At 40.1% G+C, this 288,358-nt stretch overlaps 4 protein-coding genes and 1 long non-coding RNA gene across 8 annotated transcripts; 2 read left to right on the top strand and 3 right to left on the bottom strand.

Moving 5' to 3' along the window:
* The first annotated feature begins 17,165 nt into the window (after positions 1–17,165).
* On the top strand, positions 17,166–38,891 carry Selenot (selenoprotein T). The gene is given in 6 exon segments (NM_001257992.1): positions 17,166–17,345; positions 32,093–32,203; positions 32,841–32,967; positions 35,304–35,391; positions 37,774–37,927; positions 38,718–38,891. Coding segments are annotated over 5 exon segments (588 nt in total). The 5' UTR covers positions 17,166–17,208; the 3' UTR covers positions 37,899–37,927; positions 38,718–38,891.
* Positions 38,892–51,642: 12,751 nt separating this feature from the next.
* On the bottom strand, positions 51,643–96,001 carry Erich6 (glutamate rich 6). 3 transcript variants are annotated; one of them, XM_003476556.5, is made up of 14 exons: positions 95,345–96,001; positions 94,730–94,787; positions 90,892–90,983; positions 85,475–85,537; positions 85,177–85,232; positions 84,954–85,070; positions 80,705–80,806; positions 79,385–79,542; positions 78,635–78,702; positions 77,391–77,536; positions 72,182–72,267; positions 68,519–68,674; positions 65,749–65,968; positions 51,643–53,177 (listed from the first exon to the last, which is right to left on the bottom strand). In XM_003476556.5, the coding sequence occupies exons 1-14, from the start codon at positions 95,796–95,798 to the stop codon at positions 52,917–52,919; spliced, it is 2,037 nt and encodes a 678-aa protein (XP_003476604.3). In that variant the 5' UTR covers positions 95,799–96,001; the 3' UTR covers positions 51,643–52,916. The 3 variants fall into 3 exon arrangements, with proteins under 3 accessions (XP_003476604.3, XP_013015435.2, XP_023415841.2); XM_013159981.3 differs by having other exon boundaries at positions 51,643–53,183; positions 95,345–96,000; XM_023560073.2 differs by lacking the exon at positions 80,705–80,806 and having other exon boundaries at positions 51,643–53,183.
* Positions 96,002–108,594: 12,593 nt separating this feature from the next.
* On the top strand, positions 108,595–135,340 carry LOC134476119 (uncharacterized). 2 transcript variants are annotated; one of them, XR_010047623.1, is made up of 4 exons: positions 108,595–120,769; positions 122,585–122,750; positions 122,859–123,048; positions 135,153–135,340. It is a non-coding gene; the product is annotated as an uncharacterized LOC134476119 (long non-coding RNA). The 2 variants fall into 2 exon arrangements; XR_010047622.1 differs by having other exon boundaries at positions 108,595–122,750.
* Positions 135,341–144,660: 9,320 nt separating this feature from the next.
* Siah2 (siah E3 ubiquitin protein ligase 2) lies at positions 144,661–164,221 on the bottom strand. The gene is made up of 2 exons (XM_003476284.5): positions 163,545–164,221; positions 144,661–146,241 (listed from the first exon to the last, which is right to left on the bottom strand). Exons 1-2 carry the CDS (start codon positions 163,968–163,970, stop codon positions 145,684–145,686), a joined length of 984 nt encoding a protein of 327 aa, XP_003476332.2. The 5' UTR covers positions 163,971–164,221; the 3' UTR covers positions 144,661–145,683.
* An 89,178-nt stretch (positions 164,222–253,399) lies between these two features.
* Mindy4b (MINDY family member 4B) lies at positions 253,400–287,389 on the bottom strand. The gene is made up of 12 exons (XM_063249178.1): positions 284,539–287,389; positions 284,279–284,306; positions 282,492–282,659; positions 275,000–275,119; positions 274,240–274,331; positions 271,735–271,900; positions 271,118–271,183; positions 267,510–267,580; positions 266,037–266,109; positions 265,323–265,484; positions 256,576–256,756; positions 253,400–255,011 (listed from the first exon to the last, which is right to left on the bottom strand). The coding sequence occupies exons 1-12, from the start codon at positions 284,643–284,645 to the stop codon at positions 254,869–254,871; spliced, it is 1,377 nt and encodes a 458-aa protein (XP_063105248.1). The 5' UTR covers positions 284,646–287,389; the 3' UTR covers positions 253,400–254,868.
* Positions 287,390–288,358: the final 969 nt, after the last annotated feature.

Consider the following 288,358-nt stretch of genomic DNA (forward strand, 5'->3'; position numbering starts at 1 on the left):
AGCGAATGTAGGAGGCCCAATTTTTTTCTCTTTTTTTTTTTGGTTATAGTTTGTTTGAATTGCGCTGGCGAGGTGTTCCTGCCCACTGCAGTGTAATAGGGAGACACAGACCTGGGCAGCCTCTGCTGGGCCTGCCCCTCCAGATCAACCTACCCAAGGCTTCACAGCTAGGGTGCACCTCCAGGTGTTGGGACCTGTGTTGGACTCGCCTACTGGGTCTAAGTCAGTGGTGTCATGCAGGCCAGGCTCTCCCCACCAATCCCGCTTGAGAGGGGAATATGTGACTGAAGTCACTGCAGCATCCCATTCCGGCAAGTCTGCCTGTTCCCAGTATGTCCTTTGCTGGAGCCTCTACTCTATGAAAAGATCCCCATTCCCCTCACTCACTGCAAGTCGATGTAGGGCTCCCTGCTAGTCCTGCTCTCAACTCCATTCGCAGATTCCTGCTCTCAAAGCTTTCGTGCATCTCTCTCCCTGCCCTAAAGATTTGGACGCAGCAGTGGCAGCAGGAAATTCAGATCATGGCTTCCAGTGGCGAGGGTTCTAGCTTCCGTGCTGAGATTTTATCTGTTCCTGTTATAGCACCAGGATTGGATTTCCAGTTGGTTTCTCTTAGCTTAGTTCTTTCCTGGGTCAGCAGGGTGTTTTTCCCCTTGCTTAGGACTCCTCATACCACAGCATTCCTGGATTCTAAGGGTATCTCAGAGAGCCTCCATAGCTGCTGCTATCTATCCGCCATGCTCTTCCGGCTGAATCCACATGGCTTTAGAAATGATATTATTGCAGTTACCTGTATTTTTTTTTTCCTTAGGGATATGTTAATGTACTTCCCTACATTTAACAGTTACTGTATTTTTTTAGTGCATTGTTTGTCCTTTGCCCATTTATGTATTTATTTGACTTTACTCTTACAAATTAATTTGTAAGAGTGTCTTGTTAAGTTTTTGTTTCTGTTTTGTTTGATTTGTTGTTGCTGTGTTGGTTAGGTTTGGTTTGACTTGGTTTTTTGAGACTGGGTCTCACAATATAGGTCAAGGCTGGGCTTCAACTCACTGGGTAGCCCAGGCTGGCTTCCTGCATCAGCCTTCTGAGTGCTGGGATTATAAGCATGTGCCACCATGCTTGGCTTTTAAAAGTTCCAAGTAGAATCTTTTTTAAAGATTCAAGTAGTTAATGATTAAAATGAATATATCTTAGCTGTATTCTAAAGCAGTAATTACTAGTTTCTTGTGTTTCTTCATCTTGAGTTACATCCCCAGCCTGTTTTTTTGTTTGTTTGTTAGTTGGGTTGAGACAGGGTCTCGATGTACAGTTCAGGTTGGTCTCGTGTTCATTTGTAGCACAGGCTGGTCTAGAATTTGCAACCATCCTCTTGCCTCAGCCTGGAGTGCTGGAATTACAGGCACCACCAGCCCTTATTTTTATTATTATATTTGTCTGTTGGTTTAGTTGTTTGTTTTTGAGACAAGGTCTCCCTGTGTAGTTTAGACTAGCTTTGAACTTACTATGTACCTCAGGGTAGCCTCCTGCCTCAGCCTCTCTAGTGCTGGAATTGCAGGTATGCACCAACCCTTCCAGCCTGTTTTGTTTTGTTTTTGCTTTTGCTTTTGTTTTTGTTTTTGTTTTTGAGACAAGGTCTTCCTATGTAATTCAGGCTGGTCTTGAACCTGTTGTGTAGTCCAGGCTGCCCTTGAACTCTTTGCAGTCTTCTTGCCTCAGGCTTCTAAGTGCTGGTATTACAGGTATGCACTACCATGCCCAGGTTTCTAGTTTTATTTTGAGATAGTGTCTTGCTCACTCACCAAGTTGCCCAGGTTGTAATCATCCTGCCTCAGCCTCAGTCCTCCAGAAGGCTGGGATTACCGGTGTGTGCCACTATTACTGGTTTATATAATGCATGCTGTCTTTTTTGTTTATTTGTTTTTAAGACAGTCTTGCTCTATAGTCCAGGCTGGTCTTGAACTCATAAATCTTCCTGCCTCCAATTGTGAGTACTGGGATTGCAGGCATGTGCCTCCATGCCTGACTTACATATACATACATTAGTTTAAAAAAAAAAAAAAAAGATGGGGGCTGGGGATTTAGCTCAGCGAAATAAGCGCCTGCCTTGTAAGCAGGCAGTCGTGAGTTCCATCCCTGGTACCGATAAAAAAGGAAAAAGACAAAAAAAAAAAAAAAGATGGTAAATATACACTGTTCTGTATCACTTTTTTTCTCTTAAAATATTTTGGAGATCATTTTTATATCAGTGCATCCCACTTTTTATAATAAAAACATTTTATGTGTGTGTAAGTCACATTGTATATAATGTATACTTTGGCCAAGTTTACAGTGGTATACACTGTATACAAAACTCAAACACACATATACCCATTTTCAAATAACAAAACATGAGCCAGGCCTTGTGGTACACACCTGTAATCCCAGCTGTCAAGAGGCTAGGGCAAGAAGATTGCTTTGAATTCAAGGCCAGCCTGAAATACATAGGGAGACCATTTTTTAAAAGACCAAATAAAAATAACAAAATGTGAACGCTTATCTGTGTTCTGGAGTTGTATCCAAGTTTTGAGAAGTTAAATTAGTTTCCTGGTTGTTGCTGTTTGACTAGAGGTCATTTTTGTGTTGTTAATATTTCTTTGAATTAGTGAGAAAGGTAGTTGGGAATGTTAAGAGTTTTTATTCAAGTGACCTTTCAAAGTAGTTCTTTGGGTTTCCACCCATATAGAAATACATGAACATTCAAAGCTGGGCAAACAGGCAAGAATCTGTAAATAATAAAATGGTAGGAAAAGCCTGGCATTGGGCCACAGATTTAGCTCAGCAGCACAAGCACCTCTCTGGCAAGCACAAGGTCATGAGTTCAGTCCCTGGTACCAAAGTGGGGGAAAAACACAGGCGTGGTGGCACATGCCTGTAATCCCAGAAGGCTGAGGCAGGAAGATGTCTGAATTCGAGACCACCTTGGGCTACAAATTAAGTTCAAGGCCAGTCTGAACTGCATAGTGAAACACTGTCTCAAAAAGAGAAAAATAAAAATAAAATGGTTGAAATGACTGCAATATTACATGTTTTCTTCTATGAGAAAAGAGGAAGAGTGGAATAAGCCGGTACCAGGTACCTTGTTCTCTAGTTCATACTCGGCTATCACAACATCAACTCAAACCAGACTTAGAAAGTATAACCATCACACATTTTCTTTCAGGTTTTATGGATCAATTTGTCAGATGTCTACTGAGTACACTACAAGTAACAAAGTAATATGTTTAGAAATAAGGGCATTTCAAAATGCCATTTGTTGATTTATTTATTTATAAATTAGTTTGTCTAATGAAAGAGAAGACAAAACTCAAGGTCTATTACCAAAATATGTGGCCAGAATATATTGAAAAAAAAATAAGCATCTAATGTTTACTAATATAAAAATATGAATGATTACTGTACTCACCAGCATTTCTTGTTCTCATCTGGACATGAGGGAAATTTACTTTCCATCCCTTTAAAATTAGTCATGGATAAAAATCTTCAACTAATAAAATTTTAGTGAGAAGGGAGGTGTCTCATTTCTGAGCAAAATCATTTATGCACCGGTAATGATTCTTTGGTTCTTACCCACCCAGAGGCCTGGGTTTGGGAACGCGATGTCATAGATGATGGGTCTCCAGTGACCCCAAAACAAAGCCCATTATGATTCATGTTGGCCATTATGATTCATACAGTATGCGTGAGAAGTAGATATTTGATTTTCAAGCTAGTAAGATTACAGACAGCCCCCTGTCAGATTCATAGTCTTTCTCAGTTTCAGTTTGAGTAGCTGGCAGAAAATCAGTTGGGCCAATGATACAGCCACTGCCCATGGGTGTAAAAAGGGTCCCCAGAGTTAAAAACTAAAGCTGAAATAGGATAAAAATAGGAAGGTGAGAAAGCAAGATTTAAGAGAAATTAAAGGAATATAATAAAAAGGCAAGAGGGGGAGGGTTGCATTGAATTTTACGTTTTCTTTCAGTCTAGCAAATTCACCTCTAGTGATCTATTGAAGGAAATATTAGACCTGGGTAAAACTATACAAAAAAAGTTAATCCCAGTAATGTTTATGTCAGTGAAAAGTTAATGATAGAATACGATGCAGCCTTTAAAAATGATACAGTATACCATAGCTTGCAGATCACTTGAGCTAAATCCTGCCCAGCCTAGTTTTTACATTTTTAAATGGTTTAAAACTCAAAATTATTTGATGATACATAAAAATTATATGAAATTTCAGAGTGCATTAAGTTTTTGAGAATGCAGTTCTTTTTACTAGGGAATTAAACACAGTGAGCTACATCCCTAGTGTATAATTTATTTATTTATGTATTTTGAGATAGGGTCTCATTAAATTTGTCAGTCTGAGCTTGAACTTGCTATTCTCCTGCCTCAGCCTCCCCAGAGTGCTGGGATAACATGGATGTACCACAGTATGCCTAGCTCATGGGATAGGTTGAACCATTTTAAACGTTTCTTGCTAAGATTAATGAAGTCACAGACCACCATCTTATTTCAGACAAACTGTTACATCAATTTAAAAAATCTTAATAGGGTATCCCATCACTGGGTATTATGGAGCATGCTTATACTCCCAGTACTTGGAAGGCTGAGTCAGGAGGATCACTGAACTCGAGGCTATCCTGGGCTACATAAAGTCAGTTCAAGGCCAGCCTATATTATATAGTGAAACTGTCTCAAATAAGAATAATAAAAAAACAATATGCATAAGTCCCAAGTGAAACTTCAGTCAGAAAGTGATATTTGCTGCATTTCAAGAAGATGGAAAAAGATTTCTTAAGTTTTAAGGTGAGCATTTTGTGGCTCTTCAGATTTTCACCTTAAAACCAGGATCTGGGGATTTAGGTCGGCGGTGTAAGTGCCTGACTGGCAAGCACAAAGTTGTGAGTTCAATCCCCGGTACCAAAAAAAAGAAAACAATCCATTCAAGAACCATACTCTTGCCCCCTATGGCCTAGTCGTGGCTGTCCTGTAGTGTGATGGTAGGATGCCAGCAGACCACCACAGTTTCAAAGTAAATATTTTCTTTTCCTTTACGGGCAGAGCTTTCTTACACTCTTTAGAATGTTGAGGCCTGGGGTAATCTGAAGCTGAGAACTGTTTTAAGAAAGCATTTTGAAGCACTTAGGGAAAAAAAAAGTGCCACAAGCATGCGTTCTTTTTTTTTTAAGCTTACTGGTACACTTAGGTATTAGGTATGCACAATGATCACATTCATAGGAAGTCTGTACCTATACATGATATAACTTGATTCTTTTTTCCCCACTTCCCTCCCCTCCCCTTTTTTTCCCCAATCCCTCTTCCCCTCCTTATTTATAAGCTTTGTTTTCATTTATTTTCTGTATTTTGTTTTTCCTTTTCCCTTCCTTCCTTTCCCCCGGCCACGTCCCAGTTCCTCTTCCCATTTGAACGTTTTCTTCCTATTGCACAGTACCTGTTAATACATTTTGATCCTCCTTAACAGTTTCGACTTCTCACACCACAGAATCCATACACACGTGCAACCACGCATTGTTTACAGCTAGAGGAGGTCTGACCAGTTCTCCAGCCGGTGCTCTGTGTGAGCTGCTCAGAGCCACTCTCCCTTCCGAGTGCTCCACTGGGGGACCCGTGCCAGGCCCAGCCTTCACTCCCCGCCTGGTGTGTCGGGAAGTGACAAGAAAACAAATTTGTGTGTTTTGGGGTCTTTAGTTTTTAGACCACTGGTCCTTTTTTATGTTGTCTTGGATTTTTTGCTTGTACCACTTTTCTGCCTGAAATCCTGAGAAGAATGAGGCAAATTTATGTGCTTAGGCTGTTATCTTAAATTGGAAGTTTGTAAAGCACATACCTAAAGTTTTTTTTATATTTATATATGTATATTTTGAATTAATTTGAAAATGAAAAGCATTTTACTCACAGTTCTTTATCTGGCCACTAGAGGGTTCCAAAAGTTAACAGTAGTTATAGGGAAAATGAGGAATTAGAAATTTTAGAAATATCTGGAGTGTTACTAGGCTAAAACTTGTTATTTTGCTGGGAGTGGTGGTGCACACATGTAATCCCAGCACTCTGGAACACCAAGCCTGGAGGATCACAAGTTAGAGCCCAGCTTGGGCAACTTAGCAAGACCCTGTCTCAAAAATTTAAAAAATAGGTTGTCATTTTAGTTTCCCAGAGTACTGTTCTTTATTTTCTCATTATCAGACTCCTTGAGCTGGGCGTACTGGTGCACACCTGTAATCCTACCACTAAGGAGTCTGAAGCAGGAGAACTGTCTGGAGTTCAGGCCAGCCTGCACTACCTAGTGAGTTCAAGGCCAGGCTGACCTAAGAGTGAGACTCTCGCCAAAAAACAAACAATTTTCCTTTGAATTAGTCCTGCTAGCTCTGCAATCTCACTCCTACGCCTCCTGAACATGACTTCTATTGAGTGATCTCTAATGGAAAATGAGTCATTTATTTACCCACCGAGAGAGCAATATATTATTACAAATGGTCGTTGGTGCTAAGATGGGCCTGTGAAACCTTAAACAGGTACCTACCCAATTTGTTATTGTATCTTCTTCCCAGCAGGGACATTTGACACCCTTTTAAGGAACTTAAAGTACCTGGCTTGTGCCTTGTCCCCTAGTTCCCCTATCATATCAGAGACAATCCATTCATATTTATTGGTTGAGATAATACATTTAAGTCACAAATCTCAAGCAGACATTTGCATTTTAATGCAGTTCACAGCTGGGTGCGCTGGCACACACCTGTAATTCCAGCACTCCAGCAGCTAAGGCAGGAGGATAGCTTGTTGAGTCTGAAGGTCAGCCTCAGCAGCCTAGTGGGTTTAAGGCCAGCCTGCACTACATAGTGAGACCCTGCCTCGATCAATCAGTCAACAAATAAATTTCATAAAAGACTTTCAAGGAATTTCAAACATAATGATAATATGGTCAATGGTAAAGAAGTGAACAGTCAACCTAGGGCATGGAAGTAGAACCAGTTGCATAATGTGTGGTGCCCACGGCAAAATGGAACTGTGGAGCTCCTTGTTCTCAAAACACAGCAAAACATTAAACCAAGCCCTATGCAACTGCATAGATACTAGTGAAATTCCAGTTCCCTCTGAGGGACAGAAAGGTACTTTAGTTTGTTCCCAGATATCCCATTCCCAGGAAGGAAAGAGGGAAAGGTAGAACCTACCAAACCTGCTGATGGTCTGGACTGCGGAGGACAGGAGGTTTTTGTTTTCTGTTTCTTTTTTTCCCTATTACCAAGGCAACATGTTTATGTAGAAGAAAATATAGTCAAGCAAAGCATTTCAACCCGCATCTTCCTTTTTATATACTTTAAAATATAAAGACAGCAATATGGTAAGATCTTACTGCTTTAATAACCTGATCTTTTGGGCTGGGGATGTAGCTTGGTGATGGAGCACTTGCCTGCATGTGTTAGGTCCCTGGACTCAATTTCCAGTATTACAAAACAAAAATGCTTAATTTTTTCCTCAGCACTATATCTTAGCATTTATGCTTCTTTTTTTGAAGTTAATTCTTTAATGTATTTTTTATTTAAATTTTAACTACATTTTAGATATACAAAATGATAACATTCATGTACCTGTACATGATAATTGATTCTTTTTTCTTATCTCTTCCTTTTCCTGCCTATTTTTTCATTGAATATTCTAAAACACTTTATTTCTGACAAGGTCTCCCTATGTATCCCAGGCTCATCTTGATCAAGATCCTCCTGCTTCATCCTCCCAGGTACTAGGATTAGAGGCATATGCCCCCACACCTAGGTTTTTTTATTTTTTAATTTTTTTCACTACTGGGATTTGACAAAAGAACATTCTGCCACTAACTACATCCTCAATCATTATTATTATTACTATTACTAGAGATAATCTGACTAAATTGCCCATGTTGAGCTTGAATTTATGGTTCTGCTTCAGCTTCCCAAGTGATAGAATGTACCATGTCTGAGTTGGTTTTTATTTACTCTGAGTAAGTGTTATATGATGATAGGACAAAATTTTAAAGATACAAAAGTTATTCATGCATTAAAAACAAGAGCTCTTCCCCTGTTTCCTACCCAGTTCTGCTCTCAAGAATTAGTCACTTGTTGCTTCCTTGTATATAACCATAACCCTGCATAGTCCAGTATAAAAATTTATAAATCATTTTTCATTGTTGGGCAAGCAGTTTAGCTCAGCTGCCTGGTAAGCATGAAGTCATGGGTTTAATCGCCAGTACCAAAAAAGGAAAAAAAAAAAAAGAAAAGAAAAGAAATGCGGGCCATTTTTCATTGTTAAAATGCTATTACCGGGGCTGGGGATTTAGCTCAGCGGCATAAGTGCCTGCCTTGCAAGCAGGCAGTCGTGAGTTCGATCACTGGTACCGGTAAAAACGAAAAAGACAAAAAAAAAAAAAAAAAAAAATGCCATTACCACACCATGACTTAACTCAGTATATAATACAGTATATAATACTAAAGTGGAGTATATAATACTGCAGAGGAACACCAGGATGAGTCCCCCTAAAAGAAGACCGTTTGTCTCCATGTTGGCTAACCCCTGTCCTACTTCCGTGGATTGCTATGTACAGAGCCAACAGAGCCAATACTGTACCCCTTAACTGGCTTTAAGCAATGCAAATGGATCTAGCTAGTGATGTGTAGCTTTTGAAGCAGTGAGACAGATCAATGATGCCACCTATAGCTCCCTACTACTAAGCATGAGCTAGGCCCTGTAGACTGGGATTGAGCCTTGAGAAAAAGGCCATGACATCCCAGGGCAGAAAGGCCACACATCAAAACTGAAAGCAACCAACCAAAAACACAAAACACTTCCTCTAACTGTGTTATGCAGATTCCTCCAAACAGAGGCTCCCTTTATCAGAATCCAGCACTCCTTTTGCATACTTCTCTCTGCAAATTGCAGAGGTATTATTATTGTGCCTCCTACCTAGCCCAGCTCACAGAATTCACATAGTTCCGGCCATTCTCACAGTCACTCAACCCTTCACAAATTAATAAAACCTGAGTTCGACCCAGGCTTGTGGCCTTTGTTCCGGTTTGCCATTGTTCTAACTGAAATTAGGACCCCCTTGGCTCCCCATAAGTGCAGATGTATCTTTGTTTCTGTTCTCACAGTGGGTTGTCGCACTGGAAATGTCAGTTGGAGTTTACTTACTAGAATTCCAATAACTTCCCTGGGGTTACGAATGTAAACTCCTCCAGACTATGACAAGACTACGAGGCCTGGGTGGCTTCCCATAGTTAGGAACATTTTTGTAACTAAAATCTTATACTGATAATTTATTTCTTTAAGGTAGATTTAAAAGTAGAATTATTGGGTCAAAGTTTATGAACATTCTAAGATCGGTTTTATGTTGACAGATTATGATCAGAACTATACATTTTTTTACTAGAGGTACTTTTTCCCAAGATCTCAGCAGCTTGTATCATAGAATACCCATTTCCCCACAATATCATCAACGTTGACTATAGTCTTCTCTCTTTCCATAGTTATAACAATTTGATAAGGGAGTATCTCTTGTTTTCCTGATCAGTTTCTTCCAAAGCCTAACACTCATCAGGTTCTTCATTATTCTGTACTCACTTAACTCCTCCCACATCTCCGTTGTAGCGATTCCACGACCTCCCCAAGTCAGTGACCAGGTAGAGGTCCCACAAGATGGAATAGCAAGCAGTACTCCTGGTGAAGGTTTATTATGGCAGTAATAGCAAAAGCAGCAGGAGAAAGGTGGATTTTAGGAGAGCCTAGAAAGGTCAGGTACAGGCTGCCTTTCTCACTGGGGCCACACAGGAGATCTCTCATTTTCTTTCCCTCCCCTGTCCCTTTCTTTTTCTGACATTGTATGGCATGTCCCTTACCAAGGTAGCCCCTTTTATTTCAGGTCTGTGGCTTTTATAGAGAGGCTAGTGACTTAGCTATATCCTGCTACTGGCCATGGCAATTGAAACTTAAGCCTCCAAGGATAAAATCAGATATGCATCATTGGTTTTAATGTTTGTGCAAAGCACCCTGATGGGGGCTGGGGATTTAGCTCAGCGGCATAAGCGCCTGCCTTGCAAGCAGGCGGTCGTGAGTTCGATCCCCGGTACCGATAAAAATGAAAAAGACAAAAAAAAAAAAAAAAAATTAAAGCAAAGCACCCTGATGTATTAGGATTTCCAAAGAAACAGAAGCATGAAGAGATAGATGATAGGTAGGTAAGTAGGTAGATAGATAGATAGATAGATAGATAGATAGATAGATAGATAGATGAATTGGTCATATAGTTATCCAGGCTCACCGGGCTGACCTATGATTTCCTATCTGCAAACAAGTACCAGAAAAGGTCCTGAGAAAGGGAGGAGCTAGAATCCAAAAGCCATCATGATACAAGCTCCAAGCCCCAAAACCAGGAGCAGTGAGGGTCATAGTCCAGTGCAGGAAAAGGTCTCCACTCTAGGAGAGTGAAGAAATTCACCCTCCCACCTTTTTATTCTGTTTAACCCTTTTGAGGGCTGGAGGACACCCACTCACAATGGGAGGCCAATCTTCTTAGTTAGTCTACCAAGTTAAATACTAATCTGTTCTAGGAACATCCTCACAGACACACCTAGTATATTCTCTCTCTCTGTCTCTCTCCATCTCTGTCTCTGTCTCTCTCTCTCTCTCTCTGTCTCTCTCTCTGGTACAGGGGATCATACAACCTTGCACTTGCCAGGTAGGTGTTTGTGCCACAAAGCTAAAACCCTGGCTCCTAGTGTGTTGCCTTAGCAGCTATCTAGGTATCTGTTAGTCAATATAATGCTACAATTAATCATTAAATCATCACGCTTAAACTGATTTGGCATGGTTCATTGCTGCAGGTGTATATGAATCACAAATCACTAACATTCTGAACAAGACTTTCTCAAGGGATATTCAAAACTTCTTCATGATTCTAGATTCACTTGCAGACAAAGAGTAAGTAAACTGATGTGTTAACTTTAACTCTTGCCATCTCAACTATTTTTGGGGTTATTGTTGTGTATTAGTTAATGTAAGCTTAGCTGCTGTGTCTAAAAGGGTTAAGAACAAAATTTACTCAGAGAGATAGAACTTCTGCAAATGCAAAAATTACCAAGAGATAGATGGAAAGGTGAGAGGGGAGAGGAGATAAGAACGGGATCACAAAGGAATTAGGAAGGGTTATATACATGTACTCCCCACAATAAATATTATCATGTGCTTTAAACATGCTAATAAAAAAACTGTGAAGGGCCAGGCATGGTGACACACACTTATAGTCCCAGCACTTAGGAGACTAATGCAGGAAGATCACTGCAAGTTCAAGGCCAATCTCGGTTGCATAGTGAGGTCAAGGCTGGTCTGAACTACATAGGAAGACCTTGTCTTAAAAAACAACAATAAAAAAATGTTTTTAAAGAACAAAGTGTAACTCATGTAACAGTTCTAAGGAGAGTCCCTCCAAAAAAGGAGTTGCTTCTTAAACAAGGCTTGGTCCATGGCCACATCTAACTGCAAAGGGGCGTGTAAATATAGTCTTTGACTGGGCACAAGATACCAGCCATACTTCTGCGTTCCTATGGAACAACAGCAAACGTCTGCATGTCAATGTGTGAGAAATCCATGGCTGATGCTACTGTGATGGGCACCTAGAGGCTGGGTCTACAGATGCCCATTGAGTAACTAAAACAGGACAGAGCTTAGTATCTCTGTCTTGCTTTTTGTATTTGTCTCCTTTATTACCACAAAACTCAGGATCAGCTTGTGCTTTATCTCTACAGGTTAGGGCTGATACATTGTGTCAACTCCACAAGTTTAGAAGTTAAAGCCACTCTGCAGGGAGCCAGGTCCTTACATTGTAAATATCCTCATCCTGTGCAAGAGGAGATTTTGTGAGTGCTACACCCACCCTGGAGCTGGGGGAGGGGAATGGGGGTGGCCTGTGTACAGTATAAGGGACTAAGAGACTTGCGCTTCTCCCCCAACTTTTTGCTCTTGCTGCCTTTACTGTCTTCTGCCACCTGGAAGTGTTGCCCCTCTGCTATGCCACCCTGCCTTAGAGCCAGCTGATCATGGACTGACACCTCCAAAAACTGTGAACTCAATAAACAGTTTCTTCCTTAATTCTAGATGTTGGGTATTTTGTTTCACAATGAGAGAAAAGTAACTAAGACAACACATAAGCATGATAATCACTTAAAAAGTGACAAAAGAACAATTAGTTCTAAATTTGTCTAACCTATATTATCTTCCTTTAAGACTGTGGGCACCATGATAAGATGAATGGAAAAAGTAAAGGTATTTATATGCAATGGAGTACTACTCTGCCATAAATAAGGACACAGGAGTCATTTGTAGGAAAATGGTGCACGCTGAGACCACTTTAAATGAAATAAATCAGACACACAGTTTACATAGCACATAGTTTATGTTGAATGAAAAACCCGAAGTATTTTTAAAGAGAGCAAAGTAAAAAATAGATAATAGGAAATAGGTCTTTGACATGTGGGAAGGAGACCAAGAAATGGAGGGAAGGGAGAAAAAGAGACAATAGGAAAGAGATTATATATATATATATATATATATATATATATATATATATATATATTTTTTTTTTTTTTGGTCTTTTTCGTTTTTATCGGTACCAGGGATTGAACTCACGACTGCCTGCTTGCAAGGCAGGCGCTTACGTCGCTAAACTAAACTCCCAGTCCCCGAGCTAAAATATATTAAGCTCATGTACCAACTCCCCAGAATGAAGGTAATTATTATGTACTACAAACATGTACTGATAAAAGAAATAATTTTCCATAACTTCAGGGACATTTAATTGCTGGCTTCTGCAATGCCCAGTTTCATAGTCCTTGTAGCAATGTCTACACACTCTCCTGTCATTATCCTCAACCTGTGGTCACCTTAGATTCCAGGAAAAGCACAGCCTCCAGGAAAAGCAAAGCCTTGAAGAACACCCCAGGTGAAGTCACCTTCCTACATGGGTAATTTTACCCCAGGATGGGACAGCAGCCGCTCTCTGTAATGGACACAGAATTGCCCCCTCAAGCAAAGATGGTTCTGTCAGAACCCTGAGGAACCAGTCAGAAGACAGCGATCAAGCCAGTTCTGACCCGGATTATCTATGCTACTCGTTATGCAAATCCCCAGCCTTTGCCTTCGCTCCTCTTCTACAAAACCGCAAGGTTTCTGTGAGCCCCTTGAATTCCTTCCTCTATTTGTGCTCCTGAGATGGCTATGCTGATTAAAACTCCTTCCCTACCTTTCACTGCTGTTTGTCTTTTCTTTTCTTTTCTTTTTTTATTTTTACAGTGTCATTATGTAGTCTAGATTGGCCTGGAGTTTATGATCCTGCTGCCTCAGCCTCCCAAGTGAGAGAGATTACAGGGTTGCACCACCGTGTCCAGCTGCTTGTCTCCTTGACTGGTATTATGGGATGGGTGGCTGAGTTTATTTTGTTGAGACCCCCAGAGCTAAAGCTTCCCCCTCAAACTGGTAATACTGTTACCATTCTGTTTGTTCCTATAATTTAGCCCTGTGTTTTTAAGTCACTGAACTTGAGCCTGTGTTTCAAAATTTTTATACTAGGCCTTTTACTCTAGGCTCTTCCTGGTGTTAAGATCCAGCCTTGCTTCTGAGCTCCTGGCTCTAACTGCTGTCTGGCTAGGGTGATCCCACCAGTGTAGGCGCCCCCCAAACACTGACTCTGCTCCCCTCCCCTCCAGCTTTCCACGCCACGAGTCACTGAGCCTCTTTGTGGTGTGGGCAATAAACGATTACTGGGAAAGGAAATTTAGTTCAGTCACTGAGAGAGAGGCCCAGAGGGACTGTCTCAACTGAGAGCACCCAGCAATAGAGAGACTCCCAGGAGGAGCACAAAGCTGAGAACACTCCAGCTTTTACTCAGGATATCAGTGTGAGAGGGAAAGAAAAGAGGAAAAGCAGTCTGGGCAAGAAGCTGTCTCAAGGCTGGGCAGTTTTCTTGGGAGAAGGAGAAAGACAATGAGCAGACACAAGATGTCTTACTAAACTTGTGTAACCACTCACTCCTCACAGAGACTGTTGTTTACTTTTGCCCTGCAGTTTAATCAGTCACCGCTGCATGCATCTGTCCTCTGATACTCTAATTTTCACAGGGTTTATCTCTATTTCCTCAGGTCCCTATCCTAGCTGCTTTCTGTTCTCCTGTCTCCTGGTCTCAGAACTACATAACGATAAAATTCTTTGTGGGGAGTTGGTACATACATAAAACATAATAGTCCTGTCTTCATCTCCTTTCCTTCCTGTCTTTTCCCCTTCCTGACAGCTCTTGGTCCCCTTTCTATATGCAAAAGACCCATTTGGCTATTATCTTTTATTTGCTCTTTATATTTTGAATTTCTCATATAAGATATGCATGGAATATTTAAGCCTGCATGTCTGATTCACTTCACTTAATATTGTGGTCTCAAGGCACATCCATGTTCCTACAAGTGACTATCACTCCTTCTAGTAGAATAGGTCTCCATTGTGAATACCACATTTTCATTATTCATTCATCTGTTGATACACATAGGCTGCTTCCAAGAATTAGCTATTTTGGATTCTGTTGCTATAAATATGAGTAACTATGGATCACTATAATATAATGTATTTAACTTTTTCTGGAAGATACCTAAGAGAATAAGCTGGATTAAATAGAATTTCTATTTTTAGTTTCTTGAGGACTTTCCATACTGATTTTCATAATGATTGTACCTGTTTACATTTCCACTGACAATGTAGAAGTGTTCCTTCTTCCCCAAGTTCCCGCCAACATCTGTTATTACTCAATTTCTTTATGATAGCAGTTCTTCCTAGAAGAATGCAAAATGGGCTCTCAGTGCTGTTTTAATTTGCATCTCTCTAGTGGCCAGAGATGTGGAACTTTTTTTTTTGTCTTTTTCCTTTTTATCGGTACCGGGGATCGAACTCACGACTGCCTGCTTGCAAGGCAGGCGCTTACGCTGCTGAGCTAAATCCCCAGCCCCTACATTTTTTAATGTATTTATTTCTACGTATTTGTCTGAGAAATGTCTGTTAATTTACATTGTCTTTTTTAAATTAGTTCTTTGTTTTTTGAGACAGGATCTCACTATGTAGTTCAGGCTGAATTTGAACTCATTTTGTAGCCCAGGTTGGCTTCAAACTCATTGCAATGTTCCTTCCTCAGCCTCCCAAGTGTTGGGATTACAGGCACACACCACCACACCTCACCCGCATTGCCTAATTTTTTTTACTGTGTCTTTTATTTTGGGGGTGTCTGTTTTTTATGATTTCTTTATATATTTTAAATCTTAGTTCTCTGAGGTATAGCGGGAAAATTTTTTCCCCATTTTGTAAGTTGTCTCTTCACTCTGTTGGTTGTTTCCTTTGCTACACAGAAGCTTTTTAATTTCTGTTATCCCATTTGTTGATTCTTGATATTATTTCTTATGCAATTGGGGTTTTGTTCAGAAAGTCCTTACCTATGTCTTAGGTCTTCAAGAGTTTTGCCTATTTTATATTACAGCAGATAGTTTTTGACCTAACATTTAGACCTGTGATCCATTTGGCTTTTAGTTTAGTACATGGTGAGATGTATGGGTCTGGAGTCAATCTTTTGTAAGTGAATATGCAGTTTTCTCAGCACCATTTACAGTATTAAAGAAATTTCCTTCAATGTATGTTTTTTGGCCCCTTTGTCAAAGATCACCTAGCTGAATGTCCCTAGGGTTGTACTGCTATTCTGTTGCATTGATCCACATGTCTGTTTTTCTACCAGTTCCTTTCTGTTTTTTTTTTTTTTTATCACTGTAGCTTTACAGTATATCTTGATATCTGGGATTGAGATGCTTCCTGTTTTGCTCTTCCCAGTACTGCCTTCTTTCCCAATTAACCTTTACCTAATCTTTTCTCCTAAATGTAAAATTTTTTGATTCCTACTCATAGATATCCCAGAACTCTTCGCCAAATCACTTAATCAAGGTCCAGATCCTATCATGTTTTCCTAATACCCCATTACCAAGACTTTCCATGGTTCCCTATGGCATATATTCCCTCGTTGCAATGAATAGTAAACCACATAATCAAGTAGTGGTATGTTCTTGGTCCTAAGGTTTTGTTCTTTTTTTGGTATCAGGAATCAAACTCCGGACCTTGCACTTGCCAGGCACACGCTATGCCAATGAGCTATATCCCCAGCCAGGTCTTAAATCTTTGACATGACTAAAAAAAAAAAAAAAAAATGAACCAATGCTAACATGAATTTTATTTTTTAATAAGAAATTTGAACACTGACTGGATATTTGATACTAAGCAATTAATTTTCTCTTTTGAGGGTACCTGGAATCAAACTTGGGACCTCACGCTTGCCAGGCAGGCACTGTGCCACTGAGCTAAATTCCCAGCCCCAATTAATTTTAAACGATTGGTCATTTGTAATTACTTTTACATATGTATTTAATTAGAGTAAGTGTTCTGATATTTGAGACTTGCAAAGTACTACTGTTAATTTTAAGGCTGGTTGATAAGAAGGTAATTATTCTATTCCTGAGTATGTCTGAAACTTGGCACAAATTTTTGTTTTGTTTTTTGCACTGGGAATTGAACTTAGGATCTCACGCTTGCAACCAGGTGCTATGCCACTGAGTTGTATCGCCGACCCCTTTACACAAGTTTTTAAAAAATTATTTTCAATATTCTTTTAGGAGACAGCCATAATCTAGAAAAAGCCATGAAACATTTTGGGCATCTCCTGGGTCATTCCCTTCCATCACATGTGAATTAAGGTGTTAAGTGGAAAGTACATACACCTGCTTCAGACTGCTAAATGTCTGAATTAATAAAACTAGATGCAGAGTCCAAATCAGCTGGACGTAAGTCTGCTCTGATATCTCATCAGCTTCTTTGCTCCCTTTCCACCTTTCTCTCTTCAAACCATCCAGCCTCGGAATATTCGCAACATGGAGGTGGGTCAAAACAGAAAAACAGGTCAGCGCTCCCTCCTAGACGTTGCGCAGGCGCGGAGCCGCGCAGTCGCATTCCTGCCTCCCTCCCGACCTTGGCCGATCGCGCCTGCGCAGTGGGTAGCAACTCGCGCCTAGGCTTTGGGCTGGCTGCAGTCTCAGTGTGAAGGCGGCCGAGGCGGCTGTCTGAGTTAAGATGAGGCTTCTGCTGCTGTTTCTGCTGGCGGCGTCGGCAGTGGTCCGGAGCGAGGCCTCGGCCAATCTGGGCGGTGTGCCCAGCAAGAGACTGAAGATGCAGTACGCCACAGGGCCGCTGCTTAAGTTCCAGATTTGGTGAGTCTGTGCGCCCGACCCGGCAGCCTTGCCCCACTCGGCCTTTTCTGGTGGGCGTCGCTACGCAAGGCCCGGGCTTTGCGGCCTAGCTGGCTGCACCTTTCTTGGCTGGGAAGAACGGTGCCAGTGCCTTCCGCAGTCGCTCTTCCCTGGGACGCTGCTGCAAGATGCTCGACTCGCTCTCGGTTCCCCCACACACAACCACTCCCTTTTTGCGTCTCAGAATGATGGAACTCGGCAGGAGGGAAGGCGGGAGAGGGTAAACGCTGGGAGGCGAGGACGCGGGGACGTTTCTCTCTGCGGAGGACTGCGCGTCGACGCGCCATGCTGCCCCGGCGGCCTGCGGAGATGGGGAGAGGAACCCTAGGGTTCGCCACCCGGTTAACTTTCCTGCAGTCACGCCAGGCGATCTCGCCGCCGGGCTGGACGAAGGTCAATTCGGGCCGTTAGAGAGGACCCGGGAGGACAGACGCCTTTTTTTCCCACGCCTGCCGGGTGACTGTTGGTGAGGGAGCAGGGGTCTTCTGACAGCCGGCAGGCGTGCAGAGCAGATCAGGGGAGCAGGTTCCAGGGTTCCTATTTCCTGAGTGTCCGAAAGGAGCCCGTCGGTCTTCAAAACTTTGACGGCTCACTTCCACGCTGGTCTTCTCCGGTCCCGACTCCCGGAAGTGGCCTGCTCCGGCCTGGCTTTCAGCCTTTCAGAAGTCTTGTCCATTCATAGAAAGAGGAAAAGAACCCTGCAGTTTTTGGCGTTAGTCTGTAATTCATTTTATTGTTACTTAGTAGCAATAAGTGTTATAAGCAGGACAGTGATTTTATGAGTGGAATTGGGGAAGGCTAGGATTTGAAAAGCTCAGAATTTTTTTTTTTTGTCTTTTTCCTTTTTATCGGTACCTGGAATCGAACTTACGACTGCCTGCTTTACAAGGCAGGCACTTAAGCCGCTGAGCTAAATCCCCAGCCCCAAGCTCAGAATTTTTAAAAAATCATATAATTGTAAGAATAAGACACTACATTTCGAAAGATCTCACCTGAGAGCTGAGGTTAAAGGAGTTTGCTACTACACTAGCCTCCACAAATCATTTAAAATCAGCTCTTTAAAAAGTTCATGTGGGCTGGGGATTTAGCTCAGCAGCGTAAGCACCTACCTGGCAGTCAAGAGGTCGTGAGTTCGATCCCAGGTATTGAAAAACGAAAAATGTATTAATGTATTAATATGTCTACAAAAGTCTGGATTTCTACCTTATCTTTGCTTAATACTGCAAATGGAAGCGTAGTGTGACAGTTCTCTTCATAAGTGTTTGGGATTAAACGCAGAGCCTTGTACTAAGCATTCATTCCTAATCTATTTCTTCAGCTACTCCTTGACTTGTATTACAGAGTGATAGTCATTTTACCAGCATATAAAATTGAGGGTTGGATAGATACTTTGGGTTTAAATAGTATAGTTTAAAAAGAATACAGTTTTCAAGTTGATTTTTCTGTCAGGTCTCTTGCTTTTCGAAAATACTCTGTCTTACAATTACTGTCACATTACCAGATGTGTTTTCCATTGACGATATTCTTAACAAGGGTTTGTTTCAAGCAGTGTAAACAAATGTAGGGAGAGGGACATTGGGTCCTTTCTTCATATTAAGCTTTTTAAAAAAGTAAAAAGCATTTGAGTGAACTTTTGAAACTTTGGTTGTTTTGGCTTTTAAGTGCAAGCTTGTTTCAAACGTCTGATATGAGTTTCTTTTGCAGTTACACTGAGCATGTTACAAAAGTACTTCATTTTAAAATACATACATAAAGCCGGATGTGTTGGTGCACTCTTTGTAATCCCAGCACTCGAGAGACTGAGGCAGGAGCATCCTTGCAAGTTTGGCTCCAGCCTGGGCTACTGAGTGACCTAAGGCCTGCCTGAGCTCCATAGGGAGACCGTCTCAAAAAGACCACCCCCAAATATGCGCGCGGGCACACACACACACACACACACACACACACACACACACACACACACAGAGTAACTTACTATGTTCCACCACGCACAGATAAAAGTCAGTTTGCTTGTTTTTTTTTTTCTAGAGATTAATCTGTTTATAGTAAAGTATTTTGGTAGAATTTCTTGAATATCCTAGAGATTAATCTGTTTATAGTAAAATGAGTATTTTGGTAGAATTTCTTGAATATCCATGTGCAAGTGAGAGAAAAGAGAAGAAGCTAATTCAATTGAAGATAAACCCAAAGTTGTAAAATTCATAAGTTTTTCATTAACACTTAATTTGAAAGATGGCTATTTTAAACTTTCTTTTCAATTAATTTTGGTTCCTTTATACTTTTTCTTAAATAACTGTAGTGGTAATTTTTAACAGTTTTATAATTGCTAGGAGAACAAAATAGCACCATAATGCACAAAGGAATTAAATCCTAAAGAAAGGAAACCTTATTACAAAGTTAGCAATTCTAGGTTTTTTTTTTTTTTAAAGAGTGCCGGCTGTGTGCCAGGAGGTAAAGATTTCATTGTAAACAAGATAAATATCACAGTTCATGAAGCCTACAAAAATTGTATCTTTAGTCTTTGGCTGTAATATCAACTAATTTTATCGAATAGAATGTGATAGGTTTGATGACATTGGTTTAACATTTGGAAAGAAATTACACTATTTGGACGTTTTAAACAATAAACATTCAAAGGAAATTACCGGGTTACTTTTTTTGCTTTGATTTGTGTGAGTAAATGTATTAAGGTCACCACTTGTAGGTATGATGCTTGGCGTGTATGCTTTATTTTCTTTGTGATTTAATATGTTATCTACAGTTGCTGTAATTTAGAGATTACTAACTCTTTACAGTTAATAGTTGAACATTTGATAGTTGAATTACTACTAAGGGTGGTAGATTAAATGAAGTTAAAGTTTCAAAACTTAAGCAGACCATGGCAGAATTTTCAAATCTTTGTTAACTTAATCAACTGTTGTAATTTTCAGACAGCCGACTTCAAACTATAATTTTAAACATTTTTTTTATCTTTTTTCAAATTCATTTTATTTAAGGATAGAAAGAAAAAGAAGAAAAAACTACAAAATTTCAAAACACATCAAGCAAGGGGCAACAATGGTACTTACATTGCTCATTGTCATCCCCAAATAGCCTAAGACATCTGTATTCAGCTACATGAACAATTCCAGCACAAATCTTTCTCTTCAGCAAACTCAAAGCAATCAGCAGTATAACTGTCTTAACTGTTTTTTTAATATACATGTATGTACACATATACATATATTTTTTCATTCACTTGTCACACCAAAACAATGTGATGTTTACATATGTGTCTTATTTATTTTACTAATAAGTATGTTTGTAAGTTGCATCCATTTACCGATAAAAGCGTCCAGTTTATCCTTATGACTGAGTTAGTACTCCACTCTATAAAAAATACCACATCTTTTTTTTATCCATTCCTCAATCAGGTTGTTTCCAAGATCTGGCTATTACAAACTGTGCTGTTATAAACATGAGTGTACATATATCACTGTTGTACAATGTTTTTAATTCTTTTGGGATGATACCAAGAAAGGGAATGGCTAGCTGGGTTGAATGGAACCTCCAATCCTGGTTTTGGTTTTTTAGTTTTTTGGTACTGAGGATCAAACTCATGACCTTGTGCTCGCAAGGCAGGCGCTTATGCCTCTTAGCTAAATCCCCAGCCCAATCCTAGTTTTTGGAGGAATCTTCACACTAATTTCAAAGTAGTTGCATCAGTGTGCATTCCTACCAACAGTGGAAAAGGGTTCCTTTTTCTCCCACAGCTCCTCCAGCGTTTGTTACTGCTGGATTTCTTGATAAGAGCCATTCTTACTGGGGTGAGGTGGAATCTTAGTTTTGTTTTAATTTGCATCTCATGAATGACTAATAATGTTAAGCATTTTTTCACGTATTTATTTGCTGTTTGTATTTCTTCATCTGAGAAGTGTGTATTCATCTCAGATGCCCATTTTTGGATTGAGTCTTTTTTTTTTTGGTCTTTTTCCTTTTTATTGGTACCGGGGATCGAACTCACGACTGCCTGCTTTCGAGGCAGGTGCTTATGCCGCTGAGCTAAATCTCCAGCCCCTGGATTGAGTCTTTAAATCTGGAAGGACTGAATTTTTTTTGAGATCTTTATTTGCTCTCCATAGTAATCCTTTTTCTGAGGACCAGTTGGAAATATTTTCTCCCCCGTTATGGATTGTCTCTTCACTAAGTTGATGGTTTCTCTCACTGCGCAAATTTTTCAGTAGGGTAAGATCCCAGTTGTTGATTCTTTGTGATAGTTCCTGGATTTTGTTCCCAAAGTCTTTGCCTACACCAGTGTCCTCAAGAGTTTTACCTGCTCTCTCTTGCAGCAGATTCAATGTTTCTGTTTTAATGTTGTTAAGATCTTTGATCCATTCTGATTTTGGCTTAGTACATAGTGGAAGATATGGGTCCAGTTTTAATCTTTGGCATGTGTGAAGCCAGTTTTTCCAGCACCATTTATTTCAAAGAGGCTATCTTTCTTCCAGTGGATGTGTTTGGCACCTTTGTCAAAGATAAAGTGATCTAGTGTGTCTGGAGTTGTTTCTGCATCTTCTAATCTATTCCACTGGTCTTCAGGTCTGTTTTTTTTTTTTTTTTTTTTGCCAGTACCACACTTTTTATCTCAGTAGCTTTATAGTATAATTTCAAATCAGGGATTGTGATGCCCCCTACCTTGTCTTTCTTGTCCAACATTGCCTTTGGTATTCTAGAGCTCTTCTGGTTTCAGATAAATTTTAGGATTGTTTTCTCTAATTCTGTGAGACATGCTATTGAAATTTTGATTGGGATTTCATTGACTGTATAATGATTTTTGAAGTATGGCCATTTTCACTATATTACTTTTTCCTACCCAAGTGCACAGGGTACCTCTCCATTTTCTAATATCCTCTTCAATCTCCTTTTCTAGAGTGCTATAGTTGTCAATGTAGAGGTGTTTTACAACCTTTGTTAGATTGATTCCTAGGTATTTTATTTTTGTGGATACTATTGTAAAAGGTATTGTTTCCATGGTTCCTCTCTCAGTGAGTTTGTTATTTGTGTGCAGGAAGGTTATTGATTTTTGAGTGTTGACTTTGTAACCAGCTACATTGCTAAATTTGCTTATTAGATCTGGAAGACTTTTGGTGAAGTTTTTGGGATCTTCTAAGTGTGTCATTTGCAAATAACTATAGTTTACCTTCTGCCTTGCCTATCTTTATTCCTTTTATTTCTTTCTCTTGTCTAACTGCTCCAGCTAAAGTTTCTATGTTGGATAAGAGTGGAGACAGTGGACATCCTTGTCTTGTTCCTGATTTTAGAGTTAAAGCTTTCAGTTCTTGTCCATTTATTATGATGTTGGCTGTTGGTTTGTCTAACTATAATTTTAAGAGGTAAATGAAGCAGCCATTACCAAAACAGATTTTTGGTTGAGGGTTTGGTAAGTCATCCTAGGAAAGATGACCTACTTTCATTGTGGACAGATATTCCAGAGGACAGAGAAAAGATAAACATTTGGGAGAAGGGACTTTAAGAGTTTTCCAAAAAAGAGGAGATGGAGCTTAGAGTACAAAGGTAGTGGCAGAAGTACAAAGAGATCTTTAGCAAATGAAATTAATAGCTTTAGGTGATGAAATAGTTGGTCCATTGTATCATAGGCTAAGTATCCATAGGCTCCACATCCATGGATGTAGCCCGCCTTGGAGCGAAAATACATTTGGAAGAGAAACTGCATCTGGGCTGAACATGTATAGATTTTTTTGAAATTTGTTTGTAGGGCTGTTTTTGTTGTTGTTGTTTTGTATCAGTGATCAAAGTCACAACCTTGTGCTTGCCAGGCAAGCACTGTGCCGCTGAGCTATGTCCTTAGACTCTTCCTTGTCTTTATTCCCTAAATGATGTACATAGATAGCATTTTCATTGTATTGGGCATTACAAGTGACACAGAGATGATTTAAAGTAACTTGGATGTGAGTGGCTTCTATACAAACACTGACATTTTGTATAAAGACTGGAACATCTGTAGATTTTGTTTCCAAAGTGGATTCTGCAACCTTTCCCCATGGTCCATAGTGGCCGGAAAGGAGAGCTATCAAAGATGACTCCTGAGTTCTGGAATGATGGTCTGCTTTTCCCTGGTGTGATAATTAAAGGAGATAATTTCTGTGGATTAGTTTTCAGTGTAAAGGAAGCGAAGGAATACAGAATTTTGAAAACTGGTTGCAGCTGCTAGGAGAAAACCCCCACAGAACAAATTTTATCACTCTAGAATAGACATATTAATTTAAACTAGAAAATTCAGCAATTACGGTACTTCACCATGCCTGTGACAACAGTGGATTGTAAAATGCACCATTATTTTATATACCATTTAGAAAGAAAAAATTACTGCTGTTTAGAACATGACACAATTATAATCATAAGAAAGCTGACTGGTGGCGTACAGCTGTAATCCCAGCACTGAGAGTCAGAGGCAAGAGGATCACAGTTAAGTTCAAGACCAGTCTGGGCCACAAAGTGAGTTCAAGGCCAGCCTGAGTTACAAGGCAAGATGCTATCTCAGAAAAACAAAAAATCCAAAATGAACAAAAGGTAATAATTATTTAGAAATCCTGAATCTCAATACTTGAAAGGGTGAGGCAGGAGGATTGCTAGAAATTCAAGGCTAGCCTGGACTTAATAGGGAGATCCTCTCAAAAAATGAAAGAAAAAAAGAAAATGGGGGAGAGAATCCTGAATTTGTTTTGAACAGTCCCCCTTATACAGTTCAGACCAGCTTTGAATTTACAGTGTTCCTCCTGCCTCAGCTTCCAGAGTGCTAGGATTGCAGGTTTTCCCTTACCAAGCTCAGAAATACATCCTTTTTGAGACAGAGTCTCACTATGCAGTTCAGGCTGGCCTTGAGCTCACTTTGTTATTGCCCAGGCTGGTTTCAAACTTGCAACATCCTCCTGCCTCAGCCTCCCTAGTTTATGTGCTACCACACCCTGCTCTGTTACATCATTTTAAAAGACCACTTTTGACTAGAAACTGCTCATCTACTGGACTAGCAGTTTGGGGGCTTAGTGTTTTGTTCTGCCTGCCTGTTATCCTCTGACTGACATTTAGTGAATTATATAATCTCAGTTTGTTCACCTAGATAATGAAGATATTGTTGCATTCCATTTACTTCTGATATTCTGTCACTATTTTGTGCAAATCAGAAGCCCAGTTTCAGTAGAAACTGAAATCAGTGATAGAAGATGAGTAAACAGCCTGGCATGGTGGCTCATGTCATTAATCTCAGCACTGAAAGTTGAGATAGGAGGATTGTCAGAAGTTCAAGTCCAGCCTGAATTACAGAGCAAGATCCTATCTCAAAAAACAAGCTCAAAAAATAAAAATAAAAACAAAAAACAAGAGTGAGAGGCTTAAAGAAAAAAAGTGAGGATTTTTTCTTTTTCTTTATTCACTTATTTTTTTATTTTTTGAGGCAGGATTCTACTATGTAGTTCTGGCTAGTCTTGAACTCACTATGTAACCAGGCTGACCTTATACTCATGGCAACCCCCCTGCCTCAGCCTCCTGAGTGCTGGGATTACAGGCATGTGCCACTATAACCAGTTTTTTTTTTTATGTCTGTGTCATTTAGGAGTATAGTTGGATCCTTCTGGCTCCTCTGGCTCCTTCCTCCTTGCTTTGCAAAGCAGTTATGCTTTTATATATCTTACTGTGACTGGTGCACGGTTGTGTTGGTGAGGAAATCTCATTCTGTAGGGTTTGGCCATGAACTGCTGATGATCAAGTCTTACAGTAATGGTGGCATTGTCTGAAGTTTTGCTTATTCCCCTGCTCTACCTTTTTATTTTTTCATGTCATTTGCTCCCCTCCCCCTTGTCTACTTTTTAGGATGATGGGATTTTTTCTTTTTTTACAGTAATGTTTGAAAACCAAGTTAGATACAAGGTTTACAGTAAATAGAATCAGTAATGTAAAAAACCAGAAGAAGGATTACCTACTCAGAAGGAATTGGAAGCCTTCGCAGAGGAAGAAATGAAAACTTTTAAGAGCCTAGGGTGCAGTAGCTCAGTGACACGCCTCCTGCCTGGGAAGCACCAGGTCCTGAGTTTGATTCCTGGTACCAAAAAAAAAAAAAAAAAAAGAAAAAGAAAGAAACTTTGAAGGGTTTGGGAAGCTCCAGGAGATGCAGAGAAAGTGCTTTTACACGCCAAGGGAAGAACAGTGAAAATGAGTACATGTAGGAGGGAGAAGGGGCCAGAAAACGGAAATGGTGAAGGGCAGAGTGAAAAATCTGCCGGGGATTTAGCATCTGACTGGCAAACAAGGGCATGAGTTCCATCCCCAGTACAAAAATAAAAAATAAAAAATCTTGTATATTGTGCAGTATGTATTATAGTCTCTTTCAGAATGATGCATATTATATTATATACACAGATTTACAATGTGCTTTTAATTTTATTTTTGAGATTTTGTTTTTTGAGACAGGGACTTGCTATATAGCCCAGGCTGGCCTTCAACTTACAACAGCCTCCTGCCTCAGCCTGCTGAATGCTAGGATACAGGAGTATGCTACCATGCCTAGCATAGTATGCTTTTTAAAAATGTGTCCAAACCCACTTATTTTCACATTAGTAAATGAAGATTTGTATTAGAAGGTATAGTATCTAAGAAGGACATGCTTTCTTTAATAGTACTATATTAGTTAACATGCTTGTTTGAATTTTTAATAAAATCACTTAGTTAAGATAGATATACTTAAGTACCTTTGTACACTTACCCAGTGATTTCCATAAAAAATATGGTTGATAGAAGTACAGTGTTAGGATGTCAAAGGATATTACATTTTAAATTTTGACATAGTTGGATTAGTATTTGTTGTAGTCAGGGGTTGTACACAGAGAACAATTCAGATCAGGACATGGAGTTTATAATATTTTTATAATGGTCACCGGAAGTTAACACAGGAGAATGCAGGAAATCTATCTGCAACACCAACGACATAGATTAATTAGTCAAGAGTCTAAACCCCACGGCAATGTCCCACATGAGTCCCGATAAAAACCCAGAACTCAGGACAGTGCCTCCACGAGTCCAACTGGAAGTCCAGAGCCCACAAGAAGGACTCACGCCAGTCTCTTTTACGGATTCGTGCTGGGAAGACCCAAGGGTCAGCGGTGGAAGCCAAAAAGTCTATGCCAGCAGGATGAAGGTGCTGTGCTAGTGCGATGAGGGTTCTACATTGGAGCCGAGAAGTCACACTCACAACAAAGAGCGGGGCTGTCCTGAAAGGCACCACAGCCGTCCTCAGCGACATGGAGGCCCCGAGCTCCTCCGACAACAAGCACAGTCGGGTACGTGCCAGGAAGCAGCGTGACAAGTTCACCCTGGAGATCAGGCAGCACATGTCTTCCCTCCGGAGCCAGGAAGCAATGCTCGATGTGAAGACCAAAGCTTCTCCAGGAGAACCAACAGCTCAGACAGCAACTCGTAGGAGAACCCACAATGCCTCCTTCACACCTCAATCCCTCCTAACACCTCTCTTCTTCTCACCTATTTATCCTGACAACCCTCCTCAGGTGGAGCATCTTCTCTCAATGCATGCTGATGTAATCCAGCTGGTGTTAAGTTGACCACTAGTTATCAAACCATAACAGTATTCTTGGCAGATTGTGGAGTGGGTTAGGTTTTCAGAAATTTCTGTTTTGCTTCACTATAGTCTTAAGAATGACATTTGCTCTTTTTTACTAGATTTTCTTTGTGACCTAATGATGGCCAAGTGTGGCAGTACACACCTGTAATCTTCATGTGGGAGGGTGAGGCCGGGCAATAGTCATGAGTTCTAGGCAAGCCTAAACTACATAGTGAGATCCTGTCTCAAAAAACAAAGCAAAAACAAAATAGTGTTTAGTTTTATTTGTAAATGTTTAGTAAGCTCTCAGAAAAAAAAGATATTTTCTAGCTTGGTGGCACTGTGCCTGCCTGGCAAGTGCAAGGTCTTGAGTTTGATTCCTGGTACAAAAAAAAAAAACAAAAACAAAAACCATGTTTTCTAGAGGAAAAAAATCTGAATAGTCTGTTAGATTAATTAGATTACAGATCAATCTCCTAATGATACTATTCAGATCTTTTTTAGATCTTTCATAGGTCTCACTGTGTAGCTCGGGTTGGCCTCAAATTTACAAGGATCCATGTGCCTCAGCCTGCCAAGTGCTGGGGTCACAGGCATGCATCACCACACCCAGCTGTTTATTTACCTTTGGTCACACAGATTTCAGCTTCCACTCCATCATATTTTTCTTTAGAACCTTAGTATGGTTTTTTTTGGCGTGTATGTAGTTAAAAAAAATTAAATTTACCATCTTAACCTTTTCTAGGTGAACATTCATTAATATTAAATATATTCATTTATTGTGCAGCAGATCTATAAAACTTCTGCATCTTATAAAAGTTAGACTATTTTGTACTTGTTAAACATTAGTTACCCTTTTTTTCCTCCAGCCCTTAACAGCCAGGTTTCTATGTTTACTTTTTGTGATTCTGACCATTTCAGGTACTTCATAAATGGAACTATAAGGTATTTATCATTTATGACTAGCCTTTTTTGCTTAGTATAAATGTCTTCAAGTTTCATCTATGTTATAGCAAATAGGATTTTTAAAAGCATATTTCATTACCATGTTACCATTTTTTCTTTATACATTTAGCAGTTGATGGATATTTCAGTTGTTTTCATCTTTTATAAATGTTGTGATCAGCATGGTTGTACAAGTGTCTCTTCAAGATGCTGCTTAAATTTTTGTTCTGTATACCTGCAATTGGGATTGCCCAGGTCTCAATCTATTTCATAGTGCTGCAGCAACCGTTGCCTGGGTAATTTAAAAAGGAAAGTTGTTTCTTCTGTTTTAAAGTTCTGGAGGCTGGGAAATCAGAGCTCAGCCCTAGTCTCTGATAAAGCCTCTGTGTTGCTTCATTTTAAGGTAGAAAAGGTGGGAGGGCAAGCCAGCCCTGAAGAGAGAAAGCAGGGAGGGTAGACTTTAGACTTGGTTTACAACAGCCCATTCTTGATCCTACAAGAATTTTAATTCACCCTTGAGAAAGACATTAACATGTTCAGGACAGGGCTGTAAACTCACATGTCTCACTGCCAGGTGGCTTGAACCACCAGTGGTTCAAGTGGTACATGCATGACTATCCCATCAAGTGACTTTTTATTACTTTTACTGGTAAAAAGACCATAAAAGTTACTCAGATTTGTTTGTACCACCCTTCAAGCTGCCTGAGGGCACAGCCGTAGTGGAGGTTCAGACTGGTGGAACATGTTAATCTCTCTCAAGACCTGATCATGAGTTTTGGAGAAAAAAAAAATCAGATTCAGACCATAGCAGCTGGATTATATGGTGATTTCTAATCTTTTTGGATATGTTGAAAATAACCACACCCTTTCACTGTTTTTGCTAACAGTGTAGGAAGTTCCTGTTACTACTTATTCTTATCAACATTTAGTATCTTCTTTGAAAGTAGCCATCCTAGTAAGTTTATAGTTCATTGTAGTTTTACTTTTTGAGGACCTCAAATTATGTTCTCTGTCCTCTCCTTAGGGTTGGAGATTGAACCTAGGACCTTTAAACTATACATGTCCTTAGTTGTTCTTTTTGTTTGTTCGATTGTTTTTTTTGAGGCAAGGTCTTGCCAAGTCACTGAGCTCCCTGGGCTGGCTCAAATTTGTGATCATCCTGCCTCAGCCTGTCAGAGTTGAGATTACAGGGATGTACTACTACGTTTGGTTCTAATTCTGCTTTTTGATTTTGAGAATTTTCTTACAGTTTTTCCATATTTATTTTATCATCCTATTGCAGATTAGTTTTCAATATAATATAGCCTCTTATTTTTAATCTTTTGGTTACTGATTCTGCTTTTTTGTTTTGTGACCTTTTTTTTCCTGTAGTCTTTTTTAAAAAATTCCTTTCTCAGCTGGGCGTGGTGGCTCACGACTAGCCTGTAGTCCCAGCACTCGCATGGCTGAGGTGGGAGGACCATTGGAGTTGGAGACCAGCCTGGGCTACAAAGTGAGCTCAAGGCCAACCTGAACTGCATAGCGAGACCCTGTCTCAAAAAAGACAAAAAAAAAAAAAAAAAAAAAATTCCTTTCTCAAACGACGAAAAGCAGTTTCAGGTACTGTCAACTAACAAACTCTTATCTCCTCCATTAGACTCTTATCTGCAGTAAAAGTACGTAGATTTTTGTCTGTTTTATGTAATGTAATTTTGGAATTTAGAACAGTTAGTGTTCGTTAAAAAGCAAACAGAACAGTGGAACCTGTCACTGTGGTTGATTTTGTGATAATCTAACCTCCTTATTCCCTCCCTCCCCATCAACTAGCTCCTAGCAGGAGTGTAGTGCTGACTAAAGTAACTAAGTCTTTAGTTCTCAAAATACCATATTTTAAAAGTTAAGAACTGTTTAGATAATCAAATATATTGTAATCATAAGTGTGTACTTGGGCATTGAAGTCTAATGGCTTGTCTTGGTTTTAAATTAGCTAGGCTTATTGGTTATCTAGCTTATTTAAACAACAGCAACATTAAATTTTCTTTAGAGAAAACAATTATGTTAAAATATGAATACTTGAATATAGGTGAAGAGTTTACTTAACATGTTGATTTTTACGCTTGTAACTTTTCTATAAATTTGAAATTAGATTAGTAATATAAGCAGCCCAACCTGCTTTTTGAAAAGAAAAAAAATTAATAGTAATAATAAAATATTACATGAGGTAATGTTAAATATAGAAGGTATAAGTTCATTTAAATATTTAGCTATAGAGATTTATTCTTTTCTGAAATAAATTCCAAGGAAACATTCTGTGTAAAGAAACTATTGGGTTGGATATCTCTTTTTTCTTTTATCTTGTTTTTTCCTTCTTCAGTCTTTTTGAGACTCTGGCCTTGAGCGCACTTTGTAGCCCAGGCTGGTCTCAAACTTGGAAGGATCTTCCTGCCTCAGCCTTCCAAGTGTTGGGGAGAAAATTGTGAGCTGTCGTACTTTCGATTCTCTTTTGAAAAGCAGGAGAGATCTAGGGGGAAAAAACTGAGATCTAGTAGTATATGTACTACTTCATCCTGTCAGATTAATTTAATCTGATTTATATGCTGGTTCCTTGGATGGGGAGGATTAGTCTTGCTTTTTGCCTCAGTTGACAAAGCTGGCTCTTTCGTTTTTATTGTAACTTAAGTACTGACTACTTTGTTCCAAGTGGATCCTTCATTTCCTCATAGTGCTTATGGTGGTATTTATGTGTTGCTTAACTTAGAAAGTGGTGAATTTAAGTGCGGGTAGTCTTTCCTGAATTTGTAAGCTCTTGGTTGAAATTTATTGCTGCCTCCTTTTGTAGAGATAGGGTGTTGCTATATATTGCAGGCTGGCCTTAAACTCACTGTGGTGCCCAGGCTGGCCTCAGACTCAGCAGTCCTCCTGCTGCAGCCTCCCAAGTGCTGGGATTACAGGCATGCACCACCATGCCCAGCCACCTCCTTTTTTTCTGTAGGAAATGTTCTCTGAGGTTGTATTCCCCTATACTTGCTGAGAAACATACACAAGATCTGAAAATGAGTTGTTAAAACTTTAATGGAAAAAACCAGGCGTGGTAGCTCACTCCTGTAATCCCAGCACTTGGGAGTCTGAGACAGGAGAATCAATTGCAAGTTTTATACTTGCCTGGGCTACAAGGTTGAGCCCAAGACCAGCCCAAACTGGTGAGACCTTGTCTCAAAAAAAAAAAAAAAAAAAAAAAAAAACAAAAAAACTGGGTGCTGTTGCTTTAATTTCCACAGCAATGTATTACTGAGAATTCTCTTATTCTCTTCCCAGTCTTGTTTTCTTTTATTTACTTTGGAAAGTGGAAACAAACTTACAAGTGAGAAGGACTCTAAATTTAGCCTAAATTCCTCTTTTTTTTTTTTTTTGCTACTGGGGATGGAACTCACAATCTCATACTTGCCGGGCAGGTGCTTATGCCACTGAGCTAAATCCTCAGCCCCTAAATTCCTCTAATAACGATTGAGCAAAAAACTGGCCCAGTTAGGGCAGAGTAAAAGTAAGGTCCAGGATTTATTTTTTTCTCTCTCTTTTTTTAAAAAATCGGTACCGGGGGATGGAACTCACGACTCCATGCTTGCAAGGCAGGCACTTATGCTGCTGAGCTAAATCCCCAGCCCCAGGGTTTATTGTTTGTATGTGTCTTATGCCCCAAATGGGAATCTAGCTCATTGGAATAAGAATTGATTTTATTGTTTGTGTTAGCCACTGATACCACAAACAAAAAAGAACACATTGGTGTGGGAACTCAAGATATGCTAATATATGTGAATCGATACTTGATGTCTAACTGTAACCCAGAGCTATACAGTATAGTGTTATAATGGGAGGATTTTTTTTTTTTTTTTTTTTTTTTTTTTTTTTTTGGTACGGGGATCAAACTCATGACCTCACTTGCCAGACAGCTGCTTATGCCACTGAGCTAAACCCTGGCTCCAATGGGAGGAATTTTAAGAGGGGATAGTGTGAAATACATAAACAGAAAAATCACCTAGGTTTTATCATTAACTTACAGTGAAGGTTAAGAAAAAATTCTAATCTTGGTGATAATCTTTAGTTTTGTCTGACTACAGAATAACTCTACATAGGTGTATTCTAAACCACTTAATAAAAAAACACTTTAATTTTTCTGCAGTGTTTCCTGAGGGTATAGGCGGGTGTTTGAGGAGTACATGAGGGTTATTAGCCAGCGGTACCCAGACATCCGAATTGAAGGAGAGAATTACCTTCCTCAACCAATTTATAGGTAAGTAAATTTCAGAATTAAAGAAAACAATTATTGATTTTATAATCTTTTGTAGAGTGATTAATAACCTTTCCTTGGTTATTGTTTCTTTGTTGGTTGTACTGTTGAACACAGAGAAAACTGCTTTATAACTGCTTTGAGTCTAACTCAAATATAGAATGCTTTTTCTGAAGAAGGAAGAAGGTTGTTTTGAAAGATGCCAACTGTTTTAAAGATATATTTTCTTTAGTCGTCTTTATTGTGGAAATAGGCTAACTCTTCACCCCCAGCTTTTTTCCTTTGGTGCTAGGGATTGAACCCAGGACATTGCAGATACTAAGTTTGTACTCTTCCTGTGAGCTAAAGCCCAGTTCCCTAAATTGCATAGCATATCCGTGATATGAAATTCTGTACTGCCTTAAAATAATTGTGTTTTTAAAGGCCAGTTTGTGTAATTTTTTGAGTAAAATGACTAAATATTTGTTTTTTAACTGTATGGTAAACTTTCATTACTTTTTCTGTAATTAGTAACTTTTAGAAAATGTCTACATATGTATATGTTTACAAATGTCTACATATGTATACATATGAATTATTAAATTTTAAAGTAGATGAGAAATTGTGGTTTCTGATTAATTTGTTTCTTTTCTTTTGATAGGCACATAGCATCTTTCCTGTCAATCTTCAAACTAGTATTAATAGTCTTAATAATTGTTGGCAAGGATCCTTTTGCTTTCTTTGGCATGCAAGCTCCTAGCATCTGGCAGTGGGGCCAAGAAAATAAGGTATGTCATTTAATAGCCCTGGGAATTGTAGGTTTTTAGTTTGTCAATGGGAAGATTTTTAATTGTTTTATACTTGTTTCTTATTTTTTGGTTACTTCAATTTATACCACTTTTTATCTCTGGGCGGGACACACCTCTGGGTTCAATAGTTATAGTTACATATTAAAATGACTAATACATTGAAGGGTAATGGTTTTTTTTTGAAATTTTGTTTTATTAGTACATGTTTGCAATTCCAAAAGTTTACAATCCTCTTGGGAGGTGGTTACACACACATATTAATTACAGCTTGGTTTGTTTTCCCAATATAATCTTTTTTCTCTTTTCTATCCCTCCCCTCTCCTGCTCTGTTTCCCCTGTCACCTTTTTCATACTTATTGATACTGTTTGTCTTAGCTCATGTTGTGGCATTCACATTTATTGGGGTTATTAGGATCCTGTATATGACACATCTTTATTCCTCTAATTTCTCCCCCCTTTCCTCACCCCTCATCTTTGTTCCCTTAGACCATTTCTGTTTTGAGTGAGATCTATCCTGAAGGTTAATAATCCTACCTTTGATTTAGGGATATAGAGATACATTCTTTAGTGGAACCTTGGGCATATACTGCTGGATTTTCGTAACTTTGATCATTTCTAGAAAAATACTGTATATATATAGTATACTTATTATACCAACTAAGGTGATATTAGTGGGTTGAATCACATTAAAAATTGGATTTCCCTTTAACCTATTTCAGCAAAACCCTTTAATTATTCTCTGACTTTTCTGTTCAAGGGGATCTATTTGCCAAATCATTGGAAAAAATGTCTAAATACACTTAAGATTCTTGTGGTATTCTTTTTCCTTTATAGAGTCTTATAGCATACCTTCTCTCCAGATCAAGCTTGTTTTTATCTGTTTTGAATGGTCATTTAAAAAAAAAAATTTCTATCATTGTCAGAAGTGGGTCTAATTTTTTTTTCTTTTTTTGGATGGAATTGCTTATAGATGCTCTTCCTGTAATGTGTTCTGTTGTTGGGACCTCTATCTGATCTTGTCTAAATACCGTTAGCAGACTCCTGCATAGCTGTACTTTTTCTTAGGGAACCATTTATTTTCAGTAACATAGAAGACTTCATAACATAAACATCCTCAGGTGTTCTCTCTAATTGAAGTATGTCTGTACCCTGTTATTAACAAATGTTGATTTGCAAAGGACTCAAAGTAGGAAGATAATTACTTGTTGGTAAGATTTTGCACTTAGTGATTCAGATTGTATTTAAGGCATTTTTACTTCTCTGTATATATACAGATACAGATACCAATACAATATATATTAATATTGATACACTGTGGGAAAAGAATATATATAAAAGCTATACTTTTATGATAGATCCTTGTGTATTGTTCCCTCAAGAGCAAATGCTATCAAACCCTACCTAGTTCATGTGAGGCAAGACAGACAGCTTTTTGTTGTCTGCAATGGACATTTATTTCTGTAAAATAACTTGCTATGAATTGATGTCTTCACTATGTCCATATACTTTTTTTTTTTTTTTTTTTTTTTGCTTTTTGAGACAGGGTCTCACTATGCAGTTCAGGCTGGCCTTGGGCTCACCTTGTAGCCCCGGCTGGTCTTGAACTCACAAATGATTCTCCTGCCTCAGCCTCCCAAATGCTGGATTACAGGATGCACCACCATGCCCGGTTTTAATCCTCACTATATTCTAATTATTTTGCCAAGTTAATTTTTTTTGTTCAACAACCTCTGCTATCTAGGGAAATAGTAGATTTGACTTCAAAAGGTAAATAAATGTACTTCTAATACATGTATGCTCTCTAATATGTTCCTTAGTTTGACTTCAAATGATTTGGTTAAAACACAAATAGGTTGTATTGGATCATAGTTAGTAATTGTTATATCACTAGTCTCTTGTGGATTTTTTTTCTTTTTGATACCGCAGATTGAACTCATGTCTTTGCACTTGTCAGGCAGGCGCTTACTGCCACTGAGCTAAATCGCCGGTGAATTTTTTATATTACATTGCACCATAAAAATGTAAAATGAATCATTACATTGGCTTTTTTTTTTTACTGGTATTAACTTGGATTATTATGAATTCTCTTTGAAACTCTGTGTACGGTATGAATATCATAAATTCTTCAGAATGTATAGGGCTATGAATTTACGCTTGATTTTTCTTGCTCTGTAGATGAGCCTATGAAATAACAGTAATAGTTTATATGGAAACTTTCAAAGTAGATTTTTAAAAAGCATTTATTTACCAATAAAGAAAAACTGCTAATTAAGTAGATCACTGTCTGTGTCTTAGGTTATCATATTTTCTTTTAGGTCTATGCATGTATGATGGTTTTCTTCTTGAGCAACATGATTGAGAACCAGTGTATGTCAACAGGTGCATTTGAGATAACTTTAAATGGTAGGTTCTGAATAGTTTGTGTTTTGTGATAAATTTTATATTATTTATAATGAACATCATGCTCTTCTTTTTTCTTTATTTGAGAGTACCGGGGATTTGATCCAAGACCTCACATGGTACCTAAATATTCTGCCACTGAGTATAGCTCAACCCCTTTTCTACTTTTTAATAGGGCAAACTTCTTCAGTGTTCACATAAAGAAGTTTATTTTGTAGAAATTTAGGAGACAGAATAATTTGGAAAATTTCAACTTGTCTATCTGTATTTTTACTCTTTATTTTTAGAGTTTCTTGAGGAATTGATCCTTCATTCTTCCCTGTTGTTTTTTTGAGACAGTGTCATTACATAGTTTAGGATGCCCTTCAATTCACTATGTAGCTCAAACTGGCTGGCCTCAAATTGAAATCAGTCCTCCTGCCTGAGCTGTATCGCCACATCTGGCAGCCCTCATTTTTTTGTTAAATTGTTTGGTCATCTGCGTCCATGGATTTAAAATAAAATCTGTATGGTAATTCCTGAATATATGGCTCTGGAGAATTTTAACCTTTTTCTAACTGCCACACCTGGGAATCTTAAACATAACCTACTCAAATGAACTTTTTTGGTACTAGCACTTGAACTCAGGGCTTTTGCACATCTGCAGATTTTTTTGTTTTGTTTTTTTTCTGTTTTTGAGAAAGAGTCCTACTAAGTTGCCCAGATTGGGCTCAAATTTTAATCCTGCTGCCTTGGCCTCCTACATTCTGGGATAACAGACACCTGCCACTAACCTAGCCCCCAGATAAACTCTTGACTCCTTCTCCTTCCTCTACCACTCCTTTACCTTCTCTTCTGGCATTTTTTGTCTACCCCATTGCCCGGCAACCTGGTATAGCATCTTTTGTCTTGCCATATCTTTTCATTTTCAAAAATCTATATCTTTGCTGCTGTCACTCTAGTCTCTGCTAAAATAACTTTATTACCCTATTATTCTTTCTCTGAACAAAAAGTTGGCAGATAAGGCCATAAGCTAACAGTGATTTTTACTTTTTCAAATGGTTGAAAAAAATCAAAAGGATAATTTGTGATGATGAAATTTCTGTTTATAATAAGAATGATGGAAATTTGTTTTCTCCCTAGTTATGTAGATAAACCTCTGTAATCTCTTGGACTTTGTCTCTTGATTGATAAAGTAAAATTGCTCTTTCCCTTCTTACAGAAACAATTACCAAAGTCTGCTCTAGACAATAGAGTGCTTTATTTTTTCAAAAAAATTTGGGGGCAGGGCAGTTCTGGAGATCGAACTCACAATCTCGTGCTTGCCAGGCAGGTACTTGTACTCCTGAGCTAAATCCCCAGCCTCTTGTTTAAGTATCTCAAATTCATTAAATGATTTTGTTTTCAAGATGAAGAACAGAATATTAACATAGCCAAAAGGCCTGAAGCCTCTAGTCTAGGGGTGACTGTGGTCCTGAGTTTCATAGTCTTGCTGCCTGTTTAAGGTATGTTTTATTGGAACACAGTCATGCCAGTTCTTTCTCACATTGCCTGTCCCTGCTTTCAAGCTACCATGAGTTGAATGGCTATGTCAGGAGACTATATATTTTCCTTAGCCAAAAACTTTACTTTCTGGCTGGTTAAAATTCATTGACCCTGACCTAATTCTTTGTACCTCTCTAGCCTTATGTTATTCATCCTGCTCCTATATTTCACTTATGGTGATTTTCTGTTATTTTAATATGCCAGGCTCTTCTATAGCCTTCATAGTTCTCTTTATGTGTTTTGTTTTGTTTTGGTGACTGTTTTTTTGAGTTCTTTTGGTTTTCTTTGAAACAGTTTTTCATTGTGTAGCCCAGTTTGGCCTTAAACTCTTGATAGTCCTCCTCATGAGTACTGATTGGAATTGCAGGTGTGTGCCATCATGCCCGACTTTCAGAAGTTTTCTAGTGTCATGAACTTTAATTTCCTGCTAATTTTTCTTTACCTTTTGTCACTCAACTTAAATAATGTTTTCTGACTGGTCAGAGATAGAGGTATATGTTTGTGTTGTTAAAGCAGTGTAGCATTTTCTAGTTTTAAGCTTAGCACACAATTGTAATTTTTTTGCTCTTTGTGTAATTCTAAGTATTTTGTGTAATAGAGTGTAAGCCCTGAAAGATCAAGAAGCTATATTTTCTTACCTTATCCCCAGTTGTGTCCATAAACATTCTTTTTTTTTTTTTTTTTTTTTTTTTCTTTTTCGTTTTTATCGGTACGAGGGATCGAACTCATGACTGCCTGCTTGCAAGGCAGGCACTTATGCCGCTGAGCTAAATCCCCAGCCCCCAAACATTCTTAATTTATGAAGTGAGTGTCTCTTTTAAAGCCATCTTGTAACTTTGTGTTTACCATTTATTTTTATAGATGTACCTGTGTGGTCTAAGCTGGAGTCTGGTCATCTTCCATCCATGCAACAACTTGTTCAAATTCTTGACAATGAAATGAAGCTCAATGTGCATATGGATTCAATCCCACATCATCGATCATAGCCCCACCTAACAGCACTGAAAACTCTTTTGTAAGTAGTTTTATTTTATTTATTTATTTATTTTTGGTACTGGGGATTGAACTCATGACCTCACACTTGGCCAGGCAGGCGCTGATGCCACTGAGCCAAATCCCCGGCCCCAATAAGTAGTTTTAAAATAACCTAGCTAAGCTGGTAGTGGTGGCATGCACCTATAATCCTAGCACTCTGTTGGCAGAGGCAGGAGGATCACTGGTTTTTAATATAGTTCTTATTAGTAATGAGTATGTCCATTAAAATTCATAAATATATCAAGAGAGTTTGGGCCTGCCAAAATAAGATTGTGCTAATAATATCATCTGGAAGGCTTAGTTGAGCCTGCAACATCATTATTTACTTATTCATTTGTCTTTTTGAAACAGGATCTCACTATGCAATTCAGACTGGTCTTGAGCTCACTTTGTAGCACAGACTGGTCTTGAACTCAATTCTTCTGCCTCCGCCTCCTGAGTACTGGGATTATAGGTATTGCACTATCACACTCAGCTTGCAACATCATTTAAAAAAAAAAAACTTCCAAACTCCTCAAAGCCAAAATTGATACATTATAGTAGAATGTGTGTGTGTGTGTATTTTATCTTACTTTCAAATAATTAGCTCTTAGAGCCTGCTAGTTTTTAGCAGTTGAAGATAGAAAATGTATAAGCAAATGTGTGACTATAGTGAATAAATATTGAACTTTTACTTTGCAGAGTTCTCTTTTCTTTTCTGATCAGAATTTACATCCTAAGTTTTAAGAGCATGATTGTTAAAATAATTCTTTGTTCTGTTTATCTTTCAGACATTAAGGAATTTTTGCAAGAGCAGCGTGACTGACATTATGAAGGCCTGTACTGAAGACAGCAAGCTGTTAGTACAGACCAGATGCTTTTTTGGCAGGATCGTTGTACCTCTTGGAAAACCTTAATGCAATAGTTTTTCAGTGCTGGCGCATTTTGGAATTCTGCACATTCGTGGAGTGCAATAATACTGTGTATCCCCACCCCAACCCCATTCAACTAGTTAATTTTTTTTATTGTAGGCATTATTGCTACTTACAACTTTTCCTCATTTTTGAAAAAGTAGAAATTGAGTTACTGATTGTTTTTTTTTTCTCAAGATGTCTTTTAAGTCCGTTGTGCTTTTTTAAATTAATTTTTGTTTTTTTATAGTTTAAAGTCAGTCTTTTAGGGAATACAGCTGAACTTCCCAAATACTTTGTCAAGTTGATTAGACACCTCAAATTTGGCCATGTTGAGTTTATGTGGTTTTCAAAATATTGCTAGTTATGAACAGTGCATTATATAAGATTATTGGGGGGATCCAATGTCCAGAGTACTCTACCAATTTGTGTGTATGTGTGTATGCGTGTGTGATACCAGAGAACTACTACAAAACCAACTGCTTTTTAAATCCTATTGTGTAGTTCATGTGTCTTGCCTTGACCAACCCAATGAGTTGAATTAACTGGGCCTTTATACTTATCTAAATAAAAAACTAAGCAGATGTCAGTTAAATGAAAATGTTTCAATTTATTGCTCAACTGTACCTGTTAATATCATTTTTTTTTCTTTTTATCGGTACCGGGGATCGAACTCATGACCGCCTGCTTGCAAGGCAGGTGCTTATGCCGCTGAGCTAAATCCCCAGCCCCTAATAACATTTTTAATAATTGCCTAATTTTTGTTTTTGATTTACAGATAATCTCCATAAGGGACAAACTTTACATTCACATACAAAAAATAGGTACATTTACCATTTTTAGGATAAGTAAAACTTACCTTACTATATAAAAGTTCCTTCCAATTTCTTTACAACATTAATGTTGCCGGGCGTGCGGGCACACACCTGTAATCTCAGCAAGTGGGAGGCTGAGGCAAAAAGATGCTGTAAGGTCAAGGCCAACCTGGGTTACCTAGTTCAAGTCTAGCCTGAATTCTATGGTTAGACTCTTCGCAAAATAGTACAAAATAGGAAAACCCTCAAAAAATTGCTATTAACAGAGATCTCCTGTGTACCTAATTTGTCTAGAACAGTTATTTATCTATCTGTCGATCCTAAGTATCTGTCTATCTATCTTGTCTATTTATTTTTGAGATAGGGCTGGCCTTGAAGGCTTGTCTCAAACTTGTAGTGGTTCTCATGCCTCAGTCTTCTGAGCAGTGGGACTAGACGTCTGCCACCATGCCCTGCAAGAATTTTATTGTATTTAAACAAAATTGAAGGTTTTAAAAATTTAATTGTGTGTGTTTTTCCAGAGTTGTGAAGTTTTCTAAAAATTTAAATTGATAAAGACTGTAAGAATGATTTAACAGAAATGGAACCATAATGTACCAAAAAAGTTATGTATCAGCAACAGTGATATACTTCAGCTTCCATAAAATAGGGGAGGCAAAAGTTGGCCTAGATTTGTTGTGAAAATAAAAAGATTTAAGGATAAGTTACGAGGTAATTCAATGTTGGTTTCACCTTAAACTTGGTCAATGAATACTTACTGAATGCATATGCAGTAGTAACCTGGATTGTGAAAGCCTGACACTGGGAATTTTAGATTATAGGAAATTATTCTAATGATTCACCACAGAAAATTGATTCAGCAATCGTTTGTCCTTTTAATTAAGAATATACCACTCTTAATCTCAGTTCTTCATACAGTGATAGTAGGCCTTAAAAGTTCCTTAAAAATTAGCACTGAGAAGGTGTAATACCATTTGATCTTGTGTTAAACTCCCTATCTCCTGCAAGTTGGATATCCTGTACAGTGTGTCTCAGGGTCTTTTTTTTGTGAAGGGGAGGTAACTGGAAATCAAACTCAGGATCTCGTGCTCGCCAGGCAGATGCTGTGCCACTGAACTATATCTCTGGCCCCCTTGGGGTCTTTTTTCTTCTAATGAACATTCCACTATTGACACAGTTAAATTTAGCATATAGACATTCAAAACCTGCGCCTTGAATGTTCCCATGAACTTGACAGGTCAAAATGAAGAACCTAAGATTCAAAAGCAGCTTTCTCCATGTTTGCCTTAAGTTGAATAATTATCCTTTAGAGAATAAATTTAAGTGGCTTCTCCACTGAAAAAAGCTCAGCTATTTTGTAGACATCCATCAATGTTTTGCCTTATGCTTAGTCATATTTAAATACACAACTAATAAAGTCTAGTGAAAAAAAATGAGTGGAACACATGAATATAAAATATATAAAAATATATATAAGGAAAAAGAGAAAATAAACTAGATGTAAACTTTTCCCTAACATTCCGAAACTTATTAGTTGCTTATAAATTGGTATGGTTGTGTAGTTTACAAATGTCTATGCACCATATTAATTAAAAGACTGTAAAACCTGACAGCAAATTGGCTAATGTTATTGAAGTTTTTGCTACAGTTGTCATTATGGGAGAAGTTATTTGTTAAATTACTAAAACACTTTCACAATATAATTGGCATCATGACACTAATACTATTAAGGATAGCATTTGATCAGCCTTTATTAAAATATGAGATCCTAGAGGCTAGAGGTTTAGCTCAGCGGCATAAGCGCCTGCCTTGCAAGCAGGCAGTCGTGAGTTAGATTCCCTGTACCGATGAGATCCTAATGATGGTCATTCTTTAAATGTTAATTAGTTTGAAACTTTGATTGGCCGGCAGACATTCTATCATTGTCATAAGTAAAATAATTCAGGTTTTTTAAAAAAAATCGAGAGGTGAGGGATTTTAGAGTTTTGAGGGCTTACCTCGTGGCATTGTAAAAGTAAGATAATGTAAAAGGAACCCTATTTTGTGGAATTAAATCAATACTAGAATACACATTTTGTACAGTTGCTCTACATTTTGTAGACTTAGGAAGAACACAAATTCAGCACAGTGGGAACATAGGAGTTAGACATCAAAGGAAAGTTGTTTCTAAGTAAATACTACAGTTAGTCTGTCATTGCAACATCCTTTTGGGTTACTATTTGTGGAACGTATCATTGTGTTTTAAAAGGAAACAAATCTTCAAGAATAAAGTAACTGCTTTGAATTGCTAGATTTTTTTCAAAGCAAAGTAAGTCACAGCATGCTTTACATTTTTATTTTTATTTTTTTGTCTTTGAGACAGTGTCTCACTATGCAGTCCAGGGTGGCCTTGAGCTCACTTTTCTGGCATAGGCTGGTCTCAAATTTGGCAGTGATCTTCCTCAGCCTCCTGAGTGCTAGGATTACAGGCTTACTTTCCACTTACTTTATAGTGGCTAATAACCTTGATTTTCACATTATAATACACTGATAGTCCTGAGTAGAGACAAATGCATGCTTTTAGGTTTATTACAATAAGTAACTAATAGAACTGAATTGCTAGGGAAATTCAGTCTGTACTGTTGTACACCTCAAAAAGTAAAGGATTAATTGATTCATATAACCAAAAACTGATACAAAATTGGCCTTAGGTTATAAATTGATCTCATGAGCCTCCACTTTGAATGAGGAGAGATAGGTGAGTGACCAAGTAAGGAGAATATAGGAAAAGCCCCAGAAATGCCCAACTTGTGCCATACATTCTGTCCTGTGTATTATTTTTGTATTCTTGAGGGATTTTTGTTGGTTTGAACTCAGGGCCTTGTACATGCTAAGCACACACTCTGTCACTGAGCTTTATCCCCAGCCCTAACACCTCCTGTCTTTGAATTCTTTATTTTTTCATTGGGTATTCAGTCCTTGATCATTTTTTTCTCATTAATGACTATTTAGATGCATCCTGTTCAAGATCAAAATCAAGGCAAATCTGTGGCTTGTGATTATAAACTGCCTTGGTCAAATACTTACCTGTTTAACCCAACTGAGAGTTGTCTAGACTTGATGAAGCCAGCATTTGCTTGGTTGACTAAGAAAGATCAGTGTTAGACCAGAAGGCAGGTTGCTACTAACGCTCCCGTAGATCACTGGCTATACGTATCTGCTGTGTATACCAGCAACCTTACTACAGGATGAGAGCAACTACAGCTCCTTTATCTCTGAGTTGCTAAGATCAAGTCTGTGGAAAATTGTGTTGATTATATTTTCTCCTAAATCTAGAGGAATGTGTTAGGGAGTGCTGCTAGTGGGAAGCTGACTTGAGCCTTTGTGGACCCTTGAGCAGCACCTGCTCCCTTCTAGAATGCACCTCTTCCAGTTGTGGCTGCTTTTTGTTTTTTTTGTTTTTTGGGATCAGGGACTTGCCAGGCAGGCACATACAACGCTGAGCTAAATCCCCAGCCTCTGTCAGTAGTGAGTGTTAAAACTGTCTCTAGTTGGGCTGGGGATTTAGCTCAGCGGCATAAGCGCCTACCTTGTAAGCAGGCAGTCGTGAGTTCGATCGCCATTACCAATAAAAAGGAAAAAGACAAACAAAACAAAACAAAACAAAACTAGTCATTGTCAATGTCCCCTGTAGAATAAAATTCCCAACTGAGAACAGTTGCGTTAACCAAACCCATTCATTCATTTTAGTTTTCCCTAAGATAAATGTCTTTTTCAGCATATTTGTCATTATTTTCTTTAGTATTTACTGTTTTTTTTTTTTTGAGACAGGGTATTGCTGTGCAGTCCAGGCTGGCCTTGAGCTCACTTTATAGCTCAGGCTGGTCTCGAACTCGCAACAGTTCTCCTGCCTCAGCCTCCCGAGTGCTGGGATTACAGGCGTGAGCCACCACACCCAGACTAAGTATTTACTTTTTTAGTATTATAAATTTATGTAATTGTTTGCACCTCGTGTTTTTCCTATATTCCCAGATGAATCTTCTGGGTAGAAAGTTCTTTTTTTAATTTGTATTTTAAAGGGACTAAAACCAAGCAAAATAAAACAAAGCCAATCAAAAGAAACCAGTAAAGTGACAGGACTTCAAAACAATATGAAATCAACAAGTTACCATAATGCCGCTTGTCTTCAGAATAGCTGCAGATGCCTTCAGACATAGTAAAAATCAAACAATAGAACCAATAAAAACAATGAATATAATAAAGGACTTCAAAACAAGCCAGTAATAAACCCAGAATCACTATCTTTGAAATAGTTGCTCATGCCATCAGATAGAAAACAAAACAATAAAGCCTAACCCAGCAAAACAATGAAAATGATACAGGACTTCAAGGTAATAGGGAGTTAATGGCTACCACCTTCAGGAGATCCTGCATAGATGCCACACTGCGCACCGTTATCTCTGAATAGATTATCAGACCACTGGCCCTAGAGTGCATTCAGTGAAACACCGTAAGTATCAAATTGCATTTCACCTGTAGCTATCATTGTAGCCTGTAATTCTCAGCAGGATGCAGCAGAGGGGACTGCATCCAACCTCAGGAGAAACACATTTCCTAGAATATCAACTTTGCTTAAAATGTTTATAGCACATTAACAAAATTTTATATTAAAACTGATAATTTAGAATAAAACATTCTCATGAAATTTTAAATGCCAAAATTGTGCTCTTAACAGAAACATCATTCTGGTATTCTTAAAACGACACACTCTTGAGACATTGACTTTGGTTATATATCTTATAAGTAATGTAAGATTTTTTTTCCTTCAGGAAATGATTAGTGTTAGCATTTATGGTCACTCATACTCCCTTTTATATCCTCTGTAAATTTTTCTTTTACTCTAGAGTTGAGTGTTGTGCTCACACAATTCTCAAATCCAAATTTTTGTGTATATAATTTAGATGATAACCTTTGAGTGTAATTTAAATTCCTTTTGGTATCTATTTTCTGCTCAGTAGATAAAGACCGTTTGTTTTTGGCTTAAGAACATGAAATTCACTGCAGTTAAATATCTAGTGGTTTAGTATGATCATTTTTTCTTGATTTTTCAAGAAGTCTTCCTTGTTTTTTGTGGCCCAGTCAATCCTGTCTTTGAACCCTAGCCACAATACATTGTATACCCTGTAACCATTTCAAGAACACAGATCTTAGATATTTACTTAGGGGCCTAATTTTCCTATTCCAAGAAAAAATTGTGTGATAGAAATTAGACTGGCTACTTTCTTCGGACCAAATAAAAACTTCCATGTTCTCATTTAATACAAATACAGGTAAGACCTATAAATCTTACCTTGCTGAAACCTGAAATCTACAGGCACATATTGGACTCCTTCATGTATGTAGGATCCTCGTTTCCCACCCTAAGGCACAATGCATTTGTGTCTTTCTGGGAGAAGAATGGGCATTTGACTAGAGATTTCTTGAGGGTGCCTCATGATGGAGTTTCAATTCCCAGTCCTATTCTCAGAAATTTCTGAAATACATTAAATCACAAGGTATTCATCAGGCAATACAGGACCTAGGTAACCAAGATACCCTAGATCCCTGTACAAACCAAGTGTGAATAAAAACAACCCAAGTTTTCTCTGGAGACTGTATTAGTCTGCTAAAGCAGTGGTTAGATAATGCTTCCAGGTGGCTTAAACAACAGAAAATCATCTCACAATTCTGGAAGCCAGAAGTCCAAACACAACGTTGACAGCGTTGGTTTCTGGTTGGTTCTCTTTGGCTTGTTGACAGTGGTTCTTAAGGTACAGCTTGTCCTTTGTGTATACTGTGTGTGGTGAGGGAAGACAGGAAGAACCCGGTCTCTATAAGCACAACAGCCTTGTGGGGTTGGAGTCTTTCTCACCATGACCTCATCTAACCTTAATTACCTCCCTAAAGGCCCTGTTTCCAAATACAGTCACACGAAGTTTTAGGGGTTCAACATACAAATCCTAGGGTAACACAGATCAGTTCATAGCAGACACACTTTCTAAAAGACACGGAGAGGTGGATACCAAGCAGAGTACACTTACCTGACTGAGCTGAGAAAGATGAGCGTTTTAAGAAGAGGGCAAGAATCTGCCTGGCAACAATGATCAAGAAAGTGTTTTGAGAAAGGAGCCACAAAAATGTGCATGAGCATTCTCATCAAGCTTAAAAACAAGCATGGCATAATAGCCCTATGTTTGGTCCTTGTCCCAAGTTCTAGGCTTTTAAAATCGTTGAAATTTCATGAGTGATGTCTTGCTGTTAGTGGGGAGTCCCTTACCACAATGGGTGATTTAGGGTGGGGTCCCCAATATCAGCAGGAACTGATAACTAGAAAGACCATATGATTAGAGAGTTGGAATTTTCCACCACGCTTGCCAGCCTCCAAGAAGGGAAGAGTGATAGTGGAAATGAAGCTCTCTCTGTTAAAAGCTGAGCAAACTGATGAACTGGGTTGGTGATTTGCTAGTGAGGTGATACACCTAGAGAGAGCGTGTATACAAACACACGTGTGTGTGCACCCACACAGATAACCTTGTTCTGTGCATCCTTTTGTCAAGTTCCTGAACTGTATCCGTTGGAATAAATTTAAGTATCTTCCTGTGTTCTGTGAACCATTCTAACAAATGGTTAATTTGAGGGTTATGGAAACTGCTGATTTATGTATGAAATTGGTCAGAAGCACACATAGTTTGCAGTTGGTACCGAAGTGGAGGCAGTTTTATGGCCATGCACTCTTGTGAGACTTGGGACTAACTCCAGGTAGATTGTTGCAGAGTTAATAGGATACCAAACTGGTATCAAAGAAATGGTTGGTGTGTGGAATGTCAGAAGGGTTGATGAGTAGAGAAACAGTATTCCTTTTTTCATTTCTCAGGATTTTTTTTGCCACTTTGAAAGAGTAAAATGACTCAAAACAGAAGAAAGTGTTATGCACTTTGAAGATCACGACAAAGTTATTACTCTTCAACATAGGATTGCATTGTCATCCTGTACAAATATACTAGATGTAGAAAAAAGAAAATAGAATGTTGACATAGAAACCAACACAGAAATGACAGTTGATAGAACTATCAAAGACTTTAAAATGTTATAAAATTACCCAAATATTAAAACCATGAAGGCAGTGGTGAGAGAAAAATTTAAAAAATTCTAGCCAAGAAAAATACAATATTTTATATGAATAATTCACTAGGGCATGCATATTGAGAATAATATTATATATTAAAAATTATATATTACATATTAAGATTACATATTAAGATCAGTGAATTTAAAACAAAAGAAACTGCAAATGGGAGAAAAGTCTGAAGAGTCAATAATATCATCAGTGACCTGTGAGATGCCATTATAACACATAATTTGCAAGAATAAAAGTACATATATATGTTTTATATAGAGCTGGGAATGGAGGTGTTTATCTGTAATTTCAGCACTTGAGAGGCTGAGGCAGGAGGATTGTTGTAAATTCTAGTCCAGCCTGGACTTCAAAGTGAGCCTGAACTGTATAGCAAGACCCTGTCTAAAAAAAAAAAAAAAAAAAAAAAATATATATATATATATATATATATATATATATATATATATATATAATTTACAAGTAGAATCTCAGAGTAGGAGATAGTATGGAAAGTATTTGAAAACAGTGACAAAAATTGTTTTCAAATCAAACTACATCGAAAATCTATCTTATCCAGTAAAGAATAAAAAAAAAAATCTTAACACAAACACCAATCAGTGGTACTTGGGTAAATGAATTGAACAGACACTTCTAAAAAGTACAAATGGCCAATAAGCACAGGGAAAAATGTTCAACATCTTTAGTCATCAGGGTAATGCAAATCAAAACTACGCTGAGATTGCATCTCACGTGAGTCAGACTGTGTTTATTAAGAATACAGAAAGCAACTGGGTGTGGTGGTGCACTCCTGTAATCCCAGCACTCGGGAGGCTGAGGCAGGCGGATTGTGGCAAGTTCAAGACCAGTCTGGGCTACAAAGTGAGCCCAAGGCCAACCTGAACTGCATAGTGAGACCCTGTCTCAAACAAACAAACAAAAAAGAATACAGAAAACATTAAATGCTGGCAAGGATGCAGGGAAAAGGAGCTGTTCTATATTGCTGGTGGGATGTGAATTAGTATAGTCACTGTGGAGATCAGTATGGAGGTTCCACAGAGAACTAAAAATAGAGCGCCCATGATCTAGCTACACCACTCCTTGATATATTCCCAAAAGAATTAATGTCAGCATCCTGTAGAGCAGTGATGGCAAACCTTATGGGGCTTTCAATGATACCAAACAGAGCACTGTGGCACGTGTGCCGTGCTACTGCTATAGAGATACAGCATACCAATATTTCTTGCAGCACAATCCACAGTAGGCAAGATATTAAACAGCCTAGGTGCCTGTCGACAGATGAGTGGATAAAGAAAATGTAATTATGTATATGCACAGTGCAGTATTGTTTAACCATAAAGAACAAAATTTGCAGGGAGAGGATAAAAATAGAGACCACCATGTTAAATGAAATAAGCCAGACTCGGAAGTCAAGTGTCATGTGCTTTCTCTCATATGTGGAATGTAAAGGATATGTTAATTTTAAGAAGCAACGACAGCCAAGTAGAAGGGAGACTGTTAGGTGAGAGGAAGGACATGGGGAAAGGGAAGAAAATGTTGGTTATGGAGGGGGAAATCCAAAGTACTTGACAATGTGTGTGCGAATATAAAACAAAACTCAATATCCTCTGTAACTCATATGCACTAACAACACTTTTTAAAACTATGGAATTCTAAGATTAGAAATATGTTTGGAATATTCAAAACTTTTCTCAAATTCAGGCATGATGGTACAGGCCTATAATCCCAGCACTCAGGAGGCCAAAGCAGGGTAGTCACTGCAAATCAAGTCCAGACTGGGCTGCTTAATGAGTTCAAGGCCAGCCTGAACTACATAGTAAGACCCAGTCTCAAAAAACTAAAAAAAAAAAAAATTAGATAAAATTTACATGCCATGCAACTCATTTAAGTATCTAATTGATTTATTTTTAATTGATAAACTTATACTTAGTCAAAAAGTATGAGAAGATGATCAACAGTAGATTTGCAGGCATGAAAGACATCACATTCAAACTCGGAAGAAGCAGGGTAAAAGTATATGTTTAGAAAAAGAGAAAAGTTTTGCATCATTTCTGACTCTTAAGAGCCAGTTAATATACACAGTCCATCAAAAAAAAATGTATACACACTTCAGGAAAAGAAAACCTTTTAAAAATGTTTTAATACTAAATTTATTGAGACATGAAATTAATACAAATAATCTTTGGCCTCTACAATTACAGGAGATACTCAGACTGGTGACTTTCAGATATTTATTAGTACAGCCAGCTGCGGCTTGGATAGCCTTGGTCATTGAGATTGTTGCACATGCAATTTCTTCTCTAAGGTCCAGCAACATAGTGGGTTTTCTGCGAAATATGACATCGTCTAGGGTCCCCCATATGAGAATAACATCATCATACTATTTTCTTTTTCCTGAAGTGTGTATACATTTTTTGGCAGACTGTATTTTTAAAACTGATAATGCTAAGTATCTATTATTGTGGCATTTAGATTTTATTGGATTATTTGAGAAAGTAATGTTTTATTTCAAAATGTCAAGACTTACATTGGAAATTACATTTTTTCACAACTGCTTAAACCTAAGATGAGTCATACATGCCAATTGAAAAATGCACAAGTGGGAACAAATGTGCAGGTCTTTCTTAAAGGGAAACGCTGGGATGGATTGCTTTGTGAAGGATGAGGGCCATTACTAGAATTTTTTCAGTTGTTCATATTGATATACGTTTAGAATGTTTATTTGACTCATGCCTTTGTTTTCCCAGGCTATCGTAATAAGAAATGCAGTGAAGCAGAAATTGATCCACACTTTACAATTTCATCTGTTTAAAGATTGCTAAACACTACCCAAAACAAAAATGTGTTTATAGAAACTATATGGATAGATTTGTGTAGCACTTTGTATTTATTCTTTATTGGTAAAAGGGAAACAAATGTACTTGCATGAAACAAAGTTACTTCTACTGTTAACACTTACAGCCTTTTTTTTTTTTTTTTGTGGTGCTAGTATTCAAACTCAGGATCTCGCCTTCCTGCCTCAGCCTCTTGTATAACTGGAATTACAAGCATGAGCCACCATGTGTGGCTTAAGTGGTTCTATTCTAATGTCACCTTTTACTTCCTATTAATCCTTTCAACTAATTACATAATTCTATCATTCATCTGTGTTTCTATTACTCCTCAGAAAAGAGATGTTTTAGCTACTTTTCTTGTTGCTGAAATACCCAACACCTAAAGTTAAAGAAGGAAAAATTTATTTGGCTCACAATGTGTAAAATGTTCCAGTCTCTAATCAGCTGGCTCCAAGGCAAAGTGGTTTGGCAAGGGCCGTCAAAAAAGAGAACAGTTAATGGTACTCACAAGATAGCAAAAGCAACTGGGGAAGAGAGACAAGACTCTCTCTTATATTGTAATCAGGCTACCCACCCTAGGGCAGGTACAGCACTCACACCCTTAGTCCTAGCCAGAACTGCGCCAAACCAATTAGTGGACTGATTTAGTAATCACATGTCCTTAATCCCAGCATCGCATACTAGATTCAGCCACCTTTGAAAAAGCCCCATCTAAGACTGCATGAAGCTTTAGGGGACATCTAGACACAAGCCATACCAAGAGGTAAGTTTATTCCCTGGCCTGTTGAAAAAAAGACCTGGCAGGTGGCAGGTCTCTGTAATGATCACAGTGGTTCCCACCCCTTGGCACAGTGTGCTGCAGGCAGGACTGCACTAAATTCTCTAGTGGTCATTGGAACCTAGAAGACCTGATTGTGCTGGCAGTCTGATCTCCACTTTTGGCTTTCATAACTCACAAGTGTTTATTCCATTATCTATGATAGTTTATTATAGCAGCCCAAACTGAGTAAGATACTATACTCATGAGAAGTTGATTTCTTTTTGTTGTTGTTATGTGTTTGTTTATTTTTTGAGATGGGGTCTTGTTATGTAGTCCAGAGGTCCTTTAATTCACTACATAACCCAGGCTAGCCTCAAACTCACAGTGCTTCTCCTGGCTTAGCCGCCCAAGTGCTGGGATTACAGGCACCATACCTGACTCTACAGAATTTTGTCAGGATAGAATTTTTAAGAAGATATGAGTATATTTTGTATTAAAAGAAGTTTCCTTGTTCTTTGGATAGGAAAAAAGAAATTCTAAATTCAACCTCAGTTAGCTTGACTCCCTACTCTACTTTTGAAAAGTCAGCAAAACCTCTGCTGATATAGAGTGGTATCCAGCATCCTTTGTATGCTTGCTTGCTTCTGGCTAGTTATATAAAAACAACAACTAAGAAGAAGAATTTCAGATATTAAAAATATAGAAAGGCTATTTAATAAAGGTCCACAAACTTATCCCCTGCTTAGGAACTAGTCATAGCACCCTCTCTCCACCTTACACACCTCCACTGCTAAGTGCCAGCCCAAAAATTGATGTAAGCACTCTGCTGCATTTGTGTGTGTGTGTGCTTTTCCCTTTTTATCTACCAGAGTGATCTGTAGGAACATGTACATATTTCACAACTTCATAGAAATAGAATGCTATTGAATGTATATTTTTTTTTTGCTTTTTTCAAAGTGAAGATTTTTTTCAGTTGTTCATATTGATATACGTAATTCTAGTTCATACATTTTCATTGTTAGATCCCAGTATGATTTTTGTCCTCTGTTGATGGACAATTTGTTGTTTTGCTTTTACAAATGTTGAGCATGACCACTCATCCCGGTAATCCCAGCACATGGGAGGTTGAGGCAGGAAAATCACTACAAATTTAAGGCCAGCCTGGATTACACAATGAATTCAAGGGCAGCTCCGACTACATAGGGAGACCCTGTCTCAAAAAACAAAAAGTGACAAAAAGTGCTTTGCATGTGCTAAATTTGTATTGAAGGAATGCGCATCTTGGTAACTTGTCTACAAGGCAAACATGTTACCCTTTCGTATCACTTCTTTAGCATTCATCATCCAACCATTGTTCAGCATTGGTGCACAGAACAGATAGAATCCTAGACAGTGCCCTGTTCAGGGCTGTCATTCCCCTGCAGTTCCCAGGTCCCATGCATTGGCTCTCCATTGTCGAACCTCTCTCTCTTGGGATTAAGCCAGGTCCTTTCCCTCCACTCTCAATGCCTGGTTGCCTGTGATTTTTGTCCTTTCACTCCATCTTCTTGGAGATCACCATGGCCTTCATAAGTGCGTGGTCAAAGATGGGGTTTTGCCTGGGTTGTCTCTGGCACTTTCTTACTAAACAGGGTGGTGTGAGCAGCTCCTCCAGGGTGAATATATATATTCACCATCTGAGCATTTGTGACCTGATGGTCATTTGAGTCACTTGTGGCTCTTGTGTTCAGTCAGCACACTCAAAGGTCACATTATTTTGGGGAGGAAATTCTGTGATTATCCAGAAACTGTTCCTTTGATTTGTTGGGCGCCCTCTCACCTTCCTCCCGCCACCCCCACATGACACCTAATTCCCTGGCTAGGACCAGTGCTGTCTTTTTGATTTTCCCTGTACTTCTTTGTTTTAGTCTCTTTTAGTGTCTCTTTTGCCTGCCTGAAGTAGCTAAGGAGGAGGAGGCTTTGTTCCTCTTCGGCAGGAGAAGGAGGAATGCATTGGGGCAAGTGATGGTTTCTTTCATTTTGCAGCTCTACGGTGTGATAGGCGCTGTGGTGGCAACTTGCGGAAGATTTCTTGCCATTCTTCACGTGGCTGTTGTGGGGGCTAAGGCCATCAGCGTGACTTTGTGGCTTCCTTCACTTCTTTCGCCTTCTGGCTTTCCTGATGGCCAGCAGGGGCTTTTACTTGCCCAGCTCTTCCAGGGGCCAGGTCAGCCAGCATCTGCTCCCTCTCAACTCTCTCTTCTCCAATAGACACCAATACTTTGCTGATTTGCTCATTTCCTAGTGAGCGACTAGTTACTTTTCCAACCAAGAAGTCAAGTCAGTAATGACTCAGGATGTGTTCTAAGTTTATAAAATAGTGTATTTCTTGATACTTCCTTGTAATTTGGAACACTAAAAAACAAAACAAAAAAAACCCCAAACAAACATCAAAAACCTTTCCAATCTGTACCGCCACCCCCAACACACACAAAAAGGGAAACCAACCCTTGGTAATGGAGGCATCACTACTCTTTTTTAAATGTTTTCATTTACTATATCTGTAATTGTTGTAAGTTTATCTTCCTCTATACCAGAATTCTGACAGAGGGCAATTAGTTTTAGACTAAGTGAAGAAAGGTAGGAAGGCTGCTTTAATTTTTCCCAAATCTGACTTGAGGGAAAATTCATGCATCCTTCTAGCTTATGAAACAGGCGTCGGATCTTTATTAAACTGGCCAGCAGCAGAAGGTCCTCTCCACTCAGGTACCACAGGACCGGGATCTTCTCGTGGGTCAGCTGCACCTCAAAGAGGAAGGGAAGGGAAGCTCAGAGTCAGCGCTGGGGAGTGGCACGCGTATATAACACGGCTGAACTGCTTCTATTTCCTCTACCTCTTCCCTTCTCCCTCTCTCCATCTCATGGTTTGCAAAAGAGCTAGCTCCATGTTTCCTATTATTTGTCTTTTGTTTTGCTCTTTAAATCATTTGCACTTTGGGTTTTTCATATGAGAGAAACTGCAATATGTAACCTTGTGTGTCTGATTTATTTCACTTAACATTATGGCCTCAGGGTATATCAACTTTCCTGTAAACGACTCAAATTCATCTTTATTGCAGAGTAGAACTCTACAATGGATAAATAGCACATTTTCATTACCCACTCGTTTTTTTTTTTTTTTAAGAGACATAAGAAGGATTTACTAGAGGTAGATATAGGGGCTTAGGGGTTTAGCTCAGCAGCACAAGTGCCTGCTTGGCAAGCGCCAGGTTCTAAGTTTGGGATCCCTGCTACCAAAAAAATGAGAAGAGGTAGATATAGCATGCACTGAAGAGCTGAGTGAGGGTACTCAGAGAAATGAAGCACCTACATTCTGTTTTTGAGAGACTTCCAAGAATTAGCTATTATGAATTGTGCTGCTATAAACATGGATATGAATATATCACTGTGATATGTCTTTAACTCTTTGAAATAAATACTAATAAAAACTAAAAATTAAAAAAAAACTGTGAGGCGGGAGAAAGGTAAACAGGAAGATAGGGAGACAAAAAAAGAGTATAGGTGCTGGGGATTTAGCTCAGCGGCATAAGCGCCTGCCTTGCAAGCAGGCAGTTATGAGTTTGATCCCTGGTACCAGTAAAAAGGAAAAAGACAAAAAAAAAAAAAAAAAAAAAAAAAAAAAAAAAAAAAAGAGTATAGCATATGTATTTACCAAAAGGAGATTATACTATAAACTTCTAACCTAGAAAAAAGACTCAGTTTTGTCTGATGCCTAAACACCTGCTGATAGTAGGTAGACTGACTGAAAGTAGCGAGGATTAGTGCTTAGCAAATTGTAGGTTCTCACTTTGTGTTGTCTGACTCCTTTTTGTTTGATATCCATTGGATATTCTGCCTGTGTGGAATACTGAGGTCATATTTCCACATGCTTAAAAATACAGGCTTCTAGAAAATGAATATACCAGTGAAGTTTGCAAGAAACTCTTCCTTTAAAAATCGATCAAATGAAGGTCCTCAGAGGCAAGGGAACTTCTTTTTTTTTAATTTTATTTAAAAGGAAAAAGAGAAAAAACAAAACAAAACAAGTGTAAGGGTACAAGTAATACAAAACTACAAAAAAAAAAAAAAAAACAAACCAGTAAGAAATCACCGGTTAATAGATGACATATTATCATCTTAGAGATAGTTGCTCAAATCACAGTATCAAAGCATACAAAGTGGACACTCAGACAGTGAGACTGCAAACAGTTGTGTTCAATGATCCAACCAAAAACATTAATATGGTCAGCTATTTAATACCCCTAAACACTGTTGCTGTTGTACCATTTAGAACTCTTTTTTTTCCCTCTCTTTTTTACAACAAAATTTACACATTTTGGGTTTTATTACTCCTTAGTTCTTATTACTTTTGGGGGGGGAGAGAATAAAGTCAAATATGGCAAAACAAAGCTGTCAGTCAAACCAAGGATAGACATAGCAAATGATGTAAAACAGAGTACAAGGTTATCAACAATGGTTATCAACAATGTCTCTTGTTTCCTTAAAAAGAATTGTCTATCTCATTATATATTATAAAGTTGAACAAAACAGTAGAGAACAAGACCAATAAAACTTAAGCATTGTAAACATTACAGGACTTCCAAAGGAGACAATAGTCAAACCAGAATGGGCATCTTAGTGAATCTTATTGCCTTCAAAGTAGTTGCCTATATCCTCAAACTTGATACTATCATACAGAATGGAACAGAGTCTAATCAGTCAAAACAAGATAGTGGGAGTATTACAGGACTTCAAAACAAGTTAATAGGAAATCAAAAAAGTTACTATTATATACCCTGCTAATTTTTTTAAAATTTTTCCTCTTAATTAAAAAAAACATAAAAAATAACTAAATAATTTTTTAATGAATAAGGCAGAGATTGAGATAAAACAGGACATAACAATATAACAATACAGGTGAAAGCATGACTGTTTCAGCAACCTAGTGGTTCACCACCAAATAACCCGACTTAATAGTAGTTACCATAGTGTCTGTCTTTTTCCTTGAAATATTTGAATAAAACTTCATATACTATAGCTTCAAGTTATTTCCATATCAAGAAGCCCAGAATAAAGCCTTTCCGATTAATAAGTGAAAACTTTATAAGGCTTCAAGGCCACATAATGGGGAATCATGATTACCACATATTTTTATATATTTGAATCATTACTTACATTAGGGAAACTATTCGGTATTCATACATGTGAGATTGATTTATTTCACTTATGAGTATGGTCTCAAGCTGCGCCCATTTATTGATAAATATCTCAATGTGATCCTTCTTTATAGCTGAATAATACTCCATTGTATAGAAATACCACAACTTTTTTATCCATTCCTCAGTTGATGGACACTTGGGTTGTTTCCAAGATCTGGCGATTACAAATTGTGCTGCTATAAACATAGGTGCACATATATCACTGTGGTATGATGCTTTCAGTTCTTCTGGGAATATGCCTAGAAGTGGAATAGCTGGAATAAATGGGACTTCCAATCCCAGCTTTTTGAGAAATCTCCAGACTGACCTCCACAAAGGCTGCACCAGTCTACACTCCCACCAACAGTGTAGGAGAATTCCTTTTTCCCCACAGCCTCTCCAGCATTTGTTGTTGTTGGTTTTCTTGATCCTGGCCATTCTTTCAGGAGTGAGATGGTATCTCAGTGTGATTTTAATTTGCATTTCTCTAATGATTAATGATGATGAACATTTTTTCCTGTATTTATTTGACATTTGCATTTCTTCATCTGAGAAGTGCGTATTCATCTCAGATGCCCATTTTTGGATTGGATCTTTGAATTTTGGGGATCTGAGTTTTTTAATTCTTTATATGTTTTAGACAAGAGTCCCTTGTCTGAGAGAGTTCACTAAAATCTTTTCCCAGTTTGTGGGTTTTCTTTTTACCATGCTGGAGATTTGTTTTGACATGCAGAAACTTTTTAATAAGAAGTGGTCCCAGCTATTGATTCTGGGAAGTATTTCCCGTGCGGTTTGAGTCCTGTTCATGAATTCTCTACCTACTCCTATGTCTTCAAGGTTTCTACCCAATTTGTCTTTCAATAGATTTAGTGTTTCTGTTTTAATATTCAGATCTTTGACCCATTTAGATTTTAATTTAGTACACGGTGATAGACATGGGTCTAGCTTTAGTTTTCAGCAAATGGAGAGCCAGTTTTTCCAGCACCATTTATTAAAGAGACTGTCGTTCTTCCAGTGAACCTGCTTGGCTCCTTTATCAAAGATAAAGTGGTTGAGTGTGTTTGTAGTTGTGGTTGTATCTTCTAATCTATTCCATTGATCTTTGGCTCTGTTTTGATTCCAATACCATGTTGATTTTACTACTGTTGCTTTGTAGTGTAACTTCAAGTCAGGGATTGTGATGCCTCCTGCTTTGTCTTTGCTGCTTAGAATTGCCTTTGCTATTCTAGGTCTCTTCTGGTTCCAGATGAAATTTAGGAGTGATTTCTCTAGATCTATAAGGTATGTTGCTGGTATTTTTATTGGGATTGCATTGAATCTATATAACAGTTTTGGGAGAATGGCCATTTTCACAATGTTTGTTCTTCCTATCTATGAGGAAACGGGATGTCTTTCCATTTTCTGAGATCATCTTCAATTTCTTTTTTCAGTGTATTATAATTTTTACTGTATAGGTTTTTCACTTCTTTCATAAGAGTAATTCCTAAATATTTCATTTTTTTGCTTGTAGTGTGAAGAGTGTGGTTCCTCTTATTTCCCTCTCCATGATTTTGTTGTTAGTGTATAGGAATGCTATTGATTTCTGAGTATTGATTTTGTATCCAGCTACATTACTGAATTTATAAGTGTCTTTCAATGGAGTTTAGGGTGTCTTCTATATAGAGTATCATGTCATCTGCAAGCAATGGTAATTTAACTTCTTTTCCTATCTTTACCCCTTTTATTTCTCTCTCTTTTCTAATTGCTCTGGCTAGTACTTCCAGTACTATATTAAATAGGAGTGGTGATAAAGGACATCTGTGTCTTGTGCCTGATTTTAAAGTAAAGGTTTTCAATTTTTGGCCATTTAGTATGATGCTGGCTGCAGATTTGTCATAAATGGCCTTTATTATATTTGACGTAAAGACCATCTATTCCAATTTTCTATAAAGTTCTTATCATGAATGAATGTTGGGCCTTATCGAAGGCTTTTTCTGCATCTATAGAAATGATCATGTGATTCTTACTTTTGGCTTTATTGATATGGCGATTACATTTATTGATTTATGTATGTTGAACCATCCCTGCATTCCTGGGATGAATCCCACTTGTTCATGGTGTATAATCTTCTTGATGAATGCTGCATCCTATTTGCCAATATTTTATTGAGGATTTTTGCATCTGTGTTCATTAGGGAGATCAGTCTATACTTCTCTTTTTTAGTTGGGTCTTTCTCAGGTTTTGGTACTAGAGTAATATTTGCTTCCAGGAATGTCTTAGGAAGGATTGCTTTCCTTTCAATTTCATTGAATAGCTTAAGGAGTGTAGGCATTAGGTCTTCTTTGTATTTCTTGTAGAATTCTGCAGTGAATCCATCTGGGCCTGGGCTCTTCTTGGTGGGTAAGGACTTAATTACATTTTCAATTTCACTAACAGAGATTGGGTTATTCAACAGTTTTACATCCTCATGATCTAGCTTTGGTACTTCATATGTTTCTAAGAATCTGTCTATTTCTTCTGTGTTATCAAACTTTTGAGAGTAGAGGTTTTCGAAATAGATGTTGATGATCTTCTGTATTTCTATTGGGTCTGTAGTGATTTCACCGTTTTCATTTCTTTTTTTTTTTTTTTTTTTTAAAGAAAAGGAAATGAAAAAAAAATACATGGAGATAAAAAAAAAGGGTAGAAATAATACTAAATTACAGACAAACAAAAGGTAAGAAATTGCCGGTTGATAAGTTACAAATTGTCATCTTCGAAATGGCTGTTCAGGTTATAGAATTAAAGTATTTAGAATGACATTCAAAAAAGTGACCCTACAAACCATTCTGCTCTATGATCGAACAAAAGCTCCGTAATATGATTACCAGTCCCACCTATTTGTTTTGCATCTCAAAGAGGGTAAGGTTAACCATATCAAAACAGAATAGAACATTTAAAAAAAAATAAAAAACAATTTAAAGCAATACAGATTTCAAAGCAAGTCCACTGGAGATCTACCTTATCTAACTGTCTCTAGCTTCTTACAAATAGTTGTCCCTAACTTCACCCACTTTATATACTTATTGCATATTATAGAACTAATCAAATCATTACAGGATGATGGAGTCTTTTTAGGTCCTCAAGTTCCAAATTAGGGAAGACAATAGCAACTACCATCGCATCTCTCATTCTCTTTGTGATAACCGTCCCCATCTCTGCATATGCTGAAGTTGAGCTGAAGAAACCAGTCCAATGTCATTCTAATCAGCAAGCAGTAGATTGCTAGAATTTATATTATAATGCTACAAAATAAGCCTCGGGTTTTTCAGGTCTCTTCCTCAGAGTATTTGTTCCTATCCTCTCTGTATTATAGGGAAAACCAAGTCATAACAAGACAGCGAAACAATTTCCTAGAAAAACATGCAATGGATAAGACTTATAAAACTATAATATAAATGATCTTCCGTAGCTACTATGTTTTCTCTTGTTATTTTCAATAGATTTGTCCACAACACTGGCTTATTATAGTTAAACATACTATCACCTATTTTTATAAAAACTTATCTTTGACTGCATTGTAGTATTTGAGAGCTGTTACTGATTCATACCAGTATGGATATCCTTTACATCTTGTCATGCTCAGAGTAGTTTCCTCTACTTTTAGGGTTGATTCTAACACGCATACCGATTTCAAATAGGATCAGTCAAGGCCAACCAATAGTCTTATGATTCAGATACAATTAAGATCAGTCATAGTAAGACAATGTAAGTAATACAGGATTTCAGCCTAAGTCAATAGGAAAGTAAGGATAGTTACCATGGTATAACCTGCTATTTTTGGTTCTAGAGGTCTGTGTCCTCAAATCTGACATGAGTGGACAGACCAGAACAAATTTAATTCAATCTAAATATGGCACTAGGACTACTGTGTCTTTTAAATCGTTATACACCATTAGCAATGACCTCTGCTTTTTTTTTGTCTTTTTCATTTTTATCGGTACCAGGGATCGAACTCACGACCACCTGCTTGCAAGTTGCAAGGCAGGCGCTTATGCCACTGAGCTAAATCCCCAGCCCCTGCTTTTTTTTTTTTAAATATAGTTTCAGAGCTGTCTCTACTAAAGACTAGCTTACCGTCTCTGCCTCATGTCTGCTACTCCACTTTTCTGCTATAATTTGTCCACCTTATTCCCTCATTCCATTGTCTGCCCCGTTCACTGAGGCCTCTCTGCCACTGTAGCTGTAATCCTGATATCTCTTCCTCTCTTTCTCTGTAATGTCCTTCAGCGCTCTCTGTAGGGTTGGATTGGCGGCCACGAACTCCCACAGTTCCTCCTTGTCTTGAAAGTATCTTATTTCTTCATTAATTTTTAGAGAGAGTTTTGACGGATATATGAACTTTGGTTGCATATTTTTTTCCTTCAGGACTTGGAATATTTCTCCCCACTCCCTCCTTGACTTAAGAGTTTGTGTTGATAAGTCTGCTGTTATTTTGATAGATTTCCCATTATAGGTAACCTGCATCTTTTCTCTGGCTGCTTTTAATATTCTGTTTTTTTGGTGGATTTCTGGGATCTCGATTATTATATGCCTAGGCGTAGATCTGTTTTGGTTGTAGGTAGCTGGCGTTCTGTATGCTTCTTTTATCTGGATATCATTTCTTTTTGCTATACGTGGGAAATTTTGCTTTAATATATCTGTGAATATTTTTTGTATTTGATTTTTGGATGTTCCTGCTTCCTCACTCACATTCTTTATTCTTAGGTTATGTATCTTTTTATCATCTTCCAGTTTTAGAATTGCTTCTTTCTGGTTCCTTGTTATTTTTAAGAGGCTTTTTCTTTCACGTTCATAAGCCCTAAATCTCTCTTCAAGTTTCAGAAGGTTGTCTTTAGTTTCTGTCAAGGCATTTTGCCAATATTCAATGGAGTTTTTAGTTTCCTGATATTCTCTTTGGATCTGTTTCATGTATTCTAAGTTATGCTTAAATTCTTCTTCAGATGTTTCTCTTTCTTTTCTGATTTCCTCAGTTCTTCCATCTGTGTTCTCTTGGGCGGGGCTTGTCATTTCTTTAATTAATCTCTTTATATCTTGCCTCACTTGGATCAGGAGTACATCTTTAAATTCCTCTATGAGATCATGTAAGTACTTTTTAATTTCGGCTGATGCTGTGTCGAGTAGAGGATGGTTACTGTGTTTGTTCTCTTCAGTGTTTAGTTCTCTTGGGTTTATTTTCTCCTGTTGAACAGCTGGAGATTTTTTTTAAATTTTTATCTCTTGTCATGTTTCTGGTTTCTTTCAGACTGTCCTGGAGTTCTCTGGCCCTCTCTGAATTGCTTAGGGCCTTTCAGAAGCGTGCTGGCTTGAGTTTTTGCTGTCCTCCCCAATTTGCTGTTATCTGGGGTAGGCTGGGATGCAGGGGCGGTACAGTCTAGTCTCTAGCCTCTGTGTCAGTTAGTTCATAAATTAGGCTGTACTTTCTGGTTGTCACTGAGTTGTGACTATTTTGTATCCGCTTATTGAGCCCCAAGCAGAGGCTTGGTTTAGCCCCAGTAGCTCCTGCCAGTTCTCTTTGAATCAGAAGCAGCTGAGTAATGTCACTATGGCACAGGATTCTGCCCAAGTCCCAGCCGTTCTCTTCCAAACCTCTCTGTGACAGGAGCACCAGAATAGCAGATCTGCCCAAAACTAAGATGGCTCCCACTAAGTTCTCTGTGTGGAGCTGAAGCCAGCAAGTAATCAGGCTCTGCCAGGACTCAAGATGTCTTCCACCAGCCCTCCCTACAAGGGGACCTGGTGATGTCACCAAGCTGCGGTTTCTGCCGCCAGGCTAATATGTCTGCACCAGACTCTGTGTTATTGATTTCCCCATGGTGGCGGGCCAGCTGTTCTCTGGCCAAACCCAGCAGCCGCGGGGTTCTCTGTACTCACCAGAGTCCGGTGCAAGTCCTCGTTCTGGGACCGCCGCACACCAAGCTGTCCACTTTTCCCGCACTCCCGGCACAGCGCTGACCGGTCAGATATCTGTGCACCGTTTAGATTTGAAATGCCAGAGCTTTGTACATCCGCTCTGGTGCAGCGGTGCAGAACTGGCTGCTACTTGGAGTCTCGGTTCGGGTCTCAGTTTCCCGCAGTCCCCAAAAGCAACTCAGCTTTTCGTGCTGGGTCCACGAGTCTGTTTGTTGATTTAAGGGCGCGGGATTTGCAGCCTCCCGTTATCGGCGTTGAAGGTCTCAGCACGACTTTAAATCCTCCAGCTGTACTGTCTTGGTTAATAAGAATCGCTATCGATTTGTCTGGCCCTCTCCATGCTGTCTTTTTTTAGCTTCGAGTTTGAATTCTCTGGAGAGACTCTTCGCTCGATCCCCTAGCCCGCCGCCATTTTCAGAATCCCCGTTTTCATTTCTTATTGCATGAATTTGAGCTTTTTTTTCCCTTTTTAAAATAAGGTTGGCTAGGGGCTTATCGATTTTATTTATTCTTTCAAAGAACCATCTCTTTGATTCATTGATTCTTTGGATTGTTTTCTTAGTCTCTATTGCATTGATTTCTGCTCTGATTTTTATAATTTCCTCTCTTCTTTTGGCTTTGGGCTTGACTTGCTCTTCTTTTTCTAGCTGTTTGAGGTATAGCATCAAGTTATTTATTTGTATTCGTTCTGTTTTCCTGATGTAGGAACTCAGTGCAATAAATTTTCCTCTGAGGAAGGCTTTCATTGCATCCCACAAATTCCGGTAAGTTGTATCCGCATTTTCATTTTCTTTTAGGTATTGTTTAATTTCTTCTGTGACCCACTGATTGCTCAAGAGTGTGTTATTCAGTTTCCATGTGTTTGCGAGATTTTTGCAGTATCTTTTATCATTAATTTCTAATTTCAGAGCGCTATGATCCGATAACATGCAAGGGATGATTTCAACTCTTTTGCATTTGTTTAAATATGTTCTGTGAGCTAATATATGGTCTATTTTAGAGAATGATCCATGTACTGCTGAGATGAATGTGTATTCTGATGTTGTTGGGTGGAACATTCTGTATATGTCTATCAAATCCATTTGTTCGCAGGTGTGATTCAGTTCTGTTATTTCTTTGCTCATTTTCTGTCTGGTTGATCTGTCCCTTGGTGTCAATGGCATATTGAGGTCCCCTGTTACAATTGTGTTACTGATAATTTGAGTTTTCATTTCTGTTAATAGTTGTTTTATATAACTGGGTGCTCTGGAGTTTGGTGCATATATATTTAAGATAGTTATCTCTTCCTCTTGGAGTTTTCCCCTTACGAGTATGTAGTGACCTTCTTTGTCCTTTATGGTCATTGTTGGTTTAAAGTTCACGTTGTCTGCAAACAAAATGGCTACTCCTGCCTTTTTTTGGATTCCTGCTGCATGAAGTATTGTTTTCCATCCTTTGACTTTCAGTCTGTGAGTATCCTTCTGTGTTAGATGGGTTTCCTGTAAACAGCATATGGTTGGATTTTGTTTCTTGATCCATTCTGCTAGTCTGTTTCTTTTGATTGGTGCATTGAGACCATTTACATTAATGGTTATTACTGTTAAATGTTGGTTTATTGTTGACATGTTATCTCTCTGCTGTTGCATCTTTATCTTTCTGTTCTGTTTAATTATTTGCTTTGCTTAGTGGTTTTTTCCTTTGTGTATCTAAACTGTCTTTCAATATTTTTTGCAGGGTTGGTTTGGTGTTCATGAAGTTCTTCAGCTGTTCTTTGTCATGGAAGTATCGTATTTCACCATCTATTTTGAATGATAGTTTTGCAGGATACATCAGTCTAGGTTGGAAATCATTTTGCTTTAGGATCTGGAATACTTTACTCCATGCTCTTCTTGACTTTATTGTTTGTGCTGAGAAGTCTGCTGTAATTCTGATAGGTTTTCCTTTATAAGTGATCTGTCTTTTCTCTCTGACAGCTTTTAATAATCTATTCTTGTGCTGGATTTCTGGGATGGTGATTATTATATGTCTAGGTGTAGTTTTATTTTGGTTATGACTATTTGGAGTTCTATGTGCTTCACTGATCCTGATGTCAGTTTCTGATCTCATGCTTGGGAAATTTTCAGCTATTACTTCTCTAAATATCCTCTTGATATCCTTTATGTTGTCTCCTTCTTTTTCATTAATCCCTATCATTCTTATGTTATTCTTCTTTGCATCGCCTTGCAGTTGTTGAATTGTTGTTTCCTGATTCCTTGTTATATTTAAAAGATCTTTCCTTTCCGGTTCACTAGCTGCAATCCTGTCTTCAAGGTCTGAAATTCTATCTTCACTTTCATTAAGGCGGTTTTTACAACTTTCAGTGGAGTTTTTTATTTCCTGTATATCTCTGTGCATCTGCATTATGTATTCTGTTTGTTTCTTATATTGTCTGTTTGTATCGTCTAGGGATTCTATCTTTTTGTTTAGTTCCTCCAATTTTTTATCTGCGTTTTCTTTATATATATTCAGAATCTCTTTCATTTCTTTTATCATTTCATCTTTTACCTGGGAGATTATTTCGAGTTTGAATTTCTTTAAAGCTTCCTGGAGTTGCTTGTTAATTTCAGTAGCTATTGTGTCCGATATTTGAGGTGAATGGCATATATTTTCTTCTATATACATTGCTCCTAGGGTTTCTTGAGATGGGCTGGAGGTTTGAGGTTGTAATTTGGTCTTTCGTTTTGTCATTTTCCTATATTTCTGTGTATTAAGTGTTATTTGAAAGCTTCCTCAGGGTCTGTTGGAAATCCCCTTCTATGTTTGTAGCTCCTGAGACTCTGGCATCCCGTTACCCCAAGCCTCTCAGCCTGCAGAACCAATGGCCCTCCTCTGACTGTTCAGAACTCTGCAGTTCCAGATAAGCTGGGCCTCAGGGACACTGTGCGCCCACCTGCCCTTTGGAAGCTCCATAGCTCTCCAAGCGCAGCTGGGATGCGGAGGCGGATGTAGCCTCCTCAAACCCGCCTCTCCACTTCACTGCAACCGGAAGCCTGGAGGGTCCCAAAAAATCTGGGCTTTGGGCAGAGTGTGCTGAGCACTCACTACTGGCCGCGGTGCCTCTGGAACCTGCGATCCTCCCCTGCTTGCTGAGATATCCACAGTCCTCCAGACACAAGGGGAGGCTGATGCAGGCGCCCCAGATCTGCCCAGCCCCTCCTCTGCACACCGATGGTGAGGTGCGGGAGTCCCAAACAGGCTGGGCTCAGGGGATAGTGTGCGCCCGCCCACTTGTTGGAAGCTCCACAGTTCTCCAAGTGCAGCCGGGATGGGGAGGTGGATGCAGAAGCCCAAACCCACCTCTCCACTCCACTGCACCCTGAAGCCTGGAGGGTCCCAAACAGTCTTGAATTTGGGCAGAGTGCGCCCAGCACTCACCACCAGCCGCGGCCCCCTGGAACCCTCGGTCCTCCAAGGGAACTTCTTTAAAGTTTGCACTTCCTTAGCTGAGAGTGACAGAGCTGAGGTTTGAAAGTAGGGCCTGTGACTTGAAGCCTCTGTCTTTAACCACTGTGCATTGTCGCCAGCCATTGAGAGTGTACAGAGCAGTGCCCTTAGGGACAGAAGAGTGAGGAAGACAGGAAGGAGGGTGTCCCCCACCCTCCAGGAGCTCAGCATCCAGTAACCAGGGCAGCCTGACTCAGAAAGCCCCAGAAGTGCAAACCGGGGTGGGGGTGGGGGAGCCAGTGTAATGTGCCTGTCACTGATTGGGTGAATGTCTCCCAGCTGTGGTAGGCAGCTCCAGGAGGGCCCTAATTAAAACCCATGTCACCTAGCCCAGCGCAGAGCTTTTCTGCCAAAGCAGGTAAAGTGTGAATCTTTGTTTTTCTTTTTCATTTTTTTTAATCGGTACCGGGGATGGAACTCATGACTGCCTGTTGAGTTCGATCCCCGGTACCGATAAAAAAAAAAAAAAAACACAAACAAACAAAAAACCCTACAACACTACTCAGAGTAAACACACATATGGTATTTGGATCCAAGTTTGAACTAAAAGGAGTTTCAGAAGAAAAGAAACTATAATCCTTGATTATATGAGACTTTTACTGTGCATTTTGCATTGAATGCCAAAATTCTTAGTGGACTATAGATTGTGCATGTGTGTAATATATTAGTAATGACATTTACAAAAGTTATTCCTTTGTTATTATTTTAAACGCTTTAAAGTATATTAATAATATGCCTACCTTTACTTTGGTTCCAACCCTGATCATTGCTTGTTGGCCCATTGCTAGAAAAGTGATGGAAATCTTGTCTTGCTCTAAGATACGAATCCCAATATTATGGTTCAAAGCCAGGAAGATGGGTTTAAAGGAAACAAGGGGTGAAGAACTCGACCAAGTCCAAGCTCTTACTCTGTTGCCAGCTTGATCTGAATACTGACCTCCCATGATGTTGATGTATACCCTGGAAGGCAATTAAAAATCATAAACAGTAACACAGTAATTCAGTGCTGGAATTAACCCTGTTGTTTGCTAATCAGAGGCTAGTCATGCTAGTCAATAGTGGATGAGTGACGGGACTGTGAGGTAATCTTAGGCACAGTAACGCCAGGATGGACTTCTACACTAATTTGAAGTACTGGCTCCAATTTGACGCCATGATAAACCAAAGTGGGTCCACAGAGGGACTGGGGTGCTAAAGAGGGAGGAGGAGAAGTTTCATTTGGGAAAGAGGGGATGGCTATGGGAAAGGATGCTATTCCTGAAAGAGGGAGGCTACAGCTTAGGCCTTCACCAGGCCACAGCGAGGACCACTGGGAATAAATGTGGGGAAGCCCAAATTGGCCTCAGTATGAAAAAGCTGTTTTCTTATGGTGCCCCTGACTGTGAGCCAGGTGTCGTCATGGAGAGGACTCATCAGGACTGGATGTGGCGAAAGAGGCCTGGGGAACTCTTGTGTACCACAGTGGCATAGTGACACCACCAGCTGGGCCTCTCCAGTCTCTCAACACTGCCAGAGCCCCATGTTTACCACACGACATACAGACACCTGCCACGCACAGGCTAAGAGCTTGTGCCGTTGATCACCACGCCATTTAACTCAGTTATCTCCTTCTGTAATCTTATCTTCTTCCAGCTGAGATCATCATCCCCACCTGAGGAGAGTTCTGAATACTTAGAAAGTAGGCTTACTGTGATAATGAATCATATTTTAAAACAACTATTATGAATTGCCTGAGAGATGATAACTAATATCTTCTTTCCCCAGTATTGTTTAGTGGTGGGAATCTAATAGCAAAAGCATGAATGAAAAACTGTGGTGATTATCTCACTGGATTTGGTTTTATCTTGACATGTGAGTGAAAATTAATAATATTTGGCTAAGATTATCTGGAAAGCTCAATCCTTTATTTATTTCATAAGCATTCTTTGAATCTCTACCATATATTGGTAGTTTGCTATGGAATTGCAAAGAATCGGGTATTCATTCAAGAATCATAAGTCCACCAAAAGAGAAATGGACGTGCTACACAGGATAGAGGGAATATCAAGGAAAGAGTGCCCAGAAGTTCAGTTTGTGAGTCAGTGACTCCATGAAATCAACTGGTCTCTACTCCAAACTAATTCATATGGCTAACAATTATAGCACGCCACAAAATGTAAGGTAAAATTACTATTGAATCCTGAAAGATAAGTACAAAATTTCCAGTGTACATGGTGGTATGGATTGACTACTGATTTGGATTAAAAACAAATAGCTCACTGTGGCCCAACTTTCTCAAGCATTGGTGTCCAAACTTTTCCAATTATTGGCAAAGGTTCCTGAAATTGTTATATCTATAAATAATTTAAAAATATAAAATATTTATTCATGAAAGCTCAAAAAGCTTTTTTTTTTGGTACCAGGAATCAAACTCAGGACCTTGGGCTTTGTAGGCAGGTGCTGTACCTCTGAGTTATATCCCTGACCCTCACCTTTTTTGAGACAGAGTCTCCTTGTGTAGCCAAGGCTGGCCTTGAACTTGCTGTGATCCTCCTGCCTCATTCCCCAAGTGCTGGGATTACAGGCGTGTGCCACCATGCCTGGCCCCACAAAAACTTCAAATTATATTTGGATTTAAAACTCAAATTTCACTTTATCAGGCTGAATAAAAAATATAAAGCTTTAGAATATATATATTAGTAGATCAAAATGGGACTTGGATTCCTTCCATCCTTCCTTCCTTTATTCTCTCTCCCTCCTCTCCCTTCTTTCCTTTGATTTTTTTGAGTCAGGATCTTGCTATGTAATCTAGGCCCTGAATTTGCTCTGTAGCCTGGTCTGGCCTTAAACTCACAATTCTCCTTCCTCATCCTCCTGAGAGGGATCTTTATTTCTTTGGAGGTTCGTTTTGTATGTTATTGATATTTGTTGTAGCTACAGAATGCATACCAATCAGGAATACATCTCAGTCATCAGCAACAAGTATAGTAACTGTCCATTGACAAATCATTTCCATAATGAAGTAGTAAGACACCATCAGGGCACAGCTTCTGAGACTGCCTGGGTGTGTATTCCAAATCCCTAGATTGACCACATGGTATAGTTAAGATTTCTTATTGTTTATAAACAGAATACGATGAGCTTTGTTTACTATATTTGTTTAGGATTTTTCCATTGAGAAACATATGGAATTGCATACACTAAAAACATCTGAATTGAATCTTACTATACAAAGAACATTTTTTTTTTTAATTGGGAGTCAAACTCATGACCTCAAGCTTGTAGGCAGGCACTATGCCACTGAGCCATATCTCTGGCCCCTCTTCCTATATAAAGACCACTAACCTCAAAGCCTTTCTTATTTCTAAGGAAAATAACAAGCTAATCCATAACTCAGAGGTAGAGTGCTTGCGTAGCATGTGAGAGGCCAGGCTTCCATCCTCAGCACCACAAAATAGAAAAAGAAAAGAAATGAAAAGACCACAAAACCAAAAACACTATATTGGCAATGGAAGAAACTTAAAAGCTCACCAGACATTGCCATTGGGATGGTAGCAGAAACTTCGGCCAGAGGAATCTAGAACTGCCAGGATGGCAGGGTTGGTGGCTGTGTCTTCCTGGACAATGCAAACAAAACCATTTACCTTGTTGGGCACCTGGATGATGGCTAGATTTCCGGATGGATAGCTGAGATCAGATAAGGTCATATGAGTTGTTGTAGTGATCCTTGACTATCCTGAGAAGAAATTTAATGTATGAGAGTTCACTTAAATTCTAAAGCATTCTGAAAATGGGGTTACTGTTCATACAAACGGACCCTATAATTTTCACGGCACTCAACATATAATTGTGAGATATAAAACTCTTCAATAAAGTAATAGCAAAATAATCTAGAAATACATTAAAAAGATTGTGGACTATGACGAAATGGGATTTATCCTAGGAATGCAAGGTAAGTTTAATATTTGAAAATTAATCACTGTGGTCTGCCACACTTAAAGAATAAAGAGCAAAACCCACAATTATCTCAACTGGCACAAAGCATTTGACATAGGTAATGGTTGATACATTGTGTCAACTTGAGTTTAGAAGTTTAACAAGGTAACTCAGCAGGGGGTCAGGGTTTACACTTTGTAAACATTCTAATACTTGGAAGACGAGGGAACAGAGACCCACTTGTGTGGGAGGGGTGGCCTGTGTAGAATTATGAAAAAAAGAGCCTTGCTCTCCCGCCTTTTGCTCTTGCTGCTTTTGTTGTCTTCTGCCATCTTGAACTGCTGCCCTGAGCTATGCCAACCGGCCTTGGAGCCAGCTAATTACAGACTGAACCCTCCACAAACCGTGAGCAAAACAAATCTCTTCTTCCTTAATTTTAGTTGTCTGGTATTTTGTCTCAGCAACAAGAAAAAAATAAGACAACATACTTCAACACCTTTTCTTGGTAAGAAGGCTTACAGACTTCAAACATAAGGGTAACCTTTTATTAATGTTATTTTATACTAAAATTAAAAATTAAAGATAGTTTTAGAGAAAATAAAACGAACCCAGTGGTTCTCATCATCATAGTTATTCTAAAATGTTGTTTGCTCTTAACTTTAAAATTTCCTTGTAAAACTGTACTAATATCAGTTAGCATTCTACAAAACTGTGACCTCTAAAAGACAGCCTAAGCAGTATGTTAAGATGGTAGGCCAAAGGCCAGGGATTTAGCTTCCCAGTGGCACAAGCGCCTTCCTGGGAAGGCACAAGGTCATAGGTTTAATCCCTAGTACCAAGATGATAGGCCAAGCCTGGCAGTTACCTGTCGATAATCACAGCACTCGGGAGACTGAGGCAAGAGGACTGCCATGTGTTCGAGGCCAGATAGACCCTGTCTCCAAAAGCTTAAGAAAAAAAAAAAAAAAACAGAAGGTAGTCCATCACTTGCAGGACAGATAAAATATGATACTGACTCCTAATACAGTGCTGACTATGATAAATAAAAGAGGTACCTGCTTTCTAGTCATGTTTTATAATTCAAACTGCCCAGTATTTGATAGGATTATAGCAGTTAAAGCCTACTGTTCTCCCTTCAAGACAGGTGCAGCTGACCTGCTGGTTGTTCAACAACTGAGGCTTACAGACCAAAGATAAGCAAAATAACTGGACTAAAAAAACAGCCAATACTTTGGTCTTTGCCCTCTGTGGTTAGCCAAGACTCATGGCATGATGGAACCTCTGTAAAAGAATCATACAATCCTGCTAAGTCACCAGTCTCCCAAGCAGGGAGACTTGGACACTAGGGGACAAAAGTCAGTCATTGTGCACTGAGCTGAAACATGGGTCACAAAAGACAGAAATGTCCCCATGCTTCCAAGGGAATCATTCAGTCAAGGAAGGAAACAGCCTCAACCTGATCAAGGGAACCTACAAAAACCCCACAGCTAAAACTGTACTTAGTGTTATAATCTTAAGTGCTCTCCCCCTAAGATCAATGCGAGACAAGGATGTCTGCTCGCCCTACTTACATTCTATATTGGATTGGAAGTTCTATCCATGGAAGTTTAGGAAAGAAAAGAAAACGAACGGTATCTAGATTGGAAAGAGAAGTAAAACTGAATTTGCAGATGATATGCTCTTATACATAAAAAGCTTAAAGAATTCACAAAACAAAGTATTAAAACTGATCAATGAGTTCAGTAGGATTATAGGCTATAAAATAAATTTTATTTCTATGCACGAGCAGTGAAAATTATGAAAATGAAATTAAAAAATCCAAAACATTTACAATAGCATTAAAAAAAGAAATATATTGAGGATAATTCACTGTTAATACTAGATCCATGTCAGGGCTGATCAGAAAGTTGAGAGATAAATCAAGATTCACTCTGAGTCATTTTGGAACTCAACCACATCCTTCAAGAGAGTTAAGAATTAATGTCAGGGCATCAAGTATAACTAATAATGAAAGTTCAGTAAGTTCTTTGAAATTTGGTACAATTAAAACAAACTACGCTTTTTCTCACAGAGTGGCAAGGAGTAAACTTCATTATGCGTCCTCTGGTCATGAGAGCCATTTTTCTGGTTTATTGGGTTTGATTAAACATTTAAGAAACTATGACTACAAATGATTATTTTCTGTAAATGGAGAATCAGTTCATGAAAAAAAATCTCTCCATTAAAAAAAACTTTCTAGAGATATTATGAAGCTTTGTGTTCAAATATCAATTGTCCTGGCTATCAGGCAGAATTCCAAATGATCAATAAACTCTGTGTTCCAATTACATGAATATTGAATTTTGCTATTAAAAACAACAGGGTACCCATTGGATGTGGAAACTAGTACATATTTGGAGGAGTCTATCAAGACATTAAAACATCCAAATTTGTTACTTCTAGGCATTTTGTTTTTTGGTACCAGGGATACTTCTAGGCATTTTATTCAAGGAAATAAATAAGTATGTGATAGACTATGGACAAAGTCGTCTTCTTAGCTGATGTATAAAATACAAAAATTGTGGTACTACCTTTGTTTGGTAATAGAAAGTAGGTGAAATACTGTGTGGTTATAACAATGGTGCTTATTACATATTCATAACCTTATTTATTGTCTAAAAAATTTTTAATTCAAAAAAAATTTTTTTTAGTTTTTTGTCTTTTTGAGGACAGGGTCTCACTGTGCAGTTCAGGGTGACCTTGATTTCACTTTGTAGCCCAGGTTGGTCTCGAACTCACAATGATTCTCTTGCTTCAGCCTCCCGAGTGCTGTGATTACAGGCATGTGCTAACACACTCAGCATCACAGTATTATTTATTATAGGTGCATAATATAAAGGAGCCAGTTGTAAAATACTACAAAGAATTGATTTAAAAGAACTATGTATATGCTGCTGGGTGTGGTGGCTCACGCCTGTAGTCCCAGCACTCGGGAGGCTGAGGCAGGAGGATTGTTGCGAATTCGAGACCAGCCTCGGCTACAGAGTAAGCTCAAGGCCAGCCTGAACTGCATAGCAAGACCCTGACTTAAAAAGACAAAAAAAAAAAAAAAAAAAAAAAAGAACTATGTATATGCTTACAACTAAAAATTTACCAGTTTTTCTAAGGGGTAGAATTTTAGGAAATTATTCATCTGTATTTTTTGGTTTTTACTATTTCTATCTTTTTCTTTCTGAGCAAATAAAGCCAATAAAAACAACTTGCTGAAAGAAAGGATACAATATTTGTGTTGTCCCGTCTGGAAATGAAGTCAGAAACTTGATTCCATTCTTGTAATGCTTCTCAAAGAGCTCATTCCTCACAATCTACATTAAAGAAAGGAACAGGACATCTACGGTTAGTGCTTTCAGACCTAAAGCATTAACTATATGAGCAGAATACCACAGTGGGCATCAGTTGGTTGGAAGATGGTATTAAGACAATTTTCTTCCTCTAAGTGCTATGTCTTTAGTAATCATCTAGAGATTCTTCCTAACTCTTAAAGTATAACCTTTTCTCGCTTAGAGACAAGATCTTGCAATTTGTTAAATTACCCAAGTTGGGTTTAAACTTTGGATCTTCCTGTCTCGACCTCCCAGAGTGGGGAGATCACTGACAGCAGGTCCAGCCGCAGCAGTGTAATTGATAAATCCTTGCTGGTGCAATTTTGACATTACATGTCTTTGGATATTGCATATCGGCTTCACATATTTATTCTTTACTTTATGCACACATTACTGTAAAAACAAAGGAAGACAAAAGCTTTTCCCAGTGCAGTAACAGCTTAAATAATTACTGCCAATCCTTGATGTTTTCTACTTGCCTCTTTCAACATCCTTATTGCAGTGATGATCAGAACTCTTAGACCCAAACACTTAAATGGTGACTATTACTATACATAAATTTTACTTCAGTAAAACGATGACTTTAAAAAGGAAAAAAATATTCCTATATAAGCCACAGCAGCTGATGTCTCTTCAAGGTCGCTCCTGAAGTTCGTCTGAGCACAGCACCAGCGGAGTGCAGGATGGTAAGGGAGACCTGTAGGAAGATGCTCTTTACTCTGTCTCCAAGTTTAACTGTGTTACATGGAAATCTCGGTGTCGAAATGAGTTTCGCATGAACTGAACATTCAGTTTAACTCTATGAATTGTACTGAAGTGAATATAAAAATTTATTCCTAGGGCTAAACAAGAAAACAAGCTAAGGCTTCACATAAATATTTCCCTTTTTAAAAAAATATTGTCCCACAATTTAAAAACTATGAAATGTATAATCTCAGCAGACAGGAGGCTGAGGCAGGAGGATTGTTGCGAGTTCGAGACCAGCCTGGGCTACAAAGTGAGCTCAGGGCCAGCCTGAACTGCATAGTGAGACTCTGTCTCAGTAAGACAAAAAAAATTATGTAATCTGGAATTCATCAGTCAAGCGTTAAAGCATGCCGTTTCGGTAGTGAATAATGAGTAATGAAAAAGCAAACACCAGCATAACTGTGTGTGTGTGTGTGTGGGGGGGTACGGAACAATGCAGATCCTCCTGAAGCCTCATCCAGGCCCCTCCTTTCCGCTGGTAATCGGATCTTACATTAACTCTTTTGCTTTTGTTTGTACTCTTATCATTTCTAGACCCTATAATGTTTGTCTTTAAATACCTTACATAAATAGAATTATCCATTGTGTATTTTTAATATCTTGCTTTTTTATGTCAACATATAAAACAATATGCATCTCAGTCAGTATCTGATATTAATTAAAGGTATTAGTGTTTCATGATATATAATTTTATTTATTTAAAATTTACTCTTTGTAGTATTTGTAGTTAATCTTTTTGTGTTATATCTATTATAGATTTTAAAATATCCATTCTGATAGTTTTGTCTGTTAACTGGCACATTCATTTATTTATATATAATTAATGCCAACCCTTGATGCTTTCTGCTCATCCTTTTATTATTTTTCCCTCATTTTTTTTTTGTCATTTGGAGATTTTTTTTTTTTTTTTTTTTTTTTTTTTTTTTGGTACTGGGGATCATATTCATGACCTTGCACTTGCCAGGCAGGCGCTTATGCCACTGAGCAAAATGGAGATTTAAAAAAAAAAATTCTCTTTTTTTTCTTTTGTTTCACCTGTTTTTGTTTTAAAGTTTTATCTTCTGTTCTATTATTTTTCAAGCAGTCTAGGAATTTCAACAAGAAAAAATTTTTTTCAAATCAATTTTGTTTCAAAGAGAAAAAAAATTCTAAACACAACAATTAGGGGACATCAATGGTACATACATTGCACATTGCCATCCCCAAATCAGTTTCCCTGAGCGCAAGACATCTGCCTTTATAACACAAAAGGAAAATTTATCAAAGCCTGAAGCTAATTTTTTTCCCTTCTCCTGAATCAAGGACTTTAGGACACGATAATTGACTCTGAATCTGTGGGTTCTTCATCCTTGGATTCAATCAATTTCATTTTGAAAATTTTTTTTTAAATTGTATCTGTACTGTAGCTACATTTTTCTTATCCTTATTAACTAAACAATACATTAAAACAACTATTTATATGGCATTTACACTGCAGTAGGTATTAGATATAATCTAGACATGATCTAAAGTATTCAGCAAGATATTCATAGGCTATGTGCAAGTACAGGTTGAAAATCCTTGATCTAGTCTGCAGTCTGAAATGCTCCAAAATTTGAAACTCTGAGCATCAACATGATGGACAAGTGAACAACACCACACCTGACCTTATGTGATGAATTAGTCACACAGCACATGTTATGTGTATAAGAAACATAAATAAATTTCATGTTTGACATGGTTCCCATCCCATATCTAATTATATATGCAAATGTTTCCAAATACAATAATTCAAAATCCAAATGCCAAGAGATACCCAACCTTTCTATATCATTTTTTAAAATAAGAGACTTAAGCATCCACAGGGGCCTCGGACCAACCCCCACAGATACTGAGAAACAACTACAATCGCATCTAGCACTCTTCACAATTGTCCTATTGTTGTACTGAATTTTTTATTCTGTCTTTTGAGACTGCACAAGCTGGTGTTCCTGCATTATCAGCCATTTGAGTTTTATCTATGCATCATATCACTTTCTTTGCTCTTCATTTTTCTTGAATCTCAGACTATGCAGCTAGCAAAGAACATTCTTTAGAATTCCATTAGTGAAAAGCTGCATAGCTTTGTTTTTGTTGGCACACTTTCCTGTAATAAATCCTAATTGGATGTAGAATTCTGCACTGCCATTTATTTTCCATTACCATATGGAAATCATTCCACTTCCTTCTAGCTTCTATTATTGATCGCTATTGTGAGGTCATCTGCTAGTCTAATTGTTCTCCTTTAAATGTTGAGTGAACTGGTGGCAACTTGGGAGGCTGAGGCAGGAGGATCACTGCAAGTTGGAGGCCGGCCTGGTCTACAAAGTGAGTTCAAAGCTAGCCTGAACTGCATAGTGAAACACTATTTCAAAAAAGCATTAAATAAATAAATAAACAAATGTGCAGTGAGTTTTTTCCCCCACTACTGCTCTTACAATTTTATTTTTTTGTCTTTGGCTGTCTACAGTTTCACTATGACATCCTTGGCGTGAGTGCACCTGTGTGTGTGCACATGTGTGTGTGTATGTGTGTTGCTGGGGATCAAACCCAGGACCTGCAGTGAGGCCAGCCCTGTACCACCAACCTAAACTCTCATCCTCAAGAATCATTTGTGTAGCTGGACTTCTTAAATATGTAGGTTGATCTCTTTCATCAGATCCCGAAAACTAGCATCCCTTATTTCTTTAAATATTACCTCTGTAGGGGCTGGGGATTTAGCTCAGTGGCATAAGTGCCTGCCTGGCAAGCCCGCAGTCATGATTTTGATCCCTGGTACCAAAAAAAGAAAAAGAAAAAAAAAATATTACCTCTCTCTGATCATCTTTCCTGTACTCTTTTTTTTGTACTGGGGATCGAACTCAGGACTGACCGCTTGCCAGGCAGGCGCTTATGCTGCTGAGCTAAAGTCCGGCTCCTCTACTGTTTATGTATTTTGAATAAATATATTTTAGACCTTTGCATCATATACTCTCTTCCATGTACCTTATCTTTTAAAAATTTTAAAACTGTTTCTTCCAGGCTGTAGTTCTCTCTTTAGTTGAGTCTAAGCTACTTTTATTACTATCTTTTAGATTTTTATTTCAATTATAATTTTCATTTTTATATGTTTATTTTTTCATTTCAAATCTAATATGACATTTTTTCTATTTCCTTTACATATTTTCAAGCTAATCTTTTGCTGCCATAAACATGCTAGATTACTTTCAATTTCCTATTAGATATTATTCCTCTAGGTTTTCAGTTATGGTGTTAAACTTCCTTGTGTTTTTGTTATTTTTCACTACGTTCTGATAACTGAACTTAAAAAGTAACGTGTCTGAGCTGAATGTGGAGGCACAGCCTGTAATTCCAGCATACTCGGAGGTAGAAGGAAGAAAATCACAAGTTAAATTTAGCTAGATCTCATCGCAAAAAATTTTTTTTAAAAAATGAGTTTTGAATGTAGCTCAGTGCAAAGGCCCTGGGTTCAATTTTCAATACCTGAGTGGGGAGGAGGGGTGTAGAGAGAAAACGTGCTTGAGTAAGATTATTGCTACCCCTGAGATTCTGCATCACCCGGGAGAAACAAACTGGTCTCAGTAATTTAATTTCTGGGAATTTGTTCTGAGAAACTTACTTAGATACAAACACACACAACGCTATTCAAAGCAATGCTATTTAGCATAGAAAAAAATCAGTATTAGACATCAATCTATGTCTTCTCCTGGAAATAGTAAAATATAAGAAACATTACATAGGTATTAAAATAATGTAACATGTAGTATAGAAAATACAATTTTAAGAGTATGTTTAGAAAGAGAAGATTGTATATATAATATGAGTATAAGGATGTTAAAAATGAGCACAAGGATGCAAGGAAAAGGTCTAGGATTGTGCTTCCTAATAGAATGTTTGAGACAAAAAGAGTGTTCTGTATCTGCTCTACAGCAAGACAGCTAGAAGTGACACACGCCTGTGCAGGGCTCACCATGTGCCTGATGTGACTGATGAATTCTATTTTACATTGTACTTCTTTTAAATTTAAATAGACACATGGAATAGTGCTACCATCTGGTGCAAGTCTACAATATATCAAAATATTAATATCTTCAGAAAAATGGTTTAGATATTTGGTGATTTCCTCCCCTTCTTTCTAATTTTCTAAGGGTTCCAAATGTTCTTTAAGGTGTAACTATCATATGTGAAGATAAAAGGTTTTATCCTAAACATCTGGAAGACATTATTTCAAAGGCTAGTACAAATTGAAATGCCAAATAGTTAAATGTGGTTGAGCTTTTGAAATTTCAGGTAAAACTGATTTTTGTAAAAGAGCAAATAAAAAATTACAAGCGAGCTACCTTTCCACCTGCTTTCATCGAATCACAGCAAACAATGGAGGTGTTACTCTTTATTAGTTGGAAATAGAACGGTTCTTTACAAGATGGCTTTTTTTCTGGAATATCCACCGCAAGTTGATAAGAAATAGTTCTCGAATTCTTTACATCTAATAAGAAAAAGGTCACAGAAATATCTTAGATTTTATGAAGCCAATCTTCTAAAATAAAATTCAAGCCCCATTACAAATGCTTTGAGTTATTAGATTTTTATTTTATTTTATTTTATTTTTGAGATAGGGTCTTACATTATAGTCCAGACTGGCCTTGAACCCACTATGTAGCCTGGTAGGCCTCATACTTGAATCAATCCTCCTGCCTCAGCCTCCCAGGTACTGGAATTACAGGTGTGCACCATCATACCTGGCTAAGCCTTTTTTTTTTTTAAAGAAAGTCAAATGAGGGCCTTTATTAAGTTAGACAGGAACTACTTTTGTTAGAAAAAATAAACATACTGCTTTATTTGAAAAGAAAGTCGCAATTTTTCAGCCTTTTGTTTTAGTCAAAACAGTTGAATATCAAGAAATATTACACAGCATTGAGGACGATATAAAAATATCTTCCTCTAAAGAGAAAGAGCCTGATGCTCAGAAATATTAAGTCACTGATCCAGAATCAGATAGCCTATAAGGAGAAAAGCAAGGCTATAAATCCAGGACTTCTCATTCTAAAATCAAGGGTAAGTAATCTTCATCAGTGCTACAGCTATATTGGCCAGTGGATGGGCACAGCCAATATGTGAAGAAAGTAATGTGATTTATTTCTGACAGACACTCCATACTCAAGCTTCAAAACAAAATGGAGTATGCACCTCATAAAACAAGAGACAGTCAATTTGAAAGCTCCTGGCTGCTGGTCTAAAAGTGCTCTGTAAATATTGCTAATGTACTTCAATCCATAACAACAGTAAGATGTAAACTCAGAACACCAAAAGCCAGACAGCTGAAACATCAGATTTTTTGAGCCATTTTAACTGACACATTCTACGTTACTCAGAAATGAAAATTTTTAATATTACTTTGTTTTGTTTTCTTGGTACCAGGGGTCAAACGCATGACCTCATGCTTGCCAGGTAGGTGCTTATACCACTGAGCTAAATCCCCAGGCCTCAATAGTACTTTAAAATACACTAGTTTCATCTTTTATCAAACACCCGAGTTTTCTTACGTTGTACAACTGGTTTATGATGGTAGTGTCGATGGACTCACCTGCAGGAAAATTTGTCTGTTCACTTCGTACTGTAGGAAAGTGCCTGGCAATTTGTCGCTCCTGTTTTCTACAAAATCAGAAACATCGTGCAGAAATCGGAAATGTGGTTGAAGCTTAAACAGTATACTACAAATTTCAACTGTTCAAATGCTGCTCCGTGTTATCTTAGTCTGTTACTAGTTATGAAAGCAGGCTTTTAATCAGAGCATGTGTGTGGGTATCTATGCTATTTAATGGGTAAATTTCTCCACAATAGGAATCTTGAATTTCCCCAATAATTTGGGATTAGCAGATTCTACTAAAAGTCAGTGGCTGGGGATTTAGCTCAGTGGCATAAGTGCCTGCCTTGCAAGTAGGCAGTCGTGAGTTCGATCCCTGGTACCAATAAAAAAGAAAAAAAAAATCAATGAGTTCACTCTATTTTCTGGGAACTTTTGAATCTCATGACACCCATCAGAAAGTATAATAGGCTTTCGTGTTTGCTTTGTCCAATTTTCAGTTATCTCTTAAAAAGAAAAAAAAAAGGGGACATAGGGAGACCTATCTCAGAAAATGAAAAACAAAATAACAAAAAAGGTTCCCCCACCCAGTATTGAGGATTAAATCCAGGGCCTTCACACTGACAAATATCTCCAACCCTTTTTCATTTTTAAACTTTTGAGTCACTGAGTTGCCCAGGCTGGGCTTGAACTGGTGATTTCCAATTATGTTGGCCTATCTGAGCTCCAATATCTAAGGCTCAACGTTACCTCCGCAGGGCTTTTTCTTTTGCCTTGATTCTATCAATTTCGTTCCCATGGGCCTCATGAGGCTTAATACTGATTAATTCAGGCTTTGCGCTTTTGACTTTTTGTTTTTCTTCACAGATGTAGTCAATCAGATTTTGGAACTGAGGACAACAGGAAGTCTGAAAACACAAAGACATCATTTTCATCTCATCAGCCCTAGATGAAGATGATTAGAGGAGACAGAAACCAAAACAGCTAATAGGGTTTGTATAACAGTCTGCCGTAGCTCTGTTTTTCTCTCTGAAGCTATATTAAGCTGTAATTCACATACTATGTCATTCATTCATTTAAAAGGTATAATTTAATTACCTTTTCCAGTTTAGTACACTGAGAGCTGTGCAGCTATCACAGGTGCAGTCAGCGTTAGCTATGACCCATTAGCAGTCACTTCCCCTCCGCCCAGCTTAGGAAACTGTTAGTCTACTTTCTGTTTCTCTCCATTTGCCTGTTCTTAACAGCTCATATCCATGGAACCACGCACATGTGATGCTTTATAATCGGCTTCTTTCACTTAACATCATGTGTTCAGGGCTCATCTATATCATGGCACACTTCAGGACATCTTTTCTGGCTGATGATATGTCATTGTGTGGTTATACCTCATTTTATTCATTTGTCAGCAGATAGATAATTGGGTGTCACTATTTTTATCTATTAAGAATCATGCTGCTGGGTCGGGGATTTAGCTTAGCCGGCACAAGCACTTGCCCGGCAAGTGTGAGGTCATGATTTTGATTCCTGGTACCAAAAAAAAAATCATGCTGCTTTGCTTTTTTTTTTTTTTTTTAAGCTAAACCCCCAGCCCTTGTGTGTGCAAGTTTTTATGTGGACATATATTATCCATTTTCATAGGTATAACCTTAGTAATGGAATAACTAGGTCATATGGTGACTATGTTTAACATTTTAAGGAACTGCCTGGCAGTTTTCACCATTTTCTATTCCCCCTTAACTCATATTACAACTAATGTAAGTTGTAATTTCCTTACATCTTTGCCTTGAACTCACTTTGTAGCCCAGGCTGGTCGTGAATTTGCAATGATCGTCTTGCCTCAGTCTCCCAAGTGCTGGGATTGTGGGCATGTGCCACTTGTTATTATCAGTCTTTTAAAATTAGCATCATTCTAGTGAATGTGAATGTGAATGTGAATGGATTTGCCATTGTGGTTGTGAATTGTATTTCTGTTTTAAGAATGAAATTTTATAGGAAAGAAGACAAAATACTACAGGAGGAGTGTTAAAAATAACACTGTTTCCTCAGCCAACCTGTTTTAGAACTTACATGTACTTCTGTTTCAGAGTAAATGGAATCCACACTAGAAAGAAATGCCTGGAGACTGCTTCCACAAAATTCACATGTGGGTGATAGCTCCTCCTCTTCATCCTTGAGAGAGAGATATGAAGTGCATACTGAGGCCCAGCAACTCTGAGAGCAGCTGGCGCAAGGGCCTGGGCAGACTAGAGAGTGTCCATTGGGACAGCAGAGGTGAAAGGAGCTAGGCAACCTTATCTGATGACTCCTGTGAGACCCCGAGGGGTCCCAGAATACTTGGTGGAGAATTTCCAAGGTGCTGGGATGCTGTACTAGAAGGAACGAGCCAGTAAGATATTTGTTTTTTAAATTTATTTATTTATATTTTTTAAAATTTATTTTACTGGTACTTTTTTTTTTTTCTTTCTTCCTTTTTTTTTTCCTGTCTTTTTGAGACAGGGTCTTGCTATGCAGTTCGGGCTGGCCTTGAACTCACTTTGTAGCCCAGGCTGGTCTTGAATTTGCAATGATCTTCCTGCCTCAGTTTCCCAAGTGCTGGGATTACAGGCGTGAGCCAGCACGCCTGGCTAAGATGTTCGTTTCAGTATTGACATCACTTCCATTCAAGAGCTGGTGAAGATTGGGAAGCGTGGGGTGCACTTTTGAGGGTCATGGCTGCTACCACTCACTAGAGTACAACCAGGTCTCTCAGGAGCTGTGCAAGTCTTCGGCATAGGGCCAGAGATATAGCTCGGTGGCATAAGTGCCTGCCTGGCAAGCACAAGCTCCTGTGTTCAGTTCCCAGTAACAACAACAACAAATCTTTGACATAAGCAGAAACTAGCAGAAATGACTGCTGACACTACAGTCCTTGAGGGTAGAGGATGTACAGGATGTAGCTACATGCAAGAGACCAGGCTAATACATTCAAGTTTATGAAAAGGCTCTTAAGTGTTTGAATACCATTAACTGCTTCAATAAGTGCTAGGTTGGAAAAAGTCTTGACATTACTGTATAGGTCACCATAAGCAACCATCAGCTTTCAGAAATCAATGAAAATCCCTTCTCAAGGGAAGCTTCATGTTGGATCTCTGAATCCTATTTGTGCTGTGAGGGAAATTCAGGTGCTGTGGGGAACCAAACAGGGGAGATAGAATTATTAAATATCTCCCCAGAATAGGACCAGGTCTCATATCAGTTTTTGCTTCAAAAGACACAAGAGGGCTTATTTTCAGGAGATGTCTTACTTTTTTCATGTACAACAATGTGCTTTTATTTATGTACAAAATCTATGTTTATTCAAATACAGTTATGTTACCTGGAACATCATCATAACTCCCTAAATCCTGAATTTCTGGTGACTCCATTTCCTGTAGAACGATTGGCCTTAACTTTTCCTCATTGCTGACATAAAATAGCTGACATTCAAAGTTAAAGGAAGAAAGGTTTATTTAACTCACAGCTGTAGAAGTTTCGGTCCATTATCAGCTGTCTCCAAGGCAGGGCAGCATGGCAGAGGGGCATCACAGAGGAGAAATAGTATGGAGCAAGCAGGCAGGTGAAAGCACAATGGGCTCTTTCTTTCCCTTATATTTTATGCAGGTTACCTGTGCTAGGGTGGGTGTAGCACTCACACTCTTAACTCTAGCCAGAACTATGCCAAAACAATCAGTGGACTGATTCACTAACCACATACCCTTGATCCCAGTATCACACCCTCCAGAGCCAGCCACCTCTGAAAAGCCTCCCTTCCAACTGCATTAGGCTTTGGGGGGCATCTAGAGACAAGCCATAACAGGCCCCAATCTCTCATGTCTAGCAACAGAACCCTCCTCAAATGAGCACTTCTTGTCCATGTAGCCTGTGAACATGGTATTTGTACATTGTGTCTGTACTCTGGTTGGTCATTTGGTAGTAAATCTCTAGTTCCTCTGTTTAGATAGGTAGTAACCTTTCCAGGTGCTTATTTAGGTATCATTTATGTATTAACATAATAACATTTATTCACATTTAATTATATATTATCATTTTATAATTCACTATGTCCATTGTGTGTTACAACAGATGTAATAAATACATCCATCTGCCTGATAATCTTAATTGGGGTTATTTTGATAGGGTTTATGTTATGAACATCCTGAAAAATCATGTTAAGTTTTATTTTCCAGTTAGGTCTTATTTGGGGGGAAATACAGCAGAGGCTCACATAATTCCATGAGGAGTTGGCATGCTACGGCCACATCAGCCACCTGAGGTCATGTTTGTGACTGCAGAATCTCTCAGGCAGGCAAGCATCAGCATACACCTCCAGGAAAAGATTTAGATTGTGACCTGCAGATCGTGAATACTATCGGGGCATCTATATTTGCCATGAAAACAGGATTGGAGACAGGCAGAAATGCCACCAGGGACTAACGGTGAGATAGTACAGCCAGGAATTCTCTGTCTAGGTAATGTCTATCAATTTCAGGCCACTGAAACTTCCCCCATAGTGAGTATTAGCTATTGCTAAATGCAAAATGCCTGGAACGAGCCACACGGTAGAGAGCTGATAGTGAAAACCCAGGAGAGCCATCAAATGATGGAGTGGGGCAGATGGAAAGCCGGACAATAACAGACCATCTACAACCTGTGCCACACGAGGGACTCGGTAGTGAATTCTTCAGCCCGGCATCTCTTTACCTGGGGCTGCAGCAAAGTGGAGAGGCTTCAGTGCAAAATCTAATCGCATCAGAGGAAAACCTCTGATGAGATTAGAGTCTGGCCCTGAAAAAAGCCTGGCTAGAGAGGAGAGCAGTCCCTACACTAGACCAGACACGTGACACTGGAGCTGCAAAGGCTGCCTGCCCAGCAGGTGGAGGACCAGGTGCCAGCGCTGGAATGTGGCCCTGAAGAAGAGGCCATAAAGCCTTTCTTGTGTCCAGGTTCATCTTTGATTGTTGGGAAGATAGTGTAATTCCAGTTCCAGAGACTTCTCTGGATGCCAGCCTCTGTGGTTCAGAGATAGGAAGGTGATACATTTAGGTAAAGAATTTCAAGCCTGAAGTATTTAGAGGGTGACCACAGAGTTTAGAAACCCAGGTCATCACAGGCAGCAGTCACTGACATTACATCATGTGCTGTGTTTTCACGCGTGCCCCCATTAATACTGTGTAGCTAGTTCAGTGCTGCACACAATGGCATCGGGCACCAACAAGTGGAGTCACACACCATGCACACCGTGTCCGTCACTCTGCACATGCATCGGTGGTGCACTGCTTTGCATCGTCGCATTTCCTCTTGTCAAGGTAGAACCCTGTACCCTTCCTGTGCCCCAGGAGTCAACAAGGGAATTCAGAGTTGGGGAGTACACGATTCTCTTCCATGCCCACAGGCTCCATCCCAGGCTGGGTTATGATCATTCTACCCATCATTTCTTCCCCACTCCGGAGTGGTGGGGCAGGCACTGTCCTGTTGGAATCATCGAAGTAACCTTTATCTCAGCCATCAAGTATAGGCATTAACTGATCACTTAATTAAATATGGCAGACATTCACCTATGTTTCCAGGCTTCGTAGCTACTGCTATGGGTTGAATTGTGTTCCCCTCCCCACAAAGAAAAACAAAAAAAATGATATGGTGCCCTTCTAACTCTTGATTCCTGTGAATGTAGCTATTTAGTCTTTGCAGAGGTAATCAAGTTAAGATGAGGGTTTGGGGGTGAATCTTAATCTAGTATGACTGAGATCTTAGAAAAGGAGGACATTTGGATTCAAAGAATTAGAATACTGAAAACTGAGGTGGAGAGTGGAGTCAGGCGGCTGTGAGCCAGGAATACCTGGACTCCACCCACCACAAAAGCCAGCAGCAAATAAGGAAGGAGTCTCCCCTGTAGGGCAGATCCTGCCTGTGCCTCAACTCAGTCAACACCTTCTGGTCTACACAACTAGGAAACAGGAAGTTTCTTTTGTTTTAAGCCACTCTGTTGTGATACTTGGTTAAAAACATCCCTAGCAAATAAACACAGCCATCCTAAGGCCTCTTCCAAGTTCACTTTGCCTTTTTTTGGGTGTTGTTGAGACACTCTCGCTATGCAGTCCAGGCTGGCCTTGAACTTACTACGTAGCCTACGCTGGCCTCAAACTCAGGCCTCTTCCTGCTCAGCCTCCTAAATGCAGGGATTACAGGTGTGCACTACCATGCCTGCACTTTGCCTTGTAAAAAAAGTATGTTCACCATTCTCACTTTATGGCATTTTGTGTCGTTTTCCAGTAGCGATCAAAATATAAATTAAAATCACCTTGAAGTTAATGTCTAAGTCGAACTGCTCTTCTCTGTAGGCCAGAATGGTCGGGGGCCCAACGCTGGGTAGTGTCCTTAGGGAAGGCTCAAACAGTGTTATGAAGTCATCTTTAAACTGAATTTTAAAAAAGAGAAAGAGAAAGAAAACAATTACAGACTAAGCTTTATTTTCTTCATGAGAACAGTGTGCTTGCTAGGTTGGTATAGTGAACATTTCTTACCTCCAGCTCACATAAAATACTCAGTTTGGTCTCTTCTGGATTAATTACCCATTTTTCTGCAGGGAAAGGATAGGTTTAGAAGTTAAAAATCTTTGTGCAGTGTACTCATTTTTTTCTAGTTTGGAGGCCCTTTCCCCATCCTTGTATCTCACAATCACGCGTACACACACATGCATGCACACACATACACTTTTAGGCACACAATTTAACCACCCGGAGCCCCTTCATTTTCACCACCTTTCACTGCATGATAATAGTCTTTTGCCAGCAAAAGGGACTGGCACCAGCAACCATTTACCTCTTAGCTTTGAAGCCAGGCATTCAGGTTTATCGTCCTTGACTTGAGAGAATATTTTGTTTCCTTTAAACAAGAAAAAAGTGTACATTTATTATCAACCCTGACAAAGAAGAGATAAATTGAACATAAAAGAAAATTTGTCTCTGGGAAAAATAGGTATTGTATTTATCTTTTAAGGTTTTTTTTTTTGAGGGGGTCTCAAAAAAAAAAACTGTGTTAACAATAAGCAACAAAGCCGGGCGTGGTGGCTCACGCCTGTAATCCCAGCACTCAAAGAGGCTGAGGTGGGAGGATCATTGCGAGTTTGAGACCAACCTGGGCTATAAAGTGAGCTTAAGGCTGGCCTGAACTGCATAGCAAGACCCCATCTCAAAAAAGACCAAAAAAAAAAAAAACCCCCCAACAATAAGTAACAAAGACAGGAAACTTACCACCTATGTATCACATGTTTATCTGTTCCTTTCTATCCCTATGAGACTACAGGGGTGAATATTTTACTTATAATCATACTTTGTATTGTGTGTGGGGGTACCGGGCATCAAACTCAGGACCTTATGCTTGCCAGGCAGGTACTGCACCTCTGAGCTATATTCCTGGCCCTTATAATCATAGTGTGCATGTCTTTTTCTTTTCTGCTTCATTTAAATGCCATCTGTCTACTTTAGGTCTGTTATTGATATGAATTTTTTAGATAGGAAGATACTGGCCTATGGGGTCCAGTTATAGGCAGTGAACCTCCCAAAGGCCCCATTTCCACCATCACATTTCTGATTAGATTTTTTTAAACATGAATTTCAAGGCAACACAGTCAGACTGTAGCATTCTTTCCCTGGCTCCATAAGGATCATATCCTTCTCCCATGCAAAGCACATTCACCCTATCCCAATAACCCTAGGAGTCTTAAGTCATTCCACCATCAGCCTTGAAGTTCAAGTTCAAAGTCTCATTGCTATCATCTATATCAGATATAGGTGAGATTCAAGGTATGATGCATGAGACAAACCTTTCTCTAGCTATTCACCTGTGTAGTCAAACATATACCAAGTATGACTGAAAATACAGGGAGTGGGGCCTGGGGATTTAGCTCAGCAGTATAAGTGCCTGCCTTGCAAGCGCGCAGTCATGAGTTCAATCCTGGTACCAATAAAAAAAATTACAGTGAGTGTTTAAATTTTTAAAATTTATTACAGTAAAAGATACATTGAATATACCTCCCTCATAATACTTCTCCACACTATGAACACACTTTATCACATCATTCTTGTCACTTTTTTTTTTTTTTTGTCTTTTTCCTTTTTATTGGTACCGGGGATTGAACTCATGACTGCCTGCTTATAAGGCAGGCGCTTATGCCGCTGAACTAAATCCCCAGCCCTTATCACTTTCTGATGCAGTTCTGGAAATCCTCTTTGGTGATTGTCTTTAGACATGCTGTTGTAGCTGCTTCAGTGTCCTGAGTAGATTCAAAATGTTTACCTTTCATGATTATTTTGACTTTGAGAAGTGGTAGCAGTTACACGGTGCCAGACCCAGTGGGCAATGGGGATGAAACACTCACCATAATATTCTTTTACAAGCTTGACTTTTTGTTAGGTGGCACTGGGCCGCAGTACTCACCATGGTTTTTTTGATCAGCCCTCATAGAAACACTCATGAGAGGACTTTCAGAACGCTTCAGAAACTGGCAACACAAGTGGGATACATGTGTGTGAAGCATGCAGGAATTTGTATCAATATACCTTTTGTTGTAATAAATTTTAAACCATTTAAATATTCATTGTATATTTTGATCACATCAGATGTGGTGAGACAGATATAAAGAGAGGTGTTTCATTCTACATGGAGAAAAGAAAAGAAGTAACAGTGAAGGGGGGAAATTAAAATTTAAAATCAAATCCTACCCAGGATGCCCACCAAAATCAAGTAGGTATGCCAGGCAGGTCTGACAACAAAATGCGTCTTCCTTTGTGTAAGCCCCTGTCTTTGCTGCCCTTGTGTAACTGATGGCCTTGCAATGTAACTTAAAATGTAACAGGACATTTCTTCCTTTGTATAACCCATGCTTTGTGTAACTGATTGCCTTATGATGAAACCTGCAATGTTCAAACTCCTTCAGCGTCACCCAGCCCTCCAATCATATGCGCAGATTGCCTATGTACCTCCTCATTTTCCCTTTAAAAGCCCCGAAACGTCAGCTCTGACTCTGGGAGAAATCCTGATCAGAAGCCCACTGGTGTAAAACACTGCCTGCTGAGCCTCCTTGGGCCGTTTCTTCCTATGTTTGCTCTGCTGCCTGTAACAACAGGTCCTACGTAAGGCTGAAACCCAACAGGGTACAGAACAGGGCGCTTTGGCTGCATGTTTTGTCTTCTCGGCCCCGTGAGAAAGCGTTCTCAACTCTCAGGCCTCCTGCAGGGGTGGCCTTGCCCCTGCAGTTCTCTGTTAGAATGAGGAAGCCCAGTTCTAGGTGGCTCTAGGCGGAGGTAGCCGCCGCCCTCGCGGCTTGGGTACTCTGCAAGCTGGTGGAGACAGCACCATGAGGACAGCCCTGCAGTTTACCACTGCACCTTCAGGGCACAGGGATTGTGGCCTGCCTTACACCTGGGCCCGCTGGACCTGACCTGGGCAGCTGAGGAACGAGGCGGCAGAATGTGGAGCCAAGAGCCTTGAAACTGTTCTGCCCCCAGCCCTCTACTCAGGGCCTGCGCTGGGAGGTGCAGCCCTGATGAGCTCTAAACTGCCTTCAGCGTTTTCTTCACCTGACTTGGGCAGTAAGTCTTGGTCTGTGTCTAGATGACTATTTAAGCCCCGCACTTACTGTTGAATAGCTAGCTTGGTTGATTGAGATGGCCCTTCCAAGCTAATCACCTAATCAAATTTGGCCACCCTTCTGGTTTCTTGAACAAACGTTATCACTCTTTCCAATATACATACAGTGAGAATACCCAAAATTTTGTTTACTTCCTTTTTATTTGTTCTGTTTTTAAGGCATTCCTCTTTTCACAGTGTAGAATAAGCATTCAAAAGAGGCTAAACAGCACGTTCAGCCTTTGGTGTTTATACATTTGTTTTGTTTTTGTTTTTTGAGATAGGGTCTTGCTATGTTGTTCAGGCTGGCCTCGAATTCACTGTGTAGCTGGCCCTGACATTGTGATCCTCCTCCCTCAGCTCCCCAGTGTTGGGATTATAGGCTGTTTATAGATTTCTTAAACCAACCATCCCATTTCATCATTCACAAGTTCTGCTCTCCACAGAACACCAGGACACAAGCACAATTCTGCAAAGTTCTTTGCCACTTTAATAACAAGGGTAGTTTTTTCTCCATTGTCCGATAACACGTTCTGTATTTTCATCTGAGACTTCATCTTTTTAGCTGAGACTTTTATCCTCTATAATTCTATCACTTTGATCACGACCAGTTAGATCGTCCCTAAGAAGACTGAAATTTTCTCGTGTTTTTGTTTTATGAGCCCTATCCATAATAATTATATAAAATAATAAGATGTGATAGAGTTTCTATCTTTCAGACTGTCAAAAATTTTAGAAAGTGACAATATCAAATACTGAAAAAGACAAGAAAGAGTGATCTCAATAACTCTTGTTGGAAGCATACATTGGCTCAACTTTCTAGGAAGGCAATGATCAAAGCATGTAACTCTTTACCCTACAACGACACTTTCTTGGCACCTATCTTGGAGAAATACTAGCATGTGTAGACAAAAAGATTTACTGAAACATCCTGCAAGTACAAATCTGGAAATGACTGTACATATCAGTTAAGGAACCTTTAAATAAACAATTGCACATCTATACTACATACTATTCCAAAACCATTAGCAAGAATGAGGAAATCCTGCATTCTCTGACCTGGAAAAATTTCTAAGAGATAGTATTAAGTGAAAAAGCCAGTGAAACAACACATTCAGTGTGACACCATCTATATAAACAAGGAGAAAAAAATTGAAAGTGCTAAACTCCCATCTACAATTCCTAAATGAATGTAAAAGGTTAGAAAATTATTTGGAAGACATGTAACAGAATAGTGGTAATCTCTGAAATTGAAGGTAGTGATCAAAACAAATTATTGTCTTTTGACTGTGTAAAACTTAGGCCATTTTAACATATTGGTTATACCACAAAAAGCTTAACCATGAAAAGGGAATGTGGGGTATGATTCTACATTTATTTCAAGTCCCTTCTCTCAATCTCCCTTAAATCTGTGCCATCAGGTTTTCACGCCCACAATTACTTTGAAGCAGGTCCTGTCAGCACTGCCAGTGACCTCCAAATACTGCTGGGGACAAGTTTTCAGTTCGCATCTTTCTGACCCTAAGTACTACTGTTGACCCCATGACCATTTCCTTCTCCTTGATGCTTTCTTGGCATCCAGGAGAGTTTACCAGACTTTCTGCTATATGAAAGGTCCTTTTTATCAGTCTCCATCTCCTATCCCTGAGTTCACAATGGAGCACTCTGGCCTAAAGGATTACCAGGTTCCACAGTATCACTCCTCTGCACACGTCCTCCAGGGACTTCCCACCCCACTACCAGTGGAAGAGATTCAGTGCTCCTTATCTCTTATCCCCTGGGATTCTCCCTCCTCCTTGCTTAGCCCACTGTAGCAATACGAGGCACCTCTTTGTTTTAAAGGAGGCACTTGCTGCCCTCTTTGCCTGACACACTTCCTTCCCAGGTTTGTCAAGGCTCACTCTCTCTCCTTTAGATTTTTGCTCAAGTATCTCAGCTTCTCTGAGGTACCCTGTGCAAGCTTGCAGCTTTCCATTTCCTCTATTTTTTTTAGTACTCACATCATCTAGTGTATTACATACTTACATATATATTTTGTAAATTATCCCTCTCACACACTCTGAGGCAGGGATCACGTCATTCTGTTTACATTTAGTTCACCAGAACAGAGGTTTGCTCAAAGGACTTGATGTATAAATGATATAGTATAAAACTTGAATATCAAAGTTCAAAGGCAAAATTATTTGTCCTGATACTTTTGAGGAATATATGGGGATATATTAAAATGTTTGTTTTTATATTATTGTATTTACTAATGTTTGATATTTTAGAGAATGATGTGCACATGTAACTTCTATAATAAAAACACATATATCAAAATATAATGGCACATTATTTTTAGTGTGCATAAACGTTACCATTTATTGAATATTAGATACCAAGGAAGTTTTCTTAATCTCATTTTGATCATCGTAACAACAGTGTGACAATATGATTATTACTAAGAGATGAACACTCTGAGACTCAGGGAGGTTGAGTAACTTACCCAACATCACCACTGCAACTAAGATTCAAAGCTAACTCAACTGCTCCTCCACTCCTGTGATATTTCTAATTCTCAATCCCAGCCCTCCCCCTCCCCCCAAAAGCTAGGAAATCAAGCTACTCACTGTGATTTTTTTTATCACACAAATCTTGAAGCCAACTTTCTTCGGTTTGTACTGATATTGGAATTCCTGGATACAAAGTTGCATATATATCTCTGAAATTTAGTTAGTAAAAAACGTTAGTTTTATGCAGTTGTTATGCAGTTGTTAGCAAGTCTACTAAATATAGTACATTTAATAATAAATAATAAATGATTCTTACTCTGTTTTACTTGAAATGTTTTCTTCCAGTTCTTTTTAATAAAGTTAGGCACAGGTTGTAAATCAAATCTGTACTTTGGAAATGCTTTCTTTCTAAATCCTGCAATTTTCTAGTATTATATTGTTTTCTCAGGAATTTCTTATACTCTGTGATTGCTGGTGGTAGTGGCATGTGCACTTAAATGCTTTTTATTTTATTTTATTTTGGTAGTAGGGATTGAACTCACGACCTTGCACTTGCCAGGCTTTGTCACTGAGCTATATCCCTGGCCCTTTAATTTAAATTGGCACAAATTATTCATTTTTAATAGCTTCAAAATAATCCAAACTTTTTAAAGGGCTGATGTTACATTAAGTGCATCATACTTAAGTGATCCCTACTCTTTGAGTAGTTTAATCAGTCATTTCAAATATCAATGACATGATAGGCAGAAACAACTTTTACTAGTTAAGATAACCTTTACTGGTAGTGAATAAATAACACTGCTTTTTCAAGCTCCTTTATCTCAATGTTAAAAAATTTTTGTTGTATCTTCTAAAATAATCAAATAATAGTTTTTCCAACTAATTTAGTTTTTTACTTTTTCACTTTCATTCTTTTATGTATCTATCCACCTTGTTTTCTTTTTCTTCTGTTGGTGCAGAGTGCAAGTTTATTTAAAGTATGGCAGACACAGAGGAAGCAGAAGAAAAGCAATGCAGTGGTGTTGCCAGACAGGCAGCCTCCAGCTCAGGATGGGCCTGGTGGGTGTGAGATACGTCCACCTTCTTTTTGTACTGCCTTGGTCCTGGGCACATTGCATCAGTAAAGTGTTTTGTTTTTCCATTCTGAAATGACTGTGTCCTGTAATAGGTAAATGACTCTGCAGAGCCACCTGTGCAACTCCCCGAGGAATTCCTGTTTATCTAACCTCCTAGCAAAAAAAGCTACAGGGACTCTTCTGAGTGAAGCAACATGAAAGAATCTCCAGACAACATTTAACGTGTATTTTTTCCCCAAGTTGGTGGTTAAAAAAAAAAAAAACAAAAAAAAACCAAACCTCATTCCTTATTTATTTTGCCTTTTCTTAACCTAACATCAAAGCTCATTTCTGGAATTGCGTATAAAATGGTACATGGAGAATTGTAACAAAATTAACATTGCCGAGAACACATTGAACAGTTACTTTTACTCACATTGACCCACTTATCTTTACAAAAGCCAAGCAAAGCAGAGATTCACGTTTTGTTTTTGCATGCAAAGAAACCACAGCTCGTGGAGATTAGGGATCTTCTAAATCATCACTTGTCTTATCTTGGGTTCCAAAATCCGTATCTCCACATTCATCTGCCTTCTAACGTTTGTCCCATTTTCAACCAGAATAGTAATAAAGTAACAGAAACTGAGCCAACATTGGTTGTATTTTTAGGACGTTTAAAAAACATTCAAAATCTTATCAAGGGGTACTTTGAGATCTCTATCTGTATCTACATCTATATCAGCTGTACAAATCAAGACTGATTTAGGACACAGACATTTCCATCAACTGAAATTGTATAATAGCACCTCCAGGTCAAGATTGCAGCTGTAGGGGCTGGGGATTTAGCTCAGCAGCGTAAGCGCCTGCCTGGCAAGCACATTGAGTTCAATCCCAAAAAAAAGAGATTGCAGCTGTGCACGCAATTTCCGCCCACCCCTCTTCTTTCCTCTGCAAGATCTTACTGAAGTAACAGGAACTTTAAACAAACAATTGGCACTGGAAAACAAGTTATAATTGGGGGACAAGCACTACTGAAGAAGTCCTTAAAATACAGAACATACATGGTTATAAGTCAAGGGAAACCCAGAGCAGAGCTAATACTGCTCAAGACAAAGAAAGTAAGGTGTTTTTGTCTTTTTCCTTTTTATCGGTACCGGGGATCGAGCTCACGACTACCTGCTTGCAAGGCAGGTGCTTATGCCACTGAGCTAAATCCCCAGATTGCTTGCTTGCAAGGCAGGTGCTTATGCCGCTGAGCTAAATCCCCAGCCCCGTAAGGTGTTTTTCAAAAGGAAATTTAGCACCTGATAAACTCTTCAGTGGTGGCTAACTAATGGCAAGTGTGCCCCAGCCAGCTGCTGTTTGTTGTCATTGAAAGCTCTAAAAGGTTCGCCATCACTGCTCTAGGTCAAATCAAGCAAACACAGAAAGGGGGTCTCCCATTGCTTTGTCCAGCAAAGGAAAGAAGAACAAAAGAGAAGAGGGAATTGAGAAAACATTTTGAGTTCAACCTGGAAAAATGACAGCTGAAAACAACTGAGCTGAAAATTTCACTTCTTAGGAGATAACTTTTACAGACATGGAATTATTTTCTTATCCCAGGATCGAATTACAATGGGTTTACCATAAAATTATATGTATTGTTTATTGGTTTTCAATTTCTAAGTCAATGTGTACCTAAAGCACCAAGGGTTAATCATAATCAATAAAACAATGCAAACAAAACTTTATAATGTAATTTCATATGAATGTATAGTTTAATATAACTTATTATATAGAGTTTGTTAGAATACAGGTTAGAGAAAAGGTGGAAAGAAGTACATTAATGTGTTAATTTTTCATAACAGAATCCAATACACACTTTCTAAAATTGATAAATCAAGAAAAAAAGGAATGGGGCTGGGGATTTAGCTCAGCGCCATAAGCACCTGCCTTGCAAGCAGGCAGTCATAAGTTCAATCCCTGGTACCAATTAAAAAAAAAAAAAAGAAAGAAAGAAAGAAGGTTTAAATGCTTTAAAGTCTTAAATGCTGAAAAAAATAAAAATAACCACCAAAAATGGAGAAATAAGTAATCAAGAGTTTTGTCAGAAATTGATAAAGGGATAAAAATGTTACTTACAGTTAAAGGGAGCCAGTAAATATTGTTACTCTCCTTTTATTTTGTTATGAAACTTTTTTAGTTTTTTTCAATAAAATAAAAAAATTAAATGGAAACAAAAACTCTGGAAAAGTGTTAACTCTGGAAAAGAGTGAATTTCTCAATTTTATATCTTGGCATATGCTAATTTTTTAACATATTATCTTTTACTAACAAGTTGAATTAAAAGCAGAAAGAAAAGGATAAGTGGGAGAGAACAACTTCTCTCCCATTTAAAAATGTACAAGATTGTGGACTTAGCTGTGGTGTGGTATTTCAGGGAAGTTTTATAGAGATTCCAAAGATCTTTCAGTTATGTCTGTCTTAGTTAAAGCACTGTGATAGGAACTGTAAGTAAAAGAAGAGAACTTGTGGGAATGAGAATGCTGCAGTTTCTACTTAGCTTCACTAAAGGTGTCCCTGGGCACTGTTGCATTTAGCCAGGAGAGGCCTACTTGAGAGACCTGTGTTCTAATTCTGTAACACTTACTATTGTACAATAGCAATATTCATTTCACGTTACACTGATAAAACGATATGCTATCTTCACAGCTAGGTAATACACAAGCCAGGCATAAGAAGGGTCTTATCTTTATCTTTTATAAACAGCCTACCAGTGCAGATTAAACAAAGCAACCTTTTGGGTAAATAAATTGGAAATGTCCCAGATTATTTTACTGTACTTCCTACTATGTTTATCCAAAACGTAAATATTATTTGCATCAAAAAATAATATTGGAAAGTTGAGAATACTTTCTTACCTATCTACTTTTACTTCAGACATGTCTTCTCTAAATGTCTGAAATATTTTAGGAAAACCTGTTAAATGAAACATTTAAAACTTTAACCACTCCCTCGAAATCAGCTTCTCAAATCAGTTTCTCAAAAGGGCAATTTCATCTCCCAGGGAGCAAGAGACAATGTCTGAAGACATTTTGATCGTCGTGTGTGTGTGTGTGTGTGTGTGTGTGTGTGTGTGTTACAAGCCTAGAAAGGGGTAGAGGCCAGGGATCCTACTGAACAACCTTTAATGCATGGGACATGACACCCACCCCCATTAAAGAATTAACCAGGTCAAAATGTCAACTTTGGGAGTTTCAGAAACAGATTTTAAAATCACTGCTGTGCCTCTCTTGTATAAAGCAGTGATCGCAGTGGTTCCCCATACGGGAAATTACACACAAAAGCAAGCTGGGGGTTTTCTGCAGGACTGCTCAGCAGCCCAGCACCCTCCAGATCTGCTCCTCCAGGCGTAACCGAGCAGGAGCACCGCCCGCTTCACGTGTGACCCTAAAATGTGAACCGCGCCCCCAGCTCAGCCCAGCCCAGCGGCCCGAGACCGCGGCGTGTGCGGGGCGCCGTAGGCCCGGGCGTACTCGGCCGGGAGGAGACGTGGGTCTGCGGGGACTCGGAGCGCGACGAGATCCACGAGAGGCTCGAGGACTGGTAGGGCGGCGTCGGGCTCAGGCTGGGGCTGGCCACGCTGATCAGGCGGGGCCGGGGCTGCAGCAGCCCCGCCTCGTCCGGCTCGTCGTCCTCCTGGTCGCCGAGGTCAAAGATCGTCCAGAGGTCTTCATCGCGGAACGTCACCGCGCCCTCCGCCTCGTCCGCCGGCGGCTTCCCCGCTCTCCTCGCCTCCACGGGCGCCCTCTCGGCCTTCTTCCCCTCCCCGCTCCGCTCCAGCTCCTCCTCCTCGTCCTCGTCCTCCTCCTCCAGCTCCTCCTCCTCCTCCTCGTCTTCCAGCTCGTCCTCCTCCATCTCGTCCTCCATCTCCTCCCCCTTGTCCTCCTCGGGCTCTCCGAGGCTGCGCCGCGCGGGCAGGCTGGCCATCCCGGGAGGGAAGCGGGGCTGCGGCTCGCGCGGAGGCCGTCGCCGAGTCCCTCGGCGCAGGCGCTGCTGTGCGTCCGTCCGTCTCCCCGGCAACGCCGGCCCCACCCCCTGCGAGCCTCCTAGGTTTAAAGAGGCAGGGTGCCCTTAGCCCCCGGGCGTCGGTGTGCGGCCGGGGCGGGGCGGGGCCTCCGCACTTTTCCAGCCTTGCTGGGGGTGGGGTGGGGTGGGGTGGGGGCTTATCGTCTGAACCCCTCGCGGCCTGGGGCGCGCGATGAGCTTGCTTGTTTTTCAAAGTGGGGTGCAGGAACTGGCTTGTGTGCGCTGCTTACTCTTCGGAACGCTGTGGGGCCTAAGTAGACAGTGACTGCTGGAACTTCCAGTAGAATTCTGTTTACAAAAATAGGCGTCAGCCTCGGGTTATAGTTTGTCCATTTGATTTTTGAAAACTTGGCCTTCAGTATTACCTTGATTTATGACATTTTTGGCATCCTTGCCTCTTCTATTTTGGGGCAGAGAAAATTTGCGAGTCCTGCTTAATGCTTATTCCCTTCATCCATCCATCTTTCTATCCATCCTGTAGGTGGAAGAGGTCACCTAGGACCCCCCCGCTTTCTTTTTGGTTTACTCTAGTTAAACTTTGTAAAGTGTTTTTTGTCCACAGAAGTATACACGGGATTGATGAACGCTTGCATCAGATGACTGGGCGCGGGCCTACAGATCCTTTTGTATAATTTCAGCTAAATTGCTTTACCTCTTTCAGCTTCAGTGTTCCTGGGTATAAACTAGGGACAAGAATACCCCTCAGATGTTTGTGGAGTGGCTGCTTATAATTGTGTTTCATGAAAATGCTAAGGGGAACCCACGTGTGGTGGAGAAAGCAGTGGTGGCATCTCAGCAGGGGATGTTAGAGCCTGTCAGAGCAGCTTTGATTTGTTTCCCTTTATCATGGTGTCAGGGTAATCTTGGCTGAGGCTGGTATTCCTTGAGAAGCTTTCTACCCCACAGGAGAATCACGGGGCAAGGCTCTTAAGCATCTGCTTGTAATAACATTGAGGTTTGACTGTAACAGGTCAGTTCCAGGTGCCCGGCTTCCAGCAAGAGCCTTTGAGCCCAGAGATCTTAGGTTGTTAACACGGATCTCAAGGGGGCAAAAGTGAGACATTTGGTGGCCAGGTTCAGTGGGCAATGTTTTATGACTGCCTAATTGAAGATGGAGTCATTGAACAGCACCGTGATCCAGCCGTGGAGTGGACAGGACTGCTTTGGAGCTGTCCTCGTTGACTAACAGAGCAATAAACATTTGGCGGGACCAGGAAGATTAGAGGCACAAAATTGCCCCCAAATGCCAGGGGGTCAGAGAATTTTTTTTTCCAGAGAGAATATTTTTGTTTTCATTTTTGAAACTCACTATGTAGTTCAGGCTGACCTCAAGCTCATAATGTAACCCAGGCTGACCTAAAACTCACAGTGATCCTCTTGCTTCAGCCTCCTGAATGCTGGGATTACAGGCATGTACCACCATACACGGCAAGAGAGAGAATATTTTTGAAAGAAGAAGCCTTGCAAGCTACTGCAGAGACTGGCACAGGCTAGTGGAGCAGCTGGATATTTGAGTTGGTTTGGGAAGAAGTGTAAAATGTACATGGAGAGGAAGTGAAGGCATTGCAGTAGGCCCAGTGGGGAAAGCAGGGCCAGCACAGGGTGCAGGGTGTTGAAAAGTGGAGGTACAAATAGACACCAGGTGGCCCAGCCCAGGACTGGCTCTGGCCAAAACAGGAGAGACACTCTTCCTATGGGGAAACAGAACACTGGTTCTTTTAGAGTAAGTGGATCCAAGGGAAGGAGAGTCCCTAAGACTTTTAAAAGAGCTGAACAATAGCTCTAAGCAAGGAGTGTTTTAGGAATATAATTCATAATGCCATTGAGACAACCCTCAGCAGTCCCCGGGAGGAGGCCCTTGGAGGCAGGCAGTTTCCAGGAAGCGCAGGTGCTGTATCCCTTGCTCTTTCCCAGCCCCTGGTTTACCCCTGACTCTGATTTCCAACCTGCTCTCTGAGAATGCTGGAAACAGAAACACACTTGCTTTCTCTTAACCAGTCACTTCTCTAGGCAGAAGGAGCTGGTTTAGTTTCATGACCTCTAAAATCACTTCCACAATCCAAAAACTATTGCTAGGGGCTGAGGCTGTAGCTCAGTAGCAGAATTCAAGCTTAGAGTTCATCAGGTCCTGGGTTTAATCCCCAGCATCCTGCCCCAATTCTATTACTGCTCAGAAAGGATTGCCCCCCCCCCCACCTTGGGGGAGGAGAAGGAGGAGGGGGAGGAGGAATGCAAGAGAGTGCATTTTTGTACAGTTCAAACTTATTTGCATACAGCATATTACAAAAGCTCCCTAGGACCTTCATGAAGAAAGCAGTGTTTCTTCCCAAGGCTTTTGTTAAGCACTGCTCTGATTCACAGTGCAGGAACCTCAGCCCGATTAGGAATCTTCCCTAATTAAGAATGTGCCTAGCTGCATTTAGCTATGAGGGGCAGCTTTCTAAATGGCACGCTGTCCCTTCCCTACGAGCTCCTTTCAGAAGGTAATTCTGAAAGCCCATTTAGGCCTCTTCATTAGCAGCGACGCCCACTTTATCTCTCCCTTAATATTTTATGTGAGCATGCCTGGGGAGGATTGATAAGGGCAAGGGGCAGTGCTCCAAACAGTCGGGCTGCTCTCACTTCCCAGACCCGCAGTCTTCTGCTCTGTGGTCTCTGACTTCATATCCTCTCGCGGTTTTGCTTTTTGTTGTTTTGTTTTGTTTTGAAGGGAAACAGCTTCAGTATCCCTTTGGGCACATCTGTAAGCCTAACTCTGTTGTTTTTGGACTGTCCCTGTGGTCTCAATGGAAGAGATGCCCTTTAACCGCCCTGAGACTAACACTCCAGAGTCATCTGTCTCTTCCCTCTTGTGACCACCAGGAGTCTGCATCCTTCATTGATTTGATATACTGAGTAATTTGTTCATTTAAAAGAATAATTATTGAGGGCTGCGGTGTAACTCACTGGTAGAGAACTTGTCTTGCAATCAAGAGGCCCTGGGTTCAATCCCCACTTCTGGGGAAAAAAATCAAGAGAGAACTACATAGCAGAGGCTGCTTTCAGCTCTGGGAAGCCAGCAGTAAACAAGGACTCGCGCTCCTGGTGCTTTTATTGGGAAAGGCCACATGATAAATGATTACCGTCCAAGAAGTTCTCAAGTGTTATAGAGAAAAATAGAGCATGTGGGGTCAAGGGTGCGGAGTTATGGGCAGGAATGTTGCTTTTCAGAGGAGGTCCCGAAGGAATGCCCTAGTTGGCCAGTACCTGAGCAAAGCCTGAGGAGACAAGAGCTGGGCGGGCATCTCTGAAGGAAGAGGAGCTGGAGAGAGGCAGTCAGCTGTGGAGAGCTCTGGCTTCTCCTCTGGGGTTATTGAGAAAGCTGTGGTTTATGTTTTAAACTAAACTCTGCTATCCTAAATGGACTAGTCATTCAACTAGATTCAGATGTTGGGGAGTGAAGGCTTTGTTAGTGGGGAGACCGTATAGAAGGTTCCTGTACTACGGAGCAACTGGGTTTAAAATGTAGGCACAAGGGGGAAAAACTGTCCGGAATATAACGACAAAGAAGTAAGCTCCATTTCCTGGGGAGCAGGGTGGGAAGGAAGATGTGACAAATAACTGTACCCCAAGATGCCTTGGATCTTGATGAGATTGCTTTTACGAGGGAGTGAGGAGAGAAGAATCAGAAGACATCCAGGGAGCAGTTATTCTTTACCTGATAGGAGCATTTCCAGCACAAGGCCAGGTCGTTATAAAGGTAGCATAAGGTATGATAGAATCATATGGTGAGTGTTTAAAATAATTTATTATAGTAAAAGATCATTGCCTTCAATCCGAAGATATTCCCCCTTGGACAGCCCACTTGGGACCCTTTCTGTCTGTCTCAGATAGAAGCTTTCTTTCCCTAGTAAATATATTCTGTTTGTAACTTCCATTCCTAGAATTCTTTCTTTGATTTTAGAGAACAATCTGGACATCTAACGTGCTGTAATTTCCTTTCCCCTATATCATTTGGAGGTCTTCCACAAAGATGGTTGGACGGAGATAAGAGGTTGCTTTTGTTTGTGACTTGTTTCAGCAACCAAAATTTTGTATGCTTCAAATTTGTTATGTCTCAGTCATGTATATAACAAATATAGCTGTTGATGCTTTGTCTTTTATATAGTTTTGTTAAAATGATAATACATTTAAAGTTTGGAAGATTATAAGATTAGTTTGCTTCTTTAATGGGACTTTCTTAATTCCCCTTTTGTGTATGTTGCATTTGAACTAGTTGCTGAATTCACTGGTGTTCCTTTTTCTTTTTGACTTTACTATGGTGCTAGGAAAGTAATATTAGAGTGCCCCCTTGTGGAGTTTAATATAAAATTCTGTAAAATGGGTCCTTTTATGAAATCTAGCTTATACTGCATATTAATAAACCAGACTCCTACCAGCTAATGGACTCCTAAGTTGGTGGCCATTCTTAAGACTTAGAGGACATATTTCACTGAGATAGACTGACCTGATCCTCATCTTGAAGATCTCTTTCCTCTTGAGGTAAAGTCGAGCCTGTTCCTCCTGTTTCCTTTTTGGTTTGATGTTCAGCAGGTGAGGAGACAATCTTTGCTCTTCAGATTTCCCATTCTTACCTTTCAAGGTTGAGAAAAATGACTCGTGGGCAAGTTGTTTCAATAACTCACCACTGGTGTGAGAAGAGATTTCCTTTCTCTGGTCTTATTTCTGATCCTTTCCTACCTCCTCATACTTTCTTTTCTTTTTCTTTTTCTTTTTTTGAGGCTGATAAGATTAGAGAGAGAAGAACTCTAAATTGCCCCCAACTTTTCTTCCAATCCAACAACTAATTGAAGCCCATAGAAAATGAGCATCTACTAACACTGAAGACAGAAAAGTCATCTTAGACGAGGAATATATATATACCCCGGCTCTGGGGTAGATGAGACATTGGAATTTTGCATATCCAAGAGGACACATGTAAAAGTCATGTCACAGCTTAGCGTTTTGGGCAACAGTTTTCCTTGAAAAAATAACCTGAGACATAGTGGAAAGAGTTGACCTTTGGCTGACACCAAAAGAAGCTATTTCCGAAGCACCACACTTAAGGGACTGAAACACATGTAGTCTGAGGAAAGGTCTCCAACCTTCCCTCTCCCCCTTCTAGGTATAATGATCATTTGTGTGTATGGGAGAAAAGAGTTTTGAACTTTTTTTTTCGTCTTTTTGAGACAAGCTGACCTTGAGCTCACTTTGTAGCCTAGGCTGGTCTCGAACTCACAACGATCCTCCTGCCTCAGCCTCCCAAGTGCTGGGATTACAGGCATTAGCCACCACATCCAGCAAGAGTTATGAGCAGACTTTGAGCAGTCTTTTTTGGGGGAGGGTACTGAGGATTGAACTCAAACCCTTGCACTCACCAGGCAAGTGCTTGAGCCAACTGAGCTAAATCCCCAGCCCTAAGACTTATGAACTTTGAAATCTTTTCTGTAAATTTAGAAAGTGCTAGGTAATGATTTTGCTCACTTTTACCAATTCCTTATAGAATTTTGAGCAACAGTGGTTACTCTGCCAGCTAGTGAAATGCTCTTAGAGCAGCTGCCACTCTTAAAGCCGAGGACAGGTTCCCCAGCACCTTCTGGTGAATCCCCATTGAAATCAATGGCCAGTGGAACACTGACCAGGCCGGCAGCTGGACTCCTTTCAGGAGACTGATCTCTGGTTGTGCAGACCAATAGACACTGAGAGCAGCCGAGGTGTCATGGCCAGGGCAGCTCTCTGGCGATACCCAAAGGTTCCTCAGTGGAAGTTGGCTCCTGACCACAGAAAAATCTCTGCTTCTCTGTTGTACTTACCTTTCTCTGCAAGTACATTAGAAATCCCCTCTAAACTTTTCAGTTCCCTTTAGAACCACTTAGTCGTTAGAATGCCCCTCCAGAAGGCAACTTACAACAACTGTTTGCCTTTCCGAGCAGCTATCTAGAAAATGATTTGCATTTATGCCTTATATATGCTACCTAAGAATAAGCAAGATATTTTAGTCAGCCTTTTTCTTATTTGCTAAGAGTACTCTGTCTCTTCTTCTTCTTTTTTCTTTTGAGACAGGGTCTCATTATGTAGTTCAGGCTGGCCTTGAACTCACTGTTTAGCCCTGGCTGGCCTTGAACTCACAGTGATTCTCCTGCCTCAGCCTCCCAAATTCTGGGATTACAAGTGTGTACAATCATACCTGGCTTTAGTCAGCCTTTTTCTTTCATGTTCACATAGAAGTCTAATAAATGTGCATTTACTATCATGTAAATTGTGATTGTTAGATGATAAATGTAAGTTTAGCCTGTGTGCCTCAAAGATATAAAAATTTAAATAAAAGTGTAGCCTTCTCTTGTTGCTAGGGTATGTTGCCTAGGTGATTAATAACACAAGTGTCTCAGAGACTTCTTTGCCCTAGCATCCAGGGTGGAGTTCTTCAAATCAGTCATTGCTTCTGTCTGTCTGTAAAAGTGATCTCTTTTATGGCTGAGAAGCGCTCCAACTACTTCCAGTTCACTTTTTTATGTGTGTCCTCTTCTGGCAACAAAAAACAACAGTTTAATGCTAAGCAATGCTTTCTTTTTTTAAGCACAACTGTCACAGTTGAGACCAATTGTAACTTGTTCTTATAAAAGCACCTACAGAAGTACACAAACTGCCTGGGAAGATAAAAGTGTGCACCTGTACAAGGGTAGATTAGGCTGGTCAAATATTGTCTTTTGGTCTCTTTCCAGATGGTGTCCACCTGCCATGGGGTGGAAACAGCTAAAGAGATGCCACAAGGGTATAGAACTTAAAGGGATATTAGATGACAATTTTTTTTTTTTTATCAGCACTGGGGATCGAACTCACGACTGCCTGCTTGCAAGGCAAGTGTTTATGCCGCTGAGCTAAATCCCCAGCCCCAGATGACAATTTTTTTTTAAAACAACAAATTAATGGCATGTCAGATTGAAACTCCATGGACCTTCTCCTTATCCTCTTTATGGGAAGCTATTACTAGCTCTTTCTGATGGAAATCTTCCTTGACTGTATTCATTATTATCTGGTTAATCTTATTATTTGGCCTATATATACTTAATTGTTTCTTTAAAGCTATCTCCTTACCCAAAACGAGAATGCTTGGTATCTATTAAGGGCCTTTAGATAGACCCTCTGAAGAGTATCTCTGACTGTTGATCACAACTATGACCCCCTTCATCCTGAAGAAGCCAGATCAATCACTGCTCCCTCACAGCAGTTTGGGGTACTTCTTCAGAGGGGGAACTGTTATGGACAGCTAAGTTAGGTAAAAATATTGTAGGCAGAAAAGTGAGGCCCTGGAAAGAGCCAGTGCAGAAGATGAGATACATTGCAATTGTGTGGGAGGCAAATCTGTTGAGGGTCAGACTGCAACCCAAAAGATGCACCCACATACTTCCACTATGGTAAGCAGCAATAATTGATTTCTAAATAGCTATCTATCATCTTGGGGAACCCAGGAAGAGCCACTGACCCAGCCTCTCCAGGAAAAGCCCTTGTTCTGCCTGCTTGCTATGCTCATTTGCCATATGACTTGGTTCCCCATATGATCCCCATTTAATCAATGTTACCTGAGCAACTATGCTCGTAATCTTATTGGATGACCATAATTTTGTTCCACCTCATATCACATTATGATTTCCCATTTTTGCCTACCTTGGAGCCACTTCACCTCATGGTTTTGCTCTATGAAAGTCCCTTGAAAAGGCAGAGTCCTTGGCAATCTGCTTGAGACCCCTTCCATCTCTTTCAGACAGACAATTATTTCCCCAATAAATATGTTCTGCTCTTTAAAAAAAGGGGTGGATATTTCCCCTTGCTTCAAGCACACTTATCTGACTGGTCTTGCTCCTTTTTTCTCCCTTCCTTTCTTTTTTTCTTTGTTTCTCTCTCTCTCTCTCTCTCTCTCTCTCTCTCTCTCTCTCTCTCTCTCTCTTCTTTCTTTCTTTTTTGTTTTTTTTGAGACAGGGTCTCACTCTGCAGCTCAGGCTGGCCTTTGGGCTCACTGTGTAGCCCAGGATGATCTCTAACTTGCAACGATCCTCCTGCCTTAGCCTCCTAAGTGCTGGGATTACAGGAGTGCACCACCATGCCCCGCTTGTTTTTGCTACTTTTTAAAGCAGTTCTGGAAGTCATCTTTCATGAATGTCTTTATAAGATGTGATTAAAAAAAGTACAGTGAATGCTGCTGCCACGTGCCATCCAATGGATAGGGAGTCATAAAAACATTACAGTTCGACCTCCTCCAGCTCATGCACTGGATCTGGTACCATGGTTCCTCCTCAAAATCAAAAGTGATCATGATAGGTGAATGTTTTGAATCGTTTGAGGGCATCAAGGCAGCCACTACAGCACAACTAGAGACACTCATAAAAGGACTTTCAGAACTGCTTCAGAAAGTGACAAGAATAATAGGATGAATGTGATCAAAGCAAGGGGGACATGTTTTGACATTGATTAATGGGCAATTTGTCTTTTGCTGACGTATATATATGTATATACATATATATATAGTGTGTATATATATTTTCAACATTCACATATTTTTTGATCACATCACGTACATACCAAAATTTGGAAATGTAGAAAAAATTTTTTAAAAATGGCAAAATCTCTATTTATAATACACTGTCCCAAAGAAAACACTATTATATTTTAAGGTATTTTCCTTTAGCCATTTTCCCCATACATTTTATATGTAATTTGGATCTTGCTTTTTTTCCCTTGACATAAACATATTCATGTACTTTATCAACTTTTATGCCATATTGAGTAAAGATACAATGACTTATTTAATTATTTTTGCATTCAGCTAAATAATTATTCTATAAATATTTTATTTGATGCCTTAGGCTCTGGAATTAGATGTCTGACAAGGCCCCTTCCTTCATGACGCTTATACAGTGTTCTGGAAGGAGGTGAAGAAGAAAGCACATAATTGGTCCTGTCCATCAGATAACAAATGTGCGCTGTGTTCGCCCTTAATATTTTATGTGTGATAATGTGCTAAAAGCACCAACAGGAAACCAGGCGCTGAGCTCATTTTCACTGTAGTCTCCTGCACTGGCTTTTTCTCCGGCCCTGCATGGCTGGTCCCTCCTCCTTAGAGCTTATCTCAGACATCTCCTCAGGGTAAACCTCCCCGACTTCCATGGCATCACTATCCAATTCTCCTTTAGAACTCCCAGAAGGAACCAGCACTGTTCACGTGATATGAACGTGAACGTCCTTTGTCTCCTAAGACTTATTTCAGACCCCTGACCGTGGGAAGAAGGAATAGAACCATCAAAAGCCTGCGAGCAGGTTGAGTATCAACTTGACCCACTACATCCGTTAGCTTTGGCTGCTGTAATAAAATGTGGCAGGTTGGGTGACTCAGAAATTCATTTGATCACAGTTTGGAGGCTATGAGTCAATGACCGAGGGGCCAGCATATTCATGTCAAGTGAGTGCCAATCACACTGATCAAGGCTCCATCCTCATGCTCTCATTTAACTGTAATTACTGCTTAAGAAGTAATACAGCCATACTGAGGACTGGAGTTTTGGAGGAGGCCAACAAACATAAAGTCCATTAGGTCACACTGACAAAAATGAAGGAGCCAGGGTTTCATGTGAGTCAGGGCCTTGGATGGGGGTGACCAAGGCCTGAGAAAGGGGACTACTGGATCTTGGTAGGTTGTTGGTGTTTATGAGAGCAGTTACAATGACAATACAGAAGTCTGCTCCTTCTGCAGAATCTTTGTGTTGGTTTGGGCCCTCCAGGAATCAGATGTCCCACAACTGTCTGCAAGGGGTAGATGCCGGAAGGAGCCAAAAGAAGCTGGAAGGGCTATTGATGGCAGTGCAGGTTTGCACCTGTGGAAAGGACAGCAGGCAGGAAGGCTTGGTGGGAGAGGGTTAGCTGGCAGTGTGCACCTCTGTCAAAGTGTGGCAGTGCTTTGTGAGGCCTCGAGCCAGTCTCCTGCCGGAAGGGTTCATGTTCTGCAGGAGAAGGCCTGGCCTAGTGTCCCTACTGTGACCAGCCACTTCCCGGAGCTGCCTGTGGGAAGCGTGGCCTCATGGTGACCATGAGGGAGCCAGCACTGCAGCTGGAGCTGCCAGTCCACTAAACTCCAATGCAGGCGACTGTGCCTCGTATTTCCATGGGCGCCACAGCCCCTCAGGTCTGCGCTCTCTCAGACAGATTCTCCGATCCTCTCCTGGGCCTAGGACACTGTCCTCTTGGACTTCCCAGAACACTGTTGGTCACCCCATCAGAACACAGAGCAGGTGGTGGTACTGAGAAGGTGTGATTTGAGGAGCAAGGCTGCTGGGCTTAAATCCTGGCTGCAGCATAGTCTGACTGGCTGTATGACCTAACTAAGCTTCCCAACCTCTCTGTGCCTCAGACTTCATTTCTGTAAAATGGGAAAATTATTTAATCTTCCATGAAATAATGTTCTTTTTAACTGTTTTGTGGGCTGGTGATGAGGATTTAATGTGACACCTTAGAACAACTGCTGGGACATAGTGAACATTGCAGTATCATTTTACAGTTTTGATTTACTTGCAGTTAGATAGCTTTCAATAAAAGTTTGTGGATCATCCAAGTAGGTGCCTCCTTCCAAACTTGCCAGCAATCACAAAAATAAGTAACATGGTCAGGAAGAGCGATTTAATAGCTACAGGTGTGAAATACCCACGTGTATTTATAGCTGCGGAAGTGGCAGTTTGATGGTAAGAGTCAAATGGGACTCTCTACCACCTGAGCTTACTTCGGTCCCAGAAGCTTTTAGCAGACAAGCAAGTTAATAAATGACAACTGACCCTTTATGACTGTTATATGTAGGGGAGCGTTCAGAGTATAGCATCTAAATCCCAGCCTTGGGAGGCTGAAGCAGGAGGATTGCCATGAGTTTGAGGCCAGCCTGAGCCATATAGTGAGAGCATGTCTCAAAACAAAACAAATTAAAATTTAAATTTAAAATTAAATTTAAAAAGCCCCCATAAAACCACAAAACAACAACAACAAACAACCCACCCAAAACAAAACTGAACAAAACCCAGCATCCATGAGTTGGGCAATATTGTCCTTATTTTTTCTTTTGACTGTATTTCCTGGAGTAAAATTTTTATTTTCATCCTGTGACTTAATTTTTATTATTTGATCTAAATGTTGACGCCTCAAGGCCGCCACTGCGCACCCCTCCCTGTGTCCGTGGCGCTGCCACTCTGCCTGTACTGTTCCCATGCACCTGCCTCGGCTGACCAGGTCAGGCATGGTCAGGGCAGGTAGACCACTTCCCAGTCTCAGTACCAGTGTCATCTTTCCTCCTGTAGGTGGCATTGAGGGAGGCAGATTTCCTTTTAAACACTCAGTGCTCAAAGGGCCTGAAGCAGGAGAATGCTTTTTCCTGGGACTCTGGAGCTACTGCTTTTCTGACGAGTGATAGAGCCTCTAAGAGAGACATCCCTAGGAATTCTCATGTGCCTTACACCTGCCCTCAAGGGGCAGGAGATTGAACAGATGCTCTGAGCCCCTCCTCTCTAATGGAACTTTGCTGCTTCTCAAAAGCCAGAGTACAGTGGTCCAACCCTTGCGGCTGGGTTTGGCCAGCTGGTTTGCTTTAGCCAAAAGGACATTAGCACATGTGTAAGTGGAAGCTGGAAAGCACCTGTGCTTTGGGACTTGCCTGATTTTGCTACTAGGAGCCTAATAATGCCGTTCAGTGGAGCCCAGGCTGGTCCCTGGTGGATGAGAGACCATGCGGAGTGGAGATGAGCTGGTGCCACTGAGCCCTTAGATCCACTTCCCCCAGATCTGCCACCAGCTACCACAGAGATGGGCCAGCTGCACAGCCTAACATCGGAAGTGTGAACTAAATCAAGTGGTGTCTTATTTTGGTTTAAAAATCACATTTTGGGGAAGTTAATCATGTGACAATAGGCCGGAAGTCTGTATCTGACAGCTCCAGTATCAGAATCTCCTAGGTTTGTTATGTTTTTTGTCCTTGGGCTCATTTTGTTACTGTTGTTACTGCCACCTTAAATACCTAGTTATTTTATTACTGTGTGTGCCAAATGTAATTTCAAAAAATGGCAGAACACATTTGAGCCTAATGTTTATATCATCTTCCTGTGGAGAAGATGCATTAGGAGTGCTCCATCCATTATGACCACCTTCGTTCCATTTTGGAGACTACCAGTATTCAAAGCTAGACTGTGGCCTCCAGGGTTAATCTATTTCCACTTAACCTTCATGCTTAAAAGGCAACCTTTTAGGGTCCCAGTCGCAGGTAGGAGGAGGGTCACCAACCCCTTTCTCCTGTTCATTATTGGCTTTCACCATCACTTTTTTATTCTATTAGTCCATTCAAGACTAAGAAATCTTATACAGATTTCTTCTTTTAGAATTCATAAATGCTTTAGCTAAACAGCAAGCCCCAAAGTACCTTGTCATTATCATAGCCTAGTTATTTTAAAGTATCTTGCCAGCCCTTGTGATATATATATATATATATAATATATACTATAAAATAACTATATATAATATATATTATAAAATAACTATATATGTATATAGTTATTTTAAAGTATCTTGCCAGCCCTTCATATATATATACATATATGTATATATACGTTATCTGGTTATGTTGCTTATGTTACTCAGGTAGGACTAAAACTTATGATTCTCCTGCCTCACCCTCCAGAGTAGCTGGGACTATAGGTACATGCCACAGTGGCCAGCAAGATTTTAAAAATATACATATTTGTCTAAACCAGGCATTGTGGCACATGCCTGTACTCCCAGCACTTGGGAGGCTGAGACAGAAGTGTCTCTGCAGGTTTGAGGCCAGCCTGGGTACAAAGTGGGAGTTCAAGGCCAGCCTGAACTCAAATAGCTTCTCTCTCTCTCTGTCTCTCTGTCTCTCTGTCTCTCTGTCTCTCTCTGTCTCTCTATCTCTGTCTCTCCCTCTTTCTCAAATCCGGATATATTTGTATCTGCATCTGCATTGGTCTGAATTACCTAGCTCCCATGATTATTGGAAATAGAAATCCCTTACATGAAGTAGCAAATGTCTTTAAAAGTACATACATACATATATATTCACATACATATATACAGCCATATATAAAATTAATGCTATGGTTTGTGTCCCACCAAATTCAGGTGTTGAAGCTTGATCAAGAGTGCGGTAGTTTTATGGGATGAAACTTTTACAAGATGATTATTTCATAAGGGCTGTAGTGACCTTATAAAAGAGCTGCGGTGTTCATCCCTTTAGGCCTTCTGCCTTCCAGTCGGTGAGGAGATAGCACCTGGCTCCATTTGGAAGCAGAGAAGCAGCATCAGCCACTGCTTTTGCTGTTGCTTGATTGTGAACTTTCTAGGCTTCAGGATTGTGAAAGTCCTGATATGTATAAATTACCTAGTGGCATTTTGTTTTCATAGCATGAATGGACTAAGACAGGTGGATTTATGGGAATAGTATGTGAAACTCTAGCCTGAGGAAATAGGATTGAAGTTATAGAAAGGAAGCTCTGCTTTCCAAAGTATGTATAGGTGAGATTGTAATAAAGAGAAACATAAGAACAGTTCTAACAAAATTGCAATGTTTTTATTTATCTCCTGTAACAGTCCAGTACAAGGAGTTTGATCCACTAGCAAAAATTTTTAATTTTTTTTTGTCTTTTTCCTTTTTATGGGTACCAGGGATCGAACTCATGATCGCCTGCTTGCAAGGCAGGTGCTTATGCTGCTGAGCTAAATCCCCAGCCCCCACTAGCAAAATTTTTGCTTCTTGTCACCATAACCTTATGTTCTGCTGGTTTAGACATCTTAGTTCCAGAGACAGGAGGCTTGTACTAGGAAGCACAACAATGGTACCATTGAACTGGAAGCTGAGACTTTCCCCTGGTCATTTGGTCTCCTTATATCTCTAAGGAAACATGCTTAAAAGGAAGTCATAATGTGGTCGGGGTGAATGATCCAGACTATCAAGGGGAAATTGGACTACTACGCCACAAGAGAGGAAAGGAAGAATATCCATGGTGTACAGGAGATCCCTTAGGGTGCCTCCTAGTACCACTATGCCCTGTTATTAAAGTCAGTGGGAAACTACAGCCAGATAATGCAGGAAGAATGATACATGGTTCAGAGTCTTTGGCAATGAAGATATGGGCCACTCCACCAGGGAAAGAAACAAGACCCACTGAGTGCCTGCTGAAAGCCAAGGGAAGAAAAATGGGTAGTAGAAGATACCCTGTTGCCTAGGTGACTGTACCCTAGGGAAAGGGGAATGATCAGACATTTCAGGGACTACTGGACATGGGTTCTGAACCAACAGTGATTCCATGGGATCCAAAGTCTCACTGTGGCCCTCCAGTAAGAATAGGGGCCTATAGGTGATCAATGGAGTTTTAGCGAAGGTCTGACTCATGGTGAGTCCAGTAGGTCCTTGAATCAGTCCAGTGGTCATTTCCTCTGTTCTACAGTATATAATTGAGACAGATGTACTTAGTACTTGACAGATGTACTTAGTACTTGGTTCCCTAACCTGTAATGTGAGAGCTGTTATGACTGGAAAGACCAAATGTCAGCCACAGAGCTGGATGAGGAAGCATGCAGAGGGGGTCCGCACATTGGAGACCAAAGAATTCAGTCCAAGGTGTGGAGCTCACTGCAGTGTTCTGCACAAGTCCATATCAGGAGGCCGATGGGTCTGTGATAGAAGGCTAAAGAGTCTGTGCCAGAAGGTTGAAAGATCCAAGGCGGAAGCCAAAGAATCTGTGCTAGAAGCCAGAAGATGACATCTAAGATGAAGGTGAAGACAGAGTTCCTCTGAAGAACGGAAGCCTGATTGGCCTTCTTCATTTCCCTTTTATACCGTCCAGGTGATGAGTCACCCTAGGATGGGTCCTCTACACCCTAGGGTATGGAATCCCCGAGCCAATTCAGTTAAGTTTCTAAACTTCTCAAGTTGACAAAAGCAATCAGCTACTACACAGTTCTAACAAAATGGCGGTGTATTTGTTTATCCCACATAACAGCCCAGTAGCAAGAAGTTTAAATCTTTGGGAAAGCTCTGCTCTATGAGTTGGTAAGGACCCAGGTTCCTTCTGTCTTGTTGCTCTCTTGTGTCCTAGGATATGGTCTTTATCCTCATGGGTAAATACTTCATTAGTATTCAAACTGGGGAGAATGAGCAAAGAAGAAGAGGGTAACCAGCAATTTTTGTTCTGAGGAGTAGAATCTGAAAGTTGAAAGCACTGCTTCATTTGTGTATTTGTGGTTCATGCCAGTTACTGGTGTAGCCATATCTAGAGATAAGGTAGGACTGGATGTGTCACTTATAAGACTGGAACAGTTCTCAGTCTTCTCATGGGCCCTAGGTAAGAAACATAGAGAATGACATACTCAGGATGGGTTAATGGGACAAGGGGAAAGGACAGTATGACCTCACGTGTGAATGGGCACATGACGTTTCTGTGTGTTGCAAAGGATGAGTTGAAAGGTCTGGGGTAGAATTTTCATTTCTACCGATTTTTCGGATGATGCCAATATTACTGGTCCAGGGATAAGACTTTAAGAACACTGTATGTTGTACCCAACTCTCTTGTATTGGCTTTGCTTGTAAGAGTTCATGAAAGGGCTGTGTATACCATAATAATACAATTGAGTCCAACACTTTCAACTGTGGGATTCCAGAGCCCTCCATCACTGTGGTACTGAGAGGATCATTGTAGTCTAGACTAGGTAAACTTCTTAACATAGATGAAAATGATCAATTTACTGTTTGGTTTTCTAGCACCCAGCTTTTCTTTTCCTTGCTAATTCCAATAGAAAAAAAAAAAAATAGAAAGCCGTTTGCTAGTCCTTCCTTCCTTCTTTCCTTCTTTCCTTCCTTCTTTTTTTTTTAAGACAGGGTTTCGCTATGTAGTTCAGGCTGGCCTTGAACTCACTATGTAGTTCGGGCTGACTTAGAACTCACAGCGATCCTCCTGCCTCAGGCTCTTAAGTGCTGGGATTACAGGGGTACTCCACCAGGTACTTGGTTTAGGTTTTGGTTCTTCAGGATGACATGGAACAGTTTATTTAATTGCTTCACTTTCACTAATTTCAGCAAAGATATTGAATTTTTAAAATGAGGTAACTGAATTCCCATATGTAGTTATAGAATGGAATTTAAAACAAGTACAAATCCATTTAAAAATAATTGTTTCCTGAGGAGATGGCTAAAAAGTCATAAAATCTATGTATAGCCTGCATTTTTGATTACTGACTTCTGCAACTTAGCTAAGATTGAGTTTTTTTAGTTCCAGTTGCATGTTCGTTTAGCAAGCAGCAGGAGGGAAAGTGAGGGGGTGATCCCCAACTTCCCAGTGTTGAAGTGAGCCCCATGCGTGATAACGGAACACTGGGAACAACAGGAAGGACCCCAGCTAAGAAGGAAACAGGGAAGATGGGACAACAGCGACATGAGCGAGTGAGGGTCAGGGAGGTGGTGACCATTCAAGTCAAGTCTCAAGCATCGAGTGGCTCATTCAGTACTGTTCTTATTTTCTTAGTCACCGGGAACTGAATCTAGCAGAGAGAAGCGGGAGTTGCAGCTTCAACAGAAAACTGGTGATGTGATCTGATCATTCTGTCAGAGGTCAAGGCAAAGAGTCTGGATAGAAAAATAAGCCAAGCACCGCAGGCAGGAGACGTTTGGGTAGGACTGTGGCCACTGCTTCACGTTCAGAGGAAGAGTAACAAACTCCACTCCCTTCTGGATGAGCTGGTTGTAAGAGGGACGGGGTGAATTCTCGGTGTGCAGATGCTGCTTCAAACAAGTCGGTACCACTGCCTGTGTTGGCAAAGTGACTCTCCCTGGGACAGACGTCTTTGGGACACCTAGGACAAATGTAGGTTTCGTCTGTTCTTATGCTTTATATGCGTGGGCTAATTCAACACATACTCTTATTTGTATCTATTCTTTATTCCTTGCTGCTCTCTATTATTTATTCCTGTGGTTGCAGGTTGTGCATTCTTGCTGCTGTACAGTGTGGCATATACCACAGTTTATCCATTCTTCTGCGGATGGGCATTCGGGTAGTTTCTAGTTTCACAGCTATTACAAGCCATGCTGCTCTGAACTGTCTCGTATGCAACTTTTGGTGAGCATCCGTTCACATTCTGTTGGCATTTTGCTTTCAGTGTGGAGACAGCTCACTGTCATTAGCTTGCCTAGGTGCTGTTATCAGTGTCAGAGGTCGGGCGGCTCATACACCACACTTACTTCTCACTTTTCTGAAGGGTGGAAGTCTGAGATCCTGATGCCAGCACGGTTAGCTTCCAGTAGGGTTAGGTCCTGGGTTGAGATCATAATCTTATGATGTCTCACACAGTAGAAAGTGGACAAGGAAGTTCCCTGGGGTCCCTTTTATAAGGCACTAATTCCATTTATGGTCTGTTCTCATGATGTGATTTCCTCCCAACAGGCCCCCACCTCTTAATACTGTCATATTTGTGTATGTTGGGATTTCAACATGCATCTGGGGAGAGGACCCAGCCATTTATTTAGGAACTCCCTTGAATCCAGAACTACCTGGTTTTGCTATGAGAAATTAAGAAAGAAAAAAACACCGAGTATCTCTGAAGGGAAAAGCCAGTGGACATTTTCCCATGAGTTGCGCCCTTTACTCACATTGTTTTGTGCACTGTAATTACAAAGCCCATGAGATCTGTTTACTGAAAAAGATATTCAAATCAAGGAGCATTCAGTCTCTCCAGTAGGAAACTTTGAACAAACACAGGACAGACCATAAGCACAGACTTGAAGACCTGATCTAAGAAAAGCAGGACCTTAGCTTCTTAATTCCCTTTATAAAATCTTATAAACCCTTATTCTATGAGGTAGAGTTTCTTCTGGCACTTTAGAGCCAGTAGCCCCTCTCAGGTTTATCTTAAATAAAGCCTGCCCGTGCTACAAGTTTTTCTTCTTTTACGTATTTCCTACAGTCTCTAAGGACAAAACTCAGGTGAGTAGCAAAGTCAGTGCTCCTCTGGAAAACAACATTTGCAACGTGACTCCACCCAAATCTCAGTCCTGTTATATCCTCTCATTTCATCTTCTAGCAAAGGTCCATTCTTACTTCCTTTTTCTTTGATTCCAGCCAAAGTGATCATTTAAAGAACAAATGCAATGTACCACCCAGCTTCCTCACATGGCATTCTTTAAGTTTAAACAAAGCCATTTTGCTGTTCCTGGGGATAAGGTCAAAACCCTCAACACAAACTGTGATCCTTGTATGAGCTGGCCTGCACCCCTGATCTATCCACTGCAGCCACCCTGGCCAACTTCCAGCCCGTCAGCCCAGCCAACACCCTGTGCCACGCGACCTGCACATATCCTGATGTGTGTCTTATAACAACGCCACCCTGCTGACAGTGAACAGACTTCCCTGCCTATGAGAAGTCTTTCCTGAGCCCCCAGATGAAGCCACAGTCATTTGTTATATGTCAGAGCTTCTATTAGTTATTTTTACAGAAATGTTCATGATTGTAATGGTTTAGTTACATAAGTGGTTGTTTAACCATTTCCCGACAGAATGTGAAGGTCTATGAGGACAGAGATGGCCCCTGTGTGGCTGTTGTCCTGTTCCCAGCACCTAGCACAGTTGTTTGCCTTTAACAGAGGCTCAAATAAAGAAATTAGTGACTTGCTGTCATCAGAATCTTCAACTTCATCTCTTCTCTCTTCTGATTGTTCTTTAGTCAGTTTCGCCTAAGATGTTTAGAACATGTTATGGCTTGTGTCTAGACATCCTCCCAGAGCATCGTGTGCTCATAGGTGGGGCTTTTCAGAGGATCTAGGGCAGTGATACTGGGATTGAATTAGTCCACTGATTGAAATTAGCATAGTTCTGGGTATGAGTAATGGATGCCCCAACCTGGCTTCCATCTTGGACCAATCAAAAGGCTTACAGCCTATATAGAGTATGAGGAAGAGAGAGAAGGCAGGTTTGTTCTGCTGCTTGTTGCCTTCTGCCGGCCACACCGTGAACTGTTTGTCCTCTGCCATGTGCCACCCTACCTTGGAACCAGCTGACTATGAATTGAAACTTTTACCAACTGTAAGCTGAAATAAACTTTCCTCCTCTAACTTGTGGGTGTTGGGTATTTTGTCTCAGCAACACAAAAACTAAGAATGCTAATAAAAGTAAGTGTAGTTTGTGCTAATTTGCCCTTGCAGTCTATATTACTGACACAGGAGAAAATGTAACTCCTAACCTGCTAGGTGATAGGTGTGCCGAGTTTGTGCTTCCTGAAATCAAAGAATGAATTCCAAAGGACAAAGAAGGTTAAAAGTAGCAGTTTTATTGAGAGATAGCTCCTGAGAGACAGGAGGAATCCTAGGTTCGGTTACCACAAAACTCCTTTGTTGGGGGTAATTTATACAGTGAAGTCACAATGGGGGTACAATGTGGATCAAACTATAATCAAATTATTAGTATAGCTGATTAGCTAATATTGGTCCAGTAGGGAAGTGGGTCATGTAGCAAGGGCCCATGGAAACAACAAAGGCATTGTGTGGCAGGAATGGGTCCAGATGCTCTGGTCACCCACCTGGGTGACCGGCGCCTGTCTGGACTTCCTAGACCAGGTGTATAATTCCAAGTTACCACTTATCTCTTAGGCATGTAGGTCTGGCCATTGCATCTGTATCTTGAGGCCTGGTCTTCTTTAGATGTGACTGTAGTCAGAATTCTGATGTCTTTGTTCTTTCTGCAGACTTCCTTGAGTCCCTCTCTGATTGTATGTTGATTTGTAACTTAGCTGGCTATTATATTACCAGTTTCAAACAGAAATGATTTTACACAGAAAGGCTCTCAACATCAGTGACCATCAAGGGCACAAAATGAAGCCATCATGAGATATTATTTCACACTCACTAAGATGGCTAGAGTGAAAAAGACAGACCATACCCAGAGCTGGGAGAGAAGTAGAGAAATTGCATCCTCCTGCACTGCTGGAGGGAGTAAAAATAGTGCCACTGTTTTGGGAAATAGTCCAGAAGTTTCTCAGTACTTTAAAGATAGAGTTACCTTATGGTCCAGAAATTCTATTTGTTTTACCCAACAGAAGTACTGTATGTCCACACAAAATTGTATGTGGATTTTCATATCAGCATCATTTGTAATTGTAAAAAAGTATAAACAACCCAAATGTTCACTAACTGATAAATGGATAATTAGAACATGGCATGTCAATATAATGGAATATTATTTGACAATAAAAATACTTATACATGTCACAGCCAGGATAAACTTTGAAAACACTGGGCTAAGCTAGGCATGGTGGTGCATGCCAGCAATCCCAGCAATTTACCACCTTGCAAGACTCTTTCTTAAAAAAATGTTTTCAAGAAAGGACTGGGATATAGCTCAGCGTAAAGACCTTAGGTCCAATCCCCAGTAGAACACACACACACACACACACACACACACACACACACACACACACAGAGAGAGAGACAGAGAGACAGAGAGACAGAGAGACAGAGACAGAGAGACAGAGAGGCAGAGAGATAGAGAGACAGGGAGCTCAAAAGAGGAAAGAGAAAGAAAACATTGTGCTAAGTGTAGGTATGGAGTCACAAAGGACCACATAGTTTGTGATTCCATTTGTATGAAACTCAGTATATAAATAAGCTAACTATGCAAAGGAAAATTTAAAACTCTTTAGAGTTGTAGACTCATTGGACAAGGAAGGCAGACTTGTGGTTGACTGGAATCACTGAAGTTTGGGTAACTGGGGGCTGACTACAAAGGAGCGTATAGTTTCTTTTAGGCATGGTAAACATGACCACATGACCTAAAATTGACTATGCTGCTGCCTATTTCTGTGAATATACTGAAGGCTGTGGATTAGTGAATTGTATACTTTAAAAACTCATATGGTATGTGAATTATATACTTTTATTTTTTTAGGGGAAAAGAGTTCCTTGAGGAAGGCAAATTGAAAGGAAGTACCTCCAAGGTGTTACTTACCACAACTAGTGTAGAAATCACGCAGCCTTGGCATCTGCACACGTGCTTCTTTCTAGTGTCCTCCTGTCTGTGGGTTGTGCACCTCTCGATTCTGCTTTTCTCTTTAATGCCCTGCCCCTGAAGAACTGCATAAGCTCTGGGGAACTAATACTTCTCCCTTTCTGGGACTGTTGAGATTTAACATATGAAACACACGTAATGTAATATGCTTAGCATTGTGCCTGGCAATGATCAAATAGGATTTGTCAATATCCTGACCGAAAACCAGCTAAATTTTTATTGTTACAGGAAAAAACAGAGCCATGCCTCTCTCCATTCACCTTCAACCTATCTCAATCAGGTGTAATAATATAGGTGAACACGAGGGGGCAGCCTGCAGTTGCAATAAAGAAAAATCAGCGTGTCTGAAACAGATCCGAAGCTATTAAAAAGGTCTAGTTGAAAGGAAAGTGAAATGCCTCCCTTTAATAGTATTTTGTAGTATTTGTCCATAGGAGGGAGGTGCTGAGGAATATTGCTTCTGGGGGACAGTGCAGCAGTCCTCAAATTCTCTCTCCACACTCCTGCACCATTTCATTGCATTTTGTTCATTCTATGCACTTGTTCTCATAAAACCAGCGGATTCTTCCGATAAGCGGCTCTGATGGGAGGCATTTGGAAGCCTTCCTAGGTAAGTATTGTCTTACAAAAGTGCTTTAGCACAACATCTGGTCTCTGGGAGGGATAGGAGTGCTCTCAGGTGAGTCCCTAAGGGTGGGGACCATGTCCCACGCCCTTCCTTGAGGCCCAGCAGCTTGAGATACCTGGTATGTCCTAGTCAAGCTAGATGGTGTCTGCTGGCCTCAACTGCTCCATGAGCAGATGTGGGGAAAGAAGGGAAGAATTGTAACCCTTAATGGGGCTCTACAATTAGAACCCCTCTAAAGAATTGTCTTTAGTTATTTTTTTACATAACAGTTGCTCATGCTCATAATGGGTATGCAAGCAAAAAGAATATTTAAAATACTCACAATCCTATCCACTCCCTATTAACTGGGGGAATTCCACAGATTCTTTCCACCTTATGTCAGAGTATAATATGTGTGTGTGTATCAGTACGGTGTTTACATTTATGGCAACATAGAATATAGTGTTCCACTGTATGATGATACTATATTTAACTAATCCCTCTCTCTTCTGAGAATTTGTTTCTAAATTTTTGCTCTTTACAGAGCAGTCTGGTGAATATCCTTGTAGCTAAGTCTTAGCCTGCATTCTTTAAGAGTGCCTTAGGATAAATTCCCAAAGGCAGAATTTCTGGGCAATGGGTAATTTACATTGTCACCAATAGTGATAGTGCCCTTGATCAGATGAAGAGTTTTAATTAAACATCACACCAGAACTCTATAATTTTGTCTCAATACTGTCATCCCTGCTCACAACATTTAGTGAACTCTGTGTTTGATGATCCAGGCTATGAGTCACACAAGAAAATAAAAATCTCTCATCTTGCCTTTGCTCTTTGTTCAGGAAAATCTAATTTACTACAAAAGAATAAAGAAAGCAACCATGGAAGATATTCATATATATGTGCCACAAACATCAGGAAGTTAGATAGGGAAGCCCCATGCTTTCTGGAGTAGTGACATCAGAGAAGTGCTGGGCGTCCAGAGTGCAGACCCCACTGGATGCATACTGATAGAATTATCAAAAACAAAACAAAACAAAACAAAACAAAACACCCCCCCCCACCACCACCCTTGCTCTCCGGGGATATGGCTCTAGTTTGGTTTACAATTTCAAGTGTTTTCTTACATGTGTCATTTCTTAGAGCTTTTTGGAAATTAGAATGAAATTTCTCCATCATCTGAGGATACCTTGTGGGTAACAGCAAGGATAGATTTCTTTCTTGAAGACTTTTAAACTCCTCTTTCTGTCTGTCTTTCAACAAATAAAGCACAATACGTGCATATATGGAAACATCACAGTGAAACTTATTTGTCTGATTAGTTAATTATAATAAAAGAATTTTTAAAATTACAAGATGGTACTTTACTAAACATATTTTTCTTAAAATAGATTATATGAGCTCCTTAATAAACAGCTGAGAAACACGAAGCTTAAAAATGTGTATTATTGTCCATGAAAAAAAGAACAATGTCTGCCCGAGAGGGCTGCTCATAAGTATAAACTATGTGCTTTTTACTGCCTCATCTCTAAATCACAAACCCTTTTTGGCAAAAGAAAAACTTATGCACTAGAAATGCTTTTTGAAAGTAAGGTTTAATGCTGATCCAGAATTATGATTAAAATGATTATTAAAGATGCTATCGATTCTACCATAATGTATAGGAATTATTCACCTGTCCGCTTCTCTTCCTAAAAAACCAAGTAGCTAATAATACCTGGCTGAGCTAAAGAAATAAAATCTATTTTCTTATTAACTCTCACAGAGAAGTCTGCTTAGCTTGCATTTCGAGTGGTCTTCAGTAAAGTCTGTTTTTCTTGCAGTGATCACGTTCCCCAAACATGCTGGGAAATCTGCTGCGGTATTTTGTTTCTCTCTTGTTTTCCTTTAGGGGCAGCCAGCCAATGGGAGCCTCGGGGTGCTGGCAGTTGGAAACCTGTGGGTGACAAAGTCACAGAAAGCAGCAGAGCTTAGCATGGAGCCTGGCTCAGAATAGCCATTTGTGGCGTTTTTCCCTCGAGAGTTGCCCTGGCTCTTCCTTTTTCCCCTTTACTTGTTGCCATGGCACTGGAGCCACATGGGACAGGACGTTACCTTGTGCCACCTGCTCCGCAACATCTGCCGTACCTTGCTGGCCGTCACATCCCAGATCTCCCCTTTCTTTAGGTCTTAAAGACAAGCACAGTAAAGAATCAAGCATTTAAAATTATATTTATTGTGATTTCAGGGTGGAAGAGTAAGAAACACTAGGTCCCCACTGGACTTTGTATTTTTGTGGGGAGGGGTTTAGGAGTGGCTGCTGTGGGCTGGAGGTCAGAGAGGAGAATTGCACTGTTGTTGTTTTGCTAAGTTATATGTTTATTTGGGGAGACTTCATGGGGAGGTAAACTCTCTCTTAAGCCACCCCTTGGCGCTGCCATATTAGGGCATAGATATTCCCAGTGGCTTTTAGCAGTTTACCAAATAAAGCTTTGGGCTGATATTGAAGGTGCTGTAATGTGTGACCTTACCTCTGCTATTCCAGCCTTGCCATCTCTGGCTCATAACAGATCTGCACGGCTGCTATGCATTCTCTTGGTTTAGCTGCTTCTCTGAGCACGGCTGCAGCCCCCAGCTTTGCACAGGTGCAGCCTGACAGCTCTGGCCTTGGCTGCACTGAGAACCACTCCCTTTCTCTGTGATATCTTCTTGTCCTACAGTAAGGAACACAGATATTCTCACCTCTTGATGGCTTTCTGGGCATGCAAGGGGCTTGTCGTGTGATGGGGGTAACTTTTGAAGAGTTGGGGGTGGGAACTGTATGGTATAGGCCTCCTGTATCTCAGGGTGGCAATTCTGAGTTCTGCACAACTTCCCAAGTCCTTGGCAGAATGGAGTCCCAGCTGCCCACGGTAGGGACCAGCTGCTATCACTGTCTTGTGTTAGCTTTTTCTCCTTGCTTGTCTCCTCCCCTAGTCCCTTACTTTTGCTCCCTGGGGTTACTTCCCTAAAGAAATGTCATCTGCTTCCTCTGGGAAACCCAGTCATTTATTTGCATTTTGTATTTCTATTACAGAAGATCACAGGGTAATTTATAAGAACAGAAACTTATTTCTGATAAAGGTCCAGTGTGAAAGCACCTGTGTCTAGAAAGAGCCTCGTGGCTGTGACATCATTCTGAGGTAGGAAGCCCCGGTATGGCAAAGCTGGTTAGGGGACTAAGCATGACCCCCATCCCAGGCACATGAGCCGAATAATTCTCAGGCTCCTGTATGAAGATTTCTCTCGAGAACTCTCGATGAGTGGATGGATAGAAAGGCAAGATGCCATTAAGTGTTTGCTATCATACCTCTTCATGGCAGCCTGCCACGTGTCCCAGGGGGTACTTTTGTTTTAAATTTTTATTTTTCCTGACTTTTACTTGGCCCAAGTTTGCTCTGTAGCACCAGTTTCTAACTTACCCTTCACTTGTAATTTTTCCTACCACAAATAAAAGTAAAACTTTGTCACCGTTTTTGCTTGTTTTGGTCAATTCTTTATTTGAGATGGAAAGAACATGAAAACCAGGTCCAGAAGGAGACCCTGGCATCTCCAAACCTAGTAACCATCCACAGCAGAAGCAGAAGGGCAAGAGGGAAATGGAATAAATGGGTTTGGGGTAGAAGAGGGGCTGAGTTGACAGCTTTATCTGGAACCCACTCTGGCAATGATGACATTCACCTGTAACTGGTAACTTAGAACGAGGTCACTGCACTGAGCAAGCAGCAACTGGTGGGAGTTAAAAACTGGAGGGACACAGAGAGGCTGGAAGCAGAAGCAGTGAGGATAAGAGGGAGGCAGAGAGAATCAGGGCGCTGGTGTCAGGAGAAGCAGAGAGGGCGGCTGAGTCACAGGGACGCGACAGCACCAGGAGCAAGAAGACTCTGAGGCCCGGGGTCCTGAGTGGGGCCCAGGGGAGCTTTCTGTTTTGACTGCACTCCAGACCCCCCACACCTTCTGGCATGGTTGCTTTTATGCTCTCAGAAAGCAAAAAGAAAGATGCACTTCTATTCTCACACATAGCCTAACTCAGGGCAGGGTCGGAGACGCACTACTTGGGTTTACCAGGACTGGGTGAACGTGAGCAAGTAACTGACCATGCCATGCCTCAGTTTCCTTATTGGTAAATCATGCTGATGCTGGTGCTTCCTTCCTAGGGGTAGTATAATGACTGAGTGAGATCATAGATATAAATTGCAGAGCAGAATGAGGCACATTTTATATACTCTATCAGCAGGGCATTCAGTGTCTGCACAGGGTGTGAAATATGGCAACTGAAGAGCGTGAAAGACACTTTGCAAAGGTCTGAGTCAGCCGAAGGACACAACAAAGGATGGTGGGTGCCCTGGGCTAACGTTCCCAGGCTTTGCAAGGTGAGGAGAGAACAGTCACCAGACACCAGCAGTCTTGGAGAGGGGCAGGACAGGTACTGTGGGGCTCCTTCCATCCAATGGTTTCAGGCAGGTGGGGTGCAGGTGATGTTCATTTTCAGGCCTTCTTTTCTCCCTTGCTCTGATTTCGTACCTTGATTGCAAAGGCCAGTTGACTAGGAGGCCAAATATTCAGCTGTCAAAGGGCAAGGAATTTGGTAGATATGAACAGAAGGCAGTTGAGGAAGACCGTCCAGTTGGCTGGTGGTGCCATGGTGGTTGCTCTTATATCAGGCTGAGGCCTTGGATCTCTATTGCCTTGCAAAGAAAACACCATAATCCCAGAAGTGGTTAAATAGGATCTCAACAGGAAACTACACAGGTGAGACCTGAGGGGCCGGGCAGATCTCAAGCAATCATGGCTGCCTGAACTGAGAAAGCTCCTTCAGGGGCCAACAGAGACCTTTACTCTTTGTGTCATGAGTGCCAGTAAGAGGATACTCAAAGTGTGGCCTGCTTTGGGTCAAGGAGGAGCCCGAGCCCATCCTCAGAGCCTCTCTTTCCCTCCCTACCCCACATTTATGCCAGGTCCCGGGCCTCTCCAGATCTCACTGACTCTGAAACAACTTCATGGAGTAGGACTCTGCTTTATGGACAAGGACACTGAGGCTGAAGCATTCTCTAAGGAGCATCATCAGGAGGTCTGAGTGTGAGCCTAGTTAATGTCTTCAGAGCCTAAAATCTTCATCACCAGGTCAGCATTTCCTAATGTGGTCACTACAGTCCACTATTACAATTTTCACCGCTTCTGTTACTACCTGTATTATTATTTACTCAGTATTTTCTTGGACTGTTGTAAAAGGAGAACCAGAATCATCTACCACAAACAGAAGGATAAAGAGCGCATGCCTGGCCGATTCTAAGTCCTACAGCAGAAGGATTTTGAAATAACTCCAATCTCTTGCTGGGCTGGCCTGAGGAGCATCTGTCTGGCTATCTGTCTGGGCTGTAAGACCTGTATGACTGGATTTGGAAGTCAACAGTGGCCACAGGTATGTTAGTAAATGTTTTAAAAATGAGTTGTTTAAAAATATATATATATATGTAACACACACATGCACATATATACATATAACATATATGACAGGTTGTACTGATATAAAAAACTATCGACTAATTTAAAAATTATGAGAATATATGCGATTATTTATTGTAAATTTCACACAGCCAATTGGTTTCCTCAGAATATTTTTATTGCTTTTTGCTGAACTGATACATCTGTAACCTACTTGTGGCTGAAATTGACAAATGAGTGTAGTTGTGACATAAATGTTGGTTGATAAGATTAAAATGAAGCAACTCTAACTTCAGATGTTGTTAGAATTCCTGGTTTATCAGTTTCAATGACACATCATTTTTACCAAATTAGGTAACAATTTTTGTCTACTGGGAAGCTATTTCTTCGGTTGTTTTTTGTTGTTGTTTTATTTGCAATGTACGATTCGAAGCCAGACAAACTTTAACATTAAAACACCATTAACATTTCTCCTTCATTTTTTGAAGTCTAGACAGTATGACCAACAACAAAAAGTGAGAAATCAAACCACAATTCATAGCATTTGCCTTTTTCTATGATTTAAATCCTATTCCCATGGTTTATATCCAGTTGTCATGTCAGATCCCTGAATACAGACTGAGAAGGTATCAACATAAACACATCTTCTACAGTATTTTTAACATCCAGATACAATAGATGTGAATAATTCTAAGAGCCTAGACAATAGCAAAACATACCAACATCATTGGGAAGCGGTGACTCTTTATTACCTTTGTTTTCTTATTATAAATTTTCATCATTTAATTTTCAGTAATAGCTGCTTATCAGCTGGCTCTCAAGATTCCTGTAAATTTGACTGATATTCGTATGCACCAGCTCTGGGACACCACTGATTATAGCTTTATCTTCAAACCACTCAAGCTGCATGTGTGTTCCTCACGGAGCGGACACCCAGAATAAGTTCTGCTCCTCTTAGATGCACACATGTCATTGCTTTGCTTCAAGAAAGTACACCATTTATGTCTTCTCTTCCTCCCCTGAACTCGTCTTCTCCTTCTTTCCTTCATAACGATTGTTCTTGGGCATTCCTTGAAAATATCATGCTTGCCCACCCCAGGACACTTGCACTTGCTATTTCACCCGATTAGAATGCCTTTTCTCCCAAATGTTTACACAGTTCATTCTCTTACCTTCTTCGTGTCTTTACCTAGATGTCACCTTCTCCCTGAGACCTGCCCACCCTATTTATAGCTGCAGCTGTTTCCCTCTGTTCCCTGACTGACCATCCTTCCCTGCTTTATTTTTCTCCATAGCATTATCTTGGATGTATTACATGGTATAAAATCTTTTCATATATGTATTTATTACCATTTCCCTCTATGTGAATATAAGCTACACAAAAGCTTGACTTTTTAGTATGTTTTGTGGAATCTTCTATGAACAGAATAGTGCTCAGAATAGGTGATATTAAGTAGTGAATTCCAGTAAATATATACTGAATAAATCAAAGAGTAAATGGATGTTGCTTCAAGTCTTGAAGGCACTAAGGTACTAGTGTCAGATTTATTTACATATATTTAGTAGCTTTAATGAAATATAATTCATATTCTACACAACTGACCCATTTGAAACATACAAATCAATGGTTTTTAGTATATTCCAAGATGTGCAATCATCACTAATATAAAAATCAGAACTTTTTCTAGTTTTTTATTTTCTTTTATTCAAAAAAACAAAAACAAATTTATTATTGTTGTTGCTTTTAAAAACTGTGGAACAATTGTGTTCTAAATTTGTTTTTTAAGAACAATTTCATTTCTCTGAAAGAACCCCCTGCCCGTCACCAGTCACTCTCAGAACCTCTCCATCCTCCCAGTACCTCGGCAAACACTGATTTACTTCTCATCTCTGAAGAGCTGCTTATTCCATACAGTTCATGTAAATGCAACGATATGTGGCATTTTGTACCTGGCTTCTTTCACTTGGCATAATGTATGGTAGTGTACATCAATATTGCATTTCTTTTTACTGATGAATGATATTTCATTATATGTACACATCACATTTTATTTATTCATTCCATAGTTGATAGAAATTTGGATGGTTCTACTGTTTAACTAAAATGACTATAAATAATGCTAAGGGCTGGAGATTTAGCAGCAGCATACGCTCTGCCTGGCAAGCGTGAGGTTGTGAGTTCAATCCCTGGTACCTAAAAAAAAATCTATATAAATAATGCTAATAAGGTCATTCACATACAAGTTTTTGCATGGTCATATTTTTATCTCTTGGGTGTATCTCTAGCAGTAGCATTTCTGGGTAACATGACAACTCTGTTTAACATTTTGTGGAGAATGTTAAGACTTAGCCTCACTTTCTCCATATGTTAACGGCAATAAAAATACCTACATCAGAGTTTCATGAGCTGTTGTGCTCCTAGGCTCCAGGAAGCCAGGCCTAACTACATGGTAAAGGAAATTGCAATCCACAGCTTGCTCCTCACTTGATGTCACCATGTCAGAGATGGAGTCAGAAATTCCTGCTGTGCTTGGAGCTTGTCTCCCAGGTGTTGGGTAGACTTCAAGGATATTTCATCCAGGCTTTACTAGAGCTTAGAGTAACACCTCAGCCTACTGTGGAGTAAACCTCTCTAATGCCTGGAATACTCTGGGCTGAGTTATGTCCAGAGTCTTTCTCCTGGTAGGCCTGGGCGTGCAGAGGCTCCATCACCAGGGCCTTCTCAGCATCCTCTGATTCAACCCTTGTTTCTAGGTTTGTTTTCATCATGGCTGCTTCCCAGCCATCTTAATCATACAAATCAATAATAGACCTTGAAAACGCTTCTCTTTATAAAAACTTTGCCCCAGTATTATGACTTCTTTCTCTCACAGTATTAATTTCTTCCCTTCTTTGGATCATGTACAAGGCCATAATACCATGCTCCAGGGCCTTGCAATTTAAAAATAAAATTCTGCCCTTGACTACTGTTCCTTGTAGCTACTGTGTCATTTTTCTGCCCCCGTCCCCCCAGCCTAACATGTGGAAAGTGCGGCAATGGTTCCTTCCCCCTCTGCCCACGCTCCATCCCCTCTCCCCCAGCCGGTTCTCCAGGTTCATCCCTGCATTCCACTGTGACTGCGCACCAATTCACCGTGACCTTGATGGTCTTCACAGCGCGTGCAGCAGCTGCCTCCTGGGGGTCAGTGATGTCACATTCTCTAGGATTTTGCTAACCCCTAGGGCACTCTTGATCACTCTGTCTCTTTACATGACCTCAAAAAGGTTGTCAGTCGGAGGACACGGACCTGAGTCCCACTGTCACCTCTGTTGTATTACCCCCCTACCACCCCAATCTTATTCCACCTTACACCTTGAAGACCTCTTATACGGTGGTGGCCCCACACTGGTGTCTCCACCCTGGCCTCTCCTTGGAATTCCACTGTCCTATAAACAAGCCTCGGGTTGGTGCCTTCAGCCTGGTGTCTTTCTGCATTTCTTTCCTAAGCTCACTTCTCCATTCTGCTTCACCCAATAAATGGAGTCGCTTGGTCTCTCAAAGTTGAACCTATAGATGCTCATCCTCAATTCTTCTGTCTTATTCCTTCTCACCTACCCAGTCCTTCCACAGCCCCTATCATTTGTACCTTTAGAGTGGGCCAAGTCTGCCCATTTAGTTTTTTTTTTTTTTACTTCTGTGACTTTTGTTCATTTGAATAAATGTGGTGGATTTTGAAATGCTTCCGTTCTTACCCTCTGCAGTGATTTGTCTCCCTTGGGCAGCTAGAGCTCATTTTTAAATGCTAAATAAGACCATTTATGCTCCTCTTTTTTCCTTTTGGTACCCAGAATTGAACTCACGACCTCGTGCTTGCCAGGCAGGTGCTTATGCCGCTGGACTAAATCCCCAGCCCCCATGTGCATTTCTTATCTCCTCCGGTCTCCTATGCTCATTTCCAGCACCTCACTCTCATGCACTCTGCATAGCATTTCCTGCTCTCTGATAATTTCTTGTTTACTTGCTTGTTTATTGTTTACCTTCTTTCCTTGAGTGTTCAGTCCATGGAAACAGATGCTTGCTTTGTTTACTATGTTATGCCCAGGGCATTATGTAGCTGAACATGCAGTCAGTGCTTCCAGGTATTAGATTTGATTCTCCCTGACTTACACAGCAGGAATGAATTAGCTGTGCACTGTGGATGCTGGGAGGAACCTTGATACTTCTGGATCAGAAACAAAGAACTTTATAATTCCAACACTTTGGGAGGCTGAAGCAGGAAGATTTTAAGTTCAAGCTGCACCTGGGCCATTTAATGACTGGTGAGACCCTATCTCAAAGTAAAAATTTAGAAAAGAGCCATAGAATCTTACATAGCAACAAGCCAGAGCATCGGCACATTTGCGACAGGTTTCCCTTGCCCAAGCCTTGCACGAGACGGGACACTGCACACGTGGTAAGTTAATGCTGTAGGTGAAGGACATTGAGATTGGAGAATCCAGAACTTTTACAGTAAGCAATAAACCAGCCTTCCCTGTGCTCCAAGGGAGACATCTCCCTATCCCTCCAGTTGCTTGCAATGAACCCTGAGCAATGGTTAGGGTAAAGAGTGGTTGGGCTTGTATCCTTGACATACCTTAGGATATCACAGAAGCAGGAGTTTCCACAGATCATTAGTCTGAAAGAGTTGTGCAGTGGATATGTGTTGGGTGAATAAGTGAAAAAACATTGTGTATAGGCCAGGTACCAGGTATTGATGCTGGGTTAAATCTCCAGGCCTCAAAACAAACCAACCAACCTCTGTCTGCGTGCCTGTCTGTGACTCCTCATTACTGGCAACACTAAAGAGGTCTATCTTTTCTGTAGAGTAAGTGAGATACATCCTCTGCTGGCAGGCTGGAGCCCGCCCCCACCCCACCCCACTCCCACAGCTGTGGCCATGTCTGCCTCTTCAGATTCTGTCCCGTTCCATCACTGCATCGTGTGGTGAGATGCCCCATGATGGGTCTAGTCACAACACACCACTGTTGGGTAGTTCCTTTAGACATGATTTGTCAGTTAAAAGTATTTTAGGTCCTTCTTGCCTTAGACAAAGAGTTGGACAAGACAGGCCAAAAACAGTGACCAAAATTTATTTGAAAAGTGAGAGGTGAAGGGGAAAGGGAAAAACTAGTTCTGTAGAGTGAACTTGGGCTGAATAAAGAGAAGGAAGATAAAATCAAAAATAAAAGTATATTCTGCATCTAGGAGACAAGCCTGTAAAGGACGCGGAGTGGGCGGCCATGAAGAGTCACAATGGCAGGTCCTTCGCGGTGTGTCTCTTATGCCAGCGTCCACATCTTGTGGGAGCCCGCAAGACATAGAGCATCCTGGAAATTATTTAGCACTGTCCTGGGATCTTGTAAATGACAGATTCTGCTTATTTTTCCATCCAACTTTGCCAGGCCCCATGTCCTATATCAACACCACATGTGGACTGTTAACAGTGGTGTTTACTGCAGTGTTTTCTGGCACCTCTTAAATGAGTCAGCAAGGAATGTGTGCTGCAGCCTTCTCAGTCTCCAGCCCAGAAAGTACTCCATGAAAGGCATTACATTCCCCTTTACCACACTCGAGTCCCATCTTATCAGATTAGACAGTATGATGACATAATGTAGTGATACCGATTGACCAGTAGATTACTGTCTTAGTCAACTTCCTGTTATGATAATGAAATATCTGAGGCAGTTCATGAATACAGAAAAGGTTTGTTTTGGCTCATGGTTCTGGAGGCTCCAGTCTGTGACTGAGTAGCCTTATCGTCTTGGGTTGCTGGTGAGGACAGCACATCATGGTACGAGTGGGAAGCAGAGCAAATCGCTCACCTCATGAACTAGGAAACAGAAGACAGGTAGGAAGAGGAGAGACTGGAGTAACGTACTCCCCTTCAAGGACGTGTCCTCAATGACTAGAGACCTCTATCTAGGCTCCACCTCCTAAGAGTCTCAGCACCTCCCAATAATGTTACTTTTGGGACTTTGAAAAAAGAAACTCTACTACCAGACTACACAAGCTCTCACAGAACAAAGAAATATCTGAAAGCCAATGAATGTAATTAAACAGTGAGATATACTACTGTCAGGTAGTTGGGCCATTTAAACTTGTCTATCCAGAACATACTTCACCTGTAAGCAAATAATGGAGGAAGTCAAGTTGCACTTAGAAAGTTGTTTGCAGGGTGAATTTAGACTCCTCAGGGGGAGGAGCTGACCAGATGATCGGAAGGTTAAATGGCTTCACTCTTTGAAAGCCTGATTCATCTCTCTCTGTACTAGAAACACACCCGGGAGTTTGAACCTTATCTTTTACCTTCAAGAATTTCTAAGTATGGGTAGCTGATTTTTGCTTCTTGGACTCTCCTTTTTCAATGTTTCCAGGGTGGAAAATTCTCCTATTTTTTTTGGTATGGGGAATCGAACTCAAGATTTTGTGCTTGCCAGGCAGGCACTGTGCTGCTGATATATATCTCTGGCCTCCATTCTCCATTTTTGACCAATACATTTTTTTCTTTTTCTAAATTTTACTTCCAGTTACTTCTATTCTTTTACTATACAACTGAAGGAATTGAGGACTTGCCACTCTCCAAATATGCAAAATTGGTGTATTGGTTACTTTAACTTGAAAACACTGGAGAAATAGTAATTGCTAGAAAGGTTTTCTGATCTTCCTCTTATAATTAGCAGAGAATAAAAATTCTTTAAGGAAGAGTGTCGTTCCTAAACCCGAATGAAAGAATAGTCCTTATCACCAGAGCCTGGGGCTTGGTGCAGCTGGGACCCGAATAAATAAACTGACCAAAGTAACCCATACCTTTCACTAGCTTTATACCAAAAATGACTCCCCCAAATTCTAGTAACCTGGCCTATATCCCTTTGTCCTATAATTTATTAAAAATTTATCATTCTTTGTCTAAGAATTAGAAAACTTTTCTGCTTTGGCCATCTCTTTGTATCTTCATTCTCTTATGAGGGGCCCATTTATCCTAGTCTATTTTCAGTTGCTCTAACAAAAAGCTAGATGCTAGGTGTTGTAGTCAGGGCTTATGAAGAGAACAATTATAATCAGGACACAGAATTTATACTATTATTTTATGATGGTCACCCAGAGTTAAACACAAGAAAGTGCAGGAAATCTGTCCACAACAGTAAAGACCCTGAATATTCAACCAAGGGCCTGGATCCCACAGTAATGTCCTGCATGAGTCCCGCTGAAGACCCAGAATCCATGCCAATGCTTCCCACGAGTCCAGCTGGAGGTCTAGAGCCCACAAGAAGGACTCACACCAATCTGTTTTACAGATCCACACTGGGAAGGCCCAAAGGTCAGTGGTAGAAGCTAGAAAGTCCATGCCAGCGGGGTGAAGGAGCTGTGCTGGTAGGTTGAGGGTTCTATGCTGAAGCCGAAGTCATACTTGAAATAAGGACCAGGGATTCCCTGAAAAGTACCATGGCCATCCTCAGTGACATGGAGGTCCTGAGCTTTTCCCACAATGAGAACAGTTGAATACATGCCAGGAAGTCAGCGTGACAAGTTTCTCCTGGAGATTAAACAGCACAGATCTTCTCCTCTAGAGCCCGGAAGTGATGCTTGATGTTAAGGACCAGAGCTCCCCAAAAGTGAGCCACAGCCACTCTTACCAACAAGGTCCTGAGCTCCTCCAGTAACAGTGGTCAAAGTCACACTGGGGAAGCTAGTCATGATGAGCTCCTCCAGGAGAACCAATGGATTGAACCAGCATTTAGGAGAACCCACAACATCTAGGTCTTCTTCTCCATGTCTCTATTTATGCTGGCAAATTTCCTCAGGTGGGCCATCTACACTCAGCATCGTGCTGATTTAATTCAGTTGGTGTTAAGTTGACACCAGTGTTTAATCCATAACACTGGTAATGTTTAAGGAAAAGCAGTTTGTTTAGTTCACAGTTTTGGAGATTCCAGAGCTTGAGGCCAGTATCTACTTAGCTAGGCTGCATCACAAAAAGCAGGGTGGCATTATGGTGGGAGAATGTGCACGAGGGACAGATTACATGTAGAAGTAAGAATAAGTCAGAGGCTGGGCTTGTCCTTTTTATTTATTTATTTTTTAAAATTTTATTCAAGGAGAAAAAGAAAAAAAAAGCATAAAAAGGGTACAAGTTATACAGAATTTCAGAAAGAATAAACAGTAGGAAATCACTAGTTAATAGATTACATATTGTTATCTTAGAAATAATTGTTCAAGTTACAAAATTGAAGCATATAAAGTGGACTTTCAAACAGTGAGACTGCAAACAGTTTTGTTCAATGATCCAACAAAACTCAGTAATATATATAAATCTTATACATTTAAATATACATGCAGTTATATCCTTTAGAGCACTTTCTTTTATACAATGACAATTACACATTTTGGGTTTTATTACTCCCATAGTTCTTATTACTTTTTTTTGAAGAGGGTAAAACCAAATGTAATATAACAGAACAGAGTCAGTCAAATCAAAAGGATGGACATAATAGATAATGTAAAAACAAAATATAAGGTGATCAACAATGGTTACCATACTACCTCTTGCTATCTTAAAAAGAATTGCCTATATCATCAGTTATAATAAAATTGAGCAAAACAGTAAAGAATAAAACCAAAACATTGGAGACATTACAGCACTTTAAAAGATAATAGTCAACCAGAATGGACATCATAATGAATTTTACTGTCTTCACAGTTGTGGCCTATACTTTTGAACTTGGTACTATCAAGCAAAGCAGAATAGGGGAAAATCGGTCAAAACAAGATGGTGAGGGCAACACAGGGTTTCAAATCAAGTTAATAGGAAATCAAAGTGGGTTACTATAATGTATCCTGCTATTTTTTATTCATTTTTCCCTTAGTTAAAAAGAAAAAAATAAAAAAGTAAATAATTAAAAAAAGGAGATTGAGATAAAAGAGGGCATAACAACAAAACAGTGCAGGTCAAAGCATAACCATTTAAGCAAGATAGTGTTTCACCACAAGATATCCTGGCATAAAAGTAGTTACTATAGTATCTCTTTCCTTGAAATGTTTGAGTATAACTTCGTATACTGTAGCACAAAACACATCAAGACAATGTAAAACCATTCAAGAGAATGACAGTATTACAGGGTATTTAGAACCAACTATCAGGAAATGAACAATGGTTTCTTTATAATCTCCTTGTCTATAAAAGTTTTTGCTTATATTATCACATATAATAAAATCCAATAAGATACAACCTGTTAAGACTGATGGAGACAGAAGAATAAAAGCTTGATGGGACTTCAAAACAAGATGATACTAAATCAGCACTAGCTATTATAATGTCTTGTTTTCTCCAAAATAGCTGTTCCTACCATCCAATCTTCTCTGCCTCATTTCTATTGAGATCTTTTCTGTTGTTTGTTGTCAGTTTGTCTTCTTCATTTCGCTTTCTGCTCCGTTCATTGTGGCCTCTCTGCCATTATTTCTGGAATCTTGGTATTTTCCTTTTTTAGAATATCCTGCAGTATTCTCTGTAGAGTTGAATTGGTGGTTGCAAATTCCCCTAGTTTCTCTTTATCCTGGAAGCACCTTGTTTTTCCATCAATTTCTAGGAACAGTTGTGCAGGATATATCCATCTTGGCTGGAGGTTATTATCTTTCAAAGCTTGAATTATTTCCCCCCACACTCTTCGTGATTTGATGGTTTGTGCCGAGAAGTCTGCTGTAATTCTGATGGGTGTTCCCTTGTAAGTGATCTGTTTCTTGTCTCTGACGGCTTTTAATATTCTGTTCTTATATTGGATTTCTGGAATTTTGATTATTATATGCCTGGGTATAGCTCTGTTTGGGTTGTAGGTGGCTGGGGTCCTGTATGCCTCATACATCTGAGTATCTTTACTTTTTGCTAAATTAGGGAAATTCTTTTGGATTATTTTTGTGAATGGCTTTTGTAGTCCATTTGTTTGTGTCTCTACTTCTTCTTTTATGTTCTTAATCCTTAAGTTATAGATCCTCTTATCATCTTCTAGCCTTTGTATTATTGCTGTTTGTTTTCTTGTTATTTTTAAGAAGTTTTTCATTTCATGCTCCCACATTACAAATCTGCCCTCCAGTTCAGATAACCTATCCTTAGTTTCTTTCAAGCTGTTATGCCAGCATTTGATAGAGTTTTTAGTTTCCTGGTAATCTCTTTGAACCTGCTTCACCTATTTTATGTTTTCTCTATTTTTTCCATCAAACAATTCTCCCCCTTTTTTCTGTTCTTCCATTCCACCATCCGTTTTTTTCTTGGGTGGTGCTTAGCATTTCTCTAACTATTCTACTTATATCTTGCCTTATTTCATTAAATACTTCTCTTTTGAACTCGTCTATGAGGCTCTGGAGATATTGCTTTATGTCTATAGGTGCCGTGTCTGATATTGCATGTTTTGTTTCCTCATTCTCCTTTGCATTCACCTTTCCTGGATCAGTGTTCTCAGGATTGGGGACTGAGGACCCTTTCTTGCTGCTTCCTCTTCCCATACTTTTTGTTCCTTCCATACAAGCGAATTATAGGAGGCCCAGTTTTTTTTTCTCTTTGTGTGTTACAGTTTGTTTGAATTGCGCCAGCTAGGTGTTCCCGCCCACTGCAGTGTAATAGGTTAGAAACAGATGTGGGCAGCCTCTGCTGGGCCTGCCCTTCCAGGTCAACCTACCAAAGGCTTCACTGCTAGGGTGCACCTCCAGGTGCTGGGACCTGGTTTGGGCTAGCCTATTGGGTCTTAGTGGCGTCACCCAGGCCAGGCACTCCCCACCAATCCCGCTTGAGAGGGGAATATGTGACTAAAGTTACTGCAGCATCCTGTTCTGGCAAGTCTGCCCGGTCCCAGTATGTCCTTTGCTGAAGCCTCCTACTCTATGGAAGGGTCCCCGTTCTGCTCACTCACTGCAGGTGGATGCAGAGCTCCCTGCCAGTCCCATTCTCAACTCTGTTCAACGATTCCCACTCTCAGAGTTTTCGCACGTGTGTCTCTCTGCAGTCCCTATTTGGACGCCGTAGCAGGAAATTCAAATCGGGGCTTCCAATGGCGCAGGATCCAGCTTCCATGCTGAGATTTTATCTGTTCCTGTTAAAGCACTGGGATTGCGTTTCAAGTTGGTTTGTCTTAGCTTAGTTCTTTCCTGGGTCGGCAGGGTATATCTCCCCTTGCTTAGGACTCCTCGCACTGCCCCATTCCTGGATTCTAAGCAGGGTATCTCAGAGAGCCTCCATAGCTGCTGCTATCTACCCGCCATGTTCTCCCGGAAGTTGTCCTTTTTATTTTTTTGAGATAGAGCCTCACTATGTAGTTCATGCTGGCCTCGAACTCACTATGTAGCACAGGTTGGCCTCAAACTCATGTTGATCCTTCTCCCTCAGCCTCCCAAGTTCTGGGACTACAGGCATGTACCACCACACATGGCCTGATCTTTTATAATCACCCACTCTTGCAGCAACTAATTGGGATTTCATGAGAACTACATTAATCTTTTCTGAAAGCAGTGCCCTTAATTATCTAATCACCTTTTTCTAGATTCCACCTCTGAAAGTTGTCACTATCTCAACACCACTACACTAGAGACCAAACTCTCATCCCCAAAGGTTTCAGTATATGAACCTTGGGGGTGGGGCACACTCTAACTGTATCCAAACCCAGCACCAAGTATACATACTTGTATTTGTAAAATTAATAAAACACATTAGTCTGTCTTGTTTTAATTTTATTCTTAGATGCAGCTAAAGATCTCATCTAAAAACTAAGATGGGCAAAGGTCATTGTTAGTCCCTTCTCCACAACTAATATGTGAATATATTTTGTTGTAAATGATTCAAGCAATTCATACTTGTGCATGTGACATAAATACATAGACGTTCTTTGTCACTCTTCTCCAGTAACCCCTTCTGCCCTCTCCTATCTCACTTTCAATGGGGGAACCATGAAAGTAAATGTATCAATATATGGAAAGAATTGGACAAGAAGATTTTAAAAAGGATCAATAATTATTTCTTGGGATAGATTTGTGAGGGATTTTTTTTTGCTTCTTTATATTTTCTATATTTTTTATAATAGCCCATATAGGAATAGGAAGCCCTGCTGGCTGGGAAGAGGAACCAGGATGGAAGCCACGCTCCTCTGTGAGTCAGTTGGTGCCTGGGCTGGGAGAGAAGAACAATCCCCACACCACCCTGTAAGCAACTGGTTGACTGAGAGGAATACAGACTGAGATGATAGCAACTGAAGTAAAGAAACAGCCTAAAGCTTGTATTGTTTGATTGACTTTGCAAGCCTAAAGCTAGTAGTAGTCTCAGCAAATATTTAGAGGGTAGCAATATGCAATATACTATGGTAGATTCCCTACTGTCTTATTTTTAAAATCCAATATTGGGTTCTCACTGTTTTGTTTCATTTTATTGTTCTGTTTTATTCCTTTTAAAATACAAAATAGTCCATATATTTTTTAAAATACAAAAATAGTTCATATATTTTTTACCTTTTGTGATAGTTAAGGTTAATCAATTGGTTTGGGAAACACCTGTGAATTAGTAAGTCACACTTTTGGCTGTGTCTGGGTGGGTCAAGGAAGTGTGGCCGTGGGGTTTGTATCTATGGGCTCTTTCTCTGTGGCATTTCCCTGCTCCTCCCTGACACTACGAACTTAGTGAATTTGCTTGACCATGCTATTCTGCCATGCTATTCTTGGAGTCAACTGACCATAGATTTAACCCTCAGAAACTGTAAGCCAAGTAAACCTCTCCTAATTTAAATTGAGGATATGCTGTCCAAAATATCTGTGTCTGACTGATACTGAAAATTGCTACCAGGGAAATGGCATCATTGCTATAACTACTCCATGTGGTTTAGGGGCTTTTAGAACTGTTTTTGGGGGAGAAGTTTGTAAACTTTTGGAGATTTGGGCTAGAGAAGCCCTAGAGAAAACAAGCTTGATGGGTAATTCTGGTTGAAGCCCAGGAGATCAGAATGCTAATAGGAATATGGAAAGTAAAGGTCAGGCTTATGAAGTTTCAGTTGGGAAAAAGGACTTTACTGGAAATCAGACTAGAGACCATACTTATTGTATACTCTGGTTTAAAAAAAAAGTCTACATTTTACTTGTGCTGAGACTTTGTAGGAGACTGTGCTGGAGGAAATTTCAAGGAAGCCCAGTGTTCAGGTTATGGCCTAGGTACTACTGGCTGCTTTATCTGGATTTGTAGTGAGAATTTGGGGTAAAACCAGAGCATAAGTATTTGAAAAACTTAAATTTTGGCTAGAAAGAAACATGTAAAGTTGAGACCAAAGTAGATGAGATTGCTGAAGTGATTGTGTTATCAAAAAGAAACCAAATATAATAATACCTCAGTTCACAAATACTTCTGTTGGGAAACAATTCCATTTGCAAACAGAAATGTTTGGCAAAAATTTTCCTTCTGTTTGCAAACACCACATCAGGTGACAAACATGACTGTAGACATCTTCTCCATATGAACACAAATTCAGCCATCTTCTCCACAATCATATAACAAATTAAGTTCATGAACTGAAATGCCACTGTACTTGGAACTAGCAAAAGAAGAAAGATGTCTTGAGGGCATCTCAGGAATCAGCAAGACTTCATCCCTTGCAAGATCAAGAATATGAAAGTATAAACCTTTCTTTTGAGAAGAGTGCCTCTGGGGCTGTTGACCCTTACTCAAGAAGGGATGCCAAGGGAATTGATTTCCCAAGAATCATTTCACTGTGCTCAGTCATTTAGGCACCCAGAGGCTGCTACAGTCATGGTCCAACAGGACTTTGCTATTGTTTGTGCTGGTGGCAAACCTTGGTGTTATCCACAAAATGCTAGTTTTTTTTTTTTCCAAAATGCTAGTTTTACTGGCACAGATTTTAAGAACTGTGGGGTCAAGGAGGCTTCTATCTAGATTTCAAAGGAAGGCCTAAGAATGTGTCCATGACAGGAGGATGTATAAAGCTGTAGGAATGAAGCTTAAAGGTTCAGTGAAGACTTCCAGAAAATTAGAGATGTCAGCAATATGGAATGTCTGCCAAGAAAAGTCATAGGCAGAAAATGGAACCAGCAGGAAAGAGAAGCCATATTGACTGCAGCTGAAGGGTGGAGTCTGCCTAAATCATTTGTAATTCACATTTCACTACCATGTAAGCTGGGTGCCAGACACAAAGCTTTAGAATTTAATGTTTGTTTGTTGGGTTTCTGTTATAGTTTGTGTCTCAATGTCCCCCCAAAGCTTCATACAGTCATTGGAGCCAGTTTCTAGCATTTGTGATTGATTCATGGTCCAATGCTGGAATTACAAGTGTGAATGTTATACCCACTCTAGGATGGGTAACCTACACACAATATAAGGCACAGAAAGAGTCTTGTTGCATGGTCCTCCCTTTCTGTTCAGTTGCTTTTGCTGTTTTCCACTGCCGTGAATGATTGCCCTCTGCCATGTGCCACTCTGCATTGGAGCCAGCCAAGTATGGACTGAAGCATCCAGAAACTATGAGCTAAATAAACTTTTTGTTTTATTTTATCCTTAATTTTGGGCATTGGGTATTTCATCTCAGCAACAAGATAAAAGTAACTAAGACAGTTTCCATCTTGATTTTGTCCAATTCTTTTAATCTCTCATTTTTTCCTTTTGGAATAGAAATATTTACCCTGTGCCACTATGCTTTGGTATTATGTAACTTAGTTTAGATTTTTTACAGAAGTTCATAGGCATTTCAACCTTGAGCCAAATGAACCTCTCTTCTTTACATTTTAGGTATTTTGTTTCAAAATGAGAAAACTGATTAATATACTTCTGTAATAATTTTCTTAAAAAAGAGCATGGCTTTTGAGATTCCTATTGTACAATGATTGTCTCCTTGGCATCAATTTTCTCATTTGTAAAAATAGACAATGCCGGGGCTGGGAATTTAGCTCAGTGGCATAAGCACCTGCCTTGCAAGCAGGCAGTTGTGAGTTCGATCCTTGGTACCAATAAAAACGAAAAAGACAAAAAAAATAGACAATGCTACCTCCTTTACAGGTTTGTTTTGAATAAAGTATATGAAGGCATCTGACAGATGGTTTTCTCTTATGGAATTCTCTCCTTCTAGTGAGAAGAAAATGGCTGTGTACAGGACTCCATTCTAGTTCATTACTAAATTTAAATTAAAAACATTCAAGAATCACAAAATTATGAAGATACTGTATTATATAAGAAGAAAAGCAGAGGAAGACATGTAAAAGAAAACTGCTAAAGAGATGTTCAATTCTGTGAATACTTAGTACCACTTAAAATGGTTAAGGCAAGTCTCCTATATGACCATAAAAATACTTTAAAACAAATCAGGTGTAGCTGCACACACCTGTAATTCCAGCACTTGGGAGACTGAGGCAAGAGGATCATTGCAAGTTTGAGGCCAGCCTGGGCTACAAAAGTGAGCTCAAGGCCAGCCTGAACTGCATGGCTAGACTGTCTCAAAAAGACAAAACAAAATAAAACAAAGCTTTAAAACAAAATTAGGAGGAGGAGTGGGAGAATCTCTTTCTTTCCCTACACACTTGAGCTCAGGTATCCCTTAACTAAGACGCAAAACTCACTTTTCACTTTTCCTTACAGAACTCCAACTTTTCCTCAAGGGGCTATTTTGGCCTTTGTTAATTCTATTCATGTAGCAAATACAAATCAAGATGCAGTATAGAAAGTGTCTTTTGTATTTAAGAAAATAGTGACTTGATTATATATATGGAACAACTCTACAAGTTGGCAAGCTGGGGAAGACTGGGGACACTGAGGAGGCACACATGGAAGACATATAAGCCTGTTAGAAGCTGTTGGCCCCGTGGGTCTTCGGGTCTCATTTTCAATTGCTTTTCCTGCATATTTTTTCCCTCCTGTATATTTTCGTCCTGGGTTCAACAAGAGTTGTAATAACACATTATGTCCACACTTGTGTTGTTCCTACTTTTTCCCCTTTACTATCCATCTGCTACTGCCTGTTCTAAGTAATCTGACTCAGGCAGTCAGTTATTTCTTTTCCTTTTTTTTTGTTGACACAGGGTCTCACCATGTTGCCCAGTCTGGTCTTGAACTTGGGATCCTCCTGCCTGGGCCTCCTCAGTCCGCTGGGATTATAAGTGTGCACCATTGCTCCTGGTGAACAGTCAGAATACAGATAGTCATTTATCCCAGTTCTTCCACAAGCTAGCATGCTCTTCTTGGTGCTCTGCATTTATGTTTTTCACAGTGGTCACCTGAGATGGGTGATATTATGTCCATCTTATAAATGCCCCAGTGGTATTATGTCCATCTCATAAATGCCCCAGTGAGGCAAGTGAGTTACTTCCAGCTTAAATAAATAAAGCCAGTAAGTGGCGGAATCAGGATCCAAACTTGGATCTTTTTGTCACCAGAGTCCACATTCTTTTCTTTATCCTTGGCAGGTCACTCCCCTTGCTCTAGCTGCAGTATAAAATGGGGGAAAATAAGAGCCAATAAAGCAGTGGGATTGGACTAGGTCAGTGGTTTTCAACTCTGAGTGCATATGCTGGCTCCTCCAGGAAGCTTTACAAAGAGAGGAGAAACAATTAACTGTTAGTTATTCTAACTAAGGTCCTGGCATCCTATAAAATTTCTGGATGAATCTAAAGGACACATGGGTAGACAGCCTCTGGTCTAGACGAGAGCTTTGCAAATTTGAATGTGCATCCAAGTCACCTGGACATTGGGTTGCAGATTTGACTGCATTAGCTCTGCATGAGCCTGAGATGTTACATTCCTAATAGGCTCCCTGACAGTGTTGATGTTATTGGGCCCTGGGTTGCACTAGAGGTAGAAGGGTCTGAAGGACCTCTAGCTTTCCATTCCTCATCCTTATCTATTACATATAAGCAGTATTTCTGTTAGCGGTGAAAATATGTGAAAGGGAATTGTGAAATGACACAGGTCATGTGATCAGGTGAAGCCACACAGCCTGTGCAGTGGGCTCCTATCCCAGCTCTGTTGCACACCAGTGAGGAGGGTCACTGAGTATTTTAGTCTAAGTCTTAATTTTCTCAGCTCTGAACTGAGGATAATAAACTTACTTATCTTGTTGGAAGAATTAAATGGGTTAATATTGGCAAGCTACTTTGCACATAGTAGGTGCCTGATAAATGGCAACTACTGTGACCACAGTGGATTCTAAAAATGGATTTTATCTTTAATCCAATTCCCAGGGCTCAAAGGAACTTTGATCTGCGCGCTCTTCCAGGAATATCAGACATAGAACCAAGTCTGGTTTTGATCTGAATGTCATGGGACATGATGACATTAGTAATTTCAAGGCCCAGAGCCTTCAGAGCAGCATTCTATCTTTGTTAGAGAATGACAGGGGCAGAGAAACACTTTGTTTCTTCCTTTCTGTGAACTGTTAACTTCCCCCATCTCTGTTTCCTGACTACCTGTGGCAATTTCCTCAGTGACTTTTGGTGCCAAAATACAGAACAAGAACTCTTCAGGTATTGATTTAAATGCTGCTATCAGCATAGCTGATTGGTGGTAATTTACTCAATCAGATATGAACTGGGTGCTTAGGTCTAGGGATAGCAGGATGAACAAACACTTCCCAGCTTCCCTTACCTAGAGTTTGTCGAAGGGAGGCAGCTGGTGAGCAAATAAGATGTGCAACTGCAATTGTGCTGCTATGAGGGAAAAGAACAGGGTGCTGTGAAATGGCATAGTAAATAGCTGTGACATCATCCATTGTCACTTAAAAAGAGCTGACTGCCTATGGAGAAGGCCCTGGAGCAGGGAGGGAAAGACAGATGATGAAGAGCTCTGAGGTAGTCCAGGCCCGGGAGATAGCAGTGGACAAAGGAAGCTGGAGGAGACAGAATTTGGAAAACATGCCCTTCAAATGATGCCTTTATCATCATGAAATGTTGGCCTGCAGTTTTAACAGTTTTGACTTTTCCCTTTTACTCAACAAAGAAGAGAATGTATTTTCATCATAGAAAAGTGTAACCAGTTGTGTGGTTTGGGGCCAGTGGCTCCCACTCCATAGGTCTTATTTATTCTTAACATGGTAGTGGTGGTGGGTGTTGGTGTCAGGTGGGGATCGAAGTTCTTTCTTTTGGGTATGACAGGACAAACTAATAATAGTCTCCAAAAATGAAAATTTAAGCTTCAGATTAACTAGCAGGGGCAGAAGGTTTAACCATACAGAGAACTGGAATTCCCATCCTTTAAGCATTCTTGCTTACCTTTCACAGCTCAGTGAAATTAGAATCAGACTTTCATGCAGAGGCTGCATGCATCAGGAGAAGCCAGAGCTACAAAGCAGAGCAGATCTCTGTGCCCAGGCATCACCCCAGCTTGAAATTCTGAAGAGCCAAGACGTAGCTGGAACATGACTCACCCGTCAAGGCTGGCAGACATATGCTGGTCACAGGAATCCCAGAGGCACCTCCAACACAGGCTGGCTGAAATGACGCACACATCTTCACTTTAAAATTAAATACTGTAGCTTGACTGTCTCACAGAACTTAGCACTGAGGTAAAAACACTTAAAAAATAAACCTAATATTATAGGTTAGGAAACCTGGGATAGAGAGGTCAAGCGGCCAATCTAGGGTCATGTTGCAGGCTGGCTGGCAATTTCCCAGAACCTGAAAAAAGCCCAGGCACAGTTCCCAGCAAGGTCCCTGGGGCGTGGCTCTGTCATGAAGTTGATGAGGCTGCTGGAACAGACACTCAGCCAATAGTTCCGATCTGTTGGTGAGTCTGGGGTTCTATCTGAGAGAATTTCAAGCTGGCAGGGGCCTCTGTGGTTTTTATTCTGAAGTTTGCCTTAATTCCTTCCGGAGAGTTCACCATAAAGATTCTGTCTTCTCAAAAAAGCCTTTCTAAAATCTTCAGAATTGAAGGACCCCAAGTGTTCTTCACAGAGAGACTGGGAACCTCTGTTCTGAAGGTTGGCTGACAGGTTGGTTTAAAAAAAAAAAATGAGCAATTTAATATTTTCTTCCAGTATACTTTGTGAGAACCTCACTATCTTTAAAATAGCTCAAGTATTGTAAGTCACAAAGCTGAGTCTATCATTTTGTTTGATCAGCTAGATTTTTATCAAATGAGAATTTTGAGCTAAAACAAGAAACAACAAAAAAAGCTTTATCTTTAAAAACATAGTACTGGATTGTGTGATGAATGCTGACTTATTTGTCATGTTTAAAATTGCATTTGCAATTGGAACTACATAAAAAGGCACCTCACTTTACATAATCTCTTTTGCTGTTTATACTTCCTTTTATACAAGAATAACCTGGGGATTTTTGTTTTCTGACAGAAAATTTAGTTTTGAGAAGGTAGAAGAGGGCGATTTGCAGACAGCAGGGGGAGAAAACCAGGCCTCACCAGGGGGTGATCCCTGCCGGAATCCACACATGGAAGCCATGTGTGGGCCATTGCCAGAGTGGGGACAGCCACACCCAAGCCTCTCCCTGAGTCAGTGCCACTTGTGGGCTGTGGTGGTGTGGGAGGACAAGGCCCCACTAAGAAGGATCCCTGCCTGGAAACTGTATCATTTTCATTGTTTTGTTGGGCTGGGTTTTATTCTTTTGTTTTGTGTTAAACCTGATGGCAGGAGCAGCTATTTAAGATAGCAAGACATATTATGGCAGCCATTTTGGATTTACTAGTGGCTTGTTTTGAAGTCCTTTATTGCATTCATTGTTTTGTTTTTATTGTTTCTATTTTATTCTGTTCTGTTCGATTTTTACCATGTCCAAAGGTATCTGCAGCTATTTTGAAGACAACAAAAGGCATTATGGTACTATTGTTGATTTCCTAAGGTTTTGAAGTCCTGTATCACTTACACTGGTTTATTTTTATTTGTTTTTATTCTATTTTATTTTCCTTGGTTTTATCCTCTTTTTTAAAAAAAGAAAAAGTCAAGGAGAAAAGGCTGATCATCAGTGACAGAGATAAAAGAGATCTACGTGACTGGAAAAATAAAAAGTTCAAAGTATCATTGTCTACCACTGTATTTTCACTTGTTTGAATGGGGAACCACAGAGGACCAGTTCTTCCATTCATGCACTGCCTGGATGCTGGATCATCATTAATCTCTTTGGGCTAAAAATCTCCCCTTTGGTGTTGCAATTATTTCGTGTCTCTTTTATGGCCTCTTCTTTATACTTTTACCCTTTTGTGCAGTGTAGACCAGTGTCCCAATTCCCTCCATCATATGTGATAGGAAGGCTAAGAGGTGGACACAAAGTGACGCTGGGTGACACTCACAGCTTGCTGCCTGGGTGCATGCAGGTGCTGAGTGCCCCATAAGAGCAGCTCTGGCCTTGAGGGTCAAAGTGCACCCGCTCCTGGATCCTAGTTTCACCTCTGAGATTCCCCTGTGGGCTGGTAATGTGACTTTCCTGGTGACAGCAGTTAATGTTGTTAAGCACCTACTCTGGAGGTAATTTTCCACCTCTGAAGAGCTTAGAAGTCACTTTATGTTATGACTTGTGTCTAGATGTCCACCCAAAGCCTCAAGCAGTCACAGGTGGGGCTTTTTCAGAGGTGGCTGGATCTAGAGTGTGACTGATTAGTGGAGTAATACTGGGATTAAGGGCACTAGATGATCCCCTTTGTACGGATAGCCCGGATACAATATAAGGGAACTAAAAAGGCTCACTGCTAGTTACTTGTAGTTTGCTGCTCGGCAGCTTTTGCTGTCTTATGCCTGCCACTGACTGTTTCTTCTGTGCTATGCCACCCTGCCTTGGAGCCAGGTGACTGTGGATTGAAACCTCTGCAACCTATGAGCTAAGTAAACCTTTCTTCATTTAACTTTGGTAATGGGTACTCTATGTCAGCAAAAATAAAACTAACTAAAACACCTTAGCCACACCTTACCTGCCACAACTCCGTGTTGACTAAAAACTCAACACTATCACACTTAAAAACCAGTATCACCTCTAAAGCTGTCACTCATTTGACGCTAATGAAATCAGGCCACTGAGATAAGCGGTCTTAAATACACTCAGAGCTAAGTGAATTCATTTGAGGGTTATGCTGAAGACCTTTGGTCAGCCTTGGTACTGTGTGCATCAACACCAGCCAAGCCTCTTCCTTTTTATTCTGGAAAGTGGCAACAGTGCTCTTGCACAGAGGCTGGCACTCAGAAATCACAGTCCTGGTGAGAAGGCTGCAACATCAATGACAGCCCACAGTTGAGGGACATGGACTTGGACTCTGATGCTGACGCTGCCAGACATTTGCACCACGACTTTGGACAAATGATTGCTTCCTCATGTGGAAAAACAGTGATAGCTCCAATCCCAGAGGTAGTAGTGAAGCTTATTTTTTGTATTTGTGATTGAACCCATGTTTGGCCCTCAGCTACATTCCTGTGTTTTTGTTTCTGAGACAGGGTCTAAGTAATTAAGTGGTCCAAGCAGGATTGAAACTTTTGCTCCTCTTGCCTCAGCCTCACAAAGTGCTGGGATTATAGGCACGCACCACGTGGCTCAGCTGCGAGGAAGCTTTACTACACCCGCACATCATGGTACACGCTCAATAGACAGACAGCACTCAGAAACACAACATTCATTTTTGAAAAATATTTATTAAAAAACTAAAGTGAATGTGGCAAAAAAAGAAATCCAACACATACCTTTAAATAGCAAGCATATGACACTGGTTATAAAGCTTTGCCAACTACTGATCTAGTCTTTCACTCCATCTACATACAGTCAAGGAAGGCTTTTGAGGGAAGTCAAGTGTAAACAGGTCATCTGTCCTAGTGGTGAGCGAAAACTATGTGAGAACTATCAGCCGGCCATATGACTTGTTTTCCTCGGTGATCCACCCAAGCACACTGCAGTGACCACATTCCAGGAGCATGCTCACGTGGATCTAAACTTCTAGCTTTAATTTCAGGTGGGCTGCAGGGTAGGGATGGGAGGGTATAAAACAGTAGAAAGACAAACAGCATCAGTAGAGGGCAATCTTAAAGCACCTTTAAAATTTGGACCCTTTCCCACAATGTAAGCCGGTAACTCTCAAACTTCATTGCTGCAAAGAATCACTTGGTAAGATTTGGTAAAATTTATGGACTCCCCAAAGAATTGCAAGATATGCACACCAGGTGATTCTAGGTATTCAAGTCAGCTATCCAATTTGAGAACCTGCTGAAAATACACTACAATAATTCCTACCTCCTAAAAACAAAGGGATCTTCCTGATAGTCACTGTACTTTTGCCAACATCGAGGGACCAATATTGGCAAGCAGGCAGGAAGGGGTCTCCAATTTCTAACGCACTGGTCTGTTGAGTCTTGAGCTACCTGCCAAGTGTTGTTCAGGAGTTAAACACAATTTAATAATAAGAGTTGGTTTTAGATCACAGAACAGTCTCCAAATTACTACCAGGCCAACTCCATTCATCCCAGTTTAATGAACTTCGTTGGTTCAATGCCAGATGGGCAGTTGCTGTTCAAACAAAACGTGGGGTAACTGTGGGTCCTGACCTGTGAAGACATATTGAATAAAACATCTATAAAAACCTTTATGAAACACTGAGCACTATGCCCAAATAATTTCAATGGTTTATGAAAGCCTTGAGGTGCTTCACGGACAACATGTAGAAATAGTTACATTGATTCCAAGGTTCCCATTGTCTGCAAAAAGATGTGCTATGGCTGTGTCAAAAACAAGGCAGTCACTGTTCATGATGGCTGCGGCCACACCATCATGAATGGACCGTGGCGTGGCCTCCCAGGTCAGTCTCCGCCGGTTCCCATTCAACTCTAGTCTGTAAGCAAAGTTCTCAGCTTGCTTGCGGGTGCCAATGAGCAAGACAATAGCGAAGAACTGCTGATGGCCCTCGTATTTCTCTTGCTTCTCCAGTACCAGCATGAAGTGATGGCCGAAACACGACTGCATCATCACCCAGTCGACAGCCCCCGGCAGGTTAATGTCTGTAGCTAGGAAGACGATGTCTTCTCCCTGAAGGGTGGTAATGCTCTTGTGGGCGTGCATTAGGTGGGACATCACGGCTTCCAAGGACCCTTGCCACTTGCAGGAGGCACCAGGACAGGGGCAGGAGTAGGGACGGTATTCACAGATGTCTTCGTGTTCTGGCTTCTCCGTGTGGTGCAGGGTCAGGGAACAGCCCGTGGTGGCATACTGCGGACAGAGAAACACTGTCATCAGGCCACCTCACAGCTCTCATTAGGGTGTAAACCTCAGAGAGTCCCTACCCACTCAGCCTTGTGGGCTTACACTGTATCCTTTCTCTTCTTTTGGTCAGTACTTAGGGATTGAAGCCAGGGTCTTTGCACTGAGCTACATCCCTAGTCCCTTAAATTTCTTTTTCTTTTTAAATTTCAATACAGGTCTTATTAACTCATTAAATTGGCCAGCCTGGGCTAGATCTGGTGATCCTTTGGCCTCAGCTCCTAGAGCACTGGGATTATAGGTGTGTGTCGCCATGCCCAGCTTTACACTGTTCAAGATGAATGAAGCATTTCATATTGAAAGTCTCAGTGCTATTCATCATCAATACTGTTCTATCTTGCATAAAATTAAGGATTTCCCAGGACCAGAAATAAACTGGTTTTGGTGGCTCTCTTTTCAATACTTTTAGCAGATAAAGACTTAAGTTCCTTAAGTGCAAATTTAAGTTGTTTTCTGTGTTGGGAATTTCATGTTGGCAATGAAAAAGTAACTAAGATACTGCCTTGACAGGGAGGGCTCTATTCTTCCCTTCTCCCAACAGACACATCTCATCTATCACGGTGAAAGACCATACTGAATGGAATTAGACTTCTGCTCCCAATTGGCACAAGAATGACAATGTTAATTCCTAGATACCATAAGAACAATCAGCTCACCAGCAGACACCTGCCCAGAGTATTGCAATATTGTCATATAACAGATTAAGAAGCCTGTCATATAACAAATTAAAAATTTTATCACTTTCTAGGATAAACTTGGAGTCAGTCTTATACCGTTAGAGAACAAAGTGGCAGGTAAACTGGGTTACTGTACTTGGATTCCCCCACTCCTCTGGGACAGCAAGGCTCCAAATGAGGGCAAGATCTCATCATTTTTTAAAGATGTTGTGTCTAAATGCTAAAAAACCAAACAAACAAAAATATCAAGCCAGACAAGATGGTACAAACCTGTAATTCCAGCACTCGGGAGGTTGAGGTAGGAGGATCATGAGTTTGGGATCAGCCTGGGTTACATAGTGAGTGTGAGGCCAGAGCTATGTAATGAGACTATAACCAACCAGCCAACCAACCAACACACACAAGCTGGGCATGGGTATGGTGGCACACACTGTAACCCCAGCAAGATGAAGCATTTCACATTCAAAGTCTCAGTGCCTATGCATCATCAATACTGTATTATCTTGCATAAAATTAAGGGACATAAAATTGGGAGGCTGAGATAAAAGGATTGCCTTGAGCTCGAGGCCAGTCTGAACCATACAGCAAGACCCTGTCCCAAAAAAACAAAAACCAAAACTCCACAGCTGTTTCCTGCTTTTCCTATAATGCCTTACGGAACTTCATATTCCTACATTTTTAGTTGTCAATTTTTTTTGGTATTGGAGATTGAACTCAGGATCTTGTACTCGCCAGGCAGGCCCTTATGCCACTGAGCTATATCCCCAGCTAGTAGGTCAAATTCTCATCTTTAAAATTAATTTATTACTAGCAACAAGGAGGTACTGAAAACCTTCATACAAGATGCCAAGGTATAGTCACTGGATACAGAAGCAAAGACAGCAGCTTCTGCCATTAGGAAGATTAATTTCTAATTAAGAAAGAAAGAAGCTTATAGAAGAAAATACAGTCCCTCTCCCCATGCTCTATGCCTAAAGCAGATTATAGTCATCAATAGAATTGGCAGGAATATCTGCTTTGCCGATACAAGTTGCTGTTTGTCTTTTTGACCCATAGAATAATTTTTGAAACCTGGATATAAAGGCACAATCTGAAGGAGAAGCAAATATACCTATGTATATTTACACTCTATGTTCTTAACTTTGTAAATCCTAAAAAAAGTGCCTAAGAACTGTGTCTTAAATCTGGGGTGTGAACAAGAATACAAGCCTCCTGATGTTCTTCTGTAAATGGTGGTTAGGTATTTCTGTTCTGAGTTTAGAAACACACACACACACACACACACACACACACACACACACACACACACACACAGCGAGAACTGCCTGGAGCCTGGCAGAGTCTCTGGCTGAAACAAACCCTTAGTGTTTGGATCTGAAGACATCTCAGAATGGGATGTTTACCACGGCTGCCCAAGAATAAGCCCAGGAACAAGATGAACTCCAGCAAAGACATCCAGAGAAGTGCTACTTGCTCCTCTTCTCAAAGCCCCCCACCACCCCTGTACACGGACCCAACACTAATCACAAATATTTATTACCTAGGATTGTTTTAGGACTTTTCCTATTCAAGTAGAAATATTTACATTCTGAATTATTTGATATGCATTACAAGCCTCACATTCAACTCTCCCTTCAGCCCAAATATAAAGAAGGCACCTCCCAAAATACACAAATAGAAAAGACATTACTTTGCATTTGTGTGGATGATATTATAAAAGATCTTGCTACAGTTTCTATTAACTAAGATAAATGTATTTTTAAAAACTTTTGGTGCTTCCTCTACTTTTTTCTAAAAAAGCTGACCTTTAATGCCAATCTATTTCTTCTCTTACTATCACGGGTAAAGGTGTGTATTCAGGACCACTGGGGCCACTTTTATGGTACCTGGATTAGAGATGATCTCTTAAAAGAAAAATTTTAGGGGCTGGGGATTTAGCTCAGCAGCATAGGCGCCTGCCTTGCAAGCAGGCAGTCGTGAGTTCGATCCCCGGTACCGATAAAAAGGAAAAAAAAAAAAAAATTTTAAACACACACACGAGTTTCATCTTGTATCATATCTCACATGGTAACAGTATTGGCATTGCTCTAGAAGACTTTACAAACATTGTGGGTGGGGCTAGGGATATAGTTGAGCAGCACAGTGCCTGCCTGACAAGCGCAAGGTCCTGAGTTCGATTCTCAGTACCAAAACAAACACACAAACCCCAAACACAATGCGTGTTTCTGTCACCTTCGTTAGGGGCTCTTAGCTAGAGATGAGAGAGAGAACTTTAGGGGTCTGTAAATTTCCTAAGACTGCATGTAAAATGGTCCAGGTGCCTTTGAATAGCAAACCCAAATCTCACCAGTCCTAGCCTTCGGTGTGTGTTTCTGTGGAAGCTCTGGGGTTTCTAGGGATGGCCAGGCTGTGAACCTCTACCCAGGCGTACACAGCGAGAATCAGCTACGGATCCAGTACTTGGAGGATTTTCAGTGGTGAGGGGCTTTCCCCTACAATGATAATGCAAATATAGTCCCCCTTCACTCAGAGTTTGGCATTCCTTGGCTTCAGTTACCTGCTGTCAATCATAGTCTGCAAATATGACACGGGAAATTCCAGACATAAACAACTTGAAAATTTTAAACTGTGTACTGTTATGAGCAGTTGATGAAATCTTGTGCAAATCATCCTGTTGTTGGCGTATCCATGCTGTATACATGGCCTACCCAACACCGTTTTGGTTCAGTGATCCAGGGTCACTTGAAGCAGATCATCTTTCCCTTGATATATTTTCAAAAAGTCAATGGCAGCCTAACATAACCTTACCACACCTATGTCCTTCACCTCACTCCATCGCATCTCTAGGCAACGTATCATCCGACATCACGGGAGGAGGGAGATGAGCGGAATACTGTGTAGTATTTGGAAGAAATGAGGCCACATTCACATAACTTTAATAGTATGCTGTTATAAATGTTCTACCTGACATTTAGCTGCTAATTCTGTTGCAGGGCCTAGTTTATAAATTAAACTTTATCACAGGTATGAATGTATAGGGAAAAACCCCATAGTATAATCAGAATGCAGTACTATTCATAGTACTATCTCCCAGGCATCAAAAAGGGATTTTAAAATATAACCCTTAGGATAAGGGGGGGAATGAATGTACATCATAAATACAAACAAATGTGGGGGAGAAGAACAAGACTGTGATAGGTGAGTTCGTGGTGGAACAGGGTGAGGAAAAAGGGGTGTTACTACAGACCAGTTCCATCTGGTTCCACCACAAGGTGAGTGGAGGAAGTAATGGGAACAACACTAATGAAGGTGAGCCAGGGGCTTTACAGGCCATTTATTTTTAAGATTTCTCTATCACAGCACTACCGACATTTTGAACCAGATATTCTTTGTTGTGGTGGCGTGCTGTGTTACAACGTATTCAGCATCCTCCTTGCCTCTGTTCATCAGATGCTATCAGCAACTGTTCTCTGTCCTCAGTGGTGGCAACCTGAAATGTCTCTGGGCATGGTCAGATGCCTCCTAACAGGTGACACCACCCTGCCTGGGAACTACTGATTTCAATGAGCAAGACAGATCTGATTTTCATAAATGACAAAAACTGGGCTTCTGGGCGGCCACCTTTGTGGCTGCAGGAGTGGCTCATGGAAGCAACAGGTCAAGCTGGTCACTGACCCACCCCAGGGGCACTGCCAGAGCCTCCTGGCAACGCCGCCCCAGACACACGCCAGCAGTGGACTGCTTGCACAGTACAGAGCTTCACTGGGGAGCTGGTTCTGCCCATTTCTCAGACTGGAAACTGGAGGCTCCTGAAGTGTGGTCTGTGGTAGCCGCACCAGGATCTAAGCCAGCCTTCTCATACTCTTCCTCCAATGCTCCTGTCTGCGCAAGAGCGCAAGCATCAAGGAATCAACACTGTGAGAAAAAGAACAGCAGTAATTCACATCTGAATTCACTCTGGGCCCCTCATACACCAAACATACACCAAACCCAGTGTACCCAGGCACCCTGTTTTGGAACTAGGCTCTTACATAGCTCCTTTAGTCTGCAAGGAGAAGGTAGCTCTGGCGGCCTCACTCCCCAAGGAGTAAGGCAGCTGCATCTCCCGGCAGGGCCCCGTCTTTCTCTGACATCTTGCAGGAAAGTCCCGAGGGGTCACCTTGTACACACTCAATTAGGTCTAGCCCCACACAATGCGAAAGAGTCACAGGGTTTCTGCAGCTAGGCTGGGGGGGCTTTCCCTTAGGGGCCCTCTTCTGAGCCATGCCCTCTTGTGACTGAAAGTCCCTGGGTGAGTTCAGAGAGCTGCTGGTGTTTCCTGGGACATATCCAGTCCTATAAATGAGATTTCTCTCTGAGGGAATGATGTGCTCATTTTCCCTGGGGGAAAGTTGGTTTAAGTAAAGCTCTCCAAAGAAATACACACACACCAAACCAGAGGGATAGGAGAGATGGGGAGAAATTCAATGCTAAAAAGAACATGGGGAAATCACATTTCTGACTTGTCTTCAGAAACTTCTCAGGTTGCAGGGGCTAAAAGGTCTTGTGCAAACATGTCCTGCAACTGACAGGCAAAAGGTAACATAGTGCCTCAATTCTATGTCTGCAGAAAGCAGTAAATAGTTCCCATTCTTGTCCTGGTCCTGTTTAAGTTGGAATTTAGGCAGGGTTTTTCCCTTTTCAGCATAGAAATCCTTTCATATACAAAAGCACACAATGTGATACAATAGAATATAGTCAAATACTACACACCTGTTGTTTGCCTTATGAAGAGTCCCACTGTATTTGTTTTGACTTGAGTCTATAAGCAAACTAACTTTTCTTAGCTGGAATGCTCAGTGAAGGTCATGGGTACTGTGACAGGTTCAGAACAACTAATTTAATCTATTTCATGGAACCTTTAATTCCATACAAGTCAAGAATAACTGAATTCCAAAAAAATCTACTACAAGGAAGGAGCCGTGAGCTCCGAGGTACAAGCCTGCACCTCTGGGGCACTTTGGGGTCAGCATCCTGTCTCAACCGGTTCACCTACTAGGAAGCAGCTGGAATTTATTAGTAAAAGAGCAGCCAGTACCTCCAATGAGAATGTGTTTTCCTCAACTGGTAAAAACAAAGTACAATCAGTATTTTGTTGTTGTTGAGCATAAACTTCTGAATTAAATCCAAGAAATTACTATCTCAGACTAAGTAAAAACAACTAGTTCTTTCCTTCCAACCTAAAAAAAAAGCTGTAATGACCACAAAATGCATACCAAGGCTAACTGTGATACATGACCCTGGACAGTTAAACCAAGATCCTTGCAAAAGCTATTACCAGCACAAGAGCTGAAATCTGAATATGGACTGTAGATTAGGTAATAGTATCTGCTGTGTCAAATTTCCTGATTTTGATAACTACTGTAATTATATGAGAAATGTCCTTGTTTTAAAGAGAACCACAGTGAGGGATTTAAGAGAAAGGGGGAAGGAGGGCTGCAATATACATTTAAGCAGTTTAAAAATATATGTATGAGTGAAGAGTACACGAATGATAAAGCAAATAGAGCATAAAGGAAATAATTGGACAATCTGGATAAAGGTGATTTGGGAAGTTTCTGTACTATTATAGAAACTTTTGGTAGATCTGAAATCGTATCAAAATAAAATGTATTGAAGAATCCAGGGACTAAGCATATTTACACTTTATAATGTGAGGAATTGGTTGAACGAAAACTTTATCATGCTTTTGCTTACATACACTTTCAATTACATACCTACAAGTAAATGCAAATGGTCAATAGTGAAGAAAGCATTCTGCATTGTTCTTGGATCTTCCAGAGACTGCAGGCACCTGCTGAGTCTGTGGCCCAGGCATGCAGTTCCTGGCCACTACAGCACCATTACCCACCACGCCCGTGGTCCAAGGCAAAACTTCCATTGAGTTCCAGATCCCATCTGAAAGGGAGCTCTGGGAGTGAATCCCACTCTCCTTATACATTTTTTGTTTTATTTTTTAGTAATGCACTAAAGAGGTGGATCCAAATAGAAGCAGAAATATGAGTTCATGTGGAAGAAGGAATTCCCAAAAGTCTAATTTGCTATGTATGATCAGATCAGCAGACAACTACTAGTTAAAAATCTCCATTTTCTCACTTCTGCAAAAGTGAGAAAGAGGACCAAGAGATGGAGGGTGAAATGAAACAGAGGAGACAGGAATTAAAAAAAAAAAGAATTAAGATTCTTACATGTGCGAGCTCCCCACAATGAGTGCAATCATTATGTACTGCAAACATGAACTAAAAAGTATCTTCTCAACGTTTTTTAGATTTAAAGGAGTTGCAGCTAACCCTAGTACAGATCTACATTATAGTTTAAGATGTATCATGTTAACCACTGATTAAATTTTACCACTTTTTGAAGAACTTCTAGGGATTCAGGCTAGTTCTTTTCTGAATAAAAATGTCTACCTGAGCTAGGAGTGATGGGTCACACCTGTAAACCCAACAATCTGGGCCAGGAGGATCTCAAATTCAGTTCTGGTCTGGGCAAGTTAGTAATTCAATGAGGTCCCATCTCCAAATTAAAAAAAATTTTTTTTTTTTAAAAAAGGGCTCAAGATACAGCTCAGTGAGATGGCCTTGGTTTCAACCTATAGTACTGCTAAAAAAAAGTTTACCTGCTCCCAAAATGCCACTGAATGCCACCAATTATTTTTCTGTTCTAAAATTTTTTTACATTTTTATTGAATTACTGATTTATTGCCTGCCTGTTGTCCACCCAATAGCTGTTGATGAGTATCAGTCTTTTTCTATGGATGCTAAAATGAATGTTCTCCATCATGTAAACTTTCCTCAGTTAGATGTCTTACTCTAGAACTTAGCATTAAAATAATTTCAACAGACCTTACTCCTACTGTGCAACAAAAGTACTTATTTTTATGCTAGATGTCAGGTACTATAGCTTTGGTACTTTTGATAAAGGTATTTTACCCATTTTATTTATATAAAACTACTGGACTGTGGTGTTAATAGCTCTTCTGAAATCATATGTACACCAGAAACAGCAGTGCTACTGTCCTTGATGGCCTCTTAAAATGTGTTTACAACTCCTGATATAGCAGCTATGATTAGAACTTGAATATCCCTGCCTTCTGTATGACCTTGAACCCACCAAGTCATATTTGAAAGAGTCCATAAAACTGTCTGGGATTTGCAGACTATGATTTGCAGTCAGAGAGTGGTGGATTCAAGTTAATCATGCTCACTTGGGCAAGAGAAGCAAGTTTAATTTTTTCTTAGGACTGAATTATAATACTCAACATGCATCTGCTTAGCTCTTTTCCTCTAAGTACTGTAGCATAGTTTTACTGGACTCAGACGGTACATTCCTCACCTCCACTGTAAGACAGAGCAGAGAGATAATCATCAATTGGTTGTGCAATAACCGCTTTGCTGATAATAATACGACAGGACAGTATTACTCAGCAGCAGAATTGTCAGGGTCACCAAACAGTGAGAGTAAGAACATACTATTAACTCTGCTCACTTTTTTCTGGCGAATGCAATCTAGTTTAAATTTTGGGCTCAAAATTCACTGTTTGCCCAAGAGAAAGTCAACAGACCACATGTTGCAGACAGCTTTCTTACAAAAGTGTGTGCCAGTGGAAGACTTTGGAGTAATTATTATTAGAGAAATCTGAGAACACGATGCTATGGGAGGCGGGTGTGTGGCCTTACAAAAACTTTCTGGGCTGGCAGAAGTTTATTTTTAATCTTACTAACTTTAAACAAAAGTTGACTTTTGACCATGTATGTTTTTCATCTGTCCATAGCCAAAGCTAGCAGGCAACATGTGGTCTTGGAGAACCAGTTTTGTGAGGTCCCTTCCAATGTTCAAGCAAATAAAAGAACTTAAAGGGCAGAGTGGGGTCACAGGCTTTCTGCCATGTTACCAGCACCCTGCCATCTTTTGCAATTATGCCCTCAGGTTCTCACCTGCACAAGCACTTTAACTGGCCTGATCATCTTCACACAATGCTAGTTCCCTCTTTATTTTTTTACTATAGTAATGAAATTCACCAGAAGACTTAAGTGGTAGAGTATCAGATTGGCCTATAAAAATATCAGATGCCCAGGATCTCACAGCTATATTTGAAATATCCTGTAATTATACCCTCCTTCTCAACTTATTTAACTTATTTGCTGTTTACTTGAAATACAAATTAACTGAGTATTCTTGTTTTTTTTTTTTTTGTACTGGGGATCGAACTCACAACCTCATGCTTGCCAGGCAGGTGCTTACACCATAAGCCAAATCCCCAGCAAACTGAGTATTACATATTTTACCTAGCAACTCTACTAAGAGGGTCACTCTAAGACCAGTCACTCCTCCAAAAGACATTACTTGAGTTGAGAATGGGAAGGGAGACAGCTGTTCCTCAGCAGGATGGAAACAGAGACTGTAGGAAGGAAAAAGAAACAGGAAGAAGCTGTAGTAGAAAAACACTGTACGCACAATTACACGGGCCAGAGTAGAGTTTCTGTTAGACTTAAAAACTGTATGACCTTGGGCAAACACTGCAAGGAGCACACTAACCACATCCTACCGCCTTTACAAAGTAATTATGAGAATAACATGAAATCACATGCCTCATTCAAGCTGCCTATAGCAAGGAAAGCAATATTCTCTACCAGCAACTCTGCTGGCCTGTCCACAATAGCCCATCTTGATCTTCCTCCTTTCCTTGCTGAGCAATGGATTACACAATTCTTCGAACACAGCTGAAGTCCCCAGATTTCTCTCTGTTCTCTCCACCTTGAGACAGGAAGTTGCAGAAGGACAAGGCTAGCCAGGCAGATGCCCTATGGGAAGAGCTACACCTGGTGTTGCAGGAAATTCCCCGGTTAGAGTCATGCTTGTAGGTGATCAACAGTACCTGACTCTGGTCTAGGTTGCAACACAAGGCAGCATGAAGAAAACTAAGAGGACCCCACTCAGTGATGGGGTACTGGGAAGAAATGGGCACTGAATTACAAATGATTCCAAGGTATGATGCAATTCAGCTTTACTATCAAAAGCTTAGATTCTGCCCTTTGGCTTGACCTCCAAATTCTAGGATTTTATCTTTAGGAAATGATTACTTTTATATACAAAAATTTGATTATGGCAGTATTTAAAAAAACATAGTGAAAAGATAAAACAACTTTAATGACCACAAATAAGGCACTGATTAATTCTGGTGCTGCTTCTGAACTGAGAAATTAGTAGCCATTAAAAGTGGCCATAAGTATGGTGGTGGCTGCCTATAATCCCAGCACTGTGGGAGGATGATGCAGGAGGACCACAAGTTCAAGCCTAGCCTTAGTGACTTAGTAAGATCCTGGCTCAAAGTAAAATATAAAAGCAAAACCAGGGATGTAGCTCACTGTGAAGGTTCTGGGTTTAATCCTCTGCATCACAACAAGCAAGCATGGCTTTAAATAACATTTAACAATGCAATGTAGAAATGTAGTCATGATGTGTAAGATTAAAACAAAAAAAAAAACCAGGTTATGAAACAGCATGTTAAATGGGATTCCTCATTTTACTGGCATTTTTTTGGGGGGAGGGAAGACTCCATTGATTTACAGGAAATTTTGCAAGGATATATGTAAAATGATGAGCGGTTATTTATGGGGGGGACTGAGAGGATATAATTTTATACCTCTTTATGTTCTACATTTAAAAGTAGTAATTTTAAAAACACATAATTGTAAAATAAGGTACAGAGAAATATGTATTTTAATGCTGCTTAATCAAAGCAGGCTTTCTCTCTCTTTTTGGTACCAGGGATCAAACTCATGATCTCGTGCTTGCCAGGTAGGCACTTACACCGCTGAGTTAAATCCATAGCCCAGGATTTCTCTTTTTAAAACCATTAGGAAAAGAAGTCTTACCACTACATAACTAATTCCAGGGCTAACATTCCGAGCTCTATGAAAACCTAACATTCCCTAGATTAGGAATAGGGAAGAGAAGCCTAGTGGGAGAAAAAAGATTGCTTTTTTTTTCTTTTTCAAGTTTATGCCTGGACCTGACCTCACACTTGGACCATTACCTCCAGTCAGCTTCTAACTGTGCACATGCACTTAATGCCAGGGCTGTTCTTGGCACTCTGCATGAGTTGTTACCATGCCTGAACCTCACAACAGTCCTATCATCACCCCACTTTACTGATGAGCCACTGAGGCATGGAGAGATCGCCAGCCAGTCACAGCAGGGATGAAGACAGGATGTGGACCAGAGCCTGCCCTCAGCCCTACCAGAGTGAGGAGAAGTCAGGAGAGAGAGGGTGACCAAAGATACTACTTTTGCTGAGTCACACCTTTAAAAGAGCACAGAAGGGAGTAACCTTTTACCACACAGATGCCATGTAGTCTAAAAACAAGCATTACATAGAATTTGTACCAAAATAGAAATGAAGAAAATGACACTTTCTCAATTTGTGAAGAACTAAGAGAAAGAGACATCTGAGGCAAAGTTAATGAAATTCTGGTACAACGTTTTCAGTACCTATTACAAGTTCTGGAAAGCACAGGGTAAGTAGGCAGACACCTCTGACCAGGAAAACATTCTTATTTCCCTTTTCCAGACATCTAGAGAACCATGTCCTAATGCTTCAGGTGTGACCACATCCCGCACTCCTTACCAGCGATATACAGCATTCTGAATGCTGGCTTTCGGCTTAGTGAGGGCACGTGCTGTACGCCTCTTTCAGAGTGAGGACCTTACAGGTATGAGCAAGATATGCTATTTCTTGCAAGTTTCATCAGAAGTACAAGTCTGGCCCTTAAGATATTTTGCACCAGGGTCTTGCCTTTACTCCTATGTATACAGAACTTTTTATGAAGATTTTTAAAAGGCTGTAGTACAGAATAAGAGAATCTAATTTCTCCCTCTTCATTTGGTTTTTAGAGACAGGGTCTCATTATGTAGTGCAGGCCAGCCTCAAACTCACTTACATAGCGCAACATGGCCTCGCTCTCATGCAATCCTCCTGCCTCAGCCTTCCAAGTGTTGGGATCACTGGTGTGTGTACCACCATGCCTGGCTGGGCCAATCTAACCTAATCTCAGGCTGGTAGAGGTCAGATCTGCTGCACTTTTTAATAAACTTCCATTCTAGTTTATGGATCATTTTTAACAGTACGCTAGTCCAGTTCCAGTTGTGGTGACCTGTGAAAAATCTGGTCAATCACATGTAGAATCAGCATTAAACTTCAGTACAAATATGTACGATTTTAATGCTTCTATTCTGAATTTTACACTTCAAAGCTGCATTGTTGACATTGTTCCTTAAAATCTTGAGCCTTGGTGTTAATGAATGTGAACTGTAGCCCCTGACAGCTCATTCTAGGGCTAAGCTGGTTAATATCAGGCAGTGGTGAGGACTGTGGGGGCAATTTCCAAAGTAAGTCACTGTGTCTTCCAAGAATTGTTGACTGTAAGAAGAGCTCTTTGAAACTGTTTTTGCTAACAGGCTTACCCCTCTAGGTGACCAATCTAACTAGATCAGCACCCTGGTGCCACCATCCTCCTGTGAAACAGTGAAGCAGAAGCCCTCAGTAGCATTTACCAGCTGAGTTTTATCTCTCTTTTTTTTCCTGGATGAACAAAACAGCTCAGAGTAATCATGACTGGACCCAAGTCGTACAAAGTCAGGACTTAGGAGAATCCAGGACTTCTGCCTCATGGCTAGTGCTTTTTCCCCCTAGACCACTTACTGGATTCCAGAAAGAACTCTGGTATAATCACTTAGGCCAAGACCTTCCCTTAAGGACCCACGGATGCAAAAAATAAACTGACTTGTACAAAGTCAAACATCTAGTCACTAAGACAACAGTTAAGGTCCCAGACGGCTGAGATGAGTATTCTCTTGGCAAAATAAAATGGAAAAGAAAACAAGCTACAAAATCTCAGTTGGATCTATCAGAGTTCCAAAGTTAATGGATGACAATGGTTACGTGAGAAATTCCAGGCTTGATGAATGCTTTCTACAAGACAGCCAAAGCAGAGGGTGTACTCAGGCAGTTGGAATTTGGCCTGCAAGAGTTGTCAGGACATTTGAATTTGGCCAATGGTAGAAAAAATTGAGATATTGAACATAAAAGTCCAGACTTCTGGCAAATGAAACAAAATAAAGCAAAGGTCTGGTAGGCTGTATCCACATCCTCGCTTCCATCAATCCATCAGCACAGAGTGAGGGTTGCTCGGCTGGTTTTCATCTGTTTTGGTTTTGAGCCAGTCTCTCACTGTGCTTGGCTCCCTGCTGTCTCCCTTCACTGTTCCATTGCCTGAGGCCACATGCCAGACACTTCTCTCCTGAGCATTACCTGGTCCCCACTGGGATTTAGAGTCTGTCTAGATGAGGTCACTTTGAGGGGCTTCTGAAGTTTCAATTAGGTTGTGTGATTTTTATTTTTAACAAAACAAAACTGTCACAATTCAATCTTGGGAAAGACATGTCTGGCTGAGACTTTTAAATTCAATAGTTAAGCCATGTGTGGTAATACATACCTGTAATCCCAGCACTCTGGGGGGCGGAGGCAGGAGGATCACAAGTCTCAGCCCAATTTGGGGAACTGAGTGACTCAGCAAGATTCTGACTCAAAATAGGAATAAAAAAGGGATGGGAATATAGCTTTAGCACAGAGGGTCTGGGTTCGCTGATGGGTTCCAGATTTGTGAACAGGATATCAAAGTTCCCAGGTATAAAGTGGACTACAAATATCATAAGTGAAAGAGAACTATATGTTGATGATCCTTTTTGTATGTGGTACCCTGAATCAAAGGTGTGACAACACTCCAGCCTTTAATTAAGTGGCCCACACATAAGTAAGCCAAGTATTTGGCAACACTTCCAATCTTTGGCTCACTGAAACATGACCAGACCAGGTTTATGTTGGAGTAGTCCAATCAGAATCCAATCTGATAAAATCATTCAAACAGATGGTTTTGTTACTGCCACCAACCTTGAGTTATGATGTGAAATCTTGAAGTATAAATGCAATTTCAAAATCTCTGTGCAATACAGGATAGTCTCAAGCATGCTGTTTGGGAAGCAGGTTCACAGACTGGTCCACTGACTCAAAAGTGTGAGCTGACAAGTCAATTAACATTAGCTACTTTACAGGCAGGCATGAGTTTCCTCGTCTGAAATACAGGTGAATTAATAAATGCTACCCCATGCAAAACAGTTGGCACCAATTCCAGATAGCCTTCTTTCTTTTATGGGATGCTAGAAGGTACAGGTAGGAGACTGATTCTTCACTTACACACGTGGAAATTAAGACCCTTAAAGGTCTTAATGACCCCCTTAGAGGTCTTGTGAAACATGGTCTGAGCCCAACAGCTCGAGACATGGGTTTTGGTACTTTGCCTAACGCTGATTATCTTGACTAAACTATCCCTTAAGAGATTTCAAAAACATATGGAAACAGCAAAAAGGCAGTCCCTAGGTCTTCCAGGATGCTCAAACTACAAGTTAGAGCTAAGGCATAGATCTACCTTGTTTTCAGTTTGACACAGGCCTTATTCCTTTTCATTTCTCATTCTCTCCAATTAATGTATCTTGGTTAGTCACTGGGCCTATGTGTATATCCAAATTTGGTTTATTCTTATTAATGGGCTGAACTGCCCTATTAACAGTTTGGATTACTGGTCAACCAAAGGAGAAGCATGGACACATCTGCTTTGTAAGTCTCACACAGAGGTGCACACAACAGTGAGCACAAGATCCATTCTAAGTTTAGTTCCTGGCCTGCAGAAGAATGGGTGGTGCTTTTCAATTTCAGCTTGCAAAGTGATGGCTTTACCCAACTGCTTTCTTATAAAGACTTGAAAAATCAGTGACATGCACAGTAAAACTTAGTACTTGATTGTTGAGAGAATTTTTCAAGAATTCTCTTTTTCAAAGAGCCTGTTTACATATTACCAAGGAACACATGCTTCACCAGGAACCAGAAAGTGAAACTCCATATTCCATGCAGCCTGTTTCCTTCCGTCTTACCCAACTGTTTTAAACTTGGATAAAGAGCAATTACCTTCACTTTAGCTAAACCTGGCCCTGTGTCCATGTACTAATATGTACAGGGCTGGCTAAGCATTTTCTTTCCCTTCAGTTGGCTCTATGCAACATAAATAGGGCTACCTGAAACAGCGATGTGTAATCTTTGAAGCCAGGTGACTGTCGCTGTTTTTCCACTTCAGTGTCTCCCTCTAAATAGTTGAACCCAGCAGAATGTCAGAGCCACACAGCTCCAGGGCTGTCAACTGGGTTTGAGCCTTGAGATAAGGGACTATGACTTCTCAGGGCACAAAAGTTTGCACGTTAGAAACTGAAGCAACATCTTCCTACATTAAACACCACCTCAACTGTGTTATGCAGATTGGTCTTTCTACACACCCTTCTGTCTACCTATAGTAAAGCTGCTTTCTACTATGAGCTGCTAACTCATAGTATTCACGTAATCTCCGCCTTTGTCAGAGTCACTCCGTCTCTAGCCACTCCCTTCTTCATGAATTCATAAAATCCAGGATAGGCCCTGGGTCAAGGTCTTTCTTCCATGAACCACCATCTTTCCTGGACTTAGGACACCCTTGGCTCCCTGTAACTATACATATGTCTTAAGTGTCTTTATTCTCGCTTTGGGTTGCACTGGAAGTGGTAGACTGGAATTACCTTGCTAGAATGCCAATAACTTCTCCATAGGATTACAAATACAAACTTTCCAGACTGCAAGAAGGACAAGAAAGGGCTCACTATACTAAGGAATGCTGACTGATACCAAACGCTCACTTGTGAACCGTAAAGTCAGTTCTACCAGCCACTGAGTATTCACTGGGAAGTGAAGGGAGAAGATGGCTCTCCACAAACCCTCGGGGGCACTCTTCCAATCCCCAATATCTCTCCAATATCAAACATCCATCCTGTGTCAACTATTATCAGCTCTTCTCTGTTCATTAGGCAGCCACCTCCTTCATGACTCTAAGAAAACTACGGACATATTTTAAGCAAATTTTATCAGAAATAATGCCTGAGCTGAGTGAATTAGCAAACATTACAAGAGGAGGGGTTTAAAGGAAAGTAATTTATTAAGGCTACCTCAAACTCCACTGATTTTTTAAACCCATATTTGAATATGCTATTTTAAACTTGATTTGTGGCAGGGCAGAAAACCAAATTAAATCATTCATTTTACTGACCTGAGTCTCAAGACTGAATTCTCCAGTGAATTATTTTTAATTTAAAAATAAGCTCTTGCCCTATAAAATAAGTAGCACCGACATAAAATGCAAGATAGCCTAAACGGCCCGAAAACAGAATAGTTACTTCTACTAAAAAATTTGAGACGTATTAATATTATTTCCACTTCTAAGATGAGAAAATGAACTCTACAGTATAGTTCTAGTTTATAACGAGCTATATAGATAAGTACTGTCTGTCTATGCAGCTATTTGAGGATTTTAAAGTTTTTGATGCAGGTAAACAAATGTTATAATATGAATGAACATCCAATGCAGTACTTCGCAGTCATTTAAAGTACAATGAGGTTGAGCTAGGTTTCAGACATTAAAAAAAGATGTAATAATATGAATTTAAAATACAATTTGCAGGACCCATCTTTGAAGAAAAACTTATGTCTGAGTAGGTATAGAAAAACCTCCAGACATACAATGACATCATGATTCTGTATTTAGCTGCGAGGTGGTAAACATATATGGTTTATAGAAGTTTATAGTCATGCACACTAAACCTAAAAATGGTGGTGGGGGAAAGGGAAAAGTCGCTGGGCTGTCACTTCTCTTGCCTTTATAGTTCTATTTTTCACAAGTGCATTCGTAACTTTTTAAATTAAATACAGACTAAAGTGATGGGCATTAAAGACTGTAACAATAGCTCTTGTGTGCCTCTGTAAAATTCCTGACTGATTCTTGTGTTCATTCCACTTAATACAAAAACACTTCAGTTACAACTTCTCAGTCCTTTCCAGTTCTCTGAAGGCTAGGATAGGAAAAGGCGTGGCTTGCAAGGTTTTCTCACTGCTGGAGGAAAACAGGCTGGAAGTGCCTTCCCCCACATTGTACTCCAGAGTTCTCCCACGTGTCAGGGGTGTGCAAATGGTGGGTTTGGGGTCTAGGAGGAATTCAGCACCAATCCTGACAAGCCAAGGAACCATACAGGGTGTAACGAACTGGCCCACTTCCTCAATCCCCACAGTTCTCTCTTCCCAGTCAAAGTTTACTTGCGGGGGCCCAACCCTAGTGAACACACTCGAGTACAGGAGTACACGTCTGCAGAGGCCACAGGCTAGGAGAGCAGTGTGTTCAAACGACCAGCCATTGAGCGCCAATGTTTCTCAGATCAGCTTTCAGACAAATGTGAGCCCAGAGCTACTCCCAGAGCAGCCAGGTGGGCAGAGGGAGAGTAGACAAAGTGTAATTTCTTTTTGAGTCGACTGATGCCACCTGCCTCTTAGGGCCTGAGAGTAGGTGGAGGACACTGGAGTTCCGGAAAGGAGGCGGGCAGAAGTGCGGGAGTCGTCCCCGGGCTTACCTTACAGGGGAACAGGACTGCCGAGGCCACCTTCTCCATAGCCAGGTTCCTGATGCTGGGCGTCAGTGCGCCCCTGCACGTAGGGCAGCAGCTCAACTTCTGGCGGCATTGGTTACACACCAGGTGCCCGGCCTGGCACTGCAGGATGGGAGGCAGGACATAGTCAAAGCAGACCGGGCATTCGAAGAGCGAGGTCAGCTCGTGGGGCTGCGGGGACACAGGGCCGGCCCCGCCGCCACCGCCGCCCCCGGGGCCGGAGATCACCGCTGCCGCGGCGGGCACCGCGGACGAGCCGGGCCCCGAAGCCGAGATGGTGGCGGCGGCCGGGGGCACAGCCGGGGACTGAGCGTGCTGGGTCTGCGGCGGCGGCGGCTGCTTGCTGCAGGGCTTGTTAGCGCTGGGGCCGGTGGAGGACGGGCGGCTCATCGCGCTCCGAACCAACCATGGACCCGCGGGCGCCTGCCTGCCGCGGGGCCGCCCAGGTCAACGCGGTGCGCGCCCCGCGGACGGCGGGCTCCCGGGCAACGCCACGGCTCCCAGTCCACCGCCGGCGCCGAGACGTTAGGCGCGGGTTAGGTGTGCGGGGGCAGCCGTGCGGGGGCAGCCGGGAGGCGCAGACCTCTCAGCGGCGCCCTGCGTTCCGAACCCCGCGCGGCGCCTCCTCCCGGCGACGTCCCGGCCGCGACCCGAGCGGCGCGCTGAGCGCTGGCCCACTGCTGGCGGAGCGGCCGCTGACGCAAGCCCCGGGGGCGCGCGCGGACGTGACGCCTGGACACGTGTGCTGCCGCCCAGCGCGCGGGGACCGGCAGAGTCACCCTGCGCCCGAGCGCGGGCTCCGCCCGGCCCCCGCTGACAGCGCAGGGGCCACCCAGCGCGGGCGCCTCCCGTTCGCTCCGCCGGCCCAGCCGCGCCCTGGCGCGCACCCTGCACGCCGCCGCACGCCACGCGCCGCGCGGGGTCACCTTTTCCGGGGTGGGGAGGCGTAACCCTCGGAAGGCGTCGCGAAGTCCTCTGGCCACACCCCGGGGAGCCTCGCCGACGCTAACCTTTGGCTCAAACCAGAAGGGCAACCTTAAGCCGAGCGCGGGCGTGGACGGTGGGCGGGGAGGGACGCGAGCGCCCCTGAGAGGTTGGAAAGCCCAGAGGTTGCTTTTCTGGCGGCTGAGTCACCGATGCGTGGGGGAAGCGAGCGCGACGCGGCAGCTGGGCCTTTAGCCTGGGGCGCAGGGTTAGGACGGGACGGGGAGCTCTGCACCGAAGCAGAGCTGGGGGCTCGCACTGGGTGTGCAGCGGAAACTGAGCCTAGCCAGGGACCGAGGAGTGTGAAGTTGGGCCGCTTCCTGGCCCGGCCCTGCGGAATAGGCAGGAGACAGCAAACTCCATTCCTGCATCAAGGTGGGCCTGCTAAAAACTTCCTGGAACCAAACGCCTGTGACTTGGAGAAAGGGCAGCGAGGGAGTTCATGGACAGAATTGGCAAGGAAAACGCAAGATCACCTAGGAAAGTCAGAAAAGAAGGCAGGGTTGAAGCTGAGGAAGACCTTGGAGACCGTCCAGTATAAAACCCGGCGCTCGCGTTGAGTGACCAAGTCCAGGGTTTAGGACGCGGTTCAGGACACACCGCACACAGCTCTGGAGAGGCCACCGCAGGCTAACGCATGTACAGTGCGCTGAGTTAAACGGCTTGTGGGAAAACTTGACTTGAACTTGGATTTGTGGAGGACGCTACCCAGCTGGGAGTGGATACTCTTTCTAAGAGAGGCAAGGCTAAGGAACAACTTTTAAGGCCTTCTAGAAAATGATAGTTATCTCCACTTGCCATTTGTGTGACTTTGGACAAGTTCTTTGACTTCTCCGATCCTCATTTTCCTGAGGCTTAAATAGGGTACTGAGGAGTAAATGAGTTTTGTATGTGCCAAGCTGTTAGAACCTTGCTCTTAGAACTTTTCTTTTAAAAAAGTTAATGTTTAATGTTAGTCCTAGTGAATATCAGTGAACAAATGTGTCCTGACCATTTACGTAGTATGTGCCAGGTATCATTCAGACTGTGAGAATTTCTCATTCAGTTCAGTCTGTTAAGGGAGTAAAGCCATCAGCCTATAGAGGAAAGAAGACTTTCCCTACACTGGGAAGGGAGGGACAGGGAAGATGCTGTAGCAGAGGCCAAAGCACACTGTGAGAGGATGCATTGCGGAAGTACAGGGCCTTGGGGGCCGCAGTGGGAGTGTAGGGCTGTGGGGCTACGATTTGGGGAACAGCACCTGGCCTAATTAGGTATTTACCACAATGATATGGGGAGAAACCATCGTAGAATTTTAAAAAGTTCTGTAACATGGCTGAACTTGAACGTTTGGATAGAAGCTGGGGAGAAGATAAAGTAACAATAATTACTATTTGTTGATTGCCCACTGTGGGCACAGATGATTTTGAGTATTTTGTAACCATAGTCTGACTTTTACAGTTGAGGAATCAGAACAAGGAGATTAGTTTGTTGGTTTGTACTTCTTGAGGTGGGAACCCACCCCAGTACCCTGCAGCTTAACTGCTAGACTATCACCCTCTTAATTTTGCCTGAATTCTTCTTTCGGACTGGGCAAAGCTTTAAGATGATCACACTCAAAATTCAGGTGCGTGCCCTGTACCGAAGTAGTGCATTTTGTGAGCAAACTTCACATACATTGTTTCTTTTGCTATCTTGAGAGGAAAAAGTAAATCAGACTCCATTCTATTTTTACTTTTTTATTGCAAAAGAACATGGTGATGACAAAAAAATACATAGTTTCACTTTTATTGGAGAAAATGTGATATTTTCCATTCAATTTAAAATCCAAGCAATTGGAATTTATGGCTGGGGTATATTTTCTTTCATTTTACCTTTGGCCTCCCCATGCAGGTACCCCCCATCCCCGGGGCTTAGTAGTTCTCATTGCAGAAGTGGGGTCCTCATGTTTGCCTACACGCGTTTCCAGATCTTAAGTAGACAAGCCCTGGCCATTCAGGAAGTAATTTTATTTTGCGGGGAAGGTATGTTTAGACCAAGGACAGGAAAAGCAATTCTCTGCATAAAGAATTTTTTTTTATTTTAGTTTTTGTGTTTTTCTAAAAATACAACTAACTTATCCACTCTTATCCTAGCATACGCCTTCTTGGTATAGAGAAATTTCTCCTTGCTTCATCCCTAATGTCATTATGCTCCTGATTAAGTAGATCAGGATAATTGAAAAACAACTCTGGGCAGTTGCTGACAGTGACCTTTCCAGACTGACAAGCTGGTCTTTCTAGTTCTCCTTTTTTCTCTCTTTTCAGGGTGTCTGAATCAGAAAGCAGGTCTTTGCTCAGTGGGCATTGTTAGCTGAGGCTCCTCTGCCAGGAGAGCATCCAGTTCAGAGCATGCACTCAGTGGGCATTCACAATGTGTGCCGAATTAAGTTGTTTCAGGGTTTATTTGCCCTTGGGAGTGTTGCTGTTTCTCTATTTAATGGGTGACTTTGTGGCCTGGGGAAGGGGGGCAGGGGGTTCTATCTTTCATAATCTCCAGATTCATGACTCATTTACCACATCTGCTTGCTGCTGGGTTAACCTCTTACCCACTGAGTCACAGATTGCAAAAGTCTAGCAGATCTCCCCATAACCCATTTTGTTCTGTTCTAACCTTTACAACTTGGGTGTAGTTTTTTTTTTCCTTAAAATATTGGAGTGAAAAAAATTTTTTTAAAACGGAACAACTCACAATAAGAAATATTCCAGATAGCCAGATAAGCTTTTGCCCTTTGTAACTTACAAATTGTGTGGTTTTGCAGCTTGGGCCACTTCTGCAATTAGGCGAATGGTTTGCATTTGCAGAGCAAAATGTGATTGGCTTTTTAAAAAATATGACTCAGATGTGTATTGGAACTCGGAAATTTCTGATAAGGAGAAAGCTTATGGGAAATTTGAAGGTGATTGGGGAAAGCTTCAGGGAAATTTGAAGGTAATTGGGAGGCACCCTGGTACTTACGCTAGCTTTATAAAGTACTTCTGTTTCTGAGTTAATTTCCACCTTGAAATTTCTTTTGAATATTTATGAGTCATTTAATTCTTCAACAATTTCTGTGGACTTAGTACTGTGTACTGCACAGAGGAGGTCTATATGTTTTTGCAATATTTTTGTATCCATACTTAGCTGATGTTTCTCTAGTGCTTACCTTTTGCTAGGGTACAGTTCTAACTATTTTGCATATTTTAATTATTTTTCCAATACCAGGGATCAAACTCATGATCTTGCACTTTCCAGGTAGGCGCTGTGCCATTGAGCTGTAGCCTCAGCAGTATTTTACTTCTTTTAATCTTCATGCTGTCTTCATTAAGGTGATAAATTGAGTTACAGAGAGACCAAGTTGCTTGTAAGTTTTAAGAGGTCTCCTAGTCGTGTCTGTGTAATTCCTCCCTTTTGTGAAGGCCCATCTTGCTTTAAGTGAACAGAATATGGCTGAAGTGATACAATGTTACTTTAGATCCTTGAGTTACTACAAAAAGACTATGAGTTTTCTCTTGCCCTCTGTCTTTCTCACTGTAGTATTAAGTATCAGCTGCTGTAATACCATAAATTGGGTGACATAAACAACATTTAATTCACACAGTTGTGAAAAATTGGAAAATCCAAGGACAAAGTGCCACATATTCAACATCTAGTTAGTGTCTAGTTAGAGGTTCCTCCATGGCAGTCTTTTGCTATGTCCTCACATAGTGAGATGTTCTCTTAGGATTCGTATAAAGTCATCAACCCTATTCATGAAGTCTATCCTGATAATCTTGTCTCCTATCTCCAAAAGAAGCTACATCTTAATACTATTACCTTAGGAAGTAAAGTTTAAATACTGTACATGAATTTTGGGCTAGATGAGAATTAAGTGTGCATTACTCTCTGAGCCTTCCTTGCAGGAGAAGTCAACTACCATGTTGGGAGTAGCCCTTCAAAATAGCCAGTAAGACTAGCAACTTCTGTCTCTGACCATTAGCTGGTGACTTGCCAACAGTGCGTTTGGAAGTAGACTGTCCTCCAGCGAAGCCTTGTGATGACTGCAGGACTGGCTGATGATTGACTGCACTTGTGAGGCCCTGGGACCAGGAGACTAAACTGAGCAGACTCCCTGAAACTGAAATAATGACTAGAGTATGTTTGGGAATAATTTCTTAACGTAACAATAGCTGTTGAGGTTACTGAGCTTTCATGTAAAAAACAAAACAAAAAGGAAAATATGGACTCTTTGATTTCTTTCTCTTAAATGATTTTTATTATGCTATTTATATAAAAATAAATTTAAAAATACAATTTTTATAGTTGTTATATATTAGGTTACAAAAGAAAAAACACTGAACACCAACAATATCAATTCATTTCTTTTTTTTTTTTTGTCTTTTTCATTTTTATCGGTACCAGGGATCGAACTCACGACCGCCTGCTTGCAAGGCAGGTACTTATGCTGCTGAGCTAAATCCCCAGCCTCCAATTCATTTCTTATTTTGACGAAAATTCATATTTTTAAATGTAATTTAATGTAATTTACACATCACATTTAAATGTAATTTAAATGTGATGGAGGATGTCTTAATTACTTTTTTCTTGTGGATGAAACAAAATACCCGACACCCAAAATTAAGAAAGGAAATGTTTATTTAGCTCACAGTTTGTAGAGGTTTCAGTCCATAGGATCTGGCTCCAAAGCAGGGTGGCATGGCACTGGGGCAATTATTCAAGATGACAGAAGGCAGCAAAAGCAACAAGAGCAAAATGGGGGGGAGCAAGCCTCTCCTCATATTGTAAGCAGGCTAGCCTCCCCCCAGGATGGTTGTGGCCATCAGGAAGTATCCAGCCTTCTGTTGTAAGGCAGGATGGTTACAAAATGAAGACCCTGGCCTGCTGCTGAATAGCTTAGTTAAACTTCTAAACTTTCTCAAAGTTGACACAATGTATCAACCATAACAGGATAAGATAAAATTTCTGTTTAATTTGGGAATAGCTTCAATCTCTGTCAAGAGGAAAATGAACTATGTAAATAACATCCTTAAAAATCTTCTGCAATTTGAAAAAGGTCTCTAAGATAAATTATTACATAGGAGGAAATGCAAACAGACAAACTCTAAGGAATCCCAATTATGTAAAAAGAACCATACAAAATAACATGACTGATTCTTCATCTGTGTGCTTGAAAGAGCATAGAAAGTTCTGGGAGACAAGTGAGCCTGTGACAGTGACTGCGAGGGGAGTGGGAATGGATATGGAGTTTTTAATTTTTGTTTTTCATATTCTGGGGGCTGCTTCTGCTTTTGGGTTATTTTTTCTTTTTCCCTTTTATGTGATGAGAATTTATTCATGTGGATCTTGTATTATTAAGAAAAAAGTGTTTTCCTTGAATTCTGGGGTTATTTTACGTAGGATTTACATATTTAGCTGTGGGGTTAGTGTTAAAAATGAGTAATACATAAAAGATCAGCTGGCCTGCTGGAAGAGGCAGGCCTTACACCATCAGGGAAAAGACCTGAAATTTCAGCCAGATCTTTGAATTTGGGAAATGACTTGCTGAAATTGGCATTTTAATAAAAGTAATTCAAAGGTGGTATGTGTGTAGAACTTGGAAATCCTGCAGTGAAGAAACTAGGCCAGAGGGTCTGGAGCCGTAAAGAAGGCTTCCCACGTCCAGTGGAAATTCAGTCCTGGGGCAGGGGTGAGAGAATACTGTATCAAGTTGTGGACATCGATCAGCTGACCAAGTACAAAGATTTATTTAGTAGGGTCACATTTTGCAGTCAAGGATAAAATCACACCCACAACTTTCTGGGCAGTTAGCAGCAACCTTAATTAATGATGGTCAACTCTACACAATGTGTACTATACACCAGACATCCTTCTTGGCACATTGCATTTACTGCTTATGAGACCCCTAGGAGGTATGTGCTACCATCACTTTATGGATGATCCAAATAAAAGATCTTGGAGGTCTCAGAACCATGACTGGATGCTGGTTGTCTTGGTGCCTGTGGCTATGCTCCCAATCACTCGACTCTCTTTCTCATCCTGTGAAATCTCAATGTAATAAATCCATTATAAAGTTGGGAAAGGATAATAGAGTGAAATGTAACTCTTCTTGGACAAGTGTGAAGAAAAAAGCACGAGTAGAGACAAGACAGGCAAAGAAGGAAATAGAACTGTAAGGAAGGAGATTGTGTATCTGAAGGAGGGGAAGCGCTAAAGCTTTGATCTACCATGTGAGTCTTACATTTCTTTCCTTAGTAGCACTCCAGATCGTATCCCACCGTCCTCCCCTTGCTGAGCTTGCTCTGGAGTAGGCTGGTTGCACCATGAGTAATGAAGTCCTTGATCTCTGATGTAGAACTTTTGTGTCTTCTTTCACTATCCATACAATAGTAATAAGTTAGTTTATTGTCTTACGAGTATGGTAACATGAAACATTTGATCTGACAAAAATTGCTTACCTATTTTATTAGGGCAGAAAGAATTGAATTTCTTTTGTTTACAATGGAAATCGTTTCTTTTATCTGTAAACATTTGTTATTCATTTTTGGTTTTCAGGTGTATATGGTTCCACAATAGATTATTTTGTTAAATGATTTTATTGATGTTTAATTAACATAGTTAACTACTCATAAAATATTTAATTAGATACTTTCTGACATATCTATACACCAGTGAAACTGCACTACAATTAAGACCTAGATTACTTTTGCTTTTGTTACTCTTATAGGTAAGCTTTTTATTATGGGAAGATTTAAACAACCACAGTAGTACAGAAAGCAGTAAGCTCCCATCATCTACCAGTTATCAAAAATGTTGCGATTTTTATCTAGCTCCTTCCTAGTTTTTATGCTAGAATTTAAAAAATTTCAAATATGATACTGCTTTACTTTTAAATATTTCAGATTATAGCTTTAACAAATAAGGACTTTTTGCTTCAATGTAACCAACAATATCATTGCTAACAAAAACCAACCATAATTTATTAATATCATCTAAAATACCGACTCTGATAGTTGCCCAGTTGATCTCAGGACTGTCTTAGTTTGTTTTTTCAAATCAAGGTGTGCTGGCACATGTATAGTATCCTGATGATATGGGAAAGTGATGCAGGAGAATGGCAAATTTGAGTCCAGCCTGAACTACAAAAAGAAAAAAAGAAAAAAAGGTTCAAGTAGGGACCATACATTACATTTGGTTAACATGTACCAAATCTTTTGATCTATAAAAATTATCCCACCTTTTTATTCTTTGGCATTTATTTATTGAAGAAAGTGTGCCCTTTGTGTAGAATTTCACAAACTCAAAATTAGGCAAATTGTGTCCTTTAATGGAGCCAGGCATTATTCTACTTTCCTATTCCTTGTAAATTGGGAGTCGGGTCTTAATTACCTCTGCAAAGATCCTATTTCCACACAGGGTATCATTCTGAAGTATTTAGGTGTTAGGATTTTGGCTTTTTTTTGTGGGTACCAGGAATCAAACTTGGGACCTTGTACGTGCTGGGCAGGCATTGTGCCACTGAGCTATATCTGTGACCCCTGGAATTTTTGTGAAAAACATCAGTAGCCATTAGTTTTACAGGTACCTCATTGTGAATACCTCTTGACAAACTCACTATAACTAGTTTATAGTCAAAGCAAGTCTTGAACCAGATTCTATATATATATTGTCATTTATTAAATAAGCATGCGTTACTGTTAGTGTCAAGTACAGTTCATGAAACCTGATCTGTAAATCTTAGGAAGTCCCAGCCTTCTCTTTTGTAAGGGCTTTAACCTCACCTTGTATAAGGAATTCATCCGAGTCTGATCCCCTCGCTAGAGGCAAGATTTAGTTAATCCTATAGTGGTAACTGCCAGCCAGAAGCCTTTAAAATCAGAACTCGATTTGGCGCTGGCTGCCACCCTTATGAGCATTGTGAAGGTTTCAGCCTGGTGAAAAGGAGTGGAGTATCTCTGAACAGGGTGGTGATCCTCTGCCAATGGTGTCTGCTTATAGTATTCATTATGTTAATTAGCCACTCATTAATTTTACCAATGAAAGTCTATTAATAACATTTATTACTTTTTTTTGTCTTTTTCCTTTTTATTGGTACCAGGGATCGAACTCACGACTGCCTGCTTGCGAGGCAGGTGCTTATGCCGCTGAGCTAAATCCCCAGCCCCAATAACATTTATTACAATTAGTGGTGTTTCTCATGTTGATTGAAGGCAGCTAAAGCCCGGTGACAGTCCTCTCTGGCGTGCAGCATTTTGATTAAATGTTAGCTGTGAATTCTTGATTAGGGCAACCAACAATCCCTAGAGTATAGATTAAAACTAACAAACACATATTTATATCACACTGTCAGAGCTCAAGTATTTTGAAAGTAAATTACAGACAGCATAACCAAGCCAGACCATTTTTAGAAAATGCTTGAGAGAATGTATAATAAGTAGACGTACACTGGATTGCTAGGATCATGGGATGGGGTCAAATGTTCCATTTTTCAGCTACTTTTGAGATTTTGGGCAAATCATTTAAATTTTCTGGGTTTCTATTTTTTGATCAATTAAAGGCCTGTACTAAATGTCCTTTAAGTCCTTTCCAAGATTTATTCTGTAATTCGAAGAGTTGATACAGTCACATATATAAAATAATATAATGCATACTGAATATATGACTGCTTAAGAGGAAATGGCATAGAAGAATTTGGGGTGAAGTCAGGCACAACTAGTCATCAGTATGTATGTGCAAATGTACGTATATATGTAGTTCTCTTTTTTGGCATAAGTCTGTGTATACATCAAAACAATGCTGGGTACTTCCAGACTCAATTTTGGGCTATTAGATCTTATTTAAGGTGACTTTATCTTTTATGTTTTAGAATTTGAATCTGATGAGAGAGAACAGTTATTTTGCTTGCTTGAAGTCCAAGGTGTTGCAGCGGGAGGTCTATGATGGCTTCAGGTTCAAAGCCATCATGTGTCCTGCTAATATAGTTCTGTGCCTTCTCCAGGGAGACCTCTCCTAAAATGGCTATTTGAAAGAGTAAAATCTGAATAAAGATGGCATGCTTTTTTTTGTTCATAAAGCAAAAGGAAAAACATACTGATTTCAAATACCTTGACTGAAAAAGTATTCAAATCCTAAACAGTGCCCTAGGCACATAATTCAAATGAACGTACAGGCAAATTTTCTGTGCTTCATTTGCCAGTAGTTCCTAGAATTCCTGCCCAGAGAAGCTGAAAGAGAATGTAACAGTGTCCCTTTGTCTGGGGCAGAAAAACAGGCTGGACTGAAGGGGTGTGTGGGACAAGCTAGAATGTCCACAGGGCCAGGTGAAAACAGTCAGCAAGTGAAGCCAGCTGAAATAAATGAGTAGGATGTGCTAGGGGGAGCCTGACCCAGCAGAGGGGCTTCCAGCCCCCAGTGCAATGCCAACAGGAGCTATTTGTCCAAGATTGCTAGATAGTCCAGCTTTTCCAGAACTGCCTAGTATTTTGTCTTCCTCTAAAACTGGATCCAGGTTTTAAATGCTTGATTATTAAATGTTCATAATGAATTCAAACTTTTTGTAAAGCATTGAGGGCCAAACAAAACATCTGCCTTTACAATGTAGATATTTACATTGGGTGTAATCATCACTAGGAACAAAGGCCAGCAAAACTACTTGCTGGCTGTGGAACATGGGAGAGGTACTTAAGAAATTTGACTTTTTCTTATAAGTGAACAGCAAGGCTGTTTTCACTCGGTAAGACTACTGTGAATATGGAAAGAGAGAAAGTGTTCAACAAGGTATACAACTACAGCTTGCATTTAATAAATATAGTTCTGGTGAGTTTTCTTTCTAGATACCCTTTTGGGCCAATGACTATAATAAAGTGATCACCCCCACAGTTCAAATCCAGCCCTCGAAGCCATTTTTCTTGGCAGACTTCACTTGTCTGGAGTGGAGGGTCACCATTCCCTTGAAGTGAGGCATCAGTTTGTCATTGTCCGATTAGTCTACTATTTTCCTTCTGAGTTTGTGATCCCATGTACAGGGCATTTGCTTTACCCTGAGGACCAGCTGTGTTTTTAATCCTACGGCATCAAACTGTGTTTAGTGACAAGAAGCTTAATGCTGCTGACTGGAGAGTTAGTAGAGACATTGGCAAATGCAGAGACTGGCCAGAATCATCAAGCTCAACAGGAGTGTCTTCAGCTTCTCTGAGTGGTGCTTTCCATCACACTTAACTAAACTAATGGGTTTATCCACACATAAATTCTCATTTTCTTAGGGTACTTCATACTAAAATATCAAAATCCAGCAGTGTTTTCTTTATCAAATAATAACTTTAAAAGATTATGTCTTGTGGCTTGTACATATCATGACTTCCCCAGGAAACGCCTGTGGAAAGGCTTCTTATTGTGGTTTGCCAGTATGCAATACGGAAATGAATGTAGCTGCCATGAAAATATGTACTAATCCCTAATCTTGGGCCTCTAAGAAATATAATGGGTACCTGGTTGATCTTAACATTTTCAAGCCTAGAAAACTCATTTGGGGAACTGTAGGCAGTTTATGCTTTTTAGGGTAGGGCATACAAATTGTCTTTGGGGAAATATCAATTAGATTAATTTTGTGTAAGTGATAGTATAGACTTGATTGACTTCTTTAAAGAAGATTTTATTTGGAAGATATGGTGTAAAAAGTGGATGAATGTGGTCTTGGGCAGAACTAGAGATCAGGTGGCAAGAACTACCAGGTAATCTTTTTGGAACTGCACATGGGGTGGACGATCATTCATTTTCAGACTCAAAGCCATGCAGCTTAAGGCATGGATCCTAGGGTGTCTGATAGTATCTGATTTTTCAGCTTGGGAGGAAATGTGCTTTGATTGACACTTCCAACTTAACTGCCTGCCATGGCAGACAAAAAAGTCAATCAATTAATCAGCCAATCAATCAAATTCTGAAGCTGGCATCTGAGGCACATTGTCAAGGAGGCATCTGTCCCATGGTACACTTTTCCTTTGTTCCAGAAGGGGCCCTTCTCCAGACCTATTGGTTAAAGGGCTCTCAGGCAGTATCTACTGTTTGGAGGACAGGATTCAACCAGACCTATGTTTGACTCCTGCAGAAAAGCACTTGATTCCCTAAGATTGGGTCAGATTCCCCTTCTGGGACCAGGGACCAAAAAATTCCTTTTTTACTTGAACAGTTTAAGTGGTTTGTTACCTAATTTGTAAATGGGACAATTTAAATATTATAAGTAAAGTTTTATACATGGTAATACATCAACTAGAATTTTAGCATGGTCTGGAAGCTGAATTTACTCTTCTAAAAGAGAGGAAAAAATGAATTCTGATTGTTGAGACTAGGAAAGAAAGCTGAGGGGCTGGGGATTTAGCTCAGTGGCATAAGTGCCTTCCTTGCAAGTGTGTGGTTGTGAGTTCGATCCCTGGTACCGATAAAAAACGAGAAAAAAAAAAAAATGGAAAGAAAGCTGAAGCCAGTTGACAGGCAGGAAGCTAAAGTTTTATTTCTTTTTAAAAAAATTTTTATTGAGGATGTAGTAAAAAAATACAACAGAACAAGATAAAACAAAGCCAATTGAGACAATGTAGTGACATTGGTATAGAACTTCAAAGCAGCATACTGGGATAGTAGTAATAGGTACTATAGTATATCTCATTATCATCACAATAGTTGTCCAGTCAATTAGGTATAGCGAAATCAAACCAATAACAGACCATTGTAAAACCAATTGAAAGAGAATATTGAATAGAGCAAGACAATCATTACAAAACATAACTGTGAAAATAACCTTTGCCTTCAAACAGAACATAGAAGGAAATCCTCCTTATTTGCTATATCGCATATGGTCACCCTCCCAAGACATGCTCAGAACTCTGTCTCCAGTTGCTGACAGGAATGGGGTGGGAGGAGATGTTTGATTCTCAGCCCGAGTGCTGGTAGGCTCACAGGAAGAGCTGACTGGTTCTCCTCCTCCTGGCCTGCGCCAGGGGCGCTTACCAAGAGGGCGGGCAAGTTGCTTTCTTTGCTGCTGCCTAAGTCCCAAAATGGAAGCTGAAGTTTATCTGGAGGGGAAGATTCTTAAAGTGTAGTCCCCAGGCCACTGGAAGCCTCAAGACCCTCTCAGAGATCAGCTAGATCAGAAGAATTTTCATTGCAATGCTAAGATGCTACTTGCCTTTTCACTGTGCTAACATTTGGAATGATGGTACAGAAAGAAAGATGAGAGAGACTGCGTATGCCTTGGTGTGGAGCAAGGTGGAGACATCAGTTTGTATGAATACTCATAGTGTTCTTTACTGCCAGGAAAAAAGCAAAAACAGTTTCATTTAAGAATATCTTTGATGAACATGATTATTTTATTCTACTCATGGTTGAGTGCATTTCAGAAGCATCCTGAAGTATGGTGATTGTTCAGAGACAAGGACTTGTGCTATTCTTTGGGCCGTGAGGTGAACTTGATCTTTCTTTCCAGAAATTCATTTTATATGAAAGAATGATGGGCAAATGATGGTTATTCATTGGTGGATATTTTCTCCAGTGAAGAAGTGACTGTTGTTTCTTCAAGGTAACCAACTGATAACCTTTGTTACCAATCATAAAATTTATGGTTACAATAAAAATTTAGAATTTTTCAAAACCTGTACTGCCACAGGCTTGATAGTTTTTCAGTAGTTAAAGTCTTTTCAATGACATTGGTGGTTATTTTAATGCACGTAGGTTTTGAATACTGTATAACGAAGTATACCAACATACGAAAGACCTGCTTAACTTGGTGGTGTTGCAGGCAGCTGAGTTTGTTAGAAATATTCTAGCAGTGAGACAGGGCTAGGCCCTCAAAGGGGCCAATGCATAAGCTCAGATACCTGGCAACTGCACTTGGGAGAGACAGATACCTCCTGCTCTGGGCCAGGCATCAAGATAAAGGATCAAAGAAATGCATCCACATCCTAAAGACTTATATTCTAATTAGTTCCCTATCACCCTAAGGAAGCCTAGGGTCACCTTCCCATCCCCCTAGGGAAAAGTCACAGCTCTAAGAATGCCCACTTCCTACCTGACTTGCTTTCCCATTTGTCCCCAGTTTAATCAATTTTACTAATCTTATTGGCTAACTATAGTTATGTCCTACCTATGCTCATCTGCTTTGTGAGTTCCCAGTCTTCCCCCACCTTGAACCCGGCTCACCCCATGATTTTGCTCTATAAAAGTCCCTGGAAAAGACAGAGTCCTTGGCAACCCGCTCGGGACCCCTTCTGTCTCTCTTCAGACAGAAGTTTCCTTTCTCTCAATAAATATATTCTACTCTTCACTTCCATTGTTCCTGAAATTCATTCTTTGATTTTAGAGAACATGAACTCATACTGGACATAGTAGGTCAGGAGTTTCATTCCTATGGTTTGAGCCAAAACTTTGCAAATATTTAATGCATAATGTTACAAAGATCCATTCAAACTGCAAGATAAGATTTTACAGTATCAGAATTTGAAAAATTCATTCATATGGTTTCATATTTCATAAACTGCAGCTATGACTGACTCTCAAGTGGCACTGAAAGCCGGAACCCCTTCCCTTAGAATAGACTGGGTCTGTGGTGGGATCAGTCTGAGGTAAGGTTTCAGTTGGACCAGCATCTTTTTCTAGATCCCTTCATCTGCCCTATATTGTTTCATTTATTCTCTTACAAATTTCACTGAAAACAATCTGTCAGTAAGTCATTTTAGCTCTAAGTTAGACATAGGCAAAAGGTGGGGTGGGGGGTCCTTTCTGTCAAGGAACTTGTTTTCTTGATAAAAAGAAAGACAGAAAAATCTTCCCTCCATCCTCGTCTTGAATATACCTGTCATGTCTGGAGCTAGAAGTCCTATCTTGTGACCAAGTAGCAATGGACATAAGAGAATGGGCAAAGGAGTCGCAGATTCAGTACCAGTGGCTCCTACTTACAAAGACCTTTTTTTTTATATTTAAAAGGAAAGGGAGAAAAAACAAAACAAAATAGTATAAGGGTACAAGTAATACAGAACTACAAAGAAAAACAGTAAGAAATCATCAGTTAATAGATTACACATTATCGTCTTAGAGATAGTTGCTCAAGTCACAGGATCAAAGCATACAAGGTGGACATTCAAACAGTGAGACTGCAAACAGTTGTGTTCAATGATCCAACCAAAAACATTAATATGGTCTTCTATTTAACACCCCTAAACACACTTGCTGTTGTATCCTTTAGAGCACTTTTTTTCCCTCTCTTTTTTACAGCAAAATTGATACATTTTGGATTTTATTACTCCAGAGTTCTTATTACTTTTTTTTTTTAGAAGAGAATAAAGTCAAGTATGGCAAAACAAAGCTGTCAGTTAAAACCAAGGATAGATGTAGCACATGATGTAAAAACAGAGTACAAGGTTATCAACAATGGTTACCATAATGCCTCTTGCTTCTTTAAAAAGAATTGTTCATCTCATTAGGTATTATAAAGTTGAACAAAATAGTAGAGAACAAGACCAATAAAACCTAAACCTTGTAAACATTATAGGACTTCCAAAGAAGATAATAGTCAAACCAGAATGGGCATCATAGTGAATCTTATTGACTTCAAAGTAGTTGCCTATACCCTCGAACTTGATACTATCATACAGAACGGAACAGTCTAGTGGGAGACACAAGATAGTGGGAGTATTACAGGACTTCAAATCAAGTTAATAGGAAATCAAAAAAGTTACTATAATATACCCTTCTAATTTTTTTTATTTTTTACCCTTAATTAAAAAATCATAAAAAATAACTAATTTTTTAATGACTAAGGGAGAGATTGAGATAACAGAGGACATAACAACATAATAATGCAGGTCAAAGCATGACAATTTCAGCAAACTAGTGCTTCACCACCAAATAACCTGACTTAATAGTAGTTACCATAGTGTGTTTTTCCTCGAAATATTTGAATATAACTTCATTATATTATGCATATATCAAGTCAGTGTAAAACCATTCAAGTGGATGAAAGCATTGTAGGGTATTTAGAACCAGCTAACAGAAAATGAACAATGATTTACAAAGACCTTTTTAAAATAAATCTTATTTGCTAAGTCATTTTAAGTCAGTGTTTCTGTTATTTGTGGCTGAACATATGCTATCTGATGTCATGAGATAGATAATAAAGGGTCTAGCACATAGCAAGTACTCAAAATTTGATAATTTCTTTCCTCACATCTCTACCCAAATTCATTCTTCTGGCTGGGGTTTATAGAAGACCAAGTGAGATTATGCAAATCCATCTATTTCTGGATATTTGTATTGAACCAATGCACTAATTAAAAGAGGAATAACTAAGTAAGGAGAAGGATCAGTGACTTTTGTTGCTTCCTCCAGCTCAATACTGGGTGATCTTGTATATTGGGAAGATTGGCCCAGATCATGGCTTTAAAACTGTATCTTAACAACTCAAGGAAAAATGCTCTTACCTTTACATTATAGTAAGTGTGTTGTTATTTTAGCCTCATATTGACCAACCTCTCAGGTTTGTTATAAGGGCACCAATATCAGCCCCAAATAAGAGGATGGGTGAATGCTTTGGTTATTAGAGTTATGGAACCTTTATCTGGACTGTGATCTTGTATATGTTGTACAGCATCCCCTTTTTTCCAGGAGGGGATCATCATTTTCTTTCCATGAATTTGCATAAATTTATAGAAATCAGCTTGTCTTTGGAGCAGTGAAATTGCTGGTAACAGGAACATATTGTTTGAAATATGCTGACTGCATCAGGTTATGTGTCATTAAATAGTGCAGTGTGACTGTATTTAGCAAATGGCTATTGAGCACCCATTGTGCACTAGGGTAAGTCCCAGGCTTGCCTCTTTTGGGCCAAGACCTATGGGGTGGCAGATGTATCCATCCACAGATCACTTTGATATGGGGTGGACGCAACAGTCAAGATGCTAACTAAATTCTGCGAGATTTTTGTGGGAGGAGGGAAGGATCAATTTCACTGTGAGGGCTTTCATAAGGGCACTTAGATGGTAAAAAGAAGAAGAAATGATCTCTGTTTATACTTGGTGTTTTCTTAATATGCCTTGTGATTACTGAAGGTTAAAATCCTCTCCTATAGACTAACTTAAATGAATTTTTATATCCCCACGGCATGTCATGTTTGTACATAAAGAAGTAACCTGGGCTTTAGCAAGTTTTAAGTACCCACGTGGTGTTAAAGGATGAAGAACCCAGGTTTTCTCACTCCAGATTCAGTTCTTTCTCTGTGAGCAAGTGTTTTTTATAGTTCTTAAATTAGGTGGTGCATTAGAATCTCTTGAAGGTTTTAAAAATCTCCATGTTCAGACATAGAGACCATTTAAATCTGACCATTTAAATCAGAATTTCTGGGAATAGGACCTATATATCAGTGTTTTGCTTCATGGAATTTTTTATTTATAAATTATGGTAAAAATATATAACACAGATTACCATTTTAACCATTTTTAAGTACGTATGCATATATAGTTCAATGGCCTCAGGAACACTGACTTTGGTGTGCTTCCTTTGCCACGTCCATCTCCACAATTATTCATCTTACAGAATCAAAACTCTATACCCACTAAACAATAACTTTCCATTTCCCTCTTGTTCTTAATAACCACTATTCTACTTTCTGTGTCTGTAAATTTGACTACTTTACATATTTCATATAAGATAAATCATGCAGTATTGGTCTTTTTGTGATTGGCTAATTTCACTTAACATACTATCCCCATGGGTCCCTCACACTGTTGAATGAGTGATAATCCCCTTCCTTTTTAATGTATAATACTCCATTGTGCATATATAACAGACTGTTTACCCATTCTCCCATTGAAAAACACTTAGGTTGCATCTGCCTTTTGGCTATTGTGAATAATGCTGCTAGGAAGATGAGTTTACAAATATCTCTTCAGGACCTTGCTTTCCCTATTTTTGGGTATCCAGAAGTTGAATTGCTAGATCATGTTTCTATATTTATTTTTGGGATACCACGTAGTGTTTTACATAGTGGTTGCACTGTTGGGGACCACAAATCATAAGCTGAGTCTAGAGTACATCTGTGCTTGTCTTTTTCCTGCCCTTTAGACCAGATTGGAATATGGACACTCGAGGCTCGTTTCTGGTCACAGCTGGAAGCCTAGGGTTAATGACTGCTGTGACAGCTTACAGGGCAAGATAAGACTGGCTGAAGATGATAAGGTGTCTGGGGAAACTGCAGTTTCCTCATTGCACTCCTGTCTCAGCGTTGCTCTTGCAAGAATGTTTTGTTTTTCTTACTGGCCTGCCTTAGTCGCCATTATTATTCCAGGAACACCCATTACCCTTCACCCAATGTCCTTGACTCAGATGCAATGAATAAATATCGATGAATAAATACATTGACTCAGATGCAATAAATAAATACCTTGTGGCCTTCTGTTCCCTGGGAACAACTGGTCATCCCAGATCCTGCCCACACTTCTATTTTATCTTGCTTTTTCTTCCTGCTGTGCCCTGTAACACTTAGTAAGAGATTGGGGACTCACTTCAGGGTCCCCAGTCTCCTTTCCATTGGCACCATGGAAAGGTTCTTGCATATCACACTTTTATATTTCCACCAATAGCACATGAGTGTTTCGATCTTTTGTAAAGCTCCCCAGGGATTCCGGTGAACAACGCAGGTTGACAACTCCTGTAACAGGCTGATCTCCTTAAAGTCAGGACTGTTATACTTACTTTGTGTTCACCACATTCAGTGACATACTAAGCAAGCCACGCCATGATGCTGAATGTAACCTCTATGGAGTCTTCATTTTATCTCTGTATAACTTACTCGGAGTTGTAGCAAAATCAGGAGAAGGTACTGACAGACTTCTGAAGTTACGAACAATACTTCTGCTCTCCTTATTTATTCTCTGATATTGCATGGAACAAGCATACAAATAGTTGCTTCTTCTAGACCAAATGGAAGAGGAGAAACAGACAGCCGGAGAGAGGTAGGCTTCCAGACTTTCTTCAGTATATAGTACGTGAACCTCCTATTTTCCATGACTGACAAAGAACTGGCTGTAACTTCCTAATTAAATTTCATCGTCCTCCCCCCCCCCCCGTGGTTCTTCAAATTGTGTTTATTCCTTAAAACCAAATATGGTTTTTCACTTTGGAAATAAACCACAATCTCCCCAACCAACCGAGAGGAAATTTGAGGACTTGATCCACAGTCCTCTAATCTAAGGATTTCTACCCCACTCTGACTCTCTGGGGGAAGCTCTGAGTTTGGGGGGTGAGGGCAGTAGTGGGAGAAAAGGTGAGACCGCTACGTCAGAAGGGGCTGAAAGTCATTGCATTTGGCGCTGGTTTTCTATTTGAGTTGTTCAAGAATGATTATTTTGTAATTGTGATTTAGAAGACTTTTAGTGTCAGCAAATAGTCTTTTTTATTGCTTCTGTCTTCTGATGGCCTTTCCTGGGCCTCTTATATTTCTATCAAGCTATTGACATCCTGTCTGAATCAATAACGGGCAAAGGTCTCTTCCTTGGATGCACAAAATATGTTTTACCTGGGATCAGAGATTGAGAGTTATAGTCTTTTAGAATCAAGAGAGACTTTGAGAGATGAGCTCCTAACCCAATCTTATTTTCATCTTGGCTTCTTGACACTTCGTGACATATCTTGTTGTTAGACGAGGCCAAAACCCAGGTCTTCTCTAACTTACATTTTTTGCCTTAAAAAGGACTGATAAAAAAGTACAATGTGTGTTAAGAAATTCATTACATTAAAATACACATTGTCATTAATCTCTCTCAAAATATTTCCCCTAACTTCAAAGAGTTATTCCTGTCCTTCTTGATACTCTGTGAAGTAGGTTTGGAAGTCCTCTTTCATGAGTGTCTTTAGAAGATGTTATTAAAAATACAGTGAATGCTGCTGCTGGGTGCTGTACAGTGGAAAGGCATGCTTATGAAAATAGTATGGTGTGTCCTCAGCCACCTTGTGACTTCTGGCTCTTCTCCAAAGTCAAAGTGGTGATGAAAGGTAAATATTTTGAATCTATTTAGGACACAAAGGCAACTGTCATAGTGCAACTAGACACTCATGAAAGAAGACGTCTAGAACTGCTTTAGAAGGTGGCAAGAATGATGGGAAACTTGTGGTTGAAGGGAGAGGTGTTTTCAGGGGGAGTTAATGGCAATATGTTTTTTACTATAATACATTAGTATTCACCATTATACTTTTGATCATGCTTATGTTGTACTGGCATCGCTTGTTCTTTTATCCAGTGTTTATTGTCTTATATTTGAGACACTAGGCATTGGGAAAGAGCAACACAGACACATTTCTTGTTCGTATGATCTAGAGTGGGGGAGACATCTAAACATCAATTCATTATAAGAGAGGCACTCAACCTTTTGGCAGGTATAATAGAGAAGACTTGGAAGGAAGTGTTCTTTAAGCTGAATCGAAAGTAGGTGTTAGCTGTGGGGAAACTGGAAGACACTTGGGGTGGAGGAGGTCACAGAGGCTAGATAAGCGAGTCCCTGGAAGCTTAAGGAGTGTGGACTTCATTCTGAGGGTAGTGGAGAGTAGGGGAAAGGTTTAGGTAGATTCACCATGTTTGGAGTCACCATGCTCAGAGTGAGAGGGCTTCCTTTGATTGTCCATGGAGAATAGGTTGGAGATGGACCTTACCCAGAAAGAGACAGCAGTTAGGAGTCTGCTGTGACAATCCAGATGAGAGAGGATGGTGGCTTGGAGCAGTTTGCTGCAGAGGGGTGGAGAGAAGCGAGCAGGTTTCAGAGGTAGGCTGAAGAAGGACTGGCCTTGGGAAGTGGCGAGCTTCCTGGGTGCAGAGCCTGGGAAGGACTTAGAGGTGGAGAATGAGGTCTGAGAGTAGGATGATGACTTTGGACACATTGATGAAGTACCTTTGAAATGTGAACACACATAAGCCAAGTGGATATCTGTTAGGAGCTGAGTTATACCATTCCCCCCATTTGTATATGGAAGCCTTAATTCCCAGTACCTTAGAAAGGAGCTGTATGTGGAGACAGGGCTTTTAAAGAAGTGCTTAAGGTAAAGTGAGGCTGTTAGGGTGGCCCTAACCCAAATGATTGTTGTCCTTATAAGGTAAGGACAAAGAGAAACCAGCAATTTATACACATAGAAGAAACATCACTGAGGACATAGTAAGGAGGAAACCACTTGCAAGCCAAGGTCAGAGGCCTCAGAAGAAACAAACCGAACCATACCTTGCTCTTGATTTGGATTTACAGCTTCCAGGCTATGAGAATATAAATTCTATTATGGAAGCTGCATCATGTCTAATATTTTGTTCTACTATAACAATGCCTTTCTCTTTTTCTCACTCATTCTTTCTACATAAAGATGATATCATAGTCTGTCAGATGCAGGAGTCTGCAGAGAAGGTCTGAAGTTAGAGATCTGGTATCTTCAGTGCATGTATAATTAAAGCTCAGGAGAGAAGCTAGGGGGGCCTAGGCCTGCGTATGAGAGACCTTTCATTATTCAAGGTCACTGAAGCAGGGGAAGTCGAAGGTGAGTGTCTGACAGCGCTGGTCAAGGATGGACCTTGCCTGGGAGAACAGTGAGTGGAGGGAGGCTGGTTGCTGCGATGTGGTTTCTAAAGGAGCTGCCTTCTAGCTACTTCCCTTCAAAGGCCGAGGAGAGGTGGTCCTCAGACAGCACACAGGTACGCTTGTGTGGAGACATCCTGTCACAGACTGAAGGTATGTGCCATCCGTCTCCTTGAGTAATGTAAGCTACTGAGAGAATGTAGCCTCATTGGAAGTCAGATCATTGCACAGTCGAAAAGAGACTGAGATTTAAAATTATTTTATTTTTATGGAAGAACAATCTAGGGCTCCAGAGGTCAAGTTTCTATCCAAAGTTACATAACTTAAAAATACCTCAGGCAGGATTTAAGCCCTTGGCCCTTAACACAGTGCCCTCTTGGCCTGGATTGGATCAAGCTAGTGGATGCCTCAGGCAGGCTGATAAATTTTCTACAAGTGTTTAAAATTTATTTGGCCTTTGTTTGGAGGAGTCGAATTCTACCTGCAGTCAGGGAAAGACCGTGTAGTCCCAAAGCTGTACAGTCATCTCAGTCAAAGGCCCATGGTTGACTGGACACAGGTTCTTAAAAATGCAGGTCACAGGAGCAGCTCTGGAATTTGCAACCTAGTGAAAGACAGGACGGATGTCTCCATACCTTCGAAATTGGTAGTTTGTCACCTTAGCTACAAATGGTCTGAGTTTGAAAGACAGTTCCATTCTTTTTCTTTTTCTTTTCTCTTTTTGGTACTGGGGATCAAACTCATGACCTCACACTTGCCAGGCAGGCACTTATACACTGAACCAAATCCCCAGTCCAGAAAGACAGTTCTAAACCCATTTGTGTATAAGTCCAACCAGACATTCATTAGACAAGTCACTGCCACACCACTGATGGGATGATTTTTCTCTGAAGTGTAGCTTTGCTTCTGTCCAGAAGGATACAGAGATGAATGGCATTTGTATTATTGCCATCCATGTACAGTGACCTCTCTGGGAGGAGTTCTTTAATGTGTCCATTTGTTTTATTCTGTTTGCTGTCTCCATTGACATATTAGTGTCTCTGTGATAAGCCAGAATTATAGATCAGTGTCCTGGGACATTGTAGCTGAGCTACTCTCAGTCAATTCTGGTTATAGTGGGCCTCAGTTTCCCATGAGAGTGTCAAATAATAAACATGGCTTGTTTTGTTGAGGCAAGTGATTCATTTCTGAAATCATGTAATATTTCATGCTGTAGGGACCCATGAGAGCTGTCTTAATGGTGTTTCTATGATTTACTCATAATTTGCCAAGTCATGGATCCCTGAACAAGGGAAATATTGAAGTGTTATCATGATGACTTATGCCTGAGAAAGTTTTCTTTTCTCATCACAGATGTTTCCATTGAAGTAAAATCTCTACTGTTTGTGCCTTGCTGTTTTCTTTTTTTTTTTTTGGTCTTTTTCCTTTTTACCGGTACCGGGGATCGAACTCACGACTGCCTGCTTTCAAGGCAGGCGCTTATGCCGCTGAGCTAAACCCCCAGCCCCGCCTTGCTGTTTTCAAATCAGTTGTCGAAAGAAGTAAGTACTCTAGGCCTAAAATAAGAGGCAGTGAGTCACCAAAAACCTCAGAAAGGGAAAGTCAGATAGTTTGCTAGGCTCTTGGTGCCTGGAGGAAATTTGCAATGGTAGAGAGGGCAAAAAGTACAGAGAACTATCCTCCTCTGCTGTGGCTGAGGATTTTCTGTGTTGCCATTTCAATGCTAAAAATTGTAAGTGCTGGGAAAGCCAGGAAGAGTTAGTTACTCATCATACTTTTAAAAAAAGTTTTATTATAAAATTGCTTTGAATTTAAAGAAAAGTGGTAAAGGTAGAGCATTCTTATATACCCCATCCAAATCGTATTAGTATCTTACATTAGTATGGTACATTTGTCACAACGAATAAAATATTAACATATTATCACTAAACTGAAATCTGTATTTTGTTTGGATTGTCTTAATTTTTACTTATTGTCTATTTTCTATCTAGGATCCTATCTAAGATATCACATGACAAGGAATTGTTATGTCTCTGTAGGTTCTTGGTTGTGACACTTTCTCCAATTTCCCTAGGATGACCGTGAGTTTTCAGAAATACTCTAGGCATTTTGTAGAATGTCCCTCAACTGGAGTTTGTCTGGTGCTTTCTCTCAGGTGGATCCTGGGATTGTGGGTTTGGGTGAGGAAGACCACAGAGGAAGGCCATGAGAATGACCGTATCATTCTCACCGTATCATGTCAAGGATACACATTCCCAGTGTGACTTACCATCTGGTCACCTGGCAGGGTAGTGTTTGCCAGGTGTTTCCACTGCAGAGCTGCGCTGTTACTGTCCACACTGTGTTCTTAGGAAGTCAGTCATCTATGTGCAGCCCACACTCAAGGAAAATGCTCTGCTTCCTTAACGGGAGCATGTCCATAATTATTTGCAATTCTTCTACATGGGATATTTCTCTATTCGTCCTGATTTGTTTATTTAATTGCTTCTTTATTCTCCCTGATTTGTTTATTTAATCAGCTAATATAAATATGCCCTCGTTTATATTTATGTTTACTTTATCCTTGGAGTTATAATCTCATGTCATTTTATTGTGTTGCAATCCCTAATGATGGATGACATGGAACATCTTTTCATATACTTATTTGCCCTGTGTGTGTGATATGAAACTAGGAAACCCACCAGACCTTGATGTTTTCAGCTGTGGTCCAATAAACCTCTCGTTGGAGGCTCGGTCTATGCCGACCCTAGTCAGCTCTGACTAGGGCAGGGCAGGATTGGGGCAGTCAGACTGGGAAGTAGGCCTAGGTGTGGCTTAGTTAAAACATTTGCCCCAGTTTTCAGCTTCTTTCCACTCCTTGTCTAATGTTTCATGAAACAGACTAGGAACTGAAGTATTTTACCACCACCCTTTTGCATTGCCCTGTAATACTATTTATAATTAATGTAAGTGGCCTCAAAAGGGAGGGATATGAACTTCAGAGGCCTGGTTTTCAGGCTTTCCTATTTCACAAAGCCTGGAGCAAGGTGGTCTGGGGGACGAGTGGATGTGCAGACACTTCCTTATTTTGGATGAAATGATTTTAAATACAGAGCTCAAGACTTTGGAACCTGAACTGACAATCACAGGAGCAAATTATTTTGGGAAAAGTACCATGTGGAGCTGTCACGAGACAAAGGATTGCCTGTACTCTTTGTGGTTTGGACCTCTCTGTTAATTTCCCTGAAGTTTACTCTCATGGAAGATGCTCTAAGAGACCTATTTTCTACTGGGATAATGTAGAAATGTCAGTTTTTAAAGGAAATGCTCTTTCGTGTTAGCAAATTAGCATTTTGATGAGCCCTCAGATGAAGAAAGCTTCTGTGGGGCCGCCACAGGCTGCGCCACCGCTAGGGGTCAGGCGATGTTCTGGCAAAGGAGGTCTGATCAGTGGGGGTGGGGAGAGTGCGCAGGACCTGGCCAGCTCACACTGTCAGAGAAAGGGAATGGACAGCTTTGCTGGAGGGAGCTGAGGTGCAGGCGTTTGAAGTCGTGACAACAAGAGGTTTTTGTTTTTTTACTTTTTGGAGTATTTTTTTCCTGCCTTTAATGCTAATTTTGTGATAAGAATCAGAATATTTTGGGGGGGGGGCAAGGGGTGCCCTGTGTATCTGCCATTGTGCCTGCAATTTCTCCTCTCCACAGATTTCCAACCAACTTCTCCCTCACCAGCCCTCTCTAGCCATTCCTAGTGGATTCAGGTGTAGAAAATCTCCTTATTTTCTCCATTGTCCCAACATTTTTATTCGGGTAAATCCTGGATAAGGCGAAACAAGGTCAAAGAAGAGGAGGCCTGAGGAAGAAGAGGAGGGCCCTGTGCAGCCTCAGTGAGGAGGGGAGGTGAGGGGTAAGTGAAGGTTTGCATACAAATCAAAGAAGTCTGCCATTTTTGGACCCTGGGTGCCCATCTCTCCTCCATTCAATTTGGCCAGCATCAGGGTTCTCAGCTGGGATGTGTTCCTCCCTGTTCTCATGTACATCTTTTTACTGGGCCCTGATCGGCCTTAAAGTGGTTCTCAGCACCATGCTCCAGCTTTGACACCGCTCCCACTCTGGCAATGTCCAGGACAAACTAGGCTATGCTGAATTTGACATACATCTCTCCTATCTCTGTGGTGGTACCCATTGTTTACAATTTAGATATTTCCAGAAGGTTTTTGGAAGAACTTCTTTAAAATGCTGCTGAAGTGTTATCATACTGTGACCAAACCATGATAATAGGAGATACCATCTCACCTCAAACAGCAGAGATTGAAATAACAACATACAGTGCTGGTGGAGTGTGGGTAAACATCCCTTGTAGATTGCAGCCAAAATTGAATTATTATTGTCTTTGGGAAGTTGTAAAGCAATATATATTAAAATAAAGTGCATATTTTCACCCAAATCCTATTCTGAGTAGTATATTCTTCAGATATGAAAGCTATAGAAAATAAAAATACATAATCAAAGATACTTGTACTTTTACTGGCAAAGCAAAATTTAGATACAGCTTGAATGTCTGCCAGTAGGATGTTTTTTGGTATAAATATAATTTGGTATAATTATAAATTTGTTTCAATGTAAATGAATATATATATATACACACATATGAGTGAATTAGATATGGAGAGACTATTCTAGAAAATATCTATGGTCAGTTTCACTGGATGAAAAAGTTAAGGAGTATTAAACATAGTATGATTCAGTTTTGTAAGAGCTAAATATTTAAGCTTCCTATGCAGGAAAATATGCTGGTACACAGGCATGGTAAAGAGGACAGGAAATATGCTTCCTGGACGTGTGACCAGTGGAGGGTCATAAGGAAAGTGTTTGCATGGGGCAAGAGTACTGTGGCATTTTTCTTTAACGCATGCCACTATTTTTACAATTAAAAAAATGAAGAAACATGGTCCCCCAAAACTTAAGCCTTTATCAAAGGTCTTAACAACTGGTTACTGTCACAGTAGGGGCTGCCACCCAGGGCTGCTGAGCCCTGATTTCTACTGTTCATTCCTCTGCATTGCTTGCTATTTTTAAAAAACCTAACTGACAAAACTCATCACTGCTTCTTCTATTTGATGTTTCCAGCCCCCCCACCCCACCCCTTCCCTCTCTATAGAGTAGCCAAGCTAAGCGAGCAAGAGCTTTTAATTATAGCCAGAGCTGCTGTTGATCCCCAGGCAGGCACTTTCCTTTTGACGGGGTAAGTTAATTTCCATGACTGGGTTAGCTATTGAATGTCAATCCCCAGAGTTAAAAGGACAGAGGAGGTGACTCAAGAGTTATATATTTTCTCATTGTCCAGTCAAGACACTTTCCTTGATCTGACAGTTTTTCAGAAGCCAGCATTTTATTTTATTTCCAGCTTGACATAAAAGTTATTGTGTCCTTGGGGTTATAAGAAATATAATCTCACCTGTGACCTTTCCTTTCATGCCATGAGCTCTCTGGTGACTGCATGGAACCCATACAGTTCAATTTGGGCTTTGCTCAGCCTTCTTTGGGCTAAGTTGACCTGTGGACCCTGTTGAATAGCTCATCATTTAATATGGGGAGACATTGTTACCCATTGAGTGGGAACCATTGCTGATTTCATTTAGGTTTTTCTTTTTATTCCTGTGGAACTACTTTTCTCTTGACTTTCTTGACTCTCCTTAACAGTTTGGAAATACAGAACCGTGGTGTGGGGCTGGGCCCACAGAAGGAAGTGTGTGGTGTGTGGCAGTCAGATGAGGACCCTCCTAAAGCTGCCCAAGTCAAATCCCTGAAACCTGTGAACACCTTATTTTACTTGGCAAAAGCAGCTTTGCCGATGTGATCTGTTAAGGGTTTGTGCTAGGGAGACTCTCACAGGAAATGTGACTGTGAATGAATGGTCAGACAAGGAACATTGCTAGCTTTCCAGAAGGATGAAGAGTGCTTGAGCCAAGGATGACAAGGCCTTTCAGAAGCCGGAAAAGTAAGGGAACCATATTTTTCCTTCTTGACTCCCAAAGGAGCCCACTGCTGCCTGCATTTCAATTGTAGCCCTGTGTGGCTCAGAGAGGCCTAGTGACCCAGGTGCTGCAGGGAGAGCCTTGGCTTTTCCTCTTCCTTAGGGAAATATCTTCGGTTGATTTTCCCTTAAGGTCTTAAGATGGTTGATTTTCCCTTAAGGTCTTAAGATGGTTGATTTTCCCTTAAGGTCTTAAGGTAATAAGCTGTGTCTGAGGCAATAAGTGTCCTCATTCACAGCCACAGGAAGGAAAAGAAAAACTTAAACCATGAAAGGAGGCATTCTTTGACATCTGATCAGGCCAAGTTGGATCATGTGTCTATTTCCAACCCTGGAAATACCAGAAAATGCTGGATTAATAGTCTCACATTAGTCAGATATTAGCAGAGGCAAAGATACCTAGATGGACCACCTACAGAGAAGAAGAATCCAAAGAAAGAGGGAAAAATAGAGTTAGAACCTTCACTACTGTGCATCTGGCTCACCCTGCCTCTCAAAGGCTCATTGGTGAAGTAATGCATATCCTTATTATTCAAGCCACTTAAGTTGAATTTTTCTGTTACCTGCTGCCAAAAATGTTCTATTACCTCTGTGCACTCCTACACAGGGCACAGACCCCTTCTGCCTGCTCTATCACCTCCTAAGATGTTCTTGGCTTCTGTAGGCCTTTTGATTTACAGTTTTCTGAACCTGACTGTTCCAGGAATACACAGCTTTCTCTTGGGAGCCAGCTCTGAGCCCAGGGCTGGCCATGCATTGCACATCAGCCCGCTCTGTGCTCCTACATCCATGGCATTGCTAATTGGTCCTGAAACTCCTGGCTGAGTGGACTTGTGATCTCATGATGTTCAGTGTCACTGTTCTGGCAGTTATGTACCTAGACTAGAAGTGGCACAGGCAGTGACCCTGCTTGCCATATCACATAAAAGACATCTTTTTCTTTTTCTTTTTAGGTAGTTGCTTTGTCTTGTCAGTTCTTCTTTTTTATTATTTATTTATTTATTTTTAGTTCATCTTGAGATAAGAACCAATTACAATTCTCAGGCCTCCTACACTTGTCTGTCTCCGTATTTCCCTAAGTCTGAGCTTGGCATGCTTTGTAGGTAGCCAGCCAGAAGGACCGGGACCTAGACCACTAGGGTTAAACAATGAACCATCCCTATTGTGCTATTTTTCTTAAAATAATCACTGTGGGGGTGGGGGAGTTCTGTACCCCTAGCCTCTTAAGTATCTTTTTTTTTGTGTGTGTGTGCATGTTTGTACCATCATTTATATTCCATAAAGGGAATTTAATTCACTAGAATTCCGGATTGAAAAACTATTGCTTCCTTGGGGAAAATTCATGAGAACAGAAACTTGCAACAGGTTCTACCTACAACAGATCCCCAGAGCAGACCAGACTCTCTAGGCTGTCTGCCTTTGGGAGGGGACAGACTGTGAGCGGTGCCCAGGGAGGAGGGAAGAGGCAGCCAGGGTAGGACAGGGTGGAGCTCCTGAAGCCGCCAGAGGGCAGGAGACCTGGGAGGAAAGGGGAGAGCTTTGGAGAGCTCCTGGGCTCTGCAGCAGGATCACTCTTCTCTTGCATCCTCACAAACTTGCTACTGTGGCTTCTGTTTGCTTTTGTTGCTATTACAAAATACAATAGAGTAGGACAGCTTGTAAATAAGAGAAATGCATTTCAGCAAGTTCTGGAAGTTGGGAAGTTGAAGATCAGGGTAACAGCAGAGTGTGAGGTGAGGGCCAGCTTCCTGTTTGATGGATGACACCCTCTTAGTGTGTTCTAGCGTGACAAAGCTGTGCTCTGGAGCCCGGTTCATATCCCATCCGTGCAGGCTCCCCCTGAGGGTCATTTCACCTCCCAAAGGCCTGCCTCCGGCTAGTATCACCCTGGGGATTCGCTGTTCAATACAAGACTTTTAGGAGACACATTCAGTCCTTAGCTGATGATTATTTCATCTCATTTTGTGTCATAGCTTTTATTTTTGTTCCCTATCTCATTTCTTTATGTGTTTTTTATTTTTTGTCTCTTGCTTACTATGTGGCAAGCAGGAAGAAGGGGAATAAAGACTTTTTTTTGTGCTACAGATCAATCCCAGGGAGTTTCTGCCACTTAGCTACACTCCTGGCCTTTATTACTTTTTACTCTGAGACATGGTCTCACTAAGTTGCCCACGTTGGCCTTGGTTTAAGTTGCTTTGGGATCCTCCTGCCTTAGCTTCCCAAGTAGTTAGTGTGTTACACCACTCCTGATACATTAAGGCATCTTGATCCTGAAGAATACTTGAATTCTTAGGAGTCATCACACTTTCTTCCACAGCCTCAGTGGTAGTCTGAATATTTCTGTCTCCTCTAAAATCTATGTAGAAACTTAAGCCCCAGGGTGATCGTGCTAGGATGAGAGGCCTAAGTTGGTGATTGAGTCATGAGGATATAAACCTCACGAATGGAATTAGTAAGCTTAAAACAAGGGCTGGAGAGAGCTAGATAAACCTTTCTGCTCTTCTGCCTTCTGCCGTGAGGACACAGCATCCATTTGTTCTTCATGCAGCAGTGAGCGGAGGTCAAGGAGCGGAGACCCGGCCCTCATCTGGCTCCACACCTACTAGTACTTTGACCTTGAGCTTTTCAGCCTCTAGAAATGTGAGAAATAAATTTCCATTCTTTGCAAGTTATCCACTCTTACACATTTTGTTAATAGTAGAAATGGGTTAAAATCGCTCCATTAAAATTTTGATCTGAAAATTCAGGAACCCTAAATCCCTTCTAACCCTAATCATGAAGATTGTTTTAAATGTATGTGAGGCTCAGACTCTTTTGTCTCAGATCAAGTACTTTACTTGCACTGTATGTAGAGTTAATGAAATGTGATACCTGGAGGAAAGGTGCATGATGGGGGAGCTCAGGTGGTAAAGAGACCAGAGGTGAAAGCCGGCTGTGAAGCTGGCCAGCTCAAGGTAACTGTTGAGAAGTTGCACCTGGACACCTCTGGGTGACACCAGATGTTACCTTTGTGCTGCTGTGACCAAATCCAGGCCCTCCATAACAGTGGGTGTGCACCTGCTGGCTGCTTCCTGCTCAGACAAGAATTAGCCGAGAGCCTGGGTTTGAGTTAACCTGTGGTTTCAGCCAACTCAGGGAGGGACCCTTACCCCTTGCTCAGAGAAAGGCACGTTTTCTGGGGGATTCTCTTCTCCCCTGTTTGCCTTGTGATGGCCAGTATGTTTCCAGTCAGCGCATGATAAAAAGAAAATATGACTGCTTGCCCATTGGTCTTTGTAAATAGGAGAAATGCCTGGATTTCAAAGTTAATCAAGTTTTTTTTACTTAAAAATTATGTGATAAATATTAAATGTAAAACGTTCCTATGTTTCTTTGCCTCCTATATATTTTCCCCTAGAAGGATAGTTAAATTTAAGTTGCTTTGTGCTTAAAACTCCTAACCATGAGATTTGCTGGGATTTTCTTTAAGAGGTCTGAAGCATATTGTAAATACCTTGATGGCTGCTTCCTACCAGTCAGATTTCTCTCTTTGGAATCACCCAGGCCTTCCCTTACTGCCCCTGCTGTCAGGCTTGTAGCATTAAGAACAGGTGCTTGACACAGTGGTTTCTGATCACTTAGGAGGGAATGCACTTTTGGAGAATTTGATGAAAGCTAGTTTTCCCCAACAAATCTGCAAGAGGCACAAGTATTTCCAGTACTGCACACATTTAAGGATTCTTTTAATCCTTGAAAACTATTATAGTACCTCAGATCAGCAATTATCAATGGAGGAAAAGTATGAACTCTTTTAGCTATTGTATTAGTGAGGCTTTAATCAGAGCTTTTAATTAGTGAGGCAGGCTCAATGTATGCATAAGGGACATACTACAAGGACTTCACTTATGTGGCATAGGGGCTAGCCTAAAACTGCAGGGCAAACTCTCAGGGAGGGTAGGTTGAAACTGTTGGGCATGGCTGAAGCTGCTGCTTATGGGTAGAATTTTGTTTCAGGGAAGCCTCAGCTGTGTTTTCAAGGCCTTTCAACTGATTGAGTCAGGCTCACTCAGATTGTGAAAAGCAGATAATCTTCCTTACAATCAACCATGTTGGCCAGTGTGTTTACATCTCTGCATCACTGTGACAAAATATCTGAGATAATCATTTTAAAAGAGGGAAGTCCATGGTGACTTGGCCCTGCTACATTGGGCCTGTGGCAGCGCAGTAGATCATGGTGGGAGTGTGAAGTTTGTTCACGTCACTGCTGCCAGGAGAGACTGTGGTGTTGTTGGGGAGGGATTGCAATACCCTCTACAGGAGTATACGCCCAGTGACCTAACTGATTTCCACTTGGTGCCACCTCCTAAGGGTTCCAGCCCCTCAAATTATCAACACAAACTCCAGATCAAACCTTTAATACATGTGCTTTTGAGAGACACTTCAGATCCAAATTATACCATCACTGACTATTGAGTCTAATCATGTCTGTAATTTACCTTCACAGGAACACTTGGATTAGAGTTTGAATAAAGCAGGGTGGTGGTAGGGATGTAGCTCATTAAAGCTGACACATAAAACTGACCATCAAAAGTATGGTGATATTATGGTTATCTAGAAAAATATTTTTATTCCTAGAAGATGTTTTGAAATATTTAAGGCAAAGTGTTATGATGTTTCCAACTTACACTCACTTAGTTTACAAACATGCATATAATGAAAGTGAATATGGTAAAAATTTAATCATTGTGTAAAGAAGATGGAGGGTATTTCAGGGTTCACTATATTAATTTTTAAATTCTCCCTGTGTTATTGAAAGTTTTCATAGTATAATTTGTGAATTAAAGTAGCCACAATATCTTGTGCTATCTCATAGCATTCCCTTAGTAAGTGTCACATGAGTTAGGTGGAATAATTTCCAAAGAGGTTGTGACTAAAGCAAGATGATACCGTCAAGGTATTTGTCATCGTCTCCTTGCAGGAGTAAATAAAGTCTTAGCAAATTTAATTTGGAAAAACCAAAACTCTGAATTAAAATTAGTTGATTGCAGGGACCTAACACAAGGTACTATTTTGGGTTGTGTTTGTTCTGTTTTATTTTCTGCTGTTTTTGATTTCTACTGCCTAGGTGCTGGCACTACACTCACAGTGCCCTCCTGGGGAGTCCTAGACTCTCTTAGATTAGGACCCTAGGTGGCAGAATCCTTTTGACAGCGTGGAGGTGACAGCCTGAGAATCAGCAGATGGTAGCTCACCTTGGGAGAGCTGCACTGTGGCCTGTTTCCCTCCATAAACCTACAGCAATTTCTCCCGTGCTGTTTAACCAGACTGGAGGCTGTAGTTTCCAGGATCTGGGTCGGTAAGTGCATTACCCCTTATTTTTGTTGACCGGCAAGGTGAGGATTTAATTTGCATTATCCTACCTACAGAGAGAAGTGTGAATCCTGCCAGTGCTGCAGCCCAGAGAGCACAGATCAAATCCTGCTGCAACCAACCAATGGCTCTTGAAGGGTGTGGGGTGTGAGGTGGGAAGGAAAAGCATTGGCAGGAAAGCAGGGGTGGAGGAAGGTGGTCCCAGGGCAGCTGTCAAGAGCCACTGATGGACCACTGATGAATCATTGAAGGAGTTTTCTGTTTTTTGCAGAAAACTGTTCACTGCAGAAAACAGTGAGACCCTTGGAAATAAGATTTAGGATGCGAGGCTTGTCTTCCTTCCTTCCTTCCTTTTTTCTTCCTTCCTTTCTTCCTTTTCCCTAGCTATCTTTCTCCCCTCTACTCTGTCTGTGTGTCTGTCTGTCTACCCCTTTGAATTGAACCCAGGGCCTTTACACTGACTTACACCCCTTGCCTCTTCTTTACTCTTTATTTTGAGACAGGGTCTGAGTAAATTGCTCAATTGCCTGGACTGAGCTCAAACCAGCAATCTTTCTGCCTCAGCCTCCACAATGCTGATTTTCTTTTTTCCGTTAGTCTTTTCCTGGCCCTCTCTGCCACTTGACTTTCTGTTTTCCCGCACTCCCCTTCTTGACTTTCCTGTCTTATCTGTCCTCTCTCAGCAATTGCATATTTATATTTATATGGTTTATATTATTTATTAGTCTTATTTGTTGTACTTCTAGTGCTAAAAGTTTGTAGATTTTTTTATTTTGAAATTTATGTCTGGGCTCGGGATTTAGCTCAGTGGTATAAGTGCTTGCCTTGCAAGCACGCAGTCATGAGTTTGATCCCTGGTACCCCCCAAATTTTTATCTATAAAATATTACAAAAATAGTACAAAGAGGGCCTGGGGATATAGCTCAGTGGCACAGTGCTTGCCTGCAAGCGCAAGGTCCTGAGTTCAGTTTTCAGTACAAAAAGTATCTTTAAAAAAGTATAAAGATGTTCCACATGCCTTTACTCAGATTCTCTAAATAATAACATCTTGTGCATAACAAAAATGTTTGAAAATTGCTAACGTGTTCAAAATGAACATAAAGTAATATTGGACACTAAGAAATCTCATTTTTAATCCTTCTCATTCATCTGGTCTTCATTATCTCTCTTGCCTTTTATAGGCACATGTAAAGTCACTTAGGTGCCTGTTCACTGTTCTGTAGGTAAGTAGAAGCAAATACAAACAGCCCTCTGTGTCAGCAGATTTCACATTCATGGTTTCAACCAACTGTGCATTGAAAATGTTTTTTAAAAGTATGGAATATGAGTGATAAAAACAGCATGCAGTAGCACAAACACAGACATGTGGGTCCATAGAACAGAATAGAGGAAGCAGAAACAACCCCAGGCACCTTCAGCTAGCTGACCCTTGACAAAGGGAGCCAAAACATGTGCTGGAGGCACCTTTAATAAATGGTGTGAAAACTGGCTATTCACATGCAGAAGAGTGAATCCAGACCTATATCTCTCACCATGTACTAAAGTAAAATCAAAGTGGATCAAATACATAAATATTAAAACAGAAACACTTTTAACCTACCAAAAGATAAAATAAGTCTTGAAGACATGGGGGTTGGCAAGGACTTTCTGAACAGAAGCCCAATAGCACAAAAAATAACATCAAGAATCAACACATGTGACAATGTCAGATTTAAAAGCTTCTGCATAGCCAAAGAAACAACCAACAGAGTGAAGAGACAACCTACAGAATAGAAAAAAATTTCTGCCAGTTCCACCTCAGAGGACCAGTATCTAGAATGTAAAAAGAACTCAAAAAAATTAGACCATCTAAAGTAAAAAACTCAAACAAAACTGGGCAACTGAAAGGAACAGGCACTTCTCAGAAGTACAGATAACAGTAAATACATGATAAAATGTTCAGCACCTGTGGCCATTATTGAAATGCTAATTCAAACAACAATGAGATTCCATCTTACTCCAGAAAGAATGGCTATCATCCAGAAATCAAATTATAAAAATGTTTTTTAAGGCTGCAGGGGAAAAGGAGCCCTTCTGCATTGTTCAGGAATGTAAACTATGATAACCATTATGGGAATGAGTATGGAGACTCCTCAAAAAATAAATGATAGAAATTTCATTTGACCCAACTATTCCCCTTCTAGTTATTTTCCTGAAAGACTTAAAGACATAATAATATGGAGATACATGGATACCTATGTTTATAGCAGCATAATTCATAACAGCTAAACCTTGGAAGTGGCCTATATGTCCAACAAATGAGTGGATAATAAATGTGGTATTTATACATGGTGGAGTACTACTTTGCTGTAAAGAAGGATATATTTAAATCATTTGTAGAAAAATGGATATACTGTGAGTTCATAACATGAGATGAAATAAGTCAGACATGCAAACTTAAATATCACTTAAATGATTTATTTTGTATGAGAAATGCAAAGCATAAATAAAAAGCAAAGTAAAAGGTAGAAAATAGGAAATAGATCTTTTGCAAATGGGAGGAAGGGAGCATAACAGCAATTAAAAAACTTAAGATGTGCTATTTACATTTACTAACTCCCCCGATGAATGTAATCATTATGTACTATAAGCATGTACTAATAAGAACAAAAACAAGTATTTGAAATAAAAATGTATGTAATATGTACACATATTTCTCTTGTCATTTTTTGCTAAACCCTACATTATAGCAAATATTTCATAGCACTTTAAGTTAGATATTGTAAGTAATCTAGAGATGATTTAAAACATATAGAAGAATGTGTGTGTAGATTATGTGCAAACACTACCAATTTATGCAAGTCTTGAGCATCCTGAAATTTTGGTTTACTTTGGTATCTGTGGAAGGTCTTAGTTGCTTTTCTCTTGTTGCTGAGACAAAATACCCGACACCCAACTTTAAAGGGGGAAAGGTTTATTGGGCCATGTTTGTAGAAGCTTCAGTCCATAAGCAGCTGGCTTTAAGGCTGGGTGGTACATGGTAGAGGAGCAATAGTTCATGGTGGCAGAAGACAGCAAAAGCAACAAAAGAAAAAGAGGTAGATAAACCTCTTTCTGTCCCTTATACTGTATCCAAGCTACTGGGATGAGGGCAGTGTCAATCAAATCAGCAGACTGGCCCAGCAATCGCACAGCCTTGATCCCAGCTCCCTTAATCCCAGCATTACACAAGAGCCAGTCTCTCTAGATTCAGCCCCTCCAAAGAAAAAATGCTATGACAACATGAGGCTTTGGAAGGATCTCTAGACATAATTTGTAAGATCAAGATATCAGTCTTCTCTGGATGTTGAGGGACAACATATCTTTTCTCCTTGCTACAAAAATGTTAGCATTATATATTGCTTGACAGCTTATTTTTGTCATCTAACCTGATGCCTTAGAGACATTTCTATATTTGTATGTAGCATCATTTTATCTGCATGATTTTTCTATTATGTGGTTGTATCTCTATTTAGCCATCTCTATTTCCTGTTGGTGGATGCCACTGTTTGGCACCTTTTGTTTATTATTAAATTACTTGCAATTGGATGAGTACATCCTAGGCTACACACCAGTCAGCAGAGTGAGTGAGAGAAGCCTTTTCTTCTCACAGGGACCCTTTACAGTAGTAGAATGAAGTCCACCAGATGCTTTGGGTGATTTGGTTCTAATTGCCGGGATGAATGGTCTTAGTCTGGGAGTGAGGTGCAGGCATAAAGGGACAGGGGTAGGCCTTCTTGTTGACCCCTCAGAGTCTGATTACAAAGGGATGAGTTGGCATATGCTCATAACAAAGAATCTTAAATTCTCATAAATGGTACGTAGAGACAGAACAGGGGGTTAGGGTTAATCCCAGGGAAAACAATGGGTTCCCCAAAGAAAAGCACTGTGGCCCCTGCTGCTTCCAGATCAGACCCTGGAGGAACAGGATTCTGAGTACCACTTTTCCTTGGTCTGGGAATGGGTGGTCAGGGCATCAAAGTGATGACCAGAGTCTTATATTCTCAATGTTCTACAGAGAGAGAATCAGGGACCTCTTAAAAGTGAGGACTGATCTCCTTCAGCAATTAGTAAGAGATGACCAGAAAGGATCTGCCAGTCCCAGCTATCACCCCTTCTTTGTAGGCCAAAGACAGCTTTCCAAGTTGGGGAGGTAGGGTTGAGAGTGGGAGTGGCGTCAGCACAGAAAGTGAAGAGTTGGATTCTGAGCCATCATTTTAAGAGGGTGCAAGTGTGGTCATTTCTACACAATGCCAACATCCACTGAAGAGAGCCCAAGGGGCTTAGGTGGTCTTCTCCGGACTCTGACTTTCCTTTTTCCCTCTCGTCAGGACCCTTGTGACCACATTGGGCTGACCTGGATAATTATGAACAATTTCTCTATCTCAGGATTCTTCATTTAAATACACCTATAAAGTCTTACTTCATGAGGTAACAAATTCACAAATTTCATATTCTAATGGGCGGGGACCTTGGGGCCCATCGTAGTCATAGTTCTCTGATTAGACTGTGGTTTAAACAGTGGACTTGTTGAAGTGCCTTCCTGCACAGGGCAAATGAGAAGTGGAGAGATGTGAAGCTAAGGGACAGTTCACCACTGACTGTGACATAAGAATGTGAGAGCTCCCAGGAGGCGCAGAGATGAAGAGGACCCCAAAAGCAAAAGGCTTTGGACAGGAGCTGAGCAGGTGGGTGAAGAAGGCCAGAAGCCAAATTTCCCAGGTTACAGAACTATGGGAGTAGCAGAGTAATCAGGTCCCTACTTTTCCCCATTGCAAACCCTGCAGGCATAGCCTGGCTGGATTTGCAAAAGAAAAGGCTTTGAATCAAACATAGCTAGGGGTTATGGTCTTTTAAACTAACTTCTGCTAGATTTGTCCAGGATGTCATGTAGTCTAGAGAGGCAGTGGGGGTGTTGCCAGCCTTTGACAGCTGGGGTCCATGATGAAAACAAAACACCAAACTATTTCATGTGCATAGAACTAAGAAGAGCACACTCCTCGATAAACTGACTGCAGTTCTTCCTGTCAGGGCCAGGCCAAGAGAATGAAGAGTCTTCGAAAGACTGAGTCACAGCGGCTGTATCACTTGACTGCTGTTTGCAACACCTCAGGAATGAGCATTTACCTTCTTGGGCCACACTTCCCACACTTAGGTGTGGTTGTGTGAGTAAGAGAGCACTGTACAGGCCCATTTCTGGCTGCCTTAGAGAAAAGGTGTCCAGAGTTTTTGTAGTACTTGTTTAACACTTGAACATTTCCTTTTCTGGAGGATAGCTCAACTGAAAGTTACACTTCCTGGAAGGCAGCATTTGGAGATTATCACTTGACTTGCTCCCTGGTCCTTTATTGCCTCCAAGAGTTGCAGGGAAGGCTGTGGAAGGTGAGGAGAGCAGGGTTTAGGGATAACTCTGGATTCCAGTCCTAGCTTTATCGTTACTAAGTAGATGACCTTGAGTAGGTTTCTTTTGTGTCAAAGAACGTCATTTTGGCAAAGTACAAGCTACTTGTGGCAGATACTGGGCATGCTTTGATAGCTAGGTTGGTGGGAAGTGTGTTATGTGAATTGCAGTGTGACTTCACTACTGCATTTCAAAGACAAAAGTCTCAGACTGAATTCTGCATAGAACTTTATGGAAGTAGGTAAAAATATGCATACTTCCTGTTCAGTAAACTTTCTGGGATCCTAGCTCTTGCTTCCCTATAGTGCTCTGTGCATAAAAGTTGCACCGGGAACAAAAGGAATTCTATTCTAGAGGCAGGATTCTGTGAACCATTTTGTTGGCAACCAAAAATCTTCTAGAATTAGCCAGTGGGTATAGAACCTTTTATAAATCAAGCTGGAAGTCATTCATAAGAGCTGAGTTTCTTTTATTTCATGCATGCACGTGGGTTCTTTAAATTATCTTAGTCATCTACATGTGTTACGCAAAGTATTACTTTTATCAATGTAAACCTGTTTAAACATCCATTATGCTAATGGAAGAACTTCAAGTGGTGGTTGAAGATAAAAATAGCTGAAGAGCTTATAGTAGCCTCCTCTGGATTGGGGTCTTTTGAGTAAATGCCAGCAAACCACCCTGGAGAATGACATGTATATTCATGATTAGCACAGTGACTGTCACAAAGGTATGAACTAAACTAATGCACACACACACACACACACACACACACACACAAAACACTGAGTATGCTGAAATGTTCGAAAGTAAATTACATTTGGTAGAATACCTCTTCACCTGTTTTCCTCCTTGTAAAGTGAGGATAATTGTAATTAATGCACAATTGTCACCAAAGTGTCAAATTATGAGAAAAGCATAATACAGTGATAAGCAGTAAGGGGTCAGAAAATGGTAGCTGATAGTGTTTACTAGAGAAACAGATATAATACAAGATATAAAAATATATAAAACATATGCATATTATGAATTTATAAAATTGGTCCATAGAGTCGGATGTAGAAGTGAGTGGATAGTCTGCACTGGGAACCCGAAAGATTTCTATTTCTAAACAACTATTTGGGGAAACTATATTCACTGAACATCTTTCAGCTGATATCTAAAATTTTTTTACCATAGATTTCTATAGTAGCAAAGGGTATAATTTTTGCCATATAACATTTAAAATTAAAACTGATATATTGATCTAAGCATATCCAATGACAACTAAATGCTATAATGATTTGACATCTGCTATCCTTATTTTAAAAATGCATGAACAAGTTTTTCTTTAATATAAATATTCTGTGGTATATAAAGTAGGATTTTTTAAAACTTTTCCTTCTTGAACATGCATTTCCATTCTACTGCTTTACAAAGATTTATTATAATATAATATATTTTATCCTTGAAAGTCCTTCATTGATTTCTCCATACTATTTTTGCATTTTTGTAATATATATTACAAAATTGGTTTTATTTCTGATGACTTTAAGGATTAAACTATTAAACATATTTAAATGGTTTGAGATTATAGTTTTTGTCTTTCTTGAAACCAATTCTCTCTATGTTGTCCTTGAACATACTATGTAACTCAGGCTGATCTCAAACTTATAGTGATCCTCTGCCTCAGATGCCCAAATGCTAGGATTTTAGGTGTGTGTCACCACACTGAGTTTGCCATAGTCTGTGTGTATGTAAAGATAATCAAAATAACAGACACAAAAATTAAACTTGTATTGGAAATAAACATCTTTGTTTGTTTGTTTTGAGACAGGGCTTCATTATGTAGTTCAGAGTGGCTTTGAACTCACTACGTAGCCCAGGCTGGCCTCAGACTTGCTGTGGTGCTCCTGCCTCAGCCTCTCAAGTGTTGGGATTACAGACAAGTGCCATCAGGCCAGTCCGGAAATAAACTTTTAATATAAAATTCTAACTTGGTTATGTATCTGGACAGATACCATTTATTTATAGAAAGAGACAACATTTGGCATAGTCCACAAGTAGACGGGAGTGGAGGAATCTTGCTACCATGATGGTTGGTAATCAACTACATGAACTCTGTGCATTTTGGAGGAAGTTACAATGACCTCTGAGAAGTAACTTGCAAGGCAGATTGTGAAAGTGGTTACATTATTATTTTAACACCTGGACCTAATAAAATTGATTTACCTACTGCACCTGGCAATGACCATGATTTACCAAGGTGTTTGCTGACAGCAAGGGGCCTGGGAAAAGTACGAGCCAGCAGCACACGGGGAGGTACAAGCACAGGACACTGACTGTGTCTTTTCATTCTCACACATAGTGAACAAACATCTCTGGATTGTGCTTCCTTATCCTTTCCTTACCTAACCTAAAGCAGTTAGAAGTATTTAACTTTCAGTGTTTAAGTTACAAATAGCAAAAGAGGAATGTGAAGTAGCTGGGGATGTGAATGCCACACAGACAACAAAGGGACCTCACATCTAGCCCTCAGGAACTGAGTGGTGTGTATTTGCTTGAGTGTTTCATGGTGGGCAAGAGTATGACTTTGCTTTTGTCTCTGTTTGGAGCCGTATGGTTTAAGCGTGCATGTGTGGGGACATATCAACAAGGGGTGCACTGCTGTGGCTTTGAAATGGGTCAAATTGATGGGACTGAAATCCACTGCCCCAACTCCTCTTTTCTACATTTCTGGTTAGGGAACAAGATGAGAAGAGTCTTGGGGCATTTGGAGACTGGGCTGAAGATGCTGCCTTTCTGCAGTTCACACAGGTTGTCATTTATCTGCTGGTTCACCTGCTCGGCAAGAGTAGCACTGGATCCTGGGTTACTGCAGCTTCTGCTGCGTTCTCTACCTTCTCTGTCTCTGGAGAGTGTGTGCAGGTTGGGCTGCCTGAGGCCCTGGCTTCTGCAAGACACCCACACCATTAAGGTCAGAAACACAGGTAGCAGCTGGCTCTGCAGTGTGAGTGTGAGTGTGAGTGTAGGTGGGTTGCTGCTGTTCTCCCTCACCACGCACGTACGTCTACCTCCTCTTCTCCAGAGCCATACAGAGACTGCATAACCACTGCCCACCACTCAATGAGTTCTAGCTCTTATAACAAATCTCACCGTAGTGGTTCTTTGTTAAAACCCTATTTCAGCAAGTTATAACAATACAATCAATATGCTATTTAAAAAATTTTATAGTTATGTAGTGCAATGTAGCTAACATTAGAGGTTGTTTCACTGACTGTTGGCATGCTTTTCTTTCCGTAATTGAATGTGGGAACTCCTTAGAACCCTACGGGCTTGTCTGGAAGAATTGTTATAATAGGAGTTAGCATGAGATAATTTTAATTTTTGACCAAATCAAACTCTTTCTACTTATTCAATAAAAAAGAAAGACAAATATGGATAAAACTAATTGGTCCAATAGCTAGTGTCAAATTTTATTTTTATTAATAGCAGAAAAAATATTTTAGATGAAATACTTTAAATGTTTTATGATATAAAATAATAAAATATGTTTTAAGTGGACTATTAATCTACACTGAATCTAATACCAATGTGTCTTGATTGTCTCTGATTGAGATGGAAAATATACTTGTTATACTGAAGAGAATCAGCTTTACTCACTTCTCCTGCTTTGGCTGCACCAGGCTGTTTTTCTTTCTAGCTGATGACAAGTTCTAGGGATGAACATTGAGAATAATCGAAAATATTTGTTTGTGTTTAAATACATAAAAGTTATTTTTAGCATTCAGAACTTCTAATTGATGTTCTCTTTTATGAAATTCCCCCTCAGATGATTCATTATTTGAAAATAAACTGATAAAAAATATACAAGTGATCAGAATAAAGAGTTTACAAAATATTGTAAATAGCTTATACTCATAAAGAAATCATTTTGTTTCATTCAATATAAGAAATAAATGCAAGGAAATACTGCATTTTGTTTTAGTTAATTTTCTCATTGTTGAGACAACACCCAGGGTTAAAGAGGAAAGGTTAATTTAGCTCATAGTTTGTAGAGGTTTCACTTCATAACTGGCTGGCTCCAATGCAGTGTGGCATGGCAGAAGGGCATCATAGAGGAGAAACAGTTCATGGCAGGTAGAAGACATCAAAAACAAGCAAGCGATCAATGATAATAGCAATTTCTTTTTGCCCCTTTTATAGTCTTCCTAAGCCATATAGTGAGTGCCAAACCAACAGACATCCTTAATGCCAGCATCACACACTGTAGATCCAGCCACCTCTGAAAAATCCCCATTCCATGACCACATGAGGGTTTGGGGTAACATCTAGACACAAGTCATACCATACTTTGAGATGGAGAAGTGAGAGAGGAGGCCCATGTTTGCATTGAGTCTGTAGGTGATAGAGACCGATTACTTACTAAGGGGACTCAGAACTGGGGACTCAGGGGTAAGGATTCAGAGAGTGGAGGGACAATGGAATTAAAGTGGCAATGATGAACAGGGGACATCAACAATAGGGTTAGCAATTTGGGCGAGAAAAATGCAGCCATCTCCTGTAGATGGCTAAAACAAGTCATAACACAAAGACAAATATAATAACAACTATATTGAGATGTAACAGTGACAATAGTTCGAAGTTTACAACTCTGTTGACAAGACTATGTGAACCTAATTCTTCTTATACTGTTGATGAGAATGCAAAATAGTATACAAAATCCTCTGGAGGATCTGACAAAGTCTAGCCATATTATATATGTATTGCCTGCTCAATGCCCAGACCACAGCATTGGATGGCAGTTTGTTCCCTGCATGAATGTGCCAGAGTGGCTCAACAGAGGAGGAAATCTTGTCCTATCAAGGCAAAGAAGGGACTTTGTATAACTCATATGCTGTGTGCCAAGGTTTCTGTATTTGCACAGAAGCCCCATGGTTGCTAGCGGAGGTCTTGGTGGTGACATTCTTCTTCTATCACCTTCCAGTATCAAGGCTTTTATCCTGTGCTGATAGGAATGCAGAGTTATCTGCAGGTTTAGTCTGCAAGTTCAGGGGCCCCCTGAAGATAGTGGAAATGGAAAGTCTGTCTCTTACAGTTTACTTGGTCATGTTTAGAAGGGAGAAAGTCCTAGAGTCTCAGGAATGTAAAATCTTTATATCTATTCTTCCTTTTCTTCTTTGAACTATTAAGATTTCTTTGGCAAATTTAGAAGTTTCCAGTGTCTTTGAAATTCTGCATGATTACTGTTAACAATTTAGATATAAAACCTTGTCACAGCAATAATTTTAGAAATATTTTTCTGTTATAAACAAGCAAAATCTTTTAAATTCTATGACTAAAGATTAAATAATTCTAATACTCAGAATAATAAAAAAAAACACTTTGGTGTTTTCTACCTATTCCTTGTTGTGCAAAGATATCTATATTGGCCAGCTGGAGCCACATAGGTGGAACCTGTGTGTGAGATTGGCTCACGGCTTCAGAGGGTTCAGTCCATGGCTGGCTGACTTCCAGGTACAATCACCATAGAGGGTAGGCAAGGTGGAACAAAAGTGTTCATTTTACCTTCATCAGGAGGCACAGCACAGGGGAAGAATGCAAGATAAAGTCTCTAAAGGGAAGACCTCAGTGAATCACACCCTCCAATTGGACTCTACCTTCTAACAGCACATTCAGCTACGAACCCCCAAGAGCCAAACACTTCTTTAGGAGTCTCCTACTCTAGTCAAGTAGGTGATTCATTTTAACTGTCACAATATCTATGTAACTATATTTGACAATATTGGATACAATATATATTGACAATTTAATATCTTGTCTTTGTCACTAAAGCTTTGATTTATGCATTTTTGTTTTTAATGGCAGAAGTGTCAATCAAAGTTATTAAATAATAAGAAAAACACTGTGCTCAATCTTAGGCATTCAGATGTGTGTGTTGGGGGATTTGTATATGCATAATTATATCTTCTAAATCTTATCAGAAGTAAAAAGGTCATAGATATTGTTTGTTATCTCACACTTTCCAATTGTGTACATGATTACCTTCAAACTGGAAGCACTGTATTATAAGGCCTGAATTCCTCAGAGATAATTTGGAAATGGCTGAATCTGCATATGCATACTCTGGGTATTTTCATCTGCTAGTTGCTGACACTGAAAAATCAATAATTTGGAAACTTCTTCTTACCTGGCAAGGAACAATTTCCACCTTTCAAATGCAGAAATCACTGGAAGGTTTGGTAAGCTTATGACAAAGGGATGTTGGAATGAACTGAATGTGTCTCATTTTCATTGTAACCACCTCTGAAAGGTCATGCTGCCAGCTCTCTGTTTTGTCAGAGGCAATTAGAGTCCTGGGTAGTTAGGCCACCTGTCTCTGGAATGTTTGGAGGCTGAGCAGGAAATGAGATGTTCAAAGAGAAAAGAGCTTTGCTTCTATGTCCTTGGTATCTCATGGAAAAACACTAATTTAGAATAATTAGAGCTAAATAATGGAGAAGTCTGTAATGGGACTTTAGCCATGTGTGTGACTCAATAGGAGACTGCCCTTGCTAATGAGACACAGAACCCAGTTTCCAGTAATTCAGACACATAACTGTGAATTCCATATGAAGTTAGATTTTCAGACAGAAGACTCAGAGACTGGCAGTGAATATATGATGACTGACAGTACCTACTTTACAGACAGGATTTCCTAGGTTAGATGTCTCCTTGTATGTTTCATGTCATTTTCTACTTCAGTGCATAGTTAACATCATTTTAAAAATGTATATGGCAAGAAAGATTTGGGATATTGTTATTGAATGCTCCAATAATAGGAAAGCCTGTCATTCAGTATCATGACAATTATGACTCCATTTTTTAATGAGTAATGTTGTCTCTATATTTCACTGAGTTACTATAAGGTCTATTTCATTTAGCATCCTGTATAGGAATTTAAATTATGAATAGGTGAGACCTCTGCTTCCCTTCCTTCAGCTGAAGATGCCAGACCCAGAGATTTGCAAGTTCCAGGCTACGATTGAGCAGATAAAGAACACTACTTAGTGCTGTGGTTTCTAAACACAAGTTAGGGCTTTCATTTGAGCTCCTTTTTCTGTACCTAAGAATATACTATTAGACACCATTGGGTAAGGGTCTCTTTGAGCCTCTGTTCATGAACCTCCAAAACCCAATCATATGTTCATCTTTCTTGATATTCAGCATCACTTCCTAGTCTGGAGTCCTTAGGGTATATTCTTGGCATCTCTCTTGGTATTTGAATCCATCCCTGTCCCCAGACCCAGCCCTCTTCACTTCCACTCCATTTCTTCTTCCTGGATCCTTGTTTGCCTCAGACGGCTTTGCTGTACCTTCTGGCTATTTTCCTGTCTGCCTCCGACCTGCCCTTCTGCCACGTAGGTCCTGTGTCTTGACCTCTATATGAGGGCTCTTCACAATGACTGTAGGTGTTTACTATCTGGTCACAGAATTCAGAAGCCAGTGACCTGACCCAGCTTTGTCTCGGCCCACAACAGCTGGAGGAATTTTTCTCTATACTTTCTCGGCACCACATGGACTATAGGTGCTTACAGTCTGCTATTGTGACATATGTTTTTGGACAACAAGAGAGAGATAGGTAAAATAGTTTCACATAGCAAGTGATAGTGTCTTAAGAATATTCAAACACTACGAGCTCCATTTTCAATCCCTGTTTAAAAAGAGGATTATTCTATCATGGGATAGAGAAGATGAAGTTTTGAAGACTAAATTTGCTCCCTTTATGACTGGGGCAGATGATGACCAAGGGGTCAGCAGGCTCTGCAGACCCAACTGGTTACAATTCCAGAAAACAGAAGTGGCATTTTTATGCTGTTTGTCTTTCCTGGTGAATTTGCTTACACTCCCTTCTTATGGAGAAATTTCATCAAATCTTGGTTTGTTGTTAAATAGTTTATTTGTGTGAGAAAGCTCTGTCCCGTGTTTTAGCAAAGTCTTGTTAATTATGTTATTTATTCTCTCTCAGATGTGAAGATATTTAACAGAAAAATAGGAAGGCCTTTTGGGGGCCCTTTAAAGGAAAAGGATTACAATTGCATAGGTACTTCCTGTTTCTGAAAGAAAAGTAATCATGATACGGCTGGGGCTAGGTGGTCCAGATCTAGGTGAAGACTTTCCAGAGAATTCCCCATTGCAGCGCTGCTCCCAGCACTCAGGTCAGCACACCAGGGTCTTCTGAAGAATGTCAACAACTGAGCAGCACTGAGGGCTTTCCTCGTATGCTTCCAGGAGGAGAGCAGCATGAGGGACCAGGTTTTGTCTAGAGAAGAGCTTCCTAGCATTTGTACTGCCTGTATGGGAACTTTCTGTAGTATCTTAAGCCTAAGTGGAAAATACTTTGTATCCTATGGCCAAGGAAATTTTCTTAGCAAGATATAAATTGGAAACATGGACTGTTACAAAGCAATAATGGCAGAAGCAAAAGTAGTTTTCCTGTCTTGTCAGGGGCATAGTCGTGTGTCCCCTTCAAACAGCTGTCAGTTGTCATCAGCAGGTAGTAATCTGTCTATATGATTTTCGTTGTCTATTCACAAAAAGCATTTGTCTGAGTGATGTGATGTGTGGGATTTTTTTCCTTCCCCTTCCCCTTTCTCTCCTCCTTTCTTTACGTTTTTTTCTTCTCCTTTCTTTTCGTTTTCTTCCTGCTTTTTTTTTTTTTTTGCAACAAGATTTTACTGTGTAGTTCAGACCAGCCTTCATTTACTCTATTGCCTAGGTTGCTTGAGCTTTCGAACTTCCTGGCCCCGTCTTCCAAATGCTAGGATTACAGGTCTGTGCCACCACGCCCAGTTTGGAATGTTTTAATTTGTGCAAAGCTAAATGAGATTTATTCAGAGAGAAGGCCTGACCCCTCTATCTATGTGTCCCTGAGCTGCCAGATTGAGCTATCCAAAGTGGGAATCTATGTCAACTTCCTGCTTAAAATCCCTGAGGAGTCCCCTTTAACTTCAGGATGACATATGCACTCTTCAATCTGGCAATAAACTGTCCCTGTTAGCTTCATCTCTGGTAATGCTTCTCTTTGCCCTCTAGGTTCCATCATGCATAAGTATTTTCTTAAAGCTAACATTTACGGAGTACATTCCATACCACTTGTAAAACCTTATGCTAAGGGCTTTGCATAGGCTATTTCATTTAGTTTGGATGATAACTCTAGGAGGTGGACACAGAGATTAAGTAACTCACCTAAGGTCACATAGCTGGTAGCGGTAAACTTATCAACTAGGGTTTGAATCCACAAAGTTTGACAACAAGGGCCTTCTCCTAACTCCCGGGCTTTACCGCCTTATCCCCTCAGAGCACCAAGTCCTCTCTCGCCTCATTATCTTTATATATTTGTTTCCTCTTGCTTTTCATATCTCCTTTCCCTTGTTTAGAATCAATGTCAACATTTCTTCTTTCTGGAAACCTCACTGAACTGTCCAGTGACTCCCATAGCACCTATAGTCAATTCTTTCAATTAACTATATTAATTTTAGCAATTGTTACCAGCATGGGTATAATTATTTTATAGTCTCTCTCCTTACTAGGCTAATGTGTCTTTTAGTTAAGGATTGTATCTCTTACCTCTACATCTCTGTTCTGTGTTCCTAGGATTTAGGAAGTACAGGGTAAGACAATAAGATATTCCTTGGACAGGCAACAGATGCACGATGTATACTTTCTCTTTACCTGACAAGTGGGTCAGGGTTAGAATAGCAGCACCAGGGTGAGCTCCTTTCCCTCCATTCTGAACGTGCTGTTGCTATTCATGGGGTCCTAGATGGGTGATCATCACAATGTCCACTTGCACTCAAGCCCGTTGGAAGCGGGAAAAGGACCAGGAGAGCATGCATCCTCTCTCTTCTAGGATTCAGCTGGTATTTGCACTACTCACTCCCACTCATGGTCAGAGTTGAGGAAGAGGCTTCTATCTTGCTGCACAGGAATCTGGGAAATATATATTGGAAGGTCATGTGCTCAGACAAAAACTATTACTAAAAGTCTTAGTCCCTTTGCACTGTTATTAAAAATGCCTGAGACTGGGTAATTAATAAACAATAGAAATCTGTTTCTATTGTTCTGGAGGATGGGAAGTCCAGGATTGAAGAACTGGCAAATAGGATGTTTGTTGAAGGCTTGCGTACTTCATGGATGACACTGTCTAGGCGTCCTCACATGGCAGCAGAGACAGAAGGGAAAAAGGGTCTAAACTAGTTTTCTCCTGCCCTTTTATAAAGACTCATCCATTCATAAGGAACCTATTTGCAACAGTCTATCTGATATATATTTATGCTGTGTTAAGTAATATCAGGTGTGTTGGACATTTATTTTTCTAAATAGAATTTTATTTTACAGAAGCTAAAATCTTTGAGAATTATGTGGCTAGAGTTATATGTCATACATGTTATTGTTAAGTCAATCAGTTCAGTGGAATGACAGGGAAGTGGTTTGTCGGAGAAGGGCTCCTGAAAGAGGCGGCAACTGGGCAGAGTTTTAAAAATTTTTATTAGCACATGTTTATAGTACTTAATTATTTTCCTGTGGAAGGTCGGCACACATATATAACACATCTGTATCTTTCTTACTTCTTTTTCTCTTCCCCTTTCTCCTCCCTTCTTCCGATTTTATTTTTGAAACAAGTGTAGGAATGAGTGGCAAAGGTAAACACAGGCACATTGGGAGCATTAACTTCTTTAACTAAAGGAGAAAAAAAAGAGCAGCATTTCACAGTAAGAGTTCTACCACCTCGGGGAAATTCCTGTGGCTTAGGAGAGCGAGGGAATGAGGAGGGAGCACAGTGCGAAGAGCTCAGGTGTTTCATGTCTTGTCCCCGCCAGAGCATCATTCTCTCACGGGTGAGGCATTTCAGAGGTGGCTCCATCTAGGGTGCGCGAATACGGATTAAGGGTGTGCTTACTAAATTAGTCCACCGATTGGTTAGCATAGTTCTGTGTGTGAATATGGGGAGGACGGATAAAAGGGAAATGGAGGTTGCTGCTGCTGCTGCTTTTCTGGCTCCTGCCTGCTCTTCCACGAATTCTTTGTCCCCTGTCATGCTGCCTTGTCTTGGAGCCAGCCAACTATGGACTGAAACCTCTTCGACCTCTGAGCTGAGATAAACCTCTCCTCCTTTAATTTGTGGGTGTCACGTATTTGTCCCAGCAATGAGAAAGTAACTAATATATGTATTGAGATGGCTCTGAATGTTCATTTGGGCCTATGGAAGATGGCAGGATAACTCCAATTAGGATAACTTCTCTGAAGTTTACAGTACTCATCATGTCCTGAGTTTGGAAGCTATTTGGATTCCATTAAACCAAAGCCCTTTTCCTCCAGGGCATACATCTCCTATGTATAATCAATGCTTTTGAGAAAAGGAATTGTTTCATGGCAACTTTTCTAATGCTCATGCCTTCTGTGATATATGGGAAATATTTTTAGGGTTTGTGGTTGTGGTGAATTGTTGCTTTTAATTTCAAGATTTTTCCACGAGAAGAATATACTTATATAAGTTTATTTTAAAAGAGAAGTGAAAAATAAAATTTGAGTTTTTAGAAACAGACCAATAATTTAAAAATAGTGTTAGGCTAAGTTCATTTGCCCTCCCAAGTTCTTATCTGTTGGATGACTATTTTTATGACTGATGAAAACAAGAAATGTACCAAAGCAGTCAGAGGAAAGAAAGATTTCATAATTATATTGATCATAAAATATAATTTGCTACTATTGAGAGGCTCCTTAATGAGCTTATTTACATCTAAAAAAGTTCAGAAAATTTTATTAAATGTATTCATGTTTTTTAATTATCCTTGAAGAAATTTGATTGGGAATCCTTTTGTCTAAAAGTATCTAAAGGACACATAGTATGAGAAGACCCCGTATCGGATTTGTGTTAAACTTCCTTGCAACTTTTAACTTGTCTTTCTAGAGAATCTAAAAAAAAGGTGGGTGGTGGTCAGGGTGGGGTATTATCCATAAAATCTAGAGATGGAGACTAAGTAAAGCCCAGTGAGGAAACTGGCTTAGTATAATAAACATTTATAAGCAAACATGTGCTCTTCATTTTCATGGCCAGTTTTGATTTCACAATATGTTTTTCAGTAAAGGCTGGTTATGAAGATTTGTCCTTGGCTTCCCTTCTGGGGCACTCTTAAGGTTATGATGCCCCTACAGTGCTACTGGCTCACTGTGGTTCTCAGTCTGCTTAGGGCTGTGAGAGACCATGTCCTCGGGAGCGTATTTCTGAGTTGGGGTGCCCATTCAATGCATGCAGTTTTACTGATTTTGAGTACAGCAGTTCTCTGTATTTTCCCGTTTTCCACCACGACATAATACCACAGAGTAAGTGGATTATTGAAAGAAAAGAAAAAAAATGTCTGTAATCCCAGGAGACAGGCCAGCGAATCTCACATTCAAGGCCAGCCTGGGCATTGTGGTGAGACCCTATCTCAAATTCTTAAAAAAGGAAGCTTTTTTTGTATGTTTTAATGTTCTAGAGATGTAAAGTTGAGGGGCTGCATCTCTCGATGCCTTACTGGCACAGCTCCCAGATGGTACAGAGCACCAGATGGCAAGAGATAGGAAGTGCAGGTATATTTTCCGATCTCTCTCATCTAAGAAAGCCACCAAGTAGATCATGGTGGTGTATGCCTGCAATTTCCACACTCAGGAGTCTGAGACAGGAGGATTGCTGTGAGTTTGAGGCCAGCCTGAGCTATAAAAGTGAATTCAAGGCCATCCTGCACTACACAGAGAGACCCTGTCTCAAAATACACGCATATGTATATAAATATATAAGCAGCTCACCAAGAGTCCATCATGGGAGCCCCTCCCTGATGACTTTATCCAATCCTAATCACCTCCCAGTGGCCTCATCTCTAACCACCATCATGGGATTAAAGTCTCACCCTCTTAATGCTTCACAGTAGGGATTAAATTTCAACACATGAAATCCTGGGGGAACACTCACCATACCCAAACCACATCATTGTACCTCTTTAACCCTGGCAGAGTATCACTTCATATGCACAATTTATCCACTAGTAAAGAAAACATTACAAATGAGTCTGATTTTTGTTTAAAAACCTCAAAACATACAAAATAAAAATTCCACATATACATAGATAGGAAGTGTTAAAACACTGGTGAAAGTCCCCCCTCCAATCCTGGCCCATCATCTGGGATTGTAGAAGTTTCTTTCATTTTACTTTATTTTCTTTTCACAATCTTTTATTTTTAAAAATAATAAAAACTTTAAGATCTGCTTATTACTCCTTTATGGGAAATTCACTTTTCCTGATGTTTCTTTCTCGCATCCACAGGTCTACCATTCCTTAGCCTGTTGGTTTGTATGAGCTATTCTGTTACCTGGAGTCCTTCCCCTCCTTCTTGCAGTGAAGCCATGTACTATTCCCTTCTTGGGTGGGAGAGAGTGGTGCTGGCTATTGAACCAGGGCCTCAAATGTTGTACCACTGCGCTACACCCCCAGCTTCTTCTTTTTTGAAAAATGTTGCTTAAATAGCTTCCTCGGGGGAATCTTTCCAGGTTTCAATTCCACGTGCTCTGGTTTTTCTGTTTTCTGATATAATTGATATCAATTTGACATTGTTTCACGTATCTGAAATGTTTTGCTTGCACATCTGATCCCAACAGCTGGGTGCTGATAAATTTCCTGAGGTCAAGAACCATAGCTTCTCTGTGTCCCTCACTCTGCCTGATGCTATAATGCCCAGCATTCAGATTCTGTATGACTGATTGGAGAAGAACAGGCCTGCAGTTCAGGAGAGACAAGGCCACTTCACATTCTGCTGAGGGTCGGATTTGCTTTGGGGACCGGTGCTAGTACTTCAAGCAGAATTTTGAAATGAATCCAGCAAATAAGATGAGAGTCCCGACAGGCACATCCTGATAGGCTTATCTTCAACCCTCTCAATGTGGATGATTCTGGGTGTGTGTGTTTGTGTGTGTTCATTATGCAGAGAGATTAATAAGACAGATATGAGGCTAAACTGATACATTTTCATGTGGAAATGGGATGTGGATCTTTGCCTTGCCTTGAATTTATTTTTGTATACTCCTTCCGAAAGCCCTGAACCATGTGGTTTGCAATTAAATGCCAACTCCCTGGACACTGCTTCCCACAGTGCATCCTAATCGCTTGTACATTACCATGGCTCAGACATGGCTTTCTTAATAATTACTGAGAATTCACTCATTACCAATCTTTACCCCTGGTTACTAATCTCATCTGCCGCTTCCATTGTTCTGTGACCTTTTTCACAGATTCCTCCAGCACCTCCAGGTGCTTTCTCTCCCTGCTTTGCTCCTGTCTCCAGTTCTAGGATTGCAGTGGCGAGCAGCTGGGAGTGGGTTGTACCAGCCTGAGGCCTGTGTCTCAGACCTCACCATCCCTCTAGATGCTGGGCATAGGCAGCTGTGGAGTCCCTCTCTCTGCCTCTGATAGCTTGGCATAGGATTTTTCACTTTCTGGTGGTAACAAAGCAATATGTATTCAGTAAAACCTGTACTTTACAATTTAGATCTTCACTTGGACTACCAGTATGTGCTATGCTACCATCCCTAGGAGCTACAGTGGCCTAGGAAAATCATGCAGAGTCTCCATAGTGAACTGTATTGCTAAGCTATGATGTTCCAAGGTGGTTAGATGTATTCACTACATTTGTGACTACGTCAACTTCAATTTATGATGAGTTTATTGGGATAAAGTCCAGGTGCATCTGTATAAGCCTTCACCTCTTATACTCCACCCTTTGGCGAATACTCTATTTCCTCAAATCCTATTTCCTTTTGTCAGTAACAGAAATCTATTCTTCCCTGTTGTCTGTGAAAATGGCAAGGTGGGCAATAGTCATCCCCATGAGTACATTCTTTTTTTCTTTCCCTGAAAGAGCTTTTAACTTTGGTGAAGACTAAGAGGGTTAGGGTGTCTTTAGAAAACCATTCAAGCATGTATTTCAATTTAGATCACATTGATTCCATGTTAGCATATAGGGAAGGAGTTATTAAAGTCTGCTGTTGAGTGTTTCCTGCCCTTACCTCTGCCAGTCACAGAGCACATTGTAACTGTCATGGGGAAGCAGGACAATACGGTGGATCCCAGGTACCAGGCTTCCCTAGTATCTTTCAGAAGTGAAAAAGCAAAACTCTCTGAAGTCACGTTGATGGTAAAAGAGAAGTGCCCTACCAACCCCCAACCCAGTCTCCATGAAAAGCTCACCTTTACAGACTCAACAAAGAATGCAGGCAGCAAAATTTTTAAAAATTTTAATTAGAAAAAAGATTAAGATAAAAGAGGACATAACAACATAGGTCAGAACAGAACAATTTAAGCAACATTGTGTTTCACCACAAGACAATCCAACATAACAGTAGCTATTATAGTGTCTCTTTCCTTGAAATATTTCAGTATACCTTGATATACTATAGTATCAAACATAAAAAGAGTGTAAAACCATTCAAGAGAATGAAAGTATTACAGGGTATTCAGAACCAACTAACAGAAAATGAACAATGGTTACTATATTATCTCCTTGTCTATAAAAATTTTTGTTTATACTATCACATATAATAAAATCCAATAAGGTACAACATGATAAAATCAATGGAGACAGAAGAACAAAAGCTTGGAGGGACTTCAAAACAAGATGATATTAAATCAGCACTAGCTATTGTAATGTCTTGTTTTCTTCAAAATAGCTGTTCATACCATCACAGACAATAAAATCAAACAACCCAGAATAAAACCATTCCACTTAATGAATGAAAACATTATAAGCCTTCAAGGCAATATAATGGGCAATAATGATTACCACATACTTTTATGTATTCTTACCATTTCTTACACTAGGGAATCTATTCAGTATTTATACAAGTGAGTTTGATTTATTTAGCTTCTGAGTATGGTCTCAAGCTGTGCCCATTTATTTATAAATATCTCAATGTGATCCTTCTTTATAGACGAGTAGTACTCCATTATATAAAAATACCACAACTTTTTTATCCATTCCTCAGTTGATGGCCACTTAGGTTGTTTTCAAGATCTGGCTATTACAAGTTGTGCTGCTATAAACATGGGTGCACATATGTCACTGTGGTATAATGTTTCCAGTTCTGGGAATATGCCTAGAAGTGGAATAGTGGAACAAATGGGACTTCCAATCCCAGCTTTCTGAGAAATCTCCAGACTGAGCTCCACAATGGTTGTATCAGTCTACACTCCCACGAACAGTGCAGGAGAATTCCTTTTTCCCCACGGCCTCTCCAGCATTTGTTGTTGGTAGTTTTCTTGATATTGGCCATTCTTTCTGGAGTGAGATGGAATCTCAGTGTGGTTTTAATTTGCATTTCTCTGATGAGTAATGATGATGAACATTTTTTCATGTATTTTCCATTTGTATTTCTTCATTTGAGAATTGTGTATTCATCTCAGATGCCCATATTTGGATTGGATCCTTGAATTTTGGGGGTCTGATTTTTTAAAATTCTTTATATGTTTTAGACAGAAGTCCTTTGTCTGAGGCACAGTTCACTAAGATTGTTTCCCAGTTTGTAGGTTTTCTTTTCACTATGTTAGATATTTCTTTTAATGTGCAGAAACTTTTTAATAAGACATGATCCCAGTTATTGATTCTGGAAAGTATTTCCCGTGTGGTTTGATTCCTGTTCAGGAATTCTCTACCTACCCCTATGTCTTCAAGATTTTTATCCAACTTGTCTTCCAATAGATTTAGTGTTTCTGTTTTAATATTCAGATCTTTGATCCATTTAGATTTTAATTTAGTACATGGTGATAGGAATGGGTCTAGTCTTAGTTTTTGGCATATGGAGAGCCAGTTTTTCCAACACCATTTATTAAAGAGACTGTCGTTCTTCCAGTGAACATGTTTGTCCCCTTTATCAAAGATAAGGTTGTTGAGTGTGTTTGTTGTTGTGATTGTATTTTGTAATCTATTCCATTGATCTTTGGCTCTGTTTTTTTTCTAGTACCATGCTGATTTTACTACTGTTGCTTTGTAGTATAACTTCAAGTCAGGGATTGTGATGCCTACTGCCTTGCCTTTGCTGCTTAGAACTGTCTTTGCTATTCTAGGTCTCTTCTGGTTCCAGATGAATTTGAGGAGTGATTTCTCTAGATCCAGAAATTATGTTGATGGTATTTTTATTGATTGCATTAAATCTGTGTAAGAGTTTTGGTAGGATGGCCATTTTCACAATATTTATTCTTCCTATCCATGAGCAAGGGATGTCTTTCCATTTTCTGAGATCCTCTTCAATTTCTTTTCTCAGTGTATTATTATAATTTTCCTTATATAGATCTTTCACTTCTTTTGTGAGAATAATTCCCAAATATTTCATTTTTTTGGTTGCTAGTGTGAAGGGTATGGCTTATTTCTCTCTCTGTGATTTTGTTGTTAGTGTATAGAAATGCTATTGATTTTGTATCCAGCTACATTACTAAATTTATTTATTATATCGAGGAGTCTTTCAATGGAGTTTTGGGGGTCTTCTATGTAGAGTATCATGTTATCCACAAATAATGATAATTTAAATTCTTCTTTTCCTATCTTTACCCCTTTTATTTCTCTCTTGTCTAATTGCTCTGGCTAGTATTTCCAGTACTATATTAAACAGGAGCAGTGATAAGGAACATCCTTGTTTTGTGCCTGATTTTAAGGTAAAGGCCTTCAGTTTTTGACCATTTAATATGATACTGGCTGTTGGTTGTCATAGATGGCCTTTATTATATTGAGTAAAAGACCATCTATTCCAATTTTCTGTAAGGCTCTTATCATGAATGAATGTTGGACCTTATCAAAAGCTTTTTCTGCATCTATAGAAATGATCATGTGATTCTTACTTTTGGCTTTATTGATATGATGGATTACATTTATTGATTTACGTATGTTGAACCATCTCTGCATGCCTGGGATGAATCCCACTTGGTCATAGTGTATAATCTTGATGATTTGCTGCATCCTATTTGCCAATATTTTATTGTGGATTTTTGCATCTGTGTTCATTAGGGAGATCGGCCTGTAGTTCTCTTTTTTAGTTGGGTCTTTCTCAGGTTTTGGTACTAGAGTAATATTTGCTTCCAGAAATGACTTAGGAAGGATTGCTTCCCTTTCAATTTCATTGAAGAGTTTGAGAAGTGTTGGCATTAAATCTTTGTATTTCTTGTAGAATTCTGCAGTGAATTCATCTGGGCCTGGGCTCTTCTTTGTAGGTAAGGACTTAAATTATCAATTTCATTAATAGAAATTTGGTTATTCAGCAGTTTTACATCTTCTTGACCTAGCTTTGATATTTCATATGTTTTTAGGAATCTGTCAATCTGTTCTGTATTATCAAACCTACAAGAGTAGAGGTTTTCGAAATAGGTGATGATCTTCTGTATTTCTACAGAGTCTGTAGTGATTTCACCTTTTTCATTCTTTATTGCATGAATTTGAGCTTTTTCTTCCCTTTTTAAAGTGAGGTTAGCTAGGGGCTTCTCAATTTTTTTTTTTTATTCTTTCAAAGAACCAACTCTTTAATTCATTGATTCTTTGGATTGTTTTCTTAGTCTCTATTTCATTAATTTCTGCTCTGATTTTTATAATTTCCTCCCTTCTTTTCGCTTTTAGCTTGACTTGCTTTTCTTTTTCTAGATGTTTGAGGTGTAGCATCAGGTTATTTATTTGTATTCATTCTGTTTTCCTGATGCAGGAACTCAGTGCAATAAATTTTCCTCTGAGGACCGCGTTCAGTGCATTCTACAGATTCTGGTAAGTTGTATTTGTATTTTTGTTTGCTTGTAGGAATTGTTTAATTTCTTCTTTAATTTCCCCTGTGACCCACTGATTACTCAAGAATGTGTTATTCAGTTTCCGTGTGTTTGTGGGAATTTTGCAGTATCTTTTATCATTAATTTCTAGTTTCATGGCATTATGATCCAATAACATGCATGGGATAATTTCAACTCTTTTGCATTTATTTAAATATGTTCTGTGGGCTAGTATATGGTCTATTTTAGAGAATGTCCCATGTACTGCTGAGAAGAATGTGTATTCTGATGTTGGATGGAACATTCTGTATATGTCTATCAAGTCCATATGTTCACAGGTGTGATTCAGTTCTATTATTTCTTTGCTGATTTTCTGTCTGGTTGATCTGTCCCTTGGTGTCAATGGTATGTTAAGGTCTCCTGTTATAATTATGTTATTGTTAATTTGGTTTTTCATTTCTATTAATACTTGCTTTATATAACTGGATGCTCTGGTTGGTGTATATATATTTAAGATAGTTATCTCTTCCTCTTGAACTTTTGGTTGAGGTGCACATTGTCTGCAAACATAATAGTTACCCCCGCTTTTTGGGTGGGGGGGTTCCTGTTGCACAAAGTATTGTTTTCCATCCTTTGACTTTCAGTCTGTGTGTATCCTTTTGGGTTAGATGGGTTTCTTGTGAACAGCATATGGTTGGATGTTGTTTCTTGATCCATTCTGCCAGTCTGTTTCTTTTAATTGGTGCATGGAGACCATTTACATTAATGGTTATAACTATTATATATTGGTTTATTGTTGACATGTTATCTCTCTGTTGTTGTGTCTTTATCTTTCCGTTCTGTTTAATTGCCTGCTTTGCTTAGTGGTTTTTTCCTAAGTGTATCTAAACTATCTTTCAGTGTTCTTTGCAGTGTTGGCTTGGTGATCATAAAGTTCTTCAGCAGTTCTTTGTCATGGAAGTATCTTATTTCTCCATCAATTTTGAAGGACAGTTTTGCAGGGTACATCAGCCTAGGTTGGAAATCATTTTCCTTTAGGATCTGGAATACTTCACTCCATGCTCTTCTTGACTTTATTGTTTGTGATGAGAAGTCTGCTGTGATTCTGATAGGTTTTCCTTTATAGGTGATCTGTCTTTTCTCTCTGAAGCTTTTAATATTCTATTCTTATGTTGGATTTCTGGGAAGGTGATTATTATATGTCTGGGTGTAGTTTTATTTTGGTTATGGCTATTTGGAGTTTTATATTCTTACTGATCCTGGTGTCAGTTTCCATTCTCATGCTTGGGAAATTTTCAGCTATTATTTCTCTAAATATCCTCTTGACATCCTTTATGTTGTCTCCTTTTTTATTTGTCCCTATCAATCTTATGTTGTTTTTCTTTGACTCATCTTGCAGCTGTTGGATTGTTATTTCTTGATTCCTTGTTATTCGTAAAAGTTCTTTCCTTTCCTGTTCACTAGCTGCAATCTTGTCTTCGAGGTCTGAAATTCTATCTTCACTTTCATTGAGGTAGTTTTTACAACTTTCAATGGAATTTTTGATTTCCTGTATATCTCTTTGTATCTGCTTCATGTATTGTTTATTTCTTATATTGTTCATCCAGGATTCTATCTTTTTGTTTAGTTCCTCCAATTTTTAAAGTATGTCTACTTTAGATATGTTCAGCAGCTCTTTTATTTCTTTTATCATTTCTTCTTTTACCTGGGAGATTATTTCTACTTTGAATTCCTTTCAAGCTTCCCAGAGTTGCTTCTTTATTTCAGTTGCTATTATTTCAGGTATTTCAGGTATATGGCATATGTTTTCTTCGATGTACATAGCTCCTAACGTTTCTTGGGATGAGCTGGAGGCTTGAGATTGTATTTTGGTCTTTAGTTTTGTCATTTTCCTATATTTCCATGTTTCAAGTGTTATTCCAAGGCTTTCCCTGGGCCTGCTGGAAATCATCTTCTATGTTCTCAGCTTTTGGGACTGTGGCCGCCCAGCTCCCTAGATTGAGAGAGGGTCACTGGGGTTGGGACAGGCTGGCTCAAGCCCTGCTGAACTGGTCCATTGTGGCAGGAAGTCATGAAGTTCCCTGGCAGGTGGGAGCAATGATCTTAACTCCCTCCCAGTGTTTGGAATGGTGTGGGTTCACTCATCCCTGCCCGCCCAGTCTCCAGAATTGAGGGCACAGGCAGGCAGGCCCAAATCCCCAGAGCTGGCCTGAGACAAGGGTTCTTACAATGGCAGGCAGCAAAATTAATCATGACTTTAAATGACATTCCCAGGAGACTGCACCTATTACCTATTGACTGATTCTGAGTTTGATTTTTACTTTCTTGCTGGCAAAAACACAATGTGACAGATATTAAGAAAAAAGCAAAATATCAGGTCCTGTCACACCTAATGCAGAGTCAGGGACTTGCGGGGAGTAGCCAGGTTAGGTGACCTCACAGTGATGCTGACCCAGGCAGTCTGGGGATCTTTCTGTGGCTGTGATGCTCTTCCCTGTCCTGGTGAAGGTGGTGACACTCATTCACCACCTTCGTGAGCCCCAGGGTCTGTGTGAGATGGGCCTCTTGCTTCTACTTCCCAAGAGGCTTTGAGGGAGACAGGCCCTGGGGTCAGGCTGGTGAAAGTTGACTTGGAGGACTCAGTCCATTTACCCTCAAAGAAAATCCTCTGGGCTGGAAGCTCTGCTGCCATTAGGAGGAATATGAATGCTTTTTATATTATAGCAAGACGCATGGCCTTAGATTTCAATTTTCTTAAATAGCTGCAGAAGGTAATACATAAAAGGAATTCTTTCACAATACTACCATCTATTGATAATCTCTTTTATCACTTAAATATGTTTTCCTGTATTTACATATAAAATGTGCTATATATCTCATACAAGTGTGGGAGCAACCATCTCCCTTGTTAGCTGGAAGCCCAGAGCCTTCCTCTTAGATTCTATTAAGATGTCCCCCTACCTGTCAACCTCCATTGGGCATGACTTTCCCAGCACCCAAACTGTTTGTCAGCAGTGGCATTGTTCTCAGAGAAAATCTAGCTCAGCACTGGTGCTGTTGCCCTTGGCAAACACAGAACAGGATGTCATAAAGAAGAGTTAAGCCGGAACCCAGAATCTTCCAATTATTGTGACATCTGAAGACATGCACACATTTACATTGGATGCTTTGAAGACTTTGACACTAAGGCACTGGACATTTGGAGAATTTTTACCAAATGTCCTCATCTCAGGTCCTTGACCCTGTTACCATATACTCTGTCTGATGTCCCCACTTGACCCTGCTTGTTCAAGCCCTAAAAGAGGCTCTGCTTTCGTCCATTCCACATAGATGGCCTTTTCACCGTCTGTCTGCCTGCACCTGGGCACAATACATGTTGCCTTCACATAAGCCTGATGGTCTCTGACTTGTGCCATTACACTGTCTGCCTTATTTGTTGAAAAAGTCCAAGGGCTCACTTGACCTAGAGTGATTTAGTCCTGCTTTTAACTGGCAGGCAGGAGCAACATCAGAAATTGATAATTTCTTTACTGCTGGATATATCACAATATTACCTTGAAGACCACTTCTTTGCTAAGAGCCCATGACTTCGGGTGATCCCGGAAGTACAGTACCATATACAGAGGGGCCTTGCAGTTTCAATTCATGGTCATGGACTCCCAAAACGTAACATGCCTGAGGCATGACACAGCTGAAAAATCTTCAAGGACTGTGTGTTGAGCCTGGGCTGCATGCAGACCTCAGGGTAATTTTATATCATCATCTTGTTGCTCTCTTGCTTGGGACCAAACTATCACTTTCTAGTAAACCTGCCTAACTTGAATTTCAGTAAGTAGGAGAAGGGGGTTGAGTACTTTCAATCTAGAGTGAGCATTTTATGCTAACTGATCTTCTTATCACCACATTTTCCAGTCCTGCTTACCAGAGAGACAGAGGAAACTTTTGCCAGACCCCCTCAACATAGAGAACATTACATTATCTGCAAGAGTATTGTTATATGCAGGGGCACACTGCTTGCCATGCCATGTCACAGCATGTCACGCCATGCCACTATGCTGAAAATACAGCTCCCAGTGACCTAAACCCAGTGTCAGTAAAGAGCTGAAAAAGGCAAAGTTTAGTGTAACAAAAGACAGTTTATTTGAAGGAAAAAAACCAAAGGAAAAGAAAGAGGATAGACACTCATCCTGAGGTGGTAAGGTCCTTCAGAGCTGAAAGCCCAGGGACTCTTATCCCTGGCTCCTTTTGCTGGGTACTGGTATCTTTCTCATCCCCCAGGATGTCCATGTCTGCTCTGTTGCTTAGCCTGTCCATTTGGCTTGTTCCTATCCCTTTGTAATGAATAAATAATGGGGAAGGGCCTATTATGAAGGCAGCTGACTTAATGATTGAGTGAAAGGGTCACATGTGTTTCTGGTGCAATATTATGTTGCTGTTAAAGTGAGAACATACATGTGTACCAGCGTAGGGGTATGTGTGTGTATGTGTGTGTGTGCTTGTATCTTACATATTAAATTAGTGTCTTTATGTGGCTGTCTCTTATTGCACTTGCCTTCTGTAAGTGGGTGAGGGAGCTGACTTTTCTGGTCTTTAATTCTGTCTTCTCCAGTGTTCAGCTTTTCCTGATACATTCTTATGGTAATTGTGTGGCCTGGTGCCTCTCTCAAGTTTTAGCCTTTCTCTCTCTTACTTCTCCGTATAATCACCCTAACTGGAGAGTCTACCTGTGAAGGCAGAAACTGCTTTTAGTAAGTTGCCTTATTGATCTTTTTTTTTTTTTTTTTGTCTTTTTCAGTTTTTATCGGTACCAGGGATCGAACTCACGACCGCCTGCTTGCAAGGCAGGTGCTTATGCCGCTGAGCTAAATCTCCAGCCCCTACCTGCCTTATTGATCTTAATAAAACTCAGTGAGGCCTTTGCCCTACCCACAGTGCCACCTGTCCTTACAGTATGGATGGCCACCACTCTACATTTTTAATATTCAAGGGACCTCTTAAAGTATTGTAAAAGGCATGCTTAACAATTAGCTGTCTGAAAATAGAAAGCACTGATCTATCATATTTGCCAATTTCTGTGATGTAAATACTTGCCATGACTATTTTTAAACTAGTAAGGTAATGCTGCTGAATTTGGAGTTGGGAGGAGACCTGCACAGTGGGTGCACTCTGCTTTTGTGAGTCAAGCCAGTTGCGACACCATCATCTCAGTGAGTAGGCCTGGCGGAGATCTGCTCATGAAAATTGACCTTCTGTCCTTGCCTAAGGAACTGTCTGAAGCATTTTCTAAGTAATCAGAAAAATACACCACATTGTAAGCTTAAAAACTGGATCATACTGAACAGTCTATTCTCGAAACATTACTAAAATAAAAGTCTCATATCCAGAGCTTTTTTCCCTCTTAAATTATCTTAGACAACTGAGTTAATTTTTTTGTTTAAACATTAGGTTGAAAACTATGCTTTTTGCTCATCCTTTCAAACACCCCCATCAACCAACTCCATTGTCTCTGCCCATCCATTTTTCTTTCCTCTCTTCTTTGATCTTTTTCTTCCCTCCCTCCTTCCTTCCTTCTTTCCTTTGTCACAAAAATCGTGACACTGAGAAGCCAAGTCCAGGTAACCTTGAACTCTATTCTCAAAACTTCAAAAACTGGATTTTATGTATTATTTAAAGGTCTGCAGCATTTCAATGGGGAAACTGTTATTATTTATAAAACATTGAAACCAGTGATTGTAATCAATATCTGGTAGCATCAATTTCTTTGGGGATCTCAGTTATAAATGATACGCATTTGCTTTAATATCACAAATGACAATTTTGTCTCAAAGGATAATCTAAGGATTTTTTTTAATAAGAATGAAACACTAAATTATACTGCGATCAATCTCTTCTCTTTTTTTGGTGGCTGGTTTGAAAGATGATTGTTGTCAGTAAGTTACTGTTCTTCTAAAGCTCTGTATGGCCTCTAGAACGGATAGAGCCACTTTTGGAAATTTCTGCCACCACCGAAGTTCCTTTGCTGGATATTTTGCCCATGACTTTGTTAATACTTGTAGTGACATAGTGATGAGATATAATTTAGTCAACATAGGAGACGTTTACAGTGTGCTCAGCAAGGTAGTAAGTACTTAGATTTATGTGTGAAAAAAGAGACAAAATTACTGCCTTCTTGGAGCACATGCTTTGGGAGGGACGGACAATGAATGAATGAGTGTGACAACTGCATGCTGGGATACCAAGATGTTTTTACTTATGGAAATGAAACAACCTTGGAGTCTTTTAGAAAGTTCCAAAACTCTCATGTTCAGTTATATGCATTCCTCAGTTGACAGGAATTTGAGTTGTTTCTGTGCTGCTATAAATATGCATGTACATGTATTGTTGTGGTATGATGTTTTTAATTCTTCTAGGAAAATACCCACAAGGAGGATAGCAGGTCCAATGGAACCTCCAATCATAGTTTTTAAAGAAATCTCCCCATGTTGATTTCCACAGTAGTTGCACCAATCCACACTTCAGTCAACAGCGGAGAACTGTTCCGTCTTTCTCACAGCATTTGTTACTGGTTGATTTCTTGATGGTAGCCATTCTTTCTGGGGTGAGTTGGAATCTCAGTTATAATATTAGTATTCGAGCATCTCTTCAATGACCAGTGATGTTGAACATTTTTTCACATTGGTATTCAGTCACAGACTCTTAAAGGTTGCTGTTTGAGGTCTGGGAGATGGCAAAACAGTGCTAAACTTTGAAGCTGCCTTTTTTGTCACCCTTCAAGGCTGACGGGGCTGTTTGATAACACTGTCTAACAATCTGGTCTCAGGGTCCTCAGATAAGGTGGGCTACTCTCCTCTCCCCCCACTCCTCTCAGCTCCAGCATTTCCCTGAGGGTCCCGTGCTCTTCACCAAGGAAGGATGCATGACCAGAGCAGAGGGAGAAGCATCCCTGGGCAGAACTGGAATGCCCACTCCAGTCCTAGCTCTGTAGTTTACTGATAGTTTAAGATTTCAGGCAGTATTTTGCCTTCTCTAAAGTTCTTTCCTCATCTAGAAAATAGGTTATCACATCCACCCATAGCATCTCTGTCAAACTTATAATAGATAATACTTAGAAAAAAAGCATATTGCAAATCTAATACACCATTTAAATGCTATTTATTTAGTATTATTTTGACTATGAGCTAAAAACAGCAACATAGGTGAGTCAGTTTGGAAATTTCCACTTGATGTTTTTAGTATTTATTTTTTTTCTGGCTGCGTGAGTATTTCCATTACAATATTGGATATTGAGAGTATTTTCAGAAGGTGTATTTAAATCAACCATTAAGAAGCATGTAGTGTACTGGGTGGGAGTGGGAGACTGTGGGTTAAGTCTTATGCTGCTCTGTGGTAGCAGAGGGGTCTTGGGAGTTGGCCCAAAGCTAAGGTGGCCATAGATGGGTCCCTCTTCTTGGTTACTGGAAGAAAAGGATAAGAGGCTCCTGGGGTGTCATGGGCTCAGGTTGAGGCAGGATGAACAGATGACAGAAGGTACAGGCTGTAGTCAGTGGCCTTTTTACAAGCCTGATTCTCTCTTCCACCTTGCATTAAATTCCATCTCATGACATTTGATAGAAAGAGCACTCCTTGCAGTCCTGAACTGCATACACAAGGATAAACCTTGTTGCAACTTAATAGCAAACTTAATCTTGAGTGATTATTTGCCTGGTGATGCAATTCTCTCATTTTCATAGGTGGTCTTTTTGGGTTGCAGCCAGACTATTTATTAAAGCTCTATAAACACTAAATTTCTTAAAATATTGCTGTATTCATAAGAGTTTTTGGAAATGAATTGGGGGCTATTGTCATTTTAAAATGAGGGAGCTGAAAATCAGGAAGGAAACACTTTATTCATACAAAAATGACAAACCAGATTTATTATGTCAGTTTTTCCCATTAAATGAGCATCTATTATGGTTTCCTAGAAAACATATACAATTACCAGACTGTACTGAAGTTTTTGTTCTTTTTGGCCCAGCATTGAATCAGTGATCAGTGAATCTTAAGCTACCCTGGGGTCTGTCTGTCTGTCTTTCTGTCTCGCTCCGTCCTATATTTATCTCTTTATACACATACCTATCAGCTTGCCTCTGCTTTGTTCTCTATTTTTTCATCATAAAAGGCAGCTGTTTGGTCAATCACCAAGTGCTACCTTCTTGTCAACATGAAGAAACTGATTAAATTGTTTCCTTAGACCAAAGGATGACTCATAAGGCAGTTTGTGAAAAGGAGATAAAAATGGAAAGAACTAGAGAGTTTTATGAGTTATTTATGAGGTAACAGACTCTGTGTAAACAAAACTGTCAAAAGCTCTCTTAGGGTTTTTGGGTAAGAGATCTGGGAAACTAAACAAAAACAAAGCAAAACAAACAAACAAATCCCAGCCTAGCTGACTGTTGTTTACACAAATTTTTTCGGCTGCTTCTGGAAAGGAGTATCACATTGAGGGCCAAAAAGAGAGTCTCATACCTCATTTGATAGTATAATATATGTATTTTGGCTTTAGTGCACAGTTTCTAGCTCAAATCTCCTTCCGTAAGTCAGGTAACAGGAGCTAGAATTTTTCTTCCCCTGGTGACCCCCCCCATCCCTATCCTACCTCCCGTTATGGCTTGGATTTGGCTGTAAAGAAATTCTCCAAACTGTCTTGCCCAATAGCAGATCATAAAATTGCCCTCATTCCAGTGGTGTCCTATGCCCAGGAATGCTGCACAGGGAGAAAGAAATTAAACAGACAGGCCCTGATGGATTCCCCCTCCTAGTCTATTACTAATTCTATTTCTGCAATGAAGTCTACACAACCCCAGAAAGACAAAGTTTGGAGGACTTTGGGATGGCTGAATCCATGGAATTTGCTGGCGGGTAGTATGCCAGGAAGGGGATGGAAACACCACATCCCTTCCCCCGTACCTTACCCTATGCAACTTTACATCCATCATCCTGTATAATACTCTTTATAATCAGCTGGTAAATGAAAGTAAGTGTTCTTGAGAGTTCTGTGAGCTACTCAAGCAAATTAAACCCAAGGAGAAGGCTCTGAGAACTTCAAGTCACAGCCTGCTGGTCAGAAGCACACATAGAACAACCTGGGGCTGAAGACTGGTTTCTAAAGCAAGGGTGAGGCAGGTAGGGGACTGCTCCCCTGACCCACGGGGTCTCACACTGTGTCCGGTAGATAGTTTCAGAAATAATAGCAGTGGAAGACACCCAGCTGGTGTCTGCTGCGGCACAAGTAATTGCTTGCTGCTAGAGGAAAATCGCCACATAAACTTGGTGTGGGGAGTCTTCTGTGATTGTGGGGAAAATAGAAGAAAAACAAGACACTTTTCCCCGATGTCTATCTTATTTCCCTGCATCTATTAAATTCTTAGATAAATATTTTTTCCCTTTCACTTTGCAAGCAGTGTTAACCTGAGTAAACAGGACAAAGTGGCCCAGGAGCAAAGTATTTTCCAGAGTGTCCCATTAATGGAAAATCTTACTCTGTGAAAGAGATTCCAAAGTAGCCTTTAATTACGCACACCAATAGCAAGGGCATCTAACAAACAACTTTAAGCAGGAATTACAGTCATGTGCACATGACAACTGTCCTTTTATTATTCTGAGATTCAGGCTCTGCAGTAAAGGATGCAGATGTTAGCATGAACTGAATTCTCGATTTGGAGATGGCTGATCACATGTAGACTCCCACATACCACAGTTGATCCAGAACTGTTTTCTTTCTGAGACTGGCCTGTGAACCACCCAGTGGCAAGGCCTATTTTCTTTCCTGTAGAGACAGCTGAGCTCACTTAGCCAGCTCATTTGCACACCTCTTCCCCCTCCCTGGGGTTTTAAATTGCTTAGTTAGTGAAACTGTCTTGCTATTAAGTAGCAGTCAAGCGGTTGTTCACCTGCCACTTTTGTTTTGCCTATCAGGACTCCCCTATCTTTCTGCCTAGTCGAGTCTGATTAGTTCCTGCACAATGCTGGCATCTTGGGCTGCTGCTGAGCGGTCACCTGTATGCTCCCTGCTGTAGAGCTCCTGCACATAATGGTCAGCCTTCCAGGCTCTAAGGGGAAAAGCCAAATGAGAGCCGCGAACTCGGATGTCCGCTGGGAGAAGAAGGGGCCAGCTGAATCTCTCCTGCGGTGTGCCCAACAAAAGCTAATTAAAGGTCAAGAGATTTGGTCGGTGTGGACAGTGTGATTTTAGAGTATGAAACGGGGCCAGGCAAGGAATAGTTTTTTTCAGAGGAACTGTGTCGGTTATGCTGGGCGGAGGGGATGATGGTGAAACTTTCACTCACCTTCTATCTCCACGACACAGTGACTCATCTCAACACACGCTGAGAGGGGAGGAAGCCGGGTTTATTTTGTCTCTGCAAAACTGCCAACCCATTACTTATGGGCCCTTTCAAATAAGTGGTATCAGTACCTTTGTAACTAACCTTTTTTAAAAAACAGCTTTATTGAGATATAATTTGCATCCATAAAGTTCACCTGTTTGAAATGTACAATTTAGTGTTTTTTATACATTTATGACGAGTGCAACCATCAGCATAATCTGATGTTAGAACATTTACATCTTCCTTGGAGGATACACTTTACCCCACAGCAGCCATCCCCATCTTGCCCTCCTTGTCTATACTCTTTGTCCTCCTGGTCCACACAGGTTCTCCTCTACCTTCTATCTCTATAGATTTGCCTATTCTGGTAATGTTTTTTAATAAATGGGACCGTACAATAAATGTTTTTTCACTTAGCATAATTTTTTGAAGTTTCTGTTGTGGTTGATCACAATGCGGTCATCTAAATATGCCAGTCTTTATCTTTGGACAGCATTCCACTGTACAGATATATGAAATTTTGTTTATCAGTTGGATTGTTTCTACTTTTTTGTTATTACAAAATACTGATGTCAACATTTATATGCAAGATTTTGTGTAGAGATATGTTTTCATTTCTCCTGGGAACAAATCTAACAGTGTGGTTTCTAGATAATATGGAAGCGTTATCTTAACATTTTGGGGGGCCATCAAACTATCTCCCAAAGTCTGTATCATTTCTTCCAATGTATGAGGATTCCTATTTCTATACATTTACTACCACTTGTATTTTTGATTATAGCTATCTTGGTGGGTATGAAGTGGTATCTCATGTGGTTTCGCTTTACAGTTCCCTAATGTGTAGTCCCCAGACAGCCATGAGCAACCCAGTATCGTCTATCCCCATCTTATTGCTTGTAATTCTCAGAATAAATGTAGAATACGGTGAGAGTACAGCCTGAGATAGGGATCCACTGCCCAACATAGTCTGGACTTTCCTTCTGTACCTCCCAGGAAATATAGCATCTTGGGATAGGGATATAGCACCTTTCTCTCTTAGAAACAGGATAGCCATCAAAGCTTTCAATCAGTGAGTCACATCCCCTGAGGTACCTAAGCTAAGCAGCCTGCATTTTGGGATCCTCCAACTGCCATGCCCATGGGGTATGCACAACTGAGACCCCATCTGTACTAGACTGCTTGTCTGAGCTTTAGGGCATCAGTTCCCAAAGCATGTCAGGCTTCTTTGACTCTGGTTGCTTGTCTGTAGATAACAAATCTGCCTTGTGTAACTTGTTGCACGTGACCGAGCTCTGACTTACCAGATTTGGGCAGATACTGAAACTGCAGCCCCGGATGCAGTGGGCGGAAGTTTTTGAACTCCGGTTGCTGGTGGTTGGCACAATGCTGATTGCTGCTACCTTTATGCAGGGAGCTGTCCTTCGGGTTCCGTAATTAGAGAAACTGTTTCACAGCCAGTGCTGTTAAAATCTTTTCATGGGCTAATTTAACTATTTCGGGCTGGGGATTTAGCTCAGCGGCATAAACGCCTGCCTTGCAAGCAGGCATTCGTGAGTTCGATCCCTGGTACCAATAAAAACGAAAAAAACAAAAAAAACTATCTTCTTTGGGCAGCTGTCTTTTCAAATCATTTGCATATTTAAAAATTGGATTGTCTTTATTGAGTTATAAGTTCATATATATTCTGAATACAAATATGAATCTTTTATCAGATACATAATTTGTAAATATTTTGAGTCACCGAGCCATTCTTTAAAGTACAAAAGCTTTTAATTTTGATGAAGTCTGATTTATCAATCTCCTTTTTAAAAATTCACTTGTGCTTTTGGTATTGTTTCTAAGAAATCATTACCTAACCCCAAACAACAAGGCACACCGGATACCTAGTTTTCTCATCACGTGTTAAAAAGACTACAGTATCCCCCATTAAATTGTCTTGGCCCCTTTGTCAAAAATTGATTAACAATAAATTTTCTGGACCAATGGAAAATATTGATCCATATATCTACCCTCAAGTGCTCTATTCAGAAAATCTTTTAAAGTAAGTATAATATGCATATAGAAAAAAGCATAAATTTTAAATGCATAATTTTGGGGTTTTTTTTCAACATGAATGTAAGTGGGTAGCCAGCACTCAGAAATATATAACATTATTAGCACTCCTGGTGTCCTTCCTAGTCACTACAAAAGTAACCCCTTCCTTGACCTTTATCAGCATAGATTAGGTTTGCCTTTTTCTTTTGAACTACATATAAATTGAACCATATATGATGTACTATTTCCTGCTTGGCTTCTTTCTTTCAACACTATACTTGTGAAATCCACCCGTGTCATTGTATGTAGCAATAGTTCATTCATTCTCAGTGATGTCTAGTACTCTAATTATATGGAAATTTTGTTTCTGCTTGTTTGTTCCACTGTTGATGGATATTTGGGTTGTTTCCAGGTTTTTGACTTTTGCTGCCTCTACTTGAACTTGTCTTGAGCTTGTCTTTTAGTGAGCGTAAGTATGCATTTCAGCCAGGTCTATGTACCTAAGAGTGGGATTGCTGAGTCACGACATATGTATATGTTTATACAAAGTTTTTCAAAGTGGTTGAAAAAGTTCTATGGAAATAAGAACAACTTTTGTCAAAAGATGATATTAGAGAGTGAAAAGTCTACAGAGTAGGTGATGATATTTGTAATACATTTATTTATCAGAATAAGCAAAGAATTTGTACAAATCAATAACAAATTTGAAGACAGCCCCTGTAAACAAAAAAACCAAAATGAACAAATTCCCAAAACAAGCATGTGACCTAGGCAGAGGCTGCCACAAGAGAGCAAAATGGCCAATCTGAAAAATACGAAAAAGAGTTCAATTTTGTCAGTCACCAGAGAGATGCAAGTTAAAGCCACAGATTGATAATAGAGATGTTGGTAAGAGTAGCAATTGGAAACTTTCATGCACTCCTTCCGGTAATGTAAATAGATACAACTACACTTTTAAACTTTGCTAATTTATCAGCAGATTATTTTTATCAAAAGATTGTGCGAATCTCCCTGTTGTCCCTCACATCAAATGTTTTAAGACAAACATCAGAGTGTTAAGTTGCACTGAGATCTAAAATTGCATTCATGTGTAAAATTTGGATGAGAAAAGAAGCAGGGTGGGGGGCAGATAGTGTGGTCACCAAATACCATCTGGTAAGAATTCTCCCTTTTTACCCTGCAGTGTGTTTCTTAGAACATAGTGAAGTCTGATTTTAAGTCCTCAGGCTGTGGTCTTAATTTTCACAGAAGGGGCAAGCAATCTTACAGCACAGGGGTCTGCAAAGCTGGCCCGGGGACATCATGAACCCATACTGTGTGTGTGGCTTCAGGCATTCCCATGACTCCCATCTGGCTCATTTCCCAGCTCCGTACGCCCTTCTGTGATTCTGGCAGGTGGTTCTGGTTTGGAACTCAGATCTTGGCTCTTGCAAGCAGGCTGTGAGTGTCACCTAGGTTCTGCTTTAGCTTCAGTCAGTCTTGAGGACATGATTGTCACTTATGGGTGCTGCCAAACTACTAGGTTAAGGGAGTCAGGCCAGAACCAGGAGTGCTGATGGTGAGGTGTGAGTCAAGTGTCTGGTGGGATGGGGCAGCAGGAGGAGAGTTTCGGAACACAAAAACAGGTGAAGTAAACAGGTGAGGTAGACATTTTTGTTAACCCAGAAATCAGCCTTCTTGTAGCAGCATACTGATTTTCCTTGAAGAATTGTCTATTCTGTTCTTTCTGTCAACATGATTTGGATTGAGCTAAAGCCACCCCAGTTCAAGTGCTGATGTGACCAGAGTCTGGTTAACGAGAGCATTGTGTCTCTGTGGCCACAGAGATTGATGACCCACACATAGATATGTGACCCAGAGCTTTTGTGATATTGTTGGAAGAGAATTACTTCCTCTAGGGAGGAAAATGAAAGGCTCAGAGTTTTAGCGGATATATCGCTAGTAGAAGGGGATACGTACCTTCGAAAGGAAGAGCACAGAGATGAATGAGTGAGTCCCAGTGACGATGTTGAAATTCCTTGGTCCATTTGTGCTGAAGGCCAGGACTACTTACTCCTAGACTCATCAAATATGTCAGTGAACAAGTTTCTTTCTAAAAGCCATTTTCAGTTGGGTTTCTGCCATCAAATAAATCTAAGGAATTCCACAATCAGAGAGTCAGTTGTGTGCTTAGTCATTAATGGGGCTTTAAGATTAAAGTAAGGTACATGGGGGCACATCACGAGTGGGAAAGGAGAAGAAATGGGCAGAACCATGGGCTCCAACTCTGCTTTCTGCAGATCAGCTCTGTGTTTTTATATTTTGCATGTTGGCATTTTACATAAAATTTCATGTGAACACTAGATTTTGCTCTTAAAAATTGGCACAACATTGGATGAGATAATTGAGGAATAACAAGCATGTGTTTCTTTTTCTAGAGTGGAGGCTATATGTTTTACTTCACCTGTCCTGTATATATTTTATGACAGCTCTCTAACAAAGACTTTCTTGACAAGATTGGTGGTAGTAAAGTAATTTTTTTGGATAGTATGTTATACATTATAACGGGGTTCCTCATAACTCAATGAGCCAGTATTTTCCAGATGGCCAATGTATGGGGAAGATCAAAGTGCAAGACACATCAATGAAGTTTAATGTTTTTAAAAGTTCATTGATTCTGGTTTGACTATTGTCTCCTTTGGAAGTCCTGTAATGTTTACAATGCTTAAGTTTTATTGGTCTTGTTCTCTATTGTTTTGTTCAACTTTATAATATATAATGAGATAGACAATTCTTTTTAAGGAAACAAGAGACATTGTTGATAACCATTGTTGATAACCTTGTACTCTGTTTTACATCATGTGCTATGTCTATCGTTGGTTTGACTGACATCTTTGTTTTGCCATATTTGACTTTATTCTCCCCCCCCAAAAAGTAATAAGAACTAAGGAGTAATAAAACCCAAAATATATAAATTTTGTTGTAAAAAAGAGAGGGAAAAAAAGAGCTCTAAAGGATACAACAGCAAGTGTGTTTAGGGGTGTTAAATAGCTGACCATATTAATGTTTTTGGTTGGATCATTGAACACAACTGTTTGCAGTCTCACTGTCTGAGTGTCCACTTTGTATGCTTTGATACTGTGATTTGAGCAACTATCTTTAAGATGATAATATGTAATCTATTAACCGGTGATTTCTTACTGTTGTTTTTTTTTTTTTTTTTTTTTTTTGTAATTCTGTATTACTTGTACCCTTACACTGCTTTGTTTTGTTTTGTTTTTTCTCTTTTTCCTTTTAAATAAAATAAAAAAAAATAAAAGTTCATTGATATGATTTCAATTTCCATGTTGCAATGAGCCCTTAAGTTATAACTGTAGAGTTAAATTAGTGTAGCATTGAAGAAGAGTGCCATAAAGCTATTCAATTACTCCTTCCTTTTCCAATTAAATATCAGACACCAATTTTCTTAACATATCACAATAGATTGGGTGAAAAGGTAGAAATGAAAATATAGCTGCCTCAATTTAAATATAAAATTATTCCACCCCTCACTAATGTTTTTCTTTGGAGAATATGGTTGTTTTCATAAAATACTTTAAAAGTTGATGTGAAATAGATTTTATCATTTTAAATATTCTAGATAACAATTCAGTTTTAATTTCGAATAGGATAAATATAATTAGATATAACCTAGAGAAAATAAAAGGTCTTAGGAATCCCTGATAATTTTTAAGTACATACAGAAGTCTTGCTGGTAACATGCTTGAGAACTGCTGGCTGGCAGGCATCAGACATTGAACACGGGGATGTGGGGTGAAACTGTCACCATCTGGAATGAAGTAAAGAAAAGAGTATGGTGCTGAGACATATGAACCGAGGCCTGATTTAAATGGGAGAGGGAGGCAGGGCTCGCCCCTGTGAAGAGGTGAATTTAGGCTGACATCTGAAGAAAGCCTAGAGGGGAAGGTCACCATGAACAGCAGGGCTAGCAGCAGCGAGGCCCCTAACCTGGGAAAAAGTGTGGCTTGGGGGAAGCACAGTGGGGGACAGTCTGATCTGTAGTGTCCGCCATGAGGAGGGGGCTAAATCCGCAGGTTCCTGCCAAGATTTTGGTAATTTTACCCTAGATGAATAGAAATGATCATAATATTACTTAATAATCAGACTGAATTTTTAAATGATAATCGATTTCTCTGAGGAAAGAGACAAGGCAGGAGAAGCCGCTGGTTGGTTATTGTAATACTCTAGGTGAGAAACAATGGTAATCCATAGGGAGGTGAGGGTTCCAGCTACCATTTGCCTTTCTAGCGTGTTGGCTGGAGGGGAAGGCAGAGACGATCCCCAGATTATAGCGGTTCTTCCGCCATGCCTAGTGACACCAATCTTGAAGATCGCAAGATTAATTATCTACTGCAGTTTTGTGATTATTGTGTGTGTGTGTGTATGTGTGTGTGTGTATGCGTGGGTGTACGTGGGTGAGATTAAATTGCCCAGGTTTACTTGGATATTTATTTAGTAGAGACTGAAAAAGCCACTCTCATAGCACCACCTTGTGGAGAGTAGTGAAATTTTAAATTTAATTTTACAATAAAACAAAACAAAATAAAACAGAAGAAACCAAATCAGAATAAAACAATGCAAGAGATACAGGACTTCAAAACAAAACAGGAAATCAACAAAATAGCTGTCCATACCATCACACACAATAAAATCAAACAAAGCAAAACAGAATAAAACCAATCAAAACAAAAGAATGAAAGCATTATAGGACTTCAAAACAAGATAATAAGAAATCAACAATGGTTACCATAATACATCCCATTATCGTCAAAATAGCTGCCCATACCATCAGATACAGAAAAATCTACCAAGACAGAATAAAATGAAACCTAACAAAGTAATGAAAATAATGCAAGAATTCAAAATAAGATAATAGGAAATTAACAGTGATTACCATTGTTCCTGTTTAAGCATTTCCTCCCCTGTCACTTTTGCAATATCTATTTTGCTTCTTGGATCCCACTAATTCCTTCAGTTTTTTATGCTAGGTAGATAACTCAGTATTTACCTGTGTGAGTCCCAGCCATTTCACCTATGAGCATGATCTGTTGCATCCATTTACCTAGAGCCTAGAGATTATCCTACTTTATACCTGGGCAGCTTTCCATTGTAAGAAAATGTCCTATCTTTCCTATCCATTCTGGGGTTAATGGGCAAGTTAACATTGCTTTTTTCTGATCTCTTGTCTCGTGAACAAGTGTTTTTCTCTTTTGATTTTCAGTCTGTGAATTTCCTTCCCAGTTAAATGTATTTCTTGTATACTGTACATTGATGGATTTTGTTTTTTCATCTACTCTCCCTGTGTTTCTTTTCACTGGTGACTTGAGGCCATCTACAGTAATGGTTACAACCAGCATACACTGATTTGTCTCTGCCGTGTTCTCCTCCTGCTGTCGGCCCTTCACTCTCCCTTTTCATTCAGTTGCCTGTCCTGTTTGGTGATGCTCCTCTGCTGCTGTTCCTGGAACCATGATCATGTTTATCTCTCTCTAGAATATCCTTCAGCACTCTCTCTAGGGTTGCTTTGGTGGTCATGAAGTCTTTCTGCTCTTTATCATGGAAGTATCTTATTTTTCCATCAATTTTTAAAGATAGTTTTGCAGGGCATATCAATCTGGGTTGGCAGTTGTTTTCTTTCAGGCTTCGAAGTGCTTCACTCCAAACTCCTCGTTTGACTTGGTGGTTTGTGTTGACAAGACTGCCGTGATTCTGATGGGTTTTCCCTTATAGGCGATATGTTCCTTTTCTCTTACAGCTTTTAACATTCTGTTCATGTGCTGAATTTCTGGGATCTTGATTATTATATGTCTGAGTATAGATTTACTTTGCTTATGGTTAGTTGTAGTTTTATATGTCTCGCTTATCTGCATGCCAAATCCTTTTCCCGTTTTTGGGAAGTTTTCTGCTATTACTTCTGTAAATAGTCTTCTTATTTCATTTGTGTTGACCCTGATCTTCTCTGATACCTATCAGACTTAAATTATTTTTCTTTGCATTGTCTTACAGCAGTTGAATTATTTCCTGTTCCTTGTTATTTTTAACAGATCTTTCCTTGCACAATTGCTAGCTGCTGTCCTGTCTTCTAGGTCTGAAAGTCTATCTTCAGTCTCTTTCAGGTGGTTTTTCCAGCTTTTGATAAACTTTTTAATTTCCTGGATATCTCTTTGAATGTGTTTCAGGAATTGTTAATCCTTCTTATATTGTTCATTCAAGGTTTCCATCATTTTCCTATGCTTCTCTTTTTTTAATTTGTGTCTTCGTTAGATATACTCAGCAATTCTTTCATTATGTTTGTGATTTCTTCTTTTACCGAGATATTATTTCTGATCTGATTACCTTTACAGTCTCATGAAGTCCCAGTTTCCTTATTTCAGTTGCTATCCTCTCAGAGATTTCAGGTGTGTGACTTCCATTTTCTTCCATGACTGGATTTCCCATACCTATTCTGGGTGGGTTGGAGGTATGAGATTGCCTTTTGCTCCTTTGTCTTGACATTCTACTGGGTTCACTTAATAAGCCAGTTGTGGGGTCCCAGGCACTTCCCACGTTGGCAGTCCGTCCACAGTGTAAGGGAATGGGACAGGCACCTGCATTTTTCTGAAGCCAGGTTCCCAGGGAGATAGCATGGCATGGGGTGGACTTCTCCAGACCCATGAGGCTATGCTGGGGCTTCCCTGATGGCCAGGGCTGCGAGGTGGAAGGGCTGCTTCTTTTCTCAGCCCGCATGTCTACATTGGGACTCCCTTGATGGTGGCGGACACACAGGGTGTGTTTGATTCTTCTGGTGGGTTCAGGCTGCCCAAAGAAAGCGAGAGTTTCCAGCAGTGTCCTGTGGGCACATGGAGGGTATCTGGCTGCGTCTCCCTGCCTGCACTGGCTGCCCATAGGAAGCAAGCATTCAGATGGTGGTGGTGGTGTACAGGGGTAGATCTGAAAAGAGTCTTTGATTGGGTTCAATTGCTAAAGGTTAAAAAAAAAGATGCCAAGTTCTCTAGGTTTACCAGCTATCAGCGACCCCAGGCACTTCCAGAAAGATGTGGTGTTACTACACTAACTAGAATAGAAGTTAACGTGTATAACCTGAAAAATAGCTGACTGAATTAATTTAAATCTGATTCTCTATGATTTTTAATATAGCCACTGATTAAAAATAACCTTTGCAAGAAACAGAGAGATAATAGCACAAAACTTCCTTTTCATAGAACTAAGGGAAGCTAGTCATATAAATGAAATAAATTATAATATTGTTATGTCTTTTGCTCTGAGTAGCTAAAGATAATGATATACCATGTATTAGTTACTGTCATTCTCTTATTATTTTGATGTGAAATTTTATTTTTCATAAAGTTAACATAAATAGCTCCTGATAATCTTTTTTTTATGCCAAAATGTTTCTTCTTTATTTTAAAAAGAATAATGCAAATAAAACAGAACAAAGCAGATCAGAACAAAACAATGCAATCAACACAAGATTTCAAAACAAGGCAAACAGGAAATCAATAGTGGTTATCGTAATGTCTCTTATTTTCTTCAAAGCAGTTGTTCATATCTTCATACACAATGAATTCAAACAAGAAAATAATAGTATAAAACCATTCAAAGCAAAAGAATGAAAGCATTACAGTCCTTCAAAACCAGACAATAGGAAAATCAACACTGGCTACCATAACATCTCTTCTTTTCAAAATAACTGTCTATACATTCACATATATTGAAATCAAATAATACAAACCAGACTAAAACCTATCAAGACAAAGAATAAAAGCATTACTGGACTTCATAACAAGATGATAGAAAATCAGCAATGGCTACCATCATGTCTCAGTTTCTTCAAAGTAGCTGTTTGTACCATCACACGTAATAACATCAATTCTTGTAAACTCTTTAGAAGAAGTTCTAGGCATGTATAAGGCTATACAAGTAATCTATCCTTTCTGTATTAGGGAGAAAAGCAAAGCAAATTATGAGAAAAAAGAAACAGAAGAGACAAATAAATAACGATAACAAAGAGCCCAAAATAATGACAATATAGACTTTCAAAACCAGATGGTAGGAATAACTAAGGGTGTTATTTTGCATAGTTATCTTCAAAAGAGTTACTCAGATTACCAGATATAAACATGCAAAATTGATCTAATCCGATGAATGTTAACTGTTTTGTTCCAAGAACTAATAGAATTAGTAGTACAATCATCTTAGCTACCTTAAGTGTATAGATACAAATTTATATCTTTTTTCTTTTCTTTCTTTTCTCTGTTTCTCTGAGTTACTTTTTCCTCTTTGTGCAGTTTCTTACCTTTTCATAGTATTTATTTAAGATTTTGGATCTTACTTACACTTTTAGTTTCTTATACTAGGGAGACAATATAGTATTTACATATGTGAATTTGATTTATTTCACTTATGAGTATGGTCTCAAGTCCCATCCATTTATTTATAAATATCTCAGTGTGATCATCTTTTATAACTGAGTAGTACTCCATTGTATGAAAATACCACATCTTTTAGTTCATTACTCAGTTGATGGGAATTTAGGTTGTTTCCAAGATGTGGTTATTACAAACTGTACTGCTATAAACTTGAGAGTATATATATCATTGTAATATGATGTTTTCAATTCTTCTGAGAATATGTCCAGAAATGGAATAGCTGGGTCAAATGTGACTTCCAATCCCAGCTTTTTGACGAACTTCCAGACTGACCTCCACAGTGGTTGTACCAGTCTACACTCCCACCAACAGTATAAAAGAGTTCCTTTTTCCCCATAGCTTCTCCAGAATTTGCTATTGGTGGTTTTCTTGATTCTGGCCATTCTTTTTGGAGTGAGATGGAATCTCAGCATAGTTTTAATTTGCATTTCTCTAATGACCAAGGAAGCTGAACATTTTTTCATGCATTTATTTGCCATTTGTATTTCTTCAGCTGCAAAGTGTGTGTTCATTTCAGATGCCCATTTATAGACCTCATCTTTGAATTTCAGGGGTCTGATTTTTAAAAATTCTTTATATGTTCTAGACAGAAGAGTCCTTTGTCTGAGAGACAGTTGACTAAAATATTTTCCCAATTTGTGGGTTTTCTTTTTACTCTGTGAAGATTTTTGACATGCAAGAACTTTTTAAATAGATGAGATCCCAATTATTGATTATGGGAAGTAATTCCAGTACAGTTACATTTTTGTTCATGAATTCTCTGCTTACCCTTATGTCTTCAGGATTTATACCTACGTGGCTTCTAGAACATTAATGTTCCACTTTAGTATTTAGATCTTTGATCCATTTTGACTCTAGTGCATGGTGATAGGAATGGGTCTAGTTTTAGTTTTTGGCATATAGAGAGCCAGTTTTTCCAGCACGACTTATTAAAGAGGCTATCTTTGCTTCCGGGAGAACATGGCGGACAGATAACAGCAAGTACCGGAGGCTCTCTGAAAGACTCGGCTCAGAAGCCAGGAATAGTGCGGACTAAGGAGACATAAGCAGGTGGAGATATGCTCTGCTGACACAGGAACGAACTGGGCTGAGAGAAACCAACTTGGAATGCATTCCTGGTGCTAAAACAGGAACAGAAAAGCCTCGGTGTGGAGGCTGGACTCCGCGCCATTGGAAGCCGTGATTTGGGTTTCCCGCCGCGCGGTGGCTGGCTGCCTCCACAAGCGGCTCGGCAAGGAGAGAGACGCGCAGAAGCTCTGAGAACGGCAATCTGCGAACGGCAGGGAGGCGTGCACTGACTTGTGGTGAGGTGAGTGAGAGAAACTGACACTCTACCACAGTTTGACTCCAGCGGAGGACTTTCTGGGCCCGAGCAGTCCTTCGGGAGCAGGGCGCGGTGGCGACTCCAGCCACACATCCCCCTCTCGGGCGGGATTGGTGAAAAGTGCCTGGCCTGCGTGACGCTGCCGGCGGACCTGGTAGGCTGTCCCAACCCAGATCCCAGAGCCTGACGGTGGCCGGGAGGGGAGACGCGTAGGCTGCCTGGTCCGTAACTCCCTGGTGCGCAGCGGTGAGCGGGAACACCTAACTGGCGCAATTCGATCAGGCTGTGGCTGACTGGGAGAGAAGCTGGGCCTCTTATATAAGCTTGCATATATAAGGAACAGAGAAGAAGAGGCAGCATGGGAAGAGGCAGCAACAAGAAAGGCTCCTCGGCCCCCAATTCTGAGAAACAGGCAATAGCAGACACCGCACCAAATCACATAAGGCGCCATATAGAGAGCCTCATAGACCAATTCAGGAATGAAGTTATCAATGACCTGAAGCTAGAAGTATGCAGAATAGTTAGAGAAATGCTAAGTACCACCCAAGAAAAAACAGGTGGTGGAATGGAAGAACAGAAAAAAAGGGGAGAATTGTTTGATGGAGAAAACAGAGAAAGCATAGAATACGTGAAGCAGGTTCAAAGGGACTACCAAGATACTAAGAAGTCTATAGAAGACTGGCATAACAGCTTGAAAGAAACTAAGGACAGACTATCTGAACTGGAGGGCAGACTCGTAATATGGGAGAATGAAATGAAAAACTTCTTAAAAATAACAAAGAAACAAACAGCAATAATACAAAGACAAGAAGATGATAAGAGGATCCATAACTTAAGGATTAAGAACATAAAAGAAGAAGTAGGGACACAAACAAGTGAACTACAAAAGCTACTCACAGAAATAATCCAGGAGAATTTTCCTAATTTAGCAAAAGGTAAAGATACTCAGATGTATGAGGCATACAGGACCCCAGCTACCTACAACCCAAACAGAGCAACACCCAGGCATATAATAATAAAAATTCCAGAAATTCAATACAAGAACAGAATATTAAAAGCTGTAAGAGACAAGAAACAGACCACTTACAAGGGAACACCCATCAGAATTACAGCAGATTTCTCTGCACAAACCATCAAATCACGAAGAGCGTGGGGGGAAATAATTCAAGCTTTGAAAGATAATAATCTCCAGCCAAGATTGAGATATCCTGCACAACTGTCCCTGGAAATTGATGGAAAAACAAGGTGCTTCCAGGATAAAGAGGAACTGGGGGAATTTGCAACCACCAATTCAACTCTACAGAGAGTATTGCAGGATATTCTAAAAAAAGAAAAATACAAAGAATCCAGAAATAATGGCAGAGAGGCCACAATGAATGGAGCAGAGAACAAAATGAAGAAGACAAACTGAAAGCTACTGACAGAAAAAGAGCTCAACAGAAATGAGGCAGAGAAGATTGGATGATAGGAATAGCTATTTTGGAGAAAATGACATCTTAATAGGTAATACTGATTTAGTATCATCTTGTTTTGAAGTCTCATCTAGCTTTTGTCCTTCTGTCTCCAATGGTCTAAATAGGCTGTATCTTATTGGATTTTATTATGTACGATAGTATAAGCAAAAACCTTTTAAAGACAAGGAGATTATACAGAAACCATTGTTCATTTTCTGTTAGTCGATTCTAAATACTCTGTAATGCTGACATTCTCTTGAATGGTTTTACATTGTTTTGATATACTTAATGCTACAGTATACGAAGTTGTACTCAAGGATTTCAAAGAAAGAGACAATATGGTAACTACTTTTAGGTTAGGATTATCTGGTGGTGAAACACTATTCTGCTTAAATGGTTATGTTTTGATCTGCGCTGTTTCGTTGTTATGCCCTCTTTTATCTCAATCTCTACTCCATTATTTACTTTTTTATCTTTATCCTTTTAATTAAAGGGAAAAAAATAGCAGGATATATTATAGTAACCCACTTTGACTTTTCATTACCTTGATTTAAAGCCCTGTATTACTCTCACCATCTGGTTTTTAACTGATGTTCCCCTATTCTGTTTTGCTGGATAGTATCAGGTTCGAAAGTTTAGGCATCAGCTGTGAAGAAAACGAGATTCATTATGACGCCCATTCTTGTTGACTTTTATCTACTTTTGAAGACCTACACCGTCTCCAATGTTTTGGTTTTGTCGGTTTTATTCTTTACTGTTTTGTTCAATTGTATTATAACTAACGATATAGGCAATTCTATTAGAGATAGCGGGAGGCATTATGGTAACCATTGTTGATCACCTTGTATTATGTTTTTACATTATCTATTATGTCCACCCTTTTGACTTGACCGATTCTGTTCTGTTATGTCACATTTGGTTTTACTCTCTTCCAAAAAAGTAATAAGAACCGTGGGAGCAATGAAACCCAAAATGTGTAATAGTCATGGTACAAAAGAGAGGAAAACAAAGTGCTCCAAACTATATAACTGCATGTATATTTAAGTGTATAAGATAGAAAATGATATCACAGAGTTTTATTGGATCAATGAACAGAGCTGTTTGCAGTATCATTGATGGAATGTCCACTTTACAAGCTTTAATTTTGTGACTTGAACAATTATTTCTAAGATGACAATATGTAATCCATTAACTAGTGATTTCCTACTGTTCATTTTTTTTCTGTAAATCTGTATAACTTGTACCCTTTCCCTGCTTTTTTTTTTTCTTTTCTCCTTAAATAAAATTAAAAAAAAAAAAAAAAAAAAAAAGAGGCTATCTTTCTTCCAGTAAACAAGTCTGGCCCCTTTATGAAAGATAAGGTGACTGAGTGTGTTTATAGCAATGGTTGTATCTTCTAATCTATTCCGTTGATCTTCAGGTCTGTTTTTATTCCAGTACCATGAAGATTTTTATCACATTAGCTTTGTAGCATAACTTCAAGTCAGGGATTGTGATGTTTTCTGCCTTAACTTTATTGCCTAGAATTCTCTTTGTTATTCTAGGTCTCTTCTGGTTTCAGATGAATTTTAGGAATGCTTTCTCTAGATCTGTGAGATATGCTAATGGTATTTTAATTGGAGTTACATTAAATATGTATAACAATTTTGGGATAATGGCCATTTACACAAATGGTTTATTCTTCCTATTCATGAGCAAAGGATGTCTTTCCATTTTCTGAGATTCTCTTCTATTTCTTTTTTCAGAGTATTGTAATTTTTACTGACTAGATCTTTTTACTTCTTTAGAAGATTAGATTAGAAGGTTAGATTGATTCCTACGTTTTTCTTTTTTTGGATGCTATTGTGAGGGGTGTGGCTTCTCTTATGTCTCAGTGAGTTTGTTTTTTGTAGAGAGGAATGCAATTGTTTTTTGAGTGTTGACTTTGTATCCAGCTACATTACTGAATTTAGTTATTATACCTAGAAGTCTTTAAATGGCATTTTTGAGTTCTTCCATGTAGAGTATCATGTCATCTGCAAATAATGATAATTTAACTTATCCCTTCCTATTCTTCTTCCTTTTATGTCTTTCTCTTGTCTAATTGCTCTGGTGAATATTTCCAGCATTATATTGAATAGGAGTGGTGATAGTGAGCAGCCTTGTGTTGTTACGATTTTAGAGTGAAAGTTTCAGCTTTTGACTATTTACTATGATGCTGGCTGTTGGTTTGTCATGGATGGCATCTATCAGACTGAAGTAAAGACCATCTATTCCGATTTTATGCATGGTTCTTATCATGAATGAGTGTTAGGCTTTATCAAAAGCTTTCTCTGCATCTATTGAAATGATCATGTGATTCTTATTTTTGGCTGTATTTATATGGCGTATTACATTTTTGATTTGCATATGTTGAGCCATCCCTGCATTCCTGGGATGACTCCCACTTGATCATGGTGTTTAATCTTCTTGATGACTTGTTGAAATCTGTTTGCTAATATTTTATTGAGAATTTTTACATCTATGTTCATTCGGGAGATTGGCCTGTATTCTCTTTTTTGGTTGAATCCTTCTTTGGTTTTGGTGTTAGGGTAATACTTGCTTCCAGGAATGAGTTAGGGAGAATTGTTTCCCTTTCAACTTCAATGAAGAGTTTGAGGGTGTTAGAATTAAGTCTTCCTTGAATTTCTTATAGAATTCAACAGTGAATCCACCAGGACCTGGGCTTTTCTTTTTTTAATAAAGTTTTAATTACATTTTAAATTTCATTAATAGAAATTAGGTTATTCAGCATTTTCACATCTTCTTGATTCGGCGTTGGTAATTTATATGTTTCTAGGCATCTGTCCATTTTCTTCTGTTATCAAACCTAAGAGACTGAAAGTTTTTGAAGTAGCTTTTGATGATCTTTTGTATTTCCACAGGTTCTGTAGTGATTTCACCCTTTTCATTTCTTGTTTCTTGAATTTGAGTTTTTTCTTTTCTTTTTAAAATAAGGTTGGCTAGGGGTTTATCAATTTTATTTAGTCTTTCAAAGAACCAACTCTTTGATTCGTTAATTCTTTGTATTGTTTTCTTAGTCTCTATTGCATTAATTTCTGCTTTGATCTTTATGATTTTCTTCCTTCTTTTGGCTTTGGGCTTGACTTGCTCTTCTTTTTTAGATGTCTGAGGTGTAGCATCAGGTTGTTTGTGTTCATTCTGTTTTCTTGCTGTGGGAATTCACCTCAATGAATTTTCCTTTGAAGACTACTTTCATCCACAGGTTCTGGTAAGTTGTATTTGTATTTTCATTTGTTTGTGGATTTTGTTTAATTTCTTCTTTAATTTCCTCTATGACCCATTCATTGTTCAGGAGTATATTATTTAATTTCCATGTGATTATGGAGTATTTGTAGTTTCTTTTGTCATTAATTTCTAGTTTCATGGCACTATGATCAGATAATATGCATGGGATAATTTTGATTCTTTTGAATTTATTTAAGAATGTTCTGTGGGCTAGTAAATGGTCTATTTAGGGAATGTCCTATGTGCAGCTGAGAAGAATGTATATTCTGATGTCGATTTGTGGAACACTCTGTATATATCTACTAAGTCCATTTGTTCACAGATGTGATTCAATTCTGTATTTGTTTGCTAGGTTTTTGTCTAGTTGATCTGTCTCTTTGTGTTAATGAGTTGCTCAGGTCTCCTGTTATAATTGAATTATTGTTTATTTAATTTTTAATTTCTATTAATATTTGTTTTATATAGCTGGGTGCTCCCATATTTCGTGTATATATTGGAGTTTTTATCCCTTCCTCTTAAAGTTTTCCCCTAACTAGTATGTAGTGACCTTCTTTGTATTTTTTGATCTTTCTTGGTTTGAAGTTCACATTGTCTGCAAACAGAATATCCCTGATTGTTTTGGATTCCTGTTTTATGAAGTATTGTTTTCCATCTTTTGACTTTCAGCATATGAATTTCTTTTTGGGTTAGATGGGTTTCTTGTATACAGCATATGGTTGGATATTGTTTCTTGATCCATTCTGCTAGTCTGTTTCTTTTAATTGGTGAATTGAGGCCATTTACATTAATGGTTATAAGTGATATATTTTGGCTTATTTTTGTCATGTTATCTTTCTGCTGTTTGTTCTTTATCTTTCCACTCTGTTCATTTGCCTTGATTAATGTTTTTTTTTTTTCTGTTGGTGTTCTTAAAGCCGTAGTTATTTTTATGTCTACCTATAATATCTTTTAGTATTTTATGTAGGGTCGGTTTGGTGGTCATGAAGTTCTTCAGCTGTTCTTTGTAATGGAAGTATCTTATTTCTCCATCAATCTTGAAGGACAGTTTTGAAGGGTACATCAATCTGGGTTGGAAGTCTTTTTCCTTTAGCATTTGAAATACTTTGCTCCATGTTTTCTTGACTTTATTGTTTGTGTTGAGAAATCTGCTGTGATTCTGATGGGCTTTCCTTTATAGGTGATCTGTCTCTTCTCTTTAGCAGCTTTTAATAATACATTCTTATGTTGAATTTCTAGGATGTTGATTATTATATGTATAGGTGTAGATTTGTTTTGGTTATGGCTAATTGGAGTTCAATATGCTTCACTTCCATTCCCATGTTTGGGAAATTTTCAACTATTACCTCTGTATATAGTCTTTTGATATTGTTTGCATTGTCACATTTTTTTTGTTTACACCTATTAATCTTATATTGTCTTTCTTTGCATCATTTTGCAACTGTTGAATTATTTCCTGATTCCTTATTATTTTTAAAAGGTCTTTCCTCTTCACTAGCTGCAATCTTGTCTTCAAGATCTGAAAGTCTATCTTCATTCTCACTGAGGCAGTTTTGCTAGATTTTGATGGAAATTTTGATTTCCTGGATATCTCTTTGAATCTGTTTCATGTATTCTGATTTTTTCTTTTTCTTTTTTGTTTGGTACCAGGGATTGAACTTATGATCTTGTGCTTGCCAGAAAGGCACTCACACCACTGAGCTAAATCTCTGGCCCCCACTGGTTTTTATCTTATTGTTCATTCAAGTTCTTCATTTTTTTTTGCAGTGTTCCTCGATTTTTTTAAACTATGTCTTCTTTAGATGTATTGAGCATTTCTTTTATTTCATTTGTCATTTCTTCTTTTATCTGGGAGATTATTTCTGATGAGTTTCTTTACAGCTTCATGGAGTTGTTTCTTTACTTCAGTTGATGTCATTTCAAATGTTTCAGGTATATGGCTTACATTTTCTTCTATATTTATGTCTCTTAGGCTTGTTTGGAATGGGATGGAGGTCTGAGATTTCATTTTGCTCTTTCATTTTGTCATTTTTCTGTTTTCCCCTGGAGAAGCTGTATGCAAGATCTCAGTTTCTTTGTGTGTTGAGAATATCTGTCTGTACTGCAGAGAATTTCCCCAATTGAGTGGAGGTTGTTAGTCAGGTCTTACCAGGCCCCTGAAATGTGAGGAGTATGCTGAGTGGGCCTTTAGCATCAACAGGGTACTGTGAAGGTCCCTGGCTGCTATTCTGAGTCACATAGCAAGGCTGAACATCTAGATGGAGTATGCTACACAGGCCTTCAGCTCATGCTACATGGCATACTAAACTCTGAAGCTGCTTGGGGTCACTGGGTGGGGCCTACCAGGTTCTATGTGAGGTTCTGAGGTTGCATGGCTGAATGGGATTCACTGTGTGCAATTTTGGCTTGTACCACCAAGCTCAGGCAATTCCTTGGCCACTTGGAGTCGCTGGGTGGGGCCCAACCAAACCCAAAGGTTCATGGTGGATTGGGGATGCTGGGTGGAGTCTTACCAAGGTCCAAGTGAGGTACCAAGGTTGTAGGGCTGGGGTTCACTCTGCATGCCTTTGGCTTGTGTCCTCAAAATATGTTTCTTCAATACATTTGACATTTATTTCCACAGGACCAGTATAAACATTTTTGTATAGATATTCAGCATGGTAGAAATGGATTTATTTTAATTCCTCAAGATTAGCTAGAACTGTACTCCCCAATATTGAACTTTTTTGCCCTTACCTTGAGTCTGGTTTCTTATCTCCTTTTGCACTTTTTTTGTGGAGGTGTCACCTGGGTCCCTCACATATGTCCTTTAGCTAGTCATTCTATTCTGTTGCTCCAGGCTTCTCAAGAGGACCCTTCCCATTGCGAGAATAGCTTTTTCAGTCTTTGGGAAATTTCTTCTTTTTGAAACAGATCCCTGTCTTAAATACAGAGAGAAAACTTAAGCATAGAGAACACTAAGCTGGAATGTTCAACATCTTTGTTTAACCACAATGGGATTACAATGTAAGAAAAGCCAAAATTTGTGAGTCTTCTTGCTCATGTCTCTCCTGTGAGAGGTCCTGCAAACCTCTGACAACTTGCAGTTGTCTACATATTTGGCTCTGCCCTCAGTATTGGATCAGGCTCTGTGCATACCCCCAACCATGACAGATTAGATTTGGGTGGATGGTGATTTTCCTGCCTCTGCCCAGCATAATTTCTCCCCAGGATGATTGACAGGGGAAGCTGTGCCCTTTGTGCAGACAGCTTCTTCACACACAGCTCATTTCTGGTTTTCCTTCTATGTGTCAGGCTGCCCCTCCTTATCTTCCTCACATGGCTCCAACCTGACCACATCAGTGGACTTCCCAAGACAGTCTGAGGCCCAGCTCTTTTCTTGCTTCCTATTTTTTGCGAGTGGCTTTATCCCAGGCTGTCTATGATTTACCGCTTGAAATTCCTAAATATTTTATGTCTATTTATCTGCTCCAAACCCCTCCTCTGACTTCCAGACCTTTATTTTCATCTTCTTTGCTATCTCACCGTTGAAATAGTTCATGTTCAAGATTTGAACTTGAGATTTCCTCCTTTCTAAAAGTGGTATTCCCTTAGCATTCCCTTAGTCAGTATAGCACAACCTGCCGCCACTTATCAAACAAGAGCCCAGCAATCATTCTTGACCCTGGCTGCCCTTCACTTCTCTGTCTCTACCTTCTGGGTTTTATGCAGCGGGTAGTGTCTGTGAGTAGCCCACTTTTCTACTGCAGCCGCCACTGTATGACTCTGATCCCTGTAGCACTGTGACAGCTACCCCACTGGTCTCTGCAGCCCCTTTGCTTTCCACATTGAGCTCCTCCTCCTTCAAAATTCATATCCTATGAGAATTCTTAAAATCTTGCCAAGCTTCTGATCCCCACAGTGCAGAGGGCTTGAGGAGAATCCTTGCCTGCCTCTCTGGGGGCCTCTCAGTCGTTCTCCAGCTGTTCTCGTCACTCTGGCACACTGGCTTCTCCATTTACCCAGTACATGCACTATAGCATTTCACACGTGCTCATCCCTCTTCCACCCCCCTCTGGCTGCCTCTACCACTTCACTTCTGCCTCTTCCTCAGAGATGCCTTCTCCTGAGTGTTCAACCCTTGCTACAAGGTTGACAAATCAAAAATCGTTTTTCTCTGGACACTTATCTCACTTTTCACATTTGTATTAATGCCAGTATTTTTTTAAAGTCCATCTCCTCAGAAGAGTCTTCAGTCCATGAGAGGAGGGAAGGGTGTGTGTGGCTTTGCTCACTATTTTCCCCTGGCACCCAGCCGAGTGCCATGTACACAGAGGGTGCTAATAAACATTAAATGAACCAGTAAGGATCACTGTCATAAGACCCTGACTTAGCAGTATATTAGCAGCTTAGCAGGATATGTCCATACTTCGTTACTTACGAGGCAGTAAATTAAGGCTCAGGTGTGAGTGAGGTTGCACATGACTAGGGCATTGCAAGACTTGATCCCAGCCAGTGGCTCTCGAAGTTATTTCTGCAGCCCAATCCCACCTGGTCTGCGACATTGATGAGGATATACTTTAAAAAGTGATCTTGCTTCTTCTGTAAGAACATAATTTTGAGAGACACACTAGTCCACGTTGATATTTTAAAAAGAAGAATATTTACCATGTCCTCGAGGGTACATTCCCACTAAAGGCATAGTCAGTTTAGGTAACTTTTCAGAAAAATTAGTATCTACATCTTTAGGCAAATAGCTTTTCCCTAGGTTGTTAGAAAAACTCAAAAGACAAAGTAATTTCTCTCAAAACACAGAAATTTCAAAGGTGAACTAATACTCTTAAGAAATTCCTAGCAGCTTCTAAATAACACAATTTTCACCTTAAAAAACCCAAGAATTGTGGGTTTTTCTGTTTATAAGACAAAATAGAAACTCATTTTCACTGAACATTGACATACAAAGAGATTAACCTTTCTGTACCACAATGATTATGCCTTTATGTATAAAACACAGGCTTTACACTTGCCTGCACTGTTTTGCTTACCAAAAGACTCATTCCAAGAATGCTTAACATAGATTACAACAACACAAAAAATTTAGAAATCAGCATAAAATAATAAATCAAAAGTTCAAAGGAGAAATAAGAGTAGGAACAGAAAACATATAGGAATGAGGTCAATTTATAAATGCCTTTTGTAAGGGCAAATATACTGCCCAGCAACCACAACTGGCTGTTTTCCCGTGGTCTTTGGGCTCTTTTACCTTCTGCTGAGTCCTGGTTTGTTCCCTGATAAAGGGCCCTGTGCTTAGGCCCAGAGGGATGAACCATGGTGGATCTAGGGGATTCCTGCCTGGCATGCCTTCTCATAATGTTCTCATTATTTGAGAGTTTTAGCGAAATCTCTTACAAGACAGTAACTTCTCACTCATACGCTGTCTTAGTTATTTTCTTGTTGCTGAGACAAAATACGTGACACCCAGAGTTAAAGGAAAAAAGGTTTATTTCAGCTCACAGTTTGAAGCGGTTTCAATCCATAGTCAGCTAACCCCAAATCAGGCGGCATGGCAGAGGGGGCATGGCAGAGGGGAAGCAGTTTAAGGTGGGCAGACAGGAGGCAGCTCAGCAAGCTTTCCTTTCTCTTTTATCCCATAAGTGCTCCACCCACACCTTGTATCGGGGTTCTATTATCCACACTCATATCTATGCCAACACGATTTAATTATCACACATCTTTAATCTCAGTATCACATCCTAGATCCAGCCACCTCCCAAAAGTCTCACTTATAGGCTTTGGGGGGACACCTAGTTACATCATACTTTTTTTTTTTTTTTTTTTGTCTTTTTCTTTTTTATGGGTACCAGGGATCGAACTCACGACCACACACTTGCAAGGCACTGAGCTAAATTCCCAGCCCCCTTTTTTTTTTTGTCTTTTTGAGACAAAGTCTCACTATGTACTTGGGAGGCTGAGGCAGGGAGATTGTTGGGAGTTTGAGACCAACTGTGTTACAAAGTGAGATCAAGGCCAACCTGAACTTCGTAGGGAGATTCTGTCTCAAAAAGACAAAACAAAAAACAAAATATTCCAACTGAAAACACTGATAATAGACATTATAATCAAAACTCCAAGCCAAATTGGCTTCCTCTTTTGGCATAATTTTTTTATCCACCTTGAAGTTTTATTTTCTACATGTTCCTTAAGTTAAAGCATTTTTGAGCCAAATGAAAATGCACTGGGTAATATAGAAAATAAATACAGAAGAGTTGTTCTTTGGAAACTGACCTTTGGTTTCCAAATTTCAGTGCCCTAAATCTATGAGTTGGCAGACCAGTGGAGGGGTAGGAGAGAGCACTGGTAGCAGAAAGGTCTAGCGATTCCCACATAGGTCTTTTAGAAAGAATATACGTGTAGTCTTTGTATCTCTTCAGAGAACACAGGCATTTAACAGAACCAGCGAACTCACATTCTTAAAAGAATTATTTTCCCTGTTGAACAATGACTTAAGAAATTTTATTTTTATATGGAATCTTCTTTGATGCCAGAATCAGACTTCTGTCTCAGTTTATATTTGTTGATAATATTTATATCTAGTTTATGAAGAAGAAGAAAAGAAAGACAGCACTGAGGAGAAGAGTATTTCCTTCCGCCTGCTCGCCTTGACTACTGAAGCCCCCACGCCAAATGCTCTAGCTGCTGCCTCCCCAGGAATAGTCCCTGCTTGAAGCCAGAGGAAGCCCGTTTACTATGTGGATGGCAGGAACTTGCTAATGTGGGCGTGTGAAATGTATGCTGGGAAAAGAATGCCACCCATCCCAGGAAGTCTTCGAGAAGGCTTGGGTTCTTGCCATGACTAAAATCTGGTGATGCTTTATGGATAACTTGATTCCCACATGGAAGCGAGCTGCCCATTTCCATAATCCTCATGGAGAATCAAACCAAGAAAAGACTAATTTGGAAATAATACGCAGAGGAGAGACTTCATTTTTTTTTTTTTTTTTTCTTTTGAATAAAACGAAGGAGCCAGTTTAGGTGACTACAGAGGAGAAATCAAGAGGACCCTGGGCAAGGGTCTGGGCTTCTCCCACAACACGAACTGCAGCCTGCATGACAGGGAGGAAAAGTGTAAAAGATGCTAGCAGGGGTTTTTGGTGGGCTCAGGAGAGGGAATGTAGAGATTAAATATCTTCCTCCTGCACAAGACTCTTGAAACCCAACATTTCTAACACTTGGGACCTCATTGTAAGTGCTGGTTTTCTCTTAGAAAAAGGGAGAAGTTCCATTCCAGTTGATGGTGGCCTCTCTCCACTTGGTTCTGATGGCCATCTCCACTGGGGAGCAGCGTCTTCCTGACCCATGTTTATCTTGCTGTTGATCCTTTTCCCAAGGATGAGCATGCGTATCTGAGGAAGGAACATGAGATGGTTACACCTGAGCCTGGTGCGTCATTCTCGAGGAAGCCATTCCAGGAGAAAAGCACTGGTGGGCAGGAGTTGAGCTCTGCAAACTGTAATCCTAGAACTGGTGAAGTGGAGGAGATCCCAGAAGATGCTGTGCGGAAGTGACCCATATACAAGGAGTCAGTGACAACCTGGCTTGCTTGTGCTGAGATGTGAATTCTGATAAATCATCTAATGTACCTTACATACCACGGAGAACCAGGTGTTGTCATGAAAAATAAGGATGGGGAAAGCTCCCACTTCTCCAGGCTTCTAAGAATACATTTGCATTTTTAAGTGCAGTACGAGACATTCTAGTGGGATAATTGAGCACAGGGCTCAAGGCCCAAGTTTGCCTCATGTGAGCCAGGTGGTATTTGAGAAGGTACTTAACAGCTACGCTTAGCACCTACTGTTAAATCTTATTTATTCAACTGGCACCTATTTATTGGGAATGCCAGTTTTTCATTGTGTAAAAGTAGACAGCACAGTACCTACTATGATATTGAGAATTTTTTGTGCTAATGTGCATAAGACTTTCCACACAGTGCCTAACACCGAGCATGTGGGAGGCGTAGTGAGCAAATAAAAAATAATAAAAAAGGATGCGTTCCTCAAGGAGCAAGGTTGATTGTACTAACGTTGGTAATACACTGAATTAAATGGGTTAATATATATTTCTTATAATTGAAAAAATTTAGGTGCTTCACACATAAAATAGTCACTAAGATACTTTTCTAAATGCAGTTTTAATAGCACACGTTATGTAACACCAGGCGTGTGATGCTAAGTGCAGAGTTAGACAGTAGATAACCAGGCTCCTTCACGGAACCATTGCTAACCTGGTATAAATCACCAGTCCAATACCACTTTTAATGCCTCGCCAAAGGGACCAGTGTTTGAAGGCTTCTCGATGTTGGTTTTTATTTCCCCTTGTGAGTTTCAAAACTGTGATTTTTAACTGAAATGAAATGTACTGCTTGCTGGCTGTCTGCTTCTGCCATTGGCCTGGTACCTCCTAAGGATTTGCTTGCACTGTGTCTTATTCACTGTGGTTTTCCCAGTGTTTTAGCCCATTGTAGCTAATTTAAAAATGCTTGTAAAACTAACTGAGAAGAAATGGGTACTTTCATCATGAGATGATAGTCTGGTGTTTGGTTTGGAAACTGGCACATTGGAACTCTGTCCCCCCCACTTTTTTGCATATCTTTCCCTAGGAATTGTTTACACAAAAGGCCTCAGAAAGGCTTTTTGGAAATTAGACTTTTCACTCTTTGTTTTCTCTGCCTAAAAGTTACTTGTTTCTCTGTTATATTTAATCCACATCCTCCTCCTTTTGAAAGCAGTTTTAGGGTTCTCACATTACAATAACTGGGTTTAGAGCCAAGGGAGCCATGGGATTTCATTCTCTGCAGAAACCAAGCCCAAGCACTTTCCTGCAGAGCTGGCCTGACTACCCAGCTGGTAACGGTGGTGGTGAGTCTCTGGGCACACTGAGGCACGCACTCTTGGAGGCTGAAGTGCTCACCCACTGTAAGACGCACTGGCTTTTTCTGTGAGGGTTGGCTACTGTAAAAGTACAGATCAAAGAGACGCTCTGTTTTCCAGTCTGACAAAAGCTGTCTGTTTGTGCAAAAAAGGATGCTGTAATTTCCACTGATATTGCACAGCCAGATAGGAAATTTAGGAGTCTTCAGCATGCTGCCCACCTGCAAGGGAAGAAGGAAATACAGAGAAGCATACAGATTTTGTCTTCTTGCAACAGAGGCTGTTGTGTCATTGTGATCAAAAAGCACCTCTGAGGCTTCTTATTGCCTGTATATCTGTGTGGGGATCAGATTGAGGGTAAGATTTTAAACCAAGACCTCATTATAAATGAATTTGTGTTTATGAATGGTGTGGTATAGCGATGACACTGTATTTTCTGTCCTAATGGATTGTTTTTTAATTTTTTGTTTTTAAATCAGTGACTTCATGGAAGGGGTAGAGAATTCTGTCCGGTTTTAAACTGAAGTCATAAGCACACTGAAAACGTGGCAATGAAATAATTCATCTTTGCCGTCAAGTAGTGTATTTGCGCCTATTTCCAAGATAGAGCAATATTTCACTTAGCATGTGGTCAAAGGGGCACCAGTACATGTTCAAACTATAGGAAAAAAAGATATTTAGAATTTAGGAAATAGTTTTTGGGAAATGAGAGGAATAAACACACACACACATATACAAGTTACCAGATAGCTGTGAAGGTGTACTTGGAGCGTACTAGCTAATATTACATGCAATATCAAGTTTAGTATTTTAATCAGCTTGTCTATTTTTTCCTGCCAACTGTCACTTCATCCTTGAATTCTCATAGTAAATAAGATTCACAAAGCTACTACTCTGGAGGGCCAGGGAATAGCAGGGCAGTGATCTTGCATCAGGAACCTTTGGAGGTATCATGATAATGAGGTACATTCCTTCACTTATTGCTTCCTTTGAACTTTTTTTGAGATGGGGGTCTCCCTGTGTTGTTCAGGCAGCCTCAGAGTCATGATCTTCCTGCCTTAGTCTCTCTCATAGCAGGTTTCAAGACTGTGCTTGACATTGTAATGCATTTCTATAACTGGCGTCTATCATTTTGTTTAAAAAGGCAGGAAAACACATTTTTTAAAAAAAGATTTCACAATTCATTAAAAAAATTTCTTTTGTGCTCAAAGACATAAACACATAGTGTATAGAAATTCTATGATTTCTCCACGATACCAAAAACTGCTTCTGGATCCTTTGGCTTGAAATTTCTTCCTATCATGGAAAGACATAACATTGCTATTTTGTTTCTTTTCTTCTCAGTCCTTCAAGTTGTACTGTTTGTTCAGGAACAAATCCTGTTTCCTGAAAAATCCAGCTTTGAAAAATTATCACATGCTTTGCAAACCCAAGTGTTAAAGGTTAGTAACTCAACATTTTGGTTTTTCAATAATTCTACTCGATTCTCTTCTTTTTCTTCAGTTATGGTGAGTGGGTGATCAGAAGTGCTTCTGTCTTTAGCTCCATAGACAAATTATATACAGTGTTTCAAAGAAATGATTTATCTTCACCTTTTGAAAAGGTGCGAGCCCAGCACCCAAGTTAAGACTCATTTCCAGTGAGTATGCATGTACTTAGACTAGAATAACAGGAGCATTTATCAAACATGGGTCAAGTCTGCTTGCTAGCTGCATATGAGGCAAAACAGGATGCACCACTGAAACAGCCAACATGTTGAAGTCTCAAACAAGTTGTAAACAACATTATAACCAATCATTAGCACAAGCCCCTTCTCACGTCTTCTCTTGCTGGCGCTTCCTGTACTAAGATTATATGTAACTGAAATACAATAAGCTGGACCTGGGATTATTAAGGTTGGAAAACTTGCTTAAACTAAGCAGGAGACTGATGGCTGTTTGTAACAAGGTGTCATTTCATCTGAATTTCAGGGGAATATTCTGGCCAATTTTTAATTAATGAATGTTCTTATAAATTAAATCTAGATAAATATATAAAATAGTGTTTCACAGGATATTTGTAAAGGAGGCAAAATTCAACTGACACTCAGAGTCACACATTCTGAGGGGTTGATACCACACTATTGTTACGTTACATAGTAATGCAACAGTTGTCTTATTGAACTCAAAGCAAGTGGAAGGAAAGTGAAGTACCCGAAACACACCCACCTCTGACCCTCAGCAGATCTCACTATGACCTGATGGAGTGTCCTAGTCTTGAGAGATTGTAATTCAAAGGGACATGTCATGCATGACTGTCATGGCACTTTGGATACTAATTCTAGGAGATAAGCTTAAGGTTATGGCAGAGAACACATCTGGTTTAAAGTGAGTCCTGCAAAAAAGCAAAGCAAAGCACCCTCTGACTGAGTTCAGTCCACTGTCACACTGCTCACTTTTCTTGGCACACTAGATAAGCAGTTTGACTGGAATATTGTTTTAAGAATTACGTATTGCTTTTGGATAGACATAGTTTACCAGCTACCCTCCAAAAGCAGGATTCTAAATATGTTTTATTGGTGAGATTCCACCAATTCTGAATTTGTGCATGTTGCCATGGTAAAAGGAAATTAAATTGTGATACAGTGGTGCTATAAATAAAATACCTCTCTCCTTGGGTTCACTCATTGTGTAATAAGCCCAGTAGTTTCAGTATCGCATGCAGCAATCTTTTCATAATATATGTCTTTTAAGTCAATGTAAAATTAGAAGGACTACAAGAAGAATGGACAAATTCTACACACTAGAGGCAGGAACTGAGTCCATGTTATTCTTTGTTTTTTCACGCTGTCTAGAACAATGGTACTTAGAACGAATCTTTGCATAAGGAGCTTGCTAATGAGTAAGTCTCAAGCTCCAGGCTTGTAATTTGAATGAGAGAAGGGTATTGGAAACCTGTGCTTTTCTTCACCTAGTCCTGGTGATAATTACCAGGCACAACTGTTAATGGTCTGGCTCTCATCTATGCCACCTGGAACAGAGAGCTGATGTAGCTTCTCTCCCCAAGTTTGCAGAAATGTTGTAAAGACAAAATAGATCGTGCTCACTTGCTCCCTCACTGGTAGGGGGTGACCTTAGTGACTTTGTGGCAGAGTGTAGTAAGTGAAGCTTCATTTGTTACTTGTAAGGTTCCTCTCAGGCTCTCCAAAGGAAAAAATTAAAAAGGGAAGAAGGTACCATGGGGATGGTGGTTGATGCTGCCAGGGCTGCTGTGGGAGTAATTCTGGCGAGACCTAAATGGCTTCAGTCCCTTCTAAAAATCAGAGTTGATTTCTCTTCTCAGTGGCAGGTGTGAAGATAATGTGAACCTCCTAAGGCTTTCCAGATGGTGTTAGACTCAAACCGCTTTATGTTCTCACTTAGGTATTGGAACCTCACACTCAAACCTGTATCTTCAAATAGAAAAGTAACAGGGAGGCTTCAAAACAGTTCCTTGTCCTGCAGGTAGCTGGCTGTGTACTGTAGGAACCGTTAGTCTGTGGGGCTCTGGGGGGCCTGCTTATGTCATCTAATGAGAATGCCATCCTCCTTTTCTTTCAAATCTCACCCATACAGCTGTGACAGTGGGAGTGAGAGAAGTGTGTTTTGCAGCCCTGGCAGTTTTAGCACAGAGTAAGAAGAGATTGACTGAGGGAAGACAAAAACAACCTTGCAGGATAAGTTTCACCTTGACAGCACAATCTAACTGTCAGGTGGTGCCTACCACAGGTTTTCTTTTGAATTCAGAAACCTTTCTTATACTGAGTTTTTATTATCAATACATATGTATACTATTCAGGTTTATCATACTGGCCCTATGCAGGAGCTACTAAATACCCTGAAGAGCATATCTGTAGTTGCCTATTGACAAGTCCTGTACAGAACCACTATGCCTTGGAACAGATAGGAAGGGCAGAAGCTGCACAATGTCTTCAGTCCATATGAGAACACTGGTCTGGAACCATATCATGTTTATTCTTGAGCAAACTTCTGATCTGCTCAGTGCTTCGGCTTTGTACTACAATTGTGAACTACTGAACTTCTGGGTCAACTGCAGCCTGATTAGCTAATTCTTCTGCTTAGCACATCTTGAGCACCACTGAGCTTGTATTAAGCTCAAAAGTTTCACACACCTGACAGATGTCATGTGCCAAATCAGGAGCCAAGGGGAGGCAAATGCTTTGGAGTGTGTGGCCCAAGGTGCACAATCAGCACAAGCTTACAACTGCTTTAACCTAGAATTCAATGGATAAAGTCCTAGTTTGTTAAGCACAATTACCATGCGTTCTAAAACCTAGTCATAATTTGCCACCATCTAAATGTTAAGGCTCAACCTCGATATAGCTGCAACAGATAGTGTGGGTTATAAACTATAAATGTACATCTATAGTGGATTATTAAAAAGCTGATGATAAAATATAATTCTAGGAGCTGGTATTTATATATTTATAATTACCAGAAAGTGAGCAAAGATATGACCATCAGAACACACAGTATAGATGAGTTTTGAGGGAAGAATGAACTGGATTTATAACTCAGGCTCCAACACTTATCTAGCTGGTAGCTTTGGGCAGGTTCCTATACCTGTTCTGCCTGGCTTTTCTATCTTAAAAATCAGCGACCCTGAAAACATCTGTTTAAAGTACCACTGCTTATAAGTTTGAGTGGAGTTGAGGATTAAAGATCATATCATTGCAAATGACTGATAGAAAGCTCTGGTGCATAGTAGGTGCCTCACACATGGTCATGTTAGCACTACGGATGAGTACAAAGGCTTCACATTATGCTTCTTTTAATTAGCATTCACTAGAGGTGATGAGAAACAATACACATGTGTATATGTATAAAGTAGGACATGCTTTTATCCCTAGAGATGGGAATAGAGATTAGGGATTGCTTTATTCCCAAAGTAATAAACTGACATGAAGAGAATAAAAAAGTGCCTTCAGGTAAAATCAACTTTAAGAATATGTTTAACATATCTATTTGTCTCAGGAGTTCAGGTAAGAAAATTAACTGTCAGCCTGTAGTTGCTCCTTAGTATTTTTTTTTTCCTGAAACAAAAATCCAACTGTATGACGGAGACAACACAATAAATATGGTTTCAAGCCATTAGTGTACAATTCAGGCAATTTTCACCGAGGGAAGGATTTGTAGGCGTCTCCCTGAGAGAAGAGACACTGTGTCTAAGAAAGAAAGATGAAAAGTCCTATTAGTCATATTCCAAAACCTGGAAGCAGTGTAGCTTTGATTTCTATGTAGCTTTTAAAGCCACGTTGGGCAGTTTCTGTCTGCTGCTCTGTTTCCATTGGTAAAGCCTTAGGATGGCTATTCTGTGGACTGGAACAGGTGGTCCTCTTCCTGACAGGAAGCTCTTATTTCTTACCTTGCGTTGTGGCCTCTTAACTGACTCTAAGGTCCTGGCAAAGATCCTCTTTCTTAATACAAGGTATTTTAGACTCTACAGGTAATTTTCTTTAGTGCCTAATTTATCAGTTTTTTAGTCTGAGCCCATTTGTGTAGCAAAAGATGTGATCTAGGGCAGAACAGAAGGGCTGGATCCCTGTGAATTCTTGACTTTGGAATGCACGCTTTTTGGTGACATGGTCTCTGTTATAGCCCTTTTACTCAGAGAAACTTAGTAGCTATTTTACAAACACCTGCTCAATTTTAACTTAAGATAAAACCTGAAATCTTTCCCTAAAGCTTTGCAAATGTTAAAAAAGAACAAAAAGCTGTCAGCTGTTCTGATACTGATTGAAAGAAGAAAAACTCTTAAGCATTCAGCTGAGAAAGAGCTGGTTCCCCAGTTCTTGCACACCATGGATTTAATCAGCTCATTTCCTCCTTTCTTTAGAACAGTTATTCTCAAGAAATAAATGATTTTCAAAAATGTGAGACCTTCTATGATGGCACAAGTCCCACACTCACAAAGTTGGCACTGTTCTGGGGGATGACCAGGCACTGATAAGATTAAAAGTTCTCCAGGTGAGTTTAGAGTACAGCCTGGCAGACGGCACTGCTTTCCAGCATGTGGTACCTGAATGCTTCTATGGCAATCAGTGGATGTTCAGTGTCTGGCCCAGGTAAGGCTCCTCTTTAGTAGACTCCCATTTAGTAGGTGCTGGGTGAATGAAGCTAAATAATGCACTGTAATATTACTCCTTATTATTGTCTATCACAAAGTATTTTATGTGCATAGAGTATTTTGGCTGTCCAAAAGGGCTCCAGCATTCATAATTTTGTTTGCTTTTCACATCAGCCCTATGGTTGCAAGGCAGGTGAACGCAGATGAGGATGCAGGCTCAGAGAGGGAAGCTGATCCACTCCTGCAGTGGCAGGGCAAGGCTTGCAGTCAAATGTGCTGATTTCCAAGCCAGGGGCATTTCCCACATGCTGAAAGCACCCCCTTTCCTGCACACCAGATTTCCGAATGTGGAATGTATGCCCGCTGGTGGCACAGGGAATAAATTTTAAAAGGCAGTGTTTATTCACTTACTGTGCATTACGAAAAAAGTAGTTAGCACAGCAAGCACGTGGCTTATATCATTGCTGTAGGAAAGGTCAGATCCAAATTTTAAACATAAATTGGTTTTTTAAAAAATAGCAAGCAAAAAAAAAAGTAACAAGCAAATAATAGCAAAGGTGGTACAAAGATATGACGAAGTTTGGGTATTTAATAATGTTGTGAAAGAGCTTTGGAGTACTAATGAAGCACTAAAATTATTGTTGTCATTTTGTGCCTCCAGACCTTGAAACTTGGCTCAGGATGTCCCTCTGTGCATCTGCAAACTGAATGTTGCCATATAACCAGATTCTGATAAATACAGAATGCTAGACCATGTATGGTTGAAAGAAAAATGTGTAAAATGAATGTATAAATCTCCTATTTCTGGCTTCATTATCCTCTTTGTTATATTTATAGAATGCTAAGATGATTTCCCAAATTTTCTGCAAAAAGGTGATTAGGGAGTTTTTAATAAAAACCATTTTCTCTCCAGGATGCGTTCAGAGCACAGCCATTCACATTCATAGGATAGAACTCTTTGCATCCATTAAATGCAGCAGAGGTCAGGTACTCATTGACATATAAAGATATCTGTGGTAAATGTGAAAAGCAAGCTTCAATAGAGTAGAATAAGGAATTTATATGAAGAAGAAAAGGAGATTTCTGAAAAGACTGACTGCTGAGTAATGTGATTGGATTAATTTCTTTCAGTTTATCTGTCACTTTTTTGCATGACGAACATATATTATAAACTCAAGAAACAATGAGGAAGCTTTTATGCATTTATTTTTTGTAGTAGTAGGGATTAAACCCAGGCCTCTATTATTCTAGGCAAGCTCTCTCTCAGTGAGCTACATCCCCATTCCTTTCTGGTTTTTTCATTTTTAAGGCAGGAAGTTTTTGCAAATGGGAAGGGGACTATGTGATGGAAGGGAAAGAGTGGAGGAGAAGGGGAGGTAAAAAATATTAAGATGTGCTATGTACATGCACAGCCCCCCATGATGAATGTAATCATTGTGTACTGCAAATGTGCACTAATAAAAATAAAAAAAAATTAAAAGAAAGGACAGGCTCTTGCTAAGTTGTTCAGGTTGTGACTGAACCTGTGATCCTCCTGCCTCAGCCTTCCTAATATCTGGAATGACAGGCATGTGCTATCATGCCCAGCCAATAAGAAAATATTTAAAATATTGTCCCCAAAATACATCGATTCTACCAGAGTGGGGGCACAATGATCTCAATGCCATTAGATATATCTCTACCAGATACCAATTTTATGAATAACACAATTGCTGGACTTCATAGTAGGAGAAAAGCCGGATGCAGTTGTGGATATGAGGGTACCACCGTGAACTGTGAAGCCTGATACACACAAAGGATATTTTGAGGTGGCACCAGGAGAGCTCAAGGGGATAGATGCTAAGAAGTGGCCTTTTTGCTGGTGGTGTTTGGAGGTTGGGCACAGGTGGTTTCATCTAGTGAATTCCATTCAAGCTGGTTTCCAAGCCTCTCCAGAGAGTGTGGCTTTCCGCAGAATGGGCCTTGCTTTCCCTGGGTTTCAGATGAAAAGTTTTGTGAAAGTATCACAGAAGCAGTTTTACTTTGTGCTTTGGGTGGGTGTATTTGCTCTCTTGCTCACCCTCCTGTTTGTTTTTGAAGGATTACATCTTTCTTAGTTCTCTGGTTGTGCTTTTCAACAGCACATTTTACTTTCTGGTTGTCAGAAGTTGTAAATCTTCTGAGCTGAAAATATGTTTGACAGAAGTTTTCTAAGTGAGGCCTTCTTTTTTCAGTATTCTTTTAAAAAGCTCGCAGTGCTAAGTAGAATATATGCATTAATTTGCATAAATAAAGGATTGGGAGCACACCCATCAGCTGACAGTATTTATTTCTGAGAAGGGAATCTGAAGTTGCCTGGGGATGAAAGGAGACTTTTCCTGTATCTATTTTGAGTACTATTTTAAAAAATGCTTTTACATATTATTTGTAATCGCTTAAACTCTCTATACATTAGTAATATGTAAACTTCCATATGAAGCAAATAGACTTGGATATTTTCATTTAGTGCCTTAATGTGGATGTAGTGTGTGTGTGTGTGTGTGTGTGTGTGTGCGCGCGCGTATGTAAGAAGGGACATAGAGGTACATAGGAAGGGAGTAAATAAAGTAGGAGACTCAGATTTGAATTGTGTTAGTCCAGACTTTAAAAATGTCAAAAATGTTGACATTCTGGTTGTGCAGCTGAGAACCAGAGCACACTCACCTGTGAGAGTCTGTTGTCCCCAGAGCTGTCCTGACCCCACTGCAAATAGCCAACATCACTGCGGGTTAGGACTCCGTGTAACCTCTCCTGAGACTTTCCCTTCTCACAGCCGTTGAAGACATTTGGACTTGCTCTTCCGGTTAATATCATGTTCAGGACTGCCTAGGTGGGGTATTTAAAAAATATTTACCTTTGAGATAACAATGAACAAGGACTGTTTTCTTTTTAAAAGGTTCATTTTTTTTATTGAAAAGAATGAAACCACATAAGACATAATTCCAGAGATACATAGATCTTAACCACTTAGTCGAGTTAAAACAATGGTTTCTTGACTACTCATTTTGAACTTACCCTGGATCTCCCCCCCTCTGTTATTGTTGCCTTTCCTCCCTTGACATTCCCTTTAAACACGGTTTCCATTGTGGTTTAAGCAGAGAACTAAGACACTTCTGTCTTTTTCACATATTAGGGATTCCTGGTGAATTTTATCAGAATATTTTCTAATGTTTCTAGAATATCAAGAATATTGGATGCTCAGAAGTAAATTAGAGAGGACCATAATAAAAGGTGGGAGGTGGATTCTGATAACTCAAAGTGCCATCCTCTTAATCTTTCAAAGATAACTTGACACTCTGCTGAAGGAGTGAAGGTACTTACCTAGAAAACAATCCTAATTCAGATTCTACAATAGAGAGGCAAAGTCTTCTCACTTACCTGCCTGCAAAGGAAGCCTCCTGAATGTGGCTGTAACAGATGGGTGGTGGTGATGTCCAGGTCTTTCTGAAGCCTGCAGTGGGAGAAGACGTCAGCATCCATTCAGAGAAACAGGAAGGAGGGCTCATGCAGCCACTGTTCCTCACACATGCCTTGTATGTTTCTACAAGGACTCAGGCTGCAGAAATGATGGGGAAGCTATAGATGCCTGTAGGGGACACATGTGATAAAACACCAGAGTGACTGTTGAGCCCATTTCTTTACTGCAGAAGGGCAGGGGCCAGGGACTGTAGTCTGTAGTCCTAGCCTTCAATATACAAAGTCCAGATGGAATTTGGCTCTTGTTGCACCCAGAGTGCTGAGTACTGATATGGAAACTGTATATGTTCTTTTTGTCAGTATATGTTTGTAATCCATAATACTTATAGTCATCTTGGAGAAGAGGCATATATACATATCACATCTTCATCATATTTATTTCTCCTTCCCCTCCCTACCTCCCATCTCTTCCTATCTCCAGATCCTTTTTCTATCTCCTGTATATGTTTTTGACAGAATCTATTCATAGGACTGGAGGTTAAGTTTTTCTGTGGATAACACCTAAGAACTTAGATCAAGATTGGTGCATGCCTTGGTGGTATAGTTCAGGCCTGTGTTTCCCAAAGTATGGCATGATTTTAGATGGTATAGATATTATTTACAAGTTTTAATAGTGACATTTTTATTTTAAATGCATTTTATCTTTATTAATGTTTAGGAAGATAGTAATGCATAGAATATTAATGTTCAGGAACAGGTTGATAGTTAAATGTGCATTGATTTAAAGAAAATTGTTGAGCAAATAGCATAGACCATAAAATGTGACAGTGATATGTAAAAGACAAGTATCAAGATCACTGCTTTAGGGCTCGTAATGCTTATTTACGACAGCCTTCTAGCTCTTCTCTGACTCTCAAGCTTTGTCTTTCTTTCAGGGCCTAGAAGAAAGTCTACTTCATTCAGGAAGTCTTCCCTAAATACCTTGTCTACTAAGAACCATTTGTTTTCTAGAATTCACTAAGACTCACTTACACCTCATTTGGCAGGTCAGATACCACCTGGGTCTTGTCCAGACTCTTTAAATATATATTTTGTCTTTCCCAAGTTGGGAAGTTTGAGGAGGTAATCAGAATCATAGCTTCTCTTATTTGTATTTTTTAGAGTGCTAATAATAAGGTTTTCCACATAACAACAACAAAATAAATATTTGAGGATATATTGTGGCTCTAACTAGTAAAATTTATTTATTTGACAATTGATATCTGCTTGCCCATCCATATGGCTAAATCACCTAAATGACAAAAAACATAACCAGAAGAGTATCTATCTGCAAAACAAACTACCTGGGAGATAATATTTTTCAATCCAAGTGTATATTGTGCATGTTATCCCAGTTCTTCAGGAAATACCTGCCCAAATATGTGTAGATTTTACCTCTCAAATGTTCTGGAGAAGATCAGGCTGTAAAGAAAGAGGATGACACCATGGCTTCCTTCTCCTTTAAACTGTTCAGGAAACAAAAAAAAAAGCACTTTTGTTTATGAGCAGTGCATGTGTGGCTATTGTTGGGTATGAATTCCAAGATTCACAGCCTAGGAGAGGACCTCAGCCCACCCTGCTGCTGAGAGGATGGGTCTCTCTCTGCCTCCTTCGGGCATTTTTTCACTCTCCAGCACACCCTCCTTCCGGGCTTCAGGCTTACCAACCATTCCCTTAGTCTTTAACTTCAGCCCTAAGGGCGTGTAGCCTGGATAGAATATAAGGGACAGAAAGAGGGCTGCTATTGTTGTTGCTTGGTGCTTGGTCACTGATTTTCTGCCTTTTTGCTTTCTGCCCATTATGAGCTATTTCTCCTCTGTGATGCTCCTTTGCTGTGCTAACCTGCCTCAGAGCCAGATACTTATGGGCTGAAACCTCTACAAACCGTGAGCCAAAATACACCTTTTCTCCTGTCACTTTGTGGTTGCATATTTTATTTCAGCAACAAGGAAAAGTCACTACGATAAGGAGACTCTAGCAGGTATAGTTTCTGGGTTTTTCTAGCTTCTACACCCATCCTTATTCCTTACCTCATAGCTCCCCATAATTTAACCTTTTCCTCCTCTGCCTTTCTCATCACATCTTTTGTAGTTTTCTTGCCAACTTCTTTTCCTTATAAGGATCCCTGTAATTAATTAGGCCCATCTTTATAATCCAGGGTAATTTCTCCGTTTCAAGCTCTCTCCTACAAAAATCCTTCTTCCAGGTAGGAATCATGTTTCTGGGTATCATTAGGATGTGAATCACTTAGGCTATACAGTTTATCTAATGGGTATAGCTGCCTTCTACCTGTAAGCTAACTGAGGACATAGAAGAATATAGGCACAAGGTGGCCACATGGAAAAAGCCCCAAATCCAGTATTTTATTTGGAATTTTCTTATTATTTTTGACATCCACTGATTTAGATATTAATAAGTACAACCCTATGTGAACTAATGTTGTAAGTTATATATAGTACTATAGGTAAATTAATGTCTTAGGGCTGTGATAAGAATTATCAGAAATCTGAATGATTTTAAACAATGGAATTTATTCTCTTAAGTGGTGGAGGCTAGAACTGTGGAACTGAGATCTCAGAGAGGGGCTGTGCTATCTCTGCAGACCATAAGGAAGACCCTTCCTGCATCTTTGCAGCTTCTTCTGGTTGCAGGAATCCCTGGCATTCCTTGGTTTGTAGATACATTGCTTCAATGTCTGCCTTGTTTTTTCCATAGTGTTCTTCTTGTGTGTTTCTATCCCAGTTTTTCTTCTTGTAAATATACCAGTTGTTGGAAGATAGCCCATGGCTACTCAGACTTCACCTTAACTTGGTTACATCTATAAAGGCCCTATTTTCAAACAAGTTCACACTCCCAGGTACTGGAGGTTAGGACTTCAACATACATTTTTGAGGGAACACAGTTCAACTGGTAACATTAGATCTCCTGCCCACGTATGGTCCTCAGACCTCTAGCTTGAGATCTCTGCCTAAATAGGATGAGGAATCAAGACAGATGCATTTTGATAATGAATGGGGTTTGATCAAGGAGTGCTGATCACAACATGCAGCCCCAGCTAGGAGGAATGCTCCTGAGACAAATATATATATACTGCCAAGTTACCGCTTACTCATCAAATAGAGCTAACTTTTCCTTGGTGAGGTTTAAGTCATGGGCAGCTTGGGTTAGCTTGACCCACATGCTGGCCTACTTGCAAGGCAGAGTGCATTTATATTTGGGAACTTCCTTGTTTATCCCAGCTCTCTCAGTCTTTGGATGAGCCTGTGTAGCTCCAGCTCTGATTGTCTCATCTCTACTATGGCTACTCTTAAGAATCCCTTGCAGGTGTGGGCATTCTTCATATTGAATCAGACTCGCACAGGTTTTGGTGGAGGAGAGGAAAGACAGGGAGAGATTTATAATTTTTAGCAGAAAGGGTCGTTTCCTAAATGGACCCTTTATACATGCATAATTCCATGAAATGTCCTACACCCACAACAAAGAATCCTTAAGCAGGTTTCTATCTTAACATTTCATGTCAAGCAATTAAAATCTTTCATACAGGTTTCATTATTTTTGTATTGTTGCTAAAACAAATTACTATAAATCTAATTGCTTAAATTGGGGCTGGAGGTGTAGCTTAGTAATAGATCAATAGATCACATATAGTATTTAGTACGTATGAAGCATAAGCTGTGGGTTCAATTTCTAGCCCAAAAAAGAAAACCCAGAAAAAGACATTTAAAAAAGCTTAAATAATACATGCAATACTGTCTTATGCTTCTAAAGGTTAAAAACCCAAAACAGGTCATGTTGAGCTTAAAATCAAGATGCCAGAGAGCAGCCTTCCTAGAGACTGTAGGAAAGAATGTGTTCCCTTGTTCTTTCCATACAAGGAAGAAAGGCCCTCCCCACATTCCCTGGTTTACACCCCCTTCTTGCATCTTCAAAGCCAGCAACAGCAGATGACACTCTCCTCACAGCACAGGCCCTGGCTTTGTCTTCTGCCTCTCTGTTCCACAGTTTAAGACCCTTCCTATTATATCAGGCCCATCTGGCTAATTCAGGTGTGTCCCTCTATTTTAAAGTCTTCTGACTAGCAACCTAATTCTCCTTTGTAATGTAGCATGTTCACAGTTCTTGGGGAGGGAATGGACATCTTTGGGGGTACCATTCTTCTGCCTGTTACACAGTTAATAACACCTAGGAGAAGGTAGGGGAGGTAGGCTTGGGAAAAATGTGTTTAACCAAGATCATATAGCTAGAAGGTGGCTGAGAACTCATGCTCAAGTTTTCTGCCAGCCTTTAAAAGCAATGAAGAAGTGAGTTTCATTGATCACACTTCCCATTTCCATATCTTCTAAAGTTATACGGCTTCATGAGTATCCTGCTAATTATCTTTTACTATCGCAGGTAGTTTTCCAATTCTTCAAAAAATCAGTTTGCATTTCTTTCTCTGCAGATGAGTCATTTAAAAGCACCTTCCATTTATCACCATTACTGCCTGCTACTTTGTCCCCTCCCCATCCCGGAGTGGGAAAGAATCCGTGCTGTGGAAGACATCATATGAAAAATGCTTCTAGAAAAGATGAAATGAGACCAGTCTTTTCAGGCCAGAATTCACTCACTTGAAGTCAGTGTGAATGGTCTTTCTGGCAGCTAAGACAAGGCCTCTAGTTTTCTACCATTTTTGTTTTTTATCCATTAGATGAGGCAAGACTGATTTAAGATTTTCATTTCCCACAAAAGAAATCCTGCTATGTGCCCTCTGAAGTATTATTCTCTGGGGTTGATTAGCCAACAAAAAGAGGCATTTGTAACTGGGTCTCTGTGTGATCTGGCCTCTTTCTAGGTTGTAGGGAGGGAGAGGCAGGCTTCTCTTTCTCTCATTCCGCCCTTTCTTAGCCCTCGAAATGACCTGGTTTTCTTAACAAGCATCATTAGAAATCTCCTTTATAAAAGCGAGAAGATTCCTGTAAGAGCAGTTCAACATAAAGGAATTAGCTCAACATTTAAACACTTACACATTGTAAATGATCATAGATGAATTTCTCAGTGGCTTCTCTCTCTGAAAATTCAAACAGCTGGAGCTATAAATCAGGAATAGAGATAAAAATGAAAAGGAAGATAAAAGGTACTTCTAAGAGATGTCAACTCACTGTTATTACCTCAAGGGAGTTTTTTGTTTCATTACAAAATCACATTGATAAAAACTGACATATTATCTTATACAGAGCCATGTAAAACATACACGGTAAAATTGGGTGGATATTGGCATCACTTTTATATTCAAATTTAAGTCACTGTGATAACTTAAGCTGTGGAAACCATAAACAGAATTTTTTCACCTGATAGGTAGAGTTTAGCTGTTTTTAAGACATTTGATATGGAAATACATGGTGTGTTGATTTCAGATGTCAAATATTCTTGATCATAGTGATTTCTGGCTGGAGAAATTCACATGGGGACTCTCCATTTTGGCTGTGTGCATCACTGACAGCCTCGGTACCTGCCTCTTTGGAAGCGGTCTCTCGCCACAGCTGGTTCTTCCAGGAGCATCAGTGGGGCTCTACCTCCATTTCCACCTGTAAAATCAGGCTCCATTTGCACTTCATTTGCAGGTGGGTAGGCATCGGCTTACCTGTTCCGTGAAATCATCCCTAGAGTAATCAGGAGTTGAGGCAATGTAAGTGTCCTCCGTGACAAGACAGATGGTGGCCTTCTGAGTTGCTCCAGCGTTCCAGAGGATGCCAGCCAGTGCCGAAGCCAGGGCTTGCTCCTGCTCAGGCTTGCTCAGCTCACATAAACTGCAATGCAGGAGTGGGGCGAGACAGTGAAACGAACAGCTAGAGGTAGGGATCTCCAATTTTATGTTTGCTTTGAGCATGGTTGGTGTCTATTTGGTTTCTTCATCAACCTGTAACAGCCTGTGCCATCTCACCCCAGCTAGTGCTGACACTGTCCTGTGAAATGCACTCCAGCAGGGATCAGCTTGAGCTCTGCTGCCCATTAATAGGCCCCTTTCAAGCCCAACTCCAAATTATCCCTCCTTATCTCAGACATCCATCTTTCAAACCCTCTTCCCAGAACATTCTCTCCATATTCCACCTCCAGCCCTGTCCTCCTGTGCTCCTGTCCTGAGCACTCACATCTCTCCTACACATCACACTACGTCTACTTCAGGTCAAGCTCACACCCACACTCACCCAGCAGCCACTATTAAGTATTTACATCTATCACCTCACTTGCCACAATAACACCCCCCCCCCCAGGTAATACTATTATTACTTCTATTTTAAAGGCCAGGAGAGTAAGACACTGGGAGGTGAAGTAGTTTACCCTTGGTCATTCATCTTTAAAGTGAGAGAGCTCAGGCCTTCTGGGTCCTGCATCTGAACTATTACTCTATGCTCAACTCCCTGGGAAACGCCAGCCAGCCTTTACATGATAGACCCTCACACTGATTTGTTTCTAAATGTTTAACATCGACAGCTATGACCTTTATAAAGAAATATATGATAGAGGTTATGAATGAACTCAGCACTGAGTTCAATCATTCCTGCTCTGTGCTGCAGGTAGAATGAGATTGAGACAGAGGGCTCTGAGAGTAACTGCAGAGGGAGGAGAGGGGGATCAGAGGGAGGAGAGAGGGTCCCGGCAGGAGGGCTCGGCGAGGCTGCACAGAGCACTGCTTGCTTGGAGCGCAGTGCCATTACATTTGCTCAGTATCTGCCACAGGCCAGATGCTTGCTAACTGCAGCACACTGATACAGCAAATGTGCATGCCTCTGTGTTCCTTTTGAATTTCTCAGGATCCCTTTTCCTCGGGTGGGGAGCGTGTCCCCTGCCTGCTCTCAGTCCTATTGCCAGTCACTTTTAGCACTCTCCAGAGGACTGGAGCCACTTTCCCTGCCCAGAAGTGTGACTAGGAGTAAGGCTCCCTTCCCAGGGGCTGGCCCATTGCCACGACTGGCTGGGCAGGGAGGCACGGGAGCCTCTGCCTTCTCTAAAATAGGGCAGGTTGTGCACTTCTTTCTCCAGCTCCCCGTGGCAGCGGGCTGACATCACTGGGAGCCATTTTCTTTCTTAGCTACTTTTCCTTCCCTGGCCTGCTTCTCTCACTGGTATGGTTTAGATCTAAATGTCCCCCAAAGGTCTCATGTGTTTGTAAGGTGACTGGATCATGGGGGCGCCATACCCATCAGTGGATTCATTCATTGATGAGTTCAGTAAATAATATACTCATATAAGGTTGAGCTTGGTTGGAGGTGAGTCACTGGGCTGGGACCCAGAAGGTACATTTTTCATCCCAGGCTGCTCCCTTCTCTGTCTACTTCCTGGGTTCCTTAGAGTAGGTGTGCTCTGCTGGGACCTTCCACCATGCTGTTTCTGCCTTGAAAGCAGCCAGCTTTGGGCTGAATCCACTGGAACCTGAAACCAAATAAACCTGTCCTCTTCTAAGTTGTGGGTGTTGAGTATTTTGTCCCAGGGATGGAAATGTGTCTAAAACTTTCACTGCTTCACAGGTTCCTCCTCAAGACAATTCCTTAATAAATCACTGGCTTAAAGAATTCCCACTGTTCCTACCAAACCTGGCAGTTCATGATCTTAGAATATATTATACAGTTAGTTCTGGTTTTGGATGATAGCTTATCTTGCCTCAGGGCACATATGAACCTGTTACTGATTTATATTTCCTCTTATATCTAACATAGGGCTCTGCTCATGATAGAGGGTTGTTAGCTTCTAGTAAGATAAATTTGAGTAAGTTTCAACTAATTTTTAAAAATCAAGTAACTACCAGACATCATCCTTTGGTCTAGTTAAATAGGAAGACAGAGCCCTCACGTTTGGGTTTCTTTTCCCCATTTTGCTCCTTCCTACAATTGTGAGGTTAAAGCTCTCATCAGATATAGACTTGTAAGCTCACCTGAGATTTGCTGCATAATTTTGGTTTGCGTAAAACCTGTCAACCTTATTCCTGCAACTGAACACTGAGAGTGACTCCAGGAGAGCACTCAGCAGTGACCAGTGCAGCCCACTGAAGGGAAATGGCTTTCCTTCTTGACACAACCAGAAATTTCCAGTTGATTATTTAGCATTTAATGGTTCTTGTGAAATAGGCCACTCATGTAAGTTCTCTTACCTGTGAAAGTTACAGTCTTTTCCTTTCCTGGTGAATAACAAGTATTTGATGATGAATCCTTGTACAGCCATCTGAATACCCCGGGAACCTCCCTGAAACACGGGGAAACAGAATGGAGCCAGCTCTATGATGGTAGTGGGGTTAATAAGGACAGCTTGGCTAAGAAATCTCTTGGAAATGGGTATCTCTGCCTATTCTCCTCCGCCCGCTTTTTCATCTGACCATCCCCCGGGCTGGTGGCTATGGCTGGATACTACTGCTAGGCTCCAATGTGGAATTAGTCTCTTTGTGGAGCCTTCAAACCAGTGCTTGAGGATTTATGATTTCTTCCATTCTTTCATTACTATGCCCCGCTTCATCGCAGACTTTTCAATTTGCAGGAGATAAGGAACTAGTTAGCCAGCCCTTGGAATTCAGGTGTGACTAGTGACTGATGATATGAATTATTGATATTTCAAACAAGCCAGAAATAAGTTTATAGATTTCCTTTTGCCTTCTGAATCTTCAGGGATGCTTAGAGGTCAGAGAGACAGTATAGGAAAAGTGGAATTTGGAAGTGAGTGGGGAGAACAAGAAATGGGAGCTTTGTTATAACCCAGACAATATGCCATAATTTAGTCTTTTATCATTTAAAATTAATTTGTAAATTATACATGTATTTCTACATACAGTTTATAATGTCATATGGATGCAGACGAGAAGGAAGCACAGATAAAGAAGATGATACTAGGAACTTTAAAAATTTATAAACTGGCTTTACCTTTTCTATTTCCAAAGTGGAAGCCAGGTCTGAGAAAGGATCATGGAACTTGAAGCGAGCCTTTTTCCAGTCACAGCTGAAGACATGGGTAGTATTTCCAAAGAGACTCTGTCGAAGCTTCTGAAAAGAAGGGAAATACCTGGTTCAACTAACGATAATCCTGCCTACATGGAGGATCATACAGGCAGGCCTTGTTTCCTTCTACATTCAGAATTATATTTTACTATAGTCCTCAGTTTAACTGTGTAAAGTCCTGGGCAAAATATTCACAACATGTTCACTTTGGTCCACTGTGTCTGATTGTGTCCCCTGAGTCACACCTTCTACGCTGACCGTCTGCCTCATGGTCCATCCTGTGCTGCAGTCTGTTCCTGTGCCTCTTCTCTTCAAAGCCACACCTCTACAAGTTCCGTGGTTTGGCTTTCCTCTCTTGACAGTATGTCATCTTTCTAACCCAAGTGCAATGCTGATTTCAATGATATTAAACAAGTATTCTTGCCCCAAGATCTTTGAGGTTTTCCTGAATACTCTGTAGCATGCTAAGATCTGAGAGATTACTTTTTGAAACTCCAAGAAAAATAGAAATAACTCTTTATAAATCAAACTCATGAAGAAAAATAGAGTCGATTTATAATTGAAGACTTCGCAATCATTTAGCATGTGTTAGGTCCTGCGTGAATTATGGATCCATTAAAAGTCTAATGCCTGAAACAGTACACAGGGCACAATGTATGACATTTCACAGCATAATAAAAGCACCATGAGAAAGAGAGAGGAAGGAGACCTTCTGGTTGATTTATTCAGGAGGTCTTTGAGGAGGAGGAGGAGGCAGCATTTGAACTAGACTGGTAAGTGGCTTCTAGCACATACTGAGCATTTTCTATGTATTAGGCATTACGGAAATTTAATTATGTGACATAGGTACTATTACTGTCTTCCTTTTATCCAGATAAGGGAACTTAACCTAAAAAAAATAAAGCATTTCCCTTAGGTCACACAGCTTGTAGAAACAGCTGGGATTTGCACCCATTCTCCTGACACTTTCCTACTATGGCCTTGTATGTGTCATGCTTATGTCTTCTATCATTTTTGTGCACCAATCACTATGTGGTATCTTTTTAATTAGATTGTGCTACTTTTTATAATTTAAAAAGAATGCTTTATAGTATTTCCATAAGTGAAGATCAAAATTGTTTTTCATGCATATTTTTAAAAATACAATAGAAATCAAGCAATATTACAAATTATAGCTAGAAACTGTGTTGCCTGTGAAAGCTCTGACTGAGCCCTGCCCTATTTATGATCTAAACAGGGAAAGGAAGGTAAGAAGTATTGAAAAAGTATGACTGCATGGCCTTTACTGACCCTTTCTCCCTGGACTGCCAGAGTAGAGAAAGGATAACTTCCTCTGCAGGTGCCTGCAATCTGTGCTCCATGCTACATTCCTACAAGCACCCGCTGCTAGCAAGGGCACCCACTCTGAGACAGGTCACGGCACAGCCTATGGCTTATGACCATGGCAGGACAGAGGGGACAGTGAAGGCAGAGGAGATAGGAAGGACAGGGCCTGGACAGAGAGGAAGCTCTGAGCATGTGCATACACACATCAGTGTTCAGGCGGCCCTGGGAGTTTAGTCTTCCTGGAGGGGTGTGTGCATGCATGTGTGTGTGTGCGCACGCGCGAGTGTGTGTGTCTGAGAGTCTGTGTCTGTGTGTCCAAGGGGCAGCAAGTAGAGTGGACACTGAGAATGCAACCTATCTGTGGCCTGATCCAAAAGGCTGGCTCCATTCCTTGTTGACCACAAGAACCTGGACAATTTGTTAGACCTTTCTGATGTGTTTATTCAGGTGTGGCGGTAACCCTTTTGGTCCACATCATGGCTGTTTTTGGAAGGGGAGTATGGAAAAGGGCTTTGGAAACCACGTGTGATTAGTAGATTTAGTGCCCTTATTTGTTAAAAACACAGCCCTTCTACCTAGGAATACCATATGTTGATTGCAAGGAAGTTCCAACATAGAGGGAAAAGGACCAGAGACTGACAGAAATAAGGGAGGAAAGGCCACGTGTAAATGTGAACAATCAAAGCTACTGAGACAAGACATCTTAGGGTTCAAATCCAAGTAAAAATTTCTGCAAGTCGCTGGGGGTCTAGCTCAGCGGCATAAGCGCCTGCCTTGCAAGCACGTGGTCATGAGTTCGATCCCTGGTACCGATAAAAAAAAAAAATTCTGCAAGTCAAACTGGACTCCTGTTGCTGTAGCCAGTTGCCACCTGCAGACAGCTTCACGTTCCAGCTATGTCCACGGGAGGTTCAGGAGCCGAGGGTCACAGGCCTCCACAGCCCACCCCCTGGCCAGAACATTTGGTCTCAGGTAAATATAATTTATAATAAGATGAGCCCAACACGTGTTTAACAATATGCTGTTGAACTGCCTGAGAACTAGCCAAAAGTAGCAATTAGTCTTTAAAAAAAAATGAGTGCAAGGATTATTATTAGATACAGTAAAATATGGTTTGTAGCCTTTTCTTCTCACTTTGCTAGTTTTCTGGTACTTGGTTCCTCTCTCTTTCCTGGCAGTATGTTCCATTTGGTTGTTACGATGTTCATGATAATGATGGTTATCATCATTCACACACGTGCACATACACATACTTTCAAAAACGGGTCCAGAATTGTTCTTCCAAACAGGTTTAATTTTCTTACCTTGACAGCCTTATCCCTTGCCCCTGTGCAAGTTTCTCTGTGACCATTTGCTCCAACCTAGTCTTCTCCCTCGTTTACTACTAACTTGAGATAGAATAACCCCCCCCCCCAAATCTCCTACCTTTGTTCTAGTAGGAAATTAACACTAGTTAATATTTTACATATTGTTGTTTTAGGAGTTGTTCAAGTTACAAGATTTAGGCATGAAAAAAATGATCAATCAAACAGTGCGCGTGCAAACTGTTCCTTTTGATGACTTACAGAGACTAGTAGTATAGTTATTTATCTTGCATATATGTACGCACACACACATATATGTATAACTATGTAATGTATTGTTGCCATCATGGAATCAGAGATTTTAGAATTACTGAATCCTAAGAAATTTATATCCTGGACCACCTAAAAGCATGACTGACTTAGTTCTACTATGTTTAGAACATACTAAGCATATTGTGAACCTACTTAGGTTCACAATAAGTATTTGTTGAATTGGATATATATACATATATATCTTACCCTTTTGTGTTACAGTTAAAGGACATGAGTCACAAGCCATTAAATGGCATGCCTAAGGTCACATGGACAGTAAACTACAGTGCAGACTCCAAATGCAAGCCTTTCAATTTGTACCAGCCAGGTTCCCAGCAGCAAACAGATGACACTTGGGTCAGGATTATCAATTGGAGGACATTTAGTAAAGGGCTATTTACAAAAATGTGGGCTGAGTAGGGGACACCACAGAGGTTAATGCAGTATCCCAGTCTGGGAAGCAAGGGAGTCTGGATGAATTCTAGACCTAAAGGAGCAGACACATGACCCAGAAAGGAGAGCATCCTAAGGGGCATCCCATTCTCCAGCTCATCTCCTTTTAGAACTCAACAGGAAGCTCAACAGGAAGCAGGAAGGAGGAGGGCGCTTATTGAGGGAGACCTAGAACTCAGCTTCCAGAGCAGAGAGCAAGGTAGAAATAGCAGAGAAGGTACTTACTATCTGTTCCTGAAGTCTCCTCAGGGGACTGGCCAGAGGCAATGAATTAATTAGTTTGTGCCTGTTCAGGGACTGGGGTGTAGCTCAGTAGTAAAGCACATGCCTACTATGTATGAGGCTCTGGGTTTGATGCCAAGTACCACAAAAACAAACAAACGAACAAACAAAATCAGACAGCTATTAAGGTCTACGTATAGTCTAGACTGTATTCTGGGGTCACCAGCCTCTTTCTCCCTGAAAAGCATCCCTGTCAGTTATCATCCTTCTTTTAGCGCTTCATTCACTTAAGTCTCCCCAGAATGTCTTTGTTCCTGGCATTACAGTCTTTCTGTGCTATTGCTGGATATCATAGTAAGATATCCAGCTGCTACACTGGGGGTTTGTTCATTGGTTACTAGTAAGAGGCTGGGTGTGGTATAGGTGCATGCCTATAATCCCGGCACTCAAGAGGCTGAGGCTGAGGCAGGAGGATCACTGCAAGCTGGAGGCTAGCCTGGGCTAAAGAGTGAGTTCAGGCTAGCTTCAATTGCCTAGGGAAACACTGTCTTAAGACAAAGTAATAATAATAATAATAGTACTGCATTCCAGGCTGAGTCTGGGATAGAGCTTGGGGGGAAGGAGGATGGGGAACCCAGGAAGGTTATGGGCAGAGCTGCTGGAAAAACCCAGGGTGATGCACCTTCTCTGCAGCTTCTGCTCAAGCTCATCCTCCCACACAAGGTGTAAAGTGTCAAGTTGGGAAGCAAGAAAGCTCTTGTACTAGAAAGGAGGCAACAATAGGTGAGAAGCAGACAAAGTGAGGAAAGTGCAGATGTGGGGCTTGTTTTCACCAACCTCCATGTCTTAGGTGGATTTCCGGCAAAGAGACAGTGTGTGCCAAAGTCAGCAAGCCCCATGCATCCCAACTCCACACGGGGGAGAAATGAGAACAGCACATCCACAACAGCAGGCCTTCTCCAATGACCATTAGGGTTCCATAGCTCTGATAATTTGCCAGGTGGCCGCACTGCTGAAATGTGCATTAGAATCGGTCAAGCTTCCCAGCCACCTTCCTGGAACTAACATAGTCAGGATCCCAAGGCTGTCATTTTGAAATCCCAGGGTGTGTTTAATTAATGCTACTGCTATTTAAAGGACGCACTATCATATGGTCCACATAATGGGAATAAATCCAAATTCATTTTTAAAAAAGACAAGTCAATGATTCCCTAGCCTGGGGACTTCCTGAACACTTCATCAGCTTGGCTTCAGGCTGCAGTGGTCTGAAGCCTCTGGCTCAGCCTTTGCCAAAGAGGCAGGATTCCCATGGAAGAGCTGCCGGGGAGCGCTCCCAGCACAGCTGTTCATGTTTGCTGCTAAGTGGGAACACTCAGACCCAGACCCACCAGCCTCCCCGATACAGGAAAGGCTTGGTAAACATCTGTGGGTGCTTTTTCTATTTTTTAAAAATTTGTGTATGTTTTTAAAAATAGGTGGTGTACTTGCGCTGTTCAGAATTCAGAGTACAGAATGTGCACTGTGAGAAGACCCCTTCACACCCAGGCCTCTTGGCCCCACCTCACCCCGCCGTGTCTTGTGACGCTTTCTGGACTTCATGTCTTTATTTACAGTCAAACATTGACGTGGAATCACAGTTTTCTCTCTTTTACCTAATAGGTAGCCTATTTTTCAGACATATGTAAATTTTAAAATGATACTTTTCCAAAGAAATTTGTTTCTAAAGTCAAGAATACATCTTAATAAGAGATTTTTCCTTAAAAACCATGTCAAGCATACACAAGTTGAATATTGCTTACCACAAATTCTTAGGACCAGAAGTGTTTCAGATTTCACATTTTTCAGGTTTTTGGAATATTATATATATATATATATATATATATATATATATATGATATCCTGGGGATGTGGTCCAACTCTAAACATGAAATTCATTTGTTTCATATATTATATGCCTCATTCCCATTGTACTAGGCAATTTTACACACTATTTTTTACTGTGCCCGTGTTTAGTCCACATGAGGTCAAGTGTGAAATTTTCTACTTGCCATACTGATAGCTGAAAAGGTTTGGATTTTATAGCATTTTGGATTAGAGATGCTCAACCTGTACTTATTCTAACTCTAGTAATGAAAGCAGAGTAATCACTGAGACCCAGCAGCACCGGAAGGATTACATATTACCTGCCTTCACTGTTGGAGAGGAGAGCAGCTAATGAAGTATGCAAGACGAAAGTTAAAGTGCTATTTAGGGTGTCAAAGCGCAGCGTCTTATGGAAGCTCTGCCACCTGCCTTCCTGTGCCGTCAGGTATGTGAGCCAAAGAGAGAAAGAAGGTAGATGAAAGCAGACAGATTTTTGACCATGAGAAAGAGCAAACAAGGTCTCCCAGAATGTGGATACCGCAAACATGACAGTGGAGGGTTGTTTGGTGAAGCCTGTGGGGATATGTACAATAAAAAGGACTTTGAGGGGCGGTGGTACTGCAGCTTTCTGGGTCTGGGGAGTTTAAGGAAAGGTTATATAAAAAGTTGGAAATACAGTAATCGGGGTCACTCAGACTTTGTGCTCAAAAAGCACGTGGAGCCTTTGTATGAACACTTTGTGCTTTTTTTTTTTTTCCTGTCCCCACTTATTCCCTCAGCTGGGACCTTGGGTTCAGTGCACAACTTGTGCAGCCCTGTGTACATGATGGGCCTGGCCACCAGACAAATACTGCAGGTCTTTGCCCAGAGGCCTCAGCTCATTCTGGACTGTTTCTGCAAACATGCTGGTCCGTGGCAGCATGTCTTCAGCAGAGAAGTGCCTCATCTGACTCTTGTTTGTAGGGCCCCGAGGAAAGGTGTCTGCCCAATGGCAGAGGTGGCGAAACTTTTAGAGCTTTCACTTAATACAAACAGCTCACTGTGGCACGCGTGCCATAGGTTCGCAGTCATGCATTCTAGTGTGTGATAAAGAGGTTTGAGGGAAGGGGCAGAAGTGGGAGGGTGGCTTGGGAAGCTGTGAGTTTCATCACAACAGAGGGTGACCCAGTTGGAGGAGTCTTACCCTTGCTGTGACTTTTGCTCTGGCCTGACCCCTTTCTCATTTCCCCAGTTTCCAATGATGTCTTTTTGATCATGACAGGTGCTTCTCAGGACATCTGTCAAGGTGTTGCCTCCAGCTTTGGCTCATCAGACCCATGAGACATTTTTAGCTTTGCCTCCTGCCTGGGTCTCTACCAAAAACCCTATTTTCATCCTGCTCAAGTCTTGACTTAAACAAAATGTCTCTGGACCAACAATTTCTACTGTCCCATAGATCCTCAAACACCAGTTTCTTTTAAAATCTACATACTGATTGGTGGCCCCAGAAAATGTTCCCTTCCTGAACCCAGGACTGGGCCTGGCAAGTTCCCCTACTCTGCACCCTCCTCCTCACATGCAAGTAGAGCACTTTTTAAAATGTCTACAGTGTTTTACACATTTGCATCATGGCATGGTCTGCCACTTTGAGGGACTATTGTGCCTTAAATGGGGATCTATTTGCATGTAACTCCTTCCCTCCTTCAAAGTTAACTGGCAGAGTAAGAAAGTGAATAGAGAGAGTCTTCAGAGTTTGGGAGGAAAAGGTTACCATCAATATTGTCCTTGAAACATAGCATAAATAAGTCATTTTAATTATATACTCCTTTTACCAATAACAACCTTCTGCCGTCTTATCTTCAATAATACTCTCAGATGACAGCAGATAAGATTTCCCAGGCTTGTTGTTTTGGGAAGATTATGTTTCCTTTCATGTTTAATTGACAAGCTATACTTACCATGGCCATCGCTAGGGAGATAGGAGAGCCGCCCAGTTTTGAAGAGATGATGGAGGGTTTGGGAATAGAACAAAGGCTACTGGACCACAGATGTCCTTGTCCTTTTGGTTGAGGTCTTCTTGTTCTGTCTTCAGTTTCATTAGCTGACACATGGTTGCTTTCGTGACTCTGTATAAAATATCACCCCCCCCCCCGCAAAGCCCCCACAAAGTAAACAGAGCTGGTGAGGACCTTGTTTAAATCTTCCCTTTCTCTTTCTCTGAACTATCACTGTTGGTAAAATGTCTCACTTTTAAAGATGTCTGAAAATTGTGCTAAATAGCAATAAAAGAGGTGAAAATATTCCAGTATCTGTGTCAAAGGGTTTCTAGTAAGTTTTATGAGACTTGGAGAGGTGAAATGTAACTATGGAAACATAATTAATGCCATCAAGACCTTGACTTGAAATTATGTTTAGAGAAGAATGTAAATGTCACCATCGCTTGTTTTGAGGAGACATTTTATAAATGTTGAATGATTCCTTCCAGTCTATCAGAGGTATTTTTTCATTATATTATAAACCAGTTGATAAACTAATCCACTTATCACTTTTTCATTCTTTCATATTCCTGTACACTCATAATTGCACGTAATAATTTTCTTCTCTAAATAATCTACTCCCACCTTTAAAAATTCTACTTTTGCTCTTCTTAACTGATTCTCTCATGGCATTTCCGTATAAGTTAGCATCAACCCTTCATATTTACTTAACTTCGGTTCCTATGTCAGGAAACAAACTTCCCTCCTGGTAACTGGGATGTGAAGGACACTGCCTTCTTAGTTTTTCTGTATTTCTAGAGGCAAAGATGCTGTCTTATCTCAGAAACACAGCATCCCAAGTTACAGACAACTGATGGGATAAGATACATTTTATAAGTCAAATGGAAAATCTTTACATTTGTGCCAATGGGCTTCCCTTACCCTGTGTAAAGCATAACCTGATATTTATTTACTTTTTCCTTGCAGATTGTTTTATCTTTTGCATGTTTTATCCTTCCAATGGTAGCTATCTCCATTTAATATTTCCAGGGCTAAAATAGAAGCATTATCTCTCTGATTTGTAATTTACAATATGATTAAGAGGGTTTTAGCACAAATAAGACTTTTGATCCCAGGTTTCTTGAAGTAAGTTGCTTTAGCACTATAATCAAAATATTAATAATTCAATTCTTGTTCATATAGACTAGTGCCCAAAATCATCTTAATATTTTGTTACATCAGAGGCTGAAATACAAAGTCCCATTACTTCCTAGCCTGATAGGTTACATGAGCTACAAACATTTTTCATTTTATATTGTGCAAGCGATTTTCAAATACCTTTTAAAAACTGAAATTCAGTCATCTTTCCCTTATTTGAAAATGGTAAAGGAAAACAATTTTTCAGAAGCCAAAGAGAGATAACTATTTTCGAAACTACTTTTCTTCAGGGATATTGCAGGGCTCAGTTGTCAGAATCTAGTGTTATTTCACAAGCGGAGGAACTTTAGATTCTAATACCACCTTTTTTCTAAAATAATAACCATATGGTCCTCTTAATGATGAAAAGTAGTGCTTAAAAGTAGGAAGACAAATTTAGGAAAAAAGAAAACATCAAAAAATCTTATACTGGCTTTTTAGTTTCGTGTTTTCATGCATTAAATGCCAGTGCCTGAGTGACATTATGTGCATTGCACAAATGCAAATGATGCTGTTAATGTGATTGAAGAACCAACTAGAAGAAAACACACTGGCTTGGAGAAAGTAATTACCTCAGGAGTTGTATTATTGGTTCCCAACCTATAAGCGAGAAAGAAAACAAGTGAATTCCTTTATTCAAGTATCACATCCACGCACCTCCCTAAACCCCAATCTTGCTAGAAAAGTCTTTGTCCAAAAATAGTTACAAGGAAAACATTTTTGAATGTAAACATTTAATGGAAACTTCTCATGTAACAAGCATAGAAGTTGATTTCTTAAACGCCTAAAATTGCTCTGCTTTTGAAGAAATGCAAAAATGAAAGCATCTTACCCATGATAACTAAAGATTCTCCTCCATTTGTCAAGAAATAAAATTTTCCTAGTTATGTCTTCTAAATCCAACTCTTGAAGGCTTTGTTCCTGGCTGGAGATCTCCATATCCTTTTGGGTAGTGCGAGGAATTGGAAGAAGGAAATCGTGACGATGGGAGAGGAAGGGCTGGCTGTGGGGAGGCAAGATGACTGGAACAGAGCCTGGATGAAGGCCTGGCCCCCGCTTCTGACCAGCACGGTGATCCTGTCACACAATTGCTGCTCTGGAGCGGCTCAGTCTGAGCCCCTGATATCAGATTATGATTAAACTTTTATCGGAGGTGGATCCCTTTGTGTATTTGTGTTCACTGTATAGGTGACATGAATCTTTAATCCAATACACACATTTATAAACAAAGGAATTTCAATTACTTCTCCGCATCAAAGCAACTGGGATGATTTCCCAAGGAGAGATGCCATGCGGATGGAATGCGATAGCTCTTTATTCTGGGACGTCTTCTTGGGAGTGTTTGTGGAACAGAAAGATGTTACCAAAGGGAGTGAAAACATTCTGCTCACACCAAAAAGCTTCAACTGCTAGCAGAAAACACACAAGGAGGGCACTGGCCAGCAGATATTTGATGTACGGTGTAATCCACAGAGATCTTGTATAGTTGAACAAGGCTGGTCTGATGGATTCTAGGAAGCAATCTAAAATTTACCTCTGTCACTGTTGGCTAAATGAAGTATGCCTGCAATAACTGGCGTTCTGAGGAATGATGGTTGTGGTGGTCGATTTCACATGTTAGTGTGGCCAGGCTATGGTAACTATGATTTCCATCTAGGGACCAATCTAGATATTGCCGTGAAGGTGGTTATCGTTTTTAATGTGATAAGATTTAAGTCACAAATCTTTGAGTAAAGCAGGTGATAATGTGGGTGAGCCTCTTCTAGTCAGTTGAAGGTCTTAAGAGTGAGAGATGCTGACAGAAGGAATTCTTGGCTCTAGTCTGTCTTTGAACTCAAGTCTTCAATATCAGTTCTCCGCTGGGGCTCTCACTTGCTGGTCTGCCTTACATTTTCAAAGCTCAAACTTTTAAATAGTTTGAACTTGTGTGTGTGTGTGCACACGCGCGTGCACACGCGTGTTATTTGTTCTGTTTCTCTTGAGGATCCTGACTTAGAGGATGCTTTCAGAAACAAATACTGGTTACCAGCAAAAGTTTCCTTGCCTCTTCTGGCTTTGTTCAACAGCAGAATTAACCCTCTCCCCTGGGATGTCATTTTCTCTATAAACATTTTTTGAGCGTGAGTTGTATAAAGTTGTGGGACGCTAAGAGGTCAGGGCAAAAAGACTACTTGGATTTGTTGTGATCTGAGGAGTCGTGACTGGTTGTTTATAAAATTGCAAAAACCTTAAAACAGCAAGGCACTAAATTAACCCAAGGTAGATTTAGGTGTCAACAATCTGATTTGCGAGTGCTCTACTACTGTTTTCTTAAACTAGTTTTTGGTGGTGATTTAACTATTTCATATTCATAGATTCCATAGCTGTCTACCAGCCTTAGTAATTTTGTAGTAAACATAAAAGACACGAATAAATTCTTGCTTATTTCTCTTTTTCTCACCATAAATCCTCCTTATTTTAAAAATAAAAAGTATTATTATTTTCTTCTTTATAATTTTACAGTTTTAATGATATCAGTATTTAATATTTATTAGGCACCCCAGTGTAGAAAAAGAAATAAAAAATTACATGATCGTTGCTCACAAATAACATAACGATGAGAAATGTTCAAGAATTTCCTATTTAGAAAGTCATATTAGAAAATAAATTCTAGATGTGCCAGTTAAATTATTTAACAACTCAAAACTAGGAAAAGAGAGCAGCTAAGGAAACTATTTTTCTTAAGAATCGTTATTAAATCTGTGTACTTTTGGCCATGTTTGTGCCCTAATTTACATAGAGTTCTGTAAAGGTAGAAGCATAAATCTCAGTGATTAGTCAAGTTACCAATATGCCATTCTGTTGGGTTCAATAAACATATCTGGAGTATTTGTTCATGCCAGGCACTTGAAAATGCCACGGTAAATAGAATGGGGTTCTTGATCTCTTTAGAGGAAGAAACACACAGAGAAATGCCATGAAAACTGGGGCTAAAGGAGCACGGAGGACAGGCAAGAGAGAAGCGTGGCTCTAGATCAGTTTCACTTTTTGGTGGGGGTAGTAATGAAGATTGAACACAGAGCCTTCACTCTGAGTTATATCCTCAGCCATTTTCTAATTTTTTGAGGCAAGGTCTCACTAATATGCTAAATGCCCCAGGCTAAGCTTGAAATCTGTGATCCTCTTGCTTCAGCCTCCCCAAATTCTAGCATTATGGGCCAGCTATACCATGCCTACAAATGACTTTAGGGTCTAGGTTATGTTATTTGATCTCTGTGCCTCACTTTATTCATCTGTAAAATGGAAAAAATCTGAGATCTTTCTATACTGCAACTTGGTATAGCATGTTGCTTACACATTATTTATCTCCCATTGTTTATTTAGATTTAATCCTCAGAGGTGGACTAGCTAAATCAAAAGATAATAGTCATTTAAAAAACTATGATATGGTGGGAGGGGTAGCTCAGAGGTAGAGCACTTCCCTAGCAGATGCAAAGCTCTGGGTTCTAGCATTAGCATTACAAAATAAATAAATAAATAAAGTAAAATAATAATAAAACAAGGACTCCAATTCTTATTGCTAAGTTTCACCATTGCTTGTGATCATCCCTTCCTCAGTCTTTCTTTATCCCCAGGTTGGAACACAATTGTGGTTTTCTGTTTTCCCAACATATCTTTCTCTTTTCAATTAGATGCTGATCAAGACTCTATAACTGGTTTCTAGAACTCACCAAAAGTGAAGAATGCGATTCCTCCACGGCAGAGGAAGCCACCATTTTGCAGTACATTTCACCAAAAAGCTGAGAGCAGGAAAGCTGGGTATGAATGAAGCAGAGTGGGAAGAAGACCTGGGCCAGGTCTGGAAGGCCAGGACAGTGGCCAGCAGAGAAATCTGTGGTCTGGGCCCTCCCTCTTCTGTCTCTGTGCTCTTGCTTCCACGTTTCGTACCTACAGCCTGAGACGCCAAGCAAAGCTCCAGCCCCAGGACTTCCCTTGACTCGGCGAAGAACTGGGACTGAGCACTGGATTTCAAGCAGCCATAGACCTGGGACTGCAGAGATTAGAGCACGTACCCGAGGCTTGGCAGAAGGAGGGGCGTTTCTGCGACCATAAAGTGGGGCAGCGGGGGCAAGGGAGGGTCTGAATTCATTTGTCTGGAAATGCAATGTGTTGTGTAAATGCAGAAATCTGCACCCACGGCTATTTGATTCTTTTGTTGATAATTTAAAAACAAAAATAATATTAACGATTGCATGAGGAAAAGCTAATGTGCACTCCAAATCTGAAAATTTGGTATGTGACAATTTAAATAGACTGTATAATCAAAGTCATAAACATCTGTGGTCACCACAATCGCTTAAATCAAGTCAGCCTTACAGTAACAACCGTGGGCTTGGAGATATTTTACCTACCTTGTAAAATTACCTCCAGTCTTTCTTCTTGCTGTTTTATGTGATGTTTCATAAACAGAAAGCTGGGAGTAGAACTTTAGAGAGGTTTTTTTTTTTCTTCACAAAAACAGAATCTCGTTAGTATTTAATTAACCTTACCCCTGGAAAGCTCTTCCTTAGGATTAAGTTAAATCCTGTACGCTTTAATTATCATTTATTTTCTTTAGTTCTACTTTTCGTGGAATGGAAATTTCCTAATTATATTCCTTCCTCTGAGAATTC

The sequence above is a fragment of the Cavia porcellus genome, unplaced genomic scaffold (genome assembly GCF_034190915.1).
Source record: "Cavia porcellus strain 051 isolate PalLab524CR breed Dunkin Hartley unplaced genomic scaffold, mCavPor4.1 scaffold_5, whole genome shotgun sequence".
Classification (NCBI taxonomy): domain Eukaryota; kingdom Metazoa; phylum Chordata; class Mammalia; order Rodentia; family Caviidae; genus Cavia; species Cavia porcellus.

What these genes read in the sequence shown, in the direction of transcription:
- Erich6 (XM_013159981.3), bottom strand. Translation starts at nt 95,798, where the DNA reads ATGGCCAGCCTGCCCGCGCGGCGCAGCCTCGGAGAGCCCGAGGAGGAC. An exon ending in ACTCTGAAACAGAAGTACAT is followed by an intron (nt 79,543 to 80,704) that starts GTAAGTTCTAAA and finishes TTGTGTTTTCAG; the next exon opens with ACTTCCTGTTGTCCTCAGTT. An exon ending in CGATGAAAGCAGGTGGAAAG is followed by an intron (nt 72,268 to 77,390) that starts GTAGCTCGCTTG and finishes TCTTTAATGTAG; the next exon opens with ATTGTGAGGAATGAGCTCTT.
- Siah2 (XM_003476284.5), bottom strand. Translation starts at nt 163,970, where the DNA reads ATGAGCCGCCCGTCCTCCACCGGCCCCAGCGCTAACAAGCCCTGCAGC. An exon ending in CAGTCCTGTTCCCCTGTAAG is followed by an intron (nt 146,242 to 163,544) that starts GTAAGCCCGGGG and finishes CTCTGTCCGCAG; the next exon opens with TATGCCACCACGGGCTGTTC.
- Mindy4b (XM_063249178.1), bottom strand. Translation starts at nt 284,645, where the DNA reads ATGGAGATCTCCAGCCAGGAACAAAGCCTTCAAGAGTTGGATTTAGAA. An exon ending in AGAATCTTTAGTTATCATGG is followed by an intron (nt 284,307 to 284,538) that starts GTAAGATGCTTT and finishes TCTCGCTTATAG; the next exon opens with GTTGGGAACCAATAATACAA. An exon ending in CCAATAATACAACTCCTGAG is followed by an intron (nt 282,660 to 284,278) that starts GTAATTACTTTC and finishes TATTTTATACAG; the next exon opens with AGTCACGAAAGCAACCATGT.